Source organism: Balaenoptera musculus, chromosome 1 (assembly GCF_009873245.2).
Source record: "Balaenoptera musculus isolate JJ_BM4_2016_0621 chromosome 1, mBalMus1.pri.v3, whole genome shotgun sequence".
In the NCBI taxonomy this organism is placed as follows: Eukaryota; Metazoa; Chordata; class Mammalia; order Artiodactyla; family Balaenopteridae; genus Balaenoptera; species Balaenoptera musculus.
This window is the reverse complement of record NC_045785.1, coordinates 109,627,028-109,876,135: the sequence shown is the minus strand read 5'-3', so window position 1 is coordinate 109,876,135 and position 249,108 is coordinate 109,627,028. Positions and strand designations below refer to the sequence as shown.

Here is a 249,108-nt window from a genome sequence, read left to right as displayed (position 1 = left end):
GGGAGCACTGGTTAGGAGACCCTTGCAGGGCTCCAAACTAGAGACAAGAAGGACCTGACATGGTTCAAAGCCATGAAGATGAGAGATATGGAAAATGTTGCAAACAAAAGAGTACAGAACTTTGCCACTAATTGTATGTAGTGGATCTGTGAAGGGGAGCCTTCAAGGTTGACTTCAAGTTTCCAGCTTGGTGGTTCCAGGTGGCATCATTGGGAACACAGGGGAGCAGCTTTGAGGTGGGGGAAGATAATGAGTTCAGTTTCACATGCATTGAGCTTGAAGTGCCCATGGAACTTCCATCACATGGTGATCACCAGCAGGACCCTGGATATTGTCATTTGGAACTCAGAATTGATGACATACTGACTCGATTTGTAAGTCATCAATATAAAATCTGACATGGAATCCCTGGGAGTGGATTATGCAGAATGAAAGTGAAGAGGAGGCAAGGGGTGTGAGAGTGACAGGATGGGAGAGAAAGGAAGGACAGGGAAAGGGGTCAAAGACAGAACCTTTGGTCACACTAAAGCTTAAAGCTGGGGCAGAGAATCAAACACCCACTAAAGAAGCCAAGAATAGGACAGGATGGACCATCCTTAAGAAGGCGAGGTCAACAGTATCAAATGCTAAATAGAAGGCAAGGTAGATGGGAACTAAAAAGAGGCCTTTGGACTTGGCAGAGAGGAAGGTGGTGGTCTTCTTTGCCAGGAGGTGGGAACAAAATCCAGATTATGGTGGACGAAGAAATGAATGGGAATGACAAAGTGAAGCTAGATGATTCTTTCTAGGAATTTTGTTGTTGTTTTTGTTGTTATGTTATTTAAAGAAAGAGATTTGAGTATATTTATAAATTGCTTTGGAAGGAGCCAGTGGAGAGAGGCTGAAACCCTAGGAGAGAGAGAGGTGTCATCCAACAGAACAGCTATCTGGTCTTAGAGATGGATCCAGAGCACAAGTGGAGACAGGAGTCACAGGACAGCATCAACATGACTCTGAGACCAAAAGGAAGAAGTGGGGGGTGCAGAGCAGGATGGAAGGTTGCCGGGATTTATGCCAGAGCACCTTGACTTCCTCAGTGAAATAGGAGGCAAGGCCATCACTGGGGAAAGAGGTCCAGAGGAAGGGCAATGATTTGGATAAGCCACGGTGAGGGACAGGAAAACAAACTGACCAAGTACACGTGGGCTGAGGCATGCTGAAGCCCCAGCTACTGGTGAAAAGCAGGCATCTGGAGTGACACCAACCTGGAGTGAAAGGAAGGTGTGAACCAGCCGGCAAGACCCAAGGGCAATGGCGGATGAGTCAGGTGAGCACAGTGGTAAAGGAGGGAAAAGAGCAACATGGCTGGTGCACATTTCTAAGGAGGAAAGGTTTTATGTGAGGGGGAAGAACAATGGACTGGAGGAGGCAATGGCAACCCAGGAGAAGCCTGTACCTCCTCTGGGCCTGCAGAGGAAAGGGGTGGGAAACCGAGCAGCTTCCACAGGGATAGGCAGGATTCCATCAAGGCCAGTAGGTGGAGGGGATGTCCAGGAAGAGGTCAAAGGTTAGAGGAGTTTTACCAAAGAGTGAGAGCTCCAAGAGACATGTCATAAAGGATTTTATTATTAGGTATGGTAATGCCAAATGCTGAAACAGATAAACCTTTATGTCTCCATAATCTAACCTGTATCTTAAATAGACTGTACTTTTCACTCACACAAAGTCCAATTTTTGGTGTCTAGCAGTCATTCAGGAACCTGACTGACAAGCATGATTCAACACATGATTTCCAAAGTCATCCTGGGTGTTGACATCCAGTTGCCAGAAGAGAGAATAACAAGGGAGGTTTAGGGGGCCAAACCTCATAGTGTTTCCTCAGTCACAAGACCCCACCAAACTGCAAGGGAGGTTGGCTGGAAAATATGATCTAATTATATGTTGCAGAAGAAAGAGAAATAGGTTTGGTAAGTAGCTAGCAGCCACTGCCTCAGTTTGAAAGGAGGATAGGCAGAGGAGGGATGGGTCTGTGTCCAAACCCTCATCCTAACAAGTGAAGAATTCAAGTTCAGGCCTCAGCTAAGATTCCAGGACCTGGGACTAGGGCTGGGGATTCAGGGGGTCAGAGAGAAGGCAGTTTTTGTGGCATGGAACAGGGTCAGAGAGTTGGACACAAATTCAGCAGTGGTGGAGAGGTGGGTGGATCAGGTTCTCTTTCTAGTAACTAGACCACACACTTCCTAAGCCATCAGTCTTGAATAACGAGCAAAAGATTGGTTGACATGGATTTGAAGGCACTTGATCCAGTGCCCTCCAAAAATGGGAGACTTACTAGAGCCCATAGCCAGAAATCTTGTGGCAGCCAACTATGCCCTCCCCCATATACTCACAGAAAAACTCTTTCTCCTGTGCTTTCACAGTTGCCTTTGATAACCTATTAAGCCCAGAGTCTAAATCAGTGCATACCAAAAACATATTGTCCTTTATTCATGGTCAAAAAGGACCTAATCTTCATTTAAACACTTCCAAGAGAAGAAGGGAAATATGTTCTATCCTTCCTATGCAGTCAAAAAAAGGAAGGAAACCAAAACAGTGGTACTTGGAAACTCAAGTACAGCTTGCTTCCCTCTTCTCTCGTCTGGAAACTGGATGTCAACACCCAGGATGACTTTGGAAGTCATGTGTTGAGGATTTCAGAGGTTGGATGCACACTGTCACTTCTCTACTGGGGCCAGCTTCTAACAGAAACAGGCAAAAGCTGGAAATCTACAGAGGTAGGAGGCTCTCAGTCAAGGCCCCACAGCCAGGCTGGGAGTGTCAGCCTTGACTGGAGAAGGCCAAGTGGGCAGGCAGGGATCTTGGTAAGGGGAGTGAGGTCATCAGCTGCTGGAATACTTCTCTAGTGTCGAGGGCTTTGACAGATGCCTCTCTTCTCCCAGGAGGCCAAGTATTGCAGCTTTCTAGGCAGAAACAAGGGGAGTTTCTGCCTTCACACTTTAAAAACCAATTCCATGTGTAGTGCATTCATCTGGAATACAGCTACTACATAGGTAGATGGGGTAGAATCCAACAGGCCATCCAGGCAAATGTGACAGCTTATTCTGCTTGAATCAGCTTATTCTGCTTGAAGGATATGTGTTCTCCAAATGTCTGAATCAAGTGCCAAGAGAAACCAAAGAGTGAATAAGGCAATTGTAAGACCAACCAGTTCCAGAAGGCAAGGGACATCAATAGTTCATACCAGCTCTTAAAGAAGGGGCCCCTAAGGTCTTCCTGAAACTAAGACCGCAGAGTTAGGTCATTTATCACGGGTCCTAGGTGAGGAGCCAGAGCTGCAAGACACAGTATATCACCAACCCTATCACCTGCCAGCACCTGCAGTGAGCATTGGTGGCCAAGTCATGCTGCCTGAGGCCACCGCTCAAGGACACAGGACAATTTAGCCGAAAAGCCCAGGGAGTCTTGTAGCAGTTGTCTGCTGACCTGGAGGAAAGGTCTGTCCCCTCTGTGTCTCTTCATCTGGCTTGAACCCAGGAAAGCACTCGGTACTGCCCAGTCCTCTAAGTGTCCCTCTACAATGGCACTGGCGAGAAAAAGGAGGTCAAGGCCCTGGGTCACCTACATAGATCTTTCTCTTTTTCTTTTTTTTAAAGTAAATTTTATTTATTTATTTTTGGCTGCATTGGGTCTTCGTTGCAGTGTGCGGGCTTCTCATTGCGGTGGCTTCTCTTGTTTGGGAGCACGGGCTCTAGGCGCACGGGCTTCAGTAGTTGTAGCATGCGGGCTCAGTAGTTGTGGCTTGTGGGCTCTAGAGCACAGGCTCAGTAGTTGTGCTTAGTTGCTCCGCAGCATGTGGGATCTTCCCGGACCAGGGCTCAAACCCGTGTCCCCTGCATTGGCAGGCAGATTCTTAAACCACTGTGCCACCAGGGAAGCCCACCTGCATAGTTCTTGAGTGGCAGCAGTGGTGCTGGAAGAGGTGAGGAGGCCACATCCCGGGTCCTCATTCAAGGGAGAAGCTCTGCTCAATTATGAAGACCCCTGGGGTACAAGAAAGAACAGTGCTCTTTAAGATAGAAGATCTGGGTTCTAGTCTCAACTCTGCTACTGTTTGGCCATCATTTCTTTTTGGGTCTGTTTCCTGCTCTATAAAAATGAAAGAGTAGATGAGGTGATCTCCAAGTTCCTGGTCTGATGTCTTATTGTTTGGCTACCCAGTGTGTCAGTCATTTGCTTGATTGCTCTCAGATCCCCACCCTTCCCCTACTCTGCCTTAGACTGCAGAGGGCTAGTGCTTACAATCTACATTTCCCAGTCTCCTTTGTCATCTGGCTTTGGAAGGCTCTGGTGGCAGACTGGAAGGTGGGAAATAAAGAGATGTAAGGGTATTTCTCCCCTTCTCTGTTTTGGGAGGCAACTCAAGTAGTGGCTGTGTCTCCATGGTTACAGATCCTGCTAGACAGCCTTCACCTTCCTATTTGCCTTTTTTGTTCTTCCACCACCTTGGTAACAAATTCCCTGTGTTAAACTCCCTCTGTTGAACCATCTAGCAACTGCTGTTTTCCTCACCAGACCCCAACTAATACAGGCAGGTTGTGGATTATCTGCAGTCAGTTTTCAATCCCACTGCTGTACACCCTTATGTGCATCCTTAATTTAATATCCACCAAGAGAAGGAAATGGAAGGCAAGAGAAAGGAGGAAAATGAACTGTCAAAGATTGAGCATAATCCTGGCTAAATCCAAATCTCTGCCCGTTTTCCCCCAGCGCACTGCACAGCTGAACACAGCTGGAGAAAACCCACACAACCTTGCTGTCCGGTCTCACTTTAAAGTCTAGATCGCTATCCTAAAGTGGGCCCATAATACTGCCCTGCAGTCATCCTAGTGATACTGCCCAGCAGTCATCCTGCAGTTTCCTAGATCATTCACTCTCCTGCTTTCCTAGGTGACTGTTTCATTCCTGGTCCTCTCTACCCAAACGCCTAGCACCACCTCCTCCCCCATCATCACTCGCAGTTAAAGACCTTGCTTCCTGTTTCACTGAGAAATTAGAAGCATTCAGAAAGAGCAAGCTCCCACTACCACATCTCTCCACCTACTACCTCTACCAATTTATTCTACTTCCCCTCCAGTAGCTGTGGGTGAACTGTTCACACAGCAGGCAGGGGACCATCCTTAGCTCTATTTCTTATGCGTGACACCTATTTCTTCTAGTCTACTTGGCAATATTGCTCCAAATATTCTCCTTTCTCTCTTCTGCATTATCAGTTTTCCTTTCCTATTTGATTTTTCCCATCAGCAAACATACCATATTTCTGTCATTTAACATTTTTTCTCTTGATTCTACTCCCTCTCTGGCCACTGCCCCACTTCTCCCTACTCTTTTAGCAAACTCTTCCAGAGAGTTGTCTTTGCTCTCTTCCTTCTATTCTTTCTCAAGCCCACTCCAATCAGGCTTTTGCCTTCACCACTCCATTGAAACTGGTCTTGTCAAAGTCACTAATGACTCTGCAGTGCTAAATCCAATGGTCACCTCTCAGTCCTTATTTTATTGGACCTTCCCACAGCATCTGGCACAGCTGGTTCCTCCTCCTCTCCCACTCTAACTGTTGGGCACTCAGTACTCGGTCTTTGGATCCTTTCTCTTTTCTACCTTCAGTTCATCAAATCTTGTGACTTTAAATTCCATCTACATTTCTCTTGGTGCCCACATTTATACTTCCAGTCTGGGCCTCTCCTCTGAGGTCCGGATTCGTATATCCAACTGCTTACTCAACATCTCCATTTAGATGTCTAACAGACATCTCGTTTAATAGATCTAAAACTGAGCTCCTGATATTTCCCCCTCTCAGTAAATGGCAACTCCATTCTTCCAGTTGTTTAGGCCAAAAACCTTGGATAATTCTTTCTCTTAAATGGGGATGGATCCATCGGGAAATCCTACTGACTCTATCTACAGAATATATCCAGAAACTGACTACCACAACACAGATCGATGCCCCAATCATCTTGTGCCAAGATTATTTCAATATTCTCCTGTCTGAGTTCCCTACTTATGGCCTTACCCCTTTTATTCTATTCTCAACGCAGCCACCAGAGCAACCCTTTTAATGCATAAGTCAAGTCATGTCACTCCTCAGCTCACCACAAGGAGAAGCTAAAATTGTTACAAATGCTACAAGCCCCCACAGAGTCTGGCCCTGCTCTCTCTGACCTCACTTCCCCATCACTCCTTCTGCTCCAGCTACACCGGCCTCTTTGCCTCCTTGAACACTCCAGGCACACTTCTGCCTCAGGGCCTTTGCATTTCCATTGCTTCTGCCTAGAATGCTTTTCCCTCAGATATCCTTCCTCCTTCTTTCATATCACTACTGAAATGTTCCATTCTCAAGGTGGCCATCTTTGACCACACTATTTAAAATTGCATGCTCTCCTGACACCCTCTATGATCCTCCCCTAATTTAATTTTCTCCCCAACAGTGATTTCCATCTAATAAACTGTATTTTTTACCCAGTTATTTTTGTCTGTGGTCATTCTTCCCCCACTAAAGTATAAACTCCATCTAGCCAGAAGATTTCTCTGTTTTCTCACTGCTATATCCCCAGAGTGCAGTATACAGTGCCTGGCACATAGTAGGTAGTCAATAACTATGGATGAATGAACGAATGAAGCCACAGAATCAAACTTCCTTAAATCCTACCCTTCCTCTGGACTGCTTATCACAGAAGACAAAAATGTCCTTATTGTCAAGTCAGATTGAAGTGGGGTTTCTCTTTTCATGTACTTTTAGCGGAAGTCAGCCTAACTGATGCGCACTTGTGATCTTATTTAATCTTCATGCCAACTCTGAGACTTAGGTATTTTCTCTCCATTTTTCAGGTGGGAAAGGTGAACCCCAGAGAGATTAAGTTACAGGCCAGAGGTCACACAGCTAGTAAGTCCCAGAGCTCAGATCCCCAACACACCTGACTGATGCCACAGCTGTGAGTTCTTGGTTGCAGCACTCCACACAGACCACCCTCCCCAGAAATGACACCAGGGCTGAGCTGAGTCAGCAGCCACAGGACTGGAGGTTCTGCGTGCCGCCAGGGATCTCCATAAAAGAAACATTTGCTCCCCCAAAACCCTCAAGTATCAGATGTCAAAATAATCATCTTGTTTCCTGAATTTCACAATTTGTCTTGTTGCTGTCATTATTGCCTGTCTGCTTCCCCATTCTATGTCTCCCCAGCACTTAGCACAATGAAGGGATAAATGAACTAATTCAGACACAATTCTGCTTAATACCATTCATCCATTCAACAATCCTGATTGAGCACCTGCCTTGTTCTAAGCACTGTCTTTGTGATGCTTACAGTCTGCTAAGGGAGGAGGACATTAAATAATCACAGAAATAAATCACAGAAACAAACAAAAACAAAACAGAACTGTGAACAGTACCATAAAGGAAAAGTATGGGATGCTGTGAAAGTAGACAAGAGAACCCCCTAATTTCAATGGGAGCGTGTCAGTGAGGGCCTCCAGATCTGAAGGGTGAAGGGGAAGTGGTCCTAGAAGAGGAAATAGCTTATGCAAACATCCTAAGGAGTGAATGAAGGATAGTGAGTGTGCCTGGAGTACAGCTGATGGTCTCATCTTGTCAGTGGTGGTCTGTGTTTCCTAGGATCTGCCTTCAAGGAGGGGAAGGAAGGGGGAGACATCCTCCATGTTTGCAGTTTAACACACTTCTGACAAGGATGGGGGGCGGGTGGGCACAGCCTGACTTTGACTCACTGATGGAAACAGCTCTGTCCTCAGTGTCTCTATGTCCAGAAATTTCGAGCTTGGTCCCTTTTCCCTGATCCAGTGTAACTGAGAGAACCAGTCACTACAGATAACTCTGTCTGGGAGCAATTGGGATGTCTCCAAAACTGAACAATGGGGGCCAAGGCAGGATTCCAGCAAGGAGGGCTTTGCAGAAGTTACCACTTGTGTGGCAGTGGCTGTGGCTTTCACCTAGGAGGGCTGGGTGGGGCCAGTGTAGCATTAAGGGATGGAGGCCACTGCCCACTAATGGCTGTCTCCCTTTTCACTGCAGCCCTCCCCAACTCCCAAGCAGCCAGGGCCCAGCAGAGAAGGCCCCAGGGCACAGGGCTGGCTTGCTGCTAGCAACCTGAAAGAAGGAGTTAAGAAGGACGGGCTGATGGCCGCAAAGACAGAGCTGTGTTTACCCAGGAAAAGAGGTCGTACGTAGGCAACGGAGGCCCCTGCCAGCTCCTCCCAGGACTGGGCTGGGGTAGCAGGCTGGAGAGGAAGCTGCTCGCCTCCGGGCTCTGAACGTCGCCGGCCCACCGGTGAGGCCTGCCCTCTGGGCGCCTGACCGAGCCTGCTGCCGTGGGCTCAGACTCCCAGGCAGAAAGTCGGAACATCGCGCTCCCTGAGGTGCGGCGAGGGGTTGCGGTAAGCGCGCTCTGGCGGCGGGGCCTCCCGGAGTCAGCTCAGGGGGTGGCAGAGGATCAATGCTGCCTTTGTGCTCACTGGTTTCCCAGGGAGAAAGGGAGTGGAGAGTGGGAGGGGCGGCCCAACGGCTGGGCCCGCGCTGCAGAACTCGGGATGCTGTAGGGCTGGGACGCAGGGAGCGGAACAGTCAGGGCTTTAGGAGGGGTGGGATTCTGTGCTCCCGAGATGTGCGTCTCCTTGAACTGGCCCTAGGTGCTCGCAGGGCAGCAGCTGCCAAGTGTGCAGCGAGTCTGCTTCTGGCCTGGAACGACTCGGGAAGGCGAGGGAGGAGCAAGAGGAGGCAGGTGGGGCTAGGGCCGAAGGATGGCTCAGCCTGGAGAAGCTTGCGGTGCCGCCGGGGAGTGCAGCCTGCGGGGATGGGGTGCTGGGGAAAGGGGGGTAGTCCCAAGGGGCGCCAGATCAGACATTGGAGGAGAGCCTTAGTCTTCTGGAATGGGCATGGGAGAAGGGGGTGAACCCTCCAAGGGCCGCGGTGTCTCTTCAGGGGGAGAGTGTATATGAGCGGGGGTTCCGAACCCGGGTCGGTGTCTGAGGCTACAGACCTTTTGTTAATGAGGGTGTTACTCTATTCTCCTAATAGGAGTCTAGGCTTCTAGTGGGTGTGTTAGGCCTTCTAACTCTGAAGTGGGTGTACATCTTCAGTACCAGCGGGAGCAATGGGAGAGCCTGTGTACTCGGATGTCCGAGGCCTGATCCGAAAATGTGACTGTCTAGCCCTGGGCTCCCTCTATTTCTCCCCGGACCCCCAGACTGTGAAGCCCTTTGTCCCTCCCCATCCTCCCCCGACCCCGCTCAAACAGGGGCTTGTGCACCCCGTGGGCCCGTAAAGAAGGGCACGGCGGCAGACCACCCGGTGTCCGTTTGCGGCATCACCCACCTTGGGCTTTCCTTCTTTCTTTGTGCAGGCCTCCACCTGAGACGCTGGGTTTGGACCGTCTCGGCCTCGTGGTACTCGGCCTTTCAGCCCCCCACCCCACCGCATGTGGCTCGTGGAGAAAGCTGGCTACCAGGTGGGGGCCGCGGAGCCCAGGCCCCGGTGGGCGCCCTCCGGCCTGTTTCCTAAGCGCCGCACCCCGTGCCCGCTGGCTCGCGCCTGCCCCAACGTCCTCACCCCCGATCGCATTCCGCAGTTCTTCATCCCGCCTCGGCTCCCCGACCCAGGCGGCGCCGAACCCCTCAGCGGGCGCCGCGTGGGCGGGCGCGGCCTCCCCGCGGCCTGTTGGCTGCCGCACCTGGCGGGCCGCGAAGGCTGGGCCTTCCTGCCCGAGAGTCCGCACACGCGCCGGCGCGAGTCCCTGTTCCACTCGCCGCCGCCCGCCCCCGCCGGGGGGCTGCCCCCCGCGCAGTCCAGGCTGCACGTCTCCTCCCCGGACCTGCGCCTCTGCCGGGCCCCCGGCAGCGACGCGGCCTCGTCGCCCGACTCGTCGCCCTTTGGCTCGCCGCGGCCAGGCCCCGACCGGCCCCGGCCGCCCAGGCCGCGCCCGCTGTCCCCGGAGGAGGCGGGCTCGGCCGACACCAGCCCGTACGCGCCGCGCCGAGCGGGGCCGCCCAGGCCGCCGCTCTTCCACCTCGACTTCTTGTGCCGCCAGCTGCGGCCGGCCAAGGAGAGCGTGCTGCGCCTCGAGCCCCTGGGCGGGCAGCTGCGGCTCTCCGCCGAGTACCAGGCCTGGCCCGGGCGGCTGCGGCTGCGCCTGGTGAGCGCCGAGGGGCTGCCCGGGTCGCCGGCCGGCCCCGGGAGCGGCGGCGGCGGCTGCTGCGTGGTGCTGAGGCTGCGGCCGCGCGCCCGGGCGCGGGGCCAGCGGAGCCGCGTGGTCAAATGCAGCGCCAACCCCATCTTCAATGAGGACTTTTTCTTCGACGGGCTCGGCCCGCCAGACCTGGCCGCCCACAGTCTGAGGGCCAAGGTGCTGGACAGGGGAGCAGGCTTCCGCAGGGACGTGCTGCTGGGGGAGTGTGAGACGCCCCTGATTGCCCTGCTGCCCCCCATGCGTGATGGACCAGGTCCCGGAGCCTCCCTGGCGCCTGCCCATCTCAGCCTGTAGCCTGAGAGACTGTCTCTTCCTCAGGAGGACTCCGCTGGGTCTGCAGTCCTCATTCTTTCCATCTGCCCGGCATGTGTTTATTTTTGCTAATAAAATATCTGTTTGTCTCTAGCGGTATCTCTCCCACTTGTTGGCACCCTACGCTCTCAGATCTGCAGCCTACCCTCCTCCCTCTGCCCTGGCCGTGCACGGGATGGAGGAAGCTCATTCAGTTGTCTGATTTGGAGCAGACCTTAAGCAGTGGTTCTCAAACTTGAATGAGCATCACAATAACCAGACATCGGAAATCCTGGATGAGCTTGATAAACATGCAGAAAGAATCCTGGGCTCCATTCCTGAGAGACCCTGACACTAGTTCAGTAGGTCTGGCCTGAGTAGGTCCCAGGTTCCCTGTTCAACAAGGTCCCTACCCCTTCAGGGGGCCCTCCAATCACTGAGTCACTCCAGAAAAAAATCTCTGTGACTGAAACCAGCATAAGCCACCTTCCGCTGGGGGTTCCTTGGGGCTGCACAGGGGAAAGCAGCACTACCCCACCCATCTACCACCCCCCCATCTGTTCTGAAGAGAGATGAAATTTCCGTGTCTTGGGAGTGAGTCACTGGCTGTAAGACTAGCACACTATGCCTTTAGGTGTCCTCTCCCTTGCCTGTCCCTTCCACACCTGTGCCACCCTTGGGGGTAAAGCTGGAGCCAGGAGCTAGAACAGTGCCTGGGTAATGAAAGACCAAGATAGAATGTCCCAGGGATTGAGGTCCTGGGGGAGGAGGGGGTCCAACTGGACTGTGAGAGCTGTTCTCAGGGGTGCCCAGAAAAGGCTACCCCAGTGAGTAGGGGCAGAATGTGGAAAATGGATAAATGTAGGTCACATTGTGTTTACCTCCTACCTGAATGTCCCTGACGTCAGCAGTGACCTTCTTCTCTCTCCCCCACCTTCCCTGGAGCTGGTTCCTCTTGGGTCAGGCCAGGCTTGGACGAGGAAAGAAAGGAGGGGGAGAGGGAGGGAGGAAGGGAGGTGCTGTGCCAACCCAACTTCTTTCTCCCTCCCCCTTTCGCATTTTGCCTGGTGGCCCTAACCAGGGCCAAGCCTGCTGGATCTAGATAAACCTCAGCATGTGTAATGCTAGCATCACACACACACACAAACACACACACTTGCATTCAGAGCACCCCGCGGTTCCTTCTCCCTCCCCTGATTAGGTCCCTCCCCACCCCACCCTCAACCCCCTAGGCCAGGGAAATCTTGCTCCAGATGTCCACTAGGTGGTAGCATTGATCAAATAATATTAAGTGCTAACAGCTACGCCGAGATAATCGCCATGCAAGGAACTGTTCCAACAACTTGCCAACAACCCCATTGAGGGTTAAGTACTATTGCTAATATCTTTATCCAGTGTGACCTTGGGTTTTACTCATCCAGTGAGGGGTAGAACTAGGATTCAAACCCAGAGAGTCTGGCCTTAGAATCTGGGTTCTTTTTTTTTTTTTATAGTAATCTTTTATTTATTTATTTATTTATTTTTATATTTGTTTTTTTGGCTGTGTTGGGTCTTCGTTTCTGTGTGAGGGCTTTCTCTAGTTGCGGCAAGTGGGGGCCACTCTTCATCGCCATGCGCGGGCCTCTTCACTATCGTGGCCTCTCTTGTTGCAGAGCACGGGCTCCAGACGCGCAGGCTCAGTAGCTGTGGCTCACGGGCCCAGTGGCTCAGCGGCATGTGGGATCTTCCCAGACCAGGGCTCGAACCCGTGTCCCCTGCATTAGCAGGCAGATTCTCAACCACTGTGCCACCAGGGAAGCCCCCAGAATCTGGGTTCTTAATCACCTCACTATAATATCCCTAAGTGCCAGCTGCCACCTCCCAGTCAGGTCACTTCCTTCCCCAGGATGATAGCTCTCCAATCTTTTCAGCCTGTGAAGTCCACCCATAGGTCCAGCTCTATCCCTAGTACTGTCCTACTTCAGTCCCAAATCCTCCCCTAACAACCTTTGGTGAGTAACTGGATTTGATGCCCATTTGAAAGTAGCTGGAAAGAGAAGTAGAGGCCATTTACCCTTCATTCATGCAGTGGTTCAACAAGTACTTAGGGAAGGCCAGGAGGTTCTGGGCATTGGATACAGCAGTGATCCAGACAGACACGGGGATCAGACGGTTTACAAAATGAATAAGTAAAATGTAGAAATGTTACCTGATAATATGTTCTAGAGAAAAATAAAGCAGGAGAAAGATTAGGAAGGGAGTCAGACAAAGAGAAGAAAGGAAGATTGTAAGAATGGAAAGAGGGAGGGAGGGACAGAAACATCGCTTTTTAACCACAGTACTTTGTACCAGTAGGTCCTGTACTTTATTGTTATGCCAGTTAATCATTGCAACCACTCAGTAAGGCGGGTACTGTTACCATTTTACTGAGAAGATAGATCAGAGAGGTTAAGTAAACTTGCCTGAGGATCAGCCCTGACTGCAGGGAAGTTTTAGGACTGTGGCTCCATCCAGACCTCCTACCTCACCTGCCATTCAGAGGAGTCCCACAAGGTGAGAATTCAAGTCCACTCCAGTCAGGAGCAGTTCACTCAGTATCCACAGCTGTGACCCTCCCCCTCCCCACCCCCCACCCCCATGGGGACCACAATGTCCCTGGAGGAACTTCCAGGCTAAACTAAAGCCACAGAAGCATGCCCTGGGGCAAATAAGGTCGTAAGAACCCCTCCTGTGTGCAGACTGCTCTGGCCTCAAAGCGTGTTCACAGACACAAGTCTGGACAGATATTACTGTCCCCTTTTTAACAATGTGGTAATTGAGGACTAATAGTAGGCTACATTCTTACCCGTCTTTCGGCTCCAAAAATCAGAGCTCCTGCTTTTCAACCCTCCTTGCTACGTCCAAGTCTAAATGACCACAAATGTTAATTGACAGATGAGTGCCACAGGCAGGGTCACATGGAAAGTTCAGGGCCAGGAGCTGAGGTCAAACTCCCACTGGGCCCTCCACCCACAGTGGCCTTTGTAACAGGAAAGGGGAGGGGTGGTGACTGTGAGATCTACAGATGTTTATAGAGCCGGAGATGTCCTTTTTTTAATGGCTGAGGGGACTGTGCCCCCTCCCTGAGTCACTCCAGTGGGTTGAGGTCTCCCCAGGCATGGACCTCGTAGGAAGGACACAAAGGAAGGTGTTCCTAATCACTGGATCAGGCCTCCCAGAGCGGGTGGCCCTCGAAGGATGGAGCTGAGGTGGTATATGGCATGCAGGCTGCCCAGGCCCCACAAACTTTCCACCTTTACACCCCAGGCCCTCCCAGGAGGGGCAGGCTTGCACGAGCTTTAAGTGGTTTCTGTGGTCTAGGGGGTGGAAAGGAAGGGAAGAAGAAGTTGGTGACTGCTCCCCAGTTCCAAGCCACCACCACCACCCTCCACGCCCCCCAGGCTGCTTGCCCCTGGCCTTCAGATTCCCCTGATAAGGGAACTTGGGCAAGTGGTGGGTGAATTGATTCTCTGATCCCTATCAGCCTGTTCCTTGCATAAGGATGTGAGAATTTATTTGTGGAGGAAATAACCACTGCCCTGCTCTGAAAGGACTGATTCCTCCAGAAAAGCAGCTGTGATTAGAGCAGGGGGGAGGAAGTGTAGGCATGAGGGGGGGGGACTTCCCAAAAGGATGATCAGGGTACCTACCTGCCCCAGGGAGAAAGAACACCAGCCATCCATGCTTAGGGTAAGGAAGGCGTAGAGATACGAGAATGTCTGGGAAGCATGAGACTAGCTTAGGCCTAGAGGCCAGGACCCTGTCTTCCCAACCACCAGTCACTTCCTCCCCACCTTACACAGTAGCACGAAGTGGCATGGCTGAGAGAGGCAGCCAGACCTACCATGTCTGGGGTGGGGAGGGCTGCCTGGCACGATGCCAGGGCCAAGTGCCCATCCCCAGGCGCTCTGCACGGCCTCTTCTCCATGCCCATGCTTGGGAGGTCAAGAAGGATCCTGAGGGACCCAGAGTCACAGAGGAAGAGAGGCTTAGAGAGGAGAAAATAGAAAGAGGGATGAGCTACCAAGGCACAGAAAACAGAAGAGCCACAGGCATGGAGGGGTTGGCAGGCAGAGACACAGAGAGAGGATACTGAGAGGAAGCAAAGCCAATCGTGGGCAGGGAAGGGGACAGCAGAGCAACACTGCCCCAGCACCCGCTGCACGCTGCCCCTCTGCCTCTTGCCGGCTCTACTTGTCTGCTGGGCACTGGCCTGGGTGGTGCGTTAGAGAGCTTTGCTTCGTACTCCAAGCTTGCCCAAGGGGCTGAGCCCCAAAACAGACCAACATCCTGTTCTGTGCAGAGAAGTATACACAGACGCGTGGGCCATGCATTTACCAAAAGGACACGGGGATAATCAGAGTCTCAGAGGAACAGACACACGCCCCCAGACTCTCGGTACAGGAAGGTCCCCAAAAGTTTCCACTCCACTCTTCCTCACTCCCTGCACCCTTGTCAACCATCCTGGGAGCTGGAAAGTCCTTTTCTACCTCTAACCTTTGTCCCGTAAGCTGCAGCCCTCCGGAGTCTCTGGGAGCTACCCAGGAACGGAGGTGTTGATGGTAGCAGAGCGTGAGGTTCCAGGGTGGGGCACGAGTGGAGGATGGTGAGATGGGAGGGCAGGTGAGGGAAGGGACAGCTGCCTGCCCTCTCCACGCCAGATGCCACGTGCACCATGCTGGGGGGAGTGGGCTGCAGTCACGAGGCTGAGGCGTGGCTGGCTCCTGCTCTGCTGTTTACCAGCTGGGAGTGAGAGCAGGAGGAGGTGCCAGGGAGCCTCCCCACTGCAGCCTGGCCTCTGGCCAGCCGGCCTGTTGGGTAAGCAGGAGAGCCAGGCCCAGCTAATCAAACTCTGGGCCGAGGCTGTGCAGGAGATTAGTGGCATCCGGGTCCCGCGGAAGCAGTATCCTGTAGCCCTCCACAGAGCCCTTCCTCAGCGTGGGTCTGCCCAGTGTGGGAGGGTCTCCTTGCCGCAACTAGTGCATTGTAGCGTGGCTCCTCTCCCGTGCCACTGCTCCTCTGCCTCAGCACACTCCTCCAGGCCTGCCCCCAGCCCGCAACAGACCAGGAGGATGTGGAGGCATCAGGGAGCCAGGGAATTCTAGGGAAGGGCAGCAAAGTGCAGAGGCTAAGCAAGCGGAGGCCTCAAGGAACCCAAGAACCATGGAGATGAGTCTGACCTCATCCTGTAGAAGAGGCACCATCCCCCGAATAAGCCATCCCGTCTTCATCTCTCCCGTCCCCACCTCCCCTGTTCCTGTCACCTGTCTTGGTCAAGTGGAAAGCACATGATTCTAAAGTCACAGAGACCTGGGTTCAAATCACAGCTCAGCCGCTTATTGTCCTGTGCAAGCCCCTGGGCAACTCATGACTATCTTTGAGCATCACTTGGCTTATAAGCACCACATAGCTATCTGGAGCAGCCATGCTGGCCCCATGGTGGATGTTGGGAGGATTGGAGAAAATCACGGATTTCCATAAAGTGACCGGCAAAGGGCCCAGCACACAGAAGGTGATCGATAAACGCTAGCCCCCTTCCCATCACCTAACCTGTTTCTCCTCAAGGCTCCAAACTCTGTTCCTCCCATCTCTCCCCTTGTCCCCTCCTGATGCCAGGATGCTCTGCCAGCCACTCCTTTCCCCTGCCTGATGCTGGGCCAGGTGCTCCCTCCCTCCTCCCTCTGCCCTCCCCTGGGCCCTGCTCCCTGCCCTCCTGGGCAGCCAGGGCAGCAAGGACGGCACCAAGGGAGTTGCCCCATGGACAGGGCCCCACAGAGACACCACCGAGCCTCGCAGGGTAAGAGGCCCTACGGCCCTGCAGGCAGGTGGAAGGGGCTGCCAGGAGGTTCAGAGGAGAGGGAGAGATGGCAAGAGACTGGTCGGGAAGTGAGGAGGGAGGAGGGGCAAGCAAAGAGAGAAGGAGAGAAAGATGAGTCGGCAGCGGAAGGCAGGCCGGTGAGAAAGGACAGGTCTCGATAGAGACTGAAGGAGAAATGGGAGGGGGGGCTGGGGACCTGCCAGAGGAGGAGAAATAGGAAGGGAGAGAGACAGGAAGCACAGGGAGGGGAAAGAAGGGGAGAGCTGAAGAAGGAAGAGACGGGTGGGATGGGGGAAGAGAGGGGAGCAGAGTCAGGGAAGCTGGAGGGAGGAAGGGTCCACGTCCCAAGTGTGAGCGCCCCCTGGGAGAAAAGGCAGGCACTGCTCATCTGGCTGGGACCCCAGGCAGCAGTGGGAGGCTGACCACTCCACCTTCTTCTGTTCATTCAGCAACGGAGGAAGCCGTCCTGCCTGTAGGGATGACAAAGGGTCGGGGAGAAAGCAACGGAACCCTGTCCACCGCCCTTGCCCACCAGCCCAGCACATTCCTCCCCGCTGGCCTGGGGGGATGGGGCCTCATTTTCTGCAGAAAATGTGGGGCACTCAGCCAGGGGCAGCGGGGGACGGAGAGTCAGGCGGTCCTTGGGCCCGCAGATGGTCTAACTCAGAGACTCTCTCGGTAGGATCCCAGGGCCACGTGCTAGGTCAGGTGTGAGCGCTGAGGGGAAAAGCTGCAGGGCCACCTGGTGTAGGAAGAACTCCACTGCCGGGGCAAGCACGGGGACCACCCCTACCCCAGGCCTGCTCTGAGGCGCAAGGCTGGAGGCCAAAGAGACGGTGCCACGTCAGGGAGGAAGCTGGGTGGAGCCAGGCAGGATGGGTGGGGAGGCGGGAGGGGCCGGATGGAGCCACTCCCTCTCTGGGCAGTCCTCCGCCCACCCCACCCCCGGCAGAACCCAGGCCTTCCAGTCCCCTCGCCCGCCCCCGCCCAGGCCAGCAGAGGAAGCCTGCTTGCAAGGAGCATCTCCTGGGCAGTGGGACAGCGTGTGTGTGTGCGTGCGGGGGGCTTGAACGGAAGCGGGTGGGGGTGGCGTCAAGGACTGGACAAGTAGAAGGAAGAAAACTACAGGAGAGCAGAGTCAGAGGTTAGGGAAACTATAGGGGCCATAAGGCAGGCCTGCAGGGTTTTCTGAAATGAAAGACTGGCCCTGTGCTCTGTGCGGAGCCGCGTGTGTGTGGATGTAAGAAATGCACCAAGGCCTGGCAGGGGAAGCTTCTTCTCAGGGGCTCCCTTGGTAGGTGTTTAATAAAAGCTAACCGTATGGATGAATGAGTGACACACTCCCCCCAACTCCAACGAGGCTCCAGCTAAGGCTTTCCCCTCAGCAGCTGCCCCTCTGGAGGTCTGGGCCTCCCTGCCCACCCCGCATCAACCCGCCTGTGCTCCCTACTGCCTGCCCTCCCCCTGGACCAGCCACACACAGCAGCAGGGTGGAGGCGGGGCGGGGGGGGGGGGGGGGGGGATCCTGTCCTCTGCAGGCTGGTGAGCCAGTGGAGCCAGAGCCTGCAGGAGGCATAGCAGGAGTCTGTGCTTGCAGCTCTCCCTTCCTCTTCCCCCTAACATCCTCACTACCCTACCCTCAACCACCACACCTCTGGAATTCCCAGCTGCTCTCAGGCACAAATAAGCAACCAAGAGATTGAACTCCAGCTGCGGAGTATTTATTGTGCACCTCTAAGGGGCAGGCACAACAGAATCACAAGATGAACAAGGCAGACACGGTCCCTGCCTCCATGGGGCTCACTGTCTAGCAGGAAAGCCCCGTTTCACAGATTTCACAGTTATAGCAGTGAGATGATGTGGTGAGTACCAGGAACTCAAATGCTCGTGGTGAGTGTGTAAGCACAAAGGCAGGAGGAGTTCTCCAAGGAAAAGACATAATCAGGAACCTGGGGGATGAGAAGTTATCTAGATTGAGGAGGGGCAAGGGAAGGGCATTCCAGGCAGAAGGAATATTGTGGAGCAGTCCCAGAGTAGTGAGGAGCCTGGCACTTCTGAGGACCCGGAAGAGGCCTCGTGTGACTGTAGGGCAGAGAGTGAAGAGAGGGGTGCAGTGGAGGGTGGTCCTACCTTCTCCTCAGATGGCAGGTTCTGCTGGGAAGGAATGGGGTGGGGATGAGGGCCTGGGCATTGGGGAGTGTCTCTCGGTCCTCCGTGGTCCTCAACCTTTGGCCCTGACCCCCTCTCTTCTCTTCACAGAGCTGCTGGCTGCAAAGAAGACCCACACCTGTGAGTAGAGAATTGGGGTAGGAACTGGTGCTGGGGCGTGGAGAGATGGCAAAGAATTCAGCAAGGGTTCCAGGGAGGTCCGTGTAAAAGAAAGGCACGTGCCTTGCACAGAGATGGAGCAGCTGGGCAGAGATGTCCGGGCCTGAAGGGAGGTGGAGCCTAGAAAAATGGGGGAGACGGGGAGATGGGGAAAGGAGGGGCAGGGGTGAAGAAACCTCAAGATCAGGGCAATCGGAAGAGATAAGAAAGAAGCCTGAAGAGTGAGAGGGAACATCGCAAAGAAACAAGGAGAGAACAGTGAAAGCGGGCCATGGTAGAAGGAGAGGAAGCTGCTGGACAGAGGCACAGGAGCCGCAAGGGGGTGGGGCAGATCGCTGGGCCAGCGGGGAGACGGGGAGGCAGGGTGGCCTCAGGGACTCCGGGAGCCTGCACCAGGCTTTGTGGAGGCAGAGCCAGGTTTGGTGTTCATCTCTGTGGTTAACACATCCCGAGGTGTGAACAAGCCTGGGGCCAGCCTGTGCAGGGCTAGAGAGCAGGAAAGCCTTCATCTCTGTAGGAAACATAGAGATAGGAACACTCTGGGTCCTGGGGCCCTGAAAGACTGAGGCTACAGCGTGTGAGAAAGGGGTTAGAGCTCAGGAAGGACTTCCCAGTGGATACTAGCAAGTAACATCCTCTCTAGGGAACTCTCAACACATCAGATCTATCCTCCTAGTTCATGGGAGAGGCTACTCCCCCAGAAAATGCACCCACTGCACCTTGGTCTCAAAGCTCATGTCCCAGCCACATGCCCTTACCAGCCTGAGGGCACTCTGAGGAAGGCCTTCTAAGCATCCTTGAATTGATGAGGACAACTCTGAGGTAGGAAAGGCCACCTGCATTTCTCTATGGCCCTCCCTTGGATTGCCTACCAGTTCCCCCTGAGAGCTCACTGCGGCTCCTCCTGCTGTCAAAACTGCCTAGAGCTCCCTGTTCCAAGCAGAGAGATCTCAGAGGGCAAAAGCACCACCCTCCTCCCTGAGCTGGTCAGACAGGGGCTGGGGGGCCACCGGGAGGCTACATCCTTCTGGTGGGGGGGTTGCTTTGCTCAGCACAATCCTGATCGGTGCCTCGCCTGCCCCTAGCCACAGGGCCCCACGGAAATGCTGAGCAGGGCCCTGGGAGGAAAGCGGGTCAAGGAGTGACGCGGGTGAGGTGGGGGAGGTGAGGACCAGGGACCATATGTGGGTGGGGGGAGATGGGGGACTTTCGGAGCATCTGGAACTGGAAGAGCCTCAACTCCATTCCTACCCTTAACCCCTTACCGCAGAAACCTCGGCCAGGACCACACCCCCTTACCCCTTCGCAACCCACTGGCCCCGTGCAGCCACACCCTCACCCCACCCCCACCGATGAGTGTCCTCCCCCAAGCCACTGCCCAGCTCCTGAGAGCCCGAGGAAGGCCAGCGGGGAAAGGCTTGTGCCAGGCTGAGGAGCCCTGGAGTCCCGGCAAGATCAGAGACCTCTTAGGAGTTTTGGCCCAGAGAATCCAGGAGAGATGAACACCTCCTCCAGGCCCAGAGGCTCTGAAAAATGGGCTCCAGAATTGAGACAGCCCCCCAAAGGGGGTCTGAGACAACCCCAAGAAGGGAGGAACCCGAGAGGGACCCCCAGACCAAGAGGGGGCCTGATTACTAAGGGATCCTGAAGAGGGAACCCCGAGGCTGAGGTACCCCACGGAGCAGATATGAGGCTCAGAGAGCTTCTGAAGTTGACTGGCTCCACAGAAGGACCCCAAGGCCAAGAAACTCTACAGACAGATTTGCACACCAGGAGACCCTCGTAAGCAGACCTGAACCAGAGAAAACTTCCCATTCCTCGAGTGGAATCTGGGGCCAGACTGCCTGATTTTGAATCCTGACTCCACCACTTTACTAGCTGTGTGACCTTGGGCGAGATACCTAACCCCTCTGTGTCTCACTTTCCTCATCTTTGAAATAGGTATAATGGTACCTACCACATAAAGTATTTTTTGAGGATTAGCTAATCCACATAAGACATTAAGAACCATTTCTGACATATAGCTAAGCCATCATCATCATCATCATCATCATCTGCATTCCAATTTCAGCAGTTTTGCTCCTGAGGAAATTTCTGATGGACTAACCCCTCCTACAGATCGTGGCATTGGTCTGATGATTATTACTGCTGCTATTATCATTTATTCCCTAGCCCAGGGCATGCACCGTGTCTGTAGGGAGGGCGTGAGCATGGTAGGTGGTGGGGCAGCCTCCCAGACTGCATCTCACTGAGCTCGGCTCTCGGCAGTCCACAGGGTCGCAGGTGGCCCCAGGCAGACATTCTGTGACTTACCTCTAGAAATATCCCTGTCCCTGGAGTCACCTGGCAAAGAGGGTCAGGCTCTGGGATCCTCGGGGGGAGGGGGAGTAGGGACCTGGCCCCAGGCTCGCGTGAGCTCCATTCCGGCTCCCCAGCCAGAACTACCCTGGCGGGTGGAAACAGCTTTTACCGCGTGTGTCTGTCGCCTGTGGTTTTGGAATTTTCCAACGCCCCCTGCGATTGGCTGCCCCGCCCCTCACACTCTGCCCCAGGCCCAGATTGGCCACATGGGGCGCCTGTCATCCTACCCGCTACACCCCAGAGGGGTGGGGGGGTGGAGCTGGGGGGGTTGTCACTCGGCCACCTGTGGGGTGCAGATCTTAAACCCCCCGCCCAGAAGCATTGGGGGAGAGCTAGGTGCAGAGCCGCGGCCCGCAGCCCCACTGCCAGCTGTGCCCCATCCCTGGAACACCCCCGCTGAGAAGGACAGGGAGCCCAGGCGGCAAAGCCCACGACTCAGTCATGAGAAGTAAGTGAATGGGCCACCCGGGAGAGGGGAAGCCTGGGGCCCTCTGGAAAGGACGGGCACCTTGGGAACAGTGTGAGCAGAGCTGAGTGCTCTTCCCTGGCAGGGTGTGTCCCGGTCAAGGCCAAGGTCTGTGGGGAGATGGGTGGAATAGTCGGGGAGTCTTGCTCCCTGAGCGGTTCTCTTAGAGCAGCCACAGTAAAGGGACTATTGAGGAACTCCTGTGTCATGGGCTCTGCAAAGGATCTCCAAGAGTATCTGAGGTACCCTGCCCCTCGTTTTACAAAAAAGAGACTGAGACCCAGAGAGGCCCAGTGCTTCACCCCAGATCACACAGCTGTAGTAGGTGGAGGCTGGTAATTAACAGGCAGCCTGAACTCACTCCCCTGGCTCTCACTGCAGTGTTTCCCTCCGTGCCTCCAAACTGCCTGAGAGTAGGGTGAGAAAAGAGTCCGGAGGAGTTGCTGTACCCTGAAGCGGTGGGACAGTGAGGGTAAAGCCAGGTCAGCAGGCAGAGGCGGTCAGAACCCCAGCATCCAGGCCTCTGAGCCATCACGCTCTCTGCCCAATGCAGGAACAAGATGACCAAGTGGAATCCAGCCAGGGTGCTCTGTGTGTGTGTGTGTGTGTGTGTGTGTGTGAGAGAGAGAGAGAGAGAAAGAGAGAGAGAAAGAGACCCTCCCCCCACCCCAGGTTCAGATGCCTGTTTGATGAGTAGGATCAGACAGTGGAGATGGGAGCAAAAAGCCCTCAGCTTCACCCGTTTCCTGGCCCGGATCCATGGGCCAACAGCTGGTGGGCAGATGTCTGGGGTCCCTGTGCCTTCTAGCAGAGCAGGGGTGGGCAACTCGCCCTTGTAAGGGAAGCCAGAGGACCTCTCAGAGCACAGGGCGAAGGAGGAAAAGGGAAGTCCCATGCCCCTGTGGCCTGAGGCCTGAGGTACCCCCAGCCTCAACCTGGGGTCTTCCCACAACCCACAAAAGAGAGGCCATATTAGATCCTGGAAAGACCCGTGGGCTGAGTCTAAAGACCGAGTTCTGGTGCCACCTCTGTCACAGACTAGCCTTGTAGCCTTAGGCAAGTCATTGGGCCCTTGTCTCCTGTAAAACAAGTAAGCTGAATTTTAAAACAAAACCAACTTTGGGGAAGCGCCCAGTTCTGAGGGCCCAGGACCAAGGAGAGAGCGCTGGTCTCTGAGTTAAGCACCTCCAAGGGTAGTGTAGGAAACTCAGCTCTCCCAGAGGGTACACAGAGAGGCGGCCAAGGAAAGGAAAGAGCTTAACTTCCACGTTTGGGACAGAGACTCCAGTGCCTGTGTATGAGCTGGGGCAGGTCAGGAGGGGTGAGGAGAAGAGCCAAAATCTTCCACAAGAAGAAGGGCCTCTTGGGGCTTCAGTTTCCCTTCTAGCTTCTTCCCATTAGCAGCAAAGGTTAGCAAACCGGTCTTCCCAGAAATGGTCTCAAATCAGCAAATCCACCCTGGGAAGCAATGATCAGATGTGCTTCAGAGCGTGGCAGGAGGGCAGGAGTCCTTGGGACTGGACAGGGGAGACACTTGGTCAGCTCTACATGATATCCCCCTGGGCAGTAGGCAAGAGAGGGGTCTCCTCCAATCTGGGGTTGGTACCACTGGTCCTTCTCACTTGGACATCCCTGGGTATCTCATAGCCCCAGATTATCTGACTGCCCTGACCCCCTAGGGAGTACCAGCCATCACCATGTTCTCTGACCTTAGCTGGGGCCGGCAGAGCACTGGGGTCTTGGGACTGTGACACACCCAAAGACCCAAGGGCCAGACACACAAGGAGCAGAAATAGATCAAGAAATAAAGAGAGATGCAGAGGCCAAACTCAAATGACGAAAGATCTATGAAACACATGGGGAGAGAGTGATGTCCGGATAGAGATATAACTGGAGAAATGCCAGGAGAGTCAAAACATTGCGGTGTCTAGCCTGAGACAGAACTGGAATGCAAAGATGGAAAGGCACACAGACGCAGGGAGAGACAGAGAGGAAAGAGAGCTGGCAGGAGAGGGGAGACACTGAGTACTGATCGGGTCTAGGAAGGCAGGAAGTGGGAGGCATGGGATTTATAGAAGTTCTGAAAGAATGATACAGGCTCTCTGCCATGGCAACCTGCTGGTCAGGAGAGAGGAAATGTCCATTAGCCAGAAAGACTCCCCAGCCAGCCAGAGGGAGGGTGGCCCCACCAGCTCACTCTGGGGCGCGGACGGTGTGGAGCCAATAGACATGAGGCCCCGCCATTAGGCCTGGATGGGGAGGTGGGAGGACGAGGGGTACGAGGTTGCGTGCCTGTCTTTGCTGTGCCCTGATCTCTCTCAAGTCTGGTCATGAAAATGAGGAGCCATGGGCCAGGAAGAAGTCCAAGTCCCCGGGTGCCACAGACCTCAGCCTGAGAGCCCAGGGCCATCTGAGAACTTTACGAAGGGCCCCCTCCTTCCTCGCATCACTGTTGCACCTTCGCCTTTTCCTCTCTTCCCACTCCTAACGGGACCCCCAAACACCCCCAGCCCAAGGCCCTAGATGTTGGGCGCATCCCAGCCCGTCCCACCGCAACGAAATGTGGGTGTTGGTGCGGCTGCCCCTCCCAGGGGCTCCCTCCCCCTCCCCTGCCCCCAGGCCACTGCCTCAAACAGGGAACGGGGACTTTCCCATGCTAAGAGCTCTCCAAGAAAGGCAGCCCTGGGGTCTCCTCCCGTCCCCCAGTGACTAGTCCTTTCTGAGATCTAATCTCCACTCCTCCTGCTGCTGCAGTGCTGCCCCTCCCTGGGCCTCTGGGCTCAGAAAGGATGGAGATGTCTATCTGGGAGGAGGGACGGCAACAGGGCAGGGCCTCGGGGCCAGAGCCAGGGTCCTTCTGGGTCCACTGGTCTCCTGCCCCAGCAGAGGCACTCTGGAGAGGAGATGCAGCCCGGAGGCCGGGAAGGCCGCTGATTGTGACGTCTGGGCTCCCGCTCCTCACAGCTTCCTCCTGGTGATTCATGCCCTCCCCCCAGCCACTGGTTGTTTTCACTCAGTTTTTTTGTTTCCCCTCCTTTCTCCTGTCCCAGACTGCGGGGGTGGCAGGGCACCAAGCGGGGGGTTTCAGGTGGCTGGCTGTCTTTCGTGGCTTTTCAAAACCCCAGACTCTCCCTCGCCCACCTGAGTTTTAGCTTCACTACTTTCTCAGCCTGGGATCTGGGTGTATCAGCAGAAAATTCTCACCATGGGCAGGGAGGAGCATTCACCAGGGACAACTGCTTCTCTCCTGACCCCCAACCCAACCCTCCCCCTCCTGCTCTTTGTGGCGGAGCCCACCGCCGTGGTTTCCAGCTTTGCAGAAGCTGCGGGAACTGAGAGCTGAGAAAGGAGGGAGGCTGGTGACAGGCTGGGGTACACAGGGGTTCCCTGGTCGGAGCTGTGGTCTCCGTGGGAGGAGAGGGACTAGTTCTGGCTGTGGGGTGAGGGGGCCCTAAGCTAAGAAAAGAGATGCATTCCTCTTGCCCACTCACTCATTCGTTCCTGCAGAGAGACCTACCAAGGTGTGTGAAAGCCAGGCCACACCCCAAGGGAGCTGTGGTCTCCCGAGTAGCCCCAAGTCAGGAGCTCTGGTGGGATGGGCGAGCCATGCCTCCTTGGCCTTAGAAGCCAAGGGTAAAGGCAGGAGGGGGCTGGCACCACAGAAGGTGTGGGACAGAGGGAATAACGTCTCTCTGGATCTTTAGACTAGACATGAGTCTTGGCTTTAGTTCCACGGGTGTCCTCCCTGAATTCCGTTCCTAGCCCACCCCCTCACTTCACACTTTCCCCTGCAGCCGGTAACCTTGTCCCCCATCCCATTCTGCCCAGTGCATTTGGGTGTCTCATCCTTATAGAGTATATGGCTCAATAGTTGGGGACACTGGCTCTCAGGTTACAGAGACCTGGGTTCACATGCCAGATCTGCCCCTTCTGGCTGTGTAACCTTAGTCAAGCCGCTTACTCTCCCCTGGACTCAGTTTTCTCATTTGTAAAATGGGGACAATACAAATAGTACCTACTTCACAGGATTGCTGTGATCATTAAATGAAAAATGTATGTAACGCCTGGCACAGAATAAGAATTCAGTCAGTGCTTATGTCTATCTTTATTACTCCCCCTTAATCAATGTCCATTGGAGAAAAGGAGAGAGAAAGAGAAAAGAGGAAAAGCCTAGCTTTAGACTGATGGGGCACCAGGAGAAGACGAGGACCCCAAGGTTCCCCTGGCTGCATCCTTTCTCTACCAGAGCTGGGGGGTGGTTCCGGGGTTTGAGGGGAGAGATCCCCCTGGGTTGCAGCCCCTCCTTTGCTCCCACCACTTCCTCTCTGTGGCGTAGGGCACCTGGACAGGGCCCAGGGCTGTCTTCCTAAGGTGGCACAGGGCCAGGCTCTGGATGCATTCAAAGAGCCCTATCAATGAATCTCGCAGCTGTGAGAAAGGTGAGATTAGAGGAGGCTGGCGGGAGGGGGGACAGCCTACTTTGTCTCTACCGTATTTCCCCACACAGGAGGTGCCCAGAGGAAGCTCCCTGGGGATCCTTCAATCCCTGAAGCAGTCCAGAAGAGATTCATTTTCTTTTCCTAGTACCATGTCAGAATAAAGTTTTAGAGGTCACACTGGATGGCAGGGAAGATACAAGAATGAGCTGGGGAAGAGACCACCAACCCCACCCTTATGCCCCAGAAAGAGGCATAAACAGGAAGAGGGACTAAATTCTTGCTACTCAGAAAGGTAGGGTGAGGACCAGCAAGCTTGGGCACCAACCAAGAGCTTGTTCAGATGGAGAGCCTGGATCCCCGTCAGACCTGCTGCGTAGGGACCTGCATTTTAACAAGCTCCCTAGGTGATCTTGTTTAAGACTCAGAGGTCTAGAGTCACGCAGTCACTAGGTGGTTTCGGGAGGTATCATGCGCACAGGGGCATTTCTCCCTCCTTGGAACTGGAGGGTTTCCTTTGGTGGGCCCTGGGAGAGAGCTACAGTGTGAGCTACAAAGATCTTCCCGAAGCGGCAAGTGAGGGCGGGCAGAGTGAGGGCTGCCGCAGGAGCCGTGCTGGCCTAGACGTTCCTGACCTCGGCTCGGTTCTAGTTCCTGGCACTGTCAGGCCCTTAGATGGTAAGTTCCTGGCAGGCCAGGCTCCCGGGAAACAGCTTGAGTAATCCTGTGATTACTCAGCTCCCCTCCCCAATTTGCGTTCCCACCACCTGCTGCTTCAGGGACAGGGCTCGAGGGGGAGGTTTTGAAGGTGAGCTATCCGAGGTGTTTTTCAGCTCTGGCTCCCCCCACCGCCACCTCTGCCAGTCCTCTTCCCGTTCTCTCCCCTCCCCTCCTCCACAAGTCACACTCATGTGCACCGGTACTTTCTCTTTGAGGTTTTGGGTAGATGGCATTGCCGGGGGACAGGTGGCAGGGCCAGGAGGGAGGAGTAGGATAAGAGGGCCTGACACTGCTGAGAGGGCCAGGGGCTGGGCATGGGCCCAGGACACGAGTGTGGGTTCTTCTGTGTTTCTGCGGCTCCCTCTCTCTCTGGGTCTGTCTCTGTTGTCTCCTGGTCCCCAAACTCTTGGTCTTTCTAGCTCAGCGGCTAGAGGGTCTGACCCTCTAGCCCGAAACCCCTGATCCTATGTGCCTGTCTCATTCCCTGGGTGCCTGCCTCACTGTGTACCTCTGTCTCGGACTATGGTTGGGGAGCATGGGGGAGTGGCTGGCCTGGTGGCCGGGGTCTAAACTCTGGTGTCCCCCAAACATGGGTATTTGTGAAGGTGGTTTGTGGCTGGCCACATCATCCTATGAGAAGGGCGAGGTCTTGGTGACACTGTTGTGAGGTTCCTAGGGCCAGGACCAGCAGTGAGTCAGGCTGTGGGGCAGAGAGATGTGTCTGAGTTACCCGTGTGGTCAGCTCACACACGCACACGGATGTGGCTCTTGGAGAAGGGAAGAGGCAGGGAGGCCTGTGGTTGAGGACTGGGCTGGAGCCCGAGTTCCCACTGCGGCTTGGCCTAGTCTCCCTCCCGCTTACTTTTTTGGGTGACCCATGTTGGTTTCTGCCCACTCTGGGCTTAAGGCCACCGAGGAGAGAGATCCCACGGTGTTGGAGAGGAAATGCGTTGGGGAGAGGCAAGGGCAGACTCCACAGGGCACAAGCACTTCTCTTGGGCCTCAAATGCCTTCTGGGTTCTGTGCCCACTGCTGTGCTTGGTGGTAGCCAGCACACACGGTGCTCGCGGCCGCGCTGCGCTTTCCGCAGGTGATACCACATACCCACGGTGCTACCGCCCATCACCCCCTGGACAGGCGGTGAAGGCTATGCTTACCTTTTACTGGCAAAGGAACTGAGACCCAGAGAATCCAGTGGCTAGATGTGCACGTGCCCCCACGTTCTCTGCCCCTTTTCCGGGCACCCAATCCCCCCACCTTGTTCTCTCTTCCCTCCATTCATTCCAATCTGCTCTTAATTTACTGGAAAGAATCTGAAAGCTCCCTTGCTGTCTGTCCTGGATGATCACAGCCTATTGTGTGGGTGCTGGGCAGACTAGTGGGGCTGGGGGTGAGGAGAAGGCTCGAGCTCTAATGGAGGGACTTCAGACACCTATGCACCCCGTCCCCCGTGAGAAGGCAGCTGCTTACTCTGACTCAGCTCAAGGCTAGCCTGAGGGGATGATGGTTTAAGGATGACGGAAACAATATTTCAGGGAGTGCCACGGAGCCATGGTCACCCTCCCCACCTCACATCAGCAGGTCCTACACGCAACCAGGGTCCAGGCCTGGACCAGAGGAGAGTTCACAGGACTGTGGATTTGCCCTATAGGCAGGCTGCTGCTTCCTCTGACCCTTGGGATCAGAGATGAGAAGGGGCTACGGTCCTAGACCAATTTATGACATGCTCCACCCCAGGCATGCCCCCTCGGAAGGGAGGCAGCAGGTTAGCAATGTCAGAGGAGAGACCCACATGCCCTTAGGAGTGATGAAAACACCTAAAAGGGACACCAGCTCTGCCCAGTGCCTTCAAAGATTGGCTGGGGGGAGGCCAATGCCTGGTCCCTGAAACTCAGCAGAGAGCTGTGGGCATTGACAAGGATGGGGCAAACCTGGGGCCAGTAACCAACCACAGTGAAGGGAGCGGGGAGGTAGGTTATAGTGAGCTCAGTGGGAGAGAGGGGGGTCCTAGCAGCCAGTGAACAAACACTAACAAATATGCACGTGTGCACACTGGCTCAAGCAGACATGCCTATTGGCTCACGAACCACATGTACCTTTCATGTGTACACATACACACACACACACACACACACACACACACACACACACATGAGCACTCCTTCAAACATGCAACATGCCCACTGATGTGTGTGCCCCAAAAGTCATATACACAGAACAGCCGAATGGAAAGCTATGGGGAACTGGGATATAGACCCAGCTCCTGGGTAAACTAGCGGTATGAACCTGGGCCAACCACCTGATCTCATTTGGCCTATTCCTTCATCTGTGAAGGAAAAAAAGAGGTTGAATTTGATGGTCCGTAGTCCCAGCCAGTGTTAACCTTCATGATTCGTGCGCACACAGTTGGACGCAGAGGCCCTCGTACACACGTAAGCATGCACACTCTCATACGTGGAGACTCGCACAGCCACCCTCTGCTCTGGGGCCAGGAACCTAGGAGGCCTGTTTGATCCGCTCCCTGGCTCTCAGACATCCAGCAGAGCTGGCTTGTTGACCCCACTTTCCTGGGCTCCATCTCGGCTTCTCCTTACCCTCTCTGGGGCCCACCCAGTGGACCCTGCCCCCTTCGGCCCGTGGTCTCTGCACAGCCCCTCCCTGAGCCTTCACTGCCCAGCCGAGGATGGCTGGCATCTCTACCTGTCCCCCAGGTGCCTCCTGCCTGGTGGACCACATCTTCCCACCATGCCCCACACTCTGCCCCTGTGGGCCGAGCCCCAGTGGGGGAGGGCGGCACAGAGGAAGCCCCCTGGGCGGGAAGCAGGTGTTGTGAAGCCATGAGGACTCCTAGGTCCCCAGGCAAGAGGGAGGCAACTAGAGCTTTTCATCTTGAAGGGCTGAACAGGTGGCCTCTGCAGCTGCTTTCTCTGCCCCCGTAGAACTGATACAACCCCCGGCCAGCCCGGGAAACTAAAACAGTCTCCACAGACACTTTGCTGAGTGGCATTTGGCATTCACTCCTTCATCCGTCTTGCAAGAGGGAAACAGCAAGCTGGAGCGGGGGAGGGAAGCAGGGGAAGCACCGTGTCCCTGTATCTGTCCCCCAGGTACAGGCGGTAGGATACACCGAAGGCTCCTGGGCTGACCTCTGCTCTTTCCCTCTTCTAGCACAAATCGAAGTGATCCCTTGCAAAATCTGTGGGGACAAATCATCTGGTATCCATTACGGGGTTATCACCTGTGAGGGGTGCAAGGTGAGTACACACACATACACAGTCTCTTCAGAGGTGGGGAGAGGGGCCTCGGCGGCCTTTGTTCTGCCTGCAGGGCTGGTCTCCTGAGACAGCTAGAGAGCTACCCGGGTGGCACCTTGCCTGGAGAGCCCGGCGCACAGGAGGGCCTTGTCTTCAACTAGGGAAGTGATTGCAGGACAGATTACAACGGAGGGGAGAAAACTGAGGCGTCGTGTAAGATCTGGAAAAGGTGGGGCTAGAGCTTGCGGGCTGCAGGCACTTGGGACTGAGCTGGGCCTGGCCCGGATCCGCAGCCCTGGTCCCCACCTGCCTTCCCCAGGGTTTCTTCCGCCGGAGCCAGCAGTGTAATGTGGCTTACTCCTGCACCCGTCAGCAGAACTGCCCCATCGACCGCACCAGCCGAAACCGATGCCAGCACTGCCGCCTGCAGAAATGCCTGGCCCTGGGCATGTCCCGAGACGGTGAGGCCAAGCGGGCAGCCCACGGGGCTTCAGTCTCCAGAGGGGCAGCCTGACCTGCTGTGCCAGACAGGGGTTAGAACGCCCTTCGGGGGCTCCGTCCCTCCCTCTGGCAGGCCCTTGTCTCTTCCACTGTTCACCATGGCAGTGGGCAGGCTACCCTCAACAAAGGTCTTCACAGTGCCCAGCTTCAGGCTCTGCTACAACAACCCTCCTTTCCCCAAGGTCCCAGACTCTTCATTTTCTCCTTCCTCGGGATGGAGTCTCCTCACCCGACTCCCCTGTGACCCAGATCCCATCCGCATTCCACATCTTTCCCTCCTGCCCCATGGCTCCAGTTCCAGCTCCGTCTCCCTCCCTAGTGCCCCATCCCCAGCCTGGGCCAGGGGGAGGTGGCTGCGAATGGGACCAGAGTTGGCCTGAGAACAGCCCAGAAGGCTGAGGCTGGGGAGGCCGGCTGTTCCTGGAGGCTTTTCTCCACCTTCCTCAGCCACTGCCCCTCACAGCCCCCAAACTGCTCCCCCGGCAACACCACAGAAGGAGCCCAGGCCGGGGCTGGGGGAGACCTGAGGTGATGAGGAGCCAGAAGGAGCCTGTCAGCACTTTTCAGCGCCCAAAATAACAAAGTGAAAGGAAACACGCAGTGTTACAAAGGGGCAGGCGGGGCGACGAGGGGCTGTGTCCCCACACCTGGGAGGGGTGGCGGGCAAATGAAAAGGCAGGAAAGAGAGAGCAGAAGAGGATGTTCAGAAACCAGCCGCGAAGCCTGGGTTGGGCTGTGGTGAGTATCTAGGTCACCAGGGAGCCTGCAGGCCTGACCACAGGGGGACCTGCATTCTCGGCTCTCCTCTTCCTCCGACCCTCCTAGACAGGCGAGGTGACCCCAATACAGCTCGAGGCCCCCCACTCAGCCACCCCCAGCCCCATATCACGAGGCCAGGGCCCTCAGTCAGGACTCATTGCTTGCATTCTGCCACCAGTAGAAGCTGGTTTGGAGCCAGGAGAGTTTGCCCGGGAGACTGAAATGTCTGGGCTGGACCGAGCCCCGAAGCAAACCAGAGTGAGAGGTGGGAGGGGTCTTGAACAAAAGTGCCCTGAAGGGAGGCTCTCAGGCAAGACTGGAGAAGCTCTGCTGGGAGTCAGCTATTCAGGGAGCAGCAAGTTAATCCTGTGATGATCTAGATGCCTACTCACTCTGCCCTGTACCCTGTCCTCCCCCCTCAAAAACTCCTGATCCCCAAACCTCTTTCAGCTGTCAAGTTTGGCCGCATGTCCAAGAAGCAAAGGGACAGCCTGCATGCTGAGGTGCAGAAACAACTGCAACAGCGGCAACAGCAGCAGAGGGAACAAGCGGCCAAGACCCCTCCTGCAGGAGCCCAAGGAGCAGACCCCCTCGCCTGCACCTTGGGGCTCCCAGATGGGCAGCTGCCCCTGGGCTCCTCGCCTGACCTGCCGGAGGCCTCAGCCTGTCCCCCCAGTCTCCTGAGAGCCCCAGGCTGCGGGCCCTCCTACTCCAACAGCTTGGCCAAGGCCGGGCTCAACGGGGCCTCGTACCACCTGGAATACAGCCCTGAGCGGGGCAAGGCCGGGGGCAGAGAGAACTGCTATGGCACAGGCAGCCAGCCGGCCCCTGACAGGTGTGGACTCCACTTCGAGGGCCCCAGGCACCCTGGGCTTGGGGAACCAGGACGGGGCCCGGACAGCTACTTCAGCCCCAGTTTCCGCAGCACCCCAGAGGCGCCTTATGCCTCCCTGACGGAGATTGGTGAGCCCCTGGGGAGGTAGCTGGGGAGAAGGGAGGGGGAGGAAGATAAGGGAGGGGCTTCCAAGAAAGGGGCCCTAGTCAGCACCCTCTGTAAACCAGACGTGCACAGGGGCCTCGGGGGGAGGCAGAGCGGGGCTAGGCCAGGCAGAGGAGTGCCCTTTGTACGGGAAGGGTAGGAGCTGGCTGAGATCGAGCCCCTGCTTTCCTCCTCCTCCTCCGGCCCCAGAGCATCTGGTGCAGAACGTTTGTAAGTCCTACCGAGAGACGTGTCAGCTGCGGCTGGAGGACCTGCTCGGACAGCGCTCCACCGTCTTCTCCCGAGAGGAGGTGGCCGGCTACCAGAGGAAGGTGAGGCCAGGGGACCGCGCGGGGAAGGGAGGACCTCCCACCGCCACTGGGGGGTCCAGAGACAGCCACCTGCACACGCAAGTGGGCTGGGGCGAGGCAGGGTATCCCAGAAAGACACAGTGGGTACCGCTGTTAAGTACGCACCCTAGCAGTTGGATGAGAGCTTCTCCTTAGCTCCTGCCTATGGTCATTTTACGCGGCCTTCATTCTACCTCCCCCATCACGCCGACCTTGGCGAACAGACCTCGGCCTAAGCTCCTTCCTCCTCCGTCAACAACGACAAGAGTCAGAATCCTGAGCAGCATTTGTTAAACGCTCCTTCTCTGCCAGGCACTGTGCTGAGCGCTTTACATAAATTATCCTTGACCCTAAGGACAACCAACCTATGAGGCTGGCCTCTATCTCTGTTCTTAATGGACCGAAAAACTGAGCTCAGAGGAGTTCGTAGACTTACTCCTCGTCGCAAAGCAGTGGATCTGAAAGCAAATTCAGATCCATCGGGCTCCAAAGCTTGTTCTCTCCCTCCTGTCACTCTGACAACACCTCCTGCGCTAAAAGCACTTGTTTGGTACTGAACTTGAGTATGTCTTAGTCGCCTCAACAAGATGCACACTCTTTGAGGGCAAAGCTGTATCTCAGACGTTTGTTAATTCCCCACAACAGCTAACTCTGCACCAGTGGCTGGTGGGCGCTCAGTAAGTGCGTCCAAGTGACAGGAATTAACCTGGAGTGCACATTTGTGCTAAGAATAGGCTAAAAACATGGGTGCTGAGAATGTGGTGGTTCAGAATCTACCCCCTGCAGTTTATCTCTCTGGGTTCCCAGGGCCTTGGCGGGGGGGCCCGGGGTCATAAAGAGGGCTACAGTGGGACCCCCTCCTTCCCTGCAGTCAATGTGGGAGATGTGGGAACGCTGTGCCCACCGCCTCACCGAGGCCATTCAGTACGTGGTGGAGTTCGCTAAGAGGCTCTCGGGCTTTATGGAGCTCTGCCAGAATGACCAGATCGTGCTACTCAAAGCAGGTGCCCAGGGAGAGGGGGCAGGCCTGGGGGCAGTGGGGACAGATGAGGAAACGGGCAGGGCTGAGTGGAGGGAGGTGACTTAAGGGAACTGGGACACTGAGGGAGACAGAGACAGATTCCTGGCCGTGTTTGATGGTGTACCTGCCTTTCTCCCCACTCCCCAGGAGCCATGGAAGTGGTGCTGGTCAGGATGTGCCGGGCCTACAATGCCGACAACCACACAGTCTTTTTTGAAGGCAAATACGGTGGCATGGAGCTCTTCCGAGCCTTGGGTGAGGGGCAGGGGGAAATGAGAGAGAGGAGTCGGATGCCAACCCCATCCGAGGCTTGGAGACCCAGGGCCCCCTCTTTTCAGGACAGATTGCCCGCTCTGCTCCAAACACCAAGGGGCGGGTGTCCTCGGGCACTGTGGCCTCACCCACCTTGCTCACTCTTTCGTTTCCACCCCACCAGGCTGCAGCGAGCTCATCAGCTCCATCTTTGACTTCTCCCACTCCCTGAGTGCCTTGCATTTTTCCGAGGACGAGATTGCCCTCTACACGGCCCTCGTCCTCATCAATGCCAGTGAGTGTCACTGGGCTTGGGTAGAGGACATTCAGGCAGTGGGGGGGGGGGGGGTGGCGCAACAGATACTGAAGAGTCTGGACCTTCGCTTGTGGTTAAATCTGGCAAGTCACTTTAAAGAGCTGAATGAGCCCCCCTGAATATTGCTGTAAAAATATGAGTTAAAATAAAGACACAGAGGAGCCTGACAGAGGGAAAAGAGCAGCGCAGGTGGGGTTGGAGAAGTGGGGAGACGCGAGGAAGAGAGGAAGTGAGCCATTTCCCTGGGAGAAATTAGTCTGCTTGTGAGTCCCTGTCAGTGACTCCATTGCGGCCACACGTTGGAATCACCTGGGGAGCTTTAAAACCGATTGCTGCGACTCTGAGGTCATTGATCTGGGGTGCTGCCGGAACACCAGAAGTTTTAACAGCCTCTCACAAGTGATTGTAATGTGCCACCAAGCTTGAGAATCGCTGCTCTGTGTGAACTCATTTCAAGACTACATGCCATCGGGAATTCCCTGGCCATCCAGTAGTTAGGATTCCACGCTTTCACTGCCGAGGGCATGGGTTCAATCCCTGGTTGGGGAACTAAGATCCCACAAGCCCCGTAGCGCAGCCAGAAACAGAAATGAAAAACAAAACAAAACAAAAGACAACATGCCGTCACGGCAGGACTCTGGATGTCCGCTCCACTGGAATGGAGTGGGCTGGGTGAGCCAGCTGAATGCTAAGGATTCAGAGAACCTGGGGAAGTGGGTTGAGCTGCTAACCCTAGTTTGCAGACCAAGATTATCAGTCTTCTGGCTCTGCCAATGAGTAGAGACCTAAACATTCCCCTTGAACTGGAAATAAAGACTTAAAAGATGACTTCTGGGTATTTTATGGAGTCAGGGCAAAAGGTGGTTTGTCTCTTGAAGTTAGCCACAGACTGCTGCAGAGGCCTTGATGCTGACCTAGGTGGCTTCACAAAGCCCATCTTCCTATCTGGGGCCATCCCTGCCAGGTGGCGGGGAAGAAGAGAGAACTTTTTTTTTTTTTTTCTTCCCCACAGCAGAGTTTTAGTGCCTAGCTTTGAATTAGCTATGTGAAATATCAGGGTACCAGGGATAGGGCAGCTTGGAACTGGGAGATTGGAATGTCTTATCCCTTTCATCTCTCTCCAGTTTTCCTTGTAGAAAGCTAGCCCAGCCCAAGGCCCCATAGCTTACCATTATCAAACCAAGACACACACATTCACACACACACACACACACACACACTTACACTCTCTCTCACTCAGCTAGGAAGATCTATATTCAGCACAGATGTCCAGAATGACACACTCTTTTGGGGAAGTTAACGTCCATGCTCTTTCTTTTTCTTGCTATGGTCCCATCCCCTCCTTCAGACCGGCCAGGGCTCCAAGAGAAAAGGAAAGTAGAACAGCTGCAGTACAATCTGGAGCTGGCCTTTCATCATCATCTCTGCAAGACTCATCGCCACGGCATCCTGGCAAAGGTAGGAGCAGTCCCTGGGACAGAGGAGGTCAGGCCCAGTGCCAGATCTGTGACATCACGGCTTGTGAGGGCCATGGTCTGAGGGTCCAGAGGAGGAAGTGCTTGAGTGCTAAGTTGTGTGAGAGAGCTTGCAACAGCCTGGGGGCAAGGGGACTGATCAGTCACTTCCATGTGGGTAAAGATGGGAAGTTAGGGAGCCTGGAATTGGGAGGGACCTCCAGGGAACAATTCAGTTTAATAGAGCCACCGCTTACCCAGCACCTGCTTGTACCGTGGAATGGAAAGATACAGAGATGCCGTCCTTACCCCCACCAAGAGTTTTTAATCTGCTGTGAAGAAGAGACTCGTGTACCAATGACCCTAACACAGAGGAGAATGTGTTATGGGATATAATAATAATGCGATTAACAAAGTGCTTTCACAGATATGCTCATCTTTATGACAACTCAGTCAGTAAGATAGGTGTTAAAATCTCCCTGTAGTGATAAGGAAACTTAAATGACTTGTCCAATTTTATGCAATCATAAGTGATAAATGTAAGGTTTAATCCCAGGGCTGTTTCTACTGTATCCCTGTGCCCCTAATATAGTACTACAGTAAGAGATATTGGGGAAATGTGAGAGCATGGAAGAGAGATTAAAAATAACTTGAGGGTAAAAGGAGTGGGTCATAAATGCTTCCTAGAGGAGGTGGCATTTAAACTAGGCCATGAAATATGTAAGATTTTAACGGGCCTTCAGGGGGTGGGACAGGCATTCCAAGCTTAGGGAAAAATATGGACAAAAATAAGGAGGCAAGGTAATGCATATACGGAGAATAGTTCATGGAACATTTTGACTAAAGTGTAAGGTCAGGAGCTGGGATAGATTGATGGGGGCAGGGAAGTAGCAGAAGTCAAGCTTGAAAATTAGGTCAAGGAGCAAATCAGAGAGGACTTTCAAGGCCATATTAAAGAGTTAAGACTTTATTTCCAGGCAATGGAGAGCACCAAAGGCTAGAGGAATGATATCATCAGAGCTATTATTTAGGCAATTTAATTTGGAACCAGTGTAAAGGAACCATTTATGTAATGGTTCAAGCAATGGGCACTTGCTATGTGCCAGGCAGAGTGCTAGGTGCTGAGAATACAGAAATGCCTTAAACGACAGGCTCTGCCCTAAATAAACTTCAAGTCTGGTAGAATAGATTAGGAGGAGGAGAACCTGAGAGAGCAGTTGGAAAGCAAATCTCTGTTGGATCCACCTTCAGAATACATCACCTCCCACTGTTACCCCCTAGCTGTCAGTTCTCACTTGGACCATTAAAGAGGCCTCCTTAACTGGACCCCTGCTCCATCCCTGTCTGTCCTACGGCAGCCACACAGCACTGTTCACAGTGCTCCTAGAGCTGCCCATCATGCTGAAAATCAAATCTAGAGTCTGTGTCGTGGTCTACTGGCCTCATGATGTGTCTGACCCCCGACTTCTTTTCTCACCTCATCTCCTTCCACTGCCCTCTCAGTCACCCGTTCCAGCAACACTGGCCTCCTTGCTATTCCTTGAACACATCAAGCCCGGTTGCTTCTCAGGACTTTGCTGTTCCAGCTGCCTGGAAGGTTCTTCCCCTACTTTTCCAAATGGCCTGCTCCATCCCTTCATTCTGGAGAGGTTTTCCCAGACCACCCCATACAAAAAGCCCTCTACCCATCACTCTGCTTTATTGTTTTTTAAAGAAGTTTTCTAACATATATTTATTTTCTGGCTCCCTCACTAAAATATACATTTAATAAAGGTAGAGATTTTATTTTCTTCACTGATCTATCACCACAATCCATCACAGTTCCTAGCCAAAAGGGTCTCAACAAATATTTGAGAATGAATGAAAGAATGAATGAAAGAATGAATGAATGAAGCTACTGCAATAGCCCAGACAAACGCAAAATAAAGCAGGAGGAATGAAAAGAGGATGAATTCAAGAGATTTCAAGGGATCCCATGCTGCCTGCTCTTCCCTGACTGTCCCTTTCCTAGGCAACTAAGCTGGGGAAAAGGGGGTGGCTGGTGAGAGGTATTTTTAAGGCTCACTTGGTTATACAGGAAACTGCAGAAGATAAATGGTTTTCTCAGCCTTTCTCCAGCGAGGTCTCCCTGCCTCTGTCTCCTCATGGCTCTCTGGGCCTTTTTCATTCCCCTCCACCGGCTGAGTGCTGGCAGTGTTGGTTTACTATTTGCAGTGTTGGGTACCTGCTTGGAAATTGCTTAGTCCAAACAAACAGTTATTGAGCATTTGCCATGTGCAAGCAGCTTGATAGGTACAGAGGATACAGACAGAGGGGGGGAGGGAAGGGAGAGAGAGAGACCCTACCTAAGGAGTTTAAATCTAGGGTAGGGAGACAGACAAATTGGATCATTTTCCTAAAATGGGATTTCAGTGCTGCACAGAGGGAAACCCAAAGGAAGGGCCCTTAATCCAGGGAAATAGTCCTAGAGGAGGTAACACTGAAGGTGAGTAAGAATTAGCCAAGCACAGAAGAATTGGAAAGGCATTCCAGGGGAGGGGAACAGTATCAACAAAGGCAAAGAGGCACGTAACATTGTATAACAGAGAGTGACAGAATTTCACTATTATAAAAGCATAAAGTGTGAGTTAGAGAGTCTTTAACAGGGCTCATCTTAGGAGTAGCAGGAACACCATTTGCGGGTTTCAGCCAGAAAACATGTACCTGTCCCATAGCAGTTCTCGCTAGCCTCCAGTTGCCTGAACACAGACCTACCCCTACCAAAGGGATCTGGCTGTTCCACAAGTGCCAAGTGTGCAGGGAGAAAGCAAGGAGAGTTATCCCAGCCCAGGAAGGATGGGGGCACATCTCTGCTCTGGGGACAGAGCTGTAGTACTGACCCTCCTTCCCCATGAACCCATGTCCAGCTGCCACCCAAGGGGAAGCTTCGGAGCCTGTGTAGCCAGCATGTGGAAAAGCTGCAAACCTTCCAGCATCTCCACCCCATCGTGGTCCAAGCTGCTTTCCCTCCGCTCTACAAGGAACTCTTCAGCACTGAAATCGAGTCACCTGAGGGGCTGTCCAAGTGACCTGGAAGAGGGACTCCGTTCCCTTCCCTAGAGCCTGGTGGCTCACCTTCCCCTTGGCCTTTTCCTTTCCTGTGCGCCCTGGAGGGTGGTCTCTGCCTGTTTTGGGGGGGGTGAGCAAATGCGGAGACTGGCTTTCTGCCCACCAGCCTGCCTGGCAGCGGGCCAAGAGCTAGAGGGTGGGGATGGAGGAACACCATCTCCAGCCTCAGCTTTGTCCTGGCCCCTCTCAGCTTCTGGGAGACCTGGGGTGGGATACAAGGACCTCTAGGAGGACCTAGGTGTCCTCAGAACAACAGGGGGATCCAGGACACCCTGGACAAACAGAACTCAACTCTGGGCTCAGAAGCTAAGAATAGGCCTTTGAAATACCTCATTGCATTTCCCTGGGGGCTTTGGCTGGGGAGATGCATCAAGCTCAGAGACTGGCATCTGGAGCCCAGAAGGACCTGTATATAACATGAATCTGGATCTTTAGATTTTCTGCCTTCCCCCTTCCTCCCAGCTCAGCAAGGAAATTGTTGGGAACCCTGGGGTCTAAAAAAGACTAGATATGTGGAGGGTAAGGACAGGATGGGGGTAAGGGAGGGGCTGGGGATAATATTTTTATGGGATTTGGGTATAAGGATAGGGTATGACGAAGGCCAAGAGCATCACAGACAGACAGACAGACAGACAGAGAGTTAGAACTCAAACTTCTTATGTGCACTTTAAAAATAGACTTTAGTGGTTACACAAATCTGATCAGAGACACACGTTCACATACATGTGAAACACATACTCACACACTTAACCTGTAGTCATGCAGCTCTATAGACGCATTTAATCTGACACAGTCTCTGTCTTCCTTGAGGTCACAGATCAGAGGAACTTAGCGGCCTCAGGGAAGATCCCAATCCTGAGGGACCCCAGAACATTTTCACCTGGTGCCCCAGTTCACCAATCTTAGACGTGGGGTGGCCCAAACTCTATCCCAGCCCCGGCTGTCTTCTGTCAAAGGAAACCCTAAAAGAAGAGATGGCTGGACACTGATAAGTCAGAAGGCCAAGGACAGACCCCCGGAGGACTGTCTGGGCCCCATCCTCCAGCCCTGCTCTCGTTATGGAGAAAGGCAGCAGATGAGATTCCACCACTCTGTGCCTGGGTACCACCAAGTCTGGCAGGGTGAAGGAGACCTGTTTCTCCAGCCGTGATCTTGCCCGAGAACTTCTCTTGCCTTTATAAATAGCTGTGAGCCCTCCTCTGAGGGATAAACAGCAGGTGGTCAGGACGGTTTTGTTTTGTTTTTTTTCCTCTCAGGGGAGGGTAAACATAAACCCTAACCTGTGCCATTCTTTATAAAATGACTTCAAAGGCAAGAGGCATTGCTGCTCTGCAATCTCATTCCCGCGTGAGGACCCAGGTTCCCAGCCCTGCCAGCCGTCAGCACTGTAAGAAGTCTGCACCCACCCTGAGCCGTCCCCCACTGAGGCGTGGGAGCTGGTCCTCAGGAGCCCCCCACCGAAGCCGTCTCAGACTAAGCTCCACAGTGGGTGTTCTGGGCTGAGAACTTTCCCCACAAATGATACCCACAGGGAACATTTAGAATGAGAGGTTGCACAGAACTGCCCCGCATCTGGGAGACTGAAAGACAACCCTACGTAAAGTGCCTGGCCCCAGAGCTCCGCAGGGGGGAATCAGGATGCCCGAGAGACCCTGCGGAGCTGCCCAGCTGCTTCCACGGCCGACCCCTCCACCCCTCGGGGCTCCGGAGCCTCCCTCTGCGCTCCCTCCCCTCCACTGCCATCCTGAAGTGGCGCCTGCTGCAGCCCTCCCTGGTTGCTTTATTTATTTATTTTGCACCAACAGGGTTGCTGCAGACTCATTCTCGCCTGGTTTAAAAAGAGAGAGAGGAGGAAAAAAAAAAAAAAAAAAAGGAGAAATGCTTTCTGGCTCTTCTCTCTACCTCGGTCTTGGCAGCAGCCGCTGCAGCAGCAACAGCAGCATCGGCAGGCGGGCAGGGGGGCAGCGGGGAGAGAGGCGCACGGGGAGGTGCGGGGCAGAGGTGCAGCTCGAGCGGGACGGGCCCCCAGCCCTGCACAGATGCAGTGCCCAACTTGATGCCACCCTCCAGCTTCTCTGGTAAGTGCACCCACCTCCTGTCCCAGAGCTGCAGCTGCCACTCTCCATAACGTTCTCAGAGACAAGGCTTGACCCGACAAGGCTAGAGGGCCTGTGCCCACCCCAGGCCCAGCCAACCATTGATCCTGACCCCATAGGACTTTGATGGGAAAACTAAGATGACCCAGGTTCTCCCGAGGGAAGGACTCCAAGGAGACCTCCCTCCATTTCCCGGGTGCTCTCTCTACCTCTGGGAGGGGTTTTCCTGCAATCCGTGTGGATATTCCAGAAATCTTACCTCCAAGAGCCCCCTCCCCGTGTAGGTCCCCATGCCTCACGCAGGTCTGCTTTAAAGAGGATATCCAGGATCAGATGTGTCTCTGGACTGCCACATAGAGACAAGAAGAAGAAAGCTCCCTGTTCCTTGAGGGTGATGCCCTAGACCCCAGCCCATACAAGGAGAGAAAGTAGTGGTCCTGACACCTAGCTCTTCCTGCAAAGTGGCCGGAAGCCAGTCCTGTAGCCGTGGAGATTGGCAAGGGAAGTTTATGATTACATTAGCGACCTTTAAAGAGAAGGGGCCAGGTCCCCAGCCCCTGGCCCAGCGGGCTTCGGAGACTAAGAGGACATTCACAGGAGTGGCAAGGAGGGAAGCTGGGTTACATGCTTCGCTGCACTTTTGCTGAAAGCAGGAAAGAAGGATGAGCAGGAACTGCAGCAGTAGTGATAAAGAGCTAGCTGTCAGGTGGACTTCCCAGGGGAATGAGGGTGGCTGGGACATTTCTCTGCCTGGAGAACTCTTAGCATGCCATCCATACCTGCTAGGTTGGGATAGGGAACAGAGGGGTCTTCTCAACAGCCTCTGCCGTGCCATTCTTTCTCACACCCAAGCCTCAGAATGGTGTCCTACATCCCTCTGCTCTTTGGGCCTCTTTCTTCAGTTTCTGAACTACTACAGTCCTCTGAAGTAGCTATAGCGTAGCCACCAGAACAATCCTTCTAGGAGAGGGTATAGAGTGGGAAATAAAGGGGAAGAAATCACACCATCTCTTAAACTGCCGCTCCTAAGTTCCACCTGGGAGAAAATGGGCCGTGGGGTAGAAAGCTGACCCTGTAGGGCCCAGAAAGCCTGAGGCCTGAAAGGTCAAAGGTGATTGGGATCTGCGGCTAGAAAGAAACCCAGGCCTCCTGCCTCAGTTGGCTCTTGTCCTATCTCTGTAGCATCCCTTGCCAATTCCAATACCTCCCCTCCCTTGGGGTCCCGGTTGTCACTAAACAGGGTGAGTCTATGGGACCTCTTCTCCTCCATCACCTCAGTCAGGCTCCAGTGGTCATCCGCCTGATTTTGCCCAGGCCCCTGGCACCCAGAAACCACTTTAAGTTGACAGGCTGGGCACACAGCCTGTGCCCAGAGATCTGCTGTGCCAGCCAAGGGCTCCCTTGGCCCCCACCATAGTGTCTGGCCAGGCGCTGTCTCTCCTCACTTGTCTATGCCTCCCTGGCTCTCAGTCTGTCTCTTGTGTTTTTCTCAGGCAGCGGAGGCCAAAGGGGACAAGAGAGCTTCCTCAGACTCACACACTGGGCTTGAATCAAAACACCATGAAGGAGGGGTATGAGAGAAGCCTAAGTCTGAGGACCAAGCAACAAAATTGGGGCATCTCTTGGGTCCCTCACACCCTAACGTCATCTATAGGGGAGGCGGGGTTGCCCTTGGGGTTCTTGTGAGGGATTCATGTACCCCCTGCATCCTGTGCCATATCTAATGGGCAGCTTGGCTGTCGTCCACAAGGTGTTTTGGGGAGATTGGATCTTGTTAGTCTGGGGCCTCAGGCCCTGGGCCAGGCTGGAGGAGGGCAGAGAGGCAATAAGTGGAGCCTGGGGGGCAGAGCTGAGGCCCACATGCTTCCCAGCCTTGGATGACTTAGTCAAGGTGATGCCTGTCTCCAATCAGGATCCAGGGATATGATCCCCCTTAAGCCGTAGACAAAGCTGTGGGTAGATAACCTGGGGGAAGGGTGAGCAGAGAGGCACAGAGCAGAGATCGGGAGAGCAGCTATCAGGGAGAAGGGACCTGAGGTATTTCTGGATCTCACAGATGTAGGGAAACTCAAAAGTTACTTCCCTGCTGCTTCCTGTCTCCCTCCCATAATACTTTCCCCACCCGACTAGGGTTCCACAAGCTAGTAAGCACTTGGCCTGTTACCCAGGTTGGAAGGGGGAGGAAAGTAAAGAGTCCCTGAAGAGGAGCTCCATCCAGAAGGCTCCAGGGAGATGTGCACCAGAATTCCTCCCAGATCTGCACCCTAGCTGCTGGCCATGCTGAGATGGGTAGCTCAATATCTCTCTCTCCTCTAAGGAGGCCCAGGGAAGTCCAGGGTTCCCATCACCTGAAGCCACTTTCCAAAAAGGGCCATGTCATCGTCTATTCCAGGATTGAAGAAGGGATGGCTGCGGCCACTACTCCAAAGCAAGCCTGGCCCCCGTGGCCCCCCATCTTTTTCCTGCTCCTCCTGTCTTGGGGGGGCAGCGGCGGCTGCCCTGCTGTGTGTGACTGCACCTCCCAACCCCGGGCAGTGCTCTGTGCCCAGCGGCGGCTGGAGGCTGTACCAGGGGGACTCCCGCTGGACACCGAGCTCCTGGACCTGAGTGGGAACCGCCTATGGGGGCTTCAGCGGGGAATGCTCTCCCGCCTGGGCCTGCTCCGGGAACTGGACCTCAGCTACAACCAGCTGTCCACCCTCGAGCCAGGGGCCTTCCATGGTCTGCAGGGCCTGCTCACCCTGAGGCTGCAGGGCAACCGTCTGCGAATCATGGGCCCCAGGGTCTTCTCAGGCCTGTCTGCCCTCACGCTGCTGGACATCCGCCTCAACCAGATTGTCCTCTTCCTCGATGGAGCTTTCAGGGAGCTAGGCAGCCTCCAGCAGCTTGAGGCTGGGGACAACCACCTGGTGTTTGTGGCTCCGGGAGCCTTTGCTGGACTGGCCAAGCTGAGCACCCTCACCCTGGAGCGCTGCAACCTCAGCACCGTGCCTGGCCCGGCCCTGGCCCGCCTCCCAGCGCTAGGGGCCCTAAGGCTCCGAGAATTAGATATTGGGAGGCTGCCGGGAGGGACGCTGCGAGGGCTGGGGCGGCTAAAGGAGCTGGAGATCCATCACTGGCCATCTCTGGAGGCTCTGGAGCCTGGGAGCCTGACTGGGCTCAATCTCAGCAGCTTGGCCATCACCCGCTGCAACCTGAGCTCGGTGCCCTTCCAGGCGCTGCACCACCTGAGCTTCCTCAGGGTCCTGGATCTGTCTCAGAACCCCATCTCTGCCATCCCGGCCCGGGGGCTCAGCCCCCTGCTGCGGCTCCAGGAGCTCCGACTGTCAGGGGCATGCCTCACCTCCATCGCGGCCCACGCCTTCCATGGCTTGACTGCCTTCCACCTCCTAGACGTGGCGGATAACGCCCTTCAGACACTGGAGGAAACGGCCTTCCCTTCTCCAGACAAACTGGTCACCCTGAGGCTGTCTGGTAACCCCCTGACCTGTGACTGCCGCCTCGTCTGGCTGCTCCGGCTCCGCCGCCGCCTGGACTTTGGCACGTCCCCCCCTGCCTGTGCCGGCCCCCAGCACGTCCAGGGGAAGAGTCTGAGGGAGTTTTTAGACATCCTACCTCCAGGGCACTTCACTTGCCAACCAGCCCTGATCCGAAAGTCCGGGCCACGATGGGTCATTGCAGAGGAGGGGGGGCATGCCGTTTTCTCCTGCTCTGGAGATGGAGACCCAACCCCCATCGTCTCCTGGATGAGGCCTCAGGGGGCTTGGCTGGGAAGGGCCGGGAGAGTAAGGGTCCTGGAGGATGGGACGCTGGAGATCCGCTCCGTGCAGCTACGGGATAGAGGGGCCTATGTCTGTGTGGTCAGCAATGTAGCTGGGAATGACTCCCTGAGGACCTGGCTGGAAGTAATCCAAGTTGAACCACCAAATAGCACTCTCTCTGACCCCAACATCACCATGCCAGGGATCCCAGGGCCTTTCTTGCTGGATAGCAGAGGCATAGCTATGGTGCTGGCAGTCGGCTTTCTCCCCTTCCTCACCTCAGTAACCCTGTGCTTTGGCCTCATTGCCCTCTGGAGCAAAGGCAAAGGCCGGGTCAAACATCACATGACCTTTGACTTTGTGGCACCCCGAACCTCTGGGGATAAGAACTCTGGGGGTAACCGGGTCACTGCCAAGCTCTTCTGACCTTTCCTTCCACACTGGGGACCCATCCAAGAGGGGAAGAGGACCAAGGCTGCTTGGACCAGAAGCTAGTCCCAAACAGCATAGATCTCGCACACCTCCTGCCTGCACCATGCCAGCAGCTAATGCTGCCTCCTGACAGCCTGCCTCCTTGTGCTTTTGCAGTTTGAGGATAGCACTGTCATCTCTTCCCTGAGGGTCCCGGGAAGCTGAAGATGCAGACCCTGTAGTCAGCCCAGTCCTCCCCCCACCACATACAAAGCAGGAAATATAACCCTCCAGTCTGCTAGTCTAAGCTCCAGGCTTCCTTCACACCCACCTACACACACCTTAATAACCAATACCAATCGCCAACCACAGCCATAGATTACTTCAGAGATGGGGCTGGGAAGTGCCACTTGCTTCTTGGAGTCTCTGCTCCTCAACCAGGTGGTCTCTCTCTCTCTCTTTTCTGCTCTGTCCCCTCTCTAGGTGCAAAGAACTAGGGCCAATGACCTCAAGCTAAGGAGAAGAGGATGTGACAGGGGAGTGTGGGACGGGGAGGAGGACAGACTACACACTGGCACTGAGTGTGCATGAGCCCCACCACCTGCCTCTGTCTGTCACATCATTAAACCTGTTGCCAAAAGGCCATGACAGTAGCAGCCACAACTAAATGTGATCTCTGGAGTTTTCTTTAGTCTTTTCCACCCCTTATTTCTGTCAGATCTCCCCCTTCCTACCCTTTCTGCCTGCCCACGGAGCCTGTATCCTAATGGCCTTGCCTGAATCTAACGAGCCTGACAACCAGGGCTTTATGCAAAAGGTTGCCGGCCACGCCTGGAGAGATCAGCACTCCCGGCCCATTTCAGGGTCAACCCTTTCCCCTGTACTCTCCCTCTCTGGAGTTGGAGGAGAGATCCTCTGCCTTCCAAAGGATCCCTCTGCAGAAATGTCAACCCAGGGCACCCAGCTCCTTCCCTTCTTTCTCATTCTGGTTGGAACCTCCCTAACATTCCTGTATTGCAGATCCCTAGTGCCCTTGAAGGAAAGCAAGAGAACTCCTAGAAAATGACTAACAAAAGCAAGAATCTGCAGCTGTCAAAGGAGAGAGACCCAGAACATAGCAGGACTAGGTTTGAAGGAACAAGGTGGGAGGGGCACTGCAAGCTGTAGTGAAAAGTGGAGGGGAGAAGGAGCAGCAGGAACTACCTGCCTTTCCACCATCCTTCAGCAGCTTCCCCTGGTTCTGTGTTTAGTGCAGCCCCGCTGGGAAGCTGTCTCTGGATAGAGGTCGCTGTCTTATGGAGACCCCAGATGCAGAGGCAGAGTGGGAGGAGGAGATGCCGACTGCCTCTGAGTGTACTCCAAAGAGAGGGCAAAGCAGAGCTAGGAAAAGTAGAGATGCTGAGAGCTCAAGGGACAGGGCAGCAGCCCCAGCATCGCCAGAAGGGGAGGGGTGAAGGGAGAGGAAAGGAGCAGGGAGGAGGGGCCGAGAAGTGGAGAGTCACGAGGTCCCTGGGAGCCTCTCTCTCTCTCTGCAGCAGCATCTGCACAACGGCCTTAGCTCCCCTCCACCCTCAGGAGCCCCCACCCACCCCTCACCCAACAATATGCAAGCGTCATCAGCTTCCTAGCCATTCCTGCTGCCCTCGTCCTTGCTCTGAGGAGACTACACTCATTAGGAGATTCCCAGCCCAAACTGTCCCTGACAGGTGAGAGAGGCTGGTGCCATATGGGGGCAGCCAGACTTCACCAGCAGGCAAGCTCTTCGGTGGGGCAGAGGTGGGATTCTGGGGGCAGGGGGCTGTGGGCAGAGGTGAATGTGAGAGAGAACCCGGCAGCTTGGAGAGTGAGGCTGGAGGATCACACAATCTTGCGCATCCGGAGCCTCCAACCTTGCTCCCGGCACCGTGCACACACAATTCTCTTAGCATTGCAGCAACCTCCCCTCTCCAGTTTATTAGACAGCAGAAAGGTTTCCCTGGGGCACAGCCCTCTCCCTCATTTCTAAAATCTTCCATCAGTAGCTTGTGAGATTGGGACTTGTTGGGGTCAGGTGCTAGAGGTTCTCATACTAGTTGCCCACACTGCAATGCAGAAAAGGGCAGAAGCAGCAATGCTGTTCAGAGAACTCTACCCTGGGAAGCCCCCTGAGGCCGTGGGGAATGGATGACACATGTCTGGATTGGGAGATGCTGCTGCCTGAGTCCCACAGCCGCCAGAGCAGCCCAATAGAAACAGAATGTGAGTCACTTATGTGATTTCAAGTTTTCTAGTGTCCCATTAAAAAAGCAAAAGAAACAGATACAATTAATTTTAATACTCTATTTTATTTAACCCAGTGTACCCAAACTATGATCATTTCAACATGTTATCTATATAAAAATGAGTAATGAAATATTTTACATTATTTTTTCATATTAGGTCTTTGAAATCTAGTATATACTTTACACTTACAACACATTCCAATTTGATAACTAAATTCTCACCAGAAATATCTGATCTGTATTTAGGTTTCATAAAATTCACTGTTGAAAAAGTCAATTCACACGTCCAAGTTGCTCCAACCAAGTTGTTCCATATTAAAAGTTTTCCAATAACTAAATCAAGTATTGGTTTTAACATTTAAATTAAATAAATTTTAAATTCTACTCCTCAGTCACACTAGCCATCTTTCAAGTGCTCAGTAGCCACATGTGGCCAGTGGCTACTATATTGGACAGCACAGCTCCAGACACTGTAACTCTGGGTGTAGACTAGGGCCTCCTCACCAGAGGTGGGCAAAGTGTCCCTCGAGAAGCACATTCAACCTAGAGGAAATGCCTGTAGGTTTCCCCAACTACCACCCCTTGCTCTCCTGACATGGCCTTTCCAGAACACCTTCAGGGAGGGACGCTAGTTACCGTAACAAGGTTACTGCAATGAGCACTTCCACAGCTTGTCCAATCATCAGAAAGCCAGCCCCTTACCCCATCTGCCTGAAAAGGCTGCCCTTAGCTCAGGGATGTGTGTGTGTGTGTGGACAAGTGTGTGATGGCAACCAGGGACGCAGGCGGGTGGTGTGTGTGCACGTGCAGGGATGTTATGGTCCAGGTCAGAGGCAATCCAATGGCAGCTCTCCCCTGGAGGGACAGTCGTGGAGATAGAAGAAAAATAACATTTATTCTATGTTAGTGGTTATATGTATGTTTTCTTATTTAATCCTCACATCAACCCTATAAGACAGGGAATCTTGGCTGATGGAACTAAAGGTCAAATAGATTAACTTGCTCGGGTACACAGAGCTGGTTAGTAAGGGAGCTGCTTCTGGACTCAGGGCTAACTCAAAATCCAAATGCTTTCCACCACCCTGCCATACTGCTCCACTCACTGTCTGCTCTTATAACCCCCTTTCCCAGGGTCTCTCAGCTGCAGGAACTGACCTGTGAGAAAGGTAGAATCCAGGGGTCATCCTCAGCCCCACCCACTCCGAACAACTCTTTTAAGGGGAACTGGGGTCAGTTGTTGGTCCTCACCTTCCTTCAGTAACTCTAATGCACCTGATTCAGGAAGCTGAGGATTGGTTGTTAGTTTTTAATCTTTCTTCTCAGTTTCCCCCAGCATCCATCTCTCAGAGAGAGGCAGGAGGCTTTGGGTAGGACTTTTGCTCTAAGAAGTGAGTGTGGTGATGATTCAGGCCGGCGAGCATGTGAGATCAGAGGACTCCTGAGTCCTCTTCCTCCAAACTGCTTTGTAAAGGGGAGTTATGGAAGAAGACTTAGAGCTGTTTGGTGGTGGCCAGAGAAGCTGAGGAGAATGTCTCTCTCCTAGGACACCCTGCCACAACTCATCAATCTGATCGAAAGACGAAAGAGTAGCACCAGCATAATTTCTGATACTAAACCCACACTCCCAGTTGCTGGATTCTGGTGAAGAGCCTTGAGTGACGGGGGAAGAAGGGGTGATTCCTACAATGGACAAAGGAAGTGTGCTGTTTTCCAAAACCTCAGATAGCTGAATATCATTTGAATGGTTTGCATGTTATCCAGGAAGGGAACTCTGTAAGCAGCCAAGGCTCTAGAACTAGGCTACTGTGTCTGAGAACCCCTCCCCGCCCAGCCCTTTAGCTAAAGTCTACTTTCCTGCTTTGGCTTACTGAGTGGAAACACCTGCCCACTGAACTCTCTGGACAACCCACACTTTATGTTAATCAGTTTCACCTACTGCCACCTGCACCTTGTTCGGAACACCCTTCAGGGAAACAGAACTGGACTCTTCAGAACAGGAGATGAGAATAAAGAAATCACAATTCACCCAATCCTAGTCTCTCACAACTCAATCTTTCAATCCTGGTTTGGGCTCTTAGAGGGGGAATGAGATGACAAATCCCAAGTACACAGTGACTTGAGAGTGAGTTTGGAATCATCTCACCTAAAGTTATCCTTTCTACTCTCCAGTCTCCCTACCCAACCAATTAGAAATCCACCCTCCTTCAGAAAATTTCCAGGAAAAGTGATTACACCTGGCTTTTCACTGCTCTGATTAAGAAATTAATCCTGTGGTTTAATTTTTAATTTTAATCCCTCTTTTTGGACTTCCACTTCATTTCCTCTTCTTTGCTCACCAGCTCCCATTGGAGCTGGAAGATGATGAGCCCATAAAGTAGGCCTGTGCTTTTTATAGCAACAATGGACACTCTTCCTTAGGTCTGAACTACACTTTACCTTTTTAAAAGTAAAAGTAGCTATAGCAATCAAGGCACTCAAATACCTAGAAATAATCTTAAAAAAAATATGTAAATTTTACACGACAAAAACTTTAAAACACTACTGATGGGACATCAATGACTTACACATGTTTATAGGAAGATTCTATATCATAAATATAACAACTCTCCCTTATGTAATCTAAAAATATGTGATTCCAAAAAATAATATTAACAGTATACCCAGAAAGGAAATTGTGGTATATTCCCAAAATATAATACTACACAGTGATGAGAATGAATGGGATAAAACTATACACAATAATATAGCTGAATGTCACAAAAATACTGTTGAACAAAAGAAACCAGACACAAAAGAGTACTTACTGTGTGATTCTCTTTGTATAAAAAACAAAACAAGCAAAACTAGTTTCTGCTACTAGGAGTCAGAAGCAAGTTTACCCTTGAGGGGAGTAGTGACTGGGAAGGGATAATGTTCTGTTTTTTTGATCTGGGTGTTGGTTACACAAATGTGTTCCATTTTTGAAAATTCATCAACATGTATGCTTTTCATCTGTGCACTTTGTGTATATATTGTACATCAATTTTAAAAATTGTGGTAAAAATAACACATAATGTACATCAATTTTAAAAAACAGTATGGTACTAGAACATGAATAGAGAGATCAATGGAACATGAAAAACCCAGAAATAGGCCCAAATACATGACAATTTGGATCTTATGAAAGGTAGCATTCAAAAACAATGGAGGAAATATGTGTTATTCAATAAGGGTTGGACAAGACAAAACTGGATCATTATTTCACACCTTAACACCAAAATAAATTCCAGGTGAATCAAATATTTTACATATGGGGCTTCCCTGGTGGCGCAGTGGTTGAGAATCTGCCTGCCAATGCAGGGGACATGGGTTCGAGCCCTGGTCTGGGAAGATCCCACATGCTGCGGAGCAACTGGGCCCGTGAGCCACAACTACTGAGCCTGCGCGTCTGGAGCCTGTGCTCCGCAACAAGAGAGGCCGTGATAGTGAGCGGCCCGCGCATGGCGATGAAGAGTGGCCCCCACTTGCCGCAACTAGAGAAAGCCCTCGCACAGAAACGAAGACCCAACACAGCCAGAGATAAAAATTTATTAATTAATTAATTTTTAAAAATTACATTGCAAAAATACACTATAAAAATATTTAAAGAAAACATAGGATAATTTTTTAATAATCTTAGGTCATAGGATGCTTTTCTAAATATGAGACCCAGAAGTTATCAAAGAAAATGCTGACAAATTCAGCTACATAAAAATAAAAAATACTTGCATAACAAAAAAAGTCACCATGAAAGTAAAAAGACATAGGACAAACTGGGAAAGGGGAAAAATATTTTCAACTTATACATGAACAAAAGGCAAATATTAAAAGTCCTGACAACCAAATAGAAATATGAACAAAGTGTATGAACAATTTACAGAAAAATAGAAAGCAATTGGCACGTAAGCATATTAAAAGATGCTCAACCTTATAAGAGAAATGAAAATTTAAATTGCAATGAGATGCCATTTACACTATCAGATTGTCAAAAATCAAAAAGTTTGATAACAGGCTGTATAAGCTTGCTGATTGGTAAAAATTGAGAGAGAAGATTGGTAAAAATTGCATGGAAGGCAATTTGGCAATACTAACCAAAATCCTTTTCAAACATTGTTGGTGGAATGAAAATGAGAAAAATCTTTGTGGGAGAAAGAGAATTTGTGAAATTGTATCTATCCAAATGAAAAAACAATACACACACTTCTCAGACAGTGTTTGCAGCCCTAAGTATTTATTGTACAGATATATAAGAGCCAAACAAAATATACTTGGGTATCAGTATAATGTTAATGGGAATGATTGAATATATCTTAATACATCCCTCAGGTTTACTATGAAACTTAACTATTAGGCAGATATCTATGTGCTGCTATGGACAGATATCTAGACCATATAAAAAGAAATTGCAAAATAGTAATGTATAACATGTTACCGACTGGGTAATACATATAAATATATTTAATGTATACATGTTTACTATAGAATATCTTGTGAAAAATCCACAAGAATCTGGTAAAACCGGTTGCTTCTTAGGGAAGAGAGGCCTTTTATTCCTTCGTAGAATGTGCATGTACTACTTACTCAAAACACATATATATTTTTCAGATTAACACAAAACAAAAAACTGAGGCCCACTGGCATCTCCTTAGCTGACCAGAGATATAATCTTGCATTCACTCAACAAACATTTACTGCGTGCGTATCATGCCCTAGGCATTGTGACAGAAGCTGGTGCGAAAGATCCCCGCCTTACAAGGAGCGCTCAACCCCTGTCAAGGGTGAGCCCCTAGTGCGGGGAGGGGACTGGAGGCCGGGAGGGGCCAAGGGCCAGCTCGCGAGGCTCCCGGCGGCTCAGAGTCCGTAGCAGGGTCCAACCGTCTCAAACGGTCCAAGGACCCAGACGGCGGTTGGAATGCACTCTTCCAAAGCAAACCGCCGTCTGCAGAAACCCTCCCCTTTTCTCGCCCCCACAGAAACGGCCCGGTGGCTTGTGCCTTCGCGCCTGTTGCCCCGACCCGTCTCCCTTTAATCCCCAGGAAAGGGGGGGGGCCCTGATGACCGCCCTACCCACAGGTCCCTTACCACGGGGTGCTTCGAACTCGGGTCCCTCGCCATCCCTCCTGCTGCAGTGTCGGTGCTCCTCGTCTGTTCATTCCTCGACAGAGAAGTAGAGTGAGCCCCTCACTCTCTGCCGCGCAATTCCTTCCCCTTGGCTTTCTCTCCATCTCTACGAAGCCTATTTAATGTTTTCCCGCAAAAAAAATGTTTTCCGTGTCTCCTGAGTCCCTGTCACAGTATGGGGACCGATCGAGGCAAAAGGTCTCAAAAGAAACAAGTGGCGGAGCATCGCCCATCAGGAGGAGGCTGCCCTAATGGTCACTGGGTTGTGGGGTCGCACTGGCTTTGTACAAAGGCACTAATTTTGTGCGAACGGTGATGCGGCTGAGTGATGCCACCCCCTCGCACCTTGGGAGCGCGATTTTTCCCCACAGGCTTAGGAGGTGGAAGCCTCCGCGGTAATTGGCCTAGAGATTGGCAGGGAGTACTCCGGGAGCCTCTAACTGGCTGTTTAATACTCAGCAGGTGCAATCTCAATTAACGATGTCGGCTTTCCCTGGAGCCTATTGGCTGACCTGGTGGGCCGGCTTTGAATTCCATCCGGGTAATTGGGTACCAGCACGCAGCAACGCCGTCGCTCAGGGGCAGTCCCCGTGAGGATTGGTTATGGGGGGGAAGACTGATTGGTCGGGCTGCGACCCGGGCATTGATTGGTGCGGGCTGGCTGCGGGGGCGGGGAAGTGGCGGCTGAAGCTAGGACCGCGGGGTTCCGAGTGGCGCTGTGAGTCGACGGCCTCTGGCTTGAGGTGCGAGGCGGAGCGCGCGACGGCTGACTCGAGGAGCAGTAAAGGCGGGGACCGGGAGCGGAGGTTTGGGGAGTGGGGGAGGCTGGGCCAGGGGCGCCAGTGGCAACAAGGAGGCGGAAATGTGGGGCTTAGGGAAGGGAAGCGCCCCCGGACGAGGAGAGGGTGTGGGGAAAGCTTTCCCCCACCCCGAGGCTAGTAACCGTATCCAGGGGAAATGCGCTCGTCCCAGGATTAAGCCACGACGGACCCTTGCACCAGTGCGGGAGGGTTTGCCCCAAGCCAATAACAATCAGTTTATCAGTTTGCCTTTTATTTTCCACAGCTTTTTCTTTAATTATCTCTGATAGGATGACTATTTACAGTCATCAGAGTAAGGGAGTTTTGTTTGTTTTTCCAGCTTCCCTCTTTAGTTCTTAATACAGATAGAATCGTGGGTTTTGGCTCAAGACTCCCGTGTCAAAGCTACTCTTTCCTCAGCTTGCGAGAAGTGGGTGGAGGCTTCTTTCACGCACTGCTTTAAAAATAAATGTAGCAAGGATGAGAAAATTGAATGAGCTGCTTCAGTTCAACAAGCCTATCACCATGTTTTAGGTACTTTGTAAGTTCTGGTTGTTAGGAGATACTGGAGTGATAGATCCTTGCCCCCATGGAGCTCACTTTGTGTTTTGAAATGCATATCAGATAGTTGTTAGCAACTGTTTAATACAAATGTCAGGAAACTTCAAAGTTAGCTTTTTCTGAAAAGCGTTGTCTAGCCATATTTCTCAACCTTGAAATGACCCACGTGTCTCCTCTTTACCTGGTTTCCCCAGGAGCTATGCTCTTAAGTTTTAGTCTCCTCTTCACATTCAATTTGCAGTAATAAAATCAAACATAAGCTAGCATTTGGTACTATACAGTTATTCCCATTTCCATCATATTTCCCACTTTTATTTTTCTTAAGAGAAACTTAACAATATGAAAGGATATGTAAATTGTAAACAAAACTATACTTGGTTAATATTAATCAAGTAGATTTTCTGTGAGACATCAGCTGATAACAAAATTAGCACAGACTTCATTTGTAATATTGGAAGAGGTGTTAGTAAAATTTAGGTTTTGGTTCAAATAGAAGTCACCTGATAAATTCATCCTTGTCACGGACATTCATCTTCCTGCCACCCACACTCCCTCCACCACCAAATCATCAATATTCTATCTCAAATGCTACCATCTACTCAAATGAGAAACCTGGTAGCCAGCTCCTTGGCTCACTCTCTAACCTTTCCATAAATCAATTGCTGGGTCTTGTGTGTTCTACCTTTGAAAACTCTCTGAACCGTCTGTCTCCTTCTTTCCATCTCTATTACTGACACCTGGACTAGCCTCTGAATTGGTCTCCCTACACGTGCTGTTGCTGCCTTCAGTTCATTCTCACTACAGACATAGCCATTAATCAAGAATTACAAGCAATGCATGTGTTATGAAGGGATGGTTGGTGTACTATGGAAACCAGTAGCAATGAAATCCAACTCAGTATAGCGGGTCATACTAGGGTCATTCTATCCTCTCTCTGAGATGGAGAGAAAAACATTTTGAGGTGTTCCAGGGACCCTTTGGAAAACCTCAAAGTTAGCTAGAGGTCAAATGAACTTTCTTTAGAATTTGATCTTTGCGAAGTTTGTCAGAAATATCAAAAAGTTTTAAAACACTTGGTCAAGTAGGATCATAGGTCACCGTGGAACAATACTTATTCACTGAATCAAAGTGACAAAGATCTCAAAGGCAAATACGGAAATGTATTTCCATTCCTCATACCTTCTTTTTCCTGAAAACACTCCTCTTTCCTTGTATACTGAAATGTTTCGCTTATTCTAGTAGCTTAAATTACGTATATTAATTAGAAATCTCAGCTCTTAAATCCCTAATTTTTAATGAAAACTAAGAAGTAAGCAATTATTAACTCTTTTACATTAGCATTCTGTAGATTAGCAAGCTTATAAATAATATTTATGGTTTCTAGAAAACACGTGCTTTTTTTATAGTAAGTGTCTTAGTGTGGCACCAAACATATTAAATAGTTTCAAATATCTGTAGTTTCTTTGTAAAAGGAAGTCTGTGTTCCGTGACTAATGCTTCAGTATCTCATTTTATTTGGGAGTTATCTATTCAGTAGACTTCCATCATTTAACTTAATTTAGCAAAACTCTAAAGTTTCAAATTATCAAAATCTAGAGAGTATTTTAAATAGACATTCCCAAACATAATTATTCCTAAAGAGTTTACCTAAAGTTCTTATCGCATTTACCTCTATTTTATTTACTTAAAAGTTTCATCATATCAAGTTATTTTCTTGCCAGCAAACTTTGCAACAGATATAATAAGGTCTTGTTTGATTTCCAGTAAACCTAGGTACAATAAATGTATTATACTTAATGTTGATGATTCTAAAGGTATATATTGTTAATTAAACCAACAAGCTTAAGCTAACTTTAATACCTGACATTAATTCAATACTGAATATTTCCCAGATTGTTACCGGAAAACTGGGTTCACCTCTTGGTGGCTGTCAAGCCAAAAAACACAACCAAGCCAAAGATCGGGAGAAGGAAGGATTTATTTCTTGCAGCAAGTAAGGAGAACACTGAGGATCTTTTCTAAAGCAGTGTCTCCCCAAATAGCAAAATTGGGGAAGTTTTAAGTAAGGGTACATGCATATTCATGAAGGGGTTTGGGTGGTTGAGAGTCCAAGCTTTAGCTGATTGATGTCAGGAGGGTCAGAAAAAGTCAACATCATCATCATCATCAACCAGATCATCCCTTGGTGCCAGTTGATCTGGTTGTTCAGTGCTTCAGGCTAATCTTTACCACTGAAACAGAACCAGGAGTCTTTACAACTGATATATTATCTTTGCCATCATTACTTCTCTTGCCTGATAAGTCATTGTTTCTGCATTCTTTTGTTCCCTTAAAATCATTAATTACTGAGACCTGTTCAATGACAAGCATTGTGGCCAGGCTTGGATCACATAATGACTTGGGCCAAAAATGGCTTCTCTACTGTCAAGAAAACCATGCCCAGGGACCTCTTACCCTATCTGCTTACAAGATCATGTGAATCCGAAATTCCTTCCGGCCAGTTTCTTTTATATTTCTAAGTATTTATATAAGTGCTTAATTTTCTTTAAGCCAGTTAAATAGAGTTCTTGTACAAATTAATTTTGGCAATACAACACATCTACAACACACATAGACACATAGAAAGAGACACCCCATAGTTTTCATTCCAAAATTTCAACCATGAATCAGGGACAAAAATATTAAACCCATCAGTAACAAGCTGTTGGATTCAAATCGGGTTTCTGGCACATGGAACAAATCAAAGTCACCTGTTTAGATGGCTAAACCTTTTTACTAATACTTATGGAGACACACTTAAGATTTTGTCATTGACAAGTCAAGTGCCAAATTACCTACACCCTTCCTGAAACTTGAATTTTATCTTTTTTTTTTTAAATTGAAGTATAGTTGATTTACAATGTTGTGTTAGTTTCTGGTGTACTGCAAAGTGATTCAGCTATACATATGTACACATATTCTTTTTTCATATTTTCCATTATGGTTTATTACAGGATATTGAATATAGTTCCCTGTGCTATACAGTAGGACCTTGTTTATCTATTTTACATATAGTAGCTTGTATCTGCTAATCCCAAACTCCCAATTTATACTTCCACTACCTGCTTTCCCCTTTTGTAACCATAAGTTTGTTTTCGAAGTCTGAGTCTGTTTCTGTTTTGTAAATAAGCTCATTTGTGTCATATTTTAGATTCCACATATAAGTGATATTGTATGGTATTTGTCTTTCTCTTTCTGACTTACTTTACTTAGTATGATGATCTCTAGGTCCATCTATGTTGCTGCAAATAGCATTATTTCATTATTTTTTATGGCTGAGTAGTATTCCATTGTATATATGTACCACATCTTCATCCACTCATCTGTCGATGAACATTTAGGTTGTTTCTGTGTCTTGGCTATTGTGAATAGTGCTGCCTGTATCTTTTTGAAGTATGGTTTTCTCCTGATATATGTCCAGGAGTGGGATTGCTGGGTCATATAGTAGTTCTGTTTTTAGTTTTTTAGAAACCCCCATACTGTTCTCCATAGTGGTTATACCAATTAACATTTCCAGCAGCAGTATAGGAGGGTTCCCTTTTCTCCACACCCTCTCCAGCATTTATTGTTTGTAGACTTTTTGATGATAGCCATTCTGACCAGTGTGAGGTGATACTTCATTGTAGTTTTGATTTGCATTTCTCTAATAATTAACAATGTTGAGCATCTTTTCATGTGCCTTTTGGCCATCTGTATGTCTTTGGAGAAATGCCTATTTAGATCTTCTGCCCACTTTTTGATTGGGTTGTTTGTTTTTTTGATATTGAGCTGCATGAGCTGTTTGTAGTATAGTCTGAAGTCAGGGATCCTGATTCCTCCAGCTCCTTTTTCTTTCTTAGGATTGCTTTGGCTATTCGGGGTCTTTTGTGTTTCCATACAAATTTAAAATATTTTTGCTCTAGTGAAAAATGCCGTGGGTAATTTGATAGGGATTGCATTGAATCTGTAGATTGCTTTAGGTAGTATAGTCATTTTGACAATATTGATTTTTCCAATCCAAGAACATGGTATATTTTTCCATCTGGGTCATGTTTGATTTCTTTCATCAGCATCTGATAGTTTTCAGACTACAGGTCTTTTGCCTCCTTAGGTTTATTCCTAAGTATTTTATTCTTTTTGATGTGATGGTAAATGGGATTGTTTCCTCAATTTCTCTTTCTGATCTTTCATTACTAGTATATAGAAATGCAAGAGATTTCTGTGTATTAATTTTGTATCCTGCAACTTTACTGAATTCATTGATGAGCTCTAGTAGTTTTTGGGTAGCATCTTTAGGATTTTCTATGTATAGTATCATGGCATCTGCAAACAGTGACAGTTTTACTTCTTTTCCAATTTGGATTTCTCTTTTTTTTTTTTAATGTTTATTTATTTATTTATTTTTTACTTATTTTTGGCTGCGTTGGGTCTTCATTGCTGCATACGGGCTTTCTCTAGTTGAGGCGAGCGGGGGCTACTCTGCACTGTGGTGCGCAGGCTTCTCATTGCGGTGGCGTATCTTGTTGCAGAGCACAGGCTCTGGGCTCGTGGGCTTCAGTAGTTGTGGCACACGGGCTCAGTAGTTGTGGCTTTCGGGCTCTAGAGCACAGGCTCAGTAGTTGTGGTGCATGGGCTTAGTTGCTCCACGGCATGTGGGGTCCTCCTGGACAAGGGATCAAACCCGTGTCCCCTGCATTGGCAGTGGGTTCTTAACCACTGCGCCACCAGGGAAGTCCCAAATTTGGATTTCTTTTATTTCTTTTTCTTCTCTGATTGCCATGGCTAGGACTTCCAGAACTATGTTGAATAAAAGTGGCAAGAACGGACATCCCTTGTCTTGTTCCTGATCTTAGAGGAAATGCTTTCAGCTTTTCACCATTTAGTACGATGTTAGCTGTGGGTTTGTCACATATGGCCTTTATTATGTTGAGGTAGTTTCCCTCTATGCCCAGTTTCTGGAGAGTTTTTATCATAAATGGGTGTTTAATTTTATCAGAAGCTTTTTGTGCTTTTTTTGAGATGATCATATGTTGGTTTTTTTTTTTAACATCTTTACTGGAGTATAATTGCTTTGCAATGGTGTTAGTTTCTGCTTTATAACAAAGTGAATCAGCTATACATATACATATATCCCCATATGTCCTCCCTCTTGGGTCTCCCTCCCATCCTCCCCATCCCACCCCTCTAGGTGGATCATATGGTTTTTAGTCTTCAATTTGTTAATGTGGTGTATCACACTGATCAGTTTGCAGATATTGAAAAATCCTTGCATCCCTGGAATAAATCCCACTTGATCATGGTGTATGGTCCTTTTAATGTGTTGTTGGATTCAGTTTGCTAGTATTTTGTTGAGGATTTTTGCATCTATGTTCATCAGTGATACTGGTCTGTCATTTTCTTTTTTTGTGGTATCTATGTCTGGCTTTGGTATCAGGGTGATGGTGGCCTCATAGAATGAGTTTGGAGTGTTCCTTCCTCTGCATTTTTTGGAATAGTTTCAGAAGGATAGGTGTTAACTCTACTTTAAATGTTTGATAGAATTTGCCTGTGAAGCCATGTGGTCCTGGACTTTGTTCATTGGAAGTTTTTAAATTACTGATTCAATTTCAGTACTGGTAGTTGGTCTGTTCATATTTTCTATTTCTTCCTGGTTCATTCTTGGAAGACTATACCTTTCTAAGAATTTGTCCATTTCTTCTAGGTTGTCCGTTTATTGGCATATGATTGCTTGTAGTAGTCTCTTTTGATCCTTTGTATTTCTGTGGTGTCAGTTGTAACTTTTTTCATTTCTAATTTTATTGATTTGAGCGCTCTCCCTTTTTTTCTTGATGAGTCTGGCTAAAGGTGTATCAATTTTGTTTATCTTTTCGAAGAACCAGCTTTTAGTTTCTTTGATCTTTTCTGCTGTTCATCTCTCTTTCATTTATTTCTGCCCTGATTTTCATGATTTCTTTCCTTCTACTAACTTTGGGTTTTGTTTGTTCTTCTTTCTCTAGTTGCTAGGTGTAAGGTTAGGTTGTTCGAGATTTTTCTTGTTTCCTGAGGTAGGATTGTATTGCTATAAACTTCTGTCTTAGAACTGCTCTTGCTGTGTCCCATAGATTTTGGAGCATTGTGTTTTCATTTTCATTTGTCTCTAGGTATTTTTTGATTACCTCTTTGACTTCTTCAGTGATCCATTGGTTGTTTAGTAACATATTGTTTAGCCTCCACTTGTTTGTTATTTACAGTTTTTTTTCTTGTAGCTGATTTCTAATCTCATAGTGTTGTGATTGTTGTGGTTGGAAAAGATGCTTGATTTGATTTCAGTTTTCTTAAATTTACTGGGGCTTGCTTTGTGGCCCAGTATGTGATCTATCCTGGAGAATGTTCCATGTACACTTGAGAAGAATGTGTATTCTGCTGCTTTCAGATGGAATGTTCTATAAATATCAATTAAGTCCATCTGATCTAATGTATCGTTTAAGGCCTGTGTTTCCTTATTGATTTTCTGTCTGGATGATCTGTCTATTGATATAAGTGGGTTGTTAAAGTCCCCTACTATTATAGTATTACTGTCAATTTCTCCTTTTATGGCTCTTAGCATTTGCTTCATATATTGAGGGGCTCTTATGTTGGGTGCATATATATTTACAATTGTTATATCTTCTCCTTGGATTGATCCCTTGATCATTATGTACTGTCCTTCTTTGTCTCTTGTAAGTCTTTATTTTAAAGTCTATTTTGTCTGATATGCATATTGGCTACTCCAGCTTTCTTTTGATTTCCATTTGCATGGAATACCCTTTTTCATCCCCTCACTTTCAGTCTGTACATGTCCCAAGATCTGAAGTGGGTCTGTTGTAGACAGCACATATACGGGTCTTTTGTTTGTATCCATTCAGCCAGTCTATGTCTTTTGGTTGGAGCATTTCATCCATTTACATTTAAAGTAGTTATTGATATGTTTGTTCTTATTGCCATTTTGTTAATTGTTTTGGATTTGTTTTTGTAGGTCTTTTTTCTTTCTTTCCTCTTTTGTTCTCCTCTCTTGTAATTTGATGACTTATCGTTAGTGTTGTGTTTGGATTGCTTTCTTTTGTGTGTATGTGTGTGTGTGTCTATTGTAGATTATTGGTTTGTGGTTACCATAAGATTTTGATATAGCAGTCTACATATATATACAAGATTGTTTTAAGTTGCTGGTCTGTTAATTTCAAATGCATTTCCAACATCCTGCTTTTGTGCTTTCCTCTTCTCACGATTGCTGGTTTTGGTATCATATTTGTGTGTGGATGATTTCCTACCTTTACTGTATGTTTGCCTTTACCAGTGAGCTTTCCCATTCATAATTTTCTTGTTTCTAGTTGTGGCCTTTTCTTTTCCACCTAGAGAAGTTCCTTTAGCATTTATTGTAAAGCTGGTTTGGTGGTGCTGAATTCTTTTAGCTTTTGCTTGTCTGTAAAGCTTCTGATTTCTCCAAATCTGAAAAGAGCCTTGCTGGGTGGAGTATTCTTGGTTGTAGGTTTTTCCTTTCATCACATTAAATATATCGTGCCACTCCCTTCTGGCCTGCAAGGTTTCTGCTGAAAAATCAGCTGATAACCTTATGGGGATTCCCTTGTATGTTATGTGTTGCTTTTCTCTTGTTGGTTTTAATATTTTCTCTTTGTCTTTAATTTTTGTCAGTCTGGTTACTGTGTGTCTTGGTGTGTTCCTCCTTGGGTTTATCCTATATGGGACTCTCTATGCTTCCTGGACTTGTGTGTTTCCTTTCCCATGTTAGGGAAGTTTTTGGTTATTATCTCTTCAAATATTTTCTCAGGCCCTCTCTCTCTTTTTTCTCCTTCTGGGACCCCTGTAATGTCAATGTTGGTGCATTTAACGTTGTCCCAGAGGTCTCTTAGACTGTCCTCATTTCTTTTCACTTTTTTTCTTGTTTCTGTTCTGTGGCAGTGATTTCCACCAGTCTGTCTTCCAGCTCACTTATTCATTCTTCTGCCTCATTTATTCTGCTATTGATTCCTTCTAGTGTATTTTTCATTTCAGTTATTGTTCATCTCTGTTTGTTCTTTAAATTTTCTAGCTCTTTGTTAAACGTTTTATGTATCTTCTTGGTCTCTGCCTCCATTCTTTTTCCAAGATTGTGGATCATCTTTACTATCATTACTCTCTTTTGTCTAACTTTCTGTGTTTGTGGCCTCCATTCCTCAGGCTGCAGGATTATAGCTCCTCTTGCTTCTGGTGTCCATCCCCTGGTGGGTGAGGTTGGTCCAGGGGCTTGTGCAGGCTTCCTGGTGGGAGGGACTGGTGCCTGCCCACTGGTGGGGGGAGCTGGGTCTTGTCCCTCTGGTGGGCAGGGCCATGTCAAGGAGTGTGTTTAGAGGTGGCTGTGGGATCAGGACGACTTCAGGCAGCCTATCTGCTGATGGGTGGGTCTGTGCTCCCATCCTGTTAGTTGTTTGGCCTGAGGTGTCCTAGCACTGGAGCCTGCAGGCTATTGGATGGGGCCAGGTTTCAATGCCAAAATGGTGACCTCTGGGAGAGTTCACAATGATGAATATTCACTGGGGCTTCTGCCAACAGTGTCCTTGCCCCCACAGTCAGCCACAGCCAACCTCTGCCTCCCCAGGAGACCCTCCAAGACCCACAGGTAGGTCTGTCCCAGGCTCCTATGGAGTCACTGCTTTGCCCTGGGTCCCAGTGCATGTGAAACCTTGTGTGTGCCCTCCAAGAGTGTTGTCTCTGTTTCCCCCAGTCCTGTGGAGCTCCTGCAGTCAAGCCCCACTGATGTAGCCAAATGCACTAGGGGCTCCTCCTCTTGATGCCAGACCCCCAGGCTGGGGAGCCTGACATGGGGCTCAGAACTCTCACTCCTGTGGGAGAACCTCTGCGATATAATTATTTTCCAGTTTGTGGGTTGCCCACCTGGTGGGTATGGGATTTGATTATATCGCGAAAGCATCCCTTCTACCATCTCCCTGTGGCTGCTTCTTTGTCTTTGGATGTAGAATATCTTTTTGGTAGGTTTGAATCTTTTTTGTAGATGGTTGTTCAGCGGTTAGTTGTGATTTTGGTGTTCTTGTGAGATGAGGTAAGCTCAAGTCCCTTTGCTCCACCATCTTGTCTCCCCAACACCCTTTAGACTTTTTAATGATGGCCATTCTGCACAGTGTGAGGTAGTACATCATTGCAGTTTTGATTTGCGTGAAATTTGTGTTTTAAAAAGATGGTCCGGGGAATTCCCTGGCGGTCTGCTCTTCCATTGCGGGGGACCCCATTCGATCCCTGGTCAGGGAACTAAGATCCCACAAGCCACAGCAGCACGGCCAAAATAAGAAGAAAAAAAAAAAAGATGGTCCAGGATAAGAGTTCCTGGAGAAGATCAAATAGAATATTTGCATCTCAAAGGCATAGGAGGAGAAAGGCAAGTTCCTCCTAGGAGGACTTTGTTCCTTAAAGGCTAGATTTTTGTTTTTCAATACTTACAAGCCTCGGGACTTCCCTGGTGGTGCAGTGGTTAAGAATCCACCTGCCAGTGCAGGGGACACAGGTTCGAGCCCTGGTCCGGGAAGATCCAATATGCCGCGGAGCAACTAAGTCTGTGTGCCACAGCTACTGAGCCTGCGCTCTAGAGCCTGTGAGCCACAACTACTGAAGCCCGCAAGCCACAACTACTGAAGCTCACGCGCCTAGAGCCTGTGCTCCTCAACAAGAGAAGCCACCGCAATGAGAAGCCCGTGCACCGCAACGAAGAGTAGCCCCCACTTGCTGCAACTAGAGAAAGCCCACGTGCAGCAATGAAGACCCAATGCAGTCAAAAATAAATAAATAAATAATTAATTAATTTAAAAAAATACTTACAAGCCTCTTAATAGGTGAGGTTGGGGAGTGGTGAAAGGTTTGGTGGGTTTTGTATTGTTTCTGGAGCCACATCTCTGGTCCTGTAAAGAGTAGAATTTTAAAACAAAGACAGTTGTTTTTAATTCCTCAAAGAATTGGGTGGCCACCTCAGTGAAAGGACTGACATACCCATTCACCTCTGTTGGAATTTTACGTTCCCTCATTTAGCTTAGGGGACAAGGACCCCCCCCCAGTAAAATTCCTATCAGGCTCTGAATATCAGCTATGGTCAGTTTAGTCAGACCGGTGGCCTCCCATCTTGGTAATCCATTTACAAACACTTTTGAGGATCCTTCGTGGGTTTAAGAAATTCTTTAACTATGGCCTACAGCCTCAGATGGTCCCATTTCTTTTTTTTTTTTTTTTTTTTTTAATAGATTGAGAAACTGATTGGAAATTGAATGCAAACTAAGACCACTTGACTGTTACTGAAATGAATAGCCCAGTTTGCTTTTTTTTTTTTAAAGAAATTCACGTTCTTTTATTTACTTACTTATGACTGTGTTGAGTCTTCGTTTCTGTGTGAGGGCTTTCTCTAGTTGCGGCAAGTGGGGACCACTCTTCATCACGGTGCGCGGGCCTCTCACCATCGCGGCCTCTCTTGTTGCGGAGCACAGGCTCCAGACGCGCAGGCTCAGTAATTGTGGCTCACGGGCCCAGTTGCTCCGTGGCATGTGGGATCTTCCCAGACCAGGGCTCGAACCCGTGTCCCCTGCATTGGCAGGCAGATTCTCAACCACTGCGCCACCAGGGAAGCCCCCATTTCTTTTTCTTTTCCTTTTTTTTTTTTTTTATTGAAGTATAGTTGATTTACAGTGTTGTGCCTATCTTTACTGTACAGCAAAGTGACTCAGTTTTACACATATATTCTTTTTTTAATATTCTTTTCCATTATGGTTTATCCCAGGAGATATTGTTTATCCATTCTAAATGTAATAGTTTGCATCTACCAGCCCCAAATTCCCAGCCCATCCCTTTCCCTCCCTCTCTCCCCCGGCTTTGGCAACCGTGAGTCTGAGCTCTATGTCTGTGAGTTTGTTTCTGTTTTGTAGATAGGTTCATTTGTGCCATATTTTAGATTCCACATATAAGTGATATCATATGGTATTTGTCTTTGTGTTTCTTTTTTTTTTTTTTTTTTTTAACATGGATGACCACAACAAAAGCAGCAATGATTGCAATTACCAAACATGAAACACACTCAAACTATGTCATAATATTGACATTCAGTCCAGTAATCCTCCACTGTGACAGCTCCTTTACTTTGCAGTGAAAATTGATTTGTATATTCTTTGCCTCTGAGTCCTTGTGGGATTTTTTTTTTTAATTCAAACAAAGTCACAAAAATTATACTCATCCTCATCAGTTCACTCAGTCCCATGTAATTAATTTTTTTTTCCATCTTGATCTTTTGTTAGCACTTTTATGAGTTCATCAGTTTTTCATTAGAGTTCTGAAAATGCTTATTCATTCAGTTCAGCACTACAGTCACTTACCAGAAACCTGTACTTGTCAGAGTCTTTTCCATGAATTTCTTGAAGATGAAACCCTTTTATAGGAACGTATTTGCAAAAGCATCAGAGTACACCCAGAACTGTCTGTAAATGACAAAAGACTTAAAAATGACCACAGTTAAAGATTTGATGAAAGTTCATAATAATGCAGTTGACAAGAAAATTAGTTATTTCTGAGATATACATTTTAAACAAATAACTAGGATTATGACTTATAACATTATACCAGAACATATAAGATTTTTAGAAATTTCACTTAATGTCTGAAACATTTATATTAACATATTTCCATACAAATAACCCAATGAAAGTTTAGTATTAGTTGTTTTGTTTGTTTGTTTTTTTATACTTCAGGTTCTTATTAGTCATCAATTCTATACACATCAGTGTATACATGTCAATCCCAATCGCCCAATTCAGCACACCACCATCCCCACCCCACCGCAGTTTTCCCCCCTTGGTGTCCATATGTCTGTTCTCTACATCTGTGTCTCAACTTCTGCCCTGAAAACTGGCTCATCTGTACCATTTTTCTAGGTTCCACATACATGCATTAATATACGATATTTGTTTTTCTCTCTCTGACTTACTTCACTCTGTATTACAGTCTCTAGATCCATCCACGTCTCAACAAATGACTCAATTTCGTTCCTTTTTATGGCTGAGTAATATTCCATTGTATATATGTACCACAACTTCTTTATCCATTCGTCTGCTGATGGGCATTTAGGTTGCTTCCATGACCTGGCTATTGTAAATAGTGCTGCGATGAACATTCGGGTGCATGTGTCTTTTTGAATTATGGTTTTCTCTGGGTATATGCCCAGTAGTGGGATTGCTGGGTCATATGGTAATTCTATTTTTAGCTTTTTAAGGAAGCTCCATACTGTTCTCCATAGTGGCTGTATCAATTTACATTCCCACCAACAGTGCAAGAGGGTTCCGTTTTCTCCACACCCTCTCTAGCATTTGTTGTTTGTAGATTTTCTGATGATGCCCATTCGAACTGGTGTGAGGTGATACCTCATTGTTGTTTTGATTTGCATTTCTCTAATAATTAGTGGTGTTGAGCATCGTTTCATGTGCTTCGTGGCCGTCTGTATGTCTTCTTTGGAGAAATGTCTATTTAGGTCTTCTGCCCATTTCTGGATTGGGGTGTTTGTTTCTTTAATATTGAGCTGAATGAGCTGTTTATATATTTTGGAGATTAATCCTTTGTCCGTTGATTCATTTGCAAATATTTTCTCCCATTGTGAGGGTTGTCTTTTCGTCTTGTTTATGGTTTCCTTTGCTGTGCAAAAGCTTTGAAGTTTCATTAGGTCCCATTTGTTTATTTTTGTTTTTATTTCCGTTACTCTAGGAGGTGGATCAAAAAAGAGCTTGCTGTGATTTATGTCAAAGAGTGTTCTTCCTATGTTTTCCTCTAAGAGTTTTATAGTGCCCAGTCTTACATTTAGGTCTCTAATCCATTTTGAGTTTATTTTTGTGTATGGTGTTAGGGAGTATTCTAATTTCATTCTTTTACATGTAGCTGTCCAGTTTTCCCAGCACCACTTATTGAAGAGACTGTCTTTTCTCCATTGTATATCTTTGCCTCCTTTGTCATAGATTAGTTGACCATAGGTGCGTGGGTTTATCTCTGGGCTTTCTATCCTGTTCCATTGATCTATGTTTCTGTTTTTGTGCCAGTACCATATTGTCTTGATTACTGTAGCTTTGTAGTATAGTCTGAAGTCAGGGAGTCTGATTCCTCCAGCTCCATTTTTTTCCCTCAAGACTGCTTTGGCTATTCAGAGTCTTTTGTGTCTCCATACAAATTTTAAGATGATTTGTTCTAGCTCCGTAAAAAATGCCATTGGTAATTTGATAGGGATTGCATTGAATCTGTAGATTGCTTTGGGTAGTATAGTCATTTTCACAATGTTGATTCTTCCAACCCAAGAACATGGTATATCTCTCCATCTGTTGGTATCATCTTTAATTTCTTTCATCAGTGTCTTATAGTTTTCTGCATACAGTTCTTTTGTCTCCCTAGGTAGGTTTATTCCTAGGTATTTTATTCTTTTTGTTGCAATGGTAAATGGGAGTGTTTCCATAATTTTTCTTTCAGATTTTTCATCATTAGTGTATAGGAATGCAAGAGATTTCTGTGCATTAATTTTGTATCCTGCAACTTTACCATATTCATTAATTAGCTCTAGCAGTTTTCTGGTGGCAGTTTTAGGATTCTCTATGTATAGTATCATGTCATCTGCAAACAGTGACAGTTTTACTTCTTCTTTTCCAATTTGTATTCCTTTTATTTCTTTTTCTTCTCTGATTGCCGTGGTTAGGACTTCCAAAACTATGTTGAATAATAATGGTGAGAGTGGACATCCTTGTCTCGTTCCTGATCTTGGTGGAAATGCTTTCAGTTTTTCACCATTGAGAATGATGTTTGCTGTGGGTTTGTCATATGTGGCCTTTATTATGTTGAGGTAGGTTCCCTCTATGCCCACTTTCTGGAGAGTTTTTATCATAAATGGGTGTTGAATATTGTCAAAAGCTTTTTCTGCATCTATTGAGATGATCATATGGTTTTTATTCTTCAATTTGTTAATATGGTGTATCACATTGATTGATTTGCGTATATTGAAGAATCCTTGCATCCCTGGGATAAATCCCACTTGATCCTGGTGTATGATCCTTTTAATGTGTTGTTGGATTCTGTTTGCTAGTATTTTGTTGAGGATTTTTGCAACTATATTCATGAGTGATATTGGTCTGTAATTTTCTTTTTTTGTAGTGTCTTTGTCTGGTTTTGGTATCAGGGTGATGGCCTCATAGAATGAGTTTGGGAGTGTTCCTTCCTCTGCAATTTTTTGGAAGAGTTTGAGAAGGATAGATGTTAGCTCTTCTCTAAATGTTTGATAGAATTCACCTGTGAAGCCATCTGGTCCTGGACCTTTGTTTGTTGGAAGATTTTTAATCACAGTTTCAATTTCATTACTTGTGATTGGTCTGTTCATATTTTCTATTTCTTCCTGATTCAGTCTGGGAAGGTTATACCTTTCTAAGAATTTGTCGATTTCTTCCAGGTTGTCCATTTTATTGGCATAAAGTTGCTTGTAGTAGTCTCTTAGGATGCTTTGTATTTCTGCGGTGTCTGTTGTAACTTCTCCTTTTTCATTTCTGATTTTATTGATTTGAGTCCTCTCCCTCTTTTTCTTGATGAGTCTGGCTAACGGCTTATCAATTTTGTTTATCTTCTCAAAGAACCAGCTTTTAGTTTTATTGATCTTTGCTATTGTTTTCTTTGTTTCTATTTCATTTCTTTCTGCTCTGATCTTTATGATTTCTTTCCTTCTGCTAACTTTGGGTTTTGTTTGTTCTTCTTTCTCTAGTTTCTTTAGGTGTAAGGTTAGATTGTTTACTTGAGATTTTTCTTGTTTCTTGAGGTAGGCTTGTATAGCTATAAACTTCCCTCTTAGAACTGCTTTTGCTGCATCCCACAGGTTTTGGGTCGTCGTGTTTTCATTGTCATTTGTCTCTAGGTATTTTTTGATTTCCTCTTTGATTTCTTCAGTGATCTCTTGGTTGTTTAGTAACGTATTGTTTAGCCTCCATGTGCTTGTGTTTTTTACGTTTTTTCCCCTGTAATTCATTTCTAATCTCATAGCGTTGTGGTCAGAAAAGATGCTTGATATGATTTCAGTTTTCTTAAATTTACTGAGGCTTTATTTGTGACCCAAGATGTGATCTATCCTGGAGAATGTTCCGTGCGCACTTGAGAAGAAAGTGTAATTTGCTGTTTTTGGATGGAATGTCCTATATATATCAATTAAATCTATCTGGTCTATTGTGTCATTTAAAGCTTCTGTTTCCTTATTTATTTTCATTTTGGATGATCTGTCCATTGGTGTAAGTGAGGTGTTAAAGTCCCCCACTATTATCGTGTTACTGTCAATTTCCTCTTTTATAGCTGTTAGCAGTTGCCTTATGTATTGAGGTGCTCCTATGTTGGGTGCATATATATTTATAATTGTTATATCTTCTTCTTGGATTGATCCCTTGATCATTATGTAGTGTCCTTCCTTGTCTCTTGTAACATTCTTTATTTTAAAGTCTATTTTATCTGATATGAGTATAGCTACTCCAGCTTTCTTTTGATTTCCATTTGCATGGAATATCTTTTTCCATCCCCTCACTTTCAGTCTGTATGTGTCCCTAGGTCTAAAGTGGGTCTCTTGTAGACAGCATATGTATGGGTCTTGTTTTTGTATCCATTCAGCAAGCTTGTGTCTTTTGGTTGGAGCATTTAATCCATTCACGTTTAAGGCAATTATCGATATGTATGTTCCTATGACCATTTTCTTAATTGTTTTGGGTTTGTTTTTGTAGGTCCTTTTCTTCTCTCGTGTTTCCCACTTAGAGAAGTTCCTTTAGTATTTGTTTTAGAGCTGGTTTGGTGGTGCTGAATTCTCTTAGCTTTTGCTTGTCTGTAAAGCTTTTGATTTCTCCATCAAATCTAAATGAGATCCTTGCCGGGTAGAGTAATCTTGGTTGTAGGTTCTTCCCTTTCATCACTTTAAGTATATCATGCCACTCCCGTCTGGCTTGTAGAGTTTCTGCTGAGAAATCAGCTGTTAACCTTATGGGAGTTCCCTTGTATGTTATTTGTCGTTTTTCCCTTGCTGCTTTAAATAATTTTTCTTTGTCTTTAATTTTTGCCACTTTGATTACTATGTGTCTTGGCGTGTTTCTCCTTGCGTTTATCCTGTATGGGACTCTGCACTTCCTGGACTTGGGTGGCTATTTCCTTTCCCATGTTAGGGAAGTTTTCGACTATAATCTCTTCAAATATTTTCTCTGGTCCTTTCTCTCTCTCTTCTCCTTCTGGGACCCCTATAATGCGAATGTTGTTGCGTTTAATGTTGTCCCAGAGGTCTCTTAGGCTGTCTTCATTTCTTTTCATTCTTTTTTCTTTAGTCTGTTCCGCAGCAGTGAATTCCACCATTCTGTCTTCCAGGTCACTTATCCGTTCTTCTGCCTCAGTTATTCTGCTATTGATTCCTTCTAGTGTAGTTTTCATTTCAGTTATTGTATTGGTCATCTCTGTTTGTTTGTTCTTTAATTCTTCTAGGTCTTTGTTAATCATTTCTTGCATCTTCTCAGTCTTTGCCTCCATTCTTATTCCGAGGTCCTGGATCATCTTCACTATCATTATTCTGAATTCTTTTTCTGGAAGGTTGCCTATCTCCATTTTATTTAGTTGTTTTCCTGGGGTTTTTTCTTGTTCCTTCATCTGGTATATAGCCCTCTGCCTTTTCATCTTGTCTATCTTTCTGTAAATGTGGTTTTTGGTCCACAGGCTGCAGGATTGTAGTTTTTCTTGCTTCTGCTGTCTGCCCTCTGGTGGTTGAGGCTATCTAAGAGGCTTGATGGGAGGCTCTGGTGGTGGGTAGAGCTGACTGTTGCTGTGGTGGTCAGAGCTCCGTAAAACTTTAATCCACTTGACTGTTGATGGGTGGGGCTGGGTTCCCTCCCTGTTGGTTGTTTTGCCTGAGGCAACCCAACACTGGAGCCTACCTGGGCTCTTTGGTGGGGCTAATGGCAGACTCTGGGAGGGCTCACGCCAAGGAGCACTTCCCAGAACCTCCGCTGCCAGTGTCCTTGTCCCCACGGTGAAACAGAGCCACCCCCGCCTCTGCAGGAGACCCCCCAACACCAGCAGGTAGGTCTGGTTCAGTCTCCCCCAGGGTCACTGCTCCTTCTCCTGGGTCCCGATGCGCACCAAGAGTGGGGTCTCTGTTTCCCCCAGTCCTGTCGAAGTCCTGCAATCAATTCCCACTAGGCTTCAAAGTCTGATTCTCTAGGAATTCCTCCTCCCATTGCCGGACCCCCAGGTTGGGAAGCCTGACGTGGGGCTCAGAACCTTCACTCCAGTGGGTGGACTTCTGTGGTATAAGTATTCGCCATTCTGTGAGTCACCCACCCAGCAGTTATGGGATTTGATTTTACTCTGATTGCGCCCCTCCTACCATCTCACTGTGGCTTCTCCTCTGTCCTTGGACGTGGGGTATCCTCCTTGGTGAAGACCAGTGTCTTCCTGTCGATGATTGTACAGCAGCCAGTTGTGATTCTGGTGCTCTCGCAAGAGGGAGTGAGAGCACGTCCTTCTACTCCGCCATCTTGGTTAATCCCCCCCTGTCTTTGTGTTTCTGACTTACTTCACTTAGTATGATAATCTCTCGGTCTGTCCATGTTGCTGCAGATGGCATTATTTCGTTCTTTTTTATGGCTGAGTAGTATTCCATTGTATATATGTACCGTATCTTCTTTATCCATTCATCTGTGGATGGACATTTAGGTTATTTCCATGTCTTGGCTATTGTGAATAGTGCTGCTATGAACATAGGGATGCATGTATCTTTTTGAATTATAGTTTTGTCTGGGTACATGCCCAGGAGTGGGATTGCTGGATCATATGGTAATTCTATTTTTAGTTTTCTGAGGAACCTCCATACTGTTTTCCATAGTGGCTGCACCAACTTACATTCCTCAAGTGGTCCCATTTCTAAAGGTAACCATTTAATAGTGTCTTCAGAGTAGAAAGGCAATTCAGATAGAGGATCACTAGAATGAGTACTCAAAGGAGGATAGAGGGGAGCAGTAGTTAAAGTTTTAGGTACCATTAATCTTTCATTAGCCTTCTACAACAATTCTTTCAATGAGGCTATTTTGAAATTTTGGAGCTTTTTTGGGCTTCTTTATATCACTTAAAATGGGTACAATAGTTTAAGATGAGAGCTCTCTAAAATTTTAACAATTTGGAAGTTTTTCCAATTCAGAGGATCCAAAGCTTCAAAAAGCTAGCCCTATACAAATATTTCTCCCTGCTAACCTAATTTGTAAAAGAGAAACTCTTACCACTGTTTCCAGTAGACCCTGCAGGCAGACATCCAGGAGACTGCCAGCTTTAACTGCATGCAAAAAAATCAGTTTTGGAATGCAAAAAGAGAACCCAATCTTGGCCATTTCAGGGTGGGGTTTCCTCTAATTTCCAATTAAGTACTTGCAAGCATACATAAACCCAGCTGGTGTTCCCATAGGTGGCTGTCTGTCTCCACAGGAGCTGTTTGGCCTTTGAGGCACGATTTCCCATTATTAATTTGGTAGCCTAATTCAGATATGAGATATGATCTGAACAGCGTTATGGGGACCGTGTGGTGGATCAAATGTGTGCTGCTTCTGAGTCTAGCTCCCCAAGAATGTTACGCTTTATGGTTGGGCAGGTACTTCTGCCAGTGGGGAGGTTTGGTCAATGCATGGTGCAGATACACAATGCACAGTAGAGAGAGGAGGCCAAAGGGCAGAGAAAATTTTTTATGTTTAAATTATCCTTGACTTGCCTTAGGATATGAAATTTTATTTCATCACATGTGATTTATTAAAGTGAAAAACAGAATGGTTGTAAGTGTATTGATGGGCTAGGGAGTAAGACTATGAAGGCGGAAGTGACATGTGTCAGAGCGAGGATACTTAAGAGGGTACATCCTGTTCCCCTCGTAAGGGTAGGTTTAGAATGTAAGGCTGTGAAGATGGTAGGCAGAGATTAGATTATAAAGAACCTTCATGCCACTGAGCTTACATGTAGGCAGGAGAGTTGCTGAAGAATAAGAGGATGTGTATTCATTCAACAAATTATTATTGAACAAATATTTATTGAGTGGCTACTGTGTGCTAAGTACTGAGGAACAAAACAAAACAAAAAAATTCCTGCCTTTGGGGAGTTAACTTTCTAATGGGGAGACAATCAAAGTGAACACCTTCCAGGTTATTATAATGACTGACTTTTAATCATAGTGAAATGGAAAACTTTGGAAGGATTTGAGCAGATGAATAGCACTATTTGACTTACTCCAGCTGTTGTGTTGGGAATAAACTGGACAATGGCAAAAGCAGGGACGTAATTAAGAAGCAGTTGCAATAATCTAGACAAGAGATAATGGTGGTTTAGAGCAGATGGAGAGGTTAAAAAGTGGTTAGATTCTGGATAATTTGAAGGTAGAACAAATAGGATTTGCTGACAGGATGGATGTGCTGTTTGAGGGGAAGAAGAGTAAGATTTTTAGCCTAAGGAGCTGAAAGAATGGAGTTGCCATTAACTGAGATGGCAAAGACTACAGGAAGAGGGTGAGATCAGGAGCTAGGTGTTGCACCTGTTAAGTTTGAGATGCCTATTAAACATCAAATGGAGACATCTCATAGGCAGTTGGATATACAGACCTGGAGTTCATGGGAATGGTCCTAACTAGATCTGTGAATTTGGGGATTAAATCAGCATATAGATAAGGTTTAAAGCCAAGACTGACTGAGACTTGATGAAATCCCCAGAGAAGTGAGGTAGAACAAAGAGGGCAAAGGACAGAGCCCTGGGGCACTCCAGTGTTTAGAGGTTAGAAAAAGGAGCAGGAACCAGCAAAGTAGACTGATGGAGCAGCCAGAAAGGGAGAAGGAAAACCAGGAAAGAGTGATGTGAAGCCAAGGGAAGAAAGTGTCAGAGAAGAGGGAGTCACCAGCTGTGCCAGACCCTGGGAGGGGTGGGGGTAAAGGGAGGACTGAGAATTGATCATTGGATTCAGCAAGTCCAAGTCACTGGTGACCTTGACAAGAGCAGTAAGAGTGGATTCAAGAAGAGAAATCGAACACAGAAGTATTGACACTCTTTGAGTTTTCTTGTAAAAGGAAGGGAAAAATGAGTAGTATTTAGAGGAGTAAGTGGAATTGAGAAAGGATTTTCTTTAAGAAAGGAGAAATAATAACATGTTTGTCTGCTGATAGAAAGATTCAGTAGAGCAGAAAACATTAATGATGCAGGATAAGGAAGGAGAGCAACATTTATATGGAGCAGAGATAGTTCATCAATGGCCACAGGAAAGAAGATAGAATATTTAGGCACAGATGGAGGTAGGTGGGTCAGTTTGGAAGTTTGTTAATACTTTCTCTGAATGCTTTACTTTCTTAGTGAAATAGGAAGCAAAGACATCAGTTGAGAGGGAGGATGGAGAAGGAAGCACTAGAGGTTTGAGAAGAGGCGGTATGAAATAATTGGGAGGGTGAGAAAGTACATGGAATAAAGGAATAGAGTGAGGGACATACTGAAATATGCTAGGCAGGACTTCCCTGGCGGCGCAGTGGTTAAGAACCTGCCTGACAATGCAGGGGACACGGGTTCGAGCCCTGGTCCGGGAGGATCCGACATGCCGTGGAGCACCAGGCCCCGTGCGCCACAACTGCTGAGCCTGCACTCTAGAGCCCGCGCACCACAACTACTGAGCCTGCGTGCCACAACTACTGAAGCCCGTGTGCCACAACTACTGAAGCCCATGTGCCACAACTACTGAAGCCTTCGCGCCTAGAGCCCGTGCTCCGCAACAGGAGAGGCCACCTCAGAAGCCCGCACACCGCAACGAGGAGTGGCCCCCGCTCGCTGCAACTAGAGAGAGCCCATGTGCAGCAACGAAGACCCAACACAGCCAAAAATAAATTAATTAAATAAATAAATTTTAAAAATATATATGCTAGGCAGCAAAATGAAGATACAGTGTCAGAGAGAGACTAATAGCAAGAAGGCCATTGCAGTGGTCTAAATGAGATTTGATGAGCTTCTGAATCAATTCAGGTACAATATTGGGGTCATTAGCGTATAGGTAGTAGTTCAAGCTTCAAGTATGGATAAAATTGCCCAAAGAGAGCAGACTGACAATAGCAATGGATAGAGACCACTGGAAGACAAGCTCAAAACTCAGAACTCCTCTAGGTAAACAGGAAAAACCATGGGAAATAGGGCACAGAGGTAAGATTAGTTAAGGCTTATATGTGCCATCCAGGTTGATTACCTGGGAAGTTGTAGTTTTGATGAAGGAACAGGAGAGAACCCCATTTCACTGTCAGATGAGGAGTAAGTAGAAATACGGAGTACAGATAGTAAATAGACCACACTTCCAAGAAAGAAAAGTAGAAGTAGCAAAGCCTAAAACTAGGCCTGGAAAGCCATTCCTTTGGCAGAGTCAACAGCTTCTGGAAAGACCAGGAGGTATAGAAGTGCACATATAAGGAATTTTAAATAGTTTGATATGAAAACTAAATTTTTTAAAATATTTGATTCATTTAATTTTTTGTTCCTTTGTCTTTTAAAACTGATCAGTATATAGTTCTCTTTGGGGGAATTGGGGAGGGAGAAGTAACCTTCTATTTAGTTGTATGTATATGTGTCCCTTAGCTAACTTTTTAAAAAAAAATACCGAGACTTTCACATGAAGTAGACTTTGAGACTGCTCAAGCTCTTGAAATTGGAAATTAGGCAGTAATATTCTTCTTAATATTGTAATGTGTTCCCATTCTCTACCTGTCATAAAAGTTGTATGAAAGCTCCTTTTCCTTCATTTGCTTATTTTAGGAAGCAGCAGAAAATGTCCACTGAACGGACTTCTTGGACAAGTTTGTCCACTATTCAGAAAATAGCACTGGGCCTCGGGATCCCAGCCAGTGCAGTGGTTGCCTATATCCTATACCGCAGATATAGGGAAAGCAGAGGTATGTGAATCCATGGCTGTACATATGGAAATGTTTAAACTATGTTCTGGCCTTGTTAAATTGAAATGAAAACTTCCGTTCCAGACTGGGTATCATTTGTTGGGATGTAATTGGCTTTCTCTGAGGGATCTTTTTTTTTTTTTAATCAATTCATTTATTTTTTATTTTTGGCTGCATTGGGTCTTCGTTGCTGCGCGCGGGCTTTCTCTAGTTGCGGCGAGCGGGGGCTACTCTTCGTTGTGGTGCACGGGCTTCTCATTGCAGTGGCTTCTCTTGTTGCAGAGCACGGGCTCTAGGTGCATGGGCTCCAGTAGTTGTGGCTCGCGGGCTCTAGAGCTCAGGCTCAGTAGTTGTGACACATGGGCTTAGTTGCTCCGCAGCGTGTGGGATCTTCCCGGACCAGGGCTCAAACCTGTGTCCCCTGCATTGGCAGGTGGATTCTTAACCACTGCACCACCAGGGAAGTCCCTGTGAGGGATCTTTGAAACAAAGTTTTTTATTTTCTATGTTAATGTGAAGCTAGTCTGTGAAATAAAGAACTCATTTTATAATTCTTTTGATCTCTTCCCTCAGCAACACCAACACTACAATGGGTTCTTTCTTTCTCCTTTTTTTATACCCATACACTTGTTTATATTTTCCTTCTATTGTTAGAAGGCTAACTGTCCGGTCCAGTTTCCCCACAGGTTGGACCTAGGGAGTAGGACCTAGAGAAATGATTTACGTACAAACAAGAGAAATTCTGAGCCTAGTGGGCTCCTCAGGCAACTTCTAGCCTTCATTCTTCTCCAGGAGTCGTGTCTTGGGAGAAGTAGTTTGCCCAGAATCCATCACCCCTTCCTTGCAGAACCAAATGACTTTTCCCATTTTAGCATATGAAAACAGTAGCCCAGAGAGAATGCCCATCTTCTGGTCTTTCAGGACCTTTTAATTCCCACTCAGATGCTACTTCTCCTTCTCTTTGTGGTTGAGAGCCTCAGTTTATCTCTTGCATCCACATCTCTTTGATAGCTAGATTCAGGGGAGGGCAGGTAGTAGCTTTGGGTATTATCTAAGTGTGATCTGATGATCTGTGCAGAAGAGCGGCTGACATTTGTTGGGGAGGATGACATCGAGATAGAGATGCGAGTCCCCCAGGAGGCTGTGAAGCTCATCATTGGCCGGCAAGGAGCCAATATTAAGCAGGTAACTGTGTGAGCAGGCTTTCCCAGGGATTGATTCTGTTTTCCCTCCTCTGCCCCCATTCCATAAAACCCACTCACACTTATGTATATTTTAAACAGAAAAAATACAGGAACTTTTTAGCTAACTGCTATTTTCCCTCTAGAGATGAGTACTTCTCCCTAGAGAATGGGTGACTTAACTTGAAATGGGGATTTTTAATTGGATGATTTTCAGCCTGGTATAGCTTGAATCATTCCTTTCTACTATGGAATTATGAACTCTCATTAATTGACAGTAACTAATTGCTCCCTGATTCTTTTTACCATCTCCTGTTGTTCAGTTGGAATGTCAATAAAATAAAATAATTGATTCTCTAATCCAAATTAGGGGGAAAGAGTGTTCTAAACACAGAGAAACTGTTTTGGATTAACTGCTATTTGGGGTTACCTTTGTCTCTAATCTCCTTCCATAAGTACACGTAATTGAGGACTGCTTATAGCACCCTGATTTCACTGACTACTGTGTCCAGTTCCATCTACCTCCAGGGTTAGGTTTAGAGTATCCTTGGCTGACCCAGATGAGAGCTTGTCCAGCGTGTGCTACCACATATCCTTTTCTCTGCAGCTACGAAAACAGACAGGTGCTCGGATCGATGTGGACACAGAGGATGTAGGAGATGAGCGGGTGCTGCTTATCAGTGGTTTTCCTGTTCAGGTGTGCAAGGCCAAAGCAGCAATTCATCAGATCCTGACTGAGAGTACCCCAGTGTCTGAGCAGCTCTCAGTTCCCCAGAGATCTGTGGGCAGAATCATAGGTACCACTGGACAGCTTCCTCTGCTGTTTCCTTTTTTGTTTACCTTTGCCTTTCTTTCACACCTTCCCAAGGGTTTCTCCTGGCCTACTTCCGCTTCACCTTGCTGAGAAAAAAAGGCAGGGACGTTGAGACCAGAGCTTTACTTTTTTACAGAAGTAAAAGCAGTGGTAAAGCAAAACTCATTACCTCAAGAAGTTGTATGATCTGAACCTTACAAATAGGTTCCAGAAGGGTTCAGGTAAATGTATTTACCTCCGATTTTTAAAGGGAAGCTAAGGATGCTCATTTTATCCCAAGTCTTTCAAGACAGTGCTCTAGAAAGCACCTATTATGCCTTCCCCGGAGCATTCCTTACGCTGCTGGTAGAGGCAGAGAAATGTCCTGTCCCTGGTCCAGTGTTTCACGCACTGTGTAGGGTATCTTCTAATGAAGTGGGGATGTAAAGTATGCCGAGTGGCCAAAAAATGCAAGTGACATGACCACATTAACCTAGCCAATGTGTAGAATTTAAATAAAATGGATAGAGCAAATAATCCAGTATTCCCCTTAGTATAATACAGATTTCGGTAGCTCCTGCTTTCCATTCACTATCTTCCATTCTGTTTAGTTTGAAAATGAGAACTGACTCTCCCCTCCTAGTATGTACAAAACAGTGGTGTCTCTAGTAGTTAAGGTTAGCGAGGAGGGAAGGACAGGTTTTTATGTATTATGCAATGCAGGGAGAGGCGGCGAGACAATTCGTTCTATCTGTAAGGCCTCGGGAGCCAAAGTAACCTGTGACAAAGAATCAGAGGGGACATTGCTACTATCAAGACTTATAAAAATCTCAGGAACACAGAAGGAGGTGGCAGCAGCTAAGGCAAGTAGCTGATAGATTTGAATTGTATCTAAGAGTGAGAAGAACACTTTACTCCATCCCAGGTCAATATCTGGCCATGTAGATATCATCCCTTGTCTTATTTTCCACAGCATTTGATACTGGAGAAAGTTTTAGAAGATGAAGAACTTAGGAAGAGAATTGCTCATTCTGCAGAAACCAGAGTCCCACGGAAGCAGCCAATCAGCGTAAGAAGAGAGGAAGTGACAGAGCCAGCTGGGGCTGGAGAGCCAGCTTTATGGAAAAACACTGGCACTAGCTTGGAGCAGGCTGCACCTCTGGCAGTTCCTCCCCACAAAGGAGGTGGCGACACGTCTGTTGCAGGACCAGAAAAGCGTTCCTGCAAGAAACCTAATGATGACAACTTTCAGAAGTTTGGAGCCCAGACCAGTCCAGAGACATCCATGTTTGAAAGTAAGTAAGAAAGAGGGAACCCATGAGCCATATGGAAGATAGAAAAAGTGGCTTAGATAACCCAAAATAGGAAACAGTAAAAAAAAAAAATGTCTATTTTCTCGACTACACTTACAAGTCTTTAATCACAGATAGGACTTTCTGGCAATATTTTACTTGGGATTAGTACTAAACACAAATACTTTTTTTCTGAATACAAACCAGCTAATAATTATAGAAAACAATATAGAAATATGCTAGTTCACAGGAAACTAGTCTGTGAGTAATACATCAAATAATTGAATTACATGGTATTCTTTCTCCAAACCTATTTATTTAAATAAGTAAAATACTGAGTGCAGTTTTTTTCCTGAATCATTACTGTTTTAAAAAATCGACACCATTCAAGAAGAATAAAAACGCTGTGGGCTTTTTCTTCTATGTATAGGTACTGGGATGGGCAGGGAAGACCAGGGCCCCTCAGAGGTTCATAGACTTGTCCAGGGTCACATAATGAGTCAGTGGTAGAAAGGGATCTGGAACAGGCCCACATCTGTCCATGTGTCTTCTCCCTGGTCCATGCTGCAGCTAGCATATGGGGATTTCCCTTCATTATAACTGGTGGCTGATTTGAATACATGGCAGATGACTAAGAATGTGACCGAACTCTTATTACTCAGATACATAGAAAGGAACAGAACATAGCTTCGTATTTTTCTTCAGGATGTTCTTGTATGATGCATCCAGTTGTCCCTCTAGCCATTTTTAAATGGTAATAGCCACTTGGTATTTGTACCTCTCACCCTCCTGATGCAGTCTTCCCATTTCAACCAGAGATGATTCTAATAATGGTCACCATATTAGTTAATAATGATTCTGCAACTTAACTTGCTTATCCCTGTGGTTAGTCCCCAGTCCGGACTTCAGTTTCCATGCTGATGAATTCCTAGAAGTCTATGTCTCTGCCTCTGAACATCCTAACCACTTCTGGATCCAAATCATTGGCTCCCGCAGCCTGCAACTGGATAAGCTTGTCAGTGAGATGACCCAGCACTATGAAAATAGTCTGGTGAGTTGCCATAGGGACAGGGCAGGGGTTTGATGGAAAGGGGGCATATCTTTTTCATTGTGACATATTCTCTTCCCTTTTCTGTGGAGCAGCGGCTTGTTCTTCCTTCCTTCTGGTATCCACTGTTTATTTTTTAGCCTACCCCTTCCTAACTCTGCCCTCTCCTGCCTCCTCATCCCCTTGTGTAGCCTGAAGACTTGACAGTACATGTAGGAGACATTGTCGCAGCACCTTTACCTACAAATGGTTCCTGGTATCGAGCCCGGGTCCTTGGCACCTTGGAGAATGGGAACCTGGACCTCTACTTCGTTGACTTTGGAGATAATGGAGATTGCCCACTGAGGGACCTCAGGGTGCTCAGGTCAGCGTGGGGGCCAGGCTGGAGTCTCACTTACTGACTCAGTCCTGGCCATAGGGTGGTGAGCTGTTGGCACTTATCACCATGGGGCATTGGAAGAGAACCTCTTTACAGTGATCAGATGATTATCATCTTCTGCTGGGTTAACTGCTGTCTAGAAGCCAGGAATATAAGAAGGCCCTTCAGGCACTAGGATTCTAATTTCAATTTCTTTCACTTCAGGAGTGACTTCCTAAGCCTTCCATTTCAAGCAATAGAGTGTAGTCTGGCACGGATAGCCCCCTCAGGTAAATTAGTCCTATTACCTATTGACTTTGCCTCCATATAGAATAACTTTCATAGAGCACATGGGAGGGAGTCTCACATTCCCAGGCTTTTTGAGCTCGGGGGGCTCAGGTGCCTTTTCATCACCAGTGCTAGAAAGCAACGGCCAGAAACTTGCCTGGCAGTCAGACATAGGTGCCTTTTGAAGTAGACAAAGGTAGCTCCAGTTTTCCTCCAGGACATAATCCCACCCCCGTCAGCACTGACCCCTTCTTAGGCGCTCTCTACGATTTTTTACGAGGTGAACAATGGGAAGAGGAAGCTTTGGATGAGTTTGACAGACTCACTCACTGTGCTGACTGGAAGCCCCTGATGGCCAAGATCTCTAGCTACGTCCAGTCTGGGATCTCAACTTGGCCCAAGATCCACTTATATGATACTAGCAATGGGAAGGTAAGACTGGGGTTCACACGTTGCTCACTGTCTCTTCAGTGTATTTATAGCCTCATTTACTTTTTCTTTCCCAGAAACCCTTACTTGATGATATTTCTAACTCGTAAGATCCTACTTACTGAACCACCAAAGGAATTTTTTAAAGTATCAATCCTAGCTCTTCTGCCTTATTTCCTCTGATTTGCCCTTCCTTCAGAGAGAACATCATTCCCTTTTCATCTTTCTTCTCAGAAACTTGATATTGGGTTAGAATTAGTTCGTAAAGGATACGCAGTTGAGCTTCCTGAAGACACGGAAGAAAACAGAGCTGTCCCAGTAATGTTGCACGGTGTGGTGAGTGAGCCATTGTAGCCATTCAGGGTGCTGCTTTGGGGCAAATCTGGTGCCTTGGAGACAAGAGGGCGTCTAGTCGTGCATGACAGTTTGTAGAGCGTTCTCTTCTCTTAAGGACTCTGAGTTGCTCCACTAGTTGATCAAAGGAGACCTTGGGTGCCTCAGCAGCCAAACCAGATTCTGTGAGCAAAATGATGGGACGGCTTCTCCTTTCCCACCAGCCAAACACATTCTTCCTTTTTCTCTTGTTTTCATCCCTTCAGGCCACAGAAACAGATGTCTCTCTCCGCAGCACGGTCACTGAGACCAAGAAGAGCCCTGGAGAGATGGCAAATAGCCTGTCCTGCCTCAGTTTATTAGGTACAAACAGCATTTGCTCCCTAGAGCATCTCTGGAAGTTACCATTTCTTAATCAGCCTCTCCAACTAGGGAGGTTGTTAAGACTTACCTCTTAACCAAGGTGGTCATCGAGCACCAAGAAGCCCATTTTTTTTTCCCTGAGCCTCAGTGGCAGTGCCTGCTAAATTAGGGCAGTATCTAACTTTATCCTCATTTCCGCTAAATAGAAGCTGCCTCTATGTCTGGTGATGATAACCTTGAAGATGACTACTTACTCTGAAGTCACCTTCAGTTGCCTCAGCCATCCACTTTGCGGTAAGTAAAGCTATCATCTATCTGTAGCAACAGGAAAGTAATTAGGGTGACAGCAGGGGCCTTGCCTCTTCCCCATAGCCCATCTTACTACTACTTCTCTGCAGCTGCTTTCCTGCAGCTTTACTTTCAGACTGAGCCCTTTCAAGCTTTTTGTGTCTTTGTGTCTTTGGCAGGATTTGGCATAAGATTTGGTGCCTGGAGAGAGGAGCCTGTGATAGAGATCAGTGCAGTTCTTCCTTCATTATATACACGATCTGGCTTGCTGTGGACCAAATGCATTTGCTCCTTCCACTGGACTACCAGAAAGTGTGAGGGGTGGAGGGAGACAAACACATGCCCCTACTCCACCACCACCCCCTGCGCCCCTTCCAGTGTTTGAGTGCTGCTGCGCTACTTCCAGCCTGCTCAGCGTCCAGCTCGTTCCCCTCGGCCAGTCACAGAGCACACTGCTGCTAGGCTGTGTCCTTTTGAGGCTGGGAAACAGCCAGGGTTTAGTTATTGGAAATGATGATTCTGCAGACTTCTGACTCACCTCATCAGGTTAAGGAGAGTTTTTTGAGTGGTGAACTCAAAGACTGCAGTTGAGTCAGGAGGCAAAGGCAAAAATCAGCATAATTATATTGAAAAGCCTCGGGAAGTGGGAAGAGAATACTGCCTCCCAGCCTCAACTGCTGATATGTTATTGGAGACAAGTTTTTTGAAACAGTGCTCCAACTATTTCCCATAGTTGAGAGGTAACTCAGGAAATATTCTAAATTGCTGGTATAGTATCTATAATATATATGTATACACACACAGCCATAGAGAGAACTTATGTAGCTGTTCAAATCATTTGGGGGGTCCTTTGCTGAATAAAGTTCTCAAGAAAATTATTTAAAACTAAATGCTGGTTGAATCACAAGGTGGAAACAAGTCTATGGGTATCTTGTGAACTGAAATCTGGTGAAAACTGCCAAACACCTCACACAGAGGGGCCCATCTATGAAACATCTGTCCCTCTCATGCACAGATCATATTCTTGCTGTAAAGCAACTTCAGAATTGATCATTCACTAAGACCCTACCTAAAAGGAGTAGATTAGGATTCTAGAAACATGGGTTCTAGGGATAGATCTTTGTTGTGAACTTGCGGGGCCTGTTTCCTTATAGCATCTCTCCATTTCTGACAGTATTTTGAGGATCCAGTGAGAACTGTGAAGGTATTTGAAAGTAATGTGGGTGGTAGAATGATGGCAAATGAACTTTTTTTTTTTTAAAGATCAGCAAGGTAAAGTAGAAGACTTAAAACTAGTATATAAGGCTATCATATGCAGGATTTTTTAAATCCAGGAATTAGTGACATCCACCCCTATACACATGGCAGCTATATTTTCCCATAGACACAATTTTCAAATTTTATTGTCTTAGAAAAGTCTCAGTACCAAGCAGCAGAAAGGCTTCAGTGAAGGAGCGTCTCTGAGTAGCTTGGGTAGTCCCACAGGAATCAGTGAAGGGCTGCCATTGATATGACATTTCAGACCTTGGCTGCACTCTGTCAGTGAAGCAGGCTCGGCCCTGGAATTGGAGCTGCTGTACAACAGGGTCATGAGGCCGGTTAGTCCCCAGTTTCCTCAGCCTTTACGCCTTTTTTTTTTTTTTTTGGAATATTTATTTTTTTAATTGAAATGTAGTTGATTTACACTGTTGTGCCAATCTCTGCTGTACAGCAGAGTGACTCAGTTTTACACATATAGACATTCTTTTTTTATATATTCTTTGCCATTATGGTTTATCACAGGATACTGAACATAGTTCCCTGTGCTATCAGTAGGACCTTGTTATCAGCCTTTACTCTTGAGAGGTCCCCTGATAGAAAACATCCATAGGACTTCTTGCTATGGAAAATGAGTAGTGTCTCATTCTTAACTGTAGTTTGTCACTGCGTATGAAAGCCTGTTCCTTTAATATGGCCTTTAAGCCTTGTCAGTTTACATTGCATTCTGATGGGTTCCCTAATCAAATATAACTCTCTACTTTTCCTGCTTCCTGGGATGTTCCTCCCCTTGGGCCAATGCCTCAGGAACCATGTACCTTCTCTGATTTCCTCCACATCAAAGAGAAGGAAATAGCACTTGTCTCCAATTTGAACCAAAATATATGGATGAAAGTCTCCCAGTAAGGCTTAAGTCTTCCTGAATTCCCTAGTGCTTGGTTTTGCTGCTGGCAGGTGCTCAGATGGTTAGAATAAATAGGGGAAGGCAAAAACTGAAAATCCTTGGATCCTTTCTTTCTCTGGCTCAGGCCCCTTTGATCTTTTCAGTCATCAAATGTTTATCTATCTATCCTACAGTGAATTCAGCTCTGTAAGGCTCAAAGAAACAGTGAACACTTGAGGATTGCACTACCCTTTATTCCTAAGATGGAAGGTGTTCTGAATCACATCCTGGGCCCCTGGTTCTCATTTATCAAGGCTCCCAGCCCTTCACAGAGTAGGAATAAGCATGCTCAGGGAGGTTCACTGGGCAGGTGGCTTAGGTCCCTTTCAAGGGGATACACCATAAAGATGACATTGTTCCAGGGAGGAAGGGCCGGGTGATCTGGTCTGACCACTTCAAAGCCCATGTAGCTGAAGGCCCGTAGCAGGGCACCTGTGAAAAGAGAGAACAAATTAGAACACTCTGAAACTCAATACAACTGTTCCCCCAGCCTTGGCTTCTTCCAGTAGGAAATGACTTGAGGGGTGTGGGAAACAGTGTAGTGCAGGCACTGGGATGATGTGCTTTGGAGTCAAACAAACCTAGACTCTAACCTGGCTGGAGTTTACTATACCGGGATGGCATAGTAAACTCTTGACCATCTTTGTCTTTTATCCAATGAAGTATAAACTCCTTGAGGGAGGAGGTGTAGTTTCTGTAACGTGTGCCTAGCATCTGGTTAATTATATTCCTATCCTGCTGGCCTAATGCCTGACCCTTTCACTCTATAGGTGTTTAATACACTTGAGATCCTTTCTGTCCTACCAGCCAGATCCCTTGAATGGCTTCTTTGTCATTCCACCAGTGCTCCTTCAGTCTAGATTCTGAAATCTACGTGCAGGGCCTTCCTCATAGTCTAGTTATGACTTGAATGAACAGGATGCTAGATGCCTTAATTTCCTTGGTGGGGAGTAGGGGGTGGGTGTTGAATCCCTGAACTGCCTGAGCATGCCCTTTTTTAAAGAGTGAGGGGAAGAAGGTCTACAAAGGAAAAGTCACTTGTCAGCTGCTTCAGCACAAAGGGCCGGGAAGGACAGAGCAGATCCCCACCTCTGTCATGGCGGTTGTTCTGGAAGTTTACAAGCACAGAATCCACATTGGTCTTCTCCTCCACATACTCCAGTGTTGCAGTCAAACTAGGGACCAGAGGGAAAATGGTCAATGTAATGTTCAGCAAGCTCAAAATCCAGAAAGACGCCTACTTGCAGCAGAAGAAATGTTATTCCTCAGTTTTTCCTGACCCAAGCCAGGAAATGAAAGTTGCTAAACTAGTTTTGATAGATTTTTTTCTCTGAAGCCAAGGGATTATACACTACTAGACTGACACCCATGCTGTGGAAGGGGCTTGGGGTGAAGGGGCCACTCTATAAAGACAAACAGCTAGAGAGCACTTCCTTTCAACTATTTATGGATTCCCACTTGTGTTTCTGAATCAGTTTAGCAACCTCCCATGGGCTGTTATCCTTTGAACCCCAGATCCTGGCTCAGCTCACAGGCTTGTTCAGTGGTTTGAATGTATCCAGCTCCTGAATAAGCCCTCACTGGTTAGCATGCCCACTACCTGATTATGACATAAGAGCGAAATCCCCTAACCTCTTTCCTCCCCTCTCCCCCATACAGGCTCAGTCACCTTTCCCGGCTGCCTTGATCCAAGGCCCGGTATGGGATATCTAGGAAGAGTCTGTGGTCACAAAGAAGGCCGTGCCAATGGGCAGAGGTCTGGGGGGTGAGGCGGAAGTGGAAGTCTAACTGCACTGGGTCCTGGTGAAGCAGGGGGTCAGTAGCCAGCACCGTCAGGTTCCCAGCCTAGAAAAGGAGTAAAAATGAGAATAATAGTCTCCTATTTCTGTGCTCACCTAACCCTCAAATCATATCTCAGGCCAGTTTGGGTGTGTCTGTGGAAACAAGGCAGGGGCTGATGGAGAGCCTGGGAGAAGTGGAGCCATGGTCTTACTCAATATCCCTTAGTCCTGGGACCTAACTCTGTTCCTATCATGGAGTTCTCTTTGATACAAATAATTTGGAATCTGGAGTCAATGGAGTATTACTGCCCTCTGACCTCACTCGGTGTGCTCTAACCACTCAGAAACTTATATTTACAGCAGAGAGCTTACTCTTTAAACAAAGCTGTGCCATCTATTTACTGTCTCACTGATAATACGCTTCTACTTTTTTCCATCATATAAGTTTTCTCTAAATTCTCCCATTTCTTACTTAAAATGCATAGCTCACACCCAGGCATGTTATTGAGATATGATACAAAGGCAAGGGCAGGAGTTCTGGGTTCTAGTCCCAGAACTTAGCTTAGCATCTAAACAGCTTTATGTCTTAATACAGTCTATCTTTGTTTCCACTTTCTCTTTTCCCATCCTGCTTTTCACCACCAGCCCTAGGACCTTGCCTTAATATCTCTGGACCAGAATATCCTTGTCTATAAAGGAGCTTTTACACATGAGCTCCGAGGTCTCATCTAGCTCTAGCTTCTTTTTTTTTTTTTTTTTTTTTTTTTACAAAAGTTTATTCTTAAATGTACAATAGGTTCCAAGACAACACTTCATTCTAGCTATAGGTGGCAACAGATGTTATGGCAGGGAATCCAGATGTTTAATCCAGATGTTTAAACAGGAATGGAACTAAGGATCATCATTGCCTCAGGCACAAGGGACAGCTTACTTTTTGCCAGATTTCTTAATTCCACCTGTGGCCAGGGGGCCTTTCCCCGTGGCCTTCGCTTTTAGCTCCTCGAGTTTCTTTTGCTCCTCCTTCTGTTTCTGCTTGAATGCCTTATCTTCCTCGTCCATCTCCTTGGCTTGCTTCTTGGGCTGCTTCAGGGGCTTCTTCTTGCCACCTTCGCAGCCCGACCTGGCGCCTGCCGCCCCTTCCCCAGACCCTGCCATCGGATGCGTAGCTCTAGCTTCTTATGATTTATTTTCCAAGTAGCTAATGTCCCTTTGCAAGATGTCATTACAGCAAGGGGCTACCATGTCACAGCACCAGTCCACTTACCGAATGCAATTCTTTAAGCTGGTCTTGATCACCCTGCTCGCTGCTTCTGCCCCCCTGAAGGCCTACTAGGGACTCAGGAGCACTGAAGGCAGCAACGGGGTCGGAGTGTCAAGTCCTCCTGTTCCTTATAAGTGATGCTGATTGGGAAAAAGAGGTCCAAATTAGTTTATTTCTGAGTCTGAGATGGTGAAAGACTCTTAACTTCCAGGTACACAGGGCCAGGCTCTGGCACCATCTTCTGTATCTTATGTGAACCAACCTATCTGTTTCCATTTTCCCAAGCCAGCCAGATAGAAAAAGTTTATGAAGCTCCATGCCAGCCTTCTACCCTATTTTGCTATTATCATCTTTTGCCACTTGGGAAGTTCTTTCGAATTCTTTTTTCTTTACAGTTTATGTAAACAACTACAAGTAGAGATGAAAACAAGTACCTTTTATAACAAGGCAGCATCTTCTCCCGGAGGGTGATCCGGTATTTGTAACAGTAAAGGTAATAGGCGTATGGTGACCAGATCGGGTAGCGGTAGTTCCGTGTTTTTCCCCTCTTGATATAAGAAAGGGAGTAGATAGAGGGGCGTGACCTGTTACAAGGCAGTTTCTTAGTTCAGTGCCTCCCCAAGGCAAAGTGAGGTTCAGGGATGGGTGGCAGAGGTTCAGGCAACTGGTGCCATTGTGACACGGTGAACACTATGACATGGACAAAGCGTCAGCCCTTACATCACCTCAGGACTCCTCTCTGCTGCTCCCTACCCCATTACCCCCTTAGGTAGCCCCAAGGCTCCTGTTCAACTAGTATGCACTTCACAGCTATATCAGAAGTTAAAATACTTTCACTTCTGTAGTGGTTGGTAAACAGCCCTGGCTGACCACTTGTGCCCACACAATGTGGGCTCCTCTCTGGCATGTGCATGTGCAAACACACACTTCAGCAACTAAAGGGTTGGGGTCTGACACTGCAGGAAGCTTCTAAGGCCCTGATCCAGCATCTGACCTGACTGGTTTGTTCCTGGTTCCTATCAGTTAAATATTTTTATTATCATCCCTACCTTTAATAAGCCAGTGGTGCTACACGTTGTTGAACTTTCTCATTGCCTTATAGGATAGGAATCACAAACCAAATGCCTCCGGGGGCCTGGACAATTAATGGAAATTAGTGGAGCTGCGGGGCGGGGCTGAAGCCAAATGAAAAGCTCACACCCTAAAAAAAAGTGACACAATAGCTCCAAACAGCTGCCATGCAGGAATGCAGACTCAGTGGTACCAGATCATATGATTTTTCAACAGAAACTGGAAAGATAGATTTTTGTGATAAATTTCTCAAATTTTTAAAAAATATTGGCTACTAACTTAAAAAATAAAAATTGTTGATTAAAAAAAAAATCAACATGGTGAGTCAAATTTGGTTCTGGGGCCACCAGTTTGAGACCTCTGCATATTCATTTATTCATCCATTTAACAAATATTTATTGAGGGCCTACTATGAGCTTAGGATACACAGTAAACAAAACAAAGATCCCCTGCCCCATGGAACTTCTAACAGTGAAAGAACAAACCTAAACACTAAGCACAAGAAAATTATTTCATATGTTAGATGATAGCTGCTATGGAGGAAAATAGAGTAGAATAAAGAAGGATCAGGAGTGTGAAGGGGGTGGGGCAGTTGCAGTAATAAATAGGGTGATCTAAATAGGCCTCATTGAAAAGGTGACATATAATCAAAGACCTGAAGAGGGTGAGGGATTTAGGCCAAGTGAACATCTGAGGGTAAAAGCATTCTGTGTCAAAGCAACAGCCAGTGCAAAAGCCCTAAGGAGAATGTGTCAAATGTTTTCCACAAACAGCCAGGAGTCCACTGTGGGTGGAGTAGTATAAGCTATAGGGAGAGTATAAAAAGAAGAGAGCTAATGGGGCCAGATCATTGTAGGGCCTTGTAGACCATTGTCTGGCTTTTTTCTTTTACTCTGAGTATAGGGGGAAGTCATTGCAGGTTTTGGGTAGAAGAGACATGATCTGACTTGTGGTTTTAGAAAGATTCTGACTGTTGTATTGTAAATAAACTGTAGAGCTTTAAACGATGTTTGTTAGGAGACTATTGCAGTAATCCAGGAGAAAGATAGTGTCTTATTCCAGGGTGGAGCATTGCAGGTGATGGGATGTGGCTGGATTCTGGAAATAGTATAAAGGTAGCACCCACAGGATTTCCTGGCGTAGGAGAGAAGTTGAGTCCAAGAACTGAAAGAATGGAGTTACCATCAACTGAGAGGGGAAAGGCTGCAGGTGAGGCACTATGGGGCAGGGTATAGAGATGGATTTAGTTTGGAGCATGTTAACTTTGAATTGTCCATTAGACCTATAAGGGGAAGATGACACACAGTTGGATATTCATGTCTGGAGTTTAGAAGACTAGGGTGAAGACAGAAATTTGAAGTCATTGGCATATAAATGGTATGTTAAGCCATGAGACTGAATGGGATCGCCAAGAGTGTGTACATTGAGAAGAGTAAAGATCCAAAAACTGAGTCCTGGGGGCACTCTGAGAAGTGGGGAATAAAAGAGAAATCAGCAAAGGAGACTGTGAAGGAAAATAGTGAAGTAGGAAGGAGATAAAAACAAATTGGTGTCCTGGAAGCTAAAAAAGTGTAATTAGGAGGGACTACTGGTCAAAGGCTGTTTATGTGTCAAATAACATGATGTATAGAGCATCTTTCCATAAATCTCTTCTGCCAAACAGACCCTATTCACTCCATTTATATGGTTTGCTCCCCAGTACTGAGACCCTCCACGGAGGGAACCGTCTCCCTTGTGATTTAGAATTCTTTAAACATGAGCCTAAATACTGCAGTGTCACGATTAAGGATTAGACGACTTCCTGGGGCTTGCAAGTTTTCCAGAGGATCCCATCCTTCCACCACTTTTAGGCAGGTTTGAAGTAAGGAAAAATGAGAGCAGCACCCTCTCCCCTCAGCATTCAGTTATCACAGAATGTCAGAATTGGAAGTGCCCTCAGAGAACTACTAGAGCTCAGTCGAAGCCCCCATCTTAAAGACAAAGTGAAGCCAAGAGGGAGAGGGTGTCTTTCCCGGTGTCAGTGCACCTAACAGTCACTCCACTATGTGTCAGTGGCTACGGGTGTCCCTCCCCTCGAAAAGAAATTGGGAGAAGGGAGTAGAGGAATGCTGAATCGTGGAGCATTCATCCCAGATCTCTGGTCTCGAGGCAGCCAAGTCGCAGCCCAATCCGGGCCCGGGCTTCCCCCGGGCTTCCCCAGGGCTTCCCCCGGGCTCAGCTCGGACAGAGCCGCGCCGGCTCAGGCGCTCCGCGGGCACCCGGTGGGGGCCTTTCCTGCCGCCGGCGCCGGGGGCCTTCTACGCCTCTGTCCGCGCCCGAGAACATGGCGGCGGCCTCGGGGAGAGCTCTGCTGCGGGCGGGCACTGAGCGGCTGGTGCGAGGAGGGGTTTGGGAGCTCCTCCGGCCGCGACTTGAAGGGGGCACCTCCGGCTCGGAGCGCGACTTCAGCCTGTCTCACGGTCGGGTGAGGGCCTGGTGTGCGTTCTGGGGCTCCTTGACTGGGGCGCGTTGAGACCTGGTGGGGCCCCGGCCTGCGGGTGGTGGGCTTTCCTTGAGGGGCCGGCGGCCAGAGGAGGAGGCTTCTCCGTGGAGACTTGCTCACGCTCGCTCCCCCGGCCGCCAGGGCACGGTCATTGTGGAGCGCTGGTGGAAGGTGCCGCTAGCGGGAGAGGGCCGGAAGCCGCGCCTGCACCGGCGGCACCGCGTCTACAAGCTGGCGGAGGACACGAAACACCGGCCCAAAGACAACCTGGAGCTCATCCTCACGCAGTCGGTGGAGGGTAAGGCCCCGGCAGAGGTGCTTCCTGTCTCAGGCTGGGCCTGTTTGGCATCAGCTTTTTTCTGCCTTTTCACTAATTTGGGGGAATGACCAGCTCATGTTTGAGAAGAGGAAGCCACAAAAAGTACTGTGATGGTGACATTGGCCTCCTACATAGAAAATCAGAACAGGAATGCAGCAGCATCATTAACAGTGTGTGGGGAGAAAGAGGCCTGACAGTATGTGCCACAGATACTGAAATCCCGTGATGGGACAGTGCTTCACTTTGTACAGGGAATATTAAGTTTCTAAATCAGGTCCTAAAGAAATGAATTAGAAATCTCTTAAGTGTCATCCTAGTGAATGCTAATATTTCTTCTAGGAAGAATAAGCACTGTGAGAGAATAAGAGGTCTTTTTTCCTTCGATCGTCTCGTTTTTTAGGGACTGCTCGATAATTCTGATCCAGTGTCTCTGTTCTCTGTTGGCAGAACTTGGAGTGCGAGGTGACCTGGTCTCAGTGAAAAAATCTGTAGGCCGTAATCGACTACTTCCTCAAGGACTGGCTGTATATGCATCTCCTGAAAACAGGAAGCTGTTTGAAGAGGAGAAATTGGTGAGCCCAGAAGACGGCAGAGGGACTTGGAGGAAGTAAAACCTTAAGATTACCTGTAGCAACTTCTTCGAGTCCCTACTTCATTTTCAGATGAAGTAGGGGCTAGAAGAACAGGAATTCAGAAGCCCAGCCTATGCCGAGTGTAGCAAGAGTTTGTCATTAGTTACCACAAACTCATTTTTCTTTTTTTTTTTTTTCATCTGTAACTTTCTTTTCTAGCTGAGACAAGAAGGAAAATTAGAGAAGATCCAGACCAAGGCAGGTGAGACGGTGAGTAGAAACATAGAAAATCTTTATTTATTGGTCACCTACAAAGTCACCAACCTCTTCCTGAAAGACTTCTTGATTTCCTTGAGGTCTTCTGATTTCAAGCACAAGGTAGGGGCAAGGGGAAGTGTTGTGGCTACCATAACTGGTATTGAGATATCCTAGGATATCCTGATCTGTTGGGTGAAGTGCTCTAGTTTATTGAGGGAGGCCCCAACCTGGGTACCAGGGGACCCATGGAAAAGTGAGATGAGGACTCTGCCTTCGGGGTTGTTTACAGACAAGTTGGAGAGAACATAGACACGTGAGAAAGTGATAAACTCAAGGCAGTAAATTATGAGTGACATGGACCAAAATGGATTAGGGTGATTGGGAAAGGATTTTTTTCAGATGGGATAGAATTAGGCCTTATGGGATTAGTAGGCTTTGGATAGACTAGGAGGGTGGGAAAGGTATTCTTAAGGGAGAAAAAGTAGATAGTTAAGGCACGTTGTTGTTGTTGTTTAATTTTTTAAAAAATTTATGCAGTTTTTAAAGGTTACACTTCATTTACAGTTATTACAAAATATTGGCTATATTCCCCATGTTGTAGAATACATCCTTGTAGCCTGTCTTACACTCTATATCTGTGCATCTGTTTCTTTTTTGTTATGTTCACTGGTTTGTTGTATTTTTTAGATTCCACATGTAAGTTATCATACAATATTTGTCTTTCTCTGACTTACTTCACTTAGCATAATGCCCTCCAAGTCCATCCTTGTTGTTGCAAATGGCAAGATTTTGTTCTTCTTTATGGCTTAGTATTCCATTGTGTATGTGTATGCACATACATATTTGTGTGTGTGTGTGTATATACACGTATATACTACATCTTCTTTATCAGTTCATCTGTTGATGGACACTTAGGTTGCTTCCATATCTTGGCAATTGTAAATAATGCGGCTGTGAACATTGGTGTGCACGTATCTTTTCAAATTAGTGTTTTTGTTTTTTTTGGACATATACCCAGGAGTGGAATTGCTGGGTCATAGTTTTAGTTTTTTGAGAAACCGCTGTACTGTTTTCCACAGTGGCTGCACAAACTTACACTCCCACCAACAGTGTATGAAGGTTCCCTTTCTTCTACATCCTCGCCAACATTTGTTATTTGTGTTCTTTTTGATGATAGCCATTCTGACAGGTGTGAGGTGATATCTCAGTTAAAGCATGTTTTAAAATAGAAAGTAGACCAGTCTAGCTAAAACAGAGGACTTCTATTAGGAAATATATGACTGGAAAGAGGGTTGGGGCATGATTTACAAAACATCTTTAATCCTCAGCTAATGAACTTATACTTCGTTCTGTAAGCAGGGAGGAATCGTTATGGTGTAGGGGTGGGATTGAAGGGCCAGAATATTGTGTTAAAACAGTCTATGAAAATCATTCCATCCTGAGATATACCAGCGGCCCCCATTGGTGAGCCTAACCTTGGTTTTGGGGGGTTTTTTTAAAAACACTTTTTAAATTTTTAAAAAAATTTTCTCTTTCTTTCGGCTGCGCCAGGTCTTAGTTGCAACATGCAGACTTCTTAATTGCAGCGTGCATGTGGGATCTAGTTCCCCGACCAGGGATCGAACCCGGGCCCCCCTGCATTGGGAGTACGGAGTCTTACCCACTGGACCACCAGGGAAGTCCCTGATGAGCCTAACTTTGACATGGCCTGTTTCTCCTTGCTTAGGAATAGCCACGTATAGGCAGCATTTCCTTCCAGAGCATCGCTAAAACATCTTTCCATAATATCAGCCTTGAGACAATGAGAATTTTTATCTTTCGTATTCATCATCTCACCTATCTTGGCTATGAGGCAGAAATTGTGCTTTGCCTGAACTCTCAGACTGTGTGGCTCTTGGCCTCTTGCTAACATGTTTCCTCTCCTTGATTACAACTCTAACCTATCTTCTGTGTATAATTCCTCTCAGACAGTGAGATTTCTGAGAAGATGTCACCTGCAGGTAGGAATGAAGAACAATGTCAAATGGGAGCTAAACCCTGAAATAGTTGCCCGCCACTTCCTCAGAAATGTGAGTATTCCCAAACACTACTATACCCCTGAGGGTGGAAACTACCCCTGGGAAGAAGAAGCTACCCCAGGATTGATCCCTCTGTTAGGAAAGGGTGTGATCATCCAGCTGGAGTTACGGGAAGCATTTTTTTTTTAATGGAAGTATAGTTGATTTACAATGTGGTGTTAATCTTTTGCTGTACAGCAAAGTGATTCAGTTATACATATATATACATCCTTTTTCATATTTTTTTATTATGGTTTTTTACAGGATATTGAATATAGTTCCCTGTGCTATACATTAGGACTTTGTTTTTTATCCATTCTATACATAATAGTTTGCGTCTGCTAATCCCAAACTCCCAATCCATCCCTCCCCCACCTGGCAACCACAAGTCATTTCCCTTCCACACCCGTGTAAACCAATCAAGAACGCTTTCCCTAAGTTGGACAGCCTCATGTAAATCAATGCAACCTGCCCCTTGGCAACCACAAGCCTGTTCTCTACGTTTGTGAGTCTGTTCCTGTTTCATAGATCTTTTTTCTAATATAAATTTATTTATTTATTTATTTATTTATTTATTTTTGGCTGCGTTGGGTCTTCGTTGCTGCGCGTAGGCTTTCTCTAGTTGCGGTGCGCAGGCTTCTCATTGCGGTGGCTTCTCTTGTTGTGGAGCACGGGCTCTAGGCGCGCAGGCTTCAGTAGTTGTGGCGTGCAGGCTCAGCTGTGGCTCATGGGCTCTAGAGCGCAGACTCAGTAGTTGTGGCACATGGGCTTATTTGCTCCGCGGCATGTGGGATCTTCCCGCACCAGGGCTCGAACCTGTGTCCCCTGCATTGGCAGGTGGATTCTTAACCACTGCGCCACCAGGGAAGTCCTGTTTCATACATCATTTGTGTCATATTTTAGATTCCACATATAAGTGATATTATGTGGCATTTGTCTTTATTAGTTCACTTAGTATGATAATCTCTAGATTCATCTATGTTGTTGCAAATGGCATTATTTCATTCTTTTTTATGGCTGAGTAGTATTCCATTGTATATACGTACCACATCTTCTTTTTCCATTCATCTGTTGATGGACATATAGGTTGTTTCCATGTCTTGGCTATTGTGAATAGACCTGCTGTGAACAGAGAGGTGCATGTATCTTTTTGAATTATAGTTTTTGTTTTTTTTTTTTAAAGTACAAACAGATCATTTTTTAACTTTATTTATTTATTTATTTATGGCTGTGTTGGGTCTTCGTTTCTGTGCGAGGGCTTTCTCTAGTTGTGGCAAGTGGGGGCCACTCTTCATCGCAGTGCGCGGGCCTCTCACTATCGCAGCCTCGCTTGTTGCGGAGCACAGGCTCCAGACGCGCAGGCTCAGTAATCGTGGCTCACGGGCCCAGTTGCTCCACGGCATGTGGGATCTTCCCAGACCAGGGCTCGAACCAGTGTCCCCTGCATTGGCAGGCAGATTCTCAACCACTGCGCCACCAGGGAAGCCCTGAATTATAGTTTTGTCCAGATACATGCCCAGGAGTGGGATTGCTGGATCATATGGTAGCTCTATTTTTAGTTTTTTAAGGAATCTCCATACTGTTTTCCATAGTGGCTGTACCAATTTACATTCCCACCAACAGTGTAGAAAGGTTCCCTTTTCTCCACACCCTCTCCAGCATTTGTTATCTGTAGACTTTTTTTTTTTTTTTATGGCTGTGTTGGGTCTTTGTTTCTGTGCGAGGGCTTTCTCTAGTTGCAGCAAGTGGGGGCCACTCTTCATCGCAGTGCGCGGGCCTCTCACTATCGCGGCCTCTCTTGTTGCAGAGCACAGGCTCCAGACGCTCAGTAATTGTGGCTCACGGGCCTAGTTGCTCCGTGGCATGTGGGATCTTCCCAGACCAGGGCTCGAACCCGTGTCCCCTGCATTAGCAGGCAGATTCTCAACCACTGTGCCACCAGGGAAGTCCTATCTGTAGACTTTTTAATGATGGCCATTCTGACCAGTGTGAGGTGGTAGTTCATTGTACTTTTGATTTGCATTTCTCTAATAGCGATGTTGAGCATCTTTTCATGTGCCTGTCGGCCATTAGTATGTCTCCTTTGAAGAAATGTCTGTTTAGGTCTTCTGCCCATTTTTTTTGATTAGGTTGTTTTTTTGTTGTTGAGTTGTTTGAGCTGGTAGTATATTGGAAATTAAGCCCTTGTCAGTAGCTTCATTTACAAATATTTTCTCCCAGTCCATAGGTTGTCTTTTCGTTTTGTTTATGGTTTCCTTTGCTGTGCAAAAGCTTGTAAACGGTCTCAATTGTTTACTTTTGCTTTTATTTCTATTGCCTTGGGATACTGACCTAGGAAAACATTGGTACGATTTATGTCAGAATGTTTTGCCTACGTTCTCTTCTAGGAGTTTTATGTTGTCCTGTCTTATATTTTAAGTCTTTAAGCCATTTTGAGTTTATTTTTGTGTATGGTGTGAGGAAGTGTTCTAATAACTTCGCTGATTTACATGCGGCTGTCCAACTTAGGGAAAGCGTTCTTGATTGGTTTGCAGGGGTGTGGGAGGGAAATAACTAAGGATGGTCACATAGAATCTGAAGACTGATAGGAGAAGATGGTGGGATCATTTATTTTCTCTAGCTAGGGAAAACCTGAGGAAATGTGACTCACTGGAGAATTTTTACTTTTGTGGATGAAGTGAGTTTGATCTCAAGCCCTGTTTCTCTTTGTGACTCCACCTCCCTTTCTGAGAAATTAGGACTGAGTTATTCTGCCACTGTTTATGGAGGTTTGTGCCTTTCCATGGGATCAGCCAGGGTAAACCCCCCAGTTTTATTCACCCATGTAGAGGAAAATCTAGAGGTTGCCTGGAGTGGCAACCATGTAAACAGAGCTCCCTTTGGCTGTGATGTTTTTTGCAGCTTGGTGTTGTGGTTGCCCCACATGCATTAAAGTTACCAGAAGAGCCTATCACACAGAGGGGCGAGTACTGGTGTGAGGTGACGGTGAGTGTCTCACATCCTGTCTCCTTTTTCTCACTGGGTAGAAAGCTGGGATTGGATGGTGTTAGTTCGTATCTGCCCCACTGATCTGAAGATTCCTGTTGTTTTGTGTACAGGTAAATGGGCTTGATACTGTGAGGGTACCTATGTCTGTGGTGAACTTTGAGAGGCCCAAGACCAAAAGATATAAGTACTGGTTAGCCCAGCAAGCTGCCAAGGGCATGGCCCCCACAAGCTCCCAGACCATCTGAACCTGTTCTACCTCGAAAGCAGCAAAGCAGAATCAGAGGAGTGGTGGAGCGAAGATGGGCCAGCACCGTGATATCACTCCCAGCTCTGACCAAACATGGAATTTTAGAAAGCATATGGAGACAGCGACAGCAGACTAGACTGAATATACGTTGAATTGTCTATATTTGCCATCTTCAGCGGTTATCCCATCTAGCGTTATTGGGGCAGGCCTACTCCAGAAGTACCAGGCTGTAGATTTGATAAGCTAAATATTAATAGACCAAAAGAGTCTAGATCTATTTAGCCTCTTCCTACATTGGAATTCATTGGAATAAATGATAGAGCTAGCTCATTCTCATCATCCAAACTACACATTTGTATCTGAAAAAAAAATAAAGAGGTTGTGTTCTTTTTAGGTGTTGTTTACTGGACTGAGTAGACTAGGGACGGGACCTCTAATTGGGATGTCCTCTTGAGCCACTGGGGTTTACTGCTAAAAAGGAAAAAAGAGAATACATTTGCAGTCTACAGCCCACAGTTGCTATGGACAAATTACTCAACAAGTTGATATGCCTTATGGTCTTAAAACTTACTAGGTATGCTAATAAAGCCCTCAGTACAAATAAGCACAATGGAGTCTACTTTTCTAAGGAGATCTGAATAAGGCCTAAGGGAAATTGTTGGAGAAAATGATGATGGGATGAAATAAGTTTAAAAAGGGAACTTCTGTTTTATTTCTTCAACCAGCTCCTGAAATTTTGAAAAAGAAAATACCTTGGTTTCCAGACTGAGGTTAAGATATGGGGCTAGTTCGTAGGTAATTACGGAATAGGAGATGAGGCAAGTAGATTGATAGTTCTGTGTAAGTTCAAGGTCCATTCCTGGAAAAAAGACCAACTGTTGACAAGTGGATTGTGCCAGAGTCACTCAAATAAATAGGAGATTTTGCAGTTTAGGAAGGATAAAGATGAGACCATTGACTCTATTGCTACCCTTACCAGAGAAATTGGTTTCTGTCATCCTATGTGAGCTCACCTGCCTTGCCAAGCCAACTAATTACTTTCATCCACACAAAGCCATCCCTGCTATTGAGAGTTCTGTCATCAGTAGTTGCACTAATATCTGTATCCAACCTCACACTTGCCAGAACTCTGTAACAGGTCGAGCACTAGTATTGTTTGCAATTGCCATTTGATTGTCAGATTTGCCATCAATCCCTGCTGTCCTTGAAATGGAAAGCTCACTTAATACTGCATCTTTCCACACCACCACCATCACCATGATGAAGCTCTCTGAAACTGAGCAACAGGAGCAACATTCCACAGAGCGAATCTCAAAAAGCGTCCAAATACTTGTCATGAGGTGAGTTCCCGGCAAAACAGACTGAGTTGGAGATTTGGGTGCAGGAAGTTTACTGGGGGCGTCCTCTAGATTAACACCTGTTGGGGAGTGAAGGAAGCAAAATTCGGTAGAGGGAGAAGTTGAGCTGACGCAGTCTCAACAAAGGCCTTAGTCCCCTGGGGAGCTCAAGCTAGGGTGGCTTGAGCCATCTAGGTGTGTACCATGTTGAGGCAGGTGGCCAGACCTATAGACCCCCCCCACGCTGACCAGGAAAGGGTCTTGGGTGAGGTGACTGATTTCAGGCACAGGCAGTTCCCAGAGGGGAACTCAGAGCTGTGCACATTCTCAGCAGCTTGGGAAGTGAGTGCTTCGGTGCTGAAGGGAACCATCTGGGCAGCATACCATAGTCTCCACTACAGTCCACTTCTTGTGCTGTCAGATCAGTTTGTTCATAAGTTCTAAAACGATCCCTTCAGGATCCTGATGGGCTTCCTTTCCTGGGAAAACTTGGAGGAAGATCTGGGACAGACTACAGCCCCTGCTGCTGTAGCCTAAGTCTACAACTGGTACTTACCTCCTACTACCCATTCTAGATTCTTCCCCACACCCCCTCAATTTATACTTCTGTTAGTCCACATGGGTTACGTGATAAGGTACCTGGTCATCATGCCCTTCTCAGGCCATGACTGCAGCTTGTCCGTTTACCATCAAAATTAGGCAAGAGAGGAGCAAGAGATACCTAAGTGGATGACCTGGGTGCCAAATATATTCTGCCTTGTCCCCACTGTGTAATAACAGCCCTACCTCCTGATGGTCAGGGTCAGTTACTCCTGCCAGGATAGTGATTCCTCTCCTTAACCTCGTCTTTTGATAGTGATCAGAAGTAATCTGGTGGCAGCCATAGCTTAAAGTTTAATGAGACTTTTAGTGTGTCCACTGGTGGAAATATTCCCCTTCTGGGAAGCAGGACTTCTAAGTCCTCAGAGCTCAGAGCTGGGATAGTAGGTATAGTTTTCCCCAGTTGGGTCACTGAGAGTGATAGTAATGGTGGGCTGCTCCTATATCCAACCCCTGTTTCCCAGACCCATATATTTTACTTGGAGATAGCACTCTAGGTTGTCTGTTGATCCAGGGTATATACTGCATCCTGGAGGACAGTGTCTCATCTTTACAGGGTGTCATCTCCAAGCTGGTGTCTCAGCTGTGCCCTTAACAAGACGTTCCATTGTATCAGGTGGGTTGCTTCTGGATAGTGTGGTATATGATCAGACCATGCAGCTTATGATATGTACCCAGTGCTGTACCTCCTTGCTATAACGTGGTCTCTTGGTCCAGTGCACTGTTACGCAAGATCTCATGCCAATGGATCAAATATTCTGTAAGCCCTTGGATGATGGTGGCAGGAAAGGTAAACCCATACCCATAATACACAACAATTTAGGTCAAGATGGAACAATGACCCTTTCAGGGTAGCAGGGAGTCAATGTAATGAACTTACCACCAAGTGGCTGGATGGTTTCCTTGAAGAATGGTGACATGTCAGGGACTTAGTGTTGGTGTCTGTTGCTGATGAGTTGGACAGTCAGTCACAGTAGCTGTAGCTAGATCAGCCTTGGTGAGGCCATGATGTTGGGCCCATGCATAGTTTCCATCATGGCTTCTCCATTCACAGGCCCATTTTGCCATCATTGGGGTGCCAATGACCGAGACTGGCTAACATCAACTGGCTAAGTCATTCAATCTACTTGGTGGTTTGGTGACTTTTCTGTGGTGGATGTTCTCTGGTGGGAATTAACGTGCAGTACAAAGATCATCATACACTGTACCCATTCTCAAGTAAACTACATGCCTTTTCCTCAGGCTTCCTTGTCTTCAGCCTTCAAATTTTTCTTCTAGGCTCCTGATCAACCAGCCAAGCCATTCACCATTGTCTGTGAGTCTGTGTTCTTTCCTCAGGCAGGTGTACTGCCTGAAGCTCTGCCCATTGGGAAGATTTCCCCTCACTGCTATATTTCAAGGCTACCCCAAAGTGGGGCCATAGTACATCCACAGTATTTTCAGCTTACTTCCACCTACAGAGACAACGCATATATTAGCCAAGCCCAGCCTTTTGTCATATGGTCATGAGGGATTCCTCCACTCCATGTGGCTATAGATGTGAACTGAAAAAGCAGCAGCAGTGCAATAGTGGTGGGTGACAGGGGTCTGGCCACCTGCTTATGCAGCTTGCTTTGACCTTCCAGCCCAGCTTATGCCCAGTTCTATGCATATCACTTTCATCTTACGAAGTGCTGCTGATGGACCCATCCAATCTTATGACTTGGGTCTGAGAGAACCCAGGTCATAATAGGCATTTTTGGCTACATGATCACTTGAAGCACTTTGTTTCAACCAGGACTCAGTAGCACAACAGGAGATATCTTTTCAAAAATACCCTTTCAGAAGGCATGGCCTTGCTCAAGCACGGTAGGGGTCTATGTGTGACTTCCCATTGCGGCTTGCCATAAACAGCATGTGGCATCTTTTCTCATCACTGATGCCTTTAATACAATAGGGTGTCTTGTGGACCAAAGCAACAGGAACATTTGCACCACGGTCAACAGGAACATTTGCACCACGGTCTGGACCTGCTGCTGAATCCTCCTGCTCTAGGCCTCACTATCTTTTGTGTCACCCAATATATGAGTCAGAGCAGTATTCCCAAGTGGGGAATAAGCTATCATCTGTAGACCTTGAAGATGTTACCCAGGCACTGTGCCCCCTCTTAGTGGCGAGATGTGTGAGATACAAAATTTTTCCTTTACTTTGGAGGAAATGTCCTAGCATTGTCCAAACTACTGAATCTCAAAACTTCCCTGAACATTTGCAGGGTTTATGTACCACCACTTGAGAATGTTTATCCTATCAAGGCCTCCAGTGGACTTGCTATTTCTTGCTCATCCTGTACAATTACCATGATGTCAGCAATAGAGTAATGTGGTATTCTATGGAACGTCCAGATGGTCCAAGTCTCTTCAGATTATATTATGACAGACGTGGGAGCGTTTACATGTTTCAGGTGCAAGACTGTAAATTGTATTTTATTGCTCATCTCAATAGTGAAAGCAAACTTTGATCCTCGTTTCTTATAGAGATGGAAAAGAATATATTGCTCAGATTAACGGTCACCTACTGCCTACCTGAGGCTGTTAATCTGCTCCAGCAAAGAAACCACATTTGGCACGGCAGATAAAATTGAAATTACTTGACTGAGATTACCATAATCCACTGTCATTCTCCAGGACCTGTCTGGTTTTAGCAGAGGCCAGACTGGTGAATTAAATGGCATTATGGTGGGGACCACCATTCCTGCATCCTTTAGGTCTTGAAGAGGGGCACTAATGTGATATTTTTTAATTTATTATTTTAGCCTGAGATGGTGGAGGCAATTTCAGGAACTTCATGTTGGCCTTTCTCACTATGATAGCTCTTAACCTGTCGTGGTTAATGTAGGTCTACCAACTATCAACTATGTCCATTTCAACAGTCCAATTAAGGACAGGTGAAATGACCACTAGGTGGATCTGTGAACCCAGTAGACTTACTAAGAGCCAGACCTGGGCCTGGAATACATTTGTTACCTAGCCCCCATACACTGCTACTCTAACAGGGGGCCATGATGATGTTTCAGATACTTGGTTTCAAAGTCAAATAGGACCCTGTATCCAACAGTCTTGAAATAGTTGGATATTCCTCTTTCTCCAAAGTGTATTATGCAAATAAATGGTCATAAGTCCCTACAGGATAGGACTGGGGGAATTATTACCTTATACTCTTGACATGATGTTTCATGGTCCTTTCTCCTAGGGACCTAGCATCTTCTTTCATTAGTTGTTTCCAGCTGAAAAACTGACTCAGAAAGATTTCCACTTCTACCCATAAAGGAATTACCGCTACCCAAATCGCTCTCCCACTATAAATAGCTATAAAGCCAGAAAAAACATTTAAAAAGAAATGTTTATAGGGAATTGCCTGGCGGTCCTGCTGTGGGCCAAGATTCGATCCCTGGTCGGGGAACTAAGATCCCGCAAGCCACACAGTGCAGCCAAAAAAAGAAAAAAAAAAAGAAAAAGAAATGTTTATAGGTATTGGAAAGCAGGTAGGGTAGAACACTGTTAACTAAGAAAAGGGAAACAAATGAGATGAGCCCTTTGACTGCCTGAGTTTACAGCCTAGAGGTAGTTTCCTGCACTGTACTGTTGTGAGCAGTGCAGAAGGGGGAACCCAAGTAAAGCCAGCAGTCTCAGTGAGTGGAGAAGACAGAGATTAGAGTTGATGAGGATAAGTTGGCGAGAAATTGAGAAGCAGAACACTGTAGATGAGGGAATGATACAGAGAGCTTTGAAGATCTGCGGCGGGTCCCCTCAAATCTTTGTCTGAATACTGATCTGTGCATGCATCAGGTGAAACTCCATGAGGCCAGGCGTGGGGGAAACACCAGAAAGAAGTAAGCCAAACAATTCCCAGAGCTCACACAATATTGGGAATGTTTTGTGTTCCTGACAGCCAGTGTGGGTACAGCACCAGGTAGAGTCCTCAAAAGGACATTAGAATAAAGGCTACTCTGGACCATCATGCAAAGCTTGAAAGCAAGCCTTGAAAGGATCAAACTAATACCAAGTATGCCAGAACCAAGACCTACACTCATGAAAGAAACTCAACAAACATAAAATCTAACACTAGGGACTTCCCTGATGGTCCAGCGGTTAAGACTCCACGCTCCCAATGCAAGGGGCCTGGGTTCGACCCCCGGTCAGGGAACTAGATCCTGCATGCCGCAACTAAAGATCCCACATGCCACAACAAAGATCCTGCACGCAGCAACTAAAAACCCAGTGCAGCCAAATAAAAATTTGTTTAAAAATCTGGGACTTCCCTTGTGGTCCAGTGGTAAAGAATCCATGTTCCAATGCAGGGGACGCGGGTTCGATCCCTGGTTGGGGAACTAAGATCCCACATACTGCAGGGCAACTAAGCCCACGCGCTGCAACTACTGAGCCTGTGTGCCGCAAACTACAGAGCCCACGCGCCACAACTAGAGAGAGAAAACACACACACAACTAAAGAGAAGCCCTCGCACCCCAATGAAGAGCCCATGCACCGCAACAAAGATCCTGCATGCCGCAACTAAGACCTGATGCAGCCAAAAAATAAACAGCTATATCTTTTTAAAAAAATAAACACTAAACAACATAAAATTCCCAATGTCTGATACCCATTTAAATATTACCATAAAAAAGAGACATAAAGAGAGACAGGAAAATGTTACCCCAAACCAAGAGAAATCTTCCTAGAAATGACAGTGATGGTGGAATTAAAACAGTTATAAATATGCTTCATACATTTAAGACTAAAGGCAAATAAAATATAATGAGAGAAGTGGAATATAAGAAAGACCCAAATGGAACTTCTAGAGATGAAAAATACAATACCTGACATGAAAAATACACTGATGGAATTTTACTTCTAGGAAGGTAGAGTAGATATACTTTCACCATTCCTAGTACAACTATAAACCCTAGAAATTATACATAAAACAAACATAAGATAACTTTGAGAGGCGGAAAGAAGAAAGCAAACTGCCTAGGAATGGCAGGACCCAAGGAACAACACTGCAGTGAGTCCCTTGGGTTTTCTTTTTGCCTCATTTATCCCAGACTTGGAGCTGAAGAACCAGCAATTTGGAAATGCCAAATTGGGCCACAAAATAAAAATAATAAGAAGCCTCGGGCTTCCCTGGTGGCGCAGTGGTTGAGAATCTGCCTGCCAATGCAGGGGACACGGGTTCGAGCGCTGGTCCGGGAAGATCCCACATGCAGCGGAGCAAAAGGGCCCGTGAGCCACAATTACTGAGCCTGCGCGTCTGGAGCCTGTGCTCCGCAACAAGAGAGGCCGCGATAGTGAGAGGCCTGCGCACTGCGATGAAGAGTGGCCCCCGCTTGCCACAACTAGAGGAAGCCCTCGCACAGAAACGAAGACCCAACACAGCCATAACTAACTAAATAAATAAATAAATAAAATAAGAAGCCTCAATAAAAGCCTGCTCCTGCTAGCCAAAGGAAAGGGGCAGCCTAGCAAGAAAACTTTTAGACAATAACTGCTCCACTCTAGCCAAACACCACAGACAACACTGTGGTCCTACTGCCCACCATGCCAAGGCTGAGTGGGGAACCTAGACTTCCATCCTCACAAGGTTATAACAAGTGGCCCCAACACCCCTGCCAGGTGGTGTCACAGAAGATCAAATAGGAAACTATGACTTTCTTCCCCACCAGCCAGTAATGAGTCCTCCTACCCCTCCCTGGTGTCAGTAAAGACCATGGTGTCAGCAGAGAACCTGGAATTCACTCTCACCCGGCAGAAAAGAGGCACCCTTCTTCGTTCCTACATGGTTAAGTCAGAGGAGGCCTAGTAGAGAGTCAGCACTTTAACCATTACCCAGCAGTAATGAGGCCACATCCACCATAGTATCAGTGGAGACCATGCAGGGAGCTGGAACTCACATCCCCACCTAACAGTAAAGAGAAGCTCTGTGTCCCTTGGTTGTCAATGGAGGTGAAGTGTGAAATCTGAAACTCTACCTGGCAGCAATGAAGACCTACTTCTCCCTTCTATGCCAAAGCAATGTAAGAGAAAGTCAGTTAAAACAGAAGTCAGTTAAAACAGAAGTTTTAAATTAAGATTCAGAGTCTCATAATACAAAAATGTCCAGATTCCAATTTTTAAAAATCTCTCATCATACCATGAACCAAGATGATTTCAAACAATGATAAAAAACAATCAATAGATACCAGTACTGAGATGAGAGATATTAGAATTATCTGACATATTTTAAAGCAGCCATGATAAAAAGTCTTCAACAAACAATTATGAACATGCTTTAAACAAATGGGAAAAAATAGCTTCAGCAAAGAAACAAGATATAAAGAAGAACCAAGTGGAAATATTAGAACTATAAAATGTAGTAATGGAAATGAAAAGTTCAGTGGATGGACTCAAGAGCAGAATGAAGAAGACAGAGGAAAGAATATCAGTGAGCTGAAAGACAGAACAATAGAAATTACCCAATATGAACAACACAGAGAAAATAGACTGGAAAAAAAAAAAAAATGGAGCCTCAGGGACCTGTGAGACTATAACAAAAGATCTAAGATTCCTGTCATTGGAGTCCCAGAAGGAGAGGAGAAAGAAAGCAGGGCTTAAAAAGTACACAAAGGAATAATGGCTGAAAACTTCCCAGATTTGTTAAGAGACATAAACATACAAATTCAAGAAACTAAGCAAACCCCAAACAAGATAAACCCAAAGAAATCCACGTGAAGACAGATCATAATTAAACTTCTGAAATCTAAAGACAAAAAAATCTTGAATACAGCTAAAGAAAAATGACACTTTACCTATAAGGGAAAAAAACAATTCAAATGATAGCAGATTTCTCATCAGAAACCATGGAGGCAGGAAGGAAGTGATACCCTATTTTTCAAATGTTGGATGAAAAGGACTGTTGACCAAGAATTCTATACCCAGAAAAAAATATCCTTCAGGAATGAAGGGGAAATTAAGACACTCTCAGACAAAGGAAAACTAAAAGTTTGTCACCAGTAGACTTACTACTCTAAAAGAATGGCTAAAGGAAGTTCTCTAAACAGAAGGGAAGCAATAAAAAAGAAACCTTGGAATATCTGGAAGGAAGAAATAGCAGGGATGGTGAAAATGTGGCTAAAATCAACAGACATTCCTTCTCCTCTTAAGTTTTCTAAATTATGTTTGACTGTTGAAAAAATTATAACACTGTCTGATCTGGTTCTAAAGGTATGTACAGGAAATATGTTAAGCAATTATATTATAAATGAGAAAGAGAACAGAGAATTAAAGAGAGGTAGGGTTTCCATACTTCACTCAAACTGGTAAATAATGACATCAGTAGGCTATGATAAGTTATATATATATAATACATATAGCAGCCAATTTATTTTTTTTTAAAAAGCTATACAAGGAGATATACTCAAAAACAAAATGTAATTCTAAAAAATTTTCAAGACCCTGATACCAAAACCAGACAAAGATGTCACAAAGAAAGAAAACTACAGGACAATAACACTGATGAACATAGACGCAAAAATCCTCAACAAAATACTAGCAAACAGAATCCAACAGCACATTAAAAGGATCATACACCATGATCAAGTGGGGTTTATCCCAGGAATGCAAGGATACTTCAATATACGCAAATCAATGTGATACACCATATTAACAAATTGAAAAATAAAAACCATATGATCATCTCAATAGATGCAGAAAAAGCTTTTGACAAAATTCAACACCCATTTATGATAAAAACCCTCCAGAAAGTAGGCATAGAGGGAACTTACCACAACATAATAAAGGCCATATATGACAAACCCACAGCCAACATCGTCCTCAACGGTGAAAAACTGAAACCATTTCCACTAAGATCAGGAACAAGACAAGGTTGCCCACTCTCACCACTATTATTCAACATAGTTTTGGAAGTTTTAGCCACAGCAATCAGAGAAGAAAAAGAAATAAAAGGAATCCAAATCAGAAAAGAAGAAGTAAAGCTGTCACTGTTTGCAGATGACATGATACTATACATAGAGAATCCTAAAGATGCTACCAGAAAACTACTAGAACTAATCAATGAATTTCGTAAAGTAGCAGGATACAAAACTAATGCACAGAAATCTCTTGCATTCCTATACACTAATGATGAAAAATCTGAAAGTGAAATTAAGAAAACACTCCCATTTACCACTGCAACAAAAAGAATAAAATACCTAGGAATAAACCTACCTAAGGAGACAAAAGACCTGTATGCAGAAAACTATAAGACACTGATGAAAGAAATTAAAGACAATACAAACAGATGGAGAGATATACCACATTCTTGGATTGGAAGAATCAACATTGTGAAAATGACTATATTATCCAAAGCAATCTACAGATTCAATACAATCCCTATCAAACTACCACTGGCGTTTTTCACAGAACTAGAACAAAAAATTGCACAATTTATATGGAAACACAAAAGACCCCGAATAGCCAAAGCAATCTTGAGAAAGAAAAACGGAGCTGGAGGAATCAGGCTCCCTGATTTCAGACTATACTACAAAGCTACAGTAATCAAGAAAATATGGTGCTGGCACAAAAACAGAAATATAGATCAATGGAACAGGACAGAAAGCCCAGAGATAAACCCATGCACATATGGTCACCTTATCTTTGATAAAGGAGGCAAGAATATACAATGGAGAAAAGACAGCCTCTTCAATAAGTGGTGCTGGGAAAACTGGATGGCTACATGTAAAAGAATGAAATTAGAACACTCCCTAACACCATACACAAAACTAAACTCAAAATGGATTAAAGACCTAAATGTAAGGCCAGACACTATCAAACTCTTAGAGGAAAACATAGGCAGAACACTCTATGACATAAATCACAGCAAGATCCTTTTTGACCCACCTCCTAGAGAAATGGAAATAAAAACAAAAACAAATGGGACCTAATGAAACTTAAAAGCTTTTGCACAGCAAAGGAAACCATAAACAAGATGAAAAGACAACCCTCAGAATGGGAGAAAATATTTGCAAATGAAGCAACTGACAAAGGGTTAATCTCCAAATTTTACAAGCAGCTCATGCAGCTCAATATCAAAAAAACAAACAACCCAATCTAAAAATGGGCAGAAGACCTAAATAGACATTTCTCCAAAGAAGATATACAGATTGCCAACAAACACGTGAAAGAATGCTCAGCACCACTAATCATTAGAGAAATGCAAATCAAAACTACAATGAGGTATCACCTCACACCAGTCAGAATGGCCATCATCAAAAAATCTACAAACAATAAATGCTGGAGAGGGTGTGGAGAAAAGGGAACCCTCTTGCACTGTGGGTGGGAATGTAAATTGATACAGCCACTATGGAGAACAGTATGGAGGTTCCTTAAAAAACTAAAAATAGAACTACCATATGACCCAGCAATCCCACTCCTGGGCATATACCCTGAGAAAACCATAATTCAAAAAGAGTCATGTACCACAATTTTCATTGCAGCTCTATTTACAATAGCCAGAACATGGAAGCAACCTAAGTGCCCATCGACAGATGAATGGATAAAGAAGATGTGGCACATATATACAATGGAATATTACTCAGCCATAAAAAGAAATGAAATTGAGTTATTTGTAGTGAGGTGGATGGACCTAGAGTCTGTCATACAGAGTGAAGTAAGTCAGAAAGAGAAAAACAAATACCGTATGCTAACACATATATATGGAATCTAAAAAAAAAAAAAAAAAAAGGTCATGAAGAACCTAGGGGCAAGACGGGAATAAAGATGCAGACCTACTAGAGAATGGACTTGAGGACACGGGGAGGGGGAAGGGTAAGCTGGGACAAAGTGAGAGAGTGGCATGGACATATATACACTACCAAATGTAAAATAGATAGCTAGTAGGAAGCAGCCACATAGCACAGGGAGATTAGCTCTGTGCTTTGTGACCACCTAGAGGGGTGGGATAGGGAGGGTGGGAGGGAGGGAGATGTAAGACGGAAGAGATATGGGGATATATGTATATGTATAGCTGATTTACTTTGTTATAAAGCAGAAACTAACAGACCATTGTAAAGCAATTATACTCCAATAAAGATGTTAAAAAATTTAAAAAATGAAAAAAAAATTTTTTTTCAAGAAATCCTCAGGAAGTCAGGAAAAAGAAAACAGAACAAACAAAAATAAAAAATAAAATGGCAGACTTAAGCGCTACCATACCAATAAATACATTAAATGTAAATGGTCTAAATACACCAAGTAGAGACAGAGATCAACAGTGTGGATGAAAAAAAATGTGACCCAACTATATACTGTCTACAGGAAACTCACTTTAAATATAATGATACAATGGGAGGAAGGGGAACTGGATGAAAACAGTCAATAAGTACAAACTTCCAGTTATAAGATAAATAAGTACTAGGGATGTAATGTACATGATAAATATAATTAACACTGGTGTATGTTATATATAAAAGTTAAGAGAGCAAATCCTAAGAGTTCTCATCACAAGGAAAAATATTTTTTTCTATTTCTTTAATTTTATATGTGAGATAATGGATGGTCACTAAGCTTACTGTGATAATCACTTCATGATGTATGTAAGTCAAATCATTATGTTGTACACCTTAAACTTTTACAGTGCTGTATCTCAATTATATCTCAATAAAACTGGAAGATATATATATATATATATATATATATATATATATATATATATATATATATATATATATATAGTGATATAGGCAAGTTGAAAGTAAAAGGATGGGAAAAGTTATACCATGCAAATATTAAGCAATGGGAAGCAGGCATCATTGTATCAATATCAGACAAAGAAAACTTCAGAACAAAGAATTACCAGACACCAAGAAGATCATTACATAATAATAAAGGGACCAATCCACCAAGAAAACATAGCAATACTAAATGCATACGCCCCAAACAAAAGAGCTGAAAAACAAGTGAAGTAAAAATGAACTGAACTAAAAAGTAGACAAATCCACAATTAGATTTGGAGACTTCAATACCCCTCTCTCAACAACTGATAGAACAACTAGATAGAAAATCAGCAAAGATACAGAAGAATTCAACAACACCATCAACCAACAGGACCTTATCAACATTTATAGAACACTCTAACCAACAACAGCAGAATACACATTTTTTTATTCTCCCACAGAATATATACCAACATAGGCCATATCCTGGACCATAAAACCAATCTCAACTAATTTAAAAGAACTGAATCAAACAATGTGTCCTCTGACTACCACGAATCAAACTAGAAATCAATAATAGAAGGATAAGAGGAAAATCTCCAAATACTTAGAAACTAAACAATACACTTCTTAATAACCTATGGGTCAATGAAGAAGTTTCAAGAAAAAAAATTTAATAAATTGAACTGAATAAAAATGAAAACAACATATCAAAATTTGTGGCACACAGCTAAAGCAGTGCTAAGGGAAAATTATAGCACTAAACACATATATTAGAAAAGAAGAAAGGTCTAAAAATCAATCATCTAAACTCCCACCTCAAGAACCTAGAAAAAGAAGATCAAACTAAACCCATAACAAGCATGAGCAAGGAAATAAAAAGAAGACGAGAAAAAGAACAGAAATCAATGAAACTTATAAAAGAAAAACAGAGAATATCCATGAAACAAAGAGTTGGTTCTTTGAGGAAAAAAATCAATAAAATTGACAAACCACTAGGAAGAGTGACAAGAAAAAGACACAAATTACAAATATAGGAATGAAACATGGCATATCACTAAAGACCTCACAAATATCAAAAAGATAAGGGAGGGCTTCCCTGGTGGCGCAGTGGTTACGAATCTGCCTGCCAATGCAGGGGACACGGGTTCGAGCCCTGGTCCGGGAGGATCCCACATTCCGCAAAGCAACTAAGCCTGTGTGCCACAACTGCTGAGCCTGTGCTCTAGAGCCCGTGAGCCACAACAACTGAAGCCAGAGAGCCACACCTACTGAAGCCCACGCACCTGGAGCCCGTGCTCCACAACAAGAGAAGCCACCACAGTGAGAAGCCGCACGCAGCAACGAAGACCCAATGCAGCCAAAAATAAATAAATAAATATTTTTAAAAATTCATACGGAACTGCAAAATATCTAGAATAGCCAAAACAACTTTGAAAAAGAAGAACAAAGTTGAAAATAATTTCAAGACTAGTCACAAAGCTACAAGAATCAAGACAGTATGGTACTGGTGGGACTTCCCTGGTGGCGCAGTGGTTAAGAATCCTCCTGCCAATGCAGGGGACACAGGTTTGAGCCCTGGTCCGGGAAGATACTACATGTCACGGAGCAACTAAGCCCGCGTGCCACAACTACTGAGCTTGTACTCTAGAGCCCACGAGCCACAACTACTGAGCCCGTGTGCCACAACTACTGAAGCCCACACACCCTAGAGCCCATGCTCCACAACAAGAGAAGCCACTGTAATAAGAAGCCCGCGCATTGCAATGAATAGTGGCCGCCGCTCTCTGCAACTAGAGAAAGCCCGCGTGCAGTAACGAAGACTCAATGCAGCCATAAATAAATAAATAAATTTATTTTTTTAAAAAAAGATAAGGGAATACTATGAACGCTATACACATAAATTTGAGAAATTAGACAAAACAGATTATATCCTTGGCAAAAAACTATCACAATTAACCCAATATGAAATACATCATTTGAATAGACCTGTAACAATTAAGAAAATTAATAATTTTAAACTGCCCCCTCTTGTCCCCACCAAAAAAAAAAAAACCTCTCCAGGCCCAGATAGTTTCTCTGGAGAATTCTGCCAAATGTTTAAAGAAAAATTAACACCAATTCTATATAATTTCTTTCACAAAATAGAAGAATTGCCTCCCAATTCATTTTATGAAGGTATATTACCTGGGGGGGGGGGTAGGGGGAGGGGACAGACAACAACAGTACAAAAAAAAAGATAAGTACAGACCAATATCTCTCATGAATATAAATCAAAAAATCCTTAACAAAGTATCAGCAAATAGATTTTAGCGATGTATAAAAAGATTTATACATCATGCCCAAGTGGAGTTTATTCCAGGGAGGCAAGTCTGGTTCAGTATTCAAAAATCAACCCATGTAATCCACCATTAAGACTCTGGAGAAAATCACATGATTATATCAATTGATTCAGAAGGATTATTTGACACAATTCAACACCCACTCATGATTAAAAAAAAAAAAGACTCTCAGGAAAATAGGAATTTAGGGAAACCTCTTCAACTTGACAAGAGCACCTACAAAGCCTACAGCTAACATTATACTTAATGGTGAAAGTCTGAGTGAGTGCTTTCCTCCTAAAATCAGGAACAAGGCAAGTATATTTGCTCTCATCTCTCTTGTTCAAAATAGTGCTGGCAGTTCTAGACAGTGCAATAAGGCAAGAAAGGGAAGTAAAAAGGCATACAGATTCGAAAAGAAAAAATAAAACTGTCCCCATTTGCAGATGCTGTAATTTTCTATGTAGAAAATCTTAATGAATCTAACCAAAAACTCCTAGGAACAAATTAATATGGTACACATACACACACACACCATGTACGCACCAAAATTAAAAATACTATTTACAATTGCTCAAAAAACTGCTTAGGTATAAATAACAAAACAAATACAAATTTACATTCTAAAAACTATACAATGTTGATGAAATAAAGATCTAAATAAATGGAGAGACATTCTGTGTTCATGGGTCAAAAGACTCAGCTTAGTAAAAATGTCAATTTTTCCCCAAATTGATATGCAGGTTTAATGAAATTTACTATCAAAATTCCAACATTTTTTGTTGACATAAACAATATTGTTCCAAAATTTATTTGGAAGGCAAAGGAACTAGAATCGCTAAAATAATTTTGAAAAAGAACAATAAAGTGTAAGGAATCAGTCTACCCAATTTTAAGACTTATTATATAGCAACAATAATTAATGCTGTGTATTATAGGTGGAAGGATAGACACATCGATCAGTGGAACAGAATAGAGATTCCAGAAATAGACCCACACAAATATGCCCAACTTTTTTTTTTTTCTTGACAAAGATACCAAAGCAATTCAATGGAGGAAAGATAGCTTTTCCAACAGATGATGCTGAAGCAATTAGACAACCATAGGCAAAAAATGAAACTCAATCTAAGTCTAACGCCTTATTCAAAAATTAATTCAGGACTTCCCTGGTGGCACAGTGGTTAAGAATCCACCTGCCAATGCAGGGGACACGGGTTCGAGCCCTGGTCCGGGAAGATCCCACATGCCACGGAGCAACTAAGCCCATGCGCCGCAACTACTGAGGCTGCACTCTAGAGCCCGTGAGCCGTAACTACTGAGTCCACGTGCCACAACTACCGAAGCCCACGCGCCTAGAGCCTGTGCTCCACAACTAGAGAAGCCACTGCAATAAGTCCACGCACCGCAATGAAGAGTAGCCCCCACTCGCTGCAACTAGAGAAAGCCAGCGCACATTAACAAAGACCCAACGCAGCCATAAATTAATTTATAAAAAAAAATTAATTCAAAATGGCCACAGACTTAAATGTAAACTGTAAAATTATAAAACTTTTTTTAAAAAGGAGAAAATCTTCAAGACGTGGAATTAGAGTTCTTAAATTTGACACCAAAAGCATGCTCTATAAAAGGAAAAATCAAGAATTCAGACCTCATCAAAGTTAAAAACTTGTGCTCCTGGAAAGCCCACGTGAAGAGGATGAAAAGACAAGCTACTGGGGAAGAATATTTGCAAACCATATATCTAACATATCTAAATAAATACTCAAAGTAAAAAAATCCACAAACAATCCAATCAGAAAACGGGCAAAAGACATGAACATATATTTCACCAAAAAGGATATTATCAAGGGAAAGGAAGCACATGAAAAGATGTTCAAGATAATTATCCAGAAAAATGCAAATTAAAACCACAATGAAATATTACTATATACCCATCAGAATGGCTAAAATAAAAAATTGTGACACCACCAAATCCTGGTGAGGATACAGAGAAACTGGTTATACACTGCTGGTAGGAATGCAAAATGGGGTAGCCACTTTGAAAAAGAATTTGGTGGACTTCCCTGGTGGCACAGTAGTTAAGAATCTGCCTGCCAATGCAGGGGACATGGGTTCGATCCCTGGTCTGGGAAGATTCCACACGCCGCGGAGCAACTAAGCCCGTGCGCCACAACTACTGAGCCTGCGCTCTAGAGTCCGCGAGCCACAGCTACTGAAGCCCGTGCACCTAGAGCCCGTGCTCCGCAAGAAGAGAAGCCACCTCAGCGAGAAGCCCGCACACTGCAACGAAGAGTAGCCCCCGCTCGCTGCCAACTAGAGAAAGCCCATGCACAGCAATGAAGACCCAACACAGCCAAAAATAAATAAATAAAATTAATTAAAAAAAGAAAAAGAATTTGGCAATTCCTTACAAAGTTAAACATACACTTACCATTTAACTCAGCAGTCCCAATCCCATGTATTTACTAAAGAGAAATAAAAAGTTACTAATAATATATTTAATGTTCGTAGGAGCTTTATTTCCCCAAATGGAATAACCCACATGGCCATCAACTGCTGCATAGATAAAGAATGGAATACTACTCAGCAGATAAAGGAACAAACTAATGAGACATACAACACTGATAAATCTAAATATATGCTACATGAAAGAAGTTGGACACAAAACACTACATGCTGTATGATTCCATTTATGTGAAATTATTAAAAAGGCAAAATCTAGTGACAAAATATCAGTAGTAGCTAGGAACCAGAGTTTTGGATGGGGATTGACTGCAAAGGGGCATGAGCAGTGATGGGCTGGTAAATGTTTAACCACCAGCTTTCAGTGAGGAGGGAGCCCTGGTTTGTGGCATTTGCCAGTGTCTATGGTGTAAATACCTTTGTCAATTTCACATGACCAATATGACATCACTGAACATTGAGTAGGGGAGAGAATGCTAGCTAACAATTGGATCCCACAATTGGTGTAAGTTGGCTCCAGCACACCACTGGGCACGGGGGAATGTTGTGGGGCTGCAGAAATGTTACCTATCTTGTAGTGATGGTTAAACAACTGTATATATTTGAAAAACTTATTAAAGGTATTTTTAAAAATAAATTTATTTTACTTATTTATTTTTGGCTGCGTTGGGTCTTCGTTGCTGCACGCGGGCTCTCTAGTTGCGGTGAGCAGGGGCTACTCTTCGTTGCGGTGCACGGGCTTCTCATTGCGGTGCCTTCTCTTGTTGCGGAGCACGGGCTCTAGGTGCACGGGCTTCAGTAGCTGTGGCTCGCGGACTCTAGAGCGCAGGCTCAGTAGTTGTGGCGCACGGGCTTAGTTGCTCCGCGGCATGTGGGATCTTCCCAGACCAGGGCTCGAACCCATGTCCCCTGTGTTGGCAGGCAGATTCTTAACCACTGCGCCACCAGGGAAGCCCAAGGTATGTTTTAAATTGGTGAACTTTAATGTAAATAAATTATACTTCAATAAAGATTTATTTTTTAAGCTGGCTCAGGTATAGAAACAGCAAGGAATGACAAATTTTTATCAGGGTGGCTGCCTCAGTCTCCTGGTCATCCATCCTCAGTTACTCTTAATTGTACAGATTGGGCGATATCCTTGTTGAGTGCCACCTATCTTGTTCCCAAGAGAGCTGTATTTCATTAATGATCTCCAAAGCCCTCTGCCAGTCAGACCTTAGCTGCCTCTCCAACATTTCTGCTCAGTACAGTAATTCAGCCACTCTGATGTCAATGGCTAGGCACCCACCACCTGCCCGTTTCAGCGTCCTATGGTCCCCATTACTATCAGTGAGCCTGGTTCTGTGACAGTTCAGTCCTGCCTATGGAGCAAGGCCATCCCTGAGCTTCTCAACGAAACTGGTGCTCATCTCACAGCACATTCTTTCTCACTTCAGTAAATAAAATATCCTTTGGGCCCTCTGATAGAACATAATCATTTGGTGACTTTTCTGACTTGATGTAGCATATAAAACTGGCAATATTCACTCTAACCTGCCAACTTTTTTGACCCCTTTGATACCTTCTTCCATCATATGCCAAGTGGCCCCCACTCACCGCAACTAAAGAAAGCCCGCACGCAGCAACGAAGACCCAACGTGGCCAAAAATAAAAACAAATAAAATAAATTTAAAAAACAAAAAACTTATCTAGAGCTCTGCTACTCTTATAATTAAATCCTGAACTTTGTTCTCAGCTTTTTGGGTCCTCTGGATGCAGGAAATAAAGGTCTCTTCACAAGCTGCCTAGGAGGGCCTCTGGCTTTCACAGGCTTCGATTAGTGACTATCGCCCTCAGCCTTCCGCTGTCTTTCTCCACTGCGCTGAGGGCCTCCAGCAGCAGCCATCCACTTCCACTGTCTTTATAACTTCTCAAACCTGATGTATTTCCCCCACTAATGCATTCCCTCCCACCAGGATCCCATCCCAGTGCACCGCTAGTGAAAGTTTTGACAACTGCAGCCATCCAGTGTGCCAGGAGCCATCCATGCGCTACCCACCACCAGCGATTGGGTCCTCATTGCCAGCCGGCCGGCAGGTGATCTGGCTTTAAAGTCACATTTTGGAATCTGCTTCCTCAGTACTCTTGGCACCAACTGTTGCCAGGCTGGGTTCCCTGGGTAACATACTTTGAGATGGAGATTTGAGTAAAGGAAGTTTATTAGGGTGTGCTGTCAGGATCAACAACACCTGTGAGGAAGTGAAGGCCACAGGACTGGACAGAAGGAGCCATGGAGCTGTGGTGACCCTTCAGTGCTGTCCCCCATAGAGGCAAGGGAATCAGGCCTTTGAACTCCCATACTGACCAGTGAATACAGGCTGTCTAAGGATGGGGCACTACCTTGGATGATTTTTCAGTTGAGGGCAATTTCTAGAGGGGTCTCGGCTTAGAAATGTTAGCCACCAAAACTACCCACACCTTGCGCAGGAAGGAAGGCTACAGGGTTGAGTGCTTCAGTCCTAAGGAGGGGCATCTGGATGGCACACCATGGCATCCACTGTAGGACCTTTAAATACGAGAAGTAGAATATATATATATATTTTTTGATACTTCTCACCTAGGACAGCTATAGACAACTTCTCTCCCCTCTTAGATGGTTTGGTGTGTGGGGTCTCACGATCAGTTACTTTACTACTGGAAGGGTCGTCAGCCGCGGGGAGAAAAACGGTGTATTCCAAAACCAAATAGACATTGTATTAAGATCTTACTATATATTAGTCCTAACATCGCTATGAACTACTGAATACATGTGACCAAGAATACACTGTTCATCTTACCTTCCTCTCTAAGGGGTGGACTACTTTTCTTTACACTCAGTAGATCTTCCCATAACATCTAGTGCAAGTCGATATACAGAAGAGCAAACTGAAAAATGAAAATCATGGAGACGGAAATGATCTTGAATGAGAGATAGTTGGCACTCAAAATGTTTGTTGATAAACGAATGGATTTTGACCTCAGCTACAGTTAGAATGATAGATCAATTGCCCAGAGGTGTACTACATCCATGTTCCTGAACTGTCATCCAGCCATTTTTTGTTCTCCAAGCTAAACGGGTCTAGGTATTTTTTTTCCTAGCGTGAAGTACTGGAATCACATTAGATTGGAAATCAGGAGAGTGCAAGCCCCCTGTGCCACTCTGTCATCTGTGGATAAGTTTCTTCATCTGTAAAATAAGACTGGACTGGCTGATCTCTAAGGCAATTTCTACTTGAACAAATTCTACGATTCAGTCCTCCCCTTTGGCATCTGGTTTTCATTTCTCTAATCATAAAGTGTGGAAACAAAACGCAGTAACCCATTTAGCCTTTTTCCATCAGATTTAGTTTGCAGATACATCTTAATTGAACAATTAACCTATCCTACAGCTACCAGACAACTATTAGGAGTTTGTTCTTCCAGTCTCCTGAGATGCGCTTATCGCTGCAATTCTTTGAGGGCTCTGTGCTGTCACTTATCCAGCCCAGTGACTGAAGAATAGGATACTTTGTGAAGTCCTGCTCCTGAAGGACCCGCCTCAGATTCCAGGCCACTTGGGGCCTGTGAGAGACGGGTCAGGAGTGTGACTAGTGAACTGTTGTGTTGGGCCTTGAAGAAGCTTTCTGGAGAAAGCGCTAAGTCTTCAGTCTCACACAAAATAGCCCTAAACTCCAACATATCAACTTGCATTTAACTTTAGTGTACTCCCTCTTCTCCTTGTGACTCTCCTCAGTGACTGTCCCCTGTGCCAGGTTAAATTACTACCTCACTGAAACAATAGCTGCTATCTACGAAGGCCTACCATAGGCCAGACATGGGAATGGTGCCTGCATGTGTAATGACACCCCGCACAAGTCCACAAGGGACATGTTATCCCCCTTATAGATGAAGAAACTCAGCAACCCAAGGGGACAACAGGAATGCTTTAACAGTGCCAAGAGCCTGTTCTTTTTCAACAAGCATTTAGTGAAAAGCTACTGTATGCAAAGCACATTTGATTATTTTGGATTAAAGCAGAATTTTCCCATGGATGCTGAAAACTTTCTGGGTTTGTATGTCCACATGCACGTGCCAGCCTGCTCCCAGGGAGCTGTTTTTACAAAGCAAATGTTAGGATTCATGGATTTCAGATTCACGATGACAACAATGCTCAAAGATAAAATCTAGTAGCATGCCCCGCTTTTTTTTTTTTTTTTTTTTACAGATATGAAAACCAACGCACTACGAGACTGTTAGATAACAGTGATATCTAAGAAAAAAGTGAGGAAAGGCTTCAGGAAGAAGTTTCCTTGGAAGAAGCAAGACTTGCCCTTCAGATTTAATAACGGGGAGATATGATATTAGACAGTAACTTGATGCCTGTAATTCTAATCATCTGTTAGCATTTAGCTCCCACGCTGGGAAACATTTTCTGGCCAAGCCCCCATCATGCCCACCTGCCACTACAGTGCCAGTCAGGTATCCCTCCTCTGTGCCCCTGCAGTGGCTTGCCCTTTTCTCTTATCATTTCACTTCTGAAACTGATTATAATTATCTATTAATCCATCTCCACTCACTAGACTACAAGTTCCTTGAGGAAAGTGTATCTGACTTCCAAAAGTTTGCAGCCTGAGTATATAATGTACCCTAATATTTGTTGAATAAACGAGTGAATAAGTGATCAAACGAATGAATAATCAACCTTGCAAGGTTTCTTTCTTCTGACACTTCTAAGAAGGAAACATCTAAGGAGTTCATGAAACAGCACTGCCAGAGATTAGGCCCTGGATTTTGCAACTTCTGAAGGAACTTTCTATTACAGGAATCTGGAAATTTGTGAACATTCTCCCACTCCTAGCCCTGTTTCTCTTCCTCCTGCTCACTCCACCCAGGCCTGGAACGGGTGTTCTCCGAGCGGAGCGGTGTCTCACCCAGGAGAGGGCAGCAGAGGTCCGTCCAGGGAGATGAGAGCGACACGCTTTCCAGCTCTGGCCCTGCCTTCCCACCCAGTGAGAGCCAGCCGGAGGCCATCCTTGCTGCAAGCCTGTGACAGCTTCTGCTCCAACTGTGAGGACAGGAACCTGACACAGAGGTCACTCTAGGTCACGTGGTGGCAAAGTTAGGCCTGCCCATTAGTGCCCATTACTTCTGGACATCAGGGCCGATCTGCACAACATTTCCAAGAAGCCCTTAATGTTTTTTAGCCTAAAAGTAAAATAGACCCGAAGATATGGAAAATGTCAAACCCCTGGATGCTCAAGTGTCTCCCATTACAAAAGCCCGTCCTCGACACTGCCTCCCCTTCTAGCTACTGCCCTTCCTCCGTCCGCCTCACAGCCGTGCTCCTAGAAGGTCATCTCCACGGGCAGCATGCATCCACTCCCACATCCTCATCTCACAATTGCTGCTAAGCCCACTGCAGTCTCACTTCTGTCAACCCCACTGAAGCTAATCATATTAATATTATGCACGACCCAATTGCAAATCAGTGGAAACCTTCTGGCCTAAATTCATCCCCCGGGGAGTTCCCTGGTGGTCTAGTGGTTAGAATTTGGCGCTTTCACTGCCATAGCGCAGCTTCAATCCCTGGTTGGGGAACTGAGATCCCACAAGCCACACAGTACGGGCCAAAATATAAGTTAAAAAATTTTAAACATTTTTAGAATTAAAAAATAAATTCATCTCCCCATTGCCCCTGCCCCTGTCAACTTCCCTTCTGCATTAGCAGATGATCCTATCATCCCTCTCCTTGTCCACACAAGAAACCTGGAAGTCAGTCTAGAATCTACATCCCCCCTTATAACCCCACCCCATTCAAATCACAAGCCCTGCCAATTCCTCCTCCTAAAGACAACTAGGATTCATCTCCTGTTTTCATGCCACTGCCTCGATCAAGCCTTCCTCGTGCAGTCAGGCTTCTAACCACCACCCACCCATCCTTGCAACCATTCAGCAAGTGCACACTGAGTAGCTACACGTGCCAGGCACAGCTGTGGTTGCTGGCCTTGGAGTGACGAGCACGACTGACAAGGCCTGCTCTCACCGGGGCTCACATTCCTGGGGCCACAGACAGTAACAGGAAAATAAGCAGACAAGACAATATCAGACAGTGGTAGGTGTTGTAAAGAAAACCAGACCGAGGGATGTGACAGAACGGCTAGGGGGAATACCTTTCTAATTAAATATGTTTAAATGCCTGGGGGAAGCGACTTCAGTCTGCTCCCTAGAAGAGGACTCTCTGAGGAAGTGACAAGAAGCTATCTAGGGCACTGTTCAATGGCTATATCCTCAACTTCCCAGCCTCCCTTCAAGAGGGGGCCGCGTACACAGTTCTGGCCAATGAGATGGTAGTGGAAGTTGTGGGGAGGAAGCGGGTGTCCCGAGGAAGCTTTTGCTTTCCTGAAAAGACAGACAAGTACCACTGGCACAGTCCCTTCCTGGTCCTCCTGCGTCTCCTCTGACCATGAGGGAGGGAAGGAACGGCAGAGAGGCGGCCCCTGAAACAACGCCAGCAGCCGCCACCTGCGGGTCGGCCACGTGAGGAAAGCACGGCCTGCTTGCTTAGCAGAGTCTTCTCTTGTTTCCAGCACACAGCATCCCTACTTAGACCATTAGCTCTGTGAGGTTCTGGGGAAGAGAAATCCAGGCAGAGTCCGAAGGCCCTAAAGTGGGAACTACCTTGGCATGTTCGGGGAGGAGAGAAAAGATTGGTGTGGCTGGAGCCCCGTGAGGAGGGAGGGAAAGAGCAGCCGACGACCGAGAGGTGGAGGGGCTCATGAAGCTTTGCAGTCCCTGGAAGGCCATCCGGACTTTAAGTGCACAGAAGACCACTAAAGGGGTTGAGGCAGGAAAGTAACATACTGATTTAGGTTTCTTAAAAGGTCATTCGAGCTACCACGTGGAGAATGAGTCAGGGAGGGAGGGTACGGCAGACACTGCTTCGGGACTGACCCAACAGCTGCTCCCCTCTCCTTTTCTCTTGCCCCCTTCTGCTCTGGAAGCAAGGAAGAAAGGAGTAATAAGAATCAGCAGACCAGGACTTCCCTGGTGGCGCAGTGGTAAAGAATCCGCCTGCCAATGCAGGGGACATGGGTTCGAACCCTGGTCCGGGAAGATCCCACATGCCACGGAGCAACTAAGCCCGTGCGCCACAACTATTGAGCCTGAACTCTAGAGCCTGCGAACCACAACTATACTGAGCCCATGCGCCACAGCTACTAAAGCCCGCGTGCCTAGAGCCCGTGCACCACAACGAAGAGTAGCCCCTGCTCGCCGCAACTAGAGAAAGCCCGCACACAGCAATGAAGACCCAACGCAACCAATAAATAAATAAATAAATAAATTTATTAAAAAAAAAAAAAAGAATCAGCAGGCCACCAGCATCCTGCTCAGCAGAATGTAAGCACCGAGACACCCTGACTACCCCATGCCTCTTGCCACGTCTGCCTAGCAAATCCCTTCTTACACATCACATGCCAGTTTCCGTGAGGCCTCCCTCACTCCCTCACTTCGCAAGGAGACCAGGTGTTCCTCCTTCCACCGCCTCCTGTATCATGTCCCTACTTCCATCATAGGTATACAACGGTCTTGACAGCAGTCGACGTAATGGGACTGCTCATTCAACTATACAAGCATTCGTTCTCTCCACAAATGCATACCAAGCACTTACTATATTCAGACACTGTGCTAGGGGTCTGGAACTCAACAGTGAACAAGTTTGATTTTTAGGTTTGGTCCCTGCCCTGGTGGAGCTTTCAGTCCAAAAAGTGAGATATTCAGACAGTTAAGGTTTGGGGAGAAAAGCATCCCGTCTCCCAGACCATGAACCGCTGCATGGCGGGGACGATCGCTCTGCCTTACCCCCAGGACCGAGCGCACTGTCTCACACAGAGAAGGCGCACTGTGACCTAAAAGTGCATTTCTTATCTCCACCAGGGAACTCCCCAAGCATGAGCCGCTGCACTCTCGTGTATTAAACCACGCGCTCAAGCATCCTGAAAAACGCTCTGCTCTCTCCCCCACACTGTTGCAGGCCTCTGCCCCTACAAAAGGTTCCAAGAGTGTCTAACATAACACTTCACATCAGAGATCCTTAGTAGGTGTGTGTTTGGCTGAAGGCTTCGTTTGGATTTTCTAAACAGGGATACCTCATTGTCAGAGCCATGGCTGTTGAAGTGTGATTCTGAAAGCACTTAAAATAACTCCTCAGGGGCTTCCCTGGTGGCGCAGTGGTTGAGAATCTGCCTGCCAATGCAGGGGACACGGGTTCGAGCCCTGGTCTGGGAAGATCCCACATGCCGCGGAGCAACTCGGCCCGTGAGCCACAACTACTGAGCCTGCGCGTCTGGAGCCTGTGCTCGGCAACGAGAGGCCGCGATGGTGAGAGGCCCGCGCACCGCGATGAAGAGTGGCCCCCGCACCGCGATGAAGAGTGGCCCCCGCTTGCCACAACTAGAGAAAGCCCTCGCACAGAAACGAAGACCCAACACAGCCATACATACATACATAAATAAAAAGAATGTAAGCAGACAAGAATAGCATTAAAAATAATAATTTAAAAAAAAAAAATTAAAAAAAAATAAATAAATAACTCCTCAGGTTCCTACCCCATAGCTTATTATGTGTAGCTTTAATAGTTCTCTAAATGCCCCATTTTGTTGCCCTTTCTACTACTGCAGATGATGGTAGCTGGGAACAAGACAGCAGAGACAAGGGAAATAAAAATAATACAGCCTCCGCTTCGGTCTGTATTATTTGTTGCTTCTGTTGCCATAGTGAAGTTGACAAGTGACACACAGGTGAGAGGTCCTTCCCACGGTGGAGCCAGTGAGTTGTGGAGGCCAGAGAGGTAGGACACACACACATGCAAGACTTCCATGCCTCCTAGGCCTGGAAAGGACTTCACCAGGCCAACTGGCCCCTCTCCTGCCTCTAAGCTGAAAGTCAAATGGTTGGGCAGCTTGTTCCTAAAAACCCTCAAGAACAAAGTCCACCACCTCTGAGTCACCCATGGGGCTCTTATTTCACAATATTCATGGCCCTGAATGGGTTTTCTGTGTCTAATCTCATTCGCTCTTGCCGTCCACCCAACCCAATTCCTCTGACTATTGCTTCTATGGAAATAAAAGTTAATCATCACCTGTACACTTTGTACAGTAACCCCGGAGGTAAGATAAAAAACAAAAGCCACCTTGGAAGCGTGGACTCTGCTTGAGTACAACCACGACCAGCTGTGTTCCTCTCAGGATTCCCCACCCCTGCTCTTTTGTCCGGTCTTGGCTCTGGGAGTGAGTGGCCTGGAGGGGCAGGGAGTGCACGGGGTTGAGGCACATGTGGAAACACCCATTGACCTAGCTCAGAGGCCTCTGCCACGAACAGAGAAACAGGCCTGCTACCTACCCGGTCAGAGTAGGGGCAGAGCAGCCTCCCATGAAGGATGTCTTCTTCCTTCTAAGTGAAATATAGCAGAGAGAACAGGGAGGTCTGTTTTTAATGAGCATCTTTAAAAGCCTTTGCAACAGCAGACACAGCCCGGAAACCCACAGTGATGGCAACAGGGCTCTCTCGCTTCCAGATGACCCTGCAAAACAGAAATGGTGCTGCTAAATCAGGAGTGTGGCTCTTTCCCACTTCACATTTAAAAATCCCAACCTTCAAAATCATTTCAGAAATCCTGCCCGAAAAATGTGTGATGGCCCTCATGGCGTAGCCTGGTTTGACGATGAAGGGGGCAGGAAAGCGCCCAATCCAAATGCAAAGAGGGAAACTGCCCCCACCCTTGACAGAAGCAGTGGGAAAGCCCTTCTACTCCCGCCGCCAAAGACACAAGGAAAAGGCCACCTGCAGGAGCACACAGGAATTCTGCAGCCTGAGAGCAGGCCCTTGATACTAACGGATCCCACCCCGTTTCCCTGGCTCTCTCTTTCCTCCAGAACTACTCCACTTCCATTCTCTTGATCCATGTCACTAGATTAAGAAGACGGATGTCTCTCCCTGACACGGACATGCCAGACACACCCTGGGCCTCTCTTCACATTCCCCAAAGTAGTGTCAGGAAAATGAAACACTTGCACGGAACTTCTCTGCAGCATCTCTGTTTGGTTTCTTTCACACCCTGGGCCGAGGAGCCAGTGCTTATTTTCACAGGAGTAAAGAAGCCTCTGACTCTAAGTGAGGTTAACACCCACCCCGAGGCTGGATTCTTTCTGTTCTCTCTCAACAGCTGAGCATCAGGATTTTGCTAATTAAGCCGCTTTCTTCTCCTTAATTAGCTGCATGTGAATCTTGTTGGGAAGTCTTGGATCCGTGAAATAGTCTGGGATAAGAATTAAAAAGAAGAAATCATCTAAACCCAAGGGAAAAAGACTAGGCGAGAGACAGCTCACTCTGCTAAAAAGCCAGGACGGGCTCTGTCTTAGCAGGACTGTTACTGGTGGTCCTGCTTTACAATGTAATATGAGATGCCACAGCTAAATCCCAAGGTCGCTGTCTTCCCCGCGCCCCCCCCAGAAGTTCTGAGCCTCCAGCTCCAGCGTTCCCAGCAAGGGCTGACAGGACGGCCCCTGTCCCCTCCACACCGCCCTGCCGCTGGCCTGTCAGCTTGCTGACGCACAGGGAGCCATCAGAGGGCTGAGGGAGCTTCTGGCTTTCTGCTCCAGGCCCATCTTGGGGCCCAAATAAATACCAAGTGTTATTCTTGTCTCAGCTCGGCCTGCTGGCTCCTGTCTCTCAGACATCACGCCCTCTCTGAGAATATCCTCTCAGAGGAGAGCCAGGCTCTTGCAGGATGACGACAGAAGAGGATTTTTATATACCCAGCATAACGTGAATCAGAGGCAGCATCTGCTGTGGCAGCAAAGACATACTTAGATTCAGTCAGAAACGGTTTGAGGCTGTAATCCCAGGGCTAAAAGGACCCAAGAAATCATCGAGCCCAGCCCCTTCCCTTTAAATACCATTGACCTCAAGCCATCTCAGGGCAGCGGAGCCCATTAGAATCACCTGGGGAGCCTTTAAAACTGTGGATGCCCGGCCCCACCCCAGACTAATTAAATAAAAACCTCTGGGGGTGGGCCCGGGCATCGGTATTTTTTAAAAGTTCCCCAGATGATTTTAATGTGCAGCCAGGGTTGAGAACCCTGCTTTAAGATTCCCAGGGAAAGAGCTGCCAGTCTGTTCCTTAGGGAGTCTCAAAATTCTTAACAGTCTTTACCACGAGGAAGTTCTGCCTCCTTTCTTATCTGTCCTCATTTTGAGGAAATGACATTGAGGAAAGAGCCTTTTGAAAAAAGCTCCCTTGGGAGACATTGGATAAAGAAGCACCCCAGACTCTGCAGGGAGAATCCTGGGCTTGTCCGAGTCTAAATTCACAGTAACACTCCTGGTGCTCGTTTATCAAATGCCCAAAATGGACTCTGCCTTACTCACCTGCAGCAAATTCTTGAATGTTGTCTGGTCTTTTCAAAAACATTTCTCTGGAAAACATCAAGGGATAAGGGGAGGAGGTAAAGCAGGTCCTGCACTGTCGGGGCAGATGACCTGAGACACACCCGTCGTGGCAGGCGGAAAGCCGGAGGACTCCTGCCAAGGACCCTTTCCTTCGTGATTTTCCTTCTAGTCAGGATGTGAGGCCAGGAGCAAGACGTTCTAAATGGCAAGAAGCCTAGGGAATGCTCACCTCACAAGACAGCGAGTGCTGCAGCCAAGTGAAGCTTGTCATTCACTCCGCAAACATTTCACAGAACCAGAGACCAGGCCCGGGCCAGGCAGCAAGTTGAAGAGCTCGCTGCCTCCTCCTCGAGGGACTCACGTGTCGTGGGACAGATGTGCAACCCACAACCTTCCAAGGAAGTGTAACCAGGAACCGCCACGGGTGGGGGGGAGGGCACGGTAAACCACGCTGAGAAGACAGACTTGAGATGGTTGTTGGCCCTGCATACAGTGGACACTGGGACAAAACCCACGGTGCCGGTGCCACTGGGAAGCTGAAACTGCCTTATAGCCCACCGACTTTTATAGCCCATAAAGCTCGTTCACAAACATTATCTCACTCTACACTCTGGGAAACAGCAATGACTGTGCCCCATTTTACATATGAAGAAAGCAAGCTTTCAAAAGGTTGACCATTTGCCCAAGTTCATAAAGCAAGTAAATAAAGGAGAGGAGGCCCAGGTCTTGTGGTTCCAAGGCCAGTGCTCTACAACATGGCCTTGTGGCCATGGCTGCCCTGCCCCACCAGCATGGACGGCCCTCCCTGCCCAGGAGGCCCCTGCCTCCCAAGCTTCAAGAATTTTGCTTCCCTTCTTCTCCTTCAATTCAATTTGAGAATTGTTGAGCACAAATTCTGTGTAAGTCACTCTATAAGATATGAGGGATTGATTTTAAAAAGATAAAATATAGCCCCACCTCAAAGGAATTACAGTCAAGTGAAAGGAAATGGGTAAGTTCCCAAATGTCCAAAAGGCCAAGTAACCTCCAGGGTATGAAATAGTGTGCTGGGAGATCAGAGGAGAGAGAGTGATTCCTTACGGCAAGACCCCCAAATCCTCACAGAGCAGCTGGCGTTTGAGAGCGCCCTTGAGGTACACATGGGACAAGGGCTGAGGGACAAGAGCCTTCCAGACCAAGGAGCAGCAGGAATAAAGCCCCGAAAATTAAAGGGAACTGCCCATGTCCTATCAACAGTGAACTCCAGAGGGTAGGAACTGGGTCGTATCCACCTTTGTTTCGCCAGGGTCTAGAAGAGCACTCAGGGAGTGTCAGTGCCCCTGCAGAGGGCGGTGGAATGATCAGAGAGGTCCAGTCTGGCTGGAGTGGGGGCACGTGCAGGGAGTAGTGGGAAGCGAAGGAGGCCCTAGTATGGAGGGCCTTGAAGACCAGGGAGAGACATTCATACTCAGTTCAAGAGACGATGGTGGGGGGACTTCCCTGGTGGCACAGTGGATAAGAATCCGCCAGCCAATGCAGGGGACAAGGGTTCAAGCCCTGGTCCGGGAAGATCCCACATGCCGTGGAGCAACTAAGCCCATGCGCCACAACTACTGAGCCTGTGCTCTAGAGCCCGTGTTCCGCAACAAGAGAAGCCACCGCAATGAGAAGCCCATGCATCGCAACTAGAGAAAGCCCACGCGCAGCAAGGAAGACCCATGGCAGCCAAAAATAAATAAATAAATGAATAAATTTTTTAAAAAAGAGAGAGACAATGGGGGGACTTCCCTGGTGGCGCAGTGGTTAAGAATCTGCCTGCCAATGCAGGGGACATGGGTTCGAGCCCTGGTCCGGGAAGATCTCACATGCCAGGGAGCAACTAATCCCATGCGCCACAACTACTGAGCCTGCGCTCTAGAGCCTGCGAGCCACAATTACTGAGCCCGAGTGCCACAACTACTGAAGCCCATGGGCCTAGAGCCCGTGCTCCGCAACAAGAGAAGCCACCACAATGAGAAGCCCACGCACCGCAACGAAGACCCAACGCAGCCATAAATAAATAAATTTATTTTTTAAAAAAGAGAGAGACAATGGGAATGGATAAACAAAGCGTGGTAGAGTCACACAGTGGAATACTACAACGAGAATGGAGGATCTAAAAGATACTGCTGAGCAAAAGAAGCCAGGCACAAAAGAGCACATATTGTGGAATTCCATTTGTATAAAGTAGACAAAAAGGCAAAATGAATCTGTGTGATTAGAAGTCAGGATACTGGCTAACTTTTTGGAGGAAGTGACTGAAAGGGGCCACAAAGGGTCTGAGGTGCTAGTCAGGTTCTAGTTCTTGATCTGGACGCTAGTATCATGTGTGTTCTCAGCTTGCGAAAGTTCATCCAGTTTAGGATATGCCACTTGTCTGTACTTTATATTTCAATAGAATGTTTAAAAAAAAAAAGGCAATATTGTGGATCCACTGAAGATTTTTCCAGCCAAGGAATGATATGATCCGTGCTATGGTCTGGGAAGATTCATCTGCCTGACTGTTTACAAAAACACCTAATAAAGCCTGTCTACAATTTCACACTTTGTTATCATATCTCCAGCCTAAAACCTGAGCTCTCTGGGTGCCTAAAAGAAGTTAGATCCCTATTTCTTCCATTTTTCAGTTCTAAAATTCAAGGCATTAAGAGTTCCATATACTGTATATATGAATATAGACTGGAGAGTTGTGGCTGAATGGCCATAAATCATTAGGATCTGCAAAACCCAAGTGGTGAGCTTGCTTCCCAACAAAAACAGCGTGGGGCTTCTCATGGCTTGCAGTGAGTGTACAGCAGAGACCTGCAGACAGGTGAGGACAGGCATGCTGCCCAGGATTCTGTGCCCTCTTCTCCCTTCCTCTTTTCTCACAGGAAGGACCATCTGAAGCATCCAATGCAGATGAGGCTGATTCTGGTTCACTCTGGTATCATCCAAAGGAAATAACAATCACACCAAAAAAAAAACCAAAAGCAAACCGCCAAAGTTCAAACACTTCCTCTCCCCTCTCACCTCCCCTTCAGAAAGAGAAAGGCCTAAAAGGGGCCAGGAGGATTTCACGAGAGGAGCTTCTGGGACAGCAAAAGGAGAAGCCTGGTGGCCTACCTGGCCCAGGGAGGGGGATGATAAGGAAGGAAAGGGAAGATGCCTAGGGCTGTCTTTGCAGACACCCAGCTCCTCCTGGAAACTGTTCCTGGGCAGAGAAGCAGGGCCACCCCTGCCATGTGACTAAAACAACACCCTCTTCATTCACCACCCCCAAGGGTTCTAATCCTTTTGTTTGTGAACATTGCAAATGGTGCGTTAATTCAGGTTTTAACATCTATCCCCAATCTCGCTGCTGGAATCATTCCTAACTTGGATTGCAAGCTCCCCAAGATAGGAAAGATGTCATCCTTTATCTCCCTTTAGAAGAAAAGGTACAGAAAGTGATGGCCTGATCTCCAGGGCTGACACTGACAGAGGACCCCTAAACTATCTTTTGCCCAAGCCTTACCCCTGGCCCAAAAAAACCAAACCTCACAGACAGGTTTCCATTTTCCCTTTCCCCTTCCCCTATCTGCCCTCTGAGAATCGGCTGCCACTTTGAAGAACAATGAAGCATGGAAAAAAGACACCCCTCCAGGGCTACTTTTAAAAAGACAAAGGAGAGCCCTACCTCTGGCTCCCCAGCTCCTGTGTGCTTACGGTGCAACACAGTGGAAAAACCAGGGGTTTGGATCCTGGTTCAGCAATTTGGGGAAGGTATTTCACCTGTAAAATGGAAGTGATAATAAACTATCTTTGCTAGGAGGATCAGCAAAAATGTACCAAAATGTCATACACTGTGGGCCCTGGGGACACAAACATGGCTCCACCAGCTTAGAGCTTTGGTCCAGGGAGAGAAAGAAAAGATCGACAATGCAATTATACAATGTGATAACTGCTAATGTAGGAAACCAATAGCAGTGCCTGGAAATGGAAGCCATTATTATTTAAATCTTGCCTATCTGTCTGTAGCCAAACAGTATTCGACATAGCTCTATTGTTTTCATCCATTGATGCTCCATGATTTTTTTTTTCCCTCAGTTCTTTGCTTTTCAACCTATTAGGAACATTTTCCATTGAAGCAAATGCCATGCTGAAAGGCACTGTGGGGGAAGGAAAAAGGTGCTCCAAGACATGGTGGAAAATGGTTTTCTTTTCCCCATGACTTACAAGGGAGTGGCTTCCAACCCTTGGGAGTCTTTCCACACCAATGTTCTCAGGTAGAGAAAGGCCAGACGTCTGAATTTTTTTTAAGTTCTAGTGACCTTGTTAAATGCCTCTGATAGAGAATAGGGGTCTACACCCAATGGCTGCCTGCTGAGTTTCTCAATGCCAAATTCCCTCTTCCAAGTGTTGGAAGGTATGTATTTATCCTTAGAGCTAAAGTGAATGCATATTAATATTTTTGAGAATTTTGAGATAACTGAAGGAAACCTCTGGAGATAACAAGAAAACCCTGGGTGCCACAGACCCCAGCGCTAGAAAATATTCAATCTCAGGATATTTTCTAACCTTCAGACCCTAAAGGAAGCAACAAGTAATGTTTAAAGAAAGAAGAGGTCACTCACACTCATCCATCCCCAACGAGATTTCCACTATTTGCTCAAGGCCAGTCTGAAAACCACCTACCTGAAGAAACCACTTATGAGCCACTCCACTTCTTTGTGGGTCCTTAGGTACTTTTCATTAGTAATCCGAGTCTGAATCTGGAGGGCAAGAGCAAAAGGTCATGCTTCATGAGGCGAAAGATTTCAGGGTTCAAGCCCTGGAGGTGTGGAGGGCTTGGGGAAACAACGTGCGCACTTAACCTGGGTCTCTTCGCAGGATGTTTGAACATTTAAGCCATCTGTCTTCTTACAGATCAACATCTTCAATGCTGCCTCCGGCTCAGGCTTAGGGGCCTTAACTAAGGTCGGGGTCTCTACCGTTGGGAAGTTCTTGTTTGTATCTAAGTTAAAGTATCCGGCAGTCATTTCGGTCCATTTCTCTGGCCCATCCCTGTTTAAGGTTTTTTCGGCACTTTCAGGCGCCTGTCGGGCTCTGTTCAGGAGCCCAGAAGCCTAGGGGTCCGCCGGGGGTGTCCCCACCCACCCAGCCTTCCACCCCTTTGTCTGGGAACAGGCTCCACGTCCCTTTTCTCTGGGGCCCTTAGCCAGGGGAGCTGCACTCTAATGGAGGCGGGGGTCGGGGCCTCACCCACCTTGAAGTCGCGCAGCTTCTCCAGCTGCTCGGGGCTCAGCGCCTCGGGGTACAGCCCTTGAATCCCTCCCGGCAGGGTCGCCATCTTGTCGCGGTCGTCAAGGCGACGGGAGGCGCGGCTGGTGAGGACCCGCCCCCGGCCTGGACCCGCCCTCTCCAGCAGGGGGCGGGGCTGAGGGAAGAAATAAGGGGGCCACTCTGAAGCCAAGGAGGAAGCTCAGGAGGGTGTCTAAAGGATCCCCTTCCCCAGATTTGGGGACTGAATTCCCAGCTTGACTGTATATGAAAATGAGCCCTTCTTGTTGACCCCACCCAACCTCAAATAGTTTTTTCTTTAGCTCTAGAGCATAACTAGAAAAGGGATTCCTAAGGCAGAGTCTCCCAGAATCTGGTTCCTGACTCTCTCACTTTAAGCCTAGTAGTGGGGAAGGAGAATCTAGGCTTCTTCCCTTTCCACCGGCCCGGAAGCCAAACCCCTCCGTCCTTCAAGTGCAGACACTTGACCCTGAAGTCTTGGATTCTTAACACAACATGAAAGCACCCCATAGGATGGAATGAACCGAGTTCTACAAAGGAAGGAATGTTCTCAGACTAAAAATGCTGGAAAGGACCTGGGGACATGCTGCCAGAAGTTTCCCCTCTTGGACTGACTTTCTTGTGTAGATTAACTGCTCCTTATAAATTCTAAATCATGTCTCCCACTCCCAATGGAGTAGGGGACGGGAAAGGCAGTTGGTCTTCAAGATGTGTTCTTCTGCTATCTAATTAAGAAGAGAAAGTGAGACAGAAAGCCAGAGAGCTGAAAATAGCACCTAGACAGGGCAGGAGGCTGTCTGACAATACACACAAGGGCTGAATTTCTACACCCCCCAGAGATCATGAGCAGCAGAGACCTTCTGAGAGGCAGAGAAGAGAGCCCAAAAGGAGGCAGTCTTTTTAGATTTGTGAAAACTGCCCAAGGAGCAAGGAAAGAGCTTAACAAGCCCAGCATTAGGCCATGGCCTGGGAGGGGGTCTCCCTGCGATCTGCCTCTCAGAAAAGACTGAGGAGGGAATTCGCTGGCGGTCCAGTGGTTAGCACTCCGTGCTTTCACTGCTGGGGCTGGGTTCAATCCCTGGTCAGGGAAGTAAGATCCCGCAAGCCGCGCAGCGTGGCCAAAAAAAAAAGTGAAAATGTTGGCAGTTCCCAAGCCAGGAAAAAACCTCAAGAGGTAGATTAAATAGTGGGCTACAAACCTCTTCTCAGAAACCCCATCTGGGTAGTAATCATTTTGATTGTTTTTTAGGAGCGAGAGTTATAGTGAGAGGTAGATAAGCTGCCATCTGTCAGAAGTGATTTTTTTAGGCAGGAGCAGAGGTTAATCAGAGGTGATAGTTCCTGTTGGCCAAGACCTGTCTCTTCCCACCCCTCCACCCCCCCAGAGAAGCTAGTGTTAGAACCTCTAAGTTGCACCGTCCAATGTGGTCACCACGAGCCACCTGTGGCTATTAAGCACTTGAAATTTGCTGAAAGTGTCAGATGAGCTGTAAGTGTAAATCACTGACTGGATTTTGAAGACTTGGTATTTTAAAATGTAAATATCTCATTAATAATCCTTACATTGATTACATGTTGAATATTTTGGACATATCATAAAAACTCGTTGAATAATATATTGAATATACTGGTTAAATAAAATATATTATTAAAAGTCATTTCACTTTTTCTTTTCACTTTTTTAATGTGGCTACTAGAAATTTTTAAATTATATATATAGCTTGCATTATAGTAAAGGGTGCTGGTCTGGACTGTCAAATCTACACACACATACAAACACACACACACACACACACACACACACACACACACATGCACAATTCCCTCCATCCCCCACCCCCATGCATAAAATAATTAATGTCTTCCTTCTGCTAGGCTATGATCTTCTTATGCTTTGAGAATCAGTCAAGCCTTTCTTGACTGACCACATCCCATGGCCCAAACCCCAAATACACATATGTGTAAATGAGAGAAGCTACTTTTCTTTTTTTAACAGCACCTCAGTTCTCGCTATTGTAAATTGTGTTGGCCTTTCTTACCTCTCCACTTGAGGTAGAAGCCACTTGAGGGAAGGAAGATTATATAATCAATTCTTTGTACACTCTCACAGATTCTGCTACAGAAGTCTTCACTCTGTTTTCAATTATTGAGGCCAGCAAGTATTTGGTGACTAGTCATTCTGCCCACACATACCATCACTACATTTTGACCTTTCTGAAAAGTACCCCAATTATTTAGCATGTCTCATTTCCTAAGAATCTAAAACCAGGAGTGAGCTCTCTCTTTATAAAGTCAATAATCTTTTAATGTAGGGCATCTTCACATTGAGTGCAGAGAATAAGAAAGAGGGTGAGCTTGGGGATGGTGGGCAGAGAAAGTACCTTGGAGGAACCTAGTTGGAAGCCTCATCTCCTCCTGGAGAGCAATTCCCCAGTATGCGCCTCTGGGTCATTTTTCCCCCCAGTCTTCACCCCACAGGGCTTCCCTCCCCTACAGCCTGAAGGACAACAGAGATGTGCCCACAGTCGCCCAGCAAGGAGGGTCTGAAGAGAGCTCCCACCTCTTCTCTCCTAAACCCCGCCTCTCCTCTCAGACTGAAGCCTTCCATCTGGGGACCACAAACTAAGCGAAGGATTGGAGGCGTTTTGCTGCCTGCAGCTGTCTCCTCAATTGCTGACTGGGAGGAGGAGTGAGGGGAGTTCATTATAATTCATTTTTGTGAATGTTTAATATTTCAATTAATATGATTAGCCCCAAGCCTGAATGAGCAGCAGGGCGGCAGATCTGCTGACAAGACACAGAGTAATGAGATCAACAGGGCCATGGGGTCTTCCTAGGCTCCATCCTCAGAGGGCGTGATCTGTTTAGCATCTCCATAAATACCAAGATCAGATTAGGAGGCAAGGGAAGGAGCAGTGGGGGTGGGGAGATGAGTGGAAAGTTACTTTCCAGATGTATTTGCCCTCTTGACTCCCTGGCACTGCCATCGCATATTCTGACCACCCTGCACTGGGTCCTCTTCCATCTCCCCCCACCCACCCATTTTAGAGGACCCTATTGGGAGGACCTGGACATCCATACCATAAAGTGTAAACATGTCTACACATACACACACACACACACACTCACACTCAAACATACATATCTGTCAGAATGTGGCTTCAGGCCACAGAAATGATGCTAGGGAAGGATGGATGGTGGTTAATGGAGAATCAAGCAGTAGAAGGAAGGATAGCTCTCACCCAGGGCTCAAATGAAGACACAAGAGGAAGAAAGTCCAGGCTCAACCACTCCCCCCATTCCCAAGAGGAGATTTGACAGGGAAGTTAAACGCATGGACTTGGAAACACACTGTCCGGGCTCCACTCTCAGCTATACCTCTTTCCAGTGTGTGACCTTAGGCAAGTCATTTAATCTCTCTGTGCCTTGGTTTCCTCATCTTTACTCGAAAATAACAATAGAACCTACATCATAGGGTGATGCTGAGGGTTAAACAAGTTAGTAAATATAAAGCACTTAAACAAGGCCTATGACAGGGACCAACACTGTAAGAGCCATCTAAGTGATAGTACTATTAATTCCCTTCCAGAAGAAAAGCCTGCCTGTCCAGAGAGCTGAGGCAGGGCTGCTGGGATTCAGGTGGGACAGATTTCAGAGACACCAGCACCACTGTGGAGACATCAGCCCCATTCTGGGGTGAAGAAGGGGTGACAGGAGGCAGGGAGTTCCACAAAAGCTGTGAGCCCAGGTCGGTGAGCACCTGATGGCAGGCAAGGGCTGCCTTGCCTGCATTGAGGGGGAGCTGTGAGTGAGCCCAGTGTACAGAGGGGTCAAGCTCCCTCGACATCACAGGGCAAACTGATCATCTATAGAAGTTTAACTGTTTAGGGGAGTAATGGCCCCCAAATATGCTTCCCCCATCCCTCTTTGTTACCTGACTCAATTAGAGAGTCCCAGTCAGGGAACATAACTGGGGTGGGGGGGAGGGGAGAAGCAGAAGGAAGGAATTTTGGGGTTTCCTCTGCCCTAAAGGGGAGCTTGCCAGCTGTGATTCTGCCCACTGAAGGAATCAGGAATCTACTCTCATCAGAGGTTCTTGGCATCGACTACTTATTCGAGAAATATTTGTTAAGCTCCTACTACGTGTGAACAAGACACTGTGCTAGACACTGTGAACAGTAAAAGCTGAATTAAACAGTGTCCTGGTCTTCAAGCAGCTTCCAAGTGCGAGCTCCCGCTGTCACCACTGCTGCCTCCCTGCCCACGCACTTATACACACAAACCCCCCAGAGGGCGAGAAGGGGGCGTCGGCAAATGCCAGCAAGATCGAGTTTTTCTTGTTTCCCTTTCTGGAAAACACAGTTCCCTCTCTGCACTCATCTCACCCTGCTCTCTCTTCCACAGCCCCCTTTCCATCTTTCTCTCTGGGTCCCTTCTGCCCTTTCCCCCAGGCTCTGCGACCTGCTTCCCTCCCCAGCTACACCCTTCTCCTCACCCGCCCCTAACCTGCCCAGCCGTCTCTATGCCATCTTCTTTTCCCTGTTTTCTTCCCTTGGCTCCCCACTCTCAGTCTCCCCAGATGCCAGCTCCTCTCTCTTCCTCCCCCCTGCTCCCCTCTCCTGAGTCTTCTCTTCCAGCACCGGGGACAGCTCCAGCCCCCGGAACAATGGACCCCACCTTAGGGCTCCTCTATAAATTCTCCATCTTAGTGCCTTGCCCAACTCGTGATTAGGGAGTAAGATGGGGGAAGGGTTATTATCAACAGGACCAGCTGCTCTTCTGGGGGTGGGAAGGGAGTCAGGGAGGAAGGAGATAGAAAGAGGGCGTGGCTCTTGTCTGGATTGTGCGTCCCTCTCCAGGGTAGAGAATTTGTCTTCCACCCCTGAGACTGACATCACTGATGTCAGGGGAAAGGAGGTGGGAGTGGGGAGGGGGGTGTGGAGGGGGGAGGTTTTTGTTGAGGAGAGCGCGGCCGGAGAGCAGAGCTCCGGGACCCAGGTGACCGGGAAAGCAGGCAGCCCCAGCGGCGGGAGCAGCCAGCAGCAGCCCAGGCCCGGGGACCGGGGTGGGGGTGGGAGGGGGGCTGAGGGGAGGACCTGAAGGGAGGCGGCAGGGCCAAAGGGACCCCCGGCGCCCTGCCGCCATCAGAGATCAAGCATCTGGCATCAGGGATCTTCGGACCCAGCAGAAGGATCAGCCACAGGGGAGGTGTCCTCCCAGGGAAGCCAACGAGAGCTCCACCTGCCCCACATCAGGAGTGCCCCCCCCCAACGCTGCTGGCAACCATACCAGGACCCTAACCCCTCAGCCTGCAACCCCATCACCCTCCTCAGGCCCTTTCCTCCACCTCCAGCTCTAATCTCAACCCCTAGTTCCCAGCGCCCCTGCTACCACCCTAACCCTCCAGGTCTTGGCCACACTGCCCCCCATCCTGGGATATCTGCCAGATCTCTGGGAGGGAGATCGTTTGCTTGGGCTATGCCCCCTGGTGGCATGACAGTGTCTGCCTAGACCCCTGACCCCTAGCCCTCAACTCCCTGGGCCTCCTTTGTGTGAAGAGCGGCCCCTCTGCTCAGCACTGTGGTTGGGGCCAAAGGGAAAGCCAGCCCCGGCCACTTGCCTCCTTGCTGGGCAGCTCCCCCTGGCCTTCGGGCCTCTCCCTGCTCCCCTCGGCCCCTTCTCCTGGGCCGCCCCAATGAAGGAACCGGATGCCATCAAGCTGTTTGTGGGGCAGATACCGAGGCATCTGGAGGAAAAGGACCTGAAACCCATCTTCGAACAGTTTGGTCGGATCTTCGAGCTGACTGTCATCAAGGACAAGTACACCGGGCTGCACAAGGGTGAGGGGTCAGGCCAGGCTGGAGAGGCTTCAGGGAGTGGGCTGGGAGGTTGGGAGGCTGGGAGGAGGTGGGGAAGCCAGGCTGGAGGGACGGAGTGGCTGGAGAAGGCTGATCTGGAAGGAAAAGAGTTCACGGGCTGGGGAGTGTGGATGGAGGAGCTAGAAGAGAGCTCAGCTAGGGTGACCAGGGGACTCCAGGTGGAGGACCAAGGAGAGCCTCTCTGGGGGAAGAGTTGTCAAGGTGGCTGCAGAGATGTGGACCCCAAAGTTGAGGGGGATGATGTGGATGAACTCAAGGAAGGATGGAGGAACGAGAGAGCTGGTTTGAGAGATAAGGAGCTGGGCAGGGGTGTGTGTGTGAAGGGGGCAGCATGCACAAGACTGAGAGTCTTAGTAGCCTCAGATACTATTGGGATGGGGGTCTGAGAGTCTTAGTAGCCTCAGATACTATCGGGATGGGGGTCTGAGAGTCTTAGTAGCCTCAGATACTATCGGGATGGGGGTCGGGACACAGGGTCAGGTGCTCAACCTGGAAAGAGTGGATGTTCATGGAGTGGGCAGGGCAGCTCCAGAACTAAAGAGAGGGACCTGGGAAACAGTGTACAAAGGACAGAGATTGGTAAAGATCTGGGAAGTGTAGGGACTCGAAAGTTAAGGGAGCTGGGGGTGAAAGAGGATGTGCCTCAGGCCTAAGGGCTGTGCAGCTAAGCAGGGTCAGGCCTGGGGTCAGGCCTTGGAGAGCCCCAGACACCGGGAGTCAGAGGGGCCATGCTGCCTCCCCCTCCACCGGCCCAGGGGCTCCCGCTCCCCACTCTTCCCTTTCCTTCTCTAGTCCGCTCTCCACCCTCCACCTGCCTCCCATGGAGCTGGAGAGAGAGGAGGAAATAGGGAAAATGGGAGAGGAGAGGGCTGACGATGACCAAGATGGAGGGAGGTGGAGGCAAAGAGAAAGGGGGAAGGAGACCAGCTAAGGAAGAGAGAAAACCACACTACACGTACTTGTCTGGAGATCACATGCCCCTTCTCCTCCCCCCACACAAAGCCCCAGCTCCCACAGCCCAGGCGTTCTCCCTCTTCCATCACCCCACCATGGAAGCCTCCCGGTCTCGGGGTCTCTGCCCTGTGCTCATCAGCCCAGAGACTCCGGGGAAGAATGTGCACCCCCTCTCAGACACCTCCCCGCCCCAGCAGGCAGAAGGTGGCGAGAAGGGACAAGCTTCCCAGTCCTCAGTTTCGTGGGGGGTAGGGGGCCTTTTAGGGAGGGGAGACCGGGGACTCACCCCCGACCCGGTCTCTCTGCCCCTGCCCCTCCTCAGGATGTGCCTTCCTGACATACTGTGCCCGCGATTCAGCCCTGAAGGCCCAGAGCGCCCTGCACGAACAGAAGACGCTTCCAGGGGTGAGTCCCGGCCTTTTCAAGGCCAGGGGGCTGAGAAGGGCCTTAGAAGGGGCACCACCTTCCCAAGACACTGAGTGTATATTCCACCTCCTCTCATCACCGGGAAGCCCCTACCTCCTTGTAGCACCCCTCCTCCTTGCTGAAGATGCACGCATTTCTTCTCACCAAGAGAGAAGGAAAACAGCGATGCGCAGAGTAGACATAACCCTCGCGAAGAGCAGAGGTAGCCCTCTCCCCACTTCCCAACCTGCCCCTGGGGCAGCGTTAGAGGAGGGACTTAGCTGGTTGGGAGGCATGGGGAGAAGACTTTGGACACCAAGTGTAGGGCCGAGTGAGCAGGAGGCACTCAGGCACTCTTTCTGGCTCTGGGGAGGAAACCTGGCTGTGAAATGGGGGAGGGGTGCCTGCGGCCCGAGGTGGGCATCTGGTGCCTGCCCGCCTGGCATCTCTGTGCTGACTTCTGAGGTCCAACAGGCTCACCTCGCGTCTCCCAGGAAAAGCCGCGGGAACAGTGCCACAGGGCATCAGGGTGGTCAGGGCCTGGTGGGCCTGGGCTGGGAATAAGCCCTGTGGAGGGCAGCAGACAAGGGCAGGGGCAGTCATCAGTGTGGAGGATCGGGCCTGACCCCACCAAGTGTGCCCAGGGAGGCAGGGGGTGCCTCTGACGTGGCCTCCCTCCTGCAAGGTCAGAGCTCTTTGTCTGCTTCCCAGGCAGCCTTGCAGCTCGTCCCAGGCCTGGGCTGGCACGGGCAGGAATAAAGAATCTCAGACTGCCCCCCAGTTACCCATCCTGTGGCGAAAGGATGCGCCACTCCCTTTCTGTATCTATCGGCTTCTGTTGTCTTCCCTGGAAAGTACCTCTTGAGAGCTAACTCCACCCTTCCCTCCAGCCAACATTTGCTAAACACAGTCTGAGTGCTGGAGACACACCTGTCACATCCTCTTCTCCTCCCCTTGTGTGGGAATGGAGATGGAGCCCGATTCTCCAGCTCTTCCTGGGAGAGAAATAGACAAAACAGATGGGAAAGGTGGGGGGGGATCTAGGAAAATTAGAACCACTCCCAACTTCACACCCTCCATGGCTCTGTAACCCTCTGTGGCCCTCAACCCTAAACACCACTAGGACAGCAGATCCACTGCCAGCTCCCCACCTTCACCCCACTATCTTATCCCAGTCGGGGGCAAGGCAGCCCAGAATAGCCATCGCCCACAGAGATAAGTATCTGTGTATGTGTGAGCAGGCTCGGGCTCTAAGAAGCATATGTGTGTGCGTGTGTGTGTGTGTGTGTGTGTGTGTGTGTGTTTGGGCACATGAATCCCCGGGAAGCCCGGTTCCCATCACATGACCTCACAACTCTCCTCTCTCTTTCCTCTGGGGAGGCCCCTCACAAATCAACAGTTTTCATTTCCATTGCCGTTTCTCTGTCTTTTTCTGTTGTCTCCTATCTCTCAGAGCCCCTGTGGAAACCAGAGGGGGACAAGGGAGAAGGTAGAAAGCAGGGGTACTGCAGTGGGGACATGGGTGAGAGAGACGGCGCCGGGTGGGCAGGAGCCCCAGGGCCATCTGTGCCAGCTGGGGGCTTCTGCCCTGGCTCTGTCCCCCTCCAGCTGCCTGTGTGGCTCAGGCAGGGCTACGCCCTGGGTGTGGAAAGGCGCTGCCTCCTCTTCCTGAGGTAATAAGGCCCAGGGTGGGAGGCGAGTGAGAAGGGAGCCCCGGTTAATAATTGTCAAGCCCTGCCCCAAGCTCCCAGGTGAGGCTGAGTTCTCCACTTTGGCCCTTGCCCCAGGGGACAGAATCCAGAGGCACCTGACAGAGGCTTTAGTAGGAAATGAGGGGTTCTATCCTCCAAGGGGCCCCCCGTGCTGGGGGTTTGGGGGAGCAGATGTCTATAACCAAGCTCTGCCTGACCCTTTGTGCCCCCAGGTCTTTTCTCAGCCACCTGCCCTTCTGGCAGCAGTGTTTCCCCTCAGATAGTCATTGAGTGTGAGTGTGTGTGTGTGTGTCCAGTGTGCCAGCTCTTGCACAACTGTGTTGGGAAGTTCCTCCTACTGTCTAACCTCCATGCCCTCTGACTGCAGGTTCCTTCTTTAATGGGGGCATTTACCCGCTCTCCTTTCTCCCCATCTTTGTCAGCTCAGAATCTGGAAGATGCCACCATATTTGAGTGATGCTTCAGGCTGCAGAGAGAAAGAATGGGAGCTGGGCCTATGGCCATGGAACCGCATTTCCTTCTCTCTCCCCTAAGAGTTCCCAGGAGAGCCTCTGTCACAGGTTCCTGGATTCTTCCTAGGAGCAGGGTGTGACCTCCTGGAGGTGGTGGTGTGAAGGACTCCTTCTGTCTGGCCTGCGCTTCCCCCTCTACTTGGGCCAAAATCCCACTCTGGGGACATGGGTCCTCCCGGTCATCTTGCTGTTGGGCAGGTGGATTCTGGCTCCATGGAGAGGACCTGTGTGTGGTCTGGGACACCGGGCGCAAGTCTAGAGTCGGGGGTGGCAGGGCACCAGGCCTGTGCCCTCAGGAAAATTAGATCTGTGGGCATGGGGAGCTCTTCTTGGAAGTGGGGTCTTAGCTATTGGTGAGAGGGACTTACTTACAAGTGACCATGTTGGTAGGGGTCTCAGGGATACTTGGTAGGAGTATAAATAGCCCCTTCTTCTTTGGGAGGCCCTGGGGAGGGCTTATCACCTGGCGGGTGGTAGCTAGGGAAGAGAGGCGCCCGCGCCAGGTTGCCTGGTAAACAGGGCCCAGCTGGACTCAGGGGAAGGGGCAGGTGTGACCGAGCTGAGCTAACAAAGGCTGAGCTTCCCACAGGAAGTGCCAGGCCAAGAAGGAGAGGCTGGGAACGGGGCACTGGGGGCCACTGAGGGAGGAGTCCGTCTATGAGGGAGTGGGGAGAGCCTCCCGTCAGCGTGGTCTGTGCTGTGGTCTGCGCACTTGTGTGTGTTTTTGTGCGAATCCATATCAGCTGTGGATATTTATTGATATGCTATTTTTGTGCCTGGGAGCCTGGCAGGGAGGGAACACCATCCTTTCTCTCTGGATCCCAGGTTCCCCATCCCCACCTAGAGCAGCAAATCCCCAGGGGCCTGTTGGGAAGGGGTTAGTGCCGAGCATAAGAATTCCCCGACGCTGTGACTCCAGTGCTGATTCTACCTCTCCTGTAGTGGGAGCTGGGGGGCTGGCTGCTGAGCTGCCCGTGAGGGGACTTCCTGATGGTTTTGACCGGAGTACGGGAGAGAGGGGGAGTGAAAGACCAAGAGTCCTGAGTGTCTGACCCCCACCCCTTGCTACACACACACAAGCTCACACACACAAACTCACACGCACTCCTGAGGAGATTGAACCTCCGATGGGATAATCCCAGATTGGTGGATAAACCTGGGGCAGATTGGCCGGAGGATTTGTGTGACTGTTCCCCCTCCAACGCCCCCCCCCCAACCCAGCTGCTCTCAGATCTAGAGACTGGGGGGGAGGGGTGGACAGGGAGGAAGTATTGGTTGAGGCGGGGCCTAGATTTGATCCGGGCTGAAAATACCTCACCTGCAGAGTCCAGCCAGACTGACTGGCATGGCGTGACACCTGGGAACAGGGTGCAGTGTGAGAAGGGGCAGGGGCAACTATCATTTCTGCACTTCTCTGTCTTAAGTGCTGACACACAAGACCTCAAGGCTAGAATACTAGAGCTGAGGGGAACCTGACTCTAAATCGCCTGATCCAGCCCATTTTACAGATGAGGAAGCTGAGGCCTAGAGGAGAGAAATGACTTGTCCAAGGTCACCCAGCCAGTGAGTGGCAGAGCCAGTCCTCGAAGTCCAGTGCCTTTCCTGAGGGTAACTTTTGCCCCACCCTCAGAATTTGGATGAATGGTTTCTTCTGTTTATTTTTTTGGTCACTAGAACTAGGGCTGCCCCACCATCAGATGAGTGGGGTGGCCAGGTGTGGCCCCAGCGGTCAAAGTCTTCAACAGCAAAATATTTTCAGATGTGAAATACTGAGTCCTTCCCTCCCTCTCCAGTTCCTAAGATGCTCCCCACACTGGTTAAGGAAATCAACCTGCGGGAGTCATTCCCAACTCCTCTTACCAGACAGGAACATGGAGTGGGGAACTGTCTGCATTTCCACTGGAGGCTGAACAAAGGGAGATGCTGCAGGAGTGGGGAGAGGGTAGAGCTCAGGAGGACTTCCGGGTACCCGGAGAATCGCGAAAGAGCACAGGACAGCACTTCCTCCTTTAGAGCTGTCTTGGCGGTGAGACATCAAGGATTTGATCTGGAGGAGGAAGGCAGGAGCTTGGACAGTATGGCCCCTGCAGGGCCTGCTCAGCCCCTCCCTCCAGAATCAGGACGCTCTCCTGGGCCCCTCCCCCACCTCCCAGCCCCCACCAAATCCTCCACCCCCAGCATACCCTGTTCCCACCCCCCTCCCCACTCCTTCTCCGGGTGTGTGGAGCAGCAGAAGTGATGACGTCACCATGGTCGCCAGGGCGACGGGGACGGATAAATCAGGCTGAGTGGGCGGTTGCCATGGCGCGCATTCTCCCGTTGCCACGGAGACTGGGCATCTGCTCCCTTTGTGCTGCCCGAGTGCCTTCCCCCTGGGGTCAAGGGGTGTAGGGGGGCAGAAAGAGAGGCAAACACACCTCTAGGGGTCAGAAGGAAGTCGGGGCATCTGTGGGGTCTCCCTCAGTCTAGAGTCTTCCTTGGGGCTGCTTGAGGGGGTGGCCTCTGTTGCTCCTACTTTGTAGAACTGAGGCAGCTTTTGCTGAACAGCCCTTGGCTGGGCTCTAACTCAGGACCCGGGTCCTATGGGCAGCCCCACTCTCCCCCTAAGGAGAGCAGCATCTCTCCCTGGCAAATCATCTGGGGCCCTGCCTGAGCTTAGAGTCCTGCCCCAGGAGCATCCTCCTCTACATCCTCTCCTTCCACTACCTCTAATCCCCGCAGGTCCTAATCCTAAACAAGATTAAGCCCCATCCCTCCCTTCCATCCACACTTTAGAGGGCTGGGCCTGGGGCTTACTCCCTCTAGCCTCTCCACAGGTCCTGGCCTGGGGAGGCCTCCTGGGGTGGTCAGAGGAGGTCCCCAGCAGTTGCTTTCTCTTCTTTCCTTTAGATGAACAGGCCGATCCAGGTCAAGCCAGCCGACAGCGAGAGCCGAGGAGGTAGGTTCTGTACCTTGGGACTCAATCCTTCTCCCTCAATCCGCAGGCCCAGCACTTGGAGTAGCTGAGGGGCAGGCTTTCTGAGGAAGAAAGTCTGAGAATTCTGAAGGGTTCCCAGTCAAAGTGGGCATAGGAGTCAGGGTGGCCAGAGGGGATGTGATCCAGCCCATTGCAGAGACGGCAAAACTGAGGCCCAGAGTGGAGTGCAAGTCAGTCCTTCAGAACTGGGATGCCCAGTCTATGTATCTGCAGCCCATCCCCCAACCATCCCTTCTTTCACGCCCTAGAGCCATCGGTTCGGGGTGAGGGGAGTTCCAGGGAAGAGCTGAAGGCGAAGGGGAGGGGTCTCTGCCTGCCCCAAGCTGGAGCAGGGCTGGGAAAGCAGCCTGGAGGCCCTGAACCTGCCCCTCCTCCTGTGCCCTACCCGCCAGAAGACCGGAAGCTCTTTGTGGGGATGCTAGGGAAGCAGCAGACAGATGAGGACGTCCGGAAGATGTTCGAGCCTTTCGGGACCATAGACGAGTGCACTGTGCTCCGGGGCCCAGACGGCACCAGCAAAGGTAGCCCACCGATACCCCTCCCCCGCCGGGCACTCCGCCTTCCTGCCCCTCCCCCACTGGTTCCGTGGGCAATGGGGACTGTCGGGGCCCTCAAGGGTGGGCACTCACCCCTTTCTCCTCCCTCTTGAACTCTCCAGGCTGCGCCTTCGTGAAGTTCCAGACCCACGCCGAGGCCCAGGCAGCCATCAACACCCTTCACAGCAGCCGGACCCTGCCGGTGAGTCCCGTTGCCCCAGCCCTCAGGCCTCTTCCAGCCTGGCTGGGCCCACGCCAGACCCTGGCTCAGAGGGCGCAGTCCGTTCTGGATAGGGTCTTTACTATCCAGAACGGACTGCCTATTATTGAATGACTATTATTAAAAAAGAATTTTCTGACAGAAGAATCAAACCTCTTAGGGACAGCTTCCCCTTTCCAATAACATCTCCCAGCCCCTCCTCTCCTGCCTCCTCCAGCCCTCAGCCCTGGTCACCTCTCACCTCTTCTCCCTCCTTCCCATATCCCCACCCCCCCCCACTGGCTGGGCATCGGGACACTTGCTTAGATGCCCTGCGTGCCCTCTGCACATTCATCCTGCTGCCCCACACATTAGCAGTGGGTCAGCTGACTGATCTCGCAGAGGGCTCCCCCAGCAGAACAAACCTCTCAAAAGGAACTAGCTGGCTCCCAAGGAGGTGAGCTTCCTATAACTCGAGGTTCTCCAGCAGAGGCTGGGCAAGCACTTAGCAGGGACCTGGGCGAGAGGACGCAGCATCAGATAGAGAGCTGCGTTCCAGACCCTAGGATTCTACAACAGGCCTTGCAAATGTTCCAGGCTGGTTTTTATTTGGCATAGGCTGGTATGAAACTTTGAGGCTGCATCCCTGAGCACACCGTGAGGACTGGGATGTGGGAGCATGGGGTGAGGTAAGGGGGTGGGGTAGCTACCAGGCAAGACGAGCTTGAGGTTAAACGTTTGCTGTGGCTGATCCACCCTGGGGAGGATTTCCGGCTCAGAATCTTCATGGAGAAGCCAGGACTGCCCTTTGCATTCTGGGAGCACTTTCCCTTTCCCAGCACATTCCTCTACGTTTTTTAGTCTTTTGCACAGTCTGGCACAGGGGGAGGGTGGGATGAAAGTCTCCCCGCTTTGACATAGGCACAGTGATGGCTGCCCTCCCAAAGAGGCCAAGCCATGTGTGGTGGAACTGAGCCCAGGTCCTGAGGGCTCTGGGGAAGAGAGACCCCCAACTCTGCCCCTCTGACCACATGGGGGGCCGGTGCCCAGGGTGCCTCATCCAGCCTGGTGGTGAAGTTTGCTGACACGGAGAAGGAGCGAGGTCTCCGCCGAATGCAGCAGGTGGCCACCCAGCTGGGCATGTTCAGCCCCATCGCCCTCCAGTTCGGAGCCTACAGCGCCTACACCCAGGCCGTGAGCACTGCCCGCTGCCCCCCGCCCCGCCCTCACGCCCCCCAACCCCTCCTCCCCGTGCTGGGCTGGGCCCATCCCCACGCTCTCCAGCGTCCTGCCCCCCCAACCAATGCCCAGGCCCAGGGTTGGGAGGGGAGCCAGGCCAGGGTACAGGGGGGCTGGCCCCACTCTCCTCTCTTCCCCTGTCCCCAGCTGATGCAGCAGCAGGCGGCCCTGGTAGCGGCTCACAGTGCCTACCTCAGCCCCATGGCCACCATGGCTGCCGTGCAGATGCAGCACATGGCCGCCATCAATGCCAATGGCCTCATCGCCACCCCCATCACCCCATCCTCAGGTAAGGTCCAGGCAGGGCTGGGCTGGGTGTGAGTGGGGCAGGTCAGGGGAGCTACCACGTGGTGGGGGAGGGGAGGGGGGCACAGGGCATCACTCAGGGAAGCCATGGGGGCTGGGAGGGGTTCAGGGGTCAAAGAGTAGCCTGCTTCCTCCCCTCTGCCCTCAGACTTGTTGACTGCTTCTCTGCATTTGTGTGTATGTGTGTGTCTGCTTCTCTGTTCTGTCTCTGCCGCTTTCTCTTCCCCAGGAACCAGCACCCCTCCTGCCATCGCTGCCACGCCCGTCTCTGCAATCCCTGCTGCCCTGGGCGTCAACGGCTACAGCCCGGTGCCCACCCAGCCCACTGGGCAGCCTGCCCCTGATGCTCTGTATCCCAACGGGGTTCACCCCTACCCAGGTGGGGTTCTCTGCCTACCCACCCCTCTCCCCAGCAACCATCCCAGCTATCGCTCTCACTGCCAGCAGGCATGACACACCTTCCCTCTCCAGGCTGTGGGGTGATAACGGCGCTTTCTCCTGCTCTGTCACCCTGGGCAGGGATGTTCCTTCCTGGTCTCAGCCAGGGAAGCTGAGACACAGAGAGGCGAAGTGAGTTCGTCCAGGGTTGCACAGCCAGTCACAGACTCGAGTCTTGCTAACGCCAGGCTGTCCCCTCTCCCTACGGCTCTGTGCATTTCCACCCTCTCATTTCACATCCCATGCTCTCCCATGAGGCTCTCCTCCCCACCTGCCTGGCCTCTGCTCCAAGAGGCACTGGTGGGGCTCCCAGCGGCGTCCCAGCCCCGCCCTCACAGTCAGTGCTGCTCTCCCCAGCCCAGAGCCCCGCGGCCCCCGTGGACCCCCTGCAGCAGGCCTACGCGGGGATGCAGCACTATACAGGTGAGGAGCCCCAGCGCAGGCCCCGGTCCGGGTGGAAGGGTTGGTAAGAGCGAAAGACGCCCAGAAGTTGGGTCTGGGCTTCGTGCTGTCTGCCAGCCGCCCCGTCAGACTTCCCAGCAGGCCATACCTGTGAGGACACGCCTTTACGGGCACGGTCTGAGGCAGCTCCCCCTCCAACACCTCTCGGCCCTGTCCACTCCATCGGCCTGGGCGAGGGGGAGGAGGACTGGGGTGGCTGGGAGGGCCAGGTGGGGCAGGGGCCTCTCAGGAACCCCATTAGCTCTCTCTGTCCTCCCCCCACCAGCAGCCTACCCGGCAGCCTACAGCCTGGTGGCGCCCGCGTTCCCACAGCCTCCTGCCCTGGTGGCCCAGCAGCCTCCGCCTCCCCCCCAGCAGCAGCAGCAGCAGCAGCAGCAGCAGCAACGGGAAGGTGCGGCCTGGGCGGGGAGTCCCAGCCAAGAGCCTTCAGGGATGGGGTGCCCTTGCCGTGGGCTCCAAGGCCAGCTCTGGCCCCGTGTGTGGGGATGAAACTGGGGGGAGGGGGGGCGGGGGAAGTGGCTGGCGCCCTGGCCCACATATTGGGGGCTGCCTTCCCCGGCCCCCTGCACCTTGAGTCTGTCTCCCAGTCACTGAGCTCTTCCTTCTGTCTCCGCTGCCACCCAGGCCCTGATGGCTGCAACATCTTCATCTACCACCTGCCCCAGGAGTTCACCGACTCAGAGATCCTCCAGATGTTTGTCCCCTTTGGCCACGTCATCTCAGCCAAAGTCTTTGTTGACCGGGCCACCAATCAGAGCAAGTGTTTTGGTAAGGATATGATGATCCAAAAGATAAAATATAGCACATTTTGGCCAAACTCCAGATGAGGTCAAGATCTGATGCATTTGCAGGCACTTATGGTTGCAATGGACCCAGTAGTTGAAATCCAGATTGTCCAAGAGTCTGAAAGGACCAGTTTTTACACTCCTGACATCCCATACCAGCTGCTGCCCAGGCCCATCTCTTCCTCCAGAAAACCACATCTTTTCTCCTTAAGAACTGGTCAGATCCATGCTCTGTGAGGATTGGAAGAGGCTCGGGAACTGGGGAAGTTCAGCTGTCAACAGGAAGGCTTAGGGAGCAGGGTTTAGCTGCCTTCACTCTTTGAAAGGCTGCTTCAGGGGAGAAAGGGGACGTGCTTGTCCTCTGGGCTTCAGAAGTCATTTAGGGTCCGGAGTGGAGGTTTCAAAAGGCAGGTTCTGAGCTATCCAGGCCAAGGAAGGGGTTGCCGCCCCTCAAAGAATGCTGAAAGGAATGTCCCAGGGTGTGCGAGAGGCCGGACTGGACTCATTCACTCAGCCTGTCAACAACTACTTACCGAAAGCCTCCTGTGTGCTGGGCAGTTTTCCGGGCATTTGGGAGACCTGGAGGAAGTAGGGTGGTGACGGGAAAGCAAAGAGCAGGCCTCGGCCTAAGCACAGGACAGTGGGGTGGGGTGGGGGGGGGCAGGGCGGGGTTGGTGCTGGGCCAGGCCTTATGCCCCTCTCACCTCAGGCTTTGTGAGTTTCGACAATCCAGCCAGTGCCCAGGCTGCCATCCAGGCCATGAACGGTTTCCAGATTGGCATGAAGCGCCTCAAAGTCCAGCTAAAGCGGCCTAAGGATGCCAACCGGCCCTACTGAGGGCCCCAGGTGGGTCCCGCTCCCGTCCTGTGACCTCTCCAGCCCCGTCACATGGCAGCCAGGGCCCTCACTTGGACTGCCCCCACCCCCTTTCCCACCACCCTCAGGGATGCCCACCCCTGACTCTGGGCACTTGAGGCAGGGATCTGGAGCAGCTTCCTCAGCTGTTTTTCAATCACCCAAGTCTCTCTCTCTTTCACTTTCTCTCTCTCGCTCTCACACACATACACACACACACACACACACACACACACACACACACACACACGTGCGCGTGTGCACACGCACTCCCACTGTGACCCCAGAGAGAGCCAGGTCTGTATATGTCTGTGTCCACTCCCTAGAACCTGCCCAATATCTGGTCTCGTTTGTCTGGTCAGTGTCCATGTGTCTTGTGTGTCTCTTTTTCTGGTTTTCCTTTAGGTTGGAGTAGAATTAGGGGAGTAGGGTTTGGGGAATAGGGGGCTGGTTTAGGGTACTGGAGGGTCCTAGAATCACTGGCTCCTAGAATATCTGTTGTCCTGAGAAGTGGGGACATCAGGTCCCGGTGCCCTGGACCCCAGGTGATTTCCCTCATGTAGCAGTAGACCCATGGGATGGGGAGAGTACACAGAACAGACTGGGGGGGGGAGTCCGAGTGTCAGGGCTCTGGGGAGCAGCTTTGGTTCAGGTGGAGGCGGCTGGAATGCTGGACTGCCGTGAATTTCACTTAACAGGTCCCCTCCTCCCCACTGCCCGCCACCCGCCAACCTCATGGCCACAGAGCTGTGAGCTTTCATTACTTTTGTGTTGTTTAATCTCCTTTGGACCAAACCCCTGAAAAAAACACAACCCAAGAACAATACCCACATTTTCTGTTTTTCCCCCTTTCCCCCCAATCCTGGCTGCTTAACTCCTCCCACCCTGGGGGCCCCCCAGCCCAGGGCCCGTGTCCATTGTCGGCCGAAGCCCCCATCCCCGGACCCCTGCTCCGGGCCCCTGTAAGTTGCATGGAACGAGCGTGTTGTCTTTGGAGCCGATTGTTTGTTATTTGGGGAGGGGGCCGCGGAGGGAAGCGCCCCCCAGCCCAGAGTCAGGGCCGGGGGCAGCTCGCGGGATGTGCTTGGTCAACAGTGGTTGGTGACTGTGGTCTGTGTTCCGTGCATTTCTCTCTCGCTTTCTTTGTTCCTTTCCAAAAAGGAATGAGAGCGCCCCCTAGGGGCTGGGGGGTCTCGCTCGCCCCCACGAGACTCCAGCCCTAAGTCCAGCCCTGGTTCCACCCCGGCCTGCTCTGCCGCCCTTTTGCGGATGCCCCCTTGCTCTTTTTCCAGGTGTCTGTCCCGACACTGCACCCTCCTCCTTTCTCTGAGTCACCTCTGCCTGCCTGTTTGTTGTCTCTTTTCTTTGCCCCTCCTTCTCTAGTCCCTGTCTCCAGTATCTTCCACGTTCCTTTTCTCACGGGCTGTTTGAGTATTTCCTTCCTAACATCCTTTGGTTTCTTGTGTCATTCGCCCCTCCCTCCCGTCTCCTCCATCCCTGCCCCTTGTCGAATGGCTGGGGGGCCGGATGGTTCAGTTTGGACTGAGGCCTTTCTGATGACCTGCCTTCCTCAGCCACCCCAGCTCCCTCCCCACCCAGGGCCTGGGACCTGCCTCAGCTGCTGTCTTCTCCACTGCTTCACCCACGTTTCCTTCCTTCACAGGCCTGGAGACACCAGAGGAAGGGGCGCCTCACCCCCTCGCCCCGTGACTGGCCCCAGCCCTCTCTGCACATCCGCCCTGGGCCTTGATTGGGCTCTGGGGCAAACGCTGCTTCATGGCCCTGGGGGCACAGGACACCGGCCCACTCCCACCACCCCGCCTCCCCGAAGGGCCTGTTTCCTCCCAGGTGCCCTTTTGGCCTTTGTGAGGGAGCAAGGAACAGGCTCGAAGGCTCTGGGGTATCTGCCTTCTGCTGGGGCTCCTGTGACGGGCCTTCTGCGCCCAGCCTTCGCACTTGCCTCCCCCAGCGGCGGGCCTCTTCTACCTGTGCGGCCCGGGAGGGCAGCGGGGGCCTCCCACATGCTCCCTGCCCACCCTTGCCCCAGCCTCGCCCCCATATTAGGGGTTTCTCAGAAGCTGGTTCTCACACTCCCTGTGGCCACCCTCAGCTCGAGGTAGGATATCCCTGAACCCTGGGCTCCCAGCCCTAAAACTCACTGCCTCCCCCAAGGGCCCCCTCCAAGGAGAACGTGGAGGAGCCCTGAGGGCTGCCTCTCCGCCAGTCAGCCACAGAGACCCTCCTCCTTTCACGAGGAAAAGACCTCCCCCAAACCCCTAAAAATGTTTACAGTCTCTGCTGGCCCCTCCGTGTAAATAGCACTACCACCCGTGCGTTATCCAGCCCGGCCCAGCCCGGACGCTGCCATTTCTCTTTCTGGGGGTTTAGACAATGTTTCCCTTGGATTTTCTCTCTCTCTTGAGTTCTCCCTTTGCTTTGGGGGGTAATTGGGTATTTGGGAGGAGGGGTGTGGGGCGGGCTAAAGGGGTTTATTACCTGATCATTTTCTCTAGAAAGAGGTTTTAGGGAAGAGAAATGGGGTGGGGGTGGGAGTGGTCCGGGGAGAGTGGGGAGTCCGTTTCAGACACTTCTCTATGCTTAACTTATTTATTTATTGCATTTTACTTTTAAAGAGTTGGTCTTTTCTGTCTAAATAAAGAAAAAGTTTAAAAGCATCAAATAAGTGTCTTGGGAGGTTGAAGGTAGGGGATGGTGCACGTCAGGGACAGGGTGGGAGGGAGGTGAGGGGAGTGAGGTTTGGGAGAGAAAACTCTACCAGGAAGGCCCAGCCCTTGCCTTTGAGCAGTGTCCAGGCGCTGATCACGGCTTCATGATCCTATTCTTCCGCCCTTGTTTTGGGCTTAATTCTGGAATGCTCTGTAGAGCTGGGCACAGAGGGAAGAAAGCAGGTCAGCAGGCCTCTCTCCCGCATCCAGCCCTGTCCCTCTGAAGGCTGAGGACGTGCAGCCTCACACTCCAGACCTCCACTTCTCCCTTGTTCATGTGAGGGAGCTGTCCCAGCACCCGGCCACTGGGGCTACTGGGAGCTGACTATACCACCACCGTTTATGAAGCAGTTGCTCTGCACATGATTCTGTTCTAGGCCCGTAATGTGCATTTCCTCATTTAACCTCCCAACGGCCCTATGAGGCAGGATAGAATTCTACAGACAGGGAAACAGAGGATTTGGAGGTTAGTTAACTTACCCAGTGTCACAGAGCGACTAAGGGACGGCTGCAGGAATGGAACCCAGGTGCCAAAGCCCATGATGTGCTTGTCTCATAGCTTCAACTACCTGTTCTGTGACCTGAGGCAAAGATCCCAAGGAGTATCTAGCAGGCTGGAGCAGTGAAGGTGGACGCATTAGCCCTAAGGTCCCTGCGGTTTCTAGATTCCTCTCTGTGAATTGCTTTCGGGCTGGGCTTCACACAGGTATCGTCTTTAACTTCACAACATATGGGCCATTTGCTTCTAGGCAGCTACCTGCTACCGCACCCTCATTATGTCCTGCTTATAAACTTACTCACTTCCCAGCCCAGATCTGGCCTGAGGCCAGGATGAGTAAATCCCCACAACTCACCCCCCACCTCTGCCCCATACTTCTGCCTTCTCTTAAACTGCCCCAAACTAAGAAGAGTTAAAAACAGAAGTAACATGTGCAGCACTATAGGGGCTATCTGTGGACATTGTTTCAGGAAGAAACGTCTCTCGGATTGGAAAGACATCAGGAATGGGACTTACTCAGAAGAAAGGGAATCCAGTCAGGATTCTGAGCCAAGTACGCAGCATCGGAAATCTCAGTTAAATAGAGATATGGGTGTGTGTGTGTGTGTGTGTGTGTGTGTGCGCGCGCGCGTGTGCATGCAGTCAGACATGGGAAGAGGTGCGCAAGGAGGAAGGTAACAGGAGTTGGTATTAACACTATGAATTTTCCCCTGAGCTGCTCACTGTGGCTTTGCAACAGTTTCTGGGTCAGGACGGAGAGATGGAAGGTTGGGTTTAAACCAAAGGGCATCTCCCAGAGTGATTTACTGACTGGTGGGTTCTCCTGAGATGTGGGAGCTGGGGGGACTAGGAAGGATCCTCCTTCCTGGCATCTTTCCAGATCTCAGGCAGCCCCTCAGTGTGGTAGCCCTTCACACAAACATTGAAGAATACATTTATTGTCTGTTACTGCTCACTGCTGTCCCCTCTCCCTGCAAGGCTGCAGCCAGATTTCCTCCAGAGGAGCAGTAGATAAGTCAGGCTGAATGATGGGGATGAAGAAGACACAGAGGGTTCTTCTGGGGAATCAAAACAACATCTGGGCAGGGATTCTCCAGGCCCTTTGACAGCAAAACATAGGAGGCCATCTGAGATGGAAAAGGAAGCTCCTAACTTGTTTCTTGTATGAACACAGACTTTTTCAGACATCATACTGGCTTCAAATATAGTAGGAAGGGTATAAAGGAGGGATAGTTCTGTTAACTACCAAAGTTCACTAACATCTCTTTTGAGCAGAAGAGGCCTCAGTAATAAAATGCAGAAGAAACAGAAAATGATGACAATAGGATCACCTAACTTCAGACCAAACAAGATGAAACTCAGCACCATTTTCTTCTAAAATAATCAAGTTACTGTTCAAATGTTAATGGCAGAATAAAGAGAAGAGAGAAGGAAAATAACTTCTCGAGGCAGAAGAGTGGAGCTGACAGGTTAATAGCAGGGATTGGGAGAAGCCTTCTAGTTTTAGAAACAAAAACAGACATTTAGAAAAATATCCTCAGTTAGGGGGGACTGTGGTGATGAGAATGTGGCAGGGGAAAAGCCCTAGATCATTCCTTCAATGCATTCTCATCCCGTCTGTATTTTCTGAGCTTTAAAATGTATGAATGTAATGCAAGGTGTCTTGCTTCCTTAGGGTTGGACCCTTCAGTAGCTTGACACCCTCTCTTTCTGGGTTGCCTTTGTCTTTTCATACTCCTGCTAAAATTTCAAAGGCTGTCACAGCCTTGGCTGCTTGTATTTGTGATTGAAGGAATTCCCATTCATGGCCAAGCCATTCTCTTCTCCAAATCTGAGAACTTGAACAGCCCTGGCTCAAGCTCCTGGCTCTTAGATTCTCCCTTCTCTGGCCCCTCTTTCGGTCTATCTCCCTGAGTAGTCAGCTTCCTCTTGCTCCCCGTAAATGGGGTTGCATCTTCCCATCTACTCAATGAAAGTGACTCCCAGCTATGTGTTTCTAACCTAATGTTTCTCCTGAACTCAGTTTCGGTAGTGCCTTTCCTCCCTCAGTCCTCCTTGCTTGTAAAGAGCACCACTGTGTATCCACCCAGGCCAAAACTTTGATCACAGCCTTTCTCTCACGTTTCATATCCAACCCAACCGCAAAGCCCTACTGGTTCTCTCTAAAATGCGTCGGTGATGTACTCACGTCTGTCTCTCCATCTCCACCGCCATCAACACTGTCCAGGTCACCCTCGCCCACTGGAGGCCTGCAGTATCCTCCTTACCCGTCTCTGCATTTCCCCTCCTCCTCTCCTACAACGTGCTCTCCAGAGAAGATACCTGTCTTCTACGAATTCATTCACAGGTATTTACTCTGCCTTATCACCACTGTATCCCCACCATCCTCATCAGTGCCCAGAACATTAGAAGGTGCTCAGCAAATAATTAAGAAATAACTGCTGGACACCTGTATCTAGATTTCTCACACATGCCTGATTATAATTGGTCCAGAGCTAAAATATTTTCTTCCCCAAAGTTCACCTAACCATGAAACCTTGGGAGTCTTTTACTCCTCTCACATCAACTCAGTGTTTAATGCTAAATCATAAATGATTGTACTTCCACAGTTTTTTCATACCCATTTCCCTCGTTTCAAGTTATCACTGCCTCCACTTACTAACTAATCATGGCAGTCTCCTAATTGATCCCTCTGTATGTATTCTGAAACATCAGTGTTTCTAAACCGGAGCTGATGAAAAACAAAACTTCTCTGGTTCTTTTTTCTGGCTGTGCCATGGCTTGTGGGATCTTAGTTCCCCAACCAGGGATTGAACCTGGGCCATCGGGAGTGACAGCGCAGAGTCCTAACCACTGGGCCACCAGGGAATTCCCCCCCTCCCTTTTTTTTTTAACGTAGAGCACTTCACCTGGCATTTAAGGCTCTTCGAAGGCTTATCTTCTGTTTTATTCCTACACACACCTTAAGTTCTAATCAAACAGGACTATTTGTTGCTCATATGGCCAAGTTTGATCCCCACCACACCCATGTCTTTTCAATTCCCAATTACTAGTGTCTGGCACATAATGGCTCAGTAAAGCTTGCTGAATGCCTTCTTGTTGAAATTCTGCTTATTCTAAACATTTCACTTTCTTCATCAAGACTTCCTTCATTGCCTTCATCCAGAGATCTTTCTCCCCTCCTTTTCTAGTCCTTCCGGCACTTAACCCTTCCACAGCTAGGTCATATGGTCATTCCTCTGAGAGGCTGAAAGTTAGCAGAGTGTCTCTTACTTTGCTTTTGTATCTATTGCAGTATCTAACACAATACCCTGCACACAGCAGATATTCAATAAATGTTTGACTTTAACTTCTGTAATTCTAACTCTGGAGTTCCACTTTCTACTTCTCTGTGGATTCTTTCCTTGTTAAAGAAAAAAAAACTTTTTTCCCCATTAGCATAGTAATATTTACCAGATTTCAATTATTGAATGCTGACGGCTCAGTGAGAGACCCACAGCAATGTCTCTCCCCGAACTGCCAAACGAAATGTCAAACTGCTCCTTGCTCTTATGGTCTCCAATCAAGGAGCAAAAGCACATGGCTAGGGATTAGAAAAACAAAACAGGAAGGTTTATGAAAAATAATTTAAAATATCTGACCTAACAAATGCTGAGCTTTTCAGAATAGATTCAGCCCATAAACTAACACACAGAGTAGAGTAGGTATCCTTAAGAGTAGGTACTCAGCCTACAACACCTGAGATTCCTCCGCAAAAGCAAAGGACATGCAAGACCACGCTTATTCTCAGGAGTGTGGGCAGAGGGGAGAATATAATCACCCAGAGGACACAGTATTGAGCTGGCATTCGTTAGGGGTAATAGGTACCGTTCAGTTCAGATTCCAGAGAGAAGTTTCCTAAGTAACTTGAAAAATGAAAAAGTATATACATGTGGCTGGGGGCAGGCAGACGGTGCTAAGATCTGTCCCAAGGGCTCTGCCAGGCTCCATCTGCATAAGGCTGAGGAACAGAAGTCCTGTGAGTCTTAACGTGGAGTTTGTGCAAGCTGGCACAACCAACCCTGAGGGTTGAGGGGGAAGAAGGAATTTTCAAAGGAGGAATTTTCTGGAAATCGAACTTTGGACCAGGGGCCTCCCAGCTTCTCCTTTTCCCACCCTTCCCCATCTCCTGCTCTCCAACAACCGCCTCACTAGTTAGTTGCTCAGGAGAACTAGTTAGATGTTCCTTCCCATTTTCAGACTGATCATTCAAACTCAAATCTCAAACGTCCTTCTTCACCTCTTCCCACACAACCCAAAGGATTTGTAAGTCTAGGAAACCAAAGAATAGTTTCATCAATAAATCAATTTATTTAAAAGAATATGTTACAATTAATTACACTAAGTGACATTACCAAACAATTTTAGAGTGGTTAGCTCTAGAACAAGGAATGAAAGAAACACTGTTAGCCATTATGTGTCTGTGTATTTTCTCTTCACATTTCTTAAATCACAAATAAAAAATACAAGATACTGCAGTGAAAATACAATTAGAGTTTCTCTCAAATAAATTAAAAGTGTGCATGGTCTGGGGAAAACTGAAGCCCTGCTCACCGGCTTACAAAGGGGGATGCGATATAAAACTGGTGTCCAAGTTTAGCAGTTAGTTGGCCATTGCCTCCACCCACATCATCCCCTCTTCGATTCTGTTCTTCCCCAGAGCCCTAAGCTTCCCACACACCCTAGATTACTGCTGAGGAGTGAGCTGACACCATCCTGTATGAGTGAGGCCTGGCATGATGCGCTCAGGTTTAGGGCAAGAGGAAGGCAGGAGGTGAAACCGGAAGATGGGGAACCAAAGACGCGCACCCACTGCCTCTGCTCTCTGAGTATTCAACCACATCACCCTCCCTCCAAAAGGAAGCTAATGTGACACAGTGACTCTGGAAGGAACCTAGCGGTATGTTGGGGTGCAACAGACCAAATGGCTTCTACCGCTGAATCAATCCAGCCAGAGAACATGAAGCAGAGAAGGGAGGGCACAGTTGTCCCCCTAGGTCTGGAGACTTCGGGTCACCCAGGATGCAGTCCTCTTTAAGAAAACTGCCTTCCAGAGCCAGGCCCCTAAGCTGGCAAATTCTGAAATGAAAGAGAGAGGTATCACCTCCTGTTAGAGCCCTATGCTGCCGCTCCAAGCATTGGGTTTGCAGATATAAGAGGGGATAACCCGAAGCTACTGGCCTGGGTAACTAAAGGATGAAACTAGATGGGCCAGGCATGGGGATGCTGAACATTTATCTAATTCCTCCCTGAGAGCTGTCCAGGCCTAGGAGCTGCCCCGAGCACTCGCCTGTGCTGAGCTTAGACCTAGGGCAAGGGGAGGGCAGAAAAATGGAGAGTAAAATAAAAATATAAAGAGCAGAAAACCCAAAGCATGGCCCAAGGGAACCCTTTCTGCAGGGATAGGTTTCTCAGGGCCTGCATTTCTCCTGATCCATTAAAACTCTGAGTTTTTATCAAAGAGGATAGAAACTCTCTGCTGGGAAGGGAGGACAACAAGAGATCAGGGAGATCCTGCTGGCTCTGCTGGGGCAAAGCAGGGGGAAAGGGGAGCCTCTCTATTTCCCAGAGACAAACTGCAAAAAAAGACTGAGCGGAGGCCTCCCTGGGCAGAACCCTGGACTGAGAAAGGTGGTAGGGATTCGAGGAAGGAAGTGCAGAGCAAGGGGGAAAGGGTATCACACTAACACTGCTTCGTGCAAAGAGGAGCTTGACCCGACGGAGCTGTACAGCCACAGCGACCTCTGCCTCCATCGCAGGATGCTGCTGTGGGTGGGAGAGAAGAAGGCGCTGTCCTCCAGGGCTTCCCTGCTTTCCCCTTCTCACCGTAGCTGGGGCTTTGTTAGTGGTACAGCCTCAAGCAGGGGCTAAACAGGCTAACTACCTACAGGGCCCTCACCCAATCTCCAAGCACCAAGTGAGTGCCAGGTCAGAACGACACAGGAGCAGCGTCTATGCACGCTAAAGGCATCCCCGCTACTCTCACATCACAGGTCAGCATCTGGGCTTCCCACGGACTCCCGGATTTGTTCATTCCTCTCCCACTCTGACGGAATAGGGGCAAACTGCTATTTTTAAAGTTTGAACAAAGCTGGTGCCAAAAGCCTCTTCAGCATCTTGGAGTGGGCAATCAACATACCTTCCTTCCAGGGTCCTTTGGCTCATTATTAAACTCATTTAAGCCAGAAGAAGTTAATTCTGTGCCAAAGCCTCCAAATCAGGGATCACTCTCTGCAATTTTAAACATTCAGCTTTCTTACATTTTGCATTCTGTGATTCCACCTGGGTTTGGAGAAGGTGAGGAAAGATAGGATGTCCTATATGATCCCACATCCCCTGGGGCAAGCGCCTGCCAAGATAACAGAGTGAGAGAGAAAGCAAAGTGGCCTCACAACAATCTGCAAAAACAAGTTACAAAAACAGAAACTTCAAACCACCCCAACACTGCTCAGTGGAGTTGACTACAACCAACTATGGTTGCCTCCCAGTTAGACAAAGCAAAAGATGCCACTCTATGGAGGTTTTTGTTCAGAAGGTAGAGAAGGAAAAAAGTAAAGAAGGCTCAAAAATGTTTCAGGTGCATCAGAGCCTGACTGCATCAGAGCTCCCAATGCAGTACCTTTGGAGGCTGGGGGTTGAGAATGTTGCTCTACCCCAGTTAGCCCTGGCCCCAGACCCTGGGATGTAGCCCTCAGGTCTCAAAAGGTCTAACTGCAAGGTCAGATGAGGAGCTCTTTGAGGGACAAAAAGATTTTCCTTCAGGGTCCTTTTAATTCAAAGCTGAGATCCAACCCAAATCAACCATATTACTACTGCTCCTTCCTGGGTCCTCAGCTGGCTTGGACGGGGTATGGTTTGCCTGGCACAGACCACTGACCCTTCCAAGTTTCCCCAAGGCCTTGGGGATGCTGTCAGATCCTTCCCCAACATGGGTGTTTAAGGAAGTCACAGAGAATGTAATAGTTATGGGTGGTTACTGGTCAGCAATGGAGTAGGGAAAAGCTTATATTCATAGGGACTTTCTTCTTTCCTTCCCCCTACTTAAGTCCAATCTTTGTGCCTAAAGGTATCAGCTTTAACTCTGGTCCCAAGTACCGTCCCTGCTTCAGAAAGAGCAGGGAAATGGGAAATCATGACCACTAAGTGTTTCAGGTGTCTGTGGCATCAACCTCCTGAGCCCGCCCTCCCCTTCATTCTAGGCTTGTTGAGGGAAAGCATACAGGGGGCCCTCGGGAAGCAGGAAGATGTGGAATGTGGCTAAAAGCCATGAGTGGAAGAGACAGAGATGGACCAGGAAAGTTGTCTTGGAATCAAGAGAGACCACACCAAGTCTTTAGACTCTCGCTGCAGATCTGCAGCCTTGCTGCCCTTGAGAAACACACCTCTTTCTCTTCCCCAGCAGCCTCTTGGAAGATAAAGAAACTATGCTCCTTGCTCCTCAGACTCTATGGCAACCCATGATCCAGAATCTTCATTCAATACAAAAAAGGGGGGAAAAACCCAGGCAGGTTGTAAACTTTTCGAGTCCTTCATGAGGAGAGGTATTTTTCCCTGTAAATTTTTTTTTTCCTTTTTAAAGTTTGTTTCAAAATAAAGAGAGCAAGAGAGAAGTCATGAATTCTAGTGAAAGGTGTGTAAAAACACAAGCTAAAAAAGGTACTGCCATCAATATGAAATTTAAAAAGAAATATATATATGTATATACGTGCAGCTAATTTGTGTATATATAATTTTTACATACATACATATATATGCCTGAACAGTGCAAATGGATGGAGTTCATAGTTCCAGTTCTAAAAATATAGTACAAGGAGAGTCTGTTGGTATGAGGCCCAGGTGAAAAGACAAAGATACCTTTGGCGAGTTGGTTGGGCTTATTTCTTTTCCTGTCTTAACTCAGTTGACTCCTGGTGCTGACCCATCTGCTGTTCTCTACCAGCTCAAATCCAGAGATATGAAATTCAGAGGGATTATTAATAATAGTTAGTTTAGGGCTTTTGAATATAATGACTTTTTTCCTTTTTCTCTTCTTTTGTGTTAATGGTTACTCTGTCTGACACGGGAGACGAAAGGGATAAGAGGATGAGGGTGAAGAGAAGGGAAGAGGGTAACGAAAGGCTAGGTGGCCACATCCCTCTGCTGTGACCTCGCCATCTGGAAAATGTTCTGAAAGGAAAAAAAGAAAAGAGTTACTGGGAAGCCTTAGGTGTCCTCATCTCCTCCCATCTAGAGACAACCCCTCACACAGGAAATATATGACTGGATGACTTGATCTGATTGGCCTCTTCACTTGATATAACTTTCCATCAAGAATCATAGCCTTTTAGAGTTGGAAGGGACCTAGGATATTAACTATCTGGTTCAGCCTTCCTGTCTCACAGATGAGGAAAGATGAGGAAACTGAGATCCAGGGAGGCTGATCTGTCCAAGATCACAGAGAGAAAAAAAGATGGGAGAGAATCCAGATCTGATTCCCAGAGCCCAATGTTCTTTCTACTATACCAAGAATATAAATTTTCTTATTCCTGACTTCACCTTCTGAACCTTGGAAACATCTTCTTTGAGAGTAAGTAGCTAATTATTCTGAATGTTTTAATTTCTGTTCCAGCACTGGCATATACAGACAGCAGGAAAGCAGCAGCAAAAACCTTCTCACGCACACACACTCTTGGTTAGCCTAGACAGACTCTTTTATGTCTCACCCAGTCAGAACGGCGAAAACTGAGGACAGCTGCCCTTCTGGGTCAGGAAGAACATGGAGGGCGACTGATAAAAAACAGGCAGAGGAGGGTGCATAAAGTCATGAGAGATGGAATAGCCTGCAGCCAATGGCCAATCTCTAGACAATGGAAGGAGGGCTTTTTGGCATAGTCTGTTTAGCGTCCAAGGCTAATAACCTCCCTGGAAGAATATCCTGGCTCACATTGGATAACCAGTCTCTAACTAATATTCCTAGACAGATGGAGATGAGGGTCCCAGGTATTTGGCCACAGGACTATACATTTTAAACAAACAAACAAAAAAAGATGAAAAGGTCAATTCAAGATTGTTTAGAATTACCTCTTTTCTCCACTTGAGCTCGCAGAACACCCTCTCGAAGCATTCATGCATGTAATTGAACTGAAAAAAAAAAAAAACAGAGCAACACTCACTGACTTCTCAAGACCAGGCACAAGAGGACCATGGCTTTGAACTCCTGCCCAGAGTCAGTCACCTTCCAAACCTGCTCAGCCTAGAGAAAAACCTTAACAAGCTCCATAAAACCCAGGCCTGGCTCATCTGCTATTCTCTGGCTCCTTCTAGTGGTAACTGTGAGTCAAGTGGGATATGAAATTGCCAATCCTACGCGGGCCTAAAGGAAAGACAGGAAGAACCTGGGGCTCTAGGATTCAAACAGGTTCAGATCTCAAAACAACTGCTCTACAGCTCTCTCCATTTACGCATTTAGCTTAAGGAGAACTTTAAGCCCAATCTACTTTCCCCGTGCATGCTTCCCCAACTACCACTCACATATGGTGTGAAGATTTTAACCCATCGAGGCTTCTTCTCTCCTCGAGCATATTCAAAACAGAAGGCCATTCCTTCTTCATCTGTATCCCATCGTTGCATCTCATCCCATTCAAATGCTATTACCTGGTTCTAAACAACCGAGAACAAGAGCGTAAGTTTGAGAATGCTGGGGAGCTTAGGTAAGATGGTTCTGAACCAGACAGCAGAAAAGAAATCAGTAGAGATGTCTACATCATTTCAGGGAAAAGACTGTGACAGAAGAATAAAAGTCAGTGTAAGCAGCCAGTGAAGGTGAGGAGCAGTGTGGATCCAGAGCCTATTTACCCCAGTCAAAACAGTTTTGATATCATTTCCCCCACAAGGAGGAACTAACACATAGCAAGTATCAAAGTATTCCCAGTGTTCCTGGACCCCGCCCCCTGACTTCCCAGCTACATGCTAAATGAACTCTCACCTCCGGTTGTCCTTCTTCAGTGCAGGCATGCAGTTTAAAGTGCGTGATGCTGATGGCTGTGATCACATGCCCCTTTCTCCTGGAGTCGCAGGCACAGTGGGGGAAGATGATTTCATTGTAGCCCTCACAAGTCCTTAGCATGTTGAGGTACTAGAGAAAAAAGGAAAAAGAAACAGTGTTACTATGGAACTACACCATCAACAGAAGCTGCTGAGATGGCACACAAAAGAACCAAGAGAAACCTTACAACCTGAAGACCTTGCCTCTGGTCTCACATCCAATGCCAAGCTGGGATAGGACTCCTAGATGATCCTTTATCCTCCTTCTAACTTCCAACTCCATACTTCCAACCCTGCTCTCTTTCTCTACTTATATATAAATGAAGCCAGAAGAGATACTGCAACCAAGACTCCTAGGACTAGAGGGAACTCACAATGCCATTTAGTCCAGCCCTCTATTTTCACTGTACCTAAGGGATGGAATCAAATCTATCCTTATAATTAAGGCAAGAGAGCTAATGTTTCTCATCTCTTCTCCAATCAAAAGTTAGAATGATCTCAGTGATGAGGATTAAGCTACCCCAAATCTCATATTCATAAAAAGTTTAAGCTGAAGGAAACTTTAAAAGTTAGTCATTTTACAGAAACTCAGAATAATATGAGACTTGCTTAATGTCACAGGTAATAGTAAGTGGCACAACCAGGATTAGAAGCCAGGTTTAATTTCTAGGCCTCTGATCCTTTCTCTATTACCAACTAGTCCCATTTAGCCCCACTGCCCCCTGGGTCTCCAGCATATGTGTCTCCTTAGAAAGCATCTAGACCAAAAACAAGTGACATATGTGACCCTCACAGGTACAATGCTCCAAGACTGATCCAGAGAGGTCTCTGAACTCTTTGTCCCTTCTCCTCTACAGTTAAGCCTGGCCTCTCTCTTACTTAACTCACTATGTTGAGTTGAGAGGGGAGAGAGTAAAAGAGAATGAATGGGAAGGAGAGTAGAAGAGAAATAGGGAAAAGATGATAAGGAAAAAAGAAGACGCATGGACTCTGACCTGGTTTCCTCAGTGATTGCCTGGGAAACAAGCAAATAGTCTCAAGTCTGTGTGACACCCCCATCTGCATGTCACACAGGAAGAACAAGGCACAGTGGGGAGGTGCGCAGAGAGTTAGAGAGAAGACAAAGGTATAGCACACTAGTTGATTTCAACTAGATGGGTACGGAGGTTAGAATACACTGGAGAGCTGCCTTCTGCCTCACCAAGAGAAAAGAAGAGACAGGCACAAAAAGGACCCTAGGCAACCTATGGCTGTGGTACCAAGGAATGGCACCTAAGACTGTCTCTACTGCCACCAGGGACTGTCTGGGAAGACCTAAGGGCCCAGGGGGAAAAAAAAAATTACACCACAGTCTCCCTTCCCTATTTTGTATTTACTTCTGCTTAGGTAAAATAATAGCAACTTTAAAGGTGAAAACTTATAAAGGGGTACCAAGAACACAGGGACAGGGTCAATACAGAAGTGCCAAAATACTTCATTTGCATCATTTTTCTTCTCTGTCTCCCTCCATTACCCCATCCATCCCCCTTTATCATCATCCATCCTGAATCAGTGATAAACTGCTTAGGCCTTCTACTGGCACTATGAACAAAAAGAAATCTCTGACTACTGTCTATACTTTGGTAAATATGACAGGCAGTGGATGATATAGGAGAGAACTCTTCTGGGGTTATAACAAGCAGCAAACAGCACAGAGTAGTGATCAAGAGCCTGGGCCCAGAACGCCCCAGGCTTGAATCCTGGACCCATAACTTCCTAACTCTGTAACCTTGGGCAAGTTATTTGAACTCTAGCAAATTATTAAATCCTAGGAGCCTTAGTTTCCTCTTCCATAAAACGGGAAATAATAATAGCATCTATACCATACAGTTATTTGTGACCTTGAAAAGTATCTAGCATAGTACTTAGTACATAATTAGGTATTCAATATATGACAGCTTTAAAAAATAATTTTAAAGGCTCCATTAAGGTAAGGTGTCATTGGGGAAATTTAAGGTTTTCCCGAGATTATCAGGTCAGGTAGTATTTCTCAGTTTTAAGTGGGCAATCTCTACATTCCTCGATTTGCAGAAAACATAGAGAAGAAATATTTAAAATTTTACATACATCCAAATTTCCAAAGGAAAGTTAATTTTTGTTTTCAAACATATTTACATAAGGGTGTAGCTATGTACTTCAAACAAAAAATTATCCTGTCTATTCTCCTTTCATATTAAATTCTGAGTAGCTAAATATGTATCCTAAATTACCTTCCTTGATTTGCATACCACTTAGATGATGGTGCACATCAGGCAAGAGAAGAGGACAGGTATGACATGGGACATTTTATAAATGTTCAATGTTCAGCAAGATTGGTAAATACTGAAATAGGACGGTTATTAAAGCAGAGACACAGTACTTAACAGAGCAAAACACTTTAGGTGAGGGGATGGAGGTCCATTCTGGAGAACTCTCTGTTCTCCCAAACAACCTGCCAAGGGTCAAACCAGATCTAAAATTGAAATAAAGGCCTGAGAGGAACCTTGGAAGCCAACTCTCCCAAATTCCAAGGGTAGTGTTTCTCAAGCACCTAAAGTTGCAGACTCACTAGGGTGCTTCTGTAAAAATCTTCACAAATATTTCTAGATCCTACCCCTAGAGATTCTGGTTTAGTAAATGTGAGGTGGGGTCCAGAAATCTGCATTTTGAGCAGGCTTGACAAGTGATTCCCATGTAACTGGGCTGGCAACTACACTTTGAGAGACACTGACTTCCACATATACCGCCCTGTGTGAAATCATTAAAAATTATGTTGACAAACACAAACCCAGAAACTTTTTTTTTTTTAATAAATTTATTTTACTTATTTATTTTTGGCTGTGTTGGGTCTTTGTTGCTGCGCGCGGGCTTTCTCTACTTGCGGCGAGTGGAGGCTACTCTTCGTTGCACTGTGCGGGCTTCTTATTGCAGTGGCTTCTCTTGTTGCGGAGCACGGGCTCTAGGCGTGCGGGCTTCAGTAATTGTGGCACGTGGGCTCAGCAGTTGTAGCTCGCAGGCTCACTAGTTGTGGTGCACAGGCTTATTTGCTCCGCGGCATGTGGGATCTTCCCGGACCAGGGCTCGAACCCATGTCCCCTGCACTGGCAGGCGGATTCTTAACCACTGCGCCACCAGGGAACCCCAAACCCAGAAACTTCTTATTTGTCAGTTCAACAATGGCAAGACGTAAGTTACACATGTTCACTGTTTGTGTGAGAGTTAAAAAAAAAAAAAAGAGAGGGACTTCCCTGGTGGTGCAGTTGTTACGAATCCGCCTGCCAATGCAGGAGACACGGGTTCGAGCTCTGGTCCGGGAAGATCCCACATGCCACGGAGCAACTAAGCCTGTGTGCAACAGCTACTGAGCCTGCACTCTAGAGCCTGCAAGCTACAACTACGGAGCCCACGAGCCAAAACTACTGAAGCCCACGTGCCCAGAGCCCGTGCTCCGCAACAAGAGAAGCCACTGCAATGAGAAGCCCGCGCACCGCAACGAAGAGTAGCCCCCGCTCGCTGCAACTAGAGAAAGCCCACGCGCAATAACGAAGACCCAACGCAGCCAAAAATAAAATAAATAAATAAGTATTAAAGACTTAAAAAAAAGAGAGAGAGAAAAAAGAAAACACAAGTCTTATGTACACTATATCCTCAACCATCCAAATTTGAGATTCAATCTAACTTTGCAAACAGGTAAAAAACAAAAACATTTTGATCACACTGGGTATTACAAACTATGGCAAAGGTATGAGCTGTCCTCTGTATTTGGAGAGCAAGGGAACTTACACAAAGCTTATTTATCTGTTAACTTTGGAGTATTTTGCCAAGATTCTACTTGAGAGCTAGCAACCTGAACATCCCCAATTTACCGAAAAGAAACTGAAAGTGACAAGCTTGTGAATTGCTGAAGATCTCACAGTGATCTGGCAACTAATCGTAGTGATCTGGCCTAATCTCAGGCCTATCAACTGTGCTAAGTTGTTATACATAATGGTATCAAGACCTACGGGCTCTGAAGGGTCCATCTGAGGTGGTAGTTTCAATGTATTGACCATGACCACTGACTAGGCTAATGTCTTTGAACACTGATACCTGAATAAAACCCAAACTTTTGTCAGGGGGGAGATCTTTAAAATAGGACTACAGTATTACGGGGCCAGTACACACTTGTACACTGGCACTAGGTTTTCAAGAGAAGCATATTTTATACTCAGTTCAGATGACCCACGGGGAAACCTATCAATGTACTAACTGCACTTGTGTTCTTAACTGAGGATTACAAGATACAAACTTGAGTCTAAAAAATAATTTCATAATAGATTACTATGCTTGTTAAATTCAGATTTTCTATATTTTGCCACAGAACAACCCAAACCTATTTATTTCTCTAGCACTGGCACACACTTGGTGCTCAACAAATATTTTTTGTTAAATGTATAAATGGAAGCTAGTGTGTTTAGAGTGCCATATGTGCAAAGAAACAATATGTATTCCATATTCAGAAGGCCTTATGAAATTACTTTGATTCTGTTGGCTTTGACAAAGGCAAAGAACTACTGCAGAGGTGGATAGCCCTTTTCAGTAGAAGATGCAGGTGTGTTGGTCAGAATCATGCATTAATATATAGAAGACAATACCATTATCTTAAAGAAGAGGTGGAAGTTGAGTTTTAAAATCCTGTCTCCCACATAGCAAAATTCCCTTAACCAAAATTCTGCCAAGACTCTATTCTATTTTTTAAAAAACATTTGTATTTATTTATTTATTTTCGAATATTTATTTATTTATTTATTTGGCTGCACCGCAGCATGCGGGATCTTCGTTGCCGTGTGCGGGATCTTTTTAGTTGAGGCTCTTAGCTGTGGCATGTGGGATCTAGTTCCCTGACCAGGGATTGAGCCCAGGCCCCCTGCATTGGGAGCGTGGATTCTTAACCACTGTGCCACCAGGGAAGCCCCAATACAATTAATTTAGATGGATCAACATTCCCTCCTAAGAACTGCTCAGAAAGTACAAAAGAAATTCAAGTGGCCTATCAGAATTATTACCAATGCAATTACTGCCTTGTGTAAAAACTGTACGAAAACTATTATGAAAAACTATAAATGGAAATTTTTCAACTATCTGAATTGGCCAAGAAAGAAGTTTTAAGATGATATGAGTGGAAGTTTTTAGAAGTGTTCTTCACAAATTTTATTTTTGACAATTTTCATCCCTCTATTTATGGCAGATACCAATTCAAAACTAATTTTGAAATATTCCAAGAATATCATAGGTAGCCCTCTCCAACAGAACTTTCTGTGATGATGAAAATGGTCCATATCTGGGCTGTCCAATACAGTACCTACTAGCCACATGTGACTACTCAACACCTGAAATGTGCTAATGCATCCGAAGAATTGGATTTTAAATTTTATTTAAGTTAAATGAATTTAAAATTAAATTTAAATAGTCACATGAGGCTAGCAGCTATGGAATCAAACAGCACAGCTTTAGGATATCATACTAACCAAAAGCACTACTGAGCGTAAATGTTTAAGCAACTGCACAGATGGGAGTTGTGAAAATAAATGATTTTGTGATTGCTAAATCACAACTAAAATAATTTCTAATGTTAAACATCTAAATATTAATTCTTACAGAATCTTATTTTTATCATATTAAATGTTTTGCACATCTTTTATTTTAGGACTTTTTATTATCAAAAAGAATACTGTTTGGTTATTATTAATAATAAAGTTATATACCTATATATACCACAATAAGCTTTCTGTGTGCTAAATGGAGGAACACAATGGACTTTATATCAAGGTCTGTATCTCCCTCCTTCTTTTTAAATCAGTTAAGCCACTGACCAGGCTGTAAACATCTTTCAAAAATGACTAGAATAGGTTTAAGAGATAAGAAGGGGCATTTTCAAAAAGCACATGAAAAAATGCTCAACATCACTAATTATTAGAGAAATGCAAATCAAAACTACAATGAGGTATCACCTCACACCAGTCAGAATGGCCATCATCACAAAGTCTACAAATAACAAATGCTGGAGAGGGTGTGGAGAAAATGGAACCCTCTTACACTGTTGGTGGAAATGGAAGCTGATGCAGCCACTGTGGAAAACAGTATGGAGGTTCCTCGTAAAGCTAAAAACAGAACTACCATATGACCCAGCAATCCCACTCCTGGGCATATATCTAGACAAAACCGTAATTCAAAAAGATATATGCGGGCTTCCCTGGTGGTGCAGTGGTTAAGAATCTGCCTGCCAATGCAGGGGACACGGGTTAGAGCCCTGGTCTGGGAAGATCCCACATGCAGCACAGCAACTAAGCCCGTGTGCCACAGCTACTGAGCCTGTGCTCTAGAGCCCGCAAGCCACAGCTACTGAGCTGGCGTGCCACAACTACTGAAGCCCGTGCCCCTAGAGCCTGTGCTCGGCAACAAGAGAAGCCACCGCAATGAGAAGCCCGCGCACCTCAATGAAGAGTAGCCCCCACTCGCCACAACTAGAGAAAGCCCGCGCACAGCAACAGAGACCCAACACAGCCAAAAATGAAAATAAATAAAATAAATAAATTTATTAAAAAAAATATGCACTCCTATGTTCATAGCAGCACTATTCACAATAGCCAAGACATGGAAACAACCTAAATGTCCACCAACAGATGAATGGATAAAGAAGATGTGGTACATATATACAATGGAATACTACACAGTGCTATAAAAAAGAACAAAATAATGCCATTTGCAGCAACATGGATGCAACTAGAGATTATCATACTAAGTGAAGTCAGAAGGAGAAAGACAAATACCATATGATATCACTTATATGTGGAATCTAAAATATGACACAAATGAACCTATCTATGAAACAGAAACACAGATATAGAGAACAGACTGGTGGTTGCCAAGGGGAAGGAGGTTGAAGGAAAAATGGAGTGGGAGGTTGGTGTTAGCAGATGTAAGCTTTTATATACAGAATGGATGAACAAGGTCCTACTGTACAGCATAGAGAACTATATTCAATATCCTATGGTAAACCATAATGAAAAAGAATATTAAAATGAAGTGTGTGTGTGTGTGTATTATATATATATATATATATATATATATATATATATATATATATATATATATGGCTGAATCACTTTGCTGTGCAGCAGAAATTAACACAACATTGTAAATCAACTATACTTCAATAAAAAAAATATTGAAAAATAAAATCTATAAAACAATAAATACTGGAGAGGGTATGGAGAAAAGGGAACCCTCCTGCACTGTTGGTGGGAATGTAAATTGGTATAGCCACTATGGAGAACAGTATGGAGGTTCCTTAAAAAACTAAAAATAGAACTACCATATGACCCAGCAATCCCACTCCTGGGCATATACCCTCAGAAAGCCATAATTCAAAAAGAGACATGTACCACAATGTTCATTGCAGCTCTATTTACAATAACCAGGACATGGAAGCAACCTAAGTGTCCATTAACAGATGAATGGATAAAGAAGATGTGGCACATATATACAATGGAATATTACTCAGCCATAAAAAGAAACGAAATTGAGTTATTTGTAGTGAGGTGGATGGACCTAGAGTCTGTCATACAGAGTGAAGTAAGTCAGAAAGAGAAAAACAAATAATGTATGCTAACACATATATATGGAATCTAAAAAAAAACAAAAAAAACGGTTATGAAGAACCTAGGGGCAGGACAGGAATAATGACGCAGATGTAGAGAATGGACTTGAGGACATGGGGAAGGGGACAGGTAAGCTGGGACGAAGTCAGAGAGTGGCATGGACATATATACACTACCAAATGTAAAATAGCTAGTGGGAAGCAGCCGCATAGCACAGGGAGATAAGTTCAGTGCTTTGTGACCACCTAGAGAGGTGAGATAGAGAGAGTGGGAGGGAGACGCAAGAGGGAGGAGATATGGGGATATATGTATATGTATAGCTAATTCACTTTGTTATAAAGCAGAAACTAACACAGCATTGTAAAGCAATTACACTCCAATAAAGATGTTTAAAAAAAAAAAGTGTGTGTGTATATATATATATATATATACACACACACACATATATACATATATACCTATATATACACACAAACATATATATAAATATATATATATATATATATATATATATATATAGGTGAATCACTTTGCTGTGCAGCAGAAATTAACACAACATTGTAAATCAACTATACTTCAATAAAAAATATATTGAGGGCTTCCCTGGTGGCGCAGTGGTTGAGAATCTGCCTGCCAATGCAGGGGACATGGGTTCAAGCCCTGGTCTGGGAAGATCCCACATGCCGCGGAGCAACTGGGCCTGGGAGCCACAACTACTGAGCCTGCGTGTCTGGAGCCTGTGCTCCGCAACAAGAGAGGCCACGATAGTGAGAGGCCCACACACCGCGATGAAGAGTGGCCCCCGCTTGCCGCAACTAGAGAAAGCCCTCCCACAGAAATGAAGACTCAACACAGCCAAAAATAAATAAATTAATTAATTTAAAAAAATAAAAATTAAAAAAAAAAAAGGAAGCCAAGGGACTTCCTTAAAAATATATATATATATTGAAAAATAAAATCTATAAACAATAAATGCTGGAGAGGGTATGGAGAAAAGGGAACCCTCCTGCACTGTTGGTGGGAATGTAAATTGGTACAACCACTATGGAGAACAGTATGGAGGTTCCTTAAAAAACTAAAAATAGAGCTACCATATGACCCAGCAATCCCACTCCTGAGCATATATCCAGAGAAAACCATAATTCAAAAAGATACATGGAGGGCTTCCCTGGTGGCGCAGTGGTTGAGAATCTGCCTGCCAATGCAGGGGACACGGGTTCGAGCCCTGGTCTGGGAAGATCCCACATGCCGCGGAGCGACTAAGCCCGTGAGCCACAACTACTGAGCCTGCGCGTCTGGAGCCTGTGCTCTGCAACAAGAGAGCCCGCGATAGTGAGAGGCCCGCGCACCGCGATGAAGAGTGGCCCCCGCTTGCCACAACTAGAGAAAGCCCGCGCACAGAAACGAAGACCCAACACAGCCAAAAATAAATATAAATAAATAAATTTATTTAAAAAAAAAAAAAAAAAAAAAAAAAAAAAAAGTTACAATAGCCAGGACATGGAAGCAACCTAAATGTCCATCGACAGATGAATGGATAAAGAAGATGTGGCACATATATACAATGGAATATTACTCAGCCATAAAAGGGAACAAAATTGAGTTACTTGTAATGAGGTGGATGGACCTAGAGTCTGTCATACAGAGTGAAGTAAGTCAGAAGAAGAAAAACAAATACCGTATGCTAACGCATGTATATGGAATTTAAAAAAACGGTACTGATGAACCTAGTGGCAGGGCAGGAATAAAGACGCAAACAAAGAGAACGGACTTGAGGACACGGGAGGGAAGAGGAAGCTGGGACGAAGTGAGAGAGTAGCACTGACATATATACACTATTAAATGTAAAATGGATGGCTAGTGAGAAGCTGCTGCAAAGCACAGGGAGATCAGCTCAATGCTTTGTGACAACTTAGAGGGGTGGGATAGGGAGGGTAGGAGGGAGGCTCAACAAGGAGGGGATATGGGGATATATGTATATATATATATACATATAGCTGATTCACTTTGTTGTACAGCAGAAACTAACACAACATAGTAAAGCAATTATATTCCAATAAAGATGTAAAAAAAAAAAGTAAGGAAATTAATAATTGTTGGACTTTAGTTAATATATAACAAGTGTACCATATTAAGTAAGATAGGAACTCTGTACTATCTCCTTAGTTTTTTCTGTAATATGAAACTGCTATAAATTCTATCAATAAAAAAGTTAAAAAAACCTAAAAATAGAACTACCATATGATACAGCAATCCCACTCCTGGGCATGTATCTGGAGAAAACCATAATTCAAAAAGATACATGCACCCCAATGTTTACTGCAGCACTATTCACAATAGCCAAGACATGGAAACAACTAAATGTCCATCAACAGAGGAATGGATAAAGAAGATGTGGTACATATATACAATGGAATATTACTCAGCCATAAAAAAGAATGAAATAATGCCATTTGCAGCAACATGGATGGACCTAGAGATTATCATACTAAATGAAGGAAGTCAGAAGGCGAAAGACAAATACCATATGATATCGCTCATACGTGAAATCTAAAACATAATACAAATGAATGTATATACAAAACAGAAACTGACTCACAGACTTCAAAAACAAACTTATGGTTACCAAAGGGAAATGGTTGGGGGGAGGGATAAATTAGGAGGTTTGGGATTAACATATACACATTATATGTATTAAATTAGGAGGTTTGGGATTAACATATACACACTATATGTGTTAAATTAGGAGGTTTGGGATTAACATATACACACTATATGTATTAAATTAGGAGGTTTGGGATTAACATATACACACTAACATATACACTCTATATTTTACTATATGTAAAATAGGGATAAATAGATAATCAACAAGGATGTACTGTATAGCACAGGGAACTCTACCCAATATTCTGTAATAACCTATATGGGAAAAGAATCTGAAAAAGAATGCATATATGTATAACTGAGTCACTTTGCTGTATATCTGAAACTAACACAACTTTGTAAATCAACTATACTCCAATATAAAATTAAATTAAATAAAAAAAGAGATAAGAAGGGGCATTTTATAAAGAGATTATGGGGACATAAACCTACCATGACCATTTTCCTTTGTTCATACAGCTTCTGTAATTGGTAGGATTTTTCCTCTGCTTTGATGTAACCTTTTTTCACATCATCAACAGCCTGTCACCAAAACAAGGCAGGGAAGAAAGAAATGTAAAAATTAGTATCAAGCACATTCTTGATAAAAATAAAGAGACACAGATTCATTTTCACAATAACTCTTATCCATCTGGTTATCACCAGTGAACTCTGCCACATGGGTATATTTACTGGAATAAGTAGCATTTAATGAGCGTCTGGTATGTGCTCAAGGATTGTTCTAGGCACGTGAGGGATCTGGTTTCTCCTGTTAAGAGATTTAAATTCTGGTTAATTTGTACATGAGAAAGAATTACAGAACACTGCAGGATAGTATACAATACTGTATTAAAGACAACAGTGAAGTAGCAAAAAATGTGTGACATAAATAGTAAGTGATACATGCAGCCAGAACAGGAGAGCTTATTGCTAACCGTAGTTATCAAGGAAGTCTCGGTTGGACCCCAAAGGAGAGGCTGAACAGAAGAAACTACAAGCTAAAGTCAGGAAACAGGAATGGGTTTGACCTTAAATACATTCAGGAGACAGACCTGCCTGATCTGAATAAAGGGTACATGTTAGGGAACAATGAAAAATATTCTGAATCGGTAGGTTAATAGGGTATGAAGGATCCTAAAGAGCAGGCACAGGAATTCAGACTTAGGGAGAGTAGAGAGCTAAAATAAATAATAAAAAAATCGTTGTTGTTATTGCTGTTTTTTAAGAAAGACTGATCTGTATATGACTGCCCAAATGATTTAAGCCAAGGAGAGAATGAAACAAGGGAGATCAACGATGTTGTGGTACTTTAAGCATGAAATGAAACAAGACCTTAATCTAGGGTGGTAACAACTGGAAGAGAGGAAGTGATAAATCTGAGACCATGAACTGAAAAACTTTCAGAGAGAACTTGATACAGGCATGAAGGTACCCAGATATAATATTCTAATATGCTAATTCTAAACTATTCCTGGTTCAGCCATACGAAACATACATCCCCTTTCCAACCTTACTCTACTCCTCCTCCACTCCAAGAAAACCTTAAAAAATCTAATGGAAGGGAAAACTGATCTTTGGGAGGAAAAAAAGAAAAAGAACAAATAGAACCATTTGTCCAGGGTATTCAGGATCTAACCTCAGTGAGTTACTGAAAGGACAACTCTATACAGACACCAGGCAGGGGCCCACTTGAATCTTTATCAGAAAACTGCTGATTTCCTTAAGGTAGAAATCATTCCCCATAGTCTTTTAAGGGAAAATATTTGCATAACAGAATGAATTCAGGACTGAAGTTAAGAGACTAGTTCAAATTCTAGCTGTCACCTACCAATATGCACTTGAGTAAGTCACTTAAACCCTCTCAGTCTGTAAAACAGGAATAACACTCATCTTGTAGGTGGACAACAAAATGAGATAAAAGATGTTAATAGTTTTGTAAAGTATATATAAATATATATAAATAGTTACTATTACTATCATTTATATTAGCATCATTTAGCGGTTAAATTCCTCTAAGAACCACACAAGGATATTAATATCCTGCCTGGACTGTCTAATGGAAAGATTATGCAGTGTCTCCCCAGTCCTAGCCATATAAGCGAGGATTCACTTAGAGAGGATTATATTCACAGAGGCGATGCTCAATAAGAACTGCCACCAATGTCCTGAAGAACCTGAACATTGTGTTGTTTATCACCAAAAGACTCAGCTGCTCCAGGTCAAATTTAAACCAGTTACTGAAAAGCTGGGAGAGAAGTAAAGAGGGAAAACAAACAATAAATACTGGTTTATCTATTCAGTTTCCCCAATACCTAGAACTGTGTCTGACTAGTAATAGCACTTAAATATTTTTTTTATAAGCTTTTTTTTTAAAAATTAATTAATTAATTTTTGACTGTGTTGGGTCTTCGTTTCTGTGCAAGGGCTTTCTCTAGTTGTGGCAAGCGGGGGCCACTCTTCATCGCGGTGCGCGGGCCTCTCACTATCGCGGCCTCTCTTGTTGCGGAGCACAGGCTCCAGACACGCAGGCTCAGTAGTTGTGGCTCACGGGCCTAGTTGCTCCGCGGCATGTGGGATCTTCCCAGACCAGGGCTCGAACCCATGTCCCCTGCATTAGCAGGCAGATTCTCAACCACTGCGCCACCAGGGAAGCCCAGCACTTAAATATTGATGAACGTTTCCCCAGGGCAGAGGTGGGTCATCTACCCAGAGTGAACATCTACTCCAGCAGCTCTAAGTGACCTATTTTCACATAGGGCAGTAAAAATGTTCTCTCCTCACTCATTTCTAATCAAGATTATACTGCTTGACTAGCCCTGAGTGAAAAACATAAATATTACCACACTAGATTCCTTTTTCCCTTAATTAAAATAAAAGACATACATAATTTTTTTAATGTGTATTACTAAGAGGTGCCTAATAAAAATAAGTCTCCTGATCCCACAGCCTCATTACACAGATACTTTAAAGCACTGTAAACAGTTTTTTGTGATATTCCTTTCATAATTCTAAATGTCATGCTTATGCTGCTAATTCCTAACTTATCAATTTTAGACAATGTTGACTTGCTGTTAAAAATAATAAGTTTTAGGGACCTCCCTGGAGGTCCAGTGGTTGAGAATCCGCGCTTCCACTGCAGAGGGCATGGGTTTGATCCCTAGTCAGGGAACTAGGATCCCGCAGGCCACGCGGTGCGGCCAAAAAAATAGTAAGTTTTAGCTTTCTTATACCACTCCTACACTCTCACTTCTTCTTCCTTCAACACCTCCATAAAAATTAAATCAATAATCAGTATTGATTACTGTAATCTATACATTATTGTAAGCATGTAAACATTGTTCACAACTAAATCATGTACTGTACCAGGGCTTCCTCTCTTGTACATTTTTTTTTTCCTCTTAGGTTATCTGCCTCATGTTTGTTTGTAACCTTCCACATGTCTCTCACCAATTCTTCCACGATAACCAAACACCAAAGTCATGTTGATTCATTCAAACATTCATTTTCTAAAAACTGTTGACTGTTCTCATGTGCTGTGTCTCATCCCGTTCTCTTTGCAGGTTTACGCCTCTTAAAATCCATTAATGTTATTTTAGTGAGCTTTCAAGAAGAAGTAGTTTAAAAGTATGTTTAGTCTGCCAGGCTTAGCCAGAAATTAAATATATCCTACTATGGATTTTGACCTTATCAATTTTTTAAGGAAAAGGCACATTACTATCATTATTATCCAGTATTTCATCAATTCTAAGGTGCACATTTTTTCACATTTTATTGTTCCTAAAATTGGGATGCATCTTATAATCAACGTGTGTTGTTTAACCGGTAGCTTTTTTCTCTTGGTAGTACATAAAATACTAGTGCATCTTACAACTGATAGCATCTTAGAATTGATGAGATGCATGAGATATTCCCACCATCAACATATGATACAAAAAAATAACTAAAATTAAGTGAGGGAAAAAATTTAGTATTATTTTCCAAAAGGCACAATTGTTTACCTGGTCAATCAAAAAAATCATTTGAGCTGTTGTGCACTGCTGGGAATGTAAAATGGTACAGCTGCTATGGAAAACAGTGTGGCGATTTCCTCAAAAAATTAAAAATAGAATTACCATATGATCCAGCAATCCCAATTCTGGGTATATTAAAAGCAGAAGTTTGAAGAGATATTTACATAACCATGTTCATGACAGCATTATTCATAACAGCCAAGAGGTGGAAGCAACCTAAATGTCCATCCACAGATGAATAAACAAAATGTGATATACATGTACAATGGAATATAATTATTCGGCCTTAATAAGGAAGGAAATCCTGTCATATGCTACAACATGAAAAAGCCTTAAGGACATTATGCTAAATGAAATAAGCAAGTTACAAAAAGACAAATAATGTATGATTCTACTTACATGAGATACCTAAAGTAGTCAAATTCACAGAGTGTAGAATGGTAGTTGCCAGAGGTAGAGGAGGGGGAAATGAGTTGTTTAATGGGTAGAGAGTTTTAGTTTTGCAAGATGAAAAATTTCTGGAGATCCATTGCACAATAATGTGAATATATTTAACACTACTGTACATTTTAAAATGGTTAAGAGGGTAAAAAAAAAAAACTTATTAAATTACAAATTTTAAATATGTACAGTTTATTGTATGTCAATTATACCTCAATAAAGCTGTTTAAAAAATTGTTTGAAGAAACAGAAGAGTTCAGAAAAGTTGTTGCATATGAGATACTGCTACAAAAATAACAGCTTTTCTTTCTATATACCTAAATATTTTATTTTTGCTTTACAGTTTTATAATTCAAAAAGTAATTTCACAAGCTCTGCTTTGTTTAAATTTTGATACTGATTTTAAAAATGTGAGGTACTACTATTACCCTTTAATAGATCAGAAAACAGATCTCAGCAAAGCTATGTTAAGGATTTACCCAATGGAGAGCTTGTACTTGAACCAGATATTCTGACTCCCGGTAAATAATTATTCCATTCCAACAATACAAAGAAAAAATATCCCATTCATAATTGTAATAAAAATATAAAATACTTGGGAATAATTTAAAGGGGCATATGTGAAACATAAAACAAAACAGAACTTTATTTGGGGAAATAAAAGATGAGATGAATAAAACAGAAACATTACACATTTAGTTGGGAATACCACATTTAATAAAAATGGTGACTCTTCTTCAGTTAAACTATAAATTTAACAAAAACCCAATTAGAATTGTAACGGATACTTTATAAAGTGTTATGAAATGGGTTAATTATTTTCAAAATAATCTTAAAACAAAATGTTTAAAAGAAAGTAAAAAGTAAGGATAGTATTCTCTATATGGCTCTGCTAAATTCATTATTTACAGTCATAGCAGTATAAACACTGAATATTAATCTAACAAATATTGTAATTTGACTATAGTGAGAAGATGGGACAGATGAAAAGGTATGAATATGTAGTGCAGTGGGGGAGGAAATGGAGCTAAAGTCTCATCTTCTATAGCAGGTAATTAAGCAATATTGCTTGAATCGGAAACATCAAGTAGGAGTAATATAATTAAGTTATAATAGAGGTATGGAAGTAAATATAAAATGAAATAGATATCCCATGTTCTTGGATTCGAAGAATTAATATTGTTAAAAAGGCCATACTACCCAAAGCTATCCACAGATTTAATGTGATCCCTATCAAATTACCCATGACATTTTTCACAGAACTAGAATAAATAATCCTAAAATTTATATGGAACCATAAAAGACCCAGAATTGCCAAAGCAATCTAAAAGGAAAAAAGGACAAAGCTGGAGGCATAATCTTCCCAGACTTTGGACAATACTACAAAGCTACAGTAATCAAAACAGTGTGGTACTGGCACAAAAACAGATATATGGATCAATGGAACAGAATAGAGAGCCCAGAAATAAACCCACACATCTATGGTCACTTAATCTTTGAAAAGGAGGCAAGAATATACAGTGGAGAAAAGACAGTCTCTTTAGCAAGTGGTATTGGGATAGCTGGACAGCCGTGTGCAAGTCAATGAAGTTAGAACACTCCCTTACGCCATGCACAAAAATAAACTCAAAATGGCTTAAAGACTTAAATATAAGACATGACACCATAAAACTCCTAGAAGAGAACATAGTCAAAACATTCTCAGATGTAAATTGTAGCAATGTGCTCTTAGGTCAGTCTCCCCAAGGCAATAGAAATAAAAGCAAAAATAAACAAATGGGAGCTAATCAAACTTTTAAGCTTTTGCACAGCAAAGGAAGCCATAAACAAAACAAAAAGACAACCTACATACTGGGAGAAAATATCTGCAAACCATGCTACTGACAAGGGCTTAATTTCCAAAATATACAAACAGCTCATACAACTCAATAACAAAAAAATAAACAACCCAATCAAAAAATGGGCAGAAGACCTTAACAGCCATTTCTCCAAAGAAGACATACAGATGGCCAATAGGCACATGGAAAGATGCTCAACATTGCTAATTATTAGAGAAATGCAAATCAAAACTCAAAAAGATACCACTTAACACCAATCAGAATGGCCATTGTTAAAAAAATCTACAAATAACAAATGCTGGAGAGGGTGTGGAGAAAAGGGAACCCTCCTATACCTGTTTGTGGGAATGTAAGTTGGGGTAGCCACTATGGAAAACAGTATGGAGGTTCCTCAGAAAACTAAAAATAGAATTACCATATGACCCAGCAATCCCACTCTCGAGCAAACATCTGCAGAAAACTCTAATTTGAAAAGATACATGCACCCCAATGTTCATAGCAGCACTATTTACAATAGCCAAGTCATGGAAGCAACCTAAATGTCCGTGGACAGATGAATGGATAAAGAAGATGTGGTATGTGTGTGTGTATTCACACACTCACATGCGCACACACACCCACGTATATATAATGGAATATTACTCAACCATAAAAAAGAATGAAACAATGCCACTTGCAGCAACATGGATGGAGCTAGAGATTATCATACTAAGTGAAGTCAGACAGAGAAAGACAAATATCATATGATATCATTTATATGTGGAATCTAAAATATGACACAAATGAACTTCTTTACAAAACGGAAACAGACTCACAGACATAAAAAACAAACTTCATGGTTACCAAAGGGGAAACGGGCTGGGGGAGGGATAAATTAAGAGTTTAGGATTAGCAGATACACACTACTATATATAAAATAGATAATCAACAAGGACCTACTATATAGCACAGGGAACTATATTCAATATCTTGTAATAAACCGTAATGGAAAAGACTATGAAAAAGAATATGTATGTATAACTGAATCACTCTGCTGTACACCAGAAACTAACACAACATTGTAAATAAACTATACTTCAATAAAATTTTTTAAAAAGATGAAATAAAACAAACAACAAAAAACAAGCTAAAAGAGGTGAAAGTGGTTGCCTATGAGAGGAAAAGAAGTGGGAATAACTAATATTTTTCATAATAACCTGTGTAGAACCATTTGATACTTTAAGCTCTATGTATGTATAATTTTGATGAAAATTTTTTGAAAAAGAACATAGCCCCATAATGTTCATTTGTTATTGTTTTAAAAAATAATAATAAATACATTTTGAACTCCAGGATATCCCCTTCTTAAACTTTTTTTTTTTTAATGGCTTTATTTATTTATTTTTGGCTGTGTTGGTTCTTCATTGCTGTGCACGGGCTTTCTCTAGTTGCAGTGAGTGGGGGCTACTCTTCATTGTGGTGTGAGGGCTTCTCATCACGATGGCTTCTCTTGTTGCGGAGCACAGGCTCTAGGCGTGTGGACTTCAGTAGTTGTGGCATGCAGGTTCAGTAGTTGTGGCTTGTGGGCTCTAGAGCGCAGGCTCAGTAGTTGTGGCGCACAGGCTTAGCTGCTCCGCAGCATGTGGGATCTTCCTGGACCAGGGCCCGGACCCGTGTCCCCCGCACTGGCAGGTGGATTCTTAACCACTGCACCACCTGGGAAGTCCCCTCACTTCTTAAACTTATCTTTTGTCAAAATGGGATAGAACATTTTACAAATTTAACTAAGATACAGGAGGCAAAACAGCTTTCTCAAGGATTCACACTGGATTGGCAAATGACCACTACATATGAACAGAAAAAGAAATCAGGCCTTTCCAGGGAGATCAATTCACCCACCTGATGAAAGAAGTAGGTAACAGCAAGGTCATTGTCATTTAAGAGGATTTCTTCTTCTGTCGTAAAAAGCCACTTTCGAATGGTCAGGCAGGTGCCTAGCACAGCTGATGTGTAATTCTGGACGTAGAGCTTATGAGGAAATTCATTAGGTGCCAGCTTACGTACTAAAGAGAAGACAAAGCAAAGAAAGCTAGAGTGAGAAGATATACAAGGCATCTCCCTAGTATGAACTGTGTAAAGCAGACAAGAATGGAGGTTATCATTAACCAGCACATCAGCTTAGTTCCATCCAGGAGCTCTGCCTTGGGACCACAAAATATCAATTTGTCTAACCAAATCTATGCCTTCTAATATGACTGGCCAACTGAGCCTCAAGCTAACTGAAATCTATCACCTGAATGAAATGCCTTTCAGTTAACATGCTGACTTTGCAGACAGCACCTACTCCAAAGTCAGTTAAAATATCTGATCCATAATTGAGTTAAGTTACAGCAATGTCCACTGAACATCTTTTAAAGCAAGCCTCCCCTCTTACCCAGCTATGGTGCATTCAGAGTCTTTCATGTGGCAGTTCTCAATGAACAGCTTTTATTGTTAGGAGCTGAAAGGCTCTCCACATCCCCCCACAAGTCTAAGACATTCACCAAAGTGAAAAGTGACTTCTGGGTAGCCTTACTTCCTCTTCCTAACAATGCTCAAGCAGGATAAAACACTACCACTTTTAATTTCTATATTGTTTTTCTTTAAAAAGGCGGAGTTTTCTCCTCTTGATGTTTACTTGGCTTTATAACAGAGCAAAAGACAGATTTAATATTTCCCATTTTATTTGTTAACTAAAGCTTAGAGAAGAAGGTAAGATTAGAATCCAAGTGTCCTGGGTCCTTAGCAATCCTTTGTAATATTTATATCTGCCTAGTTAGACTGTAGAGAGTTGGGAAGAAAATAAACAATTGGGAGATAGCTGCTTTAGCGGGAATCAAAGTTGTTCTACCTTGACCTGGGATGGCAAGGCGACTCAAATCTACCAAACTCTCTCCCTTTCCGGGATGAGGAAGTTCTGATCAGTCAATATTATCTGTTGTTTCTGGCCTTAGCCCTGTACATCTATGATGTGGAAAAGATCCATAAACCGTAGGAAATTTGTCATTTAAAGCAAGCCTTCCAACTTCCTCCCCTTTGTGGTCTCAGTGCAACCATCCCTAGCTTTTATAAAAGAATAAATAAGAGAAAATCTGTCACCGTGCAATAAAACTTCCTAGGAAGAGGATATCTGTTTATGCAAACTTAAACACTGGGTTGGCCAAAAAGTTCGTTCGGTCTTTTCCATAAAATGGCTCCAGTAGCGCTTAGTTGTCTTTAACTTCATTCGAAACAGATTGTATTGTGACAGCTATCATATCAGCATGCATTTAAAAAAACTTATCAAAATTGGGTGAATTTTTGTGTAGCCATTTTAATATTGAAGATGAAAGAAAAAAGCAACAATTTCAGCATATTATGCTTTATTATTTCAAGAAAGGTAAAAACGCAACTGAAACGCAAAAAAAAACTTGTGCAATGTATGGAGAAGGTGCTGTGACTGATCAAACGTGTCAAAAGTGGTTTGCTGGACTTCTCTGGTAGAGCGGTGGTTAAGAATCCGCCTGCCAATGCAGGGAACACGGGTTCGAGCCCTGGTCCAGGAAGATCCCACATACCACGGAGTAACTGAGCCCATGCACCACAACTACTGAGCCTGCACTCTAGAGCCCGAGAGCCACAAGTACTGAGCCCGCCCGCCTAGAGCTCGTGCTCTGCAACGAGAAGCCACCGCAATGAGAAGCCTGCGCACTGCAACGAAGAGTAGCCCCTGCTCGCCACAACTAGAGAAAGGCCCCGCACAGCAAGGAAGTACCAACACAGCCAAAGAAAGCAATCAATCAATCAATAAATTAAAAAAAAAAAAAAGTGGTTTGCAAACCACTTTCTTTCGTGCTGGAGATTTCTCGCTAGATGATGTTCCATGGTCGGGTAGACGAGTTGAAGTTGATAGAAATCAAATAGAGACGTCAACTGAAAACCGTCAATGTTATACCATGTGGGAGATAGCTGACATACTCAAAATATCCAAATCAAGTGTTGAAAATTATTTGCACCAGCCTGGTTATGTTAATCGCTTTGATGTTTGGGTTCCACATAAGTTAAGCGAAAGAAACCTTCTTGACTGTACTTCCACATGCGATCCTCTACTTAAACATAACAAAAACGTTCCGTTTTTAAAACAAATTGTAGTAGGTGATGAAAAGTGGATACTGTACAATAATGTGGAACAGAAGAGATCGTGGGGCAAGCGAAATGAACCACCACCAGCCACACCAAAGGCTGGTCTTCATCCAAAGAAGGTGATGTTGTGTATAAGGTGGGATTGGAAGGGAGTTCTCTAACATGAGCTCCTTCTGGAAAACGAAACAATTAATTCCAACAAGTACTGCTCCCAATTAGACCAACTAAAAGCAGCACTCGACGAAAAGCGACCAGAATTAGTCAACAGAAAACGCATAATCTTCCATCAGGATAATGCAAGACCACATGTTTCTTTGATGACCAGGCAAAACTGTTACAGCTTGGCTGGGGAGTTGTGATTCATCTGCCGTATTCATCAGACATTGCACCTTCGGATTTCCATTTATTTTGGTCTTTACAAAATTCTCCTAATGGAAAAAATTTCAATTCCCTGGAAGCCTGTAAAAGGCACCTGGAACAGTTCTTTGCTCAAAAAGATAAAAAGTTTTGGGAAGATGGAATTATGAAGTTGCCTGAAAAATAGCAGAAGGTGGGACTTCCCCTGGTGGTCCAGTAGTTACGAATTCACCTTCCAATGCAGGGGACGCGGATTCGATCCCTGGTCGGGGAACTAAGATCCCACATGCCGTAGGGCAACTAAGCCCATGTGCCACAACTACTGAGCCTGCGCGCTCTGGAGACCAAGCCCCACAACTAGAGGGAAGCCCACGTGCCACAACAAAAGATCCCGCATACCACAACGAAGATCCTGCGTGCTCAACTAAGACCCGACACAGCCAAATAAATAATAAATTAAAAAAAAAAAAGAATATAAACTCTACTGGAGCAAAGAATTTTAAAAAATGGCATAAGGTAGTGGAACAAAACGGTGAATATGTTGTTCAATAAAGTTCTTGGTGAAAATGAAAAATGTGTGTTTTATTTTTACTTAAAAACCAAAGGAACTTTTTGGCCAACCAGTACATGCATTAAAGCAAAGGCTTGGGACTTCCCTGGTGGCGCAGTGGTTAAGAATCCGCCTGCCAATGCAGGGGACACGAGTTCGATCCCTGGTCCAGAAAGATCCCACATGCTGCAGAGCAACTAAGCCCCTGCACCACAACTACTGAGCCTGCGTTCTGGAGCCCGCGAGCCACAACTACTGAAGCCCGTGCGCCTAGAGCCCGTGCTCCGCAACAAAAGAAGCCACTGCAATGAGAAGCCCATGCACTGCAACGAAGAGTAGCCCCCACTCGCCGCAACTAGAGAAAGCCCACGCGCAGCAACGAAGACCCAATGCAGCCAAAAATAAATAAATAAATAAATAAATTTTTTTTAAAAAAGCAAAGGCTTTTAATCAACATATTTCTTTCTAACTCCTGAAAACAAAAAGCTATTCTTAAAAATCTACAAAAACCATTAAGTACACTAAAACAAGCTGTGGCTAAGTAGAAAATCCCCTCTTTTTAAGGCTGTTTCATTGGAATATATTAATTTTGAACTCTGATTTTTAAAAATCTCATGAAAGTATCTGCTTCAGTGCTGGGTGTAAGTAACTGATACTGACAAAAGAGGAAAAAGGGGTGATCAGGTATCTAGACTTAGTGGGATTATGCTTAATGGGATTTGTCCTGTCTGCTTGTTAGAAACAGTCCCAATTAGCGGGATTGCCCCTTGTCTTCAAGATCTTCTTCTCCAGGCAAACAGTTTCAATCTGACAGCTTTTGGGAGTTTCAGTTTCTTAGTATTAGGATAAAATATCCTCAAACAAAACTTAATATTAGTCACTGGCACTTACCAAAGGAATGATTGATCACTTCAAATAAGGCAAAGTAATTCACTGTCGTACTGTCCATGCCGACCTTTGCTGCAATAGCCTAAAGGGTAAACAGGATAGATTAGTTTCAGGAAAACAAAATCAGACAGTGCTGTGGGAAAAGACAGGTATATGCATGAGGAGTGGGGAGAAGAGAAGGGTTTTGCCATCTTGGTTTCATATAAACTAAATTCATGGTCCATAGCTACTCTTTTTTGTATGTATGCATACATATGCATGAAATAAAAGAGAAAAATACCTGTATTTGATCCAAACAGCTATGATCTCTAAATATGAGTTTCTCCCCTCCAATTAAAGCTGATAACAGTCTCTCCTTAAATATCAGCTTTGCTCTCTGAAATAGGACTTCATATCATGAGGATCTTTTTGAATAGCACTTACAAAAAATGTGCTACATAAGGACAGATTTTAAGAAGAAAATAAATTCTTAAATATCTAGTCTCACACATTCAGCCTACATTTAATATAGGCTGTTAACATACAAGATCTATATCTTTGGTTCTTGAGCTTAAAACATTGTTTATCAATTTTGCTCATACTTCACAAATTATTCTTGTTTACTTTTCAGATGATCCATGTCTCATGCTGGGGACCTCCATATCCTAAGAATTATCATCATCCTTATCCACGTGAAAATAGCAAAATGTTGGGACAACAGAGACATTTTAAACAAGTATCAGTCCTTCTCTCTAGGAACTAAGGTCCCAACATGATAAATAAAAAGAAATTGAAAGACTCCACATGCAAATAAAGGAGAATTGAAATTACATACAAATAACAACAAGAAAACACAAAGCAAAAAACACAAACTAGTAGTACCAAAATTCCTTTTCAAGATCAATCCCAAAATGTATAAATAAGGTGTTAATTAAACAAGAGAAAATTATTGAGTATTAGTGTCTCAGTAAACCAAATATGATTATATCCTTCTTCCCGTATCTACTCACATATCAGACCTAGGTTCATCCCTGATGTGAGGCAGAAACTGGAGACTGTAAGTGTTCTAAGCTACCATTCTATACTGCACTAGATAGAAACTGAAATCTTCTCAAGGTTTGGAAAATGGCTTATAGCTAGAAGTCTCTGTAACAGGGTGAGGAGAGAAGTGAAAAAAAAAATTAGGCCTTGCTAGAGAAGTATTGAAAATGAAACAAAACATCAATAAGCTGTACAAAATTAATGTTTTCCTTGCAATCAATCCACCATTTTATAATTTCTGAAATACCTCAGATCCTGTACATATCCTTTGCCATGGTATACAGTAAATATTTGGGGGGTAAATTTTTTGTTTGCCACAAAGGAGAAATAAGTACTAATATCCAGAAACCCACTAGTCTCCCTGAAAATCTTGATCAAATCAGGATTAAAGACCAATGAAAAGGCCTAAAAGAAACAATTATACCCAGCACCTGGATCATGATCTTTAAATACCATTCCTCACTGAAAGGAAAGACTCCTTGGGGAAATGACTGATTCAAGATCTAGTGTAGGAAATATACAAAGATGAGCCCAGAGCATCTTGTTGTACCAAAAAGCAAGGATGCTATCATAAACAAATGGGTTGCACCAAAAAAATACAGGAGCAGACGTGAAGGAGCTTCCACTGACCAAAGACAGAACAATGTGAGCACCAAAAAGAATATATGTTCTTGATTAATCATACTGAGTATCTAAAAACCCACATGATACTAAAAAAATAATTATCTTATTGGACATCACTGGAATCAGCTAGGGCACTGATCCTTTATGCCAAAAATTGGCAATAAAAGGGAAGAATTAAATACTTATCCCTCTTTTCCTATAAACTGTATTTCAGGATACTAAATAGCCTTAGTTGATAAGGGAAAGTTCTTTACAGAAGAATTCTAGTTAATAAATGTGAAGAAATGAAAAAATTGGAAAATCAGCATTTTGCAACCCTTAATGAAATCACTGGTTAAGACAGTAATCATCAGTGATACACTTATTGGATAAAAGATCAGTGAAGAACTTAACAATGGAGACATCAGGTTATTACCACGTAAACCTACTGATTAATCACTAAAAGTGGATAACCAGATATTGTGTTCCTCCCGTTGAGAAGCAATATGAAGTATATAGCACCGATTATGAAGTATTCTCATCAAAAAGCTGAACCTGAATCTAATCAAGCCTCTAGAGAAAAATTCCATTTATAGAAAATATAAGTAGACAGAAAGACATATTAAATGACACAAATAGACAAAAGAAGCAAACAAATAAATTCAGAATGTGGGACATTTCACAGGACACAGACCCAATTTCTGCAATAAAACAATAACATAGGGGAAAAAAGTTGGAGAAGGGAAGGGAAGAGAGACTGCCCTATATTAAAAGAAACATAAAAACCAAATGTTTTTTAAGGACACAAGGACCTTGTTTAGATCCAGATTATAACAAACCAACTGTTAAAATTCATTTTTAGACAATTGGGAAAACTTGACTATGGATTTATTATTAGTTAATACCATGGAAGTAGTTAATTTTTTAGGTTTGATAATGGCTTTGTGATTATGTAAGAGGAACATCCATATTTTTTAGAGATGGATACTGAAATATACACAGGTCGAAAAACATGGAATTTGCTTTAAAATATTTAAACAAAGGAAAAGGAAAAAAGGATATATAACACAAATGTGGCAAAATCTTGAGGATTATTAAATATGAATGATGAGTACATGGAGCTTCACTGTACTATTCTAGTTTCACATACATTAGAAAGTCTTTTACAATTAAAAAGATGGGGTGCTAATCACAACCATTACAACCTGGGATATTTATTGTATCTTTCTTTCAAGGAGGACAAAGTACTTCCACGTTAATAATCATAACATCAACAGCAGCAGCTAACATTTAATAAATTTATTACATGCCAGATACTCCAAGCTCCGTATATGTATTAACTCATTTAATCTATCTTTCTTAGTTTTAAGCCAACCAATGTCAAGCCTACTTGTTCAAGTTTAATTTACCTGATATACTTGGTCTGTAGTACTGTTCTTTTTAACCCTGACTGTAACTGTTGTTCCATCTGGTAATGCTACTCTCAGCTCTACGTCAGACACACCATTGTAGTTCTGGGGAAAAGGCAGAAAAAGAATTAATTTAAAAAAAAAACGAATTTATGACCCAGTATATCCTCATTCTCCTTGCAACATGCTAGCTAAACAACCTAAACTTGTGATAGAAAGAAAGTGAGTTCCAATGAAAAGGGGAAAAAAGACATAAGTCAATACATTGCAAGTCATAAAGCTGACTTTAGGCTGCAGCAGAAGTTAACCTTTAAGATGAACAGGGAGGAAAGAAATATGTTGAACCCAACGTGTTCATATCTCAAAACAGAAAACTTGTGTGAATCAGTCTAGGTCAAACACAGATAAGATTTCTGGCTTACTATCAAACATTCAGAACTCACAAATGAGAAAAGAAAACAACCAAAAGCAGTAGTTTCAACAAATATTCTCTGGTTTTAAATGGTTAGGCATGCTAGATTGGCTCAAGAGGTATCCTAAGTTCCATTCTGAACCCTGAAATAATCATGACACCTTTGAAAGGAAAAATTGATGAAACTCAGGAATCTGAGTTAGTCTGATGTCCAATTTTCTTCTAGCAAACAGTAAACAATTCTTATCCTCCTTAATTCAAAAGAAGTCCTTCTCTCTTACTGCTTTTGAAAATTAACACATTCCTCTAACAAATTTGTGACCTTGTAATTTTTATTACAGAGAAACAACTATTTAGAAACAAATCCATCGTCATTTACCACTTTAAAAAAACTACTATTCGTTGCCTAAAACCATCCTAAGCATTACTTTGTTATAAAAGCCCTTGTCTGCAAGAAACTTATAATCTAGTTGGGGAAATAAAACATATACATATAAAATAATTAGTGGATGACACACTAGTTAATATGGCAGCATTACATAGTCATTCTTCTATTCAATTAATATTTATTAAGCACCTACAAAATGCCTGACATTGTGGTAAGGCACTGGGAATATAAAGATGATCAAAATTTAGCTCTTGTTCTGAAGATCTAATGTACAGCGTGGTGATCATACTTAACAATACTATATTCCATATTTGAAATTTGCTAAGGGGGTAGATCTTAAGTGAAGAAAGGAAGGAAGGAAAGAAGAGAAAAGGGAGGAGGAAATGGTAATGAGGTGATGGATAGGTTAATTAACTTGATTATGGTGATCATTTCACAATGTATACAGATATCAAAACATCAAGTTGTACACCTTAATATATACAATTCCTATTTGACAACTATACTCAAAAAGCTGAAAAAAAAAAAAGATTTAGCTCTTACCTACAGGTAGCTCATGATCTAGTAAAGTAAAATTATAAAGTGATCATCTGACTGTATGTATAAAAAATTAGAGATTGAGATAGCAACAAGGTGATAATTAAGTGTACTGACTGCAGAAGTTCTTGGTGGAATGAAAAATCAATGACTTGAATATCAGGGAAGGCTTCAAAGAGAAGGTGGACCTAGCACTAGGTCTTGAAGGATAAGCAGGACACATAACAAAATGAAGTCGAAAAAACAGTCATTTAGAGAATTTATGGCAATTCAATCCATCATCGATATCGTTATTTTCCCCCACAAGGAGCCAAGAGGTAAACAGTCACTATAGTGGGTATTCACCTACCTCATCTGATTCTGATAGGAATTCCTGCATGATGTCACTCTCACCAATGACTCGTATTGAGCACACTACAGAAAACAAAGACAGAATCTGGCATGAGGCCCTAAAATCAAGAATATAAAGTCAAAACATATCAAGGTTTAAGTATAAATCATCATTAGCAGGCAGTGCTGAGGTAGTATGCCATCCCTGACACATGATATTTTACGGCACAACAAACATTTATATAAATAGGAACCAGAACAGAGGAATAACAGGATGTACAAAGATGTAGCTTACTAGAAATATTAAACATAGACAAAGGAAGTTACCTGTAAAAGAGAAATAAAAGTTCAGTAAATCTAACTTTGCTGTCTTGTGTTAACTATTAATAAGCTAGACAATAATAGAGCAAGGGTAAGGTCAATTAGGAATAAACACAAAATTAAAATACAAAGAAAAATATCTATTTGGCCTAGGAGCAGGCCAGTAAGAGAATCATAAGCATTTAAAGCCACTTTGGAAAAAATTGGGTAGGTAATCAAGTATTAAGCTGAGCACATCTTCTCATCTTCTCATCTCACTAACTTTAACTTCAAAACAACTACAACTAAAAAAAAGACAGAGAGAGAAAGGGAGAAGGAAGGAAAGGAAAACAGGCAGGTAGGTAGGTAATCACCTAAATCTAAGAGAGTTAATTTCCTAACATTCTCATGAGGATAATAAATTACACTGCTGATTTTACTTCATTTTATTAAAAAAAAAATTGTACTCTTTCTCATTTCCCAAAGGCTGTGTTAGGAGGCCATTGTTAGAGAAAAGCTAAAAATAGATGAAGTTTAACTACCTTCTATGGGGGAAATGGTTTTTCTTCAGGGATAAAGCTCTCTACCAAAGTTTTAAAAAAATTCAACTAGGTCAATTAGTTCTTCTACAAGGACACAGAATTATTAAATACCACATAAGACCATTATTCTGTTAAATTAGTATTTTAAAGAAAAGCCTATTGCATGCCTAGCAAATTATGTAACTCTATAATGTAGCAAAACAAGGTCTCTTCTCTGAGCCACAAACTGAACCATCTTATTCAGGAGATCTGTGTCATTTCTCCCTGCCTCTCTGGACAAATGTTTCAGCATCCACATCCAAAGACTCGTAATGTATTGTTTGGAGGTCCTGAGATAACAAGTAAGTTTTAATATTTCTACCTATAACCTACTTAGAACAAGGGGACGTTAGCTTACCTACAACTCATCAAACCTATCCATGGACACGTGTAAGAGGAATAAGGAATTTTCAAGTAGGACATGCCAGTGAACCAAGAATCACTTTCATAAAAATGTCTTAAATACTGCCCATCTAGTTCCCAAATCAATTTAGCATGTTGTTGAGTCTGTATATGTTTGCTGTGTGCAAATAATATAACCCTATAAATAAAGGTCCTTAATGCGTCAAAAAAATAATTATGCATTTTTCTGTTGTTGTTAAGTGTTTGGCGAGTCAATAAAATAGGCTATTAATTGCTGTACTGAACATTTCACTCTTGGCTTCAAAGCTCAGATCATTCAACACCTAAGTCAAAAACCTGATTTACTTTCACTGTTGAGTTTCAGGAAACTTAGCTATGCAGTTTAGGAGCTGCAATATATACCTAGACCCTATGTTTACTCAAGATAGTAGAGTTTAATAGGCTGGCTTACCTTTTTCTAGATATTCTTCCAACCCCCGACGTCGGGCATCTAATTGCTGTTCTGATAAAGAGAATGGCCACTTCCCTGGAAGTCGGGGAAATGTAAAGTTGGCAAACTCTCTCTTCAGGTTCTGGTGTAGGATGGCAAACTCCCGGTACCGCTTAGAACACAACTGCCTCCCTGCCATGTAAACATTGTATACCTGGTGAGGGTGAAGAACGAAAAAAAGCCTACTTACTACAAATTAAATCACAGAATCACCGACAGTCAGGCTTAGATTGATACTGGTTAGGTATATTCTGCTACACACTTAACAGAGAGAATATATGTTCAAGGTCACTGTAAAACAAGATTTACTTTTAATAAACATGCCAGAAATTATATGTACAAAAGAGGGCTACTGCCTTCAGGGGGCCCATGATCTTATTTTTGCTATTACAATTACCTCCAACACACTGTTTTAAATATCTTCAGAGGCAATTATCAGCTTTTAAGGGTAGATTTTATTTTCAGAAAGTTAAAAATCATTCAAAGCCAATGTGGTAAGTATAGTGAATGAACAAGCAAGCAAATTTGGAGAGAGATGTAAAAAGTTAGAACTGATTATAAAGCAATGTGACTGATATTTGTGTGTGAACCACACTTCCAAAGAAAAGATCTAAAAATGATGTTAGCAACAGTGACATTTTTGTTACCAAATATATCATTTTTGCAAAAGCTCCTTTCCTGAAGTCAGATATCCCTAGTTTTGTTCTTCTCCCTTCCATCATTAAAACAGGGTTAACAAAAAGTTGATGAATAAATGTACTCTAAGGACCTCCTCATATAAACAGTTAATAATCCTCATAATGAAATAGGTAGAGGGACTTCCCTGGTGGTCCAGTGGGTAAGATTCCGAGCTCCCAATGCAGGGGCCCTGGATTCAATCCCTGGTCGGGGAACTAGATCCTGCATGCATGCCACAACTAAGAGTTCGCATGCCGCGACTAAGAGTCCACATGCCACAACTAAGGGGTCTGCACGCCACAACTAAGAAGCCCACCTGCCGCAACTATGAGCCCGCATGCCGCAACTAAAAGATCCCGCATGCCACAACTAAGACCCAGCACAGTCTAAATAAATAAATAAATATTTAAAAAATAAAAAACAAAAATAGGTAGAGATTTCTGTCTACTGTTCACAGATGCATGCCAAGCTTCTAGAACAGGGCCTGGCACACAGTAGGCACTCAGTAGATATTTGATGAAGAAATGAATGTATGTATGTGTAATTCTTAAATATGTGTCCTCATAAAGGAAATTGGTGGGATGCATAATCCAAAAACATCAAATAATCTAAGTTATTCTGTATTCTCAGAACATATCAAATTATGCAGAGATGGGAAAATTAGCCCCAGATCACATTTACTGGCTTAGCAAAAATCATTCAAAAATTTAAATGTGCACAAAATAGGTCATCTACTCATGTAATCAAGACTTAGTCACTGAGCATAGAGAACAGACTGGTAGTTGCCAAGGGGGAGGGGGTTGGGGGAGGGATAGAGTGGGAGGTGGGGGTTAGCAGATGTAAGCTTTTATACACAGAATGGATAAACAACAAGGTCCTACTGTACAGCACAGAGAACTATATTCAATATCCTATGATAAACCATAATGAAAAAGAATATAAAAAAATGTATATTTATGTATAACTGAATCACTTTGCTGTACAGCAGTAATTAACACAATACTGTAAATCAACGATACTTCAATTTAATAAATAAATCAATAAATAAAGACTTAGTCACTGAGAATGTATACACCAAAGCCCTTCCTTCAATCTCAGGAAGAATCTTTTCCATGCTTCTGTGATTTAGGAAGTATAAATTAAATGCAACAATAATTTAAAAACTCCTCTCTCACAACTCTCCTTCTATGAGCCCTCCCCTACTTAAAAGCAAAGCCTCTAACCACTATCAAATAGTGTCCAGGGATGAGTATGATCCTGATCAATGAGTTTTCTTCTTATAATTATCACTCAAATTTATAACTGATTGTAATGAATCAAACATATTACCAAGTATTCCTTCTTAAGTACAAAAGCATTAAAAGGAAAACAGTCTTCCCCTCAGACAAGACCACACATTCTCTTAAGGGCAGGCAGTCTTAAGAAAGTCTTATTCAGTCAACCTGGTCTTATATACTTACTTCTCAAACTAAACTTCCCAAATTTCTCAGTAACATCATCATTCCTTTGCTTAAAAAGCAAGTCCACAACCCTACTGGTGTTAAAAATCAGTCTGACTTCCTCACACAAGGAAGGAAGGAAGGGAGGTAAAGCTAGCTTAGTGGCATTGGTGAATTAGGTATTCCCCAATGTCTTTTTCCAGGGAAGAGTAGACTAGGGCTTTGATAACACACAGAAAGACTATGACTAGATTTCCTCAATGATGATGACTTGAGTAATCCCAAGTCTAGAAAAACATTTCCTAGGGTAGAAAGAACCCTACAACTTGAGAGGCCTTTGTGACAATTTCAATCCTAAAATTTCAGTTTCTTATAAGGTGAGAAGAGTAACATCAAATAGCCTCTCACCACCCACCTCTTCCCACTTAAATGTGAAGTCAAAGGGAACAGAACTATAAATAGGATGCCTGACAGTTCAGTAATACTTTAATGCAGGTAGGAATGGCTTCCACAAGAGCCAAACAGTTTTTTTTTTTAAATAGACCTTTATTGGAGGATAATTGCTTCACAATACTGTGTTAGTTTCAGTTGTACAACAAAGTGAATCAGTCATATGCATACATATATCCCCATATCCCCTCCCTCTTGAGCCTCCCTCCCATCCTCCCTATCCCACCCCTCTAGGTCATCTCAAGGCACCAAGCTGATCTCCCTGTGCTATGCTGCTTCTTCCCATAACTATTTTACATTCGGTAGTGTATATATGTCGATGCTAATCTCACTTCACCCCAGCTTCCCCCTCCACCCTGTGTCCTCAAGTCCATTCTCTATGTCTATATCTTTATTCCTGCCCTGCCACTAGGTTCATCAGTACCATTCTTTTTTTTTTTTTAATTCCATATATATATGTGTTAGCATACAGTATTTGTTTTTCTCTTTCTGACTTACTTCACTCTGTGTGAGACTCTAGGTCCATCCACCTCACTAAAAATAACTCAATTTCATTTCTTTTTAAGGCTGAGTAATATTCCACTGTATATGTGCCACATCTTCTTTTTTTTTTTTAACATCTTTATTGGAGTATAATTGCTTTACAATGGTGTGTTAGTTTCTGCTTTATAACAAAGTAAATCAGTTATACATATACATATGTTCCCATATCTCTTCCCTCTTGCATCTCCCTCCCTCCCTCCCGCCCTCCCTATTCCACACCTCTAGGTGGTCACAAAGCACAGAGCTGATCTCCCTGTGCTATGCGGTTGCTTCCCACTAGCTATCTATTTTACGTTTGGTAGTGTATTTATGTCCATGCTGCTCTCTCTCTTTGTCACATCTTTCCCTTCCCCCTCCCCATATCCTCAAGTCCATTCTCTAGTAGGTCTGTGTCTTTATTCCCGTCTTGCCACTAGGTTCTTCATGACCTTTTTTTTTTTTTCTTAGATTCCATATATATGTGTTAGCATACTGTATTTGTTTTTCTCTTTCTGACTTACTTCATTCTGTATGACAGACTCTAACTCCATCCACCTCACTACAAATAACTCCATTTTGTTTCTTTTTATGGCTGAGTAATATTCCATTGTATATATGTGTCACATCTTCTTTAACCATTCATCTGTCAATGGACATTTAGGTTGCTTCCATGTCCTGGCTATTGTAAATAGTGCTGCAATGAACATTGTGGTACATGTCTCTTTTTGAATTATGGTTTTCTCAGGCTAAAACACTGATGAAAGAAATCAAAGATGACATAAACAGATGGAGAAATATACCATGTTCTTGGATTGGAAGAATCAATATTGTGAAAATGACTGTACTACCCAAAGCAACCTACAGATTCAATGCAATCCCTATCAAACTACCAATGGCATTCTTCACAGAATTAGAACAAAAAACTTTACAATTCGTATGGAAACACAAACTGTTTTTAAATTAACTGTGCTTATTAGCAAATGAGAAACATACAAAAAGAGATCACAACAGACACTGCTTTGTTCTTCACTTGTCCTTAAAATTAACCAAGATCCATTAGCATCCATTTCCCTGGTTTGGACACACTCATTTGCAAAGAAAATGACTGACTCCCTGCTGAATCAACTCATGAATATCCATGATCCATGAGAAACGACCATGGTCTCATTACAAATGAAAACATCCGTCAAAAAATATATTCTCTGGACTTGAAGGAAGATTATCAAATAGGAACTAAAGATATACACAGGCGAACAGTGCTTCTAGGATCTTTCCACCTTAATGTAAACCCTCAGACTGGCTGGCTCATACATGGAATTAGATGATGTTTGTCAAGCTTGCGATAGCACGCTGAATTTAATGATCACTGGTCACTGTCTTCTCCAACTGACCATATCCTACAAAACTTCAAAAGTTAGAATGTTCATACAGATGGCCAAGAGGCACATGAAAAGATGTTCAACATCACTAATTATTAGAGAAATGCAAATCAAAACTACAATGAGGTATCACCTCACGCCGGTCAGAATGGCTATCATCAAAAAATCTAGAAACAATAAATGCTGGAAAGGGTGTGGTGAAAAGGGAACCCTCCTGCACTGTTGGTGGGAATGTAAATTGATACAACCACTATGGAAAACAGTATGGAGGTTCCTTAAAAAACTAAAAATAGAACTACCATACGACCCAGCAATCCCACTACTGGGCATATACCCAGAGAAAACCATAATGCCAAAAGAGACATGCACCACAATGTTCATTGCAGCACTATTTACAATAGCCAGGACATGGAAGCAACCTAAATGCCCATCGACAGATGAATGGATAAAGAAGATGTGGCGCATATATACAATGGAATATTACTCAGCCATAAAAAGAAACGAAATTGAGTTATTTGTAGTGAGGTGGATGGACCCAGAGTCTGTCATACAGAGTGAAGTAAGTCAGAAAGAGAAAAACAAATACCGTATTCTAACACATATATATGGAATCTAAAAAAAAAAAAAAAAAGGTACTGATGAACCTAGTTGCAGGGCAGGAATAAAGATGTAGACATAGAGAATGGACTAGAGGACACAGGGTGGGAGGGGGAAGCTGGGGCAAAGTGAGATTAGCATCGACATATATACACTACCGAATGTAAAATAGTTATGGGAAGAAGCAGCATAGCACAGGGAGATCAGCTCGGTGATTTGCCTAGAGCGGTGGGATAGGGAGGATGGGAGGGAGGCTCAAGAGGGAGGGGATATGGGGACATACGTATGCATATGGCTGATTCACTTTGTTGTACAACAGAAACTAACACAGTATTGTGAAGCAATTATACTCCAATAAAGATCTATTAAAAAAAAAAGTTAGAACGTTCAGATTGCAAAGCCAGCTTCCAAGGGTAACAAGTTACAGCCCTCTTGAGATACTCTTTGCTGAGTTAGACCCCAATAAGGTAAAAGGAATGAATTACAAGTGGGGAAAGTGTACAACTTATCTGATCAGTGATCTAATTTTGTCTCTCTGGATTCTGCAAGTCAAAGTTTCAAACTTCAGCTTTGAAATAATTTCCAAATTTCTCAATATGTAAATGTTGAAAATCCATGCCATGCGATTTCTCTCTTTATCCTCATGAATTAATTCTATGGAATGAATGCCAGAAGACAGTAACTGATAAATTCTCACAATAGCACAAACCACTGAAGGGAAAGCAATTCTAGTAATACCTGAGCTCTGTATTCAATAGCAAAAACCAAAATTCCGGATATCAGAGATCTTTACTTTGTTGCTTCCTTAATCCCCACCTACAGATTTCTTAAGGCTTTTAAATGGTAATATCTCATTCTATGTAGGATCTGAATATTAAAATGTTCTCACTTTCTCAAACCTCTAGTAACCAACAGGAATTGTGCTACTGAACACACAGAAGAGACTCTCCTTATACAATGCAAAAGTGATTAGAAAAAAAGAATGATGACAATTTGGCCATGACATCACCCAAGTTCTGCTTCCAAATGTCAAATAGACCCTGATCTAGTCCATGCTATTGATCTGAATAAATCTTCAATGTACATTATGATCAACAAATTGTTTCCAATGCTACCTTGCCATTTAATCTTGTTTTTAGCTGAAAATTCATCTTCAAAAGGACAATTATTTGCTATTCATAAGCTGCTTATAATAGCAAAAGGAGATACAGCACTCTTAGATGATTTCTGGCTAAAATGTGTGAGATCCTTAACTAAGGGATTCCTCCCAAATACTTAAGTATTTAGGCCTCTTCTTGGAAAGAAAAAAAGCAAAAGGAAACAACATGATCCTAAAGAACTTAGGTTTAGTGTGTGTGTGTGTGTGTGTGTATGTGTTTTCCCTAATGTGGGTCATAAATGGTATCTATTTTCTTTATTTGGACCTCAGGTGTACAGAACTGGATTAATCACAATCCTTGGTTCATAACACAGTCTCATTTTGGCAAACTCTTTGTTTGGATATTTAATTTAGTTATTTTTATTTTACTTTTATTTTTTATTTTTTCGGCCATGCCACACATCATGTGGGATCTTAGTTCCCCAACCAGGGATTGAACCTGTGCCACCTGCAGTGGAAGCGCGGAGTCTTAACCACTGGACCACCACGGAAGTCCCAATTTAGTTATTTTTAACATTGTGAAAAGCAAACTAAAAGCTAAGACCTTGACAAAAACTTATTTCTAACCATATAGTCTCTGCCTCCTTCACCCTATCTCCCTGTTTCTCTAACTCCCAAAATTATTATGCTCAACCATGTTTCATTATTCCCTTGTTTTTATAGTTTTTGCATTATTCCCTTGTTTTTATAGTTTTTTCCTGCATTTATATGTAATCCTTATATTTTTACTTTCTATTTTAATTTTTGAAGGATATTTTAGTTCTATGAAAAGGCTATCATGCAGAATGAGACCTTTTGGGACTTATTTTTTCACTTAGTCTCATCCACAATGTTATATATCTTTGTGGTTTATTCTGTTTTATATGACACTTCGTTGTTTCGCTTTTCAAAAATCTGTTCTGTTGATGGGTATTCAGGTTGTTTCTGGGTTTTTACTACTTCTTAGTTTTGGTTATTATGAACAATGCTGCTATGAACATTTATGCATATGTCCCCTGTAGTACATATATAAGAGATTCTCCTGGGTATACCCTACAAGAGGAACTGCAGAGTTACAAGGTATGTGAATATTCAACCTAAGGAGGTAATGCCAAACTGTAAGCTAAAGCAGTTACATCAATTTATACTCCTTTCAGTAATAATATAAAAAGATCCTCTTGGGGCTTCCCTGGTGGCGCAGTGGTTGAGAGTCTGCCTGCCAATGCAGGGGACACGGGTTCGAGCCCTGGTCTGGGAAGATCCCACGTGCCGCAGAGCAGCTGGGCCCGTGAGCCACAATTACTGAGCCTGAGCGTCTGGAGCCTGTGCTCTGCAACAAGAGAGGCCGCGATAGTGAGAGGCCCGCGCACCACGATGAAGAGTGGCCCCCGCTTGCCACAACTAGAGAAAGCCCTCGCACAGAAACGGAGACCCAACACAGCCATAAATAAATAAATAAATAAACAAATACTTAAAAAAAAAAAAAAAGATCCTCTTAATTTTTGCCAGTGGAATGCGTATGAAAAGATTTCTCACTGTGGTCCTAATTTACATTTCCATGATTACTAATGATGCTGATCATCACCTCTCCATATATTTACTGGCCAGCTGCCCGGGGATCCAGCCCCACCTACCAGTGGGCCAACATCAACTCTGGGAAACCCTGGGCCCCACAGCCAGCCAAGTCAGGAACTGGCCCCACTCACCAGCAGGCTGACACCAGCCCCAGAACCTTCCCTGGACATGGCCCCACCCACACGTCGCTGGCAGCTTCTGCACTAGGCAAGGCCTGGCAACCAACCTGATCAGGGACCATCCATGCTTCCCAATGAGCCCACAGTAGTCAGCCTGACACAACAGAAGGGCCCATGCAGCCCCCATAGATGGCACCCCTAAAGCATATAGGTCTGGTGACCAGAGGGGAGTATGCTGCTGGCCCATAGGCATTTCCTACATAAGGCCACTTCTCCACGATCAGGAAACATACCAACCTACCAAATACATAGAAATAAGAACACAGAATTAGGAAAAATGAGGCAATAGAGGAATATGTTCCAAACAAAGAAACAAGACAAAACCCCAAAGAAGAACTAAGTGAAATAGAGATAAGCAATTCATGCAATAGAGTTTAAGGTAATGATCATAAAAATATTCAAAGAACTTTAGAGAAGACTGGATGAACACAGTGAGAAGTTAGAAGTTTCTAACAAAGAGTTAGAAAATATAAAGAGCCAAACAGAGATGAAAAATACAATAACTAAAATAAAAAATACACTAGAAGGATTCAACAGGAGATTAGATGATACAGAGGAATGGATCAGAAAACTGGAAGACAGAGTGGAGGAAATCACTCAAGCTGAACAGAAAAAAGGACAAATAATTTTAAAAAATGAGGACAGTTTATGACACCTCTAGGACAACATCAAGCTTATAACATTCACATAACAGGGGTCCCAGAAGGAGAAGAGAGAGAAAAAAGGTGCAGAGAACATATTTGAAGACATAATAGCTAAAAATTTCCCTAACTTGGGAAAGAAAGCAGACATCCAGATCCAGGAAGCACAGAGAGTCCCAAACAAGATCAACCCAAAGAGGACCACAACAAGACACATTGTAACTAAAATAGCAAAAATTAAAGATAAAGAGAGAATATTAAAAGCAGCAAGGGAAAAGCAACTAGTTATGCACAAGGGAATTCCCATAAGGCTATCAGTTGGCTTTTCAGCAGAAACTCTGCAGGCCAGAAGGGAGTAGCACAATATATTTACAGTGATGAAAAGAAAAAATCTACAACCAAGAATACTCTACCTGGCAAATTATTCAATGATTTGAATAATTATTCAAAACATTAAGATTTGAAGGAGAAATCAAAAGTTTTACACACAGGCAAAAGCTGAAAGAGTTTAGCGCCATGAAACCAACTTTACAAGAAATGTTAAAGGGATGTCTCTATGCAGAGAAGACCACAACTAGAAAGAAGAAATTATGAAAGGAAAAATCTCGTTGGTAAAGGCAAACATACAGTGAAGGTAGTTGATCAGCCACTTATAAAGCTAGTAGGAAGGTTAAAAGACAAAAGTATCGAAATCATCAATATCACAATAAGCAGTTAAGGGATACACACACCAAAAAAGGATGTACAATATGATGTTAAAAACAGTAAATGTGGCGAGGAGGAAAAATGCAGGATTGTTAAAATGCATTCGAAATTAAGAGATCAGCAACTTAAAATAATCATATAAATAGATGGACAGATAGATAGATTGCTATATATAAACTTCACGGTAATCACAAACAAAAAGTCTATAAAAGATATACACACAAAGAAGAGAAAGGAATCCAAACATAACACTAAAAATATGGAAAGAGAGCAAAAAAAGAAGAAAAGAACAATAAGAGCCATAAAAACAACCACAAAACAATTAATAAAATGGCAATAAGTACAAACCTATCAATAATTACTTCAAATGTAAACGGGCTAAATGCTCCAATCAAAAGACATACAGTTGCTGAATGGATACAAAAACAAGAACCATATATATGCTGCTTAAAAGAGACTTACTTCAGATCTAAAGACACACACAGGCAGAAAGTGAGGGAATAGACAAAGGTACTCCATGCAAATGAAAATGTAAAGAAAGCCAGGATAGCAAATATATCAGACCAAAAAGACTTTAAAACAAGGTCTGTAATAAGAGATAAAGAAGGACATTACATAACGATCAATGAATCAGTCCAAGAAGAAGATATAACGAGTGTAAATATATATGCACCCAACATAGGAGCACTGAATACATAAAGCAAATATTAATAGACATAAAGAGGGAAAAACTGACAGTAACACAATGATAGTAGGGGACTTTAACACCCCACTTACATCAATGGACAGATGATCCAAACAGAAGATCAATAATGGAACACTAGCCTTAAATAACACATTAGACCAGATAGACCTAACAGATTTATATAGAACATTCCATCCAAAAGCAGCAAATTGCTCATTCTTTTCAAGTGCACGTGGAACATTCTCCAGAACAGATCACATGCTAGGTCACAAAACAAGTCTCAGTAAATTTAAAATTGAAACCATATCAAGCATCTTTTCTGATCACAATGCTATGAGACTAGAAACGAAGTACAAGAAAAAACTGCAAAAAAACACAAACACACGGAGGCTAAACACTGTGCTACTCAACAACCAATGGGTCACTGAAGAAATCAAAGAAATTTAAAAATACCTGGAGACAAATGAAAACGAAAACACAATGATCCAAAATCTATGTAATGCAGGAAAAGCAGTTCTAAGAGAGAAGTTTATAGGGATACAAGCCTACCACAGGAAACAAGAAAAATCTCAAATAAACAAGCTAATTTTACTAGAAAAAGAACAAACAAAACCCAAAGTTAGTAGAAGGAAAGAAATCATAAAGATAAGAGCAGAAATAAACAAAATAGAGACTAAATAACAACAATGACAACAACAAAACAATAGAAAAGATTGATGAAACTAAGAGCTGGTTCTTTGGTGTGACACTTTTAAACTACTGAAAGAAAAATCATCCCAGAATTTGATGCCTATCTTTCAAACATAAGGGTGGACAAGAGGGCAGACAGCAGAAGCAAGAAGAACTACAATCCTGCAGCCTATGGAACAAAAACCACATTCACAGAAAGACAGACAAGATGAAAAGCCAGAGGGCTATGTACCAGATGAAGGAACAAGATAAAACCCCAGAAAAACAACTAAATGAAGTGGAGATAGGCAACCTTCCAGAAAAAGAATTCAGAATAATGATAGTGAAAATAATCCAGGACCTCAGAAACAGAATGGAAGCAAAGATCGAGAAGATGCAAGAAATGTTTAACAAAGACCTAGAAGAATTAAAGAATAAACAAACAGAGATGAACAATACAATAACTGAAATGAAAACTACACTAGAAGGAATCAATAGCAGAATAACTGAGGCAGAAGAACAGATAAGTGACCTGGAAGACAGAATGGTGGAATTCACTGCTGAGGAACAGAATAAAGAAAAAAGAATGTAAAGAAATGACAGCCTAAGAGACCTCTGGGACAACATTAAACGCAACAACATCCACATCCGTCCCAGAAGGAGAAGAGAGAGAGAAAGGACCAGAGAAAATATATGAAGGATTATAATCGAAAACTTCCCTAACATGGGAAAGGAAATAGCCACCCAAGTCCAGGAAGCGCAGAGTCCCATACAGGATAAACCCAAGGAGAAACACGCCTAGACACATAGTAATCAAACTGGCAAAAATTAAAGACAAAGAAAAATTATTGAAAGCAGCAAGGGAAGAACGACAAATAACATACAAGGGAACTCCCATAAGGTTAACAGTTGATTTCTCAGCAGAAACTCTACAAGCCAGAAGGGAGTGGCATGATATACTTAAAGTGATGAAAGGGAAGAACCTACAACAAAGATTACTCTACCCGGCAAGGATCTCATTCAGATTCGATGGAGAAATCAAAAGCTTTACACACAAGCAAAAGCTAAGAGAATTCAGCACCACCAAACCAGCTCTACAACAAATGCTAAAGGAACTTCTCTAAGTGGGAAACACAAGAGAAGAAAAGGACCTACAAAAACAAACCCAAAGCAATTAAGAAAATGGTCATAGGAACATACATATCGATAATTACCTTAAACGTGAATGGATTAAATGCTCCAACCAAAAGACACAGGCTTGCTGAATGGATACAAAAACAAGACCCATATATATGCTGTCCTTCAGACCTAGGGACGCATACAGACTGAAAGTGAGGGGATGGAAAAAGATATTCCATGCAAATGGAAATCAAAAGAAAGCTGGAGTAGCAATACTCATATCAGATAAAATAGACTTTAAAATAAAGAATGTTACAAGAGACAAGGACGGACACTACATAATGATCAAGGGATCAATCCAAGAAGAAGATATAACAATTATAAATATATATGCACCCAACACAGGGGCATCTCAATACATAAGGCACCTGCTAACAGCTCTAAAAGAGGAAATCGACAGTAACACAATAATAGTGGAGGACTTTAACACCTCACTTACACCAATGGACAGATCATCCAAAATGAAAATAAATAAGGAAATAGGAGCTTTGAATGACACAATAGACCAGATAGATTTAATTGATATTTATAGGACATTCCATCCAAAAACAGCAGATTACACTTTCTTCCCAAGTGCACACGAAACATTCTCCAGGATAGATCACATCTTGGGTCACAAATCAAGCCTCAGTAAATTTAAGAAAACTAAAATCATATCAAGCATCTTTTCTGACCACAATGCTATGAGATTAGAAATGAATTACAGGGAAAAAAACGTAAAAAAGACAAACACATGGAGGCTAAACAATACGTTACTAAATAACCAAGAGATCACTGAAGAAATCAAAGAGGAAATCAAAAAATACCTAGAGACACATGACAATGAAAACATGACGATCCAAAACCTATGGGATGCAGCAAAAGCAGTTCTAAGAGGGAAGTTTATAGCTATACAAGCCTACCTCAAGAAACAAGAAAAATCTCAAATAAACAATCTAACCTTACACGTAAAGGAACTAGAGAAAGAAGAACAAACAAAACCCAAAGTTAGTAGAAGGAAAGAAATCATAAACATCAGAGCAGAAATAAATGAAATAGAAACAAAGAAAACAATAGCAGAGATCAATAAAATTAAAAGCTGGTTATTTGAGAAGATAAACAAATTGATAAACCATTAGCCAGACTCATCAAGAAAAAGAGAGAGAGGACTCAAATCAATAAAATTAGAAATGAGAAAACAGAAGTTACAACAGACACCGCAGAAATACAAAGCATCCTAAGAGACTACTACAAGCAACTCTATGTCAATAAAATGGACAACCTGGAAGAAATGGACAAATTCTTAGAAAGGTATAACCTTCCAAGACTGAACCAGGAAGAAATAGAAAATATGAACAGACCAATCACAAGTAATGAAATTGAAACTGGGATTAAAAATCTTCCAACAAACAAAAGTCCAGGACCAGATGGCTTCACAGGTGAATTCTATCAAACATTTGGAGAAGAGCTAACACCCATCCTTCTCAAATTCTTCCAAAAAATTGCAGAGGAAGGAACACTCCCAAACTCATTCTATGAGGCCACCATCACCCTGATACCAAAACCAGACAAAGATACTACAAAAAAAGAAAATTACAGACCAATACCACTGATGAATATAGATGCAAAAATCCTCAACAAAATACTAGCAAAGAGAATCCAATAACACATTAAAAGGATCATACACCATGATCAAGTGGGATTTATCCCAGGGATGCAAGGATTCTTCAATATACGCAAACCAATCAATGTGATACACCATATTAACAAACTGAAGAATAAAAACCATATGATTATCTCAATAGATGCAGAAAACGCTTCTGACCAAATTCAACTCCCATTTATGATAAAAACTCTCCAGAAAGTGGGCATAGAGGGAACCTACCTCAACATAATAAAGGCCATATACGACAAACACACGGCAAACATCATTTTCAATGGTGAAAAACTGAAAGCATTTCCTCTAAGATCAGGAACAAGACAAGGATGTCCACTCTCACCACTATTATTCAACGTAGTTTTGGAAGTCCTAGCCACAGCAATCAGAGAAAAAAAGAAATAAAAGGAATACAAATTGGAAACGAAGTGAAACTGTCACTGTTTGCAGATGACATGATACTATACATAGAGAATTCTAAAGATGCCACCAGAGAACTACTAGAGCTAATCAATGAATTTGGTAAAGTTGCAGGATACAAAATTAATGCACAGAAATCTCTTGCACTCCTATACACTAATGATGAAAAATCTGAAAGAGAAATTAAGGAAACACTCCCATTTACCATTGCAACAAAAAGAATAAAATACCTAGGAATAAACCTACCTAGGGAGACAAGAGACCTGTATGCAGAGAACTGTAAGACAGTGATGAAAGAAATTAAAGATGATACCAACAGATGGAGAGATATACCATGTTCTTGGATTGGAAGAATCAATATTGAGAAAATCACTATACTACCTAAAGCAATCTACAGATTCAATGCAATCCCTATCAAATTACCAATGGCATATTTTATGGAACTAGAACAAAAAGTCTTAAAATTTGTATGGAGACACAAAAGACCCCGAATAGCCAAAGCAGTCTTGAGGGAAAAAAACGGAGCTGGAGGAATCAGACGCCCTGACTTCAGACTATACTACAAAGCTACAGTAATCAAGACAATATGGTACTGGCACAAAAACAGAAACATAGATCAATGGAACAAAATAGAAAGCCCAGAGATAAACCCACGCACCTATGGTCAACTAATCTATGACAAAGGAGGCAAAGATATACAATGGAGAAAAGACAGTCTCTTCAATAAGTGGTGCTGGGAAAACTGCACAGCTACATGTAAAAGAATGAAATTAGAACACTCCCTAACACCATACACAAAAATAAACTCAAAATGGATTCGAGATCTAAACATAAGACCGGACACTATAAAACTCATAGAGGAAAACATAGGAAGAACACTCTTTGACATAAATCACAGCAAGATCTTTTTTGATCCACCTCCTAGAGTAATGGAAATAAAAACAAAAATAAACAAATGGGACCTACTGAAACTTCAACGCTTTTGCACAGCAAAGGAAACCATAAACAAGACGAAAAGACAACTCTCAGAATGGGAGAAAATATTTGCAAACGAATCAACGGACAAAGTATTAATCTCCAAAATATATAAACAGCTCATTCAGCTCAATATTAAAGAAACAAACAACCCAATCCAAAAATGGGCAGAAGACCTAAATAGACATTTCTCCAAAGAAGACATACGGACGGCCACGAAGCACATGAAAAGATGCTCAACATCACTAATTATTAGAGAAATGCAAATCAAAACTACAATGAGGTATCACCTCACACCAGTTAGAATGGGCATCATCAGAAAATCGACAAACAACAAATGCTGGAGAGGGTGTGGAGAAAAGGGAACCCTCTTGCACTTTTGGTGGGAATGTAAATTGATACAGCCACTATGGAGAAGAGTATGGAGCTTCCTTAAAAACCTAAAAATAGAATTACCATATGACCCAGCAATCCCACTACTGGGCATATACCCAGAGAAAACCATAATTCAAAAAGACACATGCACCCTAATGTTCATTGCAGCACTGTTTACAATAGCCAGGTCATGAAGGCAACCTAAATGCCCACTGACAGACGAATGGATAAAGAAGATATGGTACATATATACAATGGAATATCACTCAGCCGTAAAAAGGAACGATATTGGGTCATTTGTTGAGACGTGGATGGATCTAGAGACTGTCATACAGAGTGAAGTAAGTCAGAAAGAGAAAAACAAATATCGTATATTAACGCATATATGTGGAACCTATAAAAATGGTACAGATGAACTGGTTTGCAGGGCAGAAATTGAGACACAGATGTAGAGAACAAACGTATGGACACCAAGTGGGGAAAGCGGCGGGGGTGGGGGTGGGGGTGTGATGAATTAGGAGATTGGGATAGACATGTATACACTGATGTGTATAAAATTGATGACTAATAAGAATCTGCTGTATAAAAAAATAAATTAAATTTAAAAAGTTTTTTAAAAAAGGAATATTAAAGAGTATATATATATATATATATATATATATATATATATATATATATATATACACATATGTATGTATAACTGAGTCACTTTGCTGTACAGGAGAAACTGGCACAGCATTGTAAATCAACTACACTTCAATAAAATTTTTGGTTGTTTGTTTGCTTTTTATACTGCAGGTTCTTATTAGTCATCAATTTTATACACATCAGTGTATACATGTCAATCCCAATCGCCCAATTCAGCACACCACCATCCCCACCCCACCGCGGTTTTTCCCCCTTGGTGTCCATACGTTTGTTCTCTACATCTGTGTCTCAACTGCTGCCCTGCAAACCGGTTCATCTGTACCATTTTTCTAGGTTCCACATATATGCGTTAATATACGATATTTGTTTTTCTCTTTCTGACTTACTTCACTCTGTATGACAGTCTCTAGATCCATCCACGTCTCAACAAGTGACTCAATTTCATTCCTTTTTAAGGCTGAGTAATATTCCATTGTATATATTTACCACATCTTCTTTATCCATTTGTCTGTCGATGGGCATTTAGGTTGCTTCCATGACCTGGCTATTGTAAATAGTGCTGCAATGAACACTGGGGTGCATGTGTCTTTTTGAATTATGGTTTTTTCTAGGTATATGCCCAGGAGTGGGATTGCTTGGTCATATGGTAATTCTACTTTTGGTTTTTTAAGGAAGCTCCATACTGTTCTCCATAGTGGCTGTATCAATTTACATTCCCACCAAAAGTGCAAGAGGGTTCCCTTTTCTCCACACCCTCTCCAGCATTTGTTGTTTGTCGATTTTCTGATGATGCCCATTCTAACTGGTGTGAGGTGATACCTCGTTGTAGTTTTGATTTGCATTTCTCTAATAATTAGTGATGTTGAGCAACTTTTCATGTGCTTCTTGGCCATCTGTATGTCTTCTTTGGAGAAATGTCTATTTAGGTGTTCTGCCCCTCTTTGGATTGGGTTGTTTGTTTCTTTAATATTGAGCTGAATGAGCTGTTTATATATTTTGGAGATTAATCCTTTGTCCGTTGATTCGTTTGCAAATATTTTCTCCCATTCTGAGGGTTGTCTTTTCGTCTTGTTTATGGTTTCCTTTGCTGTGCAAAAGCTTTGAAGTTTCATTAGGTCCCATTTGCTTATTTTTGTTTTTATTTCCATTACTCTAGGAGGTGGATCAAAAAAGATCTTGCTGTGATTTATGTCAAAGAGTGTTCTTCCTATGTTTTCCTCTATGAGTTTTATAGTGTCCGGTCTTATGTTTAGATCTCGAATCCATTTTGAGTTTATTTTTGTGTGTGGTGTTAGGGAGTGTTCTAATTTCATTCTTTTACATGTAGCTGTGCAGTTTTCCCAGCACCACTTATTGAAGAGACTGTCTTTTCTCCATTGTATATCTTTCCCTCCTTTGTCATAGATTAGTTGACCATAGGTGCGTGGGTTTATCTCTGGGCTTTCTATCTTTTTTTTTTTTTTTTAATTTATTTATTTATTTATTTATTTATTTTTGGCTGTGTTGGGTCTTCGTTTCTGTGAGGGCTTTCTCTAGTTGCGGCAAGCGGGGGCCACTCTTCATCGCGGTGCGCGGGCCCCTCACTATCACGGCCTCTCTCGTTGTGGAGCACAGACTCCAGACGCACAGGCCCAGCAGTTGTGGCTCACGGGCCCAGTTGCTCCGCGGCATGTGGGATCTTCCCAGACCAGGGCTCGAACCCGTGTCCCCTGAATTGGCAGGCAGACTCTCAACTACTGCGCCACCAGGGAAGCCCTGGGCTTTCTATCTTGTTCCATTGATCTATGTTTCTGTTTTTGTGCCAGTACCATATTGTCTTGATTACTGTAGCTTTGTAGTATAGTTTGAAGTCAGGGAGTCTGATTCCTCCAGCTTCGTTTTTTTCCCTCAAGACTGCTTTGGCTATTCGGGGTCTTTTGTGTATAACTGAGTCACTTTGCTGTACAGCAGAAACTGGCACAGCATTGTAAATCAGCTAACTTCAATAAAATTTTTAAAATAAATAAATAAAAACCTCCTAAGGGAAAATGAAACTAGACCCTTTTAAACCCAGCTCTGGGGCTTCCCAGGTGGCGCAGTGGTTGAGAGTCTGCCTGCCAATGCAGGGGACACGGGTTCGAGCCCTGGTCTGGGAAGATCCCACATGCCACGGAGCAACTGGGCCCGTGAGCCACAATTACTGAGCCTGCGCGTCTGGAGCTTGTGCTCCGCAGCAGGAGAGGCCGCGATAGTGAGAGGCCCACGTACCGCAATGAAGATGAAGAGTGGCCCCACTTGCCGTAACTGGAGAAAGCCCTCGCACAGAAACGAAGACCCAACACAGCCATAAATAAATTAATTAATTAATTTTAAAAATGGAAAAAAAAATACTGCATTATACCATGTGGCAATTAATAAACTGATTTATTTAAAAAAAAAAAAAACAGAAAACCCAGCTCTTACCACACGTTTAGTTTGGGTCAAGTTGTGTCCCTGACATAACTACACATTTTAAAAAGGTGTCAGAACACAACTTACAAGCTCCAAAAAAGAAAAAAAAACATAACGGTGAAATAAAGACTTTTTGAGATCAACAAAAGCTGAGAGAATTCATTGCCAGCAGATCTACACTACAAGATTATTAATGGAAATTCTTCAGGCAGAATGAATATGATACCAGATGGAAACTGCAGTTACACAAAGGAATGAAGGAGACCAGTAATGGTAAATATGTGTTTGAATATAAAGAAACTCTTCTCATTTTCAATCTCTTTAATTATTTTTTTAATATTTATTTATTTAGGCTGTGCCAGGTCTTAGCTGCAGCACACGGGATCTTCATCATGGAGTGTTTAGTTGCCACATGCGGGATCTTTAGTTGTAGCATGCGGGCTTCTTAGTTGCAGCATGCAGACTCTTAGTTGCGGCACGCGGACTCTTAGTTGCAGCGTGCGTACTCTTAGTTGCGGCATGCAGACTCCCTGTTGTGGCATGCATGTGGGATCTAGTTCCCAGACCAGGGCTCGAACCCAGGCCCCCTGCACTGGGAGTGCAGATTCTTACCCAGTGGACCACCAGGGAAGTCCCCTCTTTAATTATTTAAAGCAAAGACAACAACAAAATATCATGGAATTTATAATACATATAGAAGTAAAATGTATAACAACAGCACAAAGGATAGAAAGTGGAAATGAAATGTACTGTTATAAAATTCTTATACTAAATGAGAAGTAATATTGTATTATTTAAAGATAATACTTATAAAGATGTATCCTGTAAATGTAGAACAACCACTAACAAAATAAAACAACAAATAATATGGAGATAATATGGGATCATTAAAAATACTCTATTAATCAAAAAGAAGGCAAGAAAGGAGGAAAAAAGGAATAAAGAATAGATGAGATATAGATAACAAAGAATAAGATGGTAGATTTAAACCTAACTACATCAATAATTATACTGGGACTTCCCTGGTGGCACAGTGGTTAAGAATCCGCCTGCCAATGCAGGGGACACAGGTTCAAGTCCTGGTCCAGGAAGATCCCACGTGCCGCGGAGCAACTAAGCCTGTGTGCCACAACTATTGAGCCTGTGCTCTAGAGCCCATGAGCCACAACCACTGAACCCATGTGCCACAACTACTGAGTCTGCACTCTAGAGCCCACGAGCCACAACTACTGAAGCCCGCGTACCTAGAGCCCATGCTCCGCAACAAGAGAAGCCGCCACAATGAGAAGCATGCGCACCGCAACGAAGAGTAGCCCCTGCTCGCCACAACTAGAGAAAGCCCACGCGCAGCAAAGAAGACCCCACGCAGCCAAAAATAAATAAATAAATTTTAAAAAATAAAATAAAATAATTATACTAGGTAAGCAGGCTGTACACTCCAAATAAAAGACCAAGATTGCCAGATTGCACAAAAAAAGCAAGACACAACTATATGGTGTCTACAAGAAACCCATTTTAAGTATAATTATACAGATAGGTTAAAAGTAAAAGAATGGAAAAGATATCCAATGAAAACAATAACCAAAAGAAAGCTGAAGTGGCTGTTAGTGGCTATATGTTAATATTAGAGAAAGACTTCAGAACAAAGAACAATACAAGAGATGTTTAAGGTGTCAATTCATCAAGAAGACATAATGGCTTCATTATACATAAAGAAAAAACGGATAGAACTGAAGATTCTGCTTCAGGTAAACTCTCTATAGACCAACCCTCCCAATGAACAACTACAAGCTCTGGAAAAAATACAAAAACCGATTACCTGAGGATTCTGAATAGTACACTAAAATTGTAAAGGGGAGTCAAAACATGAAGCAATTGACAGAGTTGGGGAGTTTCCTGCTTTTAGGGGATTTTGCCCTGAGAGTGGGCATCCGTCACAAATTAGCCCTGAGAGTGGGCATCCATCACAAATTAGCATAACTTAAGCAACTAAAACTCCAAGAGCAACTGTGACATCTTTCTGGCCAGAGGAAAGAGAGGAAGGTTCTGGGCAATCATGGATGCCACCAAAATGAGTGGAGAATCCCAAAAGAGACAGAACCAGAAAAGGGGATGCCTTAATTCTGTGAACGAACATCACATACATCTCAGGCTGATCCCTCCCTAAATGATATATACACAAGACACACTCAAAAGTAGCAGAGCAAAAGCTGAAAGAATAGAAATGAGACTTGAAGTGCAACTCACAGAAGCTGACACAGCTTACAGTTAACTGCCAAGTAAAACAAACACATCAACATTCCTCAGAGGAATATCACAGAATCCAGAGTCTACACAATGTAACATTCACGATACCCAGGATACAATCCAAAATTACTCACTGTACAAAGAACCAAGAAGATATGACCCATTCCCAAGGAAAAAGACACTAAACAGAGAACAACATCAAAATGACATAAATATTAAAATGTTCAGACATACACTCAATGGAACAGAACAGTATACAGAAATAAAACCACACATATGTGTTCAACTGCTCTTCAACAATAATGTCAAGGTATTTCAATGCGGAAAGAATATTCTTTTCAACATAAGTTGCTAAAACTGGATACCCGTATGGGGAAAAAAAATAACCTTGACCCTTATATCATACAATATACAACAATCAACTCAAAATGGATCACAGACCTAAACATAAGAATAAAACTATGATGCGGCCACTTTGGAAAACGGTTTGGCATTTCCTCAAAAGGTTAAACATAAGAGTTACCATATGACCCAGCAATTCTACTCCTAAGTATTTCTTTCCAAGAGAAATGAAAACAGGTATCCACACTAAAACTCATACACACATGCTCATACCAGCATTATACACAAGAGGCAAAAAATATAAAGAAACCCAAATGTCCATCAATTGAAGAACAGATAAATTAAATGTGTTATATTCATACAATGGAATGTCATTTGGCTGATACATGCTACAACATGGATAAACCTTGAAAATACATATGGCTTCACTTATATGAAACATCCAGAATAGGCAAATCTATAGAGATGGAAAGTAGATTAGTGGTTGCCTAGGACTAGAGGCGATAGGAGGTTTGGAGAATGATGGCTAAAGGGTATAGAGTTTCTTTTTGAGATGATGAAAATGTTCTAAAATTGTGGTGACAGTAGCACAATTCTGTGAGCATACTAAGAACCACTGAATTGTACACTTTAAATGGGTGAATTTATGGTATGTGAATCATACCTCGAAATAAAGTTATTACAAAATCAGAAAGCTAAAACTATAAAACTTTTATAAGAAAATATAAAAGATTTGTGTTCTTGGGGTAGGCAGATTTCTTAGAACACAAAAAGCATTATCCATAAAAGAAAGAAATTGACAAACTACACTTCATCAGAGTTTAAAACTTGTTTTTTTGAAAGACACTGTTAAAAGTAAAATAAAAAGGTAAGCCTCAGACTGGGAGAAATATTTTACAAAGCATTTATCTAATAAAAGACTTATATACAGTATACATAAATAACACTTACAACAAAATAAGACAAACAGCCCAATTTTTTAAATGGGCAAGAGCAGAACAGATACTTTAACAATGAAGATATAAGAAAAGCCATTAAGCACATGAAAATACACTCATCATGAGTCATTAGGCAAATGCAAAATTAAAATCAGAATGAAACACCACTATACTCACTAGAATGGCTAGAATTTAAAAAACTGAAAATACCAAGGGTTCAAGAGGTTATGGAGCAACTGGAACTCTCCACTACGGATGAGAATACAAAAACAGTACAGCCTCTTTGGAAAACAGTTTGACAATTTCTCATTTGACCCTGCAATTCCACTTCTAGCTGTGTATGTACTCAAGAGAAATGAAAACATAAATCTACATAAAGACCTGTACATTAATGTTATTTCATGGCAGCTTCAGTAATAATAGACCCAAACTGGAAACAACACAAATGGGCAACAACAAGCAAACAGATAAATAAATTGTAGTAAATCCATCCAATGGAATACTATCAGTAATTAAAAAGGAATAAACTATTGATATATGCAACAACATGTATCAATCTTAAAGGACTACACTAAGTGAACAAAGCTAGACATGAAAGACTACATAGTGTATGCTTCCATTTATTTGACATTCTAAAAAAGGCAAAATACAGTAACAGAAAGGTGATCAGTGGTTGACAGAGGCAGTGGAAGGGAAAGAGGACTGACTACAAAGGGGCATGAGGGAACTTCCTGGGACAATGAAAATGTTCTATATCTTGATTGTGGTGATTATAAAACTATGTGCATTAATTAAAACTCACGAAACTAGACATTTAGCATGGGTGAATGTTAATGTTAATAAATTATGCTCAATAAAGTTGATTTTTTAAAAAAGGACAATTAGTAGTTTCATTCCTTTTCTAAGTCTACAGAGGTTCTCGAGGTCTTAGGTAATTCCCCAAAAGTCTCAATATCCAATCTGCTCCATTTTTAGGGTCCAATCTTGATTTCTACTTCTTACATGTCTTATGATTAAAAGTATAGCACCTCTACAAAGGATCATAAGAGACTACTACGAGCAACTATACGTCCATAAAATGGACAACCTAGAAGAAATGGACATATTCTTAGAATGGTACAATCTCCCAAGACTGAAGCAGGAAGAAATAGAAAATATAAACAGACCAATTACCAGTACTGAAATTGAATCAGTAATTTTAAAACTCCCAACAAACAAAAGTCCAAGACCAGATGGCTTCACAGGTGAATTCTACCAACACCTAGAGAAGAGTTAACACCTATCCTTCTGAAACTATTCTAAAAAATTGCAGAGGAACGAACACCTCCTAACTCATTCTGTGAGGCCACCATCACCCTGATACCAAAACCAAACAAAGATATCATAAAAAAGGAAAATTACAAGCCAGTATCACCGATGAGCATAGATACAAAAATCCTCAACAAAATACTAGCAAACTGGGACTTCCCTGGTGGCATAGTGGTTAAGGAACCGCCTGCCAACGCAGAGGACATGGGTTTGAGCCCTGGTCCGGGAAGATCCCACATGCCTCAAAGCAACTAAGCCTGTGCACCACACCTACTGAGCCTGTGCTCTAGAGGCCGCGAGCCACAACTACTGAGCCCGCATGCCACAACCACTGAAGCCTGCACGCCTAGAGCCCATGCTCCACAACAAGAAAAGCCACCGCAATAAGAAGCCCGCACACTGCAATGAAGAGTAGCCCCCGCTCGCCACAACTAGAGAAAAGCCCTTGAGCAGCAATGAAGACCTCACGCAGCCAAAAATAATTAATTAATTAATTTTTAAAAAATACTAGCAAACCGACTCCAACAATACATTAAAAGGATCATACACCATGACCAAGTGGGATTTATTCCAGGGATGCAAGTATTCTTCAACATCTGCAAATCAATGTGATACACCACACTAACAAACTGAAGAATAAAACCATATGATCATCTCAATAGATGCAGAAAAAGCTTTTGATAAAATTCAACATCCATTTATGATAAAATCTCTTCAGAAAGTGGACACAGAGGAAACATACTTCAACATAATAAAGGCCATATAGGGACTTCCCTGGTGGCGCAGTGGTTAAGAATCTGCCTGCCAATGTAGGAGACATGGGTTCGATCCCTAGTCCAGGAAGATCCCACATGCTGTGGAGCAACTAAGCCCATGCACCACAACTACTAAGCCCGCACTCTACAGCCCTCGAGCCACAACTACTGAGCCCGCGTGCCACAACTACTGAAGCCTGTGGACCCGTGCTCGGCAACAAGAGAAGCCACCACAATAAGAAGCACACACACCTCAACGAACAGTAGCCCCCACTCGCTGCAACTAGAGAAAAGCCCACACGCAGCAACGAAGCCCCAATGCAGCCAAAAATAAATAAATTAAATAAATAAATTTAAAAATAATAATAAAGGTCATATATGACAAACCCACAGCTAACATCATACTCAATGGTGAAAAGCTGAAAGCATTTCCTCTAAGATCAGGAACAAGACAAGGATGCCCACTCTCACCACTTTTATTCAACACAGTTTTGGAAGCCCTAGCCACAGCAATCAGAGACAAAAAGAAATAAAAGGAATCCAAATTGGAAAAGAAGAAGCAGAACTGTCACTGTCTGCAGATGACATGATGCTACACATAGAAAATCCTAAAGATGCTACCAGAAAACTACTAGAGCTCATCAGTGAATTCAGTAAAGTTGCTGGATACAAAATTAATATACAGAAATCTGTTGCATTTCTAAACACTAAAAATGAAATATCAGAAAGAGAAATTAAGGAAACAATCCCATTTACCATCGTATCAAAAAGAATAAAATACTTAGGAATAAACCTAGCTAAGGAGGCAAAAGATCTGTATTACAAAAACTATAAGACACTGATAACAGAAACTGAAGATGACCAAACAGATGGAAAAATATACCGTGTTCTTGGATTGGAATAATCAATATTGTTAAAATTACCATGACTACCCAAGGCAATATACAGATTCAACACAATCCCTATCAAATTACCAGTGGCATTTTTCACAAAACTAGAACAAAAAAATTTTTAATTTGTATGGAAACACAAAAGACCTTAAATAGCCAAAACAATCTTGAGAAAGAAGAACGCAGCTAGAGGAATCATGCTCCCTGGCTTCAGACTATACTACAAAGCTACAGTAATCAAAACAGTGTAGTATTGGCACAAAAACATACAGATCAATGGAACAGGATAGAAAGTGCAGAAAAAACCCACACACTTATGATCAATTAATCTATGACAAATGAGGCAAAAATATACAATGGAGAAAAGGCAGTCTCTTCAATAAGTGGTGCTGGGGAAACTGGACAGCTACGTGTAAAAGAATAATGAATTAGAACATTCTCTAACACCAGATACAAAAATAAACTCAAAATGGATTAAAGACCTAAATGTAAGACCAGATACTATAAAACTCCTAGAGGAAAACATAGGCAGAACACTCTTTGACAAAAAAAAAAAATCACAGCAATATTTTTTTGGATGCATCTTCTAGAGTAATGGAAGTAAAAACAAAAATAAACAAATGGGACCTAATTAAACTTAAAAGCTTTTGCACAGCAAAGGAAATCATAAACAAAATGAAAAGACAACCTACGAACTGGGAGAAAATATTTGCAAATGATGCTACCAATGAGGGATTAACTTCCAAAATATACAAACAGTTCATACAGCTTAATATCAAAAAAAACCAAAAAACCTAATCAAAAAATGGGAAGAAGACTTAAATAGACATTTCTCCAAAGAAGACATACAGGCACATGAAAAGATGCTCAACATTGCTAATTATTAGAGAAATGCAAATCAAAACTATAATGAGGTATGACCTCACACCAGTCAAAACGGCCACCATTAAAAAAAAGTCTACAAATAATAAATGCTGGAGAGGGTGTGGAGAAAAAGGAACCTTCCTACACTGTTGGTGGGAATGTAAATTGGTGCCGCCGCTATGAAAAACAGTATGGAGGTTCCTTAAAAAATTAAAAATAGAGTTATCATATGATGCAGCAATCCACTCGTGGGCATATATCGGGAGAAAACTCTAATTTGAAAGGATACATGCACACCAATGTTCACAGAAGCACTATGTACAACAACCAAGACGTGGAAACAACCTAAGTGTCCACTGACAGATGAATGGATAAAGAAGATGTGGTACGTATATAGAATGGAATATTACTCAGCCATAAAAAAAGAATGAAATAATGCCATTTGCAGCAACATGGATGGACCTATAGATTATCATACTAAGTGAAGTAAGTCAGACAGAAAAAGCCAAATATTATATGATAACACTTATATGTAGAATCTAAAAAAAATGATACAAATGAATTTATTTACAAAACAGAAACAGACTCACAGACACAGAAAACAAACTTATGGTTAACAAAGGGGATAGTGGGGCGGGAGGTTGGGGTGGGGGAGATAAATCAGGAGTTTGGGATTAACATATATACACTACTATATATAAAATAGATAAATAACAAGGACCTACTATATAGCACAGGGAACTATCCTGTAATAAGCTATAATGGAAAAGAATCTGAAAAAGAATAGATATATATGTGTATGTATAACTGAATCACTTTGCTGTACACCTGAAACTAACACAACATTGTAAATTAACTATACTTCAGTTTAAAAAATGGTTAAAAAAAAAGTATAGCACGTCTGAAACACAAAACTCTAAATTTTGTGTGTATGGTTCGGAGAATACATAGACCAGACTGACATAAAACCTACATGCTATCATCTCCAGCTAAATTACAGATGCAGTCAAACATTATTTGATCCTTCTGGAACTTTTCAGGCTTCCTTGCTTGCTTTTCTCATCTCCCCATTAAAAAGAATTTACCATAAATATCTAGTAGCTCATTCTTATACAGGGTACAAATCTCAGTTTCAGAGACTGCAACATTAAACAGCAGATCAGCTTTAAACACATGTAGTCTGTTTGCCAATACCTACAGAATGCACTGCATTTTCCACAAAGATTAATGAATTTCTCATTATACCATCACTCCCAAAATATCACAGGCAAATAAAGAATACTGCAACCAAGGGAAAAATTAAGCAGATTGGGCTATCAGTTGCAATTAGGTTTTAAAGAACAAACAAAGGCATTTGGGAAAGGGGCTGGCACACATTATCCAGAATTCAAGATGGGCTTTCCTGCATATCTACAACAGCAAGAAACTGGAAATATATAAAATAGCCCATGTGAACTGCATGCAGAATATAATGAGGACCTTGGAGAAAACCAGAATTAATCATTCACACAGATATCTCCAAAGAAAATGAAAAAGAACAAGATGTGAAGGGGGGTATAAGGCACTTGTAGGTTCTGACATGGACAAACTCTGTATTACCCAAATGTTTTGGAAGACACACCACACTTTAAAATTAATCTTGCTCTATAGCTCTACAGAGTCAACAGTAAGTGAGAGACTGCTATTAGCAAAGAGATATGACAACTAATAAAAGAACAAACAAAATAAACTCACACATGATTGCAAAAGGCCCAAATGCAAACTTAAAACTGTCTAGAATAAAATGGAATTATACTTAAGCAGAAATATGCCTCTTCTTCCATTACTGTAGTTCACCCCCTGCAATAAATCAGGGCCAGTGTCTTTTATTTATGTGTAAACCCATATTCCTGGTAGGCAAACTGACCTAGGTGGCAGTCATTTATCCTAGTGCTCTAATATATATCATAAATGATAAGATTGGGAGAAACAAAAGCTAGGTGTTTGAGGATGGAGTTGGGCTGACACTCACCACAAACTTCTCACCATTCTGCTCCACATGTTTGTATGTGGGGACCGATATGGGCACTGCTTGCTTTTCTGTGTAATCATAAAATGACTGTCCCAACGAGTCGTCACTGGGATCTAGGTTATCTGCCTCATGAGGAGGTACAGACAACACTGTCAAGATCAATTCCTTCTCGCCTGCTCGGATCAGGTCCACCACCTGCTTGTGTGTCGCCCCCTCAACATTCACGCCGTTCCTAAGGGGAAAAAGGGAAAAAGACAATCCCATAAACCAGAAGGGTCCAAACACCTTATAGCTCCACCCTCCTGCCCCCACTCCAGTGTCATGAAGTATGAACCACAAAATAAAAAGATCAGTTTGGTTCCAGAAAAGCTGTTCATGTTTTTACAAATCATAATGTGAAAAAGTGTGTGTGAACTTATGGCAGGGGGAAAAAATGGCAACAGGTGAAAGGACCTACCCTTCCTCTATGCTGGAACCTCGCACACAGCCTCAGGAAAACACAAGGGAAGGAGGGTGAAGCTGAGGAGGGAACAAAGCTTTTAAAGCCAATTTCCTCATCCTAACTAAGCACGTATGCAATACAATAAAGTGGCTTTTAACAATCCTGCCATTTGAACTGTTCTTTGCCCTTTTTAAATTTCTTAGAATTGGGAATTCTGTCAAAAGAAATTTTTCACAAAATATGCTCCCTTAATTTGTAAAGACTCAAAAAGTATGACTTAAGATAGTTCTTTTACATTTGTATCTGATTTCTCCCCATATCTTAAAATTGGTCAACTTAATTTTGCTTTATACCAAGTTTCATCACCTTGGGAATTAAATGATATATATCTTCATACACACTAGTTTCCTCTATCACTCAGTTTTAAAAAAGGCAAGGAGATAACCTCTCTAAAATTTTATTATCTGACCCAATTTCCTTTGTTCTCCCAATCTCTTCAATTAGTATCTACTTTTTTTTCTGTTCTGTGCTATCTCACTTAAAGCCCTGTTTAATCAGTTCAAACTAAAAAATGTACCGCTAAGGTTACATAGTCTATCAACCTACGCATTCTCCTTCCTGTTCCACTGTGTATAAAAAGGCTGAAACTAGGAAAAGTACAAGGTTTGGAAGAACAATAATTTTGTCAAGAAAGATGCTGCGTCTCAGAAAACTCACTCAGCAAACTGAACTACCTTCCCAGAATGCTGACCCAGCCCGTTATCTCAGCAAAAACCACTAGGCAGCTAGCTGACCTGGAGGTTCCCTCCATGGCTATCCCAAGAGGGTTAGGAAATACACACCTGGCCTTTAGTCAATTTGATAAAAGCTTATCTGCCCTTTAAACTCTTTTTCACTCTTGTTCCAAACCATTAGGGTTTTTCCTTCCTGCAAATGATGCTAGGTTTAGTAACAAGCCTTCCACAAACTTTTCAATCACTGGAATTGTCTGTCAGACAGAGTATGGTATCTGAAACATCCATTTATATAAACAGAACAGGCAGGAGATCATCCAGCTAAGCCTCCTTCCTTATTCTAGGTTTAACAATCTAGCCAGTAAATTCAGTGCTCTTGACATTTCACAACCGAAAGTCTAACTTAAATACACACACACACACACACACACACACACACACACACACAAACAGCAATTTTACAACTGGCTAGCTATAGAAGAAAATAAAGAGCTCCCTCCACTGATGGAAATTTGAGCTTTTAAAAATCAGATCAGGTCAGACCAGTGGCCAGAAAAAGTGGTCAGTTCTTTGATCATAGAGCAGGATGGTAAAATAGAAGAAAATGGGCTTTGGAGCTAGATCTACATGGGTTCAAATCCTCGCCCTGCCAGAATTGGTCTTAAGTCATTTAACCTTTCTTAGCATTGCTTTCCATGTCTATAAAATAGAGACAATAATCAGTCCCTAACAGAGTCGTTGTGAAGATTAATGTAATAAAACATGTAACTTGCCAAGATCAATGCCTGAACACTCGTATCAGAAAGTATATTAAGGAAAGAAGTACTATGTATCTATGCGTTATGAAGAGATTTTGATTAAAGAATAAATAGAAACCTAAAGCTGGGGATTGGTAAAGCATTTCATCTGAATCTTTGACCTAATTACTAGTTCTGGGAAAATATTTTGATGGTAGAAGAAATAAAATGGAAAAGGCAAAAGTTAAAAATCAACATAGAGAATTTGATCTATCCCTAGGAATCTTAGCTTAACTCATGAATATCCTTGTTAATTTTTTTTTTTTTTTAACAAAGTGAGGAAAACTAATACTGTAGAGACTGAAGAAAACATCTTGGATACTAAAACACGATTTTTATGTTAGTACAATCAATTTTATGAGATGAGCATTTGTGAAAAAAGTTTAAGAACTGATGAGCATTTGTGAAAAAAGTTTAAGAACTGATGCTCAAATTTTATTTTTCAGCTCCCTAATTTTTCCTAATTTTAAAGGATTTTTAATCTGGACTACTCTGTCAATAGGCTTGGGGGTGGGGGGCGGTCAGTGAACCCCTACAGAATTTGTATGTAAAATTATATTTGTCTACATATATGCATTTTTTTCTGGGAAGAGGGCCCACAGCTTTCATCAGCTTCAAAAAAGGAGTATGTAATCTCCAGAACGGTTAAGAACTATTGTTTTCAATGCATACCTCCACCCATTCACTTTTCAAGTCAGAATACACTGTTCCTTGGGTCACTCACAGAAATAAGCCCTGAAAATCGGCAAACTTAAGTGAGGCTTACTCCAAAAGCAGTCAGGGAGCAAGGAAGGTTGCTTAGGTTTCACTTCTTTAATAGTAAGACCAAGCTTCAAATTGGCTATCATCCCAAAAACCCTCTTAAAAAAACCCAAAACAACAACAAAAACAAAAAACCAAAAAACAGGAAAGAACTACCAGTGTCATATTGTAAACACACTTGCTAATACTTATCTGGTTCAACTATAGAAAGAATTCTATACATTCCACAATTTAATACAAGCTGGAAATTCCTTCATTCTTCAGAGAATGAAATGGGTCAGTAAAAACCCCAGGATGCGTGATTTCAAAAAGGGCCCTCCCTCCTCAAGAATTAAGAGACCTTCATAGTCATAAAAATGTTTATATGATATCCCCTTTTCCACAAGAATGCTACTATACCAGGCTCATATTAGGTGTGGCCCAATTTGGCCGATTCTGAAGACATAAATGAATGTAAACTATAAATTCTGCAGAAAGGGAACTTTCAGCACTACAGACTTCTGGTTCAAAGCATGGGTTTTGGAGTCAGAGAGACTTCCGTTTGAATACCAGTTGTGCCATTTAAGAGATGAGACATTTGGCAAATGATTCAATCTCATTAAGCCTCAATTTCTCAACTCATAAAATGGGGCTAATAATATAACAGAGTTGCTGTAAGACCTCAAATGAGATAAAGCTCTAGAATAGAGTAATCACTCAATAAAAGGTAGTTATTCATGTGACAGTATTTCTATCAGCTGGGCAAGCAGGTTGGTAGTATTTTGGCCTCCTGATGAAACAAACAAACCCTTTCTACGACCAATTTCCCTTGCTTTTCTTTTGTCTTTGTAACATAATCTAGATGGAATTCATTTGAAAATAAATGACTGAGCTCTCAACCAATGATAATAGGAAACACAAGATAGTCAACTTCAAAAGATAACTACCACATCAGAGAACCACTAAGTCCTATACCACACAAAAGTAACTACTGCCCAGTAGGTTCTACCCATCAATGCTTTTTCTACAAAAAAAGGCTTAAACACACCATCAAAAATTTTCAACAGATATGTGATTAAACAAATACAGTAAAATGTTAATTATAGAATCTAGGTGGTAAACGGGTATTCTCGTGCAACTCCTTCAACTTTTCTGTATATTTGAAATTTTCCAAAATAGAATGTGGAGGGGGCTTCCCTAGTGGCGCAGTGGTTAAGAATCCACCTGCCAATGCAGGGGACAAGGGTTCAAGCCCTGGTTCGGGAAGTTCCCACATGCCGCGGAGCAACGAAGCCCGTGCGCCACAAGTACTGAGCCTGCGCTCTAGAGTCCGCGAGCCACAACTACGGAAGCCCGCGTGCCTAGAGCCCATGCTCCGCAACAAGAAAAGCCAACGCAATGAGAAGCCCATGCACCGCAACAAGACTAGCCCCCACTCGCCACAACTAGAGGAAGCATGCACGCAGCAAGGAAGACCCAAGCAGCCAAAAATAAATTAAATAAATTAATTTAAAAAATAAATAAATAAAATGTGGAGGGAAAAAAGAAGGCAACCAAAAAATCCAACCATCCACAACTAAGACCAAAACTTAGTTTCCTTAGGCAACTAGATGGTACCCAATTACTTTGTGTCTTCAGCATTGTAAAGATACACTTGATAATTTTAATAAAAATGCCCCTCATTTTCTACATAAGACCAAAATTTGACCCCATTGGAGAGGCCTTTAGGTAACTAATAAGAGTGGCTTTAAGTAAGGCTTTTATTCAACTAAAGTTAGCCAGCTGAAGAAACTGCAAAGCTAATGTAAACACTCCCAAAAGGCAGGGGAAAAAAAGTTCTAAATAGTCAGGATTTGTGTACTGGTTATGAAGGAGCCTGTATATAATGAAACTAGGTATGGATGGAAATATGACAGAGCCAATCACTCACTATACGTGCCACAGGAAGGAGCCATTCTATGTGGTAAGCAGAATATTATTTTGACCCCCTGTGACACGCAGGAAAGTAATTAAAGTGTAGTTAGTCCCCCAGAGGGAGCCTGTAAAAAACAGACAATAAAGTCCTATAACTGCAAGCAGTAGGAGACACTTCTCAATTCTGTAGGTTAAAACACAACGGCTACATGTTCACAGAAAGGTTAAAATAAAAAAGTTTTGCCAAGGATGTGGAAGAGATGGAATTCTCATGCATTGCTGATGGGAGCATAAAGCAAAAACAATCCGGCAGTTTCTTATAATGTGAAACATAAACACATTTACTATATGACCTAGCAATTCCACTCCTACGTATCTACCCAAGAGAAATGAAAACATGCCCATACAAACAATTATAGTAGAATGTTCATTGAAGCTTTATTCATCATAGTCCAAAACTGAAAACAGTCAAATGTCTATCAAGAGGTAAATAGATAAACTGTGGCACATTCATGCCACAGAGTATTACTCAGCAATAAAAAGGACCAAACTACTGATGTCCACAATATGGATGAATCTCAAAAATACACTGAGCAAAGAAGACAGAAAAGAGTCTGTTTGATTTGATTTCATTTATTTGAAGTTCAGAATAGACAAAAGTATTCTATAGTGATAATTATCAGATCAGTGGTTGTCTGTCAGGGAGGGGGCAGGGGTAGGGGGAACAACAGACACAAGGAAGCTTTCTGAAGTAATATACGTGCTCTATATCTTGATTGGGGTGGTAGTTAAATGGATCTATACTTTTCTCAGATTTAAAACTCTCAAAATGTGTGCATTTGACTGTATGTAAATTAAACCTCAATAAGGTTGATTTTAAAATAAAATTATATAATATCCTCATTTATAAATGTAAAATAGTAGTCCATCATCAGAGTGAAACAGCCCCTATTCTACTTTTAGATTACTCTGAATTTTTTGTTGTTGTTATTGACAATGTTGTTATGAAGATCCTAGTAGATGAATCTCTACACATATCTGCAGTACAAAATTGTTTAATGGATAAAACACACCCTTTTTCCTTCACCTCCCATATCTTTGTGGAAAATAAGCTAAGCCTTCAATACTTTCACGTCTTACAAGCCTATTTCAACAAAATAATGAGGAGAAAATTAAGCCAGAGCTAGTTTTACCCCTGCTACTGCTTTGGCCTTTTGTCTTAACCTCTATAAACAACAGGACACGTATTTCAAGCCTAGTGTAGTTAAGAACGTCAGTAACAGATGATTATAAAGTTAAGCCAGAGAGCAACAGCATCTCTGTCTAGTTTATTAAAGCCATAATGTGAGAAACATCAAACTCACTCAACACTTGATTAATACTATTATATTACATTATAAATATAATTGATCTTTTTTAGGAGTCCCAGAATCCCCTCATTAGATTTTTAAGTGTTCAAGGCTGTAAAGCATTTTCTTCTCAGAGAGTATTTGAAAAAGAATTTGTCTAGCCAAACAGCTAACATTAGAAAAACTTTTAATGACATTGAAGTACATCAAGCAAATGAACTTAGAGCTCAAAAAATATTTATGAAGACTATATGCAAACATGGAAAAGTCCTTATAGTATGTAACATGCAAAAAACAAAGACTATAAATATTGTTTGAGGTTTTTTGCATTTAAAATATAAAAATATTGTCCATTGTGATCTTATGAGCACATAAGATATTTCTGCCCCCAAATAGACACAGTATGTAAACTATGAAAATAGCTGAGTTAGGGTAACTATGGAACTATGGGTAATTTTAAAAATTTAACATAGCTTTTCTATCTTTTCAATTACAACAAAGCTTTTTAAAGAAACTCCCTATCTTCTCTGCAATATATCTTCTTGGAAATTGGGTGAAGATCTTCCAAGTTGGAGAAAAACAGTCCCCTGACTCATCAAAAGAACGACACTTCCTTTGACTTTTCACTGGTTCATTGCCCAGTTGTTGAGTACATCTCATCTATACTAGACACTAGACTATAAAAACAAGGAACTACTCTACTGAAATGTAAAGACATGTCCTTTTAAATTCTGCAGTTAAATCATCTGGCTGGCTTAGGTTGACTCCTTTTCATCCACCTCTGCCTCTTTGCTATCTAACTTAGGCAAACAATCAAGTCACATAACTGACTAATTGTCTTAGCAATCACGCTGTACTTTGCCCTAACACTCTGGGGATAAGGGATTCAGACATGCATAAGCAATAAAAATAGCCAAAGGAAGTCAAGCTTGATGGTGTCTGTACCAAAGTACAATGCCAGACCACTAAATATCAATAACTTTTTGGAATTTTGTTTCAGAAATAGTAACATTTTAGAACACCTAATTTACTGACAGGACAAGAGAAGTACAACTAGAGAAAGTAAATGGTCAAAGGTTTCTAAAATGCTTGCGTTTTTTCTAATAAACAATCTGGTTAACGATTTTAAAAGCACAAAACTTATCTCAATTACTCTTAATGTTAACTTATGTGGAAAATGAGATGATGACTACATAAACAGGTAAAATCCTTTTGGAAAGCAATTTCACTGGTAATATGCATCTAAAATCATAAAAATGTTCATGTTCTTTCAACCCAAAATGGCCTGAGAATTTATCCGAAGGAAATCATCAAAATATGAGCTCCATGAGGGCAAGAACTTTACAGTGGCATGTAGACCATTCTCAAGTATTTGTTGAAAGAAATGAAATAATCCTGAACACAGAAAAAGCAAGGTTCAAGTATGTTCATCATTATTTAGGTTGTTTCCAAATTTCTGTTCTTATAAAAAGTCAGCAATAGGGGGAAATGAATGGTAAAGAAAATTATAGCAAAACAATTTAACTATAAAGCAATCATTTAAAATTGTAAATATGAAGAACAAAATAATCTATAAATATGTTTGAGCCAATGTTATGTTAAGAAGTGGATTATAAAAATGCAACTTTTAAAAGATAACATAGGAGAAAATCTAGTGATGGGTATGACAATGAGATTTTAGACAACAAAAATGTGATCCATGAAAGAAAAAATTGCTAAGATGAATTTTATAAAAATTAAAAACTTCTGCTCTGTGAAAGACACTGTTAAGAAAAACAAGTCACAGACAGGGAAAAAATATTTGGAAAACACATATTTGATAAAGGACTTGTATTCAAAATATAAAAGAACCTTAAAACTTAAAACTCAACAATAAGAAAACAAGCCAGTTAAAAATGGGCAGGGACTTCCCTGGTGGTCCAGTGGTTAAGACTCTGTGCTCCCAATGCAGGGCGCCCAGGTTCTATCCCTGGTCAGGGAACTAAGATCCCACATACCGCAACTAAGCCCGAGTTCTGCAACTACTGAGCCTGTGCGCTCTAAAGCCCATGAGCCTCAGCTAGAGAACCCCGTGCGCCACAAGGAAGACCCAGCGCAGCCAAAATAAATAAATAAATAGATAGACAAATAGATACATTTTTTTAAATTAAAAAAATGGGCAAAAATCTGAACAGACACCTCACTAAAGAAGAAATACAGACGGTAAATAAGCATATAAAAGTTACTTAACATCACTCATCATTAGAGAACTGCAAATACCATTAAATACCTATTTGATTGGTTAAAAAAAACCCACAATAATATCAAATGCTGGTGAAGATGTGGAGCAACAGCAATTCATTCAGTGGTAGAGCCACTCTGGAAGACAGTTTGACAGTTTCTTAAAAAGCTAAACATAGTCTTACCATAAGATCCAGCAATCACACTCCTAGGTATTTACCCAATTGAGTTGACAACTTATATTCACACAAAAACCTGCACACAGATGTTTATAGCACCTTTATTCATAATTGCCAAAAACTGGAAGCAACCAAGATGTCCTTTATAAGTGAATGGATAAACAAAAGTGGTACATCTAGACAATGGAATATTATTCAGCTATAAAAAGAAAAGAGCTCTCAAGCCACAAAAAGACATGCAGGAATCTTAAATGCATATTGCTAAAGGAAAGAAGCCAATCTGAAAAGGCTACACATTGTATGATTCCAATTAATTATATGACATTCCAGAAAAGGCAAAGATCAGTGCGCTGCCAGGGGCCTGGAGGGAGGGGAGGGATGAATAAGTGAAGCACAGGGGATTTTTAGGGCAGTGAAACTATTCCGTATGATACTGTAACACTGCATACATGACAGGATGCACTTGTCAAAACCTACAGAACTTTACCACACAAAGAGTAAACCTTAATATATGCAACTTTTTCTTAAATCAGTAGGTTCAGAGAATTCCAGGCTGTAACAAGAGAATCTAACTGTATTTCAAATCTATTTCAAAAAACCTCATGGAAGCGGGTAGGGGGGAAAAGGTACAGACCTAAGTAACTGGAAATGAATGAATTCTGTAAGATTAAAGGCCAAAGGGACTGCACATAAGTACTGTATTCTAGTCAATAAAGTTGTTTCCCGCAGGGGTACAGGTTAACAATTCTGGTATTACCACACATGTATACTGGAATTGAAAAATTAAGTAAATAAATGGTGGATGTAGGGAGCCAAGTTTCTCACTGTTGGAGTGGAAATGTACAAATCAGCAAGGGGAGGGGGACAAAACATCCATATGGTAATGAAGAAAAGATAGAGACATCAGTAAGAACTCATGTTTAACTTAATATAGATACAGATGGTTACATATAGAAATATTTATAGATATGTGTATACACAGGGATTAATAAACACACATATATTTCTTTGCTCTGACAGCTGAGAGGGCCTGAAAGAAAGTACACCCTCTTAGCAAGAACCATACCTAATGCCTAGATCTTGGTTTCTAATAACATTCTCCAGTAAAAAGAACCAGTGTCTCTTGGAGAAATGGCTGATTCTAGAACTGGGGCAAGAAACACACAAGATGAGCCTGGAGCACTGTGTAGTACCAGAAAGTAAGGAAGTGCTCAAAAACAAAATAAAACAAAGAAACACACATTGATGAGAGTATGTAGAAGGGCACAGAAGCCAACTGAAAGAGCTACCAATGGCCGATTCTGGAACAACTGGAGCAACAAAATAAAGTGGCAGTATCAGATTATACAACCCAAAGTATAAAATAAATATCCATGAGCCCATACTGATATAAATAAATGACAGAATAAACTAATACACAGGGGAGAAGAGACATTCTTCTCCTATGCAGAATTCCAAATAAATTATACAGTTACTACATACTAAAGGAGAAAAGCATAACTTCCCACTCCTTAAGTGTGGGCTGCATATAGTGACTCCTATCCAAAGGGTACAGTATGAAGTCGGGGAGAGGAGGAGGAGAATAACTTTAAAGTAGAGAAACCTGGCAAATACTACTTTAGCCAGATGATCAAGGTCAATATCAACAGTCATAAATCATGATGATAGTATGTATTGTTGATATGAACTGATGAAAATGATACTTTACCTCTGTGACTGTCCTCCCAAAATCACCAAAACTCCAATCTGATCATGAAAAAAAATCAAATTCTAATAGTCAGGCATACTATACCTGACCAGTACTCCTCAGAAGTGTCAAGGTCATCAAAAATAAGGAAAGACTGAGAAAATGTCACAGCCAATATGAGCCTAAGGAGACATGACAACTAAATGTAATGTGGTATCTTGGATGGGATCCCGGAATAGAAAGACATTAGGTAAAAACTAATGAAATCAGAATAAACTATGGGCTTCAGTTGGTAATAATGTATCAACATTGGTTCATTTATTTTAACAAATGTTAAACATTTAACAAATAACCATACTTATATAAGAGGAGAAACTGTATGGTGGGAGTGGGGGATGTATATATGGAAACTCTACACTATCTGTTCAATTTTTCCGTAAATCTAAAACTATTCTAGAAAATGGTCTATTAATTCTAAAAATTAGATCACAAATTATATGTAACAGTATAACTTCATAACAAATACATTAAAAAAGGACAGCCAAAATACAAAAAGTAGTTGTGTTAGGATGATAAGACGATGGGTGATTTTTTTTTTCCTTAGTCTCCAAATTTTCTAACATTACTAACACATTACTTTTATAATTTAAAAAATGAATTTTATACCACTAAACACCTACTAGAATGACCAAAATCCAAAACACTGACAACACCAAATGCTGATGAGAATATGGCTTAACAGGAACTCTCATTCATTGCTGGTGGAAAAGCAAAAGGGTATACTTTGGAAGACAGTTTGGTGGCTTCTTATAAAAATCACATACTCTTACCACCTGGATCCAGCAATTATGCTCCTTGGAGTCAAAAACTTTTGTCCACACAAAAACCTGCACACAGATGTTTATAAGCAGCTTTATTCATAATTACCAAAACTTGGAAGCAACCAAGATGTCCTTCAGTTGAGGAATGGATAAACTGTGGTAGATCCAGAAGACAATGGAATATTATTCATCGCTAGAAAGAAATGAGCTATCAAGCCATAAAAAGACATGAAGGACACTTAAATGTATATTACTAGGTGAAAGAAGACAAGGTTACATACTATATGATTCCAACTGTATGATAATCTGGAAGAGGCAAAACTATGGAGACAGTAAAAAGATCAGTAGTTGCCAGGGCTTAGGGGGAGAGAGGAATGAATTAGCAGAGCATAGAGGATTTTTAGGGCAGTGAAACTACTCTGTATACTACAGTGGCAGATACTGTTATTACAAATTTGTCCAAACCCATAGAATATACAACACCAAGAGTGAACCCTAAAATAAACTATGGACTCTAAGTGACAATGATGTGTCAATGTAGGCTCATCAATTCTAACAAATGTACCTCTCTGGTGGGGGATGTTTATAATGGTGGAGGCTATGCATTCTATGGAGAGCCCTAATTCACAAACCCTTACCAAAGCCTTTTTTAAGTATCAAAAGCAAAATTCAATATTTATACCAATATTTTAAAGCACCTACATCCAAAAATTTAATGCTGGGCAAAAGAGAGTACTAATAACAATAAAGTATGGCCCTGGCAGGGTTGAGAAACTGAGAGCTATGTCAATCAGCATCTAGTCTTCCCAAAGAGGGAAAAAAGAATAAATAACTTGTCAAATAAGCTGCTCACCATCACTGGGACTTTTTACCCTTGGCTGGGTGTTCTATTCACAAAGAATGCTGCCTGAGGCAGGAAAAGTACAAATAAGCATCATCTGTCTTTCGACCATAATACCTCCAGCCACAAGTAACAAGGGTTTACTACTTGGGAAGGAGTAATAGATTCCTCAAACCTTCTAGTTCCAAGGCAATCAGGATACAAATATAATCTACACAGGTAGACTTATTTCTAAAAAAATGAATCTTGTCATTCAGTAAAAAAAAGTATAATAAGGCTTAAGGCTTTAAGGTATTTTAAAAATCAATATAAAATTATAATCAAGCTATTCAGAAGAAAAGTTCATTTGTTATCTGATAATTACCTGTAAGGCCAATGTAACAACTTGACACCAAGAATAAAAACAAACTTGTTCATTTCCCTCCTAATAAAATACAAAATTCTAGTCTTAGAATTTTAAAACAGCCTCCTATATTAAAATTACTAAGGCTTTGGATCTGTGCTCCACATGGCCAGGACACAACTAGTTTACACCTTTTATCCTAGCATAATTAATGGGCCCCTTTCATTTTCAAGTGTCTTGGTCTGGACAATAAACTATACAGTCCTCCTAGTTTTAGTACATTTTGTGTCTGGAAGACTCCTGTGAATATGCACATAGTCTCTAGGCACTTGCATTACTAGTTTAGATAACTAAGGGCAGAAAAGTACTTATGGCGACTTGGAGGAATTGCTCTAAACTTGTTCATCCCATTGTGGTGAGGCAGGACGGGGGAGGCTAGGGAGGAGGAATGAAAATCAGGTCAACTGGGCTTAAGAAATAACCTGAGGCTGCCGCTTTCTCCACCAAACCTAAAATTCCTTAGTGCAAAGACTATATGTCATTCAGCTTCCTATCCCCAGTGTCTAATATTGTATGTGTCATGTAGTAAGCACTCATTAAAAGTTTTCCCTGAGTGAATGAAAAAAATTATTAAGATTAGCACACAAACTCAATACTGGTTTTCCTTCATGCACTTCCATAATTTCATTCTTTATTTTTAACTTTTATACTGGTTTCACTATTTAGAGGGAAGTACTAAAAATATTATGCAAGCTCTACATTTTTCAAGCCTTAGTATTAGTGATCACTTTGCTTTCTATTATGGGTAGCAATGGTTAAGAGTAAAATATGACATTCAATTATGTAAGCAATTCCAAAGTGAGGCTATGTTTTCTTTTACTGAAATATACTGAAAATAAAAGTAAATTGTTTTTATTAATTTTTTAAAAAATAAACACTGATTCCAAGGATAGCAAAATGAGGTAAGAAGAAGGAATAAGAAATAAACATGTTGACATTTAAAAAGCAGCCTTTATTTTATGTTAATTCTGGGAATAATCTATTATAATTATATTGTTTCATCTCATAAAAACTAAATGCACCACACTTAGCTAAAAAATTTAAGCACGGTGGGTCTCCTCACACGACAGAGGCTGAAGTATTACCAGTAAAGTCTTAAAGAAATTTCTGATACTAAAGCTATAAAAGTATACATTTATCTTGTTTGGATAAGATTTTTTTGTTTGCTTACTTTTCAACTTTTGTCTTTAAAAACTTGATCAGCATATAACAACTCTATGGTTCAATTTAAATGTAAAGCTGGATGTGAAAATAGGTTACTTCTTCACACTGCGGGATAATGAATGCTAGATAAAGGTAAGAAAGTTGCTAATAGCCATAATGGTTTCCCTAACCTGACTAACTCATTCTCCTATCTACCCTATTTCTCAGGCCCTCTCAATCAGTTATTCACCAGCAAAACAAACATAATCAGTCCTAAAGCATTTCTCAACACCAACTCAGGCTTTGAGATCTGCTATAATTTGAACCATTGCCTAAATGGCCAATTTAAACACAACTCCCCAATGTTTTTAGTTTGGTGTACAGTGACAGTTAATTAAAGAATAAAATCTACTTGCTTTATCAACAACCTTAGTTTGCAAGTCAGGTAAATTACCAAAGAAGGAATCTTAATATTTTAAAGTTCTATTTCACTACTATTTCTGAATTACCACATAATGCAACTAAAAACACGATTCCTCATGTGATCTGATAAGTCTGTTCTGCGGTGACAAACTGCACCCTGAATCCCAACACCCATTTCCTAAATATTCAATTAGTCTCCAGAGGTACTGTATTTGAGTGTGAGGAGAAGTATAAATCTATCACCACTACTGAAAAAACAGTTCAAAATACCTTCATCTATGTAAGAAGCCCTTAGAAATGAATAACAAGACATACTTTTTAAGTGATATGGCCCTTCAGCAATCAAATACCATCCTTTAACCCAAATTAAATTCGCGCAATTTCTTTTGGAAGCTGAGGAACACAGACTACAGTACAGTTTTTGTAAGCTGTAGTCTATTTCAGCATATTGAATAAGAAGAAAGTTACAGTAAGACCTTTTCCAAATCAGCAACATAAAGGATAATTTGGTAGGCCAGGGAAATCTAAAATAATCTATTAGCACACAATTCAGAAAGGGAAACTTTAGTGTCACATTTCCTTGGATTCAAAACACCAGGTAGAGAGAACAAAACTCATTGTCGTTTCTAAGAAAAGAGATGCAAGTTACGTACCTTGAGAAAACAGATCCAAAAAATAGTTTTTAACCCTACCAGAATCAAAATGATCATAATTTTGGGTAAAAAGAATTAAGTAACCTGCATGGTACATTCAGTAGACAAACTACACACTTTATAAATTACAAACTTTATCATGATTAAACTGATCAGCAAAAGAAGTGGAAGAAGTTTCCAAAACTTTCACAGAGGTCATCACATCTCCAAATATTAAGTTAATCAATCTCCCAATTTTCAAAACATACTAAATAAATACAACTAAAACTAGATAGGCCCACAGATATAAAAGTACTGTCGGGGGCAGGGGGTTGGAGGGGAGAGAGACAGCTTCCTGGTTAATCGCACTGAATAGTTCTGTAAGAGTAATCAGCCTCTTCAAAGCAGCTGGGAGAAAATCCACACAAGCAGCTGACTCTGCAGACTGCTCTGTACTTTTCCAAAGAGAAGTAAACTAATTACTTGTGTTTCAAGTCCACAGAATACGTAGACCTGTCATTCTAGTCTTGCTCTGAGGTCTGACACAAAAATCTGCAGTTTCAGAGAGCTTAAGCAAAAACCATTTTTTTAAAAGATGTTTTCATAACAACGGAAGTTCATTAAAGGAAGTACACATAAGAGTATTCAAATGCAGTACCTTACTCTGCAACTTTAATACCTTGCAGATAGGTATATTTCCTCAACTATATGAAAACCTTATTAGTTAGCAGGGCGCAATAAATAATAAACAAAAGAGACTACACACATACTACCTAGCATTTGACTGATACCATATCACAAAATCTAACTCTGAAGTACCCCTCACATTACTGACAGGAGAAATTCACTGTATGGTCACCACCAATTCTTAAACTTACCTGGGGCTTCCCTGGTGGCGCAGTGGTTCAGAATCTACCTGCCAATGCAGGGGACACGGGTTCGAGCGCTGGTCTGGAAAGATCCCACATGCCGCGGAGCAACTAAGCCCGTGCGCCACAACTACTGAGCCTGCACTCTAGAGCCCACGATCCACAACTACTGAGCCGGAATATTGCAACTACTGAAGCCCACGCGCCTAGAGCCCGTGCTCTGAAACAAGAGAAGCCACCGCAATGAGAAGCCCGCGCACCACAACGAAGACTAGTCCCCACTCGCCACAACTAGAGAAAGCCTGCGCGCAGCAACGAAGACCCAACACAGCCAAATAAATAAATAAATAAATAAATAAACTTATTTGAAAGATCTTTGTAAGAATTTTCATTTTGAAGGCAGAATGCAGGTATAAATCTTAGTACTATATATATTAAGTTCCCTGTCTGTCTTCAGTCCCCCTCAACTCCCAGCAACACGCTGTATGCCAAAATAAAAGATTTAAATCAAAGGAGGCATCTTCAAATCAGAGGAGTACAGCTAAAACAGAACATCTGTAGGGCAGAGCACAAGTGGACCTACAGCATATAGGATCAAACTTATCAACTGTAAACACAATCGTAAGTACAGTCATATAAAACATAAGAGAAAGAGAAATGGATATTTGAGAAGCTGAACTGTGCTGTGAGTAAAATACATATATACAAATTAAAGGCAACCAGCTCCTCACCAGCTGCTCCCAGCTCTAGGCATTAGAGCTTAGTTGTCTTTAGTTCCCTTCTTTATATAGTACAAGACAGCCCAAGAGAGTAGATGCTCTGAAATTCTTCTAACAGTGATTTTCCTCTTTGGCCTTGGAAATGTTATTCAACTTCTTCAGGTAAATAAATAAAAACTAAATTCTCAGGGAGTCCTGGGTATTAATGCACATACAACGATATTCTGACCTCAAAAACAGAATAAAATCCAAACTTTTTAGCACGGCAATCAAAACCCCATTTGATCTAACCTGAAGCACAGGTGTCTATAAACAAACAGCAACTTTAGATTCCTTGTTATCCTAAGATCCTCCCTTTGGTCACACAGTTACCTCAGCCTATAAAATCCTTCCCCCTCTTCTGCCTACTAAAATTATACCTGTCCTTCAATCACAGTTTAAAAGCCTTCTATGACCTATCCACCCACCAATCTTCCAATCTTCTCAAGCATATTCACTCTTCTTACCTCTAAACTCCCACTGTGTTTTTCATTTATCTCCATTATTTCATTTTGCTTTACATACAGTAAATTGTTTACATGCACCTTCCCCACTGCAGTGTAAGTTTCCCAAGGGCAGGGATACAGGGACTCTGTGACTCATACAAGCCTAACAGTACTTTACACATAGTTTGTGATTAATTGTGGTACCAGGCTGAACATGAAGTGATATTAGCCAACATCATAAAATTGATACCCTAAGTCAGTTTTTCAAACAGTGGATTACAACCTAATGAGTCATGAAATTAATGCAGAGGGCCACCATCAGCATTCAAAAAACAAAACAAAAAATCCAAAATACTGACGGACTAAAAAATACCAGAGTGCATGATACTAGTAAACACAGTTTTGTGAAACTTGTTTCAGGTGGTTTTTTTTTAACTGGGTGTAATACAAAATCTATGAGTTCCAATTTTTTTTAAATGGTTTTAAACTGCCTAAATTTTTTTTTTCCAAATGTGGGCCTGGAATTGCACCACCCATACACTGGCTCTTACTAGACTGCCTAAGTGAAGCACAGAAACCATCTCTATAGCTGACAGTCGAAGAACAGAATGACCCTAACTGGCGCTAACCTAAACCACTACAATATCCTTTGTGCCAGCAATGTCAGCATCTAACAAATGAACTTACCACAGATCATGCTCCCAAAGCACCGTGCAGTGATCATAAATCATAAATGTTTGCTTGTCAACTGAGTCTCTTTGCTTATCTACCGGATCATAAGAATTATTCCCGACAGGACTTATCTAAAAAAACAATTATCCTTTAGAGCGTGGTAATAAACCCTCTCCTGAAACAAACTGGGAAAGTGGTGGCTGGAAAAAGAATTGTTCTTCACAGTAACTTATATGACCCAAACAAATCTTCACGTTAGTAACAGAAACTCTTTTCCTGGTCACAGCAATGTTGCAGAAGACACTTCTGTGGGGAAGATAATGCTATTTTCAAATTTAGTTTTATTATTTTGCCGCCCTCACTACCTATGGAATTATAAGTATTTCTTGGGGTTGCAATTACGATCATCATGCTCTCTTCACTGATAACCAAAAAAGATAGCAACAAATAAGGGCAAAGAATGCCTATTTTGGTTCCCTGTCTTCTACCCAATTTAACAATAAGAGAGACAGGGTAAATAAAGATATAACACAGTTACATTTCAAAATCATAGAACCAAAGTTCAACTGCTATCCAACTTCATAGGGATATGACTGAATTTTTAAGAATTTTAAGTGACTTCAGTCAAGAATAGTTGACTATTAACAGTCAAGAACAGCTGAGAAAACAAAGAAATGGAAAATACACTGGATTTAGCTTCCAAAGACCTGGGTTTAATTCTGGTTAACATTCATTAGTGCAACACCCAGTTTCCTCTCTTATGAAATAGGGATAACACTCATACATTCATTCAGCAAGCATTTATGGAAGAGTACTTTCTATGTGCCACTAGATATTTAGCTACGGAAACAGCATAGACATAGTCCCCGTCACCAAGGAGCTTATATTTTCCCTATCTCACAAGGCTCTTGTGAAGATCAAATGTAAAAACACTGTGCAAACTGTAACACTGTACAAATTGCAAAGTGATATAATAATAATTATTATTAACTTGCTCTACCTCTTAACCCTCACCTTTATTATAACAGCTTATCAAGATTCAATAAATAAAGTGTAAATGATTAGATACAACAGTTAGTCCACTATCTACTGAACTGATTTTCCTAAGGGCTGGGATTTCAAGAGCCTAACAAATCACTTTGTTCATATAGTCTTAGCTAATGACTCTCTACATAATCATGACAATAAAATGAACTGAGAATTAAAGGCTTGTAGTTTCACTCCAGGTATGGGGTGGGTATGTTGACTGCATTTCCCACACCTGGCCAGGGAGTAAAAAATAAAGATTTCTAGGCCCCATGCAAGACCTACTGAATCACCACCTTTAAAGGGTGAGCCTGAGAATCCATACTTTTGACAAGCACTCCCAGTGATTCTTACACTCACTAAAGCTTGAGAATCACTGCCATAAAAACTTCCTTTGATCAATAACCATGATTTCAAACACCATTTCCAAAAGCTACCTGGAAAATCTAAGCCAAATAGAATTCAGCTACAACTGAGAAAGCAGATCCTAAGAAGGTACTTTTTAACTCATAAAAATACTTCGTGTGGCCCCAACCTCTTTTTAGTCAATTTTCAAATTTTCACATAAAATTTAAAAAAAACAAAAACAAAGAATGCCCATGACATATTTATACGTTTTTAAAATAAATTATCACTAAACAAATATATATACACACACATCTTTTTCTTATGGTTTAACTTTAATACAGAAAAGTTATATTATCTTGTAGCTGTCAAGAAGTAAGGTGGGACTTCCCTCGTGGCGCAGTGGTTAAGAATTGCCTGCCAATGCAGGGGACGTGGGTTCGAGCCCTGGTCCGGGAAGATCCCACAAGCCACGGAGCAACTAAGCCCGTGAGCCACAACCACTGAGCCTGTGTTCTAGAGCCCACGAGCCACCACTACTGAAGCCCACGCACCTAGAGCTCGTGCTCCGCAACAAGAGAAGCCACTGCAATGAGAAGCCCGCGCTCCACAACGTAGAGTAGCCCCCGCTAGCCGCAACTAGAGAAAGCCCGCGCAAGGCAACGAAGACCCGACACAGCCAAGAATAAAATTAATTAATTATTTTTTTTAAAAAAAAGAAGTAAGGCATATACTCTCTGCCTAGCATAAATATATCATGATATTGAACGCTTACAGGCCAACCTTAGGGTCCATGCTTACTGAAGAGCATATTATCCAAATACCAAAGAGACAAAAACTAGCCAACAGACAAACCTAATCTCTCAAAAATAGACAGTACAATATCCATATCCACTGTACACTTAAACCCTCCTAAGGGCATCTCTCAAGAAATCAATCAAGAGCCCTTGAAACTATCTTAACCTTAAGAAAATCACCTGAAGTCTAATATTACTTCACATGCTATATGATTAGTGCAAAGACGTATTTATTTTGGTTCTATTTGTTGAAAGCATCCTTCACTCACTAGTCTCCAAGTATATACACATCAAAGGGAAGACACTCAATATATGTTACACTGGAAAAATTACAAGGTGGAGACTAACATTGCCATTCAAGAAAACTTTCCATCTGCAGTAAAATTCAGAGCCCAGAAGGCTTGTTCATACTCCAGTACCAAGCCCTGCAACATGACTCTTTCCCTAACCAGTTAGAATCTAGTCAGTTTTGAAGGGAGAAAGGACAAACCAAACCATATTGAATTTAATTTAATGACTTTTCCAAGATTCAGTTAGGACAAGGCCTTGGTAAGCAGCCTTTAAAGAAATGCACAGAAATAATGCTCTTTTTTGTCCAAGCTTCTATTCTCGTAAATCTCATCTGTTCTTTCAAACCTCTATCAGTTGTCCAAACTACTGCAATATATGAAAATTGGAATAAAATAATTTGCATATTGGAGGAAAGAGTCTAAAATAGGGAAAAGTCTTAATCAACAATTATCTGTTTAAGGAGGTCCAGACATCCACCTATAACTCAATACAAACTACATCTACACAATAATAATCTACCTATGCCTACTCTGACCCTACTTGGCACTTCATCAACATGCAAAGCTTACCTGGGACAACAGAGAGGTTAATTTAAGGAACTTGGGTGAGAGACAGAAAAAAATGTTGCCTAAAGAATGCTTTAGGAAAATTAGCATCAACCTAACCAAGATCAAAACAAGTAACAGATACAGATATCCCTCAAGAACAATGTCTGTTTGGTCTCTCTTTTCCTCCTCTCACTTGAAAACCTAAGGAGAAGATGTAGACTTTGGAAGAAGGGAAGGAAAGAGAAAGAAACTGTATAGTTGAGGACCCAAACAATTTACCATCTATCTTGGCTCTGTGTTACAACTATCACTATTTTCACTATAGTAGCAGAGAAACTTCAAAGAATTTGGAAATCAAAATACAGTTGGAAGGTGAGAATCTAATGCCAGGTAGATGTCCAATCATCACAACCTTCCAGAAAAAGGTTCTCTAAGCAAAGAGTGCTCTTTTTGCCCCACCCACTAAAAGAGAGAAAGTTGTCTACTCATCACCACTAAAATGTAATGTCTTTTCTCTAAAAGAAGAAATGGGCCTAGACTGGAACCTGGGCCTGAGGCAAGTCCTTCTATCTGTCTAGGGAATCATCTGAGGTCTCCTTTACAGTACCTACTTTGCATCTGGACTCTGCTGCAAAAACCACAGTACTCTACTCCAGTAAAAAGTAAATGATTTAGAACTTTATGATAAATTTATAATTTTAAATAAATACTTCAGTTTTAAATTTAAAAATAAACAGCTGGATACAAAGTTAACTTCCAAAGGGAAAGGAAAATGACAATTCCAAGAGCTTCTATCAGAAGGAAACATCAGCCACAGATCTTGAGTTATCTAGAAAGAAAAGAATTAGGTGCCCAGGTACAAAGCAAAAGGTCACTACTGCATTCTGTATCTGAATGCCCTGACACCCAAAAAATTAAGAATATATTGCCAGAGTACCAGAAAAGTCATAGGACATTAACAGAAAAACGAACGCACCTATTTACAGGAAGGACAGAGGAAAGGTATAATAGCTTCACTTACTTTGGTGAACTACTCTTTTTTGAGGTGGAAGGTAAGAGGAAACAGAATGAATGGATACCATAGAATAAAAATGTCAAGGATAAGGGTAAGAGGCATAAGCTGAATAAGAAGGGATAGACTACTCTATAGGTCCTTCAAAATACTTATCCCCTTGAAACCTTGATCAAACCTACTGTATAAACCTACTGTTCTACTAGAGGAAAGACTGAAGGTTATGGAAATTATGGTTAAAATAACATTTATAGTAATGAGAAAGAGGGAATTCCCTGGCGGTCCAGAGGTTAGGACTCTGCGCTTTCACTGCGGTGGGCCTGGGTTCGATCCCTGGTGGAGGAACTAAGATCCCTCAAGCTGCGCGGAGCGGCCAAAAAAGAGAGAAAGATTCATGAGGGCAAATCCTAGCACTGAAAGAGAGGGCAAAAGTGTGAAACAAGAATATACAAGATAGAGTCAGTAAGCAGGAGAGAGATACAGGACTGAAGACTGCTGAGGAGAATGGAGACAATGAGAGCATATACCACCTACCAGTCAATCAGCAATCACTATACAAATCTTAATACAAAGTATAAAAACATAAATGTAACACCTGGATTAAAGGAGTAGGAGGAGGTCTGCAAAGAAACTGCAAGACAGGGCAGCATCCTGCCAGAGCTTTAAGGTATGCGGTGAGGAAGTAAGGATGAAGGAGTATGAAGCGGGAGGGACTGCAGCAAGGAAAGAGGATGGGTTTCAACATGAAGGAGCCTAAAAAGAGAAAGAAGGGAAAACAACCTCAAAGAGAAAGAACAGGATAAAGTCAAGCATGATATCACAAGAGAACAGACTAGAGGAGAGAATGAAAACGGCATGCCCTGAAAAAGTGGGGAGGTCAAAGACCCAAAAGGGGCTGTAGTTTGGGGGAAGTAGGAGCTAAGGAGAGCTCTACCATAAACCCGACTAAAAAGAAATACGAGTATGGTGCAGGAGTGAAGACAGCGGCCAGAACAGGGATGCTCTCAGAGGGATGTGGTGATGGAGACACTAGATTCAAAATACTGGTGTGACAAGGGGACTACTGTGAAGAGAAACTATCGTGTCAAAGACGACACCACCATCAAAAAAAAAAAAAAGCAAGGGTCAGAAAAGAAGGTATTCTCAGAGTATGAATACAAAAAAGAGGGGAGGAAAGGGACACACGGAAGGACAGAAAAATATAGGGAGTGCCTAACCATAAGGAGAGGGTAACTAAGGAAAGAAAAAGGAGTGCAGCGTGGAGGGATGATGTTTCCGGAAGAAAAGTAGGAGCCGACCAAAGGTCCTGCCTATTTGGTTTAGAGGGCAGAAGGGACGGTCCACGGGGGCTAAAAGGAGTGGTGGAGAACAAGAAACTATGATGCTCAAGATGAGAACTTGGGGAGGACACACAGCGGCTGGGTCAGAAAAGGAGATGCTGTCAGTGAGAAGCAGAAAGAGGTTCAACAAGAGGGAAGCAAGGGGCACCGAGGAGCAGAAAGCAGCATGCCAAAGGGGAAGGCAAGGGGGCAGAAAAGAAGCCAAAGCAATGGGGGCAGGGGTAAAAGCAGTAGGGGCGGTGGGACACTGGAAATTACAGGGAGGGTGCGGGGGTCTCAGAAACCCAGGGTGTGCGGAGGTAAAAGGGCCAACCTCCATGGAAGGGCGGGGGGCCGGTTCGGGGGTTGAGGGGAGGTGCGGCCTGCGGGTGACAGGGGTACAGGGGAAATGCAGGGACAGACAGAGGGGAAGGGGTGGGGCGGCGGGCAGCCCCGATACTCACACCTCCAGAATGCGGTCCCCCTTGCGCACCCCGGCCCGGTCGGCCGCCCCCCCGGGCAGCACGGCGCTCACATGCTGCAGCGGCGCGTACAGCTCCCCGTTGATGCTCCGCAGTTGCCCGCCCTCGCTCACTTGGCCCCGCACGTTGAAGCCGTAGCCGGACTCGGACTTGACGATGCGCACGACCCGCGGGCCGCCGCCTCCCCCGCCGCCGTTCCCGGCGCAGTGGAGCCCAGACCCCCCACCGCCGCCGCCGCCGCCGCCGCCGCCGCCGCCTCCGTTCCTGTGAGGGGCTGAGGGGTGAATCCCTTCCCCGTCCTCATCCGCCATCTTGCGAGCGAGCGAGCCGTACTCCCACCACCCTACGCCTCCACTCCCTCCGCGCGTGCTCGACCTTCTCAGCAGCCGCGCGACCCCCGGCGCGCGCGCCCGCTCCGCCGACAGCGGGACCCGAGTCGGCCACGGAGCTGCCGGCGCGGGTAAAGGGGAGACAGGGGGCGGGGGGAAAGAAGACGGTTTAGATGCCGTGAAGCCTCCTGGGAGTTGTAGTTTCTGAATGGTGGGGGCGGGGAGAGGGCTGGGCCCGGGCCGGAGCTGAGGTTATATGACGCAATTTGGGCGCAAAGCCTGCTGGGGGTTGTAGTTCACCTTTCAAGCCCTTCTTAGGAGTGTCCTTTTGGATGGTGAGCAGGTAACCCAGCCTGGAGTGGAGGTGACAGATTCATCTGCTGACGTGGAGCATGTTTTATTTTTCTTTCATTTCATAACCTTTAAAAAACAATAATATTAGGACAACTTGATGTTTGTGATTCAACATAGTCTTAAATTATAACAATTCGTTTGCTCAGTACCTTATGTGTCTACATACTTTTTTTTTTCAGGCCCCACGGGCTGGCAGGCGAAATCTTAGTTCCCTGACCAGTGATGGAATCGGCGCCTCAGCCCCACCCCACCCCCGTGGAAGCGGGAGTCTTAACCACTGGACCACCAGGGAAGTCCCTATATACATTATTTTATTGAATGACCCCAACAATCTTGTGAGACAACTGAGTCATGAATTCGCTTCTCTATTTCACATATTGGGAAACTGAACCAAAGTCATCCAGCTGTTAAGTAACAGGAACTGAGGCCCAGTTATTTTTGCGCAATTTTCTTTTTATATATTGCAACTACATAAAAACTTGCCCCATCTTTTTAAAAATCATATGTAGGGCTTCCCTGGTGGCGCAGTGGTTAAGAATCCGCCTGCCAATGCAGGGGACATGGGTTCGATCACTGGTCCGGGAAGATCCCACATGCCACGGAGCAACTAAGCCCGTGCGCCACAACTACTGAGCCTGCGCTCTAGAGCCTGTGAGCCACAACTACTGAGCCCGCGTGCCACAACTACTGAAGCCCGCATGCCTAGAGCCTGTCCTCTGCAACAAGAGAAGCCACCGCAATGAGAAGCCCGCACGCAGCAACGAAGACCCAACGCAGCCAAAAATAAATAAATAAAATAAATTTTTTTTAAAAAAGCATATGTAGAGGAAACTATGGTCTCAGTGATTTAGACCTGGATATTAGAGTGGCCAAGTAATAATTTCAATTGAGCAATGATTTTGTTTTTTAAGTTTTAAAATATCCATTTTTTTTTCTTATTGAAGTATAGGTGATTTACAATATTATGTAAGTTTCAGGTATACAACGTAGTGATTCACAATTTTTAAAGATTGTACTCCATTTATAGTTATTATAAAATATTGACTATATTCCCTGTGCTGCACAATATATCCTTGTAGTTTATTTATTTTATACACAGTAGTTTGTACCTCTTAATCCCCTACCCCTAACATGCTCCTCCCCCCTTCCCTCTCCCCACTGGTAACAACTAGTTTGTTTTCTGTAACTGAGAGTCTGTTCCTTTTTTGTTATATTCATTACTTTGATTTATTTCTTAGACTCCATGTATAAATGATAACATACAGTATTGAGCAATGATTTTGAAGTTACCATTATTTCAAATTCATTTTGTTTCCCCCAACAACACAGTAGAGTTCTTTGCATATGGCAGCAATTGATGTTTTTTGGCTACCTACCCAAACACAAACTTGCAGATATTGTGCAGAATGCCTGGCAAAGGCAAGTAAGAAGAGCAAGAGCAACAATAATGAAAAATAGCTTACTTAAGCACTTACTGCTCAAGTCTGGTATTTGATTTTACTCTACTGACAGGCTAATAAATTAGTCTGTTACTGGTTCACGGATGCTGATAAAAGACACAAGATTCCTGGGTCAGAGGTAAAGGACTTTTACTCGCGACATAGGGAGCAACTTGAGCTTCAGCCCCTTTGTGTCAATTCCTCTTGCCCCCCCCAAGTGCCACAGGGATGACATGAAAGGCTCAGATGAATGCTGTGCACTTGGTGGGCTTACACACAGCTGGGGAACCTGCTGTTTTGTAGGAAGCAGTAAGCAAACCTGTTCTTTGTCCTGGAGGGAGAGCTTACTTCATTACTCACAGCTGCTCACTGTAAACATAACCCTGAGAAATGACCCTGGTAAAAAGCGGTCAGGGCTTTGCATTCTTGTCATACCCAGGAAGATGGGTAGAAGCATGAAAGACCCATGAAGGACTGTCTCTCTCAACATAAGTATGTGCCACTCTTCTAAGCACTTTTTTTTTTTTAATTTTTGGCTGCGTTGAGTCTTCATTGCTGGGCACGGGCTTTCTCTAGTTGTGGCGAGCGGGGGCTACTCTTCGTTGCGGTGTGCGGCCTTCTTATTGCGGTGGCTTCTCTTGTTGCAGAGCAGAGGCTCTAGGCATGCGGGCTTCAGTAGTTGTGGCACGCAGGCCCAGTAGCTGTGGCTCGCGGGCTCTAGAGCGCAGGCTCAGTAGTTGTGGCGCACGGGCTTAGTTGCTCCACGGCATGTGGGATCTTCCCGGACCAGGGCTTGAACCCTTGTCCCCTGCATTGTCAGGCGGATTCTTAACCACTGCGCCACCAGGGAAGTCCCCTCTCTCTTTTTTAAATCCCTTTAACAAATACACCTTCCAGTGACCCCCATCTGCCCTTCCGTGAGTCACACGCTTGTGTAATACCCTCCCCTTGAGTGTGGGCAGGACCCGTGACTTGCTTCTAGGCAATAGAATATAGTGAAGATGATGATGTGTCACTCCCATGGTTACAGGTACATTATATAACATTCCTTCTTAGCTGACTGGGACGAGAGTCTCTTGCTGGCCCTAAAGAAAAACGCTGCCATGTTGTGAACTGCTGGTGGAGAAGGCCCATGACAGGGAACTGCAGGAGCCTCTAGGAACTGAGAGTTGCCCCAAGTGGACAGCGAGAAAGTAGGGCCCTCAGTCCTAAGCCTGCAAGAAATTCTGCCAACAACCTCGTGAGCTTGGAGGAGGATCCTTGGCTCCACTAGGGAACATAGCCCAGCCAGTGCCTTGATTGCAGGCTTGTGAGACCCTGCAGAGGACCCAGCTAAGCTGAACCCTGACTCCTGGACCACAAAAGTTGTGAGATAATAAATGTGTATTGTTTTAAGCTACTAAATTTGTGGTAATCTGTTACCGGACAATAGATAACGAATATAACTCCTGTTGCATCTATGGTCAGTGCTACTCAGTTTAGATCAATTTAATACTTAGTTTAGCTTTACCTTTCCAATCTGAACATAAGCTTCTTGAAAACAAGGAACTTGTCACATGTGACTTGTCATGCCTTCAGAGTGTATCAGAGTGAGAGGCACAAGAGAAGGAGCTCAACAAAGGTTGATAGAATGTTAGTCTAGGAAAGGACCATAAAGTGGCTAATAATACCTGCTGCATAGGGACATGTTGGGGACCAAATGAGAATATGTGGGAAACACCTAACATAATATTAATACTTAGCACAGAGTTATTATTAAGAGTACTAATAGGGAGGGAGGCTCAGGAGGGAGGGGATATATGTATACACATAGCTGATTCACTTTGTTGTACAGCAGAAACTAACACAACATTGTAAAACAATTATAACCCAATTTAAAAATACTAATTAATATCACATCTAGCCCTATTTCCTCATTTTGCTGGTAAAGGAATAGCTCCCTCCACTATCACCCTTTGAAAAAGGAAGTAGATCCAGCAAGGTACAATGATTGTCAAAAGTCACTCAGCAGATCAGTGGCCAGCACCCAACCCTAAGTAGAAAAATTAAATGGCGTGAATGAGGAAATAAGGCATGCCATTTCCCAGGGAGTCATGAGTTGAAGAAAACAAAAAGAGGGCCCTTTTTTAGGCCTTTGCACTAATTCTGACTCTTCTTTCATTTTCACTACCTTTCTGTACTTTTTTCTGTGAAGACCACATGAAAAATCACTTCTTTGGTAAACTGAATTAACTGATTTGCTAGAGTGGATAAGACCTAGAGACTAGAGGGTTTATGAGTCAAGATTCCTTTAGTTGCAAGTGACAAACTCAATTCAAATTAGCTTAAGCAAAAAAGAGAATTTATTGGTTCACATAGCTAAGGAGGACACTGGGTATTTCCTTAATTGTAGCTGTGTGACAAACCATCCCAAAGCTTAGTGGTGTAAAACCATCAATTTATTATTCTATTGGACTCTGTGGGTCAGGAATTCAGATAGGATACATAGGGATGACTTGTCTCTGCCCCTCCTTGATGTCTGGAGCCTCAGTTGGGAAGACAAAGGCTAGGGGTGACTCGATGGCTGGGTTCATCTGGAAATGTCTCATTTCTGGTGGTTGAGCCTGGCTGTCTGCTGGGACCTCATCTGGGGCTGTTGGCATGACCCTATACATGGTCTCTTCATGTGGCTGTTGGCTTCTTCAAGCATGGTGCCTGGTTTCCAAAATCAGATGTCCCAAGAGAATAAAGCAATAGTGTATGGCATTTTTATGACTCAGTGTCAGAAGTCACATAGCATCACTTCCACCATACTTTTTTGGTCCAAGTGGTCATAAAGGTCTGTCCAGGTGCAAGGGCAAGGGATATAGACATCACCACTCTATGGAAGGAGTATCGATGTTGCACTGTAATTAGAGTATATGGGATGGGATATATCATGGTGGCCATTTCTGGAAAACATAATCTGCCACACTGGGATAGCTCATAGATTTAAAGCAAATGCTATAGGAACCTAGGTGTTAAGGTTTGACACAGAGAACTCGAGGTCATCTCCCTCTTTTTCTTCTGCCTTTCATTTTTGCTCATCTCTGTTTCTCTTTGTCTATTAGCAAAAAACACCTTGTTTTTCTCAGTGTCTGTATCTAATTTCCTAGGGAAGGGCTTTGGCCATTCCTTGAGTCATATGCCTACCACCGGGACTGATTGAAGTTCCCTGGAGAATGAAGAACTGTGATTGTCCAAACCAGGATCACATGCCCAGCTCACATGTCTAAAAGAAAGTTTGCTGTGTAGACTCTGAAGAATAGCTAGTACGATCTGCCACAGGTTTAACGTAAGTGAGTGTTGATGTCAGCTTCGTGTGTAATTATAATTATGTTAGTTCCCTATCAGGATTCTGTAGTTGCAGTATTTCAAAGCCCTTTACCTGGTCATCTTCATATGATGCCCTTGTCTTCTACTTTGTCACACACCAGCTCTCTGAGATTTGCTGGGTTCCCCATTGGAGAGAAAAGCTCCCTGGCTCTTACAACCATACTGGCTGGCTTTTTTCTCCCATTCCGTCTCACCACACCTGACTGGCATGTTTCACAGGGCTATTCCCAAATATCATTTTTTACCATCCTTCCAGTTGCAACTCCCTAGGCAATTGTCGCTCTGTTATTTGTGTCTCTCTTCATTTTCTCCAGTGTCTCCCCTCCCCTTTCTTTTCTCAAAATGAAACTCAATTTTCCAGGGGTCCCTTTTCCTAGAAATTGCTTCCCAGAGCCAACAGTTCAGAAATAATACAATAGGTTGGGATAGTTCATAACAAAAAGACCAATGCTGAGTCAATAGCATCATCCAGTGGAAAAGCATGTGAGACTTGGTTCCTCTGCATTGGTTCCTGTTTAGCTTTAATCCTTAACAAGTCATTTATCAATAATATGCTTTTGGCTGCAAGTACAGAAAATGCAAAAGTGGTTTAAATAATAAGGAAATTTATGATCTCACATAAATAGCAAGACTAAAAGTGGGGAGTCCCAGAGTTGGTTAATTCAGAAGCTCATTCACATGATAAAGGATCCAGATTCTTTCCATCTTCCCCTCTGCCATCTTCAGTGTATTATCTGGGTGATGTGGCTAATTCTTCTCATGGTGCCAAAATGGCTGCTGAGCTCCAGGCATCACTCACACATGTGGCCACCATACTGAGAAGCAGAAAATAGGAAGTGTGTATTTGTCAAAACAAAGAAACCCTTTTTAGAATCCTTGCATCCACTTTCTCTCATGTCTCATAAGCCAAAAGTGTATCACCTACTAATCCCCTATACCAATCATTGGCAAAGGAACTGAAATTACTGTGATTGACTCAAATGCATCAAGACTTACTCCTGGGGCTAAGAGTAGCCCCTTCCCTGTGTGCATAGCTTGCCTGTGAATACCAGAACAAAATTTGGGACTTGCCAAAAGAAAGAAGGGTGACAGGGAATGGGAACAGGGCAGAATAGATTTGGAGAAGCAGCCACTTGTATCTGATGCACTGAACTTCTCTTCAGCTTGGTTTCTCCAACTACAAACTAGGCATGATGATACCTACTTCATCTATATGTAGAGATACTTTTAGAAATAAGATTTTGCAGGACACTCTCATGAAAAGAGTTTAATTACAAAACAGTGAGGTTCCTAGAGTAGTCAAATTCATGCAGACAGAAAGAATGGTAGTTTCCAGGAGCTTAATGGGGGAGGAACTGGGGAGTTAGTTAGTGTTTAACGGGTATAGAGTTTCAGTCGGGGAAGGTGAAAAAGTTCTGGAGGCGGGTGGCGGTGACGGTCGCACAACAATGTGAATGTACTTAATGCCACGGAAAGGTGCACTTAACAAGGGTTAAAATGGTAAGTTCTATGCTGTGTATATTCTATCACACACAAAAAATTAATAAAATAGTGAGGTTATTTAAGATATAGAGCAAAGAAATTGTGCTAAACTTGAAAAATGTACAATATAAATTCATGGTTCTAATAACCATAATGTTGAACTTTTACCTATTTTGTTTTGTCGATGGTAGTCATTTCCCAGCCTCAGCTATCACTTCTGTCCAGATCATGTGCCATTCTCTCCTCTTTCCTCATATTCATTGTTATTTTGACCGAGGCGCGGATCAAGAAATTCTGTCTCCGAAAAATGCCCTGCGAGGGAATCCCCTGCCTGGAATGGAATCAACGACGATACCCATTTACTTTCCTCTTGAAGGTTACCTTCCCCTTCCTTCCTTTGTCTTCTGGTCCTTTTTCAATACAGCTGTCTCTCCCCGCATCCATGCCCAGAGGCTTTGGGACAAGAAGGCAGAGAGGAAGACTCGGAGCCAGAGAGAAGCAAAAGCACAAAGCATCGGGGGGGGGGGGGGGGGGGGGTGTGTTGGCAGCTCTCGCAAACTCTATTTACTGACAACACATATGTACTAATATTTACTGATCCCTCAGATGTCTGCAAATG

General features: G+C 44.7%; 10 protein-coding genes across 27 annotated transcripts; 6 read left to right on the top strand and 4 right to left on the bottom strand.

Moving 5' to 3' along the window:
- Window positions 1-8,693: 8,693 nt before the first annotated feature.
- C2CD4D (C2 calcium dependent domain containing 4D) lies at window positions 8,694-10,550 on the top strand. Its single transcript, XM_036868212.1, has 2 exons — window positions 8,694-8,765; window positions 9,387-10,550. The coding sequence occupies exon 2, from the start codon at window positions 9,462-9,464 to the stop codon at window positions 10,521-10,523; it is 1,062 nt and encodes a 353-aa protein (XP_036724107.1). The 5' UTR covers window positions 8,694-8,765; window positions 9,387-9,461; the 3' UTR covers window positions 10,524-10,550.
- A 5,661-nt stretch (window positions 10,551-16,211) lies between these two features.
- RORC (RAR related orphan receptor C) lies at window positions 16,212-39,885 on the top strand. 2 transcript variants are annotated; one of them, XM_036866741.1, is made up of 11 exons: window positions 16,212-16,335; window positions 18,616-18,645; window positions 29,836-29,921; window positions 30,241-30,382; window positions 31,632-32,144; window positions 32,371-32,492; window positions 33,382-33,514; window positions 33,679-33,750; window positions 33,968-34,078; window positions 35,448-35,557; window positions 38,460-39,885. In XM_036866741.1, the coding sequence occupies exons 1-11, from the start codon at window positions 16,296-16,298 to the stop codon at window positions 38,619-38,621; spliced, it is 1,521 nt and encodes a 506-aa protein (XP_036722636.1). In that variant the 5' UTR covers window positions 16,212-16,295; the 3' UTR covers window positions 38,622-39,885. The 2 variants fall into 2 exon arrangements, with proteins under 2 accessions (XP_036722636.1, XP_036722627.1); XM_036866732.1 differs by having other exon boundaries at window positions 33,679-33,786.
- A 135-nt stretch (window positions 39,886-40,020) lies between these two features.
- On the top strand, window positions 40,021-45,597 carry LINGO4 (leucine rich repeat and Ig domain containing 4). Its single transcript, XM_036866717.1, has 2 exons — window positions 40,021-40,739; window positions 43,150-45,597. The coding sequence occupies exons 1-2, from the start codon at window positions 40,300-40,302 to the stop codon at window positions 44,942-44,944; spliced, it is 2,235 nt and encodes a 744-aa protein (XP_036722612.1). The 5' UTR covers window positions 40,021-40,299; the 3' UTR covers window positions 44,945-45,597.
- Window positions 45,598-53,055: 7,458 nt separating this feature from the next.
- Window positions 53,056-82,582, top strand: TDRKH (tudor and KH domain containing). 2 transcript variants are annotated; one of them, XM_036841466.1, is made up of 14 exons: window positions 53,056-53,135; window positions 75,546-75,682; window positions 76,761-76,867; window positions 77,471-77,660; window positions 78,380-78,519; window positions 78,630-78,951; window positions 79,839-79,999; window positions 80,188-80,360; window positions 80,580-80,644; window positions 80,923-81,074; window positions 81,306-81,407; window positions 81,671-81,767; window positions 81,974-82,061; window positions 82,235-82,582. In XM_036841466.1, exons 2-13 carry the CDS (start codon window positions 75,559-75,561, stop codon window positions 82,024-82,026), a joined length of 1,686 nt encoding a protein of 561 aa, XP_036697361.1. In that variant the 5' UTR covers window positions 53,056-53,135; window positions 75,546-75,558; the 3' UTR covers window positions 82,027-82,061; window positions 82,235-82,582. The 2 variants fall into 2 exon arrangements, with proteins under 2 accessions (XP_036697361.1, XP_036697371.1); XM_036841476.1 differs by lacking the exon at window positions 81,306-81,407.
- A 1,962-nt stretch (window positions 82,583-84,544) lies between these two features.
- On the bottom strand, window positions 84,545-87,889 carry OAZ3 (ornithine decarboxylase antizyme 3). Its single transcript, XM_036825524.1, is given in 6 exon segments — window positions 84,545-84,687; window positions 85,345-85,430; window positions 85,925-86,100; window positions 87,301-87,375; window positions 87,377-87,437; window positions 87,732-87,889. Coding segments are annotated over 6 exon segments (561 nt in total). The 5' UTR covers window positions 87,752-87,889.
- LOC118900925 (translation machinery-associated protein 7-like) lies at window positions 86,794-87,191 on the bottom strand. The gene has a single exon (XM_036863808.1). It carries the CDS (start codon window positions 87,189-87,191, stop codon window positions 86,964-86,966), a length of 228 nt encoding a protein of 75 aa, XP_036719703.1. The 3' UTR covers window positions 86,794-86,963.
- A 1,868-nt stretch (window positions 87,890-89,757) lies between the features above and the next one.
- MRPL9 (mitochondrial ribosomal protein L9) lies at window positions 89,758-100,470 on the top strand. Its single transcript, XM_036866410.1, has 8 exons — window positions 89,758-89,892; window positions 90,569-90,832; window positions 90,992-91,148; window positions 91,617-91,741; window positions 91,961-92,011; window positions 93,967-94,068; window positions 96,958-97,041; window positions 97,155-100,470. The coding sequence occupies exons 1-8, from the start codon at window positions 89,758-89,760 to the stop codon at window positions 97,287-97,289; spliced, it is 1,053 nt and encodes a 350-aa protein (XP_036722305.1). The 3' UTR covers window positions 97,290-100,470.
- A 23,025-nt stretch (window positions 100,471-123,495) lies between these two features.
- RIIAD1 (regulatory subunit of type II PKA R-subunit domain containing 1) lies at window positions 123,496-138,963 on the bottom strand. 3 transcript variants are annotated; one of them, XM_036870981.1, is made up of 6 exons: window positions 138,811-138,947; window positions 131,424-131,594; window positions 130,853-130,929; window positions 126,158-126,204; window positions 124,918-125,045; window positions 123,496-124,310 (listed from the first exon to the last, which is right to left on the bottom strand). In XM_036870981.1, the coding sequence occupies exons 2-5, from the start codon at window positions 131,505-131,507 to the stop codon at window positions 124,975-124,977; spliced, it is 279 nt and encodes a 92-aa protein (XP_036726876.1). In that variant the 5' UTR covers window positions 131,508-131,594; window positions 138,811-138,947; the 3' UTR covers window positions 123,496-124,310; window positions 124,918-124,974. The 3 variants fall into 3 exon arrangements, with proteins under 3 accessions (XP_036726876.1, XP_036726856.1, XP_036726866.1); XM_036870961.1 differs by lacking the exons at window positions 123,496-124,310; window positions 124,918-125,045; window positions 126,158-126,204 and adding an exon at window positions 128,590-129,119 and having other exon boundaries at window positions 138,811-138,963; XM_036870971.1 differs by lacking the exons at window positions 123,496-124,310; window positions 124,918-125,045; window positions 126,158-126,204 and adding an exon at window positions 128,590-129,119 and having other exon boundaries at window positions 138,862-138,963.
- Window positions 136,409-151,397, top strand: CELF3 (CUGBP Elav-like family member 3). 12 transcript variants are annotated; one of them, XM_036870917.1, is made up of 14 exons: window positions 136,409-136,456; window positions 137,193-137,278; window positions 143,810-143,858; window positions 144,146-144,160; window positions 144,290-144,418; window positions 144,556-144,635; window positions 145,683-145,826; window positions 146,019-146,160; window positions 146,407-146,556; window positions 146,973-147,038; window positions 147,343-147,468; window positions 147,702-147,845; window positions 148,572-148,708; window positions 150,381-151,171. In XM_036870917.1, the coding sequence occupies exons 3-13, from the start codon at window positions 143,810-143,812 to the stop codon at window positions 148,697-148,699; spliced, it is 1,173 nt and encodes a 390-aa protein (XP_036726812.1). In that variant the 5' UTR covers window positions 136,409-136,456; window positions 137,193-137,278; the 3' UTR covers window positions 148,700-148,708; window positions 150,381-151,171. The 12 variants fall into 12 exon arrangements, with proteins under 12 accessions (XP_036726812.1, XP_036726804.1, XP_036726842.1 ...); XM_036870909.1 differs by having other exon boundaries at window positions 137,193-137,298; XM_036870872.1 differs by lacking the exon at window positions 136,409-136,456 and adding an exon at window positions 138,614-138,696 and having other exon boundaries at window positions 136,552-137,298; window positions 147,346-147,468; window positions 150,381-151,397.
- Window positions 151,398-156,268: 4,871 nt separating this feature from the next.
- Window positions 156,269-242,006, bottom strand: SNX27 (sorting nexin 27). Of its 3 annotated transcripts, XR_005021768.1 has the most exons (13): window positions 241,514-242,006; window positions 218,641-218,872; window positions 190,927-191,119; window positions 189,251-189,315; window positions 187,565-187,669; window positions 184,536-184,614; window positions 180,476-180,639; window positions 172,762-172,851; window positions 161,946-162,095; window positions 161,492-161,620; window positions 161,042-161,101; window positions 157,670-160,147; window positions 156,269-157,060 (listed from the first exon to the last, which is right to left on the bottom strand). XR_005021768.1 is itself a non-coding variant. In XM_036868165.1 (12 exons), exons 1-12 carry the CDS (start codon window positions 241,840-241,842, stop codon window positions 160,100-160,102), a joined length of 1,644 nt encoding a protein of 547 aa, XP_036724060.1. In that variant the 5' UTR covers window positions 241,843-242,006; the 3' UTR covers window positions 156,269-160,099. The 3 variants fall into 3 exon arrangements, 2 of the variants coding, with proteins under 2 accessions (XP_036724060.1, XP_036724068.1); XM_036868165.1 differs by having other exon boundaries at window positions 156,269-160,147; XM_036868173.1 differs by lacking the exon at window positions 161,492-161,620 and having other exon boundaries at window positions 156,269-160,147.
- Window positions 242,007-249,108: the final 7,102 nt, after the last annotated feature.

What these genes read in the sequence shown, in the direction of transcription:
- C2CD4D (XM_036868212.1), top strand. Translation starts at nt 9,462, where the DNA reads ATGTGGCTCGTGGAGAAAGCTGGCTACCAGGTGGGGGCCGCGGAGCCC.
- RORC (XM_036866732.1), top strand. Translation starts at nt 16,296, where the DNA reads ATGGACAGGGCCCCACAGAGACACCACCGAGCCTCGCAGG. An exon ending in TCACCTGTGAGGGGTGCAAG is followed by an intron (nt 29,922 to 30,240) that starts GTGAGTACACAC and finishes TGCCTTCCCCAG; the next exon opens with GGTTTCTTCCGCCGGAGCCA. An exon ending in GATCGTGCTACTCAAAGCAG is followed by an intron (nt 33,515 to 33,678) that starts GTGCCCAGGGAG and finishes CCCACTCCCCAG; the next exon opens with GAGCCATGGAAGTGGTGCTG.
- LINGO4 (XM_036866717.1), top strand. Translation starts at nt 40,300, where the DNA reads ATGCCCGAGAGACCCTGCGGAGCTGCCCAGCTGCTTCCACGGCCGACC. An exon ending in GCCACCCTCCAGCTTCTCTG is followed by an intron (nt 40,740 to 43,149) that starts GTAAGTGCACCC and finishes CGTCTATTCCAG; the next exon opens with GATTGAAGAAGGGATGGCTG.
- TDRKH (XM_036841466.1), top strand. Translation starts at nt 75,559, where the DNA reads ATGTCCACTGAACGGACTTCTTGGACAAGTTTGTCCACTATTCAGAAA. An exon ending in CAGTAATGTTGCACGGTGTG is followed by an intron (nt 81,408 to 81,670) that starts GTGAGTGAGCCA and finishes TCATCCCTTCAG; the next exon opens with GCCACAGAAACAGATGTCTC. An exon ending in GTCCTGCCTCAGTTTATTAG is followed by an intron (nt 81,768 to 81,973) that starts GTACAAACAGCA and finishes TCCGCTAAATAG; the next exon opens with AAGCTGCCTCTATGTCTGGT.
- LOC118900925 (XM_036863808.1), bottom strand. Translation starts at nt 87,191, where the DNA reads ATGGCAGGGTCTGGGGAAGGGGCGGCAGGCGCCAGGTCGGGCTGCGAA.
- MRPL9 (XM_036866410.1), top strand. Translation starts at nt 89,758, where the DNA reads ATGAGACTGAATGGGATCGCCAAGAGTGTGTACATTGAGAAGAGTAAA. An exon ending in CTGTGAAGGAAAATAGTGAA is followed by an intron (nt 89,893 to 90,568) that starts GTAGGAAGGAGA and finishes GGGCTTCCCCAG; the next exon opens with GGCTTCCCCCGGGCTCAGCT. An exon ending in CCCGCCACTTCCTCAGAAAT is followed by an intron (nt 94,069 to 96,957) that starts GTGAGTATTCCC and finishes TGTTTTTTGCAG; the next exon opens with CTTGGTGTTGTGGTTGCCCC.
- RIIAD1 (XM_036870961.1), bottom strand. Translation starts at nt 131,507, where the DNA reads ATGGCGACCCTGCCGGGAGGGATTCAAGGGCTGTACCCCGAGGCGCTG. An exon ending in AGAAGCTGCGCGACTTCAAG is followed by an intron (nt 130,930 to 131,423) that starts GTGGGTGAGGCC and finishes CTTGCCCTCCAG; the next exon opens with ATTCAGACTCGGATTACTAA. An exon ending in CTCATAAGTGGTTTCTTCAG is followed by an intron (nt 129,120 to 130,852) that starts GTAGGTGGTTTT and finishes GGATGATACCAG; the next exon opens with AGTGAACCAGAATCAGCCTC.
- CELF3 (XM_036870856.1), top strand. Translation starts at nt 137,154, where the DNA reads ATGAAGGAACCGGATGCCATCAAGCTGTTTGTGGGGCAGATACCGAGG. An exon ending in CCCCATCACCCCATCCTCAG is followed by an intron (nt 146,161 to 146,406) that starts GTAAGGTCCAGG and finishes TCTCTTCCCCAG; the next exon opens with GAACCAGCACCCCTCCTGCC. An exon ending in GCAGCAGCAGCAACGGGAAG is followed by an intron (nt 147,469 to 147,701) that starts GTGCGGCCTGGG and finishes GCTGCCACCCAG; the next exon opens with GCCCTGATGGCTGCAACATC.
- SNX27 (XM_036868165.1), bottom strand. Translation starts at nt 241,842, where the DNA reads ATGGCGGATGAGGACGGGGAAGGGATTCACCCCTCAGCCCCTCACAGG. An exon ending in GGAAGAATATCTAGAAAAAG is followed by an intron (nt 189,316 to 190,926) that starts GTAAGCCAGCCT and finishes TGTTTTCTGTAG; the next exon opens with TGTGCTCAATACGAGTCATT. An exon ending in TTACCTACTTCTTTCATCAG is followed by an intron (nt 172,852 to 180,475) that starts GTGGGTGAATTG and finishes TTTTGGTGACAG; the next exon opens with GCTGTTGATGATGTGAAAAA.